We start from the raw sequence: 219,461 nt of genomic DNA on the forward strand, positions 1-219,461 counted from the left end.
GCTTCGAGCTGTCAGCACAGAGCCCGACGTGGGGCTCGAGCCCACAAACCACAAGATCATGACCTGAGCTGAAATTGGACGCTTAACCGGCTGAGCCACCCAGGCGCCCCCCCCCCCCCCCCCGCCCATAGTCAGTGGTATTGAATAGTGTTGCATAGTGACAGATGGCAGCTACACTTGCTGTGAGCCCAGGATAATGTATGGACTTGTCCAATTGTTATGTGGTCCACCTAAAACTAATGCAACACTGTGTGTCAACTAAAATAAAATACACACACAATATTATGACTTCCAATCCATGAACATAGGATGTCTTTTCATTTATTAGATCTTCTTTCATGTCTTTCAACGTTTTACAGCTTTCAGTGTGCAAATCTTGTGTTTCTTCTGTTAAATTTATTGCTAAGCATTTTCTTCTTTTCGATGCCTTTGTAAATGGAGATAGTTCTTTTTTAGATTTTTTTTTAACATTTGTTTATTTTTGAAAGACAGAGCGTGAGCAGGAGAGGGGCAGAGAGAGAGGGAGACACAGACTCGGAAGCAGGCTCCAGGCTCTGAGCTGTCAGCACAGAGCCCCACGTGGGGCCTGAACTCAGGAACTGTAACATCATGACGCAAGCCAAAGTAGGACGCTCAACCAACCGAGTCACCCAGATGCCCCAGTGGAGCTGTTTCTTAATTTTATTTTTGGTTTGTTCATTGTTAATATATAGAAATACAATAAATTTTTGTATATTGATGTCATATCCTAAAACCTTGCTGAACTGGTTGTTCTAATAAGGGTGTGTGTGTGTGTGTGTGTGTGTGTGTGTGTGTGTGTGTTCTCCTTAGGGTTTTCTACATGCAAGATTATGTCATTTGCAAATAGAGATAATTTTTACTCCTTCCTGTCCAATCAGGATTTTTTTTTTTTTTTATTTATCTTGACTAACTGCGCTGGCTCAAACCTCTAGTATAGTGTTGAGTAGAAGTGGTGGGAATGGGCTTCCTGTCTTCTTTTTAATTGTGCATTTAATCGTAGACCAAGTACCTTGAGTATGTTTGAGTTATAAAGGTATGTTAAGGAAAAGATGAAATACTTACAGATTAAATGACACGATGAGGGAAACAAAAGGAAAAACGAACTATTGGGACCTCATCAAGATAAAAAGCTTCTGCACAGCAAAGGAAATTATCAACAAAACTAAAAGGCAACCAATGGAATGGGAGAAGATATTTGCAAATGACACATCAGATAAAGGGTCAGGATCCAAAATCTATAAAGAACTTATTAAGCTCAACACCCAAAAAACAATCCAGTGAAGAAATGGGCCAAAGACATGAACAGACACTTTTCCAAAGAAGACATCCAGATGGCCAACAGACGCATGAAAAGATGCTCAACGTCACTCATCATCAGGGAAATACCAATCCAAATCACAAAGAGATACCACCTCACACCTGTCAGGATGGCTAAAATGAACAACTCAAGAACCAACAGATGGGGGCGCCTGGGTGGCTCAGTCGGTTAAGCATCCGACTTCAGCTAAGGTCACGATCTCACGGTCCATGAGTTTGAGCCCCGCGTCGGGCTCTGGGCTGATAGCTCAGAGCCTGGAGCCTGCTTCTGATTCTGTGTCTCCCTCTCTCTGCCCCTCCCCCATTCATGCTCTGTCTCTCTCTGTCTCAAAAATAAATAAACATTAAAAAAAAAAAAAAGAACCAACAGATGACGGCAAGGATGCGGAGAAGGGGGAACATTTTTGCCTTGTTGGTAGGAATACAAACTGGTGCAATGCTCCGGAGAACAGTATGGAGGTTCTGCCAAGAATTAAAACTAGAGGCACCTTATGACCCAGCATTTGCACAACTAAATATTTATCCAAAGGACACAAAAATGCCAATTCGAAGGGGTACCTGTAGCCCATAATTTATAGCAGCACTATCAACAATAGCCAAATGATGGAAAGAGTCCAAATGTCCATCGACCGATGAATGGACAAAGAGGATGTAATATATATATGTATATTCACACACACACAAAAGAATATTACTCAGCGATCAAAAAGAATGAAGTCTTGACATCTGCAACAATGTGGATGGAACTAGAGGGTATCATGCTAAACGGTATAAATCAGGCAGAGAAAGACAAATATCGTATCATTTCATTCATATGTAGAATTTCAGAAACAAAAACAGATAAACACGGGGAAGAGAAGGAAAAATAAGATAAAGAGAAAGAGGGAGGCAAACCATAAGAGACTCTTAAATACAGAGAACGAACTGAGGGCTGCTGGTGGGGTGTTGGGTGAGGGGATGGGCTAAATGGGGGATGGGCATTAAGGAGGGCACTTGTTGGGATGAGCACTGGGTGTTATATGTAAGTGATGCATCATTAAATTCCATTCCTGAAGCCATTGTTACACTATATGTTAACTAACTAGAATTTAAATAAAAAGTAACAAAAATAAAGGATATGATGAAATTCAGGAATTGCTTCAGAAAGCCTGGGGGGGGATGACGGAGGGTTCCTGCTGTGTGGATGGGCCCAAATGGCCATGATCCGTTGACTAGACAATGATAGGCACGTGAGCTTCCATACTATTCTATCTACTTTGTACTTTTGAAAGTCACATAACTGGAAAATGAAAAAAGTAAAATAAGGACTATGTAGAGCCAAAAAGAAAGAACTAAGAAAATAAGGAGAAAATAAGGGAAATAGAAATTCCACCGAGGAACTGGAGCCCTGGGCAAGAATGCCGGAGCAGCCGCGGCCTCCACCGTCCAGGTAGAAATACCTTCCCCAAGTGGGCCATATCGCATGCCTGGCCTCCCTGCCCCATGGTGCCACCTGGCCTTTAGGCTAAGACTGGTTGTATCCCTCAAGTCTCTTCTAACCTAGAGCTGTTTTAGTTTGTTTTAATGGCATGGATTTATGGAAAAGACCAGGCCAGATATCCTGCAGAATCTTCTGGTTTTGTCTGGCTGCTTTCTCAAAGTGTTGTTTAGCTTGTCCCTCTATCCCCCTCTCTCCTGTATTTCCTATTAACTAGTTACCAGGAGAGTCCCCATTTATTGGACAATTAGGCTATGTCCAATGTTTCCATACTGCAGTCTTACAAAGAACATTCTTGTACGTTTCCCCTTGTGCAGGTGGGTAAGACTTTCTCTAGCACCATCCAAGAAGGGGAAGTAAGTTCTTCATTAGAGACACCAAATTGCTCTCCAGCATGATTATCCGTTCACACTCCCACCAGGGCTACACGTGAGTGCCCGTTTGCCAGACTCTAGCCAAAATTTGGTGATGTCTGACTTAAATTTCTGCCATTCTGATGGGTGTAAAATGTACCTCCTTGTATTCGGTTCCCCTTTTGTGATCACCAGAGACCTTCTCACATGTCTGCTGAACTTCCAGGCTAAGGAAGGGCATTGAGACAGAAGAATCCATAGGATGTAGGGGAGTTGCAAAATAGTGTGCTTTGCTATATCCACAATGAATGGAATTCAAATATTAAGTCTTTTATTGGTTTCATCAGTTCAACTATTTAAAATTTTTTTTTTTTTACTTTTGAGAGACAGCGTGAGCAGGGGAGGAGCAGAGAGAGTGGGAGACATAGAATCTGAAGCAGGTTCCAGGCTCTGAGCTGTCAGGCCAGAGCCCGATGCGGGGCTCAAACTCACAAGCTGTGAGATCATGACCCGAGCCGAAGTCGGATGCTTAACCGACTGAGCCACCCAGGTGCCCCGGTTCAACTATTTTAAAAAGCAGGTAGCTGAGGGGCACCTGGCTGGCTCAGTGAGAGAGCATGCAATCTTGACATTGGAGTTGGAAGTTCGAGCCCCACATTGGGTGTAGAGATTACATTTATTTATTTATTTATTTATTTAAACACATTTAAAAAAAAAATCTAAGTTTGTTGATTTATTTTGGGAGAGACAGAGACAGTTGGGGAGGGGGAGAGAGAGGAGAGAGAAAAATCCCAAGTAGGCCCTGCACTGTCACGTGGAGCCCAATGCGGGGCTCGAACTCACCAACCGTGAGATCATGACCTGAGCCCAAACCAAGAGTTGGATGCTTAACCAACTGAGCCACCCAGGCACCCAAGATAACTTTAAAAATAAAAATAAAACCTTAAAAAAAAAGCAGATAGCTGATTTATCCTTTTTTTCTTTCTTCACTCTGATTTGTTAGCTATTTTTACACCTGGAATTAAAAAAAAACACACACGGTGTTGCTTTTTGGACTACATTTCAAGCCCTAGAACGTCACTGGTCAAGTGTTGAAGCCTTAAAGAACTTCCGTAAGAAGCTAACGTATGTTCCGAGCAGACAGATACATTTGGCAGACAATACGCTCAGCTTGCTGGCTTTGCAATAACATCATGGAATCTTTGTTCAGAGTTTGATGGTGCTATTAATATACCGTGACTCACTAAGAGCTCTGCCTCCTGGAATGTTCCTCCCGGGGAGGTGAAGCCATGTTCCTTCCTATAGAAGAATAATCTGTAATCACACTTTCAGAGGTTTGAGTAGATCTGGAAGGCTTGGAAAAGGGAACAAAAAGCCTCCCGAGTTGTACAGAATTAGTTACACAAATTGCCGTCGACACAGAAAGGGGGAAATAGCCGTTAAATCTACCGGTTATTCATTCACTCCACAAGTATGTATCAGGTGCGCCAGGCTGGCGGCGGGCACACGGGGCCCGTGCCTTCCTTCGTGGGCAGATGGGGCCGTGGAAAGGCGAGACCATCAACGAAGCCTTGAGGGACACTGGGGACAAACGCCGGAGAGAAAGGGAGAGCGTGGCAGGGGCTTTTGTGAAGGAGGCCACCTGCCTGGTGCAGAGGGGCACGAAGACCGTCCCGGGTGAAGGGGCGCGTGGAGGCCTCTAGAGGGGGCAGCCGGCAGTTTTGAGTTGCCCACCGCTGTCCTGGGGACAGTCCTACCACGGGAGGCCAGAGGCCTGTGTCCCAGCCTCCCTTGCCCCTGGGACAAGCCACGTAACGAGCCTCAGCCAGTCACACGCTTTGAATGGGCTCTTTGACCGGAGCGGCCGGGGTGGGAAGAAGCCGGGGTCTGTCGACAGTGTGTGTTAAAAAAATTTGCCATTTTGACCATTAAAAAAAAATGTTTTTGATGTTTATTTATTGGAGACAGAGAGAGACAGAGCATGAGCGGGGGAGGAGCAGAGAGAGAAGCAGGCTCCAGGCTCTGAGCCGTCAGCACAGAACCTGACGCGGGGCTTGAACCGTCGAACCATGAGATCATGACCTGCGCTGAAGTCAAGAGCTGGACGTTTAACCAAGTAAGCCACCCAGGCGACCCCAAAATGACAGCTTTATTGAGATCCAATTCACATACTGTACAATTCATCCATGTGAAGCGTGTACTTCAGGGTCACCTGGGTGGCTTGGTCAGTTGAACGTCCAACTTCAGCTCAGGTCATGATCTCACGGTTTTTGAATTCGAGCCCCGCGTCAGACTCTCTGCTGTCACTTCAGAGCACGCTTCGGATCCTCTGTCCCCAGCTCCTCCCAGTTTGTGCTCTCTCTCTCTCTCTCTCAAAAATAAACATTAAAAAAAAAAAAAGCGTATGCTTCAGTGATTTTTGAGTATAATCAGTTATTCAACCGTCACTGTAATCAATTAAAAAAATTTTTAACGTGTATTTATTATTGAGAGACAGACACAGAGCATGAGCAGGGGAGGGGCAGAGAGAGGGGGAGACTCAGAATCTGAAGCAGGCTCCAGGCTCCGAGCTGTCAGCACAGAGCCCGACGCAGGGCTCGAACCCACGAACCGCGAGATCATGACCTGAACCGAAGTCGGTCGCCCAACCAACTGAGCCACCCAGGTGCCCCACTGAAATCAATTTTAGAACACTTGGAGCGCCTCAGAAAGAAACTCTATAGTCCTCAGCAGTCATCCTCAGCCACCCTCCCCTGCAGCCCCAGCCCATGCACCCATGCACCTTCTTTCTACCCCCATGCATTTGCCTGTTCTGGAAATTTCGGGTCAGTGGGATCCTGCAATAAACATGTGGCCTTTTGTGACTGGCTTCTTTCACTTAGCATGTTGTCAGCTTCCATCCATGTTGTGGTATGGATCAGCACTTCATACATACCTTTTTATGACAATAATACAATATCTGGAATGATTTTCCATTGTATGGATCACACTTGGTTTATCTGTTCCTGTGTCGATGGACATTTAGTTTGTTTCCACCTTTTAGCTGTTCTAAGGCTACGAAAACGTGCGTGGACATTTTCGTGAACATTTTCATTTCTCCTGGGCGGACACCCAGTGGGAATTGTTGGATCCAACGGCAAGTCTCTGTTTAACTTCTCGAGGAAACTGCCAGACTGTTTTCCAGAGCAGCGCCGTTTCACATTCCCAGCGGCGGTGCAGGAAGGCCCTGATTTCTCCACATCGTCACCAACACTTGTTACCCTCTCTTTCTCTGCTTGTGCACGTGTCTAAGAAACCCCCAAATCCGGGGCGCCTGGGTGGCTCAGTCAGCGAGGCACCCAACTCAATTTCAGCTCAGGTCACGATCTCACGATCGGTGGGACTGAGCCCCTCATTGGGCTCTGCGCTGACAGCATGGAGCCTGCTTGGGATTCTCTCTCCCTCTCTCTGCCCCTCCCCTGCTCATGCTTGCTCTCTCTCTCAAAATAAATAAACATGAAAAAAAAAAAAAAAAGGAAATCCCAGAATAAAAAGAAAAAATAGAAGAAATTGGAAACTGAGTGTGTGTGTGTAAACTGAAGTGCTCTGCCTGGTTTATTAGCAAACACTTGACTGCCACACGCTGTCATGCGTATTTGGGGCAGATAGTGAACAAAACAGAGAAAGGTCGCTAATTCAAACTCAGGACAGCTTGAGCTGGCTCTCACTGAACCGCCATCTTTGGAGGACTTGCCTCCCTGTCCTCGGTCCTCAGAGATGACCGAGGGGCAGTCGGTGTGCTCTCACTCTCGTGCTGTCCCCCCAGGTGGCCCCGCGTGCCTGCCCCCTGGCACCTCTTCCCCTGCGGGTGGGACGGGGTGGGCTTGCATGGAGTAAGGGGCCACTGGGATGAAGACCAGGCAACCACAAGGGACAAGATGGCGTAACTGCCTTACCACTTCCTGGTATTCAGGCCATTCCTCGAGGGGTGGGCCCAGGCCCTGCATTTTGAAGAGGCCGCCCAAGGGCTACTGCCTTCCCACCAGGTCAGTTGTCAGCCAGAGTCTCCGTCTGATCCCGGCCTGAGGCCATGGCTGATGGCTGGCGTCCAAGGCCCACAGTCACTCACTTTTTCACCCTCCAGCTTCCTCGTCTCTAGGACTGTGTGTGAGTCCCTTCCCCAGACCGAGTGTCCAGCTTTATGTCAGCGGTCACCCCCTTCTAGGAGCTTCTGCAGGACCTCTCCCACCACAGAGCCCCTCCTTGCTGTGCTGGTACCTCAGCTGGAGACGCCGTGGCCTTCACGGTGGCCGCCATAGGTCAGCTGGCCTTCTGCAAGGACGCCGTTTTCGTGTGTGGCCCACCGAGCCATGCTGGGCTAGTTCTTAGTGGGGACTCAATACAAACTTGATGAATGTGTGCCTGCTAGGAATTCCTAACAACTGAGAAGACCGAGAGAGGATGAGGGCGAAGCAGTGGAAGAAAACTTCCCAGAGGGCATGAGGCTTCGGTCAGGCTGGGGCTCGATTACAGCCCCCAGCAGCGTGGGGTAGAAGGGAGCCTGAGCGAGGCAACCTCGTAGGACTGGCAGGAAAGGCCCTGAGAGTCCTTTCCAGTACAAGCCGTGTCACTGAGCACTTGTTCACCAGCCACCTGTTGAGCCCACTACCTAGAAAGTGCCACGGGTTGCTTTCAGGCAGTTTTTCCTTTTTTTAAATGTGTATTTACTTTTGAGAGACAGAACATGAGCTGGAGAGGGGCAGAGAGAGAGGGCGACAGATTCCAAAGCAGGCTTTAGGCTCTGAGCTGTCAGCACAGAGCCTCACGCAGGGCTCGAACCCACCAACCGTGATAACATGACCTGAGCCGAAGTCAGAAGCTTAACCTACTGAGCCACCCAGGCGCCCCCAGGCATTATTATTTCTAATTTACAAAGGAGTTCAGAGGTGTGGGAGGCCCAGTGACTTGCTTAAGGTCACTTTTGAACACCATGAGACTGCCTTCCATACTTGTTTTCATTTGCTATTTAAATAAAACACACCGTTAAAATTCACCCATTTTCAACTCAATGGATTAAAAAAAGATTTTTTTTTAAGTTTATTTTTGAGAGAGAGACAGAGCACAAGCAGGGGAGGGACAGAGAGGGAGACACAGAATCGGAAGCAGGCTCCAGGCTCTGAGCTGTCAGCACAGAGCCCAACGCGGGGCTCAAACCCACGGACCGTGAGATCATGACCTGAGGGGAAGTTGGATGCTTAACTGAGCCACCCAGGCGCCCCTCAGATCGATGGATTTTAATATAGTCATGCAGTCATCACCTCATCAGGTTTCTGGACTTCCAGTGCTCCCCCAAAGTCCCCTCTTGTCCCCCTGTAGTCAACCCCCACCAGGACTTCTGGCCCTAGGCACCCTGCTGACCCACCTCCTGCCTTTTCCAGAACTTTGTGTAAAAGAATCAGACCATGTGGTTTTGTCCGGCTTCTTTCACGTAGGACACTTCTAGCAAGGTGTCCCATCTTACTATTGTTTTCCAACACCGAACGTTCCCTCTCTCCGCTCTGCAGTGTTTGGTGGGCAAGTCTTGCAAAACCTTTGTAAAATTTGTTTAGCTTGTTACTGAGTCTTTCAAGAGTTAACAACGGCTTGACGCTAAGTTCAACGGACTTTTGTGTGTTGATCTATCTTAGGGTTTTGCTTAAATTCACATATGGTTCCGGTTCCGCTCTTGTAGCGTCCTTGCTGGTTGTGCATCAGACAACCACGTAACCTGGGAAAAGCCTTCACCTTTCCTCAGATGGGACCAGTTCCGCAAGGTGTGAAGCAACCCTGGATTTTGAGGCCACCTCTGCATCTCCTCCACCACGTGGAGCACCCATCTTCTGGGGGGGGGGGTGCCACGTGGCGTCACTGGGTGATGGTTCTAGACACAGCACACACCTGCCTTGAGCGCTTTCTCAGTGACCCAGGGAGGAGGCGTTCAGTTGGATCACTTACACGCAGGTTCCCCGTTTGTGGGTTCTCTCAAACACCTCTTCCTGCAGGCTTCAGCTTTCTTACCAGACTAGGGAGAAACTTGCCCTTTAAGGCCTCCTACCGGCCACTTCCGCTCCCCCCTAACTGGGAACATCTTCCCCTAAATGCAGAACAGCCAAACAACTTTGGGGATCAACCCGGACTCAGATACTGACCCCTCCATGTAAGCAACTCCCGTTTGCAGGAGGAGAGGAAGCTCTACCTCAGGGGATTTTAAGGGTTGAACGTGACTTCCGTTCACCTGGCACTTGGCAGCCGTCCTTCCACCGCCCCAAGTTCTCTCCCAGCCCATCCCCATAGATTCTACGTCACGGTCACGGCCTGCAGGTGATCTTCGCCCCCAAATCCCGTGGGGACCCACTACCACCCATGTGCCAAAACCAAAACCACTCAGTTTTAGGACCGGAAGGCTGATTTAGTCCCTGCTGCTCCCAGCGGGGAACCCCACCGACCCCGCCGGTTCTCCCCACCCTGCCTGCTGCTGCTCACAGGGGTCAGAGAACACCCTCCACGCATCTCGCCGGAGGCTCAGTGAAGAGCCAGAGAATAAGCGGATTTCAGATGGGATGGGATTAGAGTTGCTAAAGAACGCGGGAGACACAAGGCTGAGGTATTAAGGAGCTATATTTAGGGCATAAGGCAGGTCTTACAAACACTACAGAAAAGCTGTTTGGACGTAAAAATCCAAGGAGAAAGGAGTCATTAGGAAATGTAACACAGGACACAGAACGCATGTTGTGTGATGGTCCCTTCTCTTCCGTGTGGTTCCAGAATATGCCCCTGACCCCAGAGCCGCCACCTGAGCGCGCACCGGGAAGGTCACAGACGACTTCAGGCCAGCAACGTCAACCACCGCCCTCCGTCTCCCAGCAGGCAGCATGTGTGCACCCCAATTTTTTACAACCCGGGGCTGCCCTGAATTTTGGAACCCCACTTCCCCACACAAAACATTTTCGCAGAGCTTTTTTTAAATTTGTTTGTATTTGTTACAACCTTTTAAAGCAGAATGTGTCTCGAGCACTACATTTCCACTCACGAAACTTGTGGAGTTATTTCCCCAACAGCTTTACAACGCACCTAAGCAGCCTTTGAATTTCGCTACTCTAAACAACGCTCTTCTCTTTGGAAAACGAGCCCTATAGTTACTCCCATCAGGTTGGTTCGGTTTAACACACTAGTTTCTAGAGGCCTGGTACATGCAGCAAATAACTACAGGGGACAGAAGATTTGAAAAGTAAATCCTAGAAGGTGAAAGTTGTTTCAACCGAGATTTTTCTTTTAAACACCAAGGTATAGCTCAGAACACTTCAGTGACAGACGAGTTTGGTCTTACTAGGGAACCCACTTGTCGTGAACACTTCAGACCACGCGGTTCACGGGAGGTTACGTACACCTTGCGACAAACGTTACCTTGTCCTGGAAGAGCAGCCAGCGTGGCACTAAAAAAAAAAAAAAAAAAAACAAAACAAAACCCAAAAAAACAAACAAAACAACTAGCCGGGCTTTAGTTTCTACGCATCACAGTATCACACTCAAACAGAAAGAAATCTTATCTTCCCCATAAGTAGCTCTCGTCATGCCTTACAGATTTTTAAAACGTTAACAAAAATAAAGAAAAACATCCTTGAAAATAGATCGTCGGAGGGAACGGGATAAAGCATCGAGTACATATATAAGGAATCCTCGGGGCGGCGCTCAGTCAACTTCTTCCATGCGCGACGTGTCGTCGTCGCCTTCCAGGGGTGGCATCTCCTCGGTCACCGCAGCACTGCTGTCGTCGGCGGTGGGGTCATCTTCGTCGATACCTTTTCGGAAAGGAAACCCTCAGGTTACACGGTCCCGAACCAGCGCCTGGCGTCAGCCCGGTGCCACTCTCAGGGGGGCTCTTGCGAGATGACCTCTTCGTCAGGGGACCCTAAGGGGTTTCTCACACAGGGTGCCTGGCAAAGCTTACCCAGACCAAGTTTGATCATCCTGTAGATCCGGTTAGCGTGTGTCTGTGGGTCTTCCAGACTGAAGCCAGAGGACAGGAGGGCGGTTTCGTAGAGCAGGATGACCAGGTCTTTCACGGACTTGTCGTTCTTGTCCGCCTCCGCCTTCTGCCGCAAGGTCTCGATGATGGAGTGGTCGGGGTTGATCTCCAGGTGCTTCTTCGCTGCCATGTAGCCCATAGTGGAGTTGTCCCTTAGGGCCTGGGCCTTCATGATCCTCTCCATGTTCGCCGTCCAGCCGTACGTGCTCGTGACAATGCAGCACGGCGAGGTCACCAGTCGGTTTGACACAACCACCTGCAATGAAAACGCGAAGTGAGGACTGGGTCTAGAAAAGTCCCTCTACCACATCTTTATCGTAAAACGGACGGAGGGACTCCCGCTACTGTATTCACAAAATGCGAAATACCACATGCAGACCCAAGTACCCACAACCCTCTTCCTGCACATCCTGACACCTTTTAGCTCCTTCAAGACGGTAGAGGGCCTTCCTGCTCATTTAATGGGCCTAATTTTCCGCTTGTGTCATACTGTAAAAGCCGAGAACTTGGGAGAAAGGGGCTGTATGTTCGGACAACCTGAAAAACACCCACGGGCCCTTCAAGATCACGCCCACAATTAGGAAACCCAAGTGGAAGGAAACCACGTTCACCCACCTTTTCCACTTTTTTCTCCAAGATGTCCTTCATGATCTTGCACAGGTTTTCAAACTTTGTCTTCTTCTCCTCCTGTTTCTTTTTCTCTTCTTCATCTTCTGGAAGTTCCAAGCCCTCTTTGGTGACGGACACTAAAGTCTTCCCCTCAAATTCCTTCAGCTGTTGGACACAGTACTCATCGATCGGCTCGATCATATAGATCACCTCTAGACCGTGCTTCCGAAGACGCTCCACAAAGGCCGAGTTCGCCACCTGGTCCTTGGTCTCCCCTGGGGCATTAGCAGAAAGTTACACCTTCGCTTAACAGGAAGCGGTGTCGCTTCCTCCGGACTTTTCCCAGTCTCGTCAGCTCGAACCACAGATGCGCCCACAGACGTGGCGCACGTGGTCTGGCCGCGTTTAGTACCCAGGAGTTGACACGGGACCCCGCGTGCCTAGGGAACACACCCACGGTCGCCAGGCAGTGCCCGGAACGAGGCCACGACAGCACGCCGCTCGCTCACCTGTGATGTAGTAGATGTGCTTCTGGTTCTCCTTCATCCTGGTGCAATAGTCCTTGAGAGACACCATCTCGTCACCAGAGGCAGACGTGTAGTAGCGCAACAGCTCCGACAGCTTCTTCCGGTTCTGGGAGTCCTCGTGGATTCCGAGCTGAAAGACAACGTTCGCATCAAGTCTCCTCTGCGTCAAAAAAGTCACCGAGAACCGGAGAAGCCGGTTTGATTACCCCTGGGAAGGATCAGGCTCTTTCCACGAACCTTAATGTTCTTAGAGAACTGCTCGTAAAACTTCTTGTAGTTCTCTTTGTCTTCGGCCAGTTCGGTGAAGAGTTCTAAGCACTTTTTGACCAAATTCTTGCGGATAACTTTTAAGATCTTGCTCTGCTGCAACATCTCTCGGGAAATGTTCAGGGGAAGATCCTCGGAGTCCACCACGCCTCTAATGAAATCTGGGAAAAAATAAAGTCGTCCCCGGGACAAAATCAACCAACTCCTACACCCCAAAAACCGAAGGGGATTTCCTGCCCCACAGGCCCGAACCAACGCCCCGGAGCGGAGAGGTCCCCACGCTCGGACTTCACACCCGATCGTCCTCGGTACTCACTCAGGTATTCCGGGATCAGCTCCTCGCAGTTATCCATGATGAAAACTCTGCGCACATACAGCTTGATGTTGTTCTTTTTCTTCCTGTTTTCAAACAGGTCAAAGGGAGCACGTCTTGGGACAAAAAGCAGGGCTCTGAATTCCAACTGTCCTTCGACCGAAAAATGCTGTAATAAACACACGCCAAACCATCAAGCAATGACGCAAGCGACTTTGACTTCAACTAGAACTCTCGCGGTGACAACCGAAAGCACTTCTAGGGAGAGGTCAAGGGCTGGGATGGCCAAGTGCTCAGCTACGACCCCCGATTTGACAAGCTCCGACAAGCCACCTGCAGAAGCAGACCAGCTCTGAAGCACTTCGACACTCACCTTCACTGCCAAGTGATCCTCCCAGTCGTTGGTCAAGCTCTTGTAAAATTCTCCGTACTCTTCGTTAGTAATGTCGTCAGGGTTTCTGGTCCAAATAGGTTTGGTCTTGTTCAGCTCTTCTTGATCGATGTACTTCTCCTTGATCTTCTTCTTCTTCTTCTTGTCTCCGTCCTTCTTTTCTTCCTCCTCCTCGTCGGAACCCACATCTTCTATTTCAGGCTTGTCATCGGACTCCTTCTCTTCCTTTTCTTTTTCTTCCTCTTTCTCTTCCTTTTCTTCAGCCTCATCATCGCTGACCTCTTTATCCCGCTCCTTCTCCACCTTCAAATGAACATGGGAGATCACATCACCTTTTGCATTCTGGAACTAAATGGAGCGTATGCGCTTATAACCAAAGCCCAAATTCATCAGCCCCACTCAAAGGTTTGGTTAAATAAACAGAAAACCACTCAGTAACGTTTAACGCGTCGACCTAAACAATCCTGGGTACCTTAATAGCACCACAGAACTTCAGGCTAGCCGGGTCAACACAAGTTTGGATTTTTCCCTCAGTAGTAGATTCAAGAACCACCTTAGTTTGTTAACTTTACATAAAAAACAAGGACACTCACAAAGAGAGTGATAGGATAGCCGATAAACTGGGAGTGTTTCTTCACGATCTCCTTTATTCTTCTTTCCTCCAGGTATTCCGTCTGGTCTTCTTTCAGATGCAAGATAACCTTTGTTCCTCGACCCATAGGTTCACCTGTAAAGGAAGGAAAAAAGTGGACGCCACCTCAATCTGAATGGGCAAACCAAAGTGTTGGGGGGAAAAAAAAAAATCACAATTCAGCTCCCAATGCCATCCACACCCAACAGCTTCTGAGCACGTTTAGGAAAGGGGGTTAACACTGCTGTGGATGAAAGGCGTCCCATGGGAGTTTAACTGCCTTGCCCCAGCAACATCAGTAACCACATCCCTACCATCGCACCATCATGTGCTTACCAGGCATGCTCCCAAAGAAGCCAACGAATTTTTACCAATTCCACAGCATCTTCAAGGGCCCCCTTCCTACAGCACCCGACCCTCCCCCACGTGACCGAATAAATCATTCCACCAGGTGCCTACCTGTATCAGTCCTGACTGTGAACGACCCTCCTGCAGAAGACTCCCAGGCGTATTGCTCATCGTCGTTATGCTTGGTGATCACCGTCACTTTCTCGGCAACCAAATAGGCAGAATAGAACCCGACACCAAACTGGCCGATCATAGAAATATCCGCGCCAGCCTGCAAAGCTTCCATAAACGCTTTGGTCCCAGACTTGGCGATAGTACCGAGATTATTGATCAAATCGGCCTTGGTCATGCCAATCCCGGTATCCACAATAGTGAGGGTTCGATCTTGCTTGTTTGGAATGAGATTAATGTGCAGCTCTTTCCCGGAATCTAACTTGCTGGGATCAGTCAAGCTCTCGTATCTGATTTTGTCCAGGGCCTATCGGAGAAACACATGCCGGTGAGCACAGAGCTCCCGGAGGGTGGGACGCACACAGGGGGACCGCGACCCCGTTCCCCAAGCCGACACTCACATCGGATGAGTTGGAAATCAGCTCGCGCAGGAAAATCTCTTTATTCGAGTAGAAAGTGTTGATGATCAGGGACATCAACTGGGCGATCTCCGCCTGGAAGGCGAACGTCTCCACCTCCTCCTCCTCCATCGGCTGGTCTTGGGTCTGGGTTTCCTCGGGCATCTGCAGAGGCCGCGGGCCGGTTACGCGGCGCCACAGGCCTCCGGGAGGCCCGGCCCGCCGACAAAGGATGACCTCATTTCCAGCTGCGACGCCGAGGCCCGCGCGCACGCCGCCAACGGGCGCTGCAGGCCCGCGGGGACCCCCGCCCGGAGCCGGAGCGCCGGGGCCGCGGCCGGGCGGGGGTCCCCGCGGCGCGCCCTCCCCACCGCCCCTCCGGGTCTCCGGGCCCTCGTACGCGGGCGGGGGTCGAGGCCGCAGCAGGCCAGAGGCCTCCGCCGCCCAGAGCAGTGCCGCGCCGCCCCGCGGGGCCCGGGGACCCCCCGGGAGCCGCCTCCGCTCCCGCCGCCCCCCCCCACAGGCACCCCCCAGTCGCCCCCTCACCTCGGCTAAAGGACCACACGGGCTCCGCGACGACGCAGCACCAGGACGCAGAAGCAACTGGCGCGCCGCCCCCGCGCTCCCTTTATATAGACGCGGGCCCGCCCGGCGCGCGGCGCCTTTTCCAGAAGCCTCCCGAACCTTCCGGAAGAACCCTCCCCAACCGCCGCCGCGGCCGCGCGCCTGCGCCTGCGCCCTGGCCACGGCCCCGCCCCTCCCCCGGGCGCGCGCGGGCCCGCCCCGAGCGCTCCACCCCCAACGGCCGCCGCGCGCGTCCCCGCGCCCGTCTCCGTGCGCCTGCGCAGCCCGGAATTCTCGCGAAGGTCTGGCGCCTTCCGGGGCTACCGCCCCCAGCCCTGCCTCCCGCCGGCGCCCCTGCCCCCTCTACCCCGAGCGTGCGCCGCGAGCTCGGCGCGCGGGCGCAGTGGCGCCACCCAGGCCCGGGACCGGGTATCCGCAGCCGTTGCCTCTCTGAAGTCTGTAGAAGTAATTTGCCCTTCTTAGACGGTGTCCCCAGGCGGTGTAGGCTTCGGGACCCTCGGCGCCAGCCACCAGGGGCCCCGGGCCAGTTCTAGGGCTCTGAGGCCGGGGTCAGGGTCTCGGGGAGAGAGGAGTCCGGCCCGCAGGTATACGCCTGGGGCAGTGATCAGAGGCTCGGGGCTGGGGCTACGGCTGAGGGTTCGGGAGTCCCATGCCACATCTCTAAGGCCGGGGCAGCGACTATGGGTTCACGGTCCTGGAAGTGGGGCAACAGGTGCCCGCCAGAGCCTCGTGGTGCGGAGGCCCCCCCTGCCCACAGCCTGGTTAAGGGGTGCCAAGGCGCTGGGCCCTGACAGGTGTGAGGGGTGACCGGGGCATGTGCGTGGGGTGGCCAGGCCGACCCCTCGTTTCTGCCCTGCAGCAGGGGAGCCTCCAGCGACGCGGGGGTCTGTGTGGACCAGGGGAGCCCCTGGAGCCTGGTCGGACTCCAGGGACCCGGTTCTGACCGTGGGATGAGGAGCGAGGAACACCAGCAGGTGACAGGGTCATCCCCTGCCTCTCCCCCATTGCCCTGGAACCTCCAAACGCAGGCCGTGGCTGGGGTCGGGGGCTGGTCCTTTTCTTACGCGGTGCACAGGGGGAAATGCTGACATGGACCCTTAGGCCTGGATTCTCCAAACCCATGCTCCATCCCTTGGGGCTTTCTACCTTTTTTTTTTTTCTTTTTTCTTTTCCTTTAGTTTGAGTAGAATTTAGCGATTCTTCACTTACAATATCCAGGGCTCATCACAAGTGCCCTCCTTAATCCCCATCACCTCTACTTGCTTTTGGTTTGCCCTGAAACGGTGTCCTTCACACTAGTCTGGAGTTTCCGGATCGGTGAACGAATGCGTGCTCGCCCAGTACACCCACCAGAATTTTGTAAAGCCCTTTATTGCCTGTTTTACGTAACTTGAGGTATCCATATGAAGTACCTAGTTCGCGGTTTGGGGGACTAACTTGCTCCCAAAGCCAATTTCTAAATGGGGATTCCTAAGGGATTTTGAACAATGACAGGTGAGAGTCATAAGAATCTTGGAGTGGAGGGGCCCTTGGACGCCACCCAAGCCCATACCAGGTGGCTTCTGATTTGAAGGACCCCGCCTGGAGCACTGTGTGTCCCAGAAAAAGAGCTCAGCCCTCGGCTCCTTTGTCGCTAGCTCCTCCCAGCACCCCGGCCTCACCCTCCCCCGGGAACAATCTGGAAGCTCCTTACGTTGTAAACAAACCTGACTGAACTCTCCTTCCACTTCCTCATTTCCCGGAAAACCCACTCTTCCCTGAACGGGGTTTTCAAAGTGGGGCTTGAGACCCACCGCGGGTGTGTGAAATCGAGGCAGGGGCGTCTTGACTAGCATTAAAAAATAGAAGAAATAGAATGGAAACTTCCAGCCACGTGGTCAGGGGAGGCGGGGGTTGTTCTGCATTTGCTGGGGCACCTTGTAAAACGTATTTGTGACCCCATCTGTGTCTGGGAGCTCTTGCCCGGGTTTTCCCTGCAGCCTGGGCCGGGAGGGGGCAGGGGAGAGGAGACAAGGAGGAGGGGCAGTTAGCAGGCTGGCTCTCGCTGTGCCAAAGCCCTCTCCACCTGGACCGCACAGGGGCACTCCTGCTCCCCACCCGGAGACCTAGCCCACTTCTTCCTTTCCACCCCACTTCTGTCACAGCCCCGGGGAAGTGTCAGGTTTCTTGTAGGTGAGCCATTCGAGGCCCCAGCTATGACATTCTCGGTTTCTGGAGACTTCACCTGCCTCTGCTCCACCGACCTCAGCCCAAGGTCACTCCTGGGATCGTTGTTGCCCAGCTGATTCCAACTTGAATAACCCTCCCTCCTGCCACATCCTCCTGCCTTTTCAAGCTCTCTCCTGACTGCCTTAGTTACTAAGTAAAAAAACTTTCTCCTCCTGCCTCCTCTTGGCCTCTGGGCCACAGGTTACACCAACCCCCATTGCCCTGGGGATCTCTGCCTCAGTTCCACCACCAGCATGCTGGCTGCCCCGCCCCCCTCTCCGGCCTTTCTCTGGAGCTGTTGGAACAGGACCTCTGTGCAGATGATGACAGAGAAGCCTGGGCCGGGACCATTCTAGTGCCACAGCTGGACACTGAGCTCACTCACTGCCCCACCTGGCTGGTCTTCTGGGACTCACTACTCAGCTAGCCGGCTATCCCACCACCTTCTAGAACGCCCAAGCATCCCCATGGGGATCTGGTGTGAGCCCTGCCGTTTCTGCCTCCTGAATGCCTCTCGAATCCGTCTGCTGCTTTCCATCTCCGTTGTCCACTTCCCTCCCCAAGTCCCTCACCCCTGTCACCACAACCAGCGTCTCGTGGAAAAGACCTCCATAGCCACCTAACTGCACCTGTCTCCACCCTGTAGCCTATGGTCCCCCATGCTCCTTGTCACTCCTTTCTAAACTTCACTGTGAACTACCCCCACAGGGCTGCACACAAGTCATTACACTGAAGGAAACGTACCAGTCACTGATGGAACTTTAGAAAATGCAAGCCTGGACACCATTCCCTCTTTTTTTCTTCTGAGTAATGTCCCTGTGGACCATCACCTCCATCTCCCCAGGGGCCCTTCCCATCCCGACTTACCTATCAGGCCCAATCCTCTGACCCCTGCTCTCTCTCGTGCCCCCCTCACCTCCTTTTCCACCCAGTCTCCTCCTGCTCCCTCCTCTGGGTTCTGATCACATATCCACATCCTAAATGTTTGTGGAACTGGTCCCAAAGTGATCTGCTGTCCAGGGAACCTGACCATTTTCTTTCTTCACTTGAACCCTCCGGTGTCCCTCTGTTAAGCTGGAACGCAAGACTCTGTTGGAATGCTGGACTCTGGATCCAGGGGCTCTAGATTCAAGTGTCAGATCTTGAATCTACCTGCCCATGTGACCGCGGCAAGTCACTGACTGTAACATGCCTGCCTCTGTAACATGGGCATGAGAAGACTATGCTTGTAGGGTTGTGAGCCTTATGTGAGCAAAGTCTGTTTTGGGAAATGACCCAGCACAGGGCCTGGCACATGGTAACTGCACGAAATAAGTAACTTTTCAGTTTCCCTTTGATTTCTTCTTTGACCCACAGATTATCTATAAATGTGTTAGTTGCTAAATATTTGGAGGTTTTCCAAAAATCTTGTTGTTGCTGATTTCTAGTATTTCATTTCATCGTGGTCGAAGAACATAGTCTCCATGATACAAATCCTTTCAAATTTATTGGGACTTGTTTTATACCCAGATTATGGCATATACTGGTAAACATTCTGTATAGAAAGTCATTACACTGAAGGAAACGTACCAGTCACTGATGGAACTTGAGAAAATGCAAGCCAACCTTTAGTGACAGAAAGCAGACCTGTGGCTGCCCTGGGGGTGGAGGGAGGGGGCGGCAAAGGCAGGGGTAGGGGGACAGGTGCACCGAGGAAGGCTGAGGCACCTGTTCACCGTCTAATTTGCAGCACGGTTGCACAGGTGTACAAGTATGTCGAAACATATCAGATCGTGCTTAACGTGCAGTTTCTTGCATGTCGATTATACTTCACAACGCTGTTTTTTAAGAATTGATCTTGTTTGGGGGCACCTGGGTGGCGCAGTCGGTTAAGCGTCCGATTTCAGCCAGGTCACGATCTCGCGGTCCGTGAGTTCGAGCCCCGCGTCAGGCTCTGGGCTGATGGCTCAGAGCCTGGAGCCTGTTCCCGATTCTGTGTCTCCCTCTCTCTCTGCCCCTCCCCCGTTCATGCTCTGTCTCTCTCTGTCCCAAAAATAAATAAACGTTGAAAAAAAAAATTAAAAAAAAAAAAAGAATTGATCTTGTTTAGCAAACACCAAGGAGATAGGTTCAGAATCGAGTTATCTAGGGAAATTCAGTGGTTCATACTTTGGAAACAGACACAGTTGACTTGGAGGAGCATGAGTGCAGGTCTGCCTCTGGACCATGAGCCCTGTCCCTGGCACTTACTGGCTGTGTGACTTTCAGCAAGCTGCCCAACCTGTCTGTGCTTCGGTCTTCTCGTCTCTACATTAGTGATGATCGCAGTGAAGACACAGAAGGATGCTGGGAAAGCCCGTAGGGCCGGGCGTGCAGTGAATGCTTGAAGCATGATGCGCCGTTCTCTTAGTGGGGAGTGAGGAGACAGCCACCAGTTCACGGTGATGCTGTCCTGCGCTTGGGCCCCATCTGCTGGATTTGGGCTCACTGCTTGGGAGGGAAGGGGAGGGCTGAGAGCACGGTCCCATAGGAAGTGAAAGGATGGGACGTGGAGGGACCAGGCCGTATGTTTTCGAGTTGGTCCTAAAGTGGATTTCCACACAGCACGCCAGTTTCCCCCTGACCAACCACAAAACTGGGGGCACTTTGGTACCCAAACCATTCTTCTCCCAGCAAGTTTTAACCTGCCCTTGGAGGCCCAGCCTGGGCAGCCATTCCTGGAAGTCCCAGATGGGGTTGATAACTTCCCTGTCAGTTTGCACACACTGTCACCAGAGGGAGGTGCGGCAAGCCTTCCCTTGCCCTCCTCTCCCACTGGTGTCAGCAGAATGTGGCCATTTGACAGGGGAAACAGTGTCCTGTTGTTCAATGAGAACCACCCGTTTTTTCTTAATTTATTTTGAGAAAGAGAGAAAAAGAAAGTGGGGGAGGGGGAGAGAGAGGGAGAGGGAGAATCCCAGGCAGGCTGCATGCTCATCAGCACAGAGCCAGACGTGGGGCTCGATCCCACGAACTGTGAGATCATGGCCTGAGTTGGACACTCAACCGACTGAGCCCCCCAGGTGCCCCGAGCACCATTTGATGCCTGTTTACTGAAAGCCCGTGTCCAGGCCCTGGGATGCAGTGGGCGTGACGTCGGATCACTACATGCGTGGCGGAGACAGCCATGAGGCCATCGGCAGGTGAATACACAGATTTATAAACCGAGGAGCGCGGGGAGGGTGTGGGGGCACTGCCCGAGGCTTCTCTGAGAACTGACAGTGGTGTTAGCTGCTGGAGGGGGAAGGGGAGAGGGCATCTGGGAAGGAGAACAACGTCTGCAGAAGTGAAATCTAGAAGGAAGACGGGAGTCTTAGGGAGGAGTGAGAAGGCAGACAAGGAAACGGAGGCTGGAAAAGCCTTTCTGTGGGGTGGGTGGGACGGGGGACACAGCCTGCGGGGGGGCAGGGTGGCTGTCGCAGCCGAAGCAAGAGGTGGGTGCCAGATCCCGCAGGGCACTGTGCCGGGGGCTCGAAACGTGGCCCGACTGTCCCAGGGGCCTGCATTCAGATGTCCCACTCTGCCATGTGCATGGATGTCAGGCCCAGGGAGAGCTGAGTAGGGCCGGAAGCCCCCGAGCTGGTGGGTGGGCACGGGCAGGCTTGTGAGAGAACAGTCCAGGGGAGGTGAAGGAGCCTACAGGACCCCACATGAGGGATCCCGCGTGGGGGACACTGGAGTGGCCACAGCAGCAGGTGGCCTGTTTGGTGTCACCATGTTGGGCTGAACCGTCTGTGGGGCATCCGAGGGGATGGGCATCCAGCGAACGGGACTGGGGGGGTGAACAGGAGTGTGGCAGGACGGGTGGATGGGAAGGGGGGCCGCTGGATCTGCTTGGAAGCCTTCCCCAGGAGGTGGTCTCAGTGTAGTGAAGAGCTGGGAACTTGGAGCGACAGGGGGAGGCTGCGTCTGTTGGGGGTGCGCTGTGACCCCCTACCAGCCCCCCCAGGCCTCCCAGTCCCCCTCCTATGAGCCCCCCCAGCCCCCCCAGGCAAAGAGTTTCAGGCCGAGCCTTCAGGGGCTTACATTCTAGTGGGGGAGGGACAGACTGTAAACATGCAAATGACAAGTGGGACAGTCTGGGCCAGTGCTTCAGGCCCCAAAGAATGGGCGTGGTCTCGAACTTCCTGGAAGCACCGTCACTTTCCCTTGACCCACCTTCAAACCCTGTGAGTCAGCTTTGACTCATCCCTTGGCCCCCACTTTCTGACAGCTGCCAAGTGGGCTGGGTTTTTCCTTTAAAATGCCCTTTCCGTCCATGTTCAGGGTCCCACCCCGCCCCAGTCCCTCAGCCCCCAAGCCCTGGCCCCCTTAGCTGGCTCTTGCTGGATTCACCTGTTCCACATTCCTGTTCTCGTCCGCCCACCTCCCAGGGCAGAAATGTCCAGGGGTCCCGGGGCACCAAGCCAGCCCCTGCATAGGCGTTCAAGACCTGTGCCCCGGGCTGTCCAGCCCATGCCGCCTCCAGGCCCCTTGCCGCTCTGCCCGAGACCCGCATCCTCCCCATCTCCGCACCTGACCTTGGCGCTCTGGGGCCTGGAATGCTGGCTGCAGGACCCCCTCTCCCCCCATAGACCATCTCCAGGGGGAGGCAGCACTGTCCGCCTGACCAGGTGGCCCGGAATTGAGGACGATTATAGCCGAGAAGCAGGTGCAGAGGAAGGCGGGGAGGGGCAAGAATATGCTGCTGCATTGTTTTCTGGTTCTGTTCCAGCCGCCCTCCTCCGTTCTCTCAGCCTCCACAGGCAGCCGGAATGACCCCCTTAGGCGAAATGATCGCCCTCAGGTGAAACACCTTCACCGAAGAGAGTATGGCAGCAATGCAAGGACTTGGTGGTCTGGCCCCGATCCTCTTTCCCAGACGCTCCTCTGCCCACTCTCAGTCGTCCCCCAAACATGCCTGGAACCTCAGAGCAGCTCTCCTTGTCAGACCCTTTTCTTCTCCAGGTAGACACGGGACACGCACGTGTCTGCCAAGCTCAGCTGGGAAATCCCCTCCTTCAGACCAGATTCACTCTAGAAACCTCCTCCCCTTCCCATGGGGCTGAATTAAAATGAGACTTTGTCGTCCTCACCTCGTTGCCCGCCCCCCCCCGCCCCCCATCCCTCTGCGGACAGGGCTGCAGAGAGGGCAGGCAGCTTTCCGGGTATGGAAAAGAAAGGCTAGGGGTCCGTGTTTGAAGGCACTAGGTTAGAGCCCTTGGGCCCAAAGGCAGTGACTACACTTTGGCGCCATCTACCGGCCAGTTGATGGGTTGTTTGGGGTCTAATTGGAAATGACTTCCGTTTTCAGGGATTTCTTGTTTCTTTATTTCTCGCGAACAAGATTAATTAGGAAAGAGAGAATTATGTGAGATCCAGTCGGGATCACCGTCATTAATGTCTCACCCTGAAAAGTTCACGGCAAAGCTTCCAGCCTTTCAGTGAGCAGGGAAGAAACTGTCTATAAGAAAACAGGAGGCAGTTTTCTGAAATAAAAAAAAAATTGCACGTATTTCACTACTAAAACCTCACACATGAAGAAAGGCTGGCCCTTTAAAGGACTTTAAAGGCAAAGTCTGAGTGCCAACATGGAGAGTTATTGTGTCCAGCCTTCCCTGCTCCTCTCCTCGACCTCCCTTGGGTGGATCTCTCTTGGGCTATCAGGGAGCTAGCCCCTGTTCCCTTCTATCACAAGGGCAGAGGTGAGACCCACCGGATGCAGCTTCTAGCTCAGCCCGTGGAAGGACAGGTCCAGCTGGCCCTGACAGGTCCCAGAGGGGCTGTTGATTCTGATCCCCCCGGGGTGGGGTGGGGTGGGGTCAGAAACCGAAATTGGGGCTGGGGGAATGAGCAGGTATGACATCCCTGGCTGACAGTTCCTTTCTGTCTGCAGTGAGGCAGGGGTCATCTGCCTGTAAGGATCCTGCCCATGTGGCCAGCCGACCAGGTGGTGAGCACCTTGGTCTGCCCACGTTGCCACAAACGGGGTTGTCATTTTCAGCGCTGACTCCCTTATAGGGTCCTGAACTGGGCTTATCAGGCTTTCCAAGAGCTGGTCCTGCTGCTTCGCCCCTCACCCCCAACTGCTGCAATCAAGGGGCTCCCTGCCCCCCAGCATCCTTGGCCCTTTGATCTTCCCATTCACCTGCGTGGAGAAGCCCACTCCTTTATGAACCCCACGGGAGAGGTGTCTGCTCCTTTGTCCTTCTGTTCCTCCTGATTTGGGGGCGTCCCTCCTCTTTGTTTTTTAACTTTAATTTTTATATGTTTTTCTAGAGGTTTATTTACTTTTGAGAGTGTGAGCAGGAGAGGAACAGAGAGAGAGTGGGGCAGCAGATCTCCGAAGCAGGCCCCGCACTGAGAGCAGCGAGCCCAGTGCAGGGCTCGAACTCAAGAACTGCGAGATTGTGACCTCAGCTGAAGTTGGTGGCTCAATCGACTGAGCCACCCAGGCGCTCCTAATTTTTTATTTTTCTTAGAGTGAGGGGGGGAGGGGCAGAAGGAGAGAGAGAGACTGAATCCATGCTCAGCGCAGAGCCCAACTTGGGGGTCGATGCCACGACCCTGGGATCATGACCTGAGCCGAAATCAAGAGTTGGATGCTCAACCGAGCCACCCAGGCACCCCAAGTGTCCTCCTCTTGAAGCCTCAGTTTCCTCATCTGGAAAAATGGGGGTAGGGATGGGACAGTTGGACCAGGTTCCACCTGTCTTAATGTGGTTTTAAATTCTTTCATTGGAGGACAGATGGACTGGGGTCCAAGTGCATTATTCACTAGAAGTGCACAATGAATGAGTTACTGGAAACTTTACACATTGCAGCCCCTCGTACCTTCTCCAAAGTTAGGGCAGACAAGCCATATACATGTTTTACTTCACTGACTGTCTCAGTGAATGTGTGGTGGCAAATCATAAAGCCAAGTTCAGGGTTCAAGCTGCTACTGGCTACATAATGAGAACGATCTAAATTTATAGGCTACTTCACAATTCCTCTGAGCAGCACTACAACTGCAGATGATATGCTGCCTACAAACTCAGAGCCCTTTCAGCAACTCTGCCTGTCATTTAGAAAGACAGGATGGGGGCACCTGGCTGGCTCAGTCGGTGGAGCACAGGGACTCTTGGTCTCAGGGTTGTGAGTTCAAGCCCCACATCGGGCTCTGTGCTGACAGCTCAGAGCCTGGAGCCTGCTTTGGTTTCTGTGTCTCCCTCTCTCTCTGCCCCTCCCCCGCTCATGCTCTGTCCGTCTCTCCCCAAAATAAATAAACGTTGGGGCGCCTGGGTGGCTCCGTCGGTTGAGCGTCTAACTTCGGCTCAGGTCATGATCTCACAGTCTGTGGGTTCGAACCCCGCATCGGACTCTGTGCCGACAGCTCAGAGCCTGGAACCTGCTTCAGATTCTGTGTCTCCCCCTCTCTCTGTCCCTCCCGCACTCACGCTCTCTCTCAAAAATAAACATTACAAATTAAAAAATAAAAATCCCCCCTTTCAAAGAGAATCGTTGGTGAATGTGAACGTCCCAATTTTTGTCCTTGTTGAGTAAGGATGGCAGCAGTGAGGGGAGCCAGGCTCATGGCGAGTTCTCTCCGGATTTAGATCATATGTGTCAATGATAAAGAGGGACCGCATTAGCAGCCGTGTTGGCCACCCTGCCTAAGATATAGACATTATCGATAATGTTGAACTGTTTCACCACATACATATGGGTGTCCTTAAGTGATGGATGTTTGAATTTAAATAAAGACCTGATTAGCACATGTATTCTGTGACTTCTTTTTCTCGGCACGATGTTGACTTCTGCACCACTCCTTTCTCCTGCTGCAAAGTATTCTACCACAGGGCTCCACGACAGTTTGTACGTCTGTTCTGTTGGTAGACATCTGGGTTGTTTCCAGACTTCTGCTATCGTAAACAGTGCTGCTATGGATATTCTAGTAATGTTTTCTGGTTTCGCTGGGTATTAAACGCATCGATTTTAGCAGATACAGCCAAATTGTTTTCAAAATGATGTTATCAGTTGACACTCCCAGCAGAAAATGAGTCTCTCTCAACCCACTGTCACGATCACCTAGTGTGCCATTTGAACATTTTTTTGCCAGTCTGGTGGCTGTCAAATGGTACCTTGTTGTCTTTATGGGCACAGATCTGAATCCCTGCTCTGTTGTCAGGCTCCGGGGTCTTGGGAAGATTAATTTCTATGGGCCTCAGTTTCCTGACCCATGAAGTTCCCCTCTAGATAAATGGACTACTTTCAAAGACGAATAGACCCTGACATTGGGGGGGGGGGTCTCCCGGAAACCGCTGGGTCCTCACCCACAAACCATGAGAACTTTCCGGTCGGTATTTTAGTGTCTCCTTCTCTCGTTCTAGTTCTGAGCCCTGGGTGTGGCCCTGGCTGGCAGCTGTGAACGCCCTGATGACCAAGGGAAGGTCAGTCTCTGCCTGTCCCTCTGCTTCCAAGACCGCCCAACACTGGGGTCACTGCCCCCTCCTGCTGCTTTCTCGTCCCACTCCTTTTTTCTGCATGACACACACATGTATCATCTTTAATTTTTAAGTTTATTTATTTGAGAGAGCGAGTGGGGGAGGAGCAGAGAGAGAGAGAGAGAGAGAATCCCAAGCAGGCTCTGCACTATCAGTGCAGAGCCAGATGCGGGGCTCGACCCCACAAAACCGGGAGATCGTGACCTGAGCTGAAGTCAGATGCTCAACTGACTGAGCCACCCAGGCGCCCCGACACGTGTAGAATCTTTCCCGCCATCTATGAGGGGCTCCCGAAGGAGCAGAAGACACCCATTGTGTCTAACCAGAGGCAAAAGGGACATCCCTGGGCACCAAATGTGACAGTCCCTCTGTGGCTCAGCTCCTTCTGTGGCTCATTTTGACTTTTAGATCAAGTCCAAAGTCTTCGGCACCACCTTCCTGGGGCCCTACCTCCATTTCCCTGCTCATCTGCTGCCACTACCAACTCCCAAGACCCCCGCATGCCGCCTCCCAGCTGTGTTCTTTCTGTGAGCAGGTGCTCAAGGTGTGGCTCTGGGAGCCATGGGAATGGTATTGCTTTTCTGCTCTTTCTTCCCATAGCACCTTTTCCCTGCATGTGTGGTAGCCCTGTACCATCATCATGTCATGTGCTCTCCAGGCAGGGACCTGGTACCCTCTTGGGCATTGCTGGGGCCTGGAGTGGGACCCGAGGAGCCACTACTGCAATGTAAGAAGACTGGGCAGACAAGGGGAAGAACAAGAAGGTCACTGTTCTGCCATTCTGTGGCCCTCACCAGGTGGGCTGGATGGCTGGTTAACTTAGGTAGAAATGTTTGTTTATTTTAGAGTGACAGTGTGCAAATGTGACCAGGGGAGGAGCAGAGAGAATCTTTTTTTTTTTTTTAATGTTTATTTATTTATTGGGGGGGGGGGAGGAGCAATCAGGGAAGGGGCAGAGAGGAAGGGAGAGAGAGAGAGAATCCCAAGCAGGCTCTGAGCTGTCAGCCCAGAGCCCGATGCGGGGTTCAAAATCACCAACTGTGAGATCATGACCTGGGCTGAAATCAAGAGTTGGACGCTTAGGGTGCCTGGGTGGCTCAGTCGGTTAAGCGTCTGACTTCAGCTCAGGTCATGATCTTATGGTTCGGTTTGTGAATTGGAGCCCCGCATAGGGCTCTCTGCTGTCAGTGTAGAGCCCACCTCCAGTCCTCTGTCCCTGTCTCTCTCTCTGCCCCTCTCCGGCTCTCTCAAAAATAAATAAACATTAAAAAAAAAAAAAGAGTTGGATGCTTAACCAATTGAGCCACTTAGGTGCCGAGAGAGAGAGAGAGAGAGAGAGAGAGAGAAAGAGAATATCTTAAGCAGGCTCTAGGCTTAGCACGCAGCTGACATAGGGTTCCATCCAGGACTCTGGAATCATGACCTGTGCGGAAATCAAAAGTTGGAGGCTCAACTGACTGAGCCACCCAGGCGCCCTTAGGTAGAAAAGTTTAGAGTAGTTAATTTTAAGCCTTTGTCCGTGCACCATTAACAATATAAAACAATGTAAACAATTTCAAGCCTTGGTCCACGGACCATTAACAATATAAAACAATGTCAACGACAGGAATGGCCGATCTCAGAACTCTGTCCCTCTGCCTTAGCTCCAGCTGAAGCCTGAGGACGCGGCGGGTGGCGCCCAGGGACCTGGAGGAACCGACAGCAGGGGGATGAGTGGTGGATCCTGAAACACACGCCCAACGCCCGAGGAAGAGTCAGGACTTTCTCTGGGAGCCAGTGAACAAGAGCCCTGATGGCAACACAAACCCCACAGAGCCATGGAACAACCTGCTGGTAAAGGCAAGGCCAACCCTGGCGATGGTGGTGCCGGGATTTCTCTAGAGTTCAAGGCAAAACAACTGGAGGCCTGCCTTGGGATCGTGGCCACTGAGTCATCCGGACCCAAGCTGGCGATAGAGCCAACGACACTGGCTGGGAGGAAGGGGGGGAGAGAGGCTTTGTGGCAGGAGACTATCCCCCACCATTAGGCAGAGATAGATCTAACACCTGTACTGAGCACCTGCTGCGTGCCAGGCCCTGTAGGGGGCACTGGATGAACGTGGACCTGGCCCAGCAGGGCACACTCTGGCTTCCATAGACTCTCCCCGCAACCATCAAGTGGACTGAAATACATGCTGTGTTCTCTTCCTACTTGGAAAGCCAACTTGGGAATCCAAGCGTGGGTCTGAAAGGCAGACTGTCGCGATCAAGGAGCTGGGTGACTTCACGGATGCTGTTTGGCACATACCCGCCTCCCGAGGGACTGAGGAAGGTGGCACTTCTGCTGTGGGGCGGGCGCTGGCTCTCGGTCCGGGCTAGAAGGTCAGCAGCCAAAACCAGGACGTGTTTATTTTCCCAGGCTCCATCACAGCTGTTCTGATGATGTAGGCAAGCTGCACCGAAGGGCGTAAGGTTCCGGCTGGGTTCTCAAGTTGGTGGCTTCGGGCAATCCCCCTTGAAGGTCCCTCAGGAAGGCACCTCACCGGGGCCATACAGGCGGCCTCTTTGTAGCCGAATGCAACAGATTCTCCGCCAGCCTGGAATGGGTGTCGGTGCTTCTGTGAACTCTGGATGGGGTAGGGGCGCACACTGGATTTTAGGGGCCAAGCGGTCCGAAACCCAAGGCTCTTTGCTCTTGGAATCACACGAGGGCGCAGCGGACGATGCCCAGGGTGTCCGCACACAGGGTGGGCGTGATCCCCGCGCAGGTGACATAACTGTGCCACTGCAGACTTCAGGGAGCCGAGTGCCTGCGCGGGTCAGTCCCCGGAGATCACGAGCTCTACTCGGTATCGAGGGGCCCTGGAATCAACCAACCCGGCTCACATTCCGGCTCTGCCACACACTTGCCTTGTGGGAGTCTCTCATCAGTCGAATGGGGGTAATTGTACCTACTTCCTGCGAGTGTTCTGGGGATGAAGTTCGATGAAGTACGGACAGTACCTGGTACGCAGTCAGTCCTCAGGGGCAACGTGAATGCGCCGCCTGGTTTGGTCTCAGAAGCGGCACCGTTACAAAGAGCCTCTCGGGAGGGGCTGCCCTTCTCTTCAGGAAGAAAACCGTTCTCGTGAACAAGCCACTATAAGCAGGGCGGGCCCTCCCGCCCCGAGCAGGCCGAGGTTCTGCCGAGCGGCCCGGAGGCCCCGGTCACCGGCCGGCGGGGTGGACGGCCACCGCGTGCCCAGTGCCTGTTCCTCCCTGCTCTTTGTTCTTTGGTCTCACGGGGCACCCCTCACCCATCCTAGCCTGTGACTCCGGTGGGGCGACCCATCTTAGCACCTCACCCTCCCACAGGGTGGGCACCCGTCCCCTGGCTGTGGCGACCGGTTCAGGAAAGGATCAGACTGCAATCGGACCCATCAGAGCCCTTCGCTGGGCCTCTTCTGGCTGGAATGGGTGGGAAAGAGCACATGTGCTCCTTTTCATCTTCAGGGTTATACCGAAGCCCCCAGGGAGAGGTGGAGAGAAGAGATGGCTGGTGAGAAGCTTTCGAAGATGCAGGCAGGGAAGCCCCCCTGCCCCCACATCTCCCGTGGCTCGGTCGGGGGAGGCAGTAACCCGTTTCGTTTATGATGAGTGTGTGTGTGTGTGTTCCTGTTTCTGGCAACCAAAGGAGCTCTGAATGGTGCACCAGGGCTCCCAGGCGTTTGCTGTCTGGTGGGTGGGTGTGGGGAGGACCTCAGAATGATTTTCTTTTCTTAAGAGAGGCTCAGAGTGCCTTACAACCTGAATAGACGAACCTTATTTGCTAGTGAGGCAGGATTCCTGGGTTGAATAAGAAAGGAATCTGGTTAATGACTCTTAAATGCTATTGACATTCAGTGGCAGACACTCTCGGTTGTTCAGTCATTTCCAACAGCCTCTCCCTGAACCGCTGGGAAGCTGAACACACACTGTACTACTTGCTTTTCCAGCCTCCAAGCCGGCAGGGTGCCACGTGACCTGGTCCCGGGAAACAAGGCAGAAGTGCAAGTCTGTCTCTGGTGGGGGTGTGTCTTAAATGCTTTTCTATTATGATTTGCCTCAAATAATTTTTAGAACTTAGCGGATGTACAAAAATAATGAAAAAATAGCAGACTTTTTTAATTATAAAATTTCTAGTTTCTTTTTATTCTGGATAAAAACAAACATAAGTATTTCAAACTTTCCAAAATAATTTACAGGGTAGATGAAAGAACGGACAATAGGCATTGCGAATGCCTGGTATTCTTTCTACGAGGCAAGAGATTTCATTCAACCTTCATTTGACAGACACTGATCTAGGTCTGGGGACTCCAAGATCCAGAAGACCCACTTCCTGTCCTGGGACCTCACCGCTGGGGAGACAGACACAAGAATAGGGAACTGTAAACTCTGATGTAAGTGCTATGATAAAAATAGGCTCAGGGTGTTATGGGAGCACAGTGAGGGCCAGAGAAGACTTTCCAGTGACAATGACACCTGAGCGGAGTTGTCAGGGCCATCTGGTCAGGGCAGAGGCAGGGCATGCAGACGGGGGCCCTACGCGTGCAGAGGTATAAAGGTGAGGAGTGTGGGGCGGGAGCAGCACGCTGTGCGGGAAGGCGGCCTGTGCAGGAGGCAGGGTCCGTCTGGAAGGCCTGGGCCTTCCCTTGGGGAGTGTGGCCTCTGTCCTACAGGAGACAGTGGGGGGGCAGGGAAGGGGGTATGGGTATCAGTGTTGTAGTAGATCTTGCAGGATGGTGGACCTGGGATTTGAAGACTGCAAACCTGGGCGCAGGGAGACAATTAGAAAGCTGGTGCAAGGGTCCAGGTGGAGAAGGGGAGACGCCCGTGAACCAGGCGCCTGGCATGAGTCATTTACACCCCACCGCACGGGCGTGAGATTCACCTTCTCCAGGTCCTTGTTTAGAAACAGACCTCCGGAACGATGGTTCTTGACCTCTGAAAGCACCGGTCCATGCAGCCATTCAATTGCTTCTGGAAGTTTTTTTGCTATTCTCATAGACTGGATATCAAAATTCATTTTGATCAAAGTATTTCATTAGCTTTTGACTTTCAGTGGGCAGAAAAGAGCCACCATTTAATCAAGAACCTTTTGTTCTGTCCACTAATATCAAGTGAGGAGCTTCTTTAAAAAGAAATCCTGATTATACAATCATGAATAATCATGATGGAGATAAAAAGAGAGAAGCAATAGAGGAGTCCAGTGTGCCGGCATGAGCTCCCTGTTGAGCTAATTTTTTTGAGAGGATGAACAAAATATAGAGGAAAGGAAGCATAATCAGAGATGAATCCTGGAAAATGACACGATCCTGAAAAACACTGTCAGGAAGACATGCTCTGGTTTGCTGGAAATCCCAAGGGAAACAAAAAAAAGGCATTTACAGTTACTCTTAGAGCAAGAAGAACAAAGGGGCAGATCCACGGCTTAGGGGGTGATGCGAGAAGGCAGATACCCTCCCCTTCATTTCAGCAACGTTCAGGCTCCCGACAAGCTCGGTCCTTCAAGAGGGCCTGGGGATGGGGACCCTGGAAGCGACCGATGCGGGTGGGGGGCAGGGTAACAACCAGCACCCCCATGCCACACTGTCGTTTTTCCACGTGGAAGGACTTCTGGCATTTCCACAACTATATGGAATTCTTAACCTTTCGGAAGCATTGATTTCCTGTGGCTGCTGAAACGAATTATCACAAACTGGGGGGCTTAAAACAAGACATGCATTCTCTCACAGTGCTGGAGGCCAGACTCAGGCTAAGGGAGGATCCTTTCTGGCCTCTTCCAGCTGCTCCTGCTCCAGGTTTTCCTCAGCTTTGTGGCTACACTGCTATGGTCTCTTGCTGTGGCCTCCCTCCATCTGTGTGTAGCCTCCGCCTGTGTGTCTCTCTCCTCTGCCTGTCTCTTTAAGGACACTTGTCATTGGATTTAGGGTCCACCTGGCTAATCCAGGATGATCTCATCTCAAGATCCTTAATTACATCTGCAAAGACCCTTTTCCCAAATAAGGTGACACAGATGTCACGGGGCCACCATTCGACCCACTGCAGGATCATAAACCACCTTCAGGATCTGATGAGAGCTCATGAACTCTGAATCATGTCAAGTTCCTGGAAGCCGAGGCTGAGACAAGGGCTCTTGTACAAGTAATGTATGGAGGGAGCGCCCCAGGAAGGGGCGTGAGGAAAGCAGGCTTGGCAGGGGACAAAAGCTCAGCAAGAAGTGGCCTCAGCTGGAGAATAGCTTCCTCCTGACCTCCGAGATGCCCTGGAGCGTGAACTGCACTAGAGCTGTTGCCATCTGGAGGCAGGACGTGGCCTCTGTACCTCCAAGTCCGTCAATTTCCCCTGGTGGGGGGCAGGTGTCGTCTCTCAGGCCAGGAACTCCCTTTAGGGCAAGGAGGATTCAGCGAAGGAGTGGGGAGACAGGAACGCTCATGGCAGCCCTTGGGGGTGGGTCACAGGGATCTATCTGGTCAAGGACCTACAACATCTACTGCAGGCTTTCTAGAAAAATACCACATACGGGGCGCCTGGGTGGCTCAGTCGGTTAAGTGTCCGACTGCGGCTCGGGTCATGATCTCGCGGTTCGTGGGTTCGAGCCCCACATTGGGCTCTGTGCTGACGGCTCGGAGCCTGGAGCCTGCTTCCGATTCTGTGTCTCCCTCTCTCTGGCCCTCTCCTGCTCACACTCTGTCTCAATCTCTCTAAAATAAATAAACATTAAAAAAAAAATTTTTTTTAAAGAGAAATATCACACACACACCATTCAATCTCAGGGACTTCACAGACCCTTTAAAGGCATGGAATCCAGGTTGCGGGCTTGTGTCCACTTCTAGTCTCTTAGCCCACCTTGCTCCCTCTCCTCCTTTCCCAGAGGAAATGACTGGTGGTGTCTGGGAGGCGGATGGAATCACTCGTCTTCTGCTTGCCCACCTGCAGAGCCAGCATCCTGCCCTCAGGAGGGGCCTGCTTCAGGGCGGGTGAGATGAACTCACAGTCCCTTTGGCCACAGATGCACAGCCCTCCTTTCTAATCAGCTTTTCAGTATGAAAGCTGATAGCTTTATCTCCACCTGTCCAGCTCCTACGTCTCTCAAGTAGTTCTGAACTCAGGCAGGGACACGAGAGACTGTTTACAAACCTCCTAAGACCCCGAGTCATCTCGTCAGACAGTGTCCCCCTTGAAGTATGACCTGTGGGCTGTCAATTCACGGACTGCCACCCGACCCCTCGCCCCAGGACATGGCGCTTCCTCGCTGGTGAAGCTGGCCAGCAGGGCGGTCGGCTGACCTCAGTGTGCACCGTGATGGACAGAACTTCCGTTCTGGTGCCGACGCGCGTCCTCGCACACCGGCACTTGGAGCGGCACCGACAGAGGCGGCTGTAGATGAACCTGGGAGGCTGGGCCCAGGGGGGCTGAGACAGGTGGGCACAGACTGAAGGGTTCTCATCTGAAACAGGGAGAACACGGTGACACGTTAAAAAGAGGCAAATCTGACTCAAAATAATGCAATGGTAACAAAAATGATCAGTGGGTTGGCCACCACCGCTGTGTCGCGGGCTTGGATCCTGGAGGCCTGATAGGGGCCACGGACGGGCACGAGGGCTGTCTGGGGAAGGACGCGGAAGTACTTGCGGGAAAGAGGACACGACAGAGTGGAAAGCAGGGAAGGTGGTCCAGAGGGAAGTCCTGGGAGCCAGATGTGGGAGTGAGTTCGTGATTGGGAGCAGAACAGGGGGCTGGTGCGTTCTGGAGAGCAGCTGGTGTCACGGCCCTGGGTCAGGGCGGGGGGTACTAAGAAGGGAAGGACTGCCACAGAGGGTCCCTCACTGGCCCGGGCCCCTTGGAAGGTTCTAGCAATATGCTCCTGGTTTTGTAAATTTTGAAGCATTAAGCTATTTCACTGCAAATGGCCAACACCCCCGTCTCTTTCTGCTCCATTTCCACTCCTATCAGATGGCTACACTTAGTTTAGGTATGGTGGGCAGTTGCTGACAAGACTCGGTGGCTTCTCTGGGTGGTCAAGGGTGGGGGCAGAGGTTTCAAGGAGAAGTGAACCTGTCCTAGTGCGCCTGGTGACAGACATGTGTGAGATGTGGGGGGGAGCAGGTTTGAAATGCATGAAGCCAGGAGGTAGCTGGTGGAAAATTCTCCCAGTTGCCATGGTGTGAGAATGTAAGTGGAGGATTCGGTTTCTACCAATGCCTAATCAGAACGGAAGATCTCTTCTTTCGGGGGGCCTGGGGGGCTCAGTCAGTTCAGCGTCCAACTCTTGATTTCAGCTCAAGTCATGATCCCAGGGGTGTGGGATTGAGCCCCGCGTTGGGCTCTAAGCTGAGCGTGGAGTCTGCTTGGGATTCCCTCTCTCCCTCTCTCTCTCTGCCCCCCCCCCCCGCTCCCACTCACCCTCTCTCTCCCACTCTCTCTTCCCCTCCCCTGCTCCCACTCGCCCTCTCTCTCTAAAATAATTTTTAAAAAATCCCTTTTGTTAGGAATATACTCAGTAACACTGTGAATGTAACTATAAACACATCACACAATTTTTTCTGCTTGGAATTACATAAAATAGATTTGATCACAATTCCTGTGTCCTCTGCACAAACCGGCAGCAATACTGCAGGTAGCCAAGTACATCCGTTGCCAAGTCTTGTGTTCTATACATCCCAGTCTATTGGAATGCAAGCCTGGGTGCCCGATGCACCTTAGTCTGATGGATTCTGGCCTGCTAAACTGTCCCAGAGGCAGCAAAACAACCACAGAAACAAGTGCTCTGTGACAAACCTCCCACACATTTTCATTAGTATGTCAAAGTATGAATTATAAGAACAGTTTGATAACAATAATGTGGTGCAATATAACACCGTGGTTGAAACACATCTGAATCGTTATTTGTATGTCTTAGTTTCAGATCAATTTTGTATATTCTTTCCAAATTATTTTTTAATTATTTATTTATTTTTGAGACAGGGAGAGACAGAGCATGAGCAGGGGAGGGGCAGAGAAAGGGAGACACAGAATCTGAACCACGCTCCAGGCTCCGAGCCATCAGCACAGAGCCCGACGCGGGGCTCGAACTCACAGACTGTGAGGTCATGACCTGAGCTGAAGTTGGACGCTCAACCGACTGAGCCACCCAGGCGCCCCTCCAAATCATTTTTTTAAGCTTATTTATTCATTTTGAGAGAGAGAGAATTCCAAGCAGGCCCCGCACTGTCAGCACAGAGTCTGATATGGGGCTTGAATTCATCACCTGAGCTGAAATCAAGAGGCAGACACTTGACTGAGCAATCCAGACGCCTCTATTCTTTTCAAATTATTTATCATACCAAAATTCAAATATGATAAGAAGGTAAGCTACGGGAAGCAAAATGCATGAAGTGAAAAAAAGATGAACAGAAAGTTAAGAACATTACAATATAATTATAATTATAAAGTACAATGATCACTGTATCACAGTGGACACAAAAAATTCTTACGGTCAAAATCGCGAAGATAAGGAAAAAGTTATCACAGCCAAGGAAAGTACATGATGAAACTTAAAATCATAGAGATAAAGATGATGAGAATTAGGACACTGCCATACAGGAAACAAAAAGGCAGAAGAAGACATAAAGAACAAGTTGGTACATTCAACAAAATGTACATGAAAGCCAGCAGCAGCCTTCTGGTGAATGTGGTAACTTCACCATAATCTTTCATTATGGCCTTTTGCAATAAGGATCATATTTTTAAAGTTAGCAATTATACTTTTTTGTTTCCAAAAGCTCTTCTTTACACCTAGGTTTTTTGTTTTTTAGAAAGAGAGAGAGAGCGAGAGAGGGCATGGGGTAGGGGCAGAGAGATTGAGAGAGAGAGAGAGAGAGAGAGAGAGAGAGAGAGAGAATATGAATCCCAAGCAGGCTATCAGCACAGAGCTGGACGTGGGGCTCGATCTCACAGACTATGAGATGGTGACTTGAGCCAAAATGAAGAGTCAGACGCTTAACCGACCGAGCCCTTACAGCTAGGATATTCACTTGAGCAGCTATGGGAGTGCTGGTGCTGCCATTTATGGAGATGCAAAGGACTGGGGAGGAAGGACTTGGAGAGAGCACCAAGAGCCCTGTACTAGGGGCGCCTGGGTGGCGCAGTCGGTTAAGCGTCCGACTTCAGCCAGGTCACGATCTCGCGGTCTGTGAGTTCGAGCCCTGCGTCAGGCTCTGGGCTGATGGCTCAGAGCCTGGAGCCTGTTCCCGATTCTGTGTCTCCCTCTCTCTCTGCCCCTCCCCCGTTTATGCTCTGTCTCTCTCTGTCCCAAAAATAAGTAAACGTTGAAAAAAAAAGGAGTCCTGTACTGTTTTCCGTCTGAAGGAACTGGCAGCACGACCGGATCATAGGTGACGTAAACACTTCTAGGCTGTCAAACAGCTCATTAGCTTCCTATGCCTTTCCTTATCTTTTTATACATGTACTACCTCAAAGCTGTTTGTGGCAACATGGAGATGGCCTGCTCAGATCCCCTCCTAGAAAGGACCAGCTGCCCAGATGCACGGAGTAGGGTTAAGCTGACAAGCTCCATCTCAGCTTTTAAACAGAGGTCATACGATTTCTGGGGCATCTCCCAGCCAATGATTGGCCAGATGTGGTAGCTAAGGGCACTCTCTTTATGGGCAGTCCCTAGTCAATGACTCAGCCAGACAGCAGTACAAGGGTCTAGCCATTTCCACCGGACACAGGACCCCTCCATCAAGGAATCTGCTCTAGAGCTCCCTACTGGGCTGGCTGGGACTCTACCAGGTCTGCACTGCCATCTGATGGCACTCACCTTCCCAGGTGTTATTCTTCAATAAACCTTTTGTAGTCCTAACTCCATCTCAGCATCTGCTTCCTGGAGAACCCAACCCGTGACACTATTAGAGACCAAAATACAACCTCCTTTTTCAGCTCTGTGCCATGTATCAGTAAGATCATAGGAAAGATTAATTTGGAATATGTATTAGTCAGCTATTGATACGATAATGCTGAGTAACAAACTACAGAAGCTCAGAAGTATACAATAAGCATTTATTTCTTGCCCATGCATATGAGAGTTAGCTGGGGTGGCTTGGCCTCAGGCTGCAGGTCTATGGAACAGCTCCGTTCCATGAGTCACATTCTAGGACCTGGGCTGAAGTCAGAGGGAAGCTCTGCCTCTGCCAATCATGGCAGATTATTGGGAGTGTAAGAGAGCAAGCCCAAATGCCCATTCACAAGCACATTTCAAGCCCCTGCTCCTATCATGTTTACTCACATTGACTAAAGCAAGTCACATGGCCAAGTGTGAAATGAAGGGGTAGAGAAAGACCCGACGACCTGGAGGCCATGGCAAAGGGACTGGGGACTATTATGGGGACTGATAATTCACCTACACCCAGTAATGGTTCATCAAGTTGGTATAAGACTCAACATAACCAGGGGCACCTGGTTGGCTCAGTCGATAGAGCATGTAACTCTTCATCTCAGGGTCATGAGTTCAAGTCCCACATTGGGTGTGGAGCCTACTTAAAATTACAAATTAAAAAAAAAAGATTCAACATAACCATACTTAGCTCCTACTTCCCAGTTATGCATCCATTCTGGAATACTATTAATGCTTACTTGCAGGGTTTTTTCTGGGTTTAAGGTACATAGAGCTATAGAGATAACTGGATAATTATAAGATTCCTGGAGGACTCCTAAAGATTATTCAGATTAAAATATTTTCTGGATGTACAAAGGCAAAATCTAATGCTCCTCTATTACCAATGTCATATAAAGATTGAACATGCTTCCTAGTTCAATGGAATCTGTTTTAACATTTTTGGTAGAATATATACTGTGAATCTGCATTGCTATTAAATAGCTGTTTCAGGATATATACATTTAAACTACTTTATTGAGGGATGTTTGACACACAGAACGCTGTACTTATTTAACTTAATGGATATAACTTGGTAAGCTTCAGGATATTGATGGACATTTTTCTAACGATAGCCTTGATCTATGTCCGTGTGGACAATGTAGACATCTGATCAATCATGTTCTAGTGTTCTTGAATCTAATCTACTACATGGATCATAAATACCTGTCTTGAATCTGTTTTCCAAACTTATAGAATTATTAGAATATAGCAGAATGTTCAGAATTTGTTATTACCTTCATAGTTCTTATTATGATCTAAAATTATTTTTTAATTTATTTATTTTATCTTTATTAAAGATTTTTTTTAACATTTATTTATTTTTGAGACAGAGAGACACACAGCATGAATGCGGGGAGCGTCAGAGAGAGAGGGAGACACAGAATCTGAAACAGGCTCCAGGCTCTGAGCTGTCAGCACAGAGCCCGACGCGGGGCTCGAACTCACAGACGGCGATATCACGACCTAAGCCGAGGTCGGATGCTTAACTGACTGAGCCACCCAGGCGCCCCTAAAATTATTTTTTTTTAATGCTTATTTTGAGAGAGTGTAAGCAGGGGGAGGGACAGAGAGAGAGGGAGAGAGAAAATCCCAAGCAGGCTCCACGCTGATGACGTGGGGCTCGATCTCATGATATTATGATCTGAGCTGAAACCAAGAGTCCGATGCTTAACCGACTGAGCCACCCAGGTGCCCCCAGGTACTTTTAACTTACCAATAGATGCTACTGACTTCCTGTTATGGTGGATGCAGATTTAGCTCTTTTACCACTTACAACCCCAACCATTACATGCCTCCCTTTTTGGATAACTTCCAGTTATTCTGTCAGTAATTGCCTTGCGTTTATGTTTGCATTGTTTTGTTTTATATGAACATTTTTCCTAAAGTCTCCAACAGATCCTTCAAATACCTATCAATGTAACATTTTCAGAACACTTAAATGCAACGGATCACCTATTAATTTCCTAGACCCTTCCTTTTCACAGCCTTCCATCCTTCTGCTCCAACCTAGGCCTGTTGCACATCCTGGCGATGCCTTCTGCTGCTCTTCTCAGTTAGAATCCTTACTTCCTAGATCCCATGTCTTCTTCTCTCTTGCTTTAGCTCGTGGTTTTGCAGAAGTACATTCTCTGGGGCACATGGCAAATATGGGCAAGGATGCCGGCGGTTGTGTCAGCTGATGCAGCTGTTCTGGAGAGCCATCTGGCAGTTTCAATCAAATGAAGACTCTGTGAACCTTCTGACCTAGCAATCTTGCTCCTGAGCACGTATAAAGGCAAATGCTCACAGGGGTCCATACGAGGACATGTACGAGGATGGTTGCTGAAGTACTGTTTATGTATTTGTGTGCATAAAGATTTCTGCAGATAACTGTATACCTTGTCACTCCTTAATAGCAGTCTTTTTGGTTGATGCTGTTGGATTTTCTAAGTACTTGATCATATCATCAACAAATAGCAAAAGTTTTACTTTTTTCCCAATTTTTATACATCTGATTTCTTCCTCTTGTCTGATTGCTTTGGTTAATACTTTCAGTACAATATTAAATGGTGGTAGAGACGGAAATTCTGGTCTTGTCCTGACTTTAGTAGGACAATGGGCATTTCATTTAAATTTTATTACACAAATGGATTTCTTTTTTACTTTTTATTTTTATTTATTTATTTTAAATGTTTATTTATTTTTGAGACAGAGAGAGACAGAGCATGAATGGGGGAGGGTCAGAGAGAGAGGGAGACACAGAATCTGAAACAGGCTCCAGGCTCTGAGCGGTCAGCACAGACCCTGACGTGGGGCTCGAACCCACAAACCGAGAGATCATGACCTGAGCCAAAGTCGGATGCTTAACCAGCTGAGCCACCCAGGCGCCCCTACTTTTTTTTTTAAATGTAAATCCTATACCCAATGTGGGGCTTGAACTCATGACCTCAAGATCAACAGTCATATGCTCTACCAACTGATCCAGCCAGGTGCCTTTCATTATTATTGTATTTTTAACTTTCTTTTTAAATTGTGGAATGATTCATACATACATATAAACATACAAAAGTGTACATAAAATACATACGTATGACTAAAAAGAAGAATAAAGCCAATACCAGTGTCCCATCACTCAGGCTAAGAAACAGCATTCCTAGAGGTGTCTGGGTGGCCCAGCCAGTTGAGCTTCCCACTCTTGATTTCAGCTCAGGTCATGATCTCACGGTTCGTGAGTTCAGACCTCACATCTGGCTCTGCACTGACAGTGCAGAGCCTGCTTGGGATTCTCTCTCCGCCCCCTGCGTGTGCCCTTTCTCTCTCAAAATAAATTAAAAAACCCCCAAACATTACTAGGTCTTGGGAGCTCCCTAAAGTTTAGGTCTTAGCTCTCCCTAAGGTAGTTACCATCTTGTCTTTTGTGTTACCATTTTGTATTAGATGGGGGTAGGGTGGAGATAAAGTGCTGTAGCAAAGATATTCAAAGATACTGCATTAGAAAATGAAGGGTTTCTTTTTCACTTAGACTGATGTGAACAGGCCAGGTTGGTGGGGCAGCTCCTGCTCTGAGCGGTCATACTGTCTGTGTGGCTGACGCTGTGTCATTGGCACTTCTGAGTGGCAGCCAGCAGTAAAGGGAAAGAAAAATTATGGGAGTGGCACCCGAGTTTTAGACCCACCCCCAGAAGGAGCACATCACTTCTACTTAGGCTCATAAACAAGACTTTTGTCATACAGCCATCCACATGCTGCTCGATTACAACTCTGTAACCAGGGGAGATGGGGAGAATGGGTTTTGGTAGACAAAACCCATCACTCATTCCTTTGATTTCCTTTGTAGTTTTACCACCTTTGTGTGTACCTTAACAGGATCTTCCAGTAAACAAAACAAAAAACTAAATGGCAAGCACATATCTACTTGTGTTAAGGGAAAGGCAACATTACCACTATCCAAATGAAGGCTTCCAGGAAAATATAACTAGAGGGCTACATCATAGTCTGGCTTCTGCTTCCCTAACTGCTTACAGGACCCCTTCTGGGTAGGATCAGTGGGCAATGGTGCAGAAGAGTTCACACAGCAGGCCCAAGACCTCACTCCTTAGAAAGGTCTATTTTTGCTTGCAAGGTTGGCCCATGGCTGGTATCTGGGAACTTGGATCTTAGAAGTGTTCCCATCATTCTCTAAATGGGAAGAGTAGCCCTTTGTGCAAAAACCGTGCAAATATAGTCTTTATGTTGAACACCTGCTTTCCTTCTGGGACTGTGGAAGTTTGGTATATGCCTGTATGACTGGCCTCCAATAAAAACCCTTGGTGCTAAGTCTCTAATGGATTATCACAAATTTGTTGCGGGAGGAATTAAGCATGTCCTGGGTGACTCCACTTGGAAGACTCCGGGCTCATACCTGATTTCCTCTAGACTTTGCCCATGGCCTTTTCCTTCACTGATTTTGTGTCCATTCACTGTAATAAAGCAAAACCTTGAGTACGACTATGTGCTGAGTTCTGTGAGTCCTCCTAGCAAATCACTGAACTTGGGGGTGGTCTTGGGGAACGTCTGCAGCAAGGTTATGAAACCTGGGAAACACAGAGGTCACCACAGCTGGAGCGTTTGACTGGACTGTGTCTCTTAGGGATAGTAGGTAGCAAGAGCAGTGGGATCTGCTGTACTTTCCGCTCCTTAGTTCATTCTGCTACTCCTGCTCAGGAGTAGGTCAGAGTAGAATTATTTCTATGGTGTGAAATGAAGGCTCTTAGTTAATGCTGGTGGCAGGGAATGGAAGGGAGGGCAGGAAATTCATTAGTAGACGGTCCAGGCAAACCGAGTACAGATGAGGATCTGGGCCAGGACAACCAGGGCACTGTCCCTAGACAAAATGGTACGACAATGGCAGTGGGCATTGGCACCTGCTCCAATCTGAACTGGCTGCCCATTACAGCTGATGCACAACTATTATCACCATCTTCCTAGGGGTCCCCTATGTCTTTCCCTCTTGTTTCTGTACTGCTTGCCTTTCTTGTTTTGGTGGAGCATATCCTCTCATGCCTTCCTGGGAAAGGGTACATGGAGGGTAAACTGTTTGAGACCTTACAAGTCCAAGGTCATGAACAATCCACTTGATTGATGGCTTTAGTTATAGGCTGGAAGAGACTTTCCCTCAGAATTTTGGAATTATCTTTCCACTGTTCTCTTTCATTCAACAAATTTTTATTGAGAACCTAACGCATGCCTGGCAGTGCTCTAAGCACTTGGGATACATCTGTGAACAACAGAGACTAAGATACAGAGACTAAGATACAGAGACACAGAGTCAAAGGGCTCATATTCTAGGTAGAGTTCTGGCTTTTGGTGTAGTTGCTGAGAAGTCTGAAGCCATTCTGATTTCTGATCCTTTGTGAGGTTTTCTCTCTCTGCCAGCTTGTGGGATCTTCTCTTTATTCCAAGTGTTCAAAGAGTTCACAACGTTGTGCCTCGTATGCATTTATTTTCATCCACTTTGCTGGGTACTCGGTGGGTTCATTTGCTCTGTAAATCCGTGTCCTTCCGTTCCGGACATTTTTCTTGAACATTCTGTAGATGATTTCCTCCTCCGGTGTTTGGATGCTGGACCTCTCAGGGTGGCACTCTTTCTATCTCCTTCTCCTAGGATTTATCTGGTTGCTCTTCCTGGGAGACTTTCTCAATTTTCCTTTTCAACCCTTCTAGTGTTTTTATTTCTGCTACCTACATTTTTAATATCTAAGAGGTTTTATTTTCTTAAAAAAATTTTTTTTTAGTGTTTACTTTTGAAGGAGAGAGACACAGAGCATGTGGTGGGGCAGGGGCAGACACAGAATGTGAAATGGCTTCAGGCTCTGAGCTGTCAGCAGAGCCCAACATGGGGCTCAAACTCACGGACCCCAAGATCATGACCTGAGCGGAAGTCGGGCACTTAGAAGACTGAGCCACCCAGGTGCCCCGAAGTTTTTTTTTATTTTCTAAAGTTTCTTATAAAAATGTCCTGTTTGTTGCATAGATGTAATATGTACTTACCTGAGAATGTCAGCATGTTTTAAAATTTTCGTCTTCTTGCCTGTTTTTTCCAACACTGCTCCCCCCCCCCCCTCAACCTCCTGCTCCCCGTTCATTTGTTTTGATCTCTAAAACTCATGTTTAGAAGCTTTTCTCTGATGTCTGGATAATCATTGGTTGCCTGCTTATGATTAAGAGCCAGGGACTAAAAAACATTTTTGGAAGATCTGAGCATATGGTTTTTAGGACTTTGAGACTTTGGGGTCGCTGTAGGGTATTTTGTATGGGCCATTTGTTGGGCAAACTCTTATGCCGGTATCTTGGGAATTGTCAGACTCTACAGAAAAGAATCTTTTAAAATTTCTGCATGGAGAGTAAGATTTAGTTTTCAGTGCCGGCTTAGTGAGGAAAACAGGATGAGGACCCCAGCATTCAGTAATCACATGCTCTCTCTTAATCCCCATTTTCAAGATACTACTTGTGACCTTAATTTAGCCTAGTATCCCCTGTACAGAAACTCTTTTGTTTTGCCTTTTCCAGAAAATAAAGGGTTAGATATCTGCTAGGATGAGAAATCTAGATTTCTGAGGATAAACTCCAAGGAGTGGAATTGCTGGATTCAAGAGTACATACATTTTCTTTTCTTTAAAAAAATTTTTTTAGCGTTGATTTATTTTTGGACAGAGACAGACAGAGCATGAGTGGGAAAGGGGCAGAGAGAGGGAGACACAGTATCCGAAACAGGCTCCAGGCTCTGAGCTGCCAGCACAGAGCCCGACGCGGGGCTCGAACTCACAAACCGCGAGATCATGACCTGAGCCGAAGTCGGACGCTTAACCGACCGAGCCACCCAGACGCCCGTACATTTTATTTTCTTAATGTCCATTTATTTTTGAGAGACAGCAAGAGAGCGTGAGCAGAGTAGGGGCAAAGAGAGAGGGGAACAGAGGATCCAAAGTGGGCTGACAGAGAGCTGGATGCAGGGCTTGAACTCACGAACCACGAGATCATGACCCAAGCTGAAATCACACGCTTAATGGACTGAGCCAGCCAGAAGCCCCAAGAGTGCATACATTTTAGATTTGTTTTAATCGCTGGCAAATTATTCTTTATTGAGCTTGTATCATACATACCACCACCAGCAATATATGAGAGTATGTTTCCTCATACCTGGTAGTCATTAAACCTCTTGACTTTGAAAAAAGGTGGGAGATATTTTATCTGTTATCTTAATTTACATTTTTCTGAAGTGTGAGATTGAGCATCTTTTCATGGTTGAGAGACAGGTTTCCATTTTTTTCCCTCTTAAGTGTTTGCTCACATAACCTTTGCCCATTGCATTAACTGATTTGTAGGAGCTCTTCACTTTTTCCCAGTTTCTTGTTTGTTGAATTTGCTAATAGTGGTTTATTGGAAAGGAAAACTGTTTTTTTTTTTTTTGTTTTTTTTTTAAACAAAGCCCTTTTATTTTCCATGCAAAGGTGAGTCAGAGAATTTACATAAAGGTGCGAGATGGGCAGCCGAGCAGGGAGCAGAGAGCTTCCAGTGTGTGGCTTGGGTGATGCTGCTATGGGAGCAGGGCCAGGGCCCCCTCCGTCCACCGGCTGCCTACAGCCTCCTGCTTTCCCTGACAGGGGAGAGCCAGGGAGGCAGCCCCAGCCTCCACTGTGCCTGCCCTTCCCGAACTGCCCCGCTAGCAAGGCTTTGGGCCTCGCCTGAGCTTCATCATGGCTGAGTTTGGGGATATTAGAAACACGGGGAAAAGTAGAAGAAAATGGCCTGTGCTGAAACACACATTCCTTTGTTTACTTTGTTTGTTATTGTTTTAGAGGGAAAGGTCCCTGGAAGGTCCTTGAGGGGGACCAAAATGCCATTGTGGTAGTAGGGACTGTAGCATCTGCAAGTATTGAGGAAGGAAAATATTCTTCAGCGTGGTCAAACTTATTCTATGGCTTCCGCACCCTGCGTCTTATTGAGATAGACTTTCTACATTCCAAGATTATTAAAAATGTCTCCTGGGGCTCCTGGGTGGCTCAGTCAGTTAAGTGTCTGACTTCGGCTCAGGTCATGACCTCACAGTATGTGAGTCCAAGACCCCGCGTCGGGCTCCGTGCTGACAGCTCAGAGCCTGGAGCCCGCTTTGGATTCTTGTGTCTCCCTCCCTCTCTGCCCCCCACCTGCTTGCTCATTCACTCACTCTTTCTCTCAAAAATAAATAAAACATTAAAAAAAAACTTAAAGAAGTCTCCCCTTATTGGTCCTATTTTCTTTTTTGGTATTTTAATTTTTCATTCATTTGGATTTTTTCCCTCAGATGGCTACCCAGTTGTCCTAATCCTATTTATTAAACATTCATCTTTTACTTACACATTTTAAATAACATCAAAATAATTACAGGGGCCCTTGGGTAGCTCAGTCGGTTGAGCGTCTGACTCTTGACTTTGGCTCAGGTCATGACCTCAATGAATTCGAGCCCTGCTTTGGGCTCTGTGCTAACAGTGTGCAGCCTGCTAGGGGGTCTCATTCTCTTAAAATAAATACTTTAGGAAAAGAAACAACTATGTACAAAATTCTTGTATATTTAGGTTTATTTCTGAAATTCTTGTTCTGTTGACCTATTCACGTGCCTGCACTACACTACTTATTGTATTTTCTTACCTTTTAATACTTAATAGAGTGGATTCCCCATTTATTCTTTTTTTTTAAATTTTTTTAATGCTTATTTATTTTTGAGACAGAGAGAGATAGAGCATGAACAGCAGAGGGTCAGAGAGAGAGGGAGACACAGAATCAGAAGCAGGCTCCAGGCTCCGAGCTGTCAGCACAGAGCCCGACATGGGGCTCGAACTCACAGACCGTGAGATCATGACCTGAGCCAAAGTCGGACGCTTAACCGACTGAGCCACCCAGGCGCCCCCCCATTTATTCTTTTTAGAATTTTCAGAGCTCTTTTTTATTTTTTCCACTTGAACTCTGATACCATCTTGCCTATTTTCCAAACATGGTTTGGAATTTAATGGAGTCACATTAAATTTATAGGTTAATTTAGGAAGAATACATTCATGATGTTGAGTCTTTCTATTTGAGAACACGGTGTGCTGTTCCACTTGTTTAGTTGTTCTTCTGAGTCCTTGTGTAGTATTTTACAGTTTTTACTATCATGATCTTACGGTTCTTACTGAATATATTCCTTGATGTTTTATCTTATTCATGGCTATTGTAAATGGAGCCTTCCATATACCAACTAGTTGTAGCTTGTTCATATAAAATATATGCAAATTCTCTTATTGTTTGAAGTTTCTCCATTCATTCTATTCCATTTTCTATGCAAACATTATCATTTGCAAATAATAATTTTACCTTTTTTCCCCAATTGGCATATTTTGCATATCTAAAATTCACTTTTTTAATGTTTATTTTTGAGAGAGAGAGAGAGAGACAGATGGAGAGAATGAGTGGGGGAGGGGCAGAGAGAGATGGGGACAGAGGATCCCAAGGAGGCTCCGTACTATCAGTGCAGAGCCCGATGTGGGGCTTGAACTCACCAAACTGTGGGATCATGACCTAAGCCAAAACCAAGAGTTGGATGCTTAACTGACTGAGCCACCCAGGTACTCCTATCTTTTTCCTCCTCCTCCTTTTTTTTTTTTAAACATTTTAATTTATTTCTGAGACCGAGAGAGAGAGAGTGTGAATGGGGGAGGGGCAGAGAGAAGGAGACACAGAATCCGAAGCAGGCTCCAGGCTCTAAGCAAGCTGTCAGCATAGAGCCTGATGTGGGGCTTGAACTCACAAGCTGTGAGATCATGACCTGAGCCAAAGTCGGATGCTTAACTGACCGAGCCACCCAGGTGCCTCTCTTTTTATTAGGATATCAGTCATAATGGATTCAGGGCCTACCTTAAAAACATCATCTTAATTTAAATACATCTGCAATGATGGTATTTCTAAATAAGATCATATTTAACAGAACCAGGGGTTAGAACATTAACATATCCTTGTGTGTGTGTTGGGGGCGGGGGGTGGTCACAAGCCAATCACAGCATTGAACTGTTTTCCTCTTTATTCACTGTGAAGACTGAAGTTTATAGTAGGAGTCCATGGATTGTTTTGATGAAGTATCTTATCAAACCCTAAAAGTTCATATATAAAATATGGCAGGTATATGCATTTGGGTTGAGGAATGGGGTTCAAAGCTTTCATGGGTTTTTGTAGTGGGTCTGTTATCCCCTAAAAACTTAAAGAATTGTTTATGAAGACCAAAAAAAATAGTATTACATTAAGTCCATTTGGAAAAATTTATAGGTCTATTAGCTTTGTTAGAATGTGGATAATCATGGAGGTCATCCAAATTTAGCAACTTTTGATTACCATATATATGGTATATATATGGTGTATATGGTGTATTGCTGTTTAAAAAGAGATTTTATATACACTTCGTCTTTTGAGCCTTTACATGTCATGTATAGAACACCATAATTTCCAGCACAATACATTCTGGGAAGTTACTCTCCAAAATTAAAAAGTGAGTCATATAGTCAGTTCTCAAACTCTGGGCTTAACAAAACCCTATAGGTACAGGAGTCCCCCTTTATTCACGGGAGATACATTCTAAGACCCTCAGTGCATGCCTGAAACCAGAGAGTACTGAACCCTACATATACTGTTTTTTTCCTATACATACATACCTATGATAAGGCTTAATTATTACAAATCAGGCACAGTGAGAGATTAACAATGACAAAACAGAGCACTATAATGAAATACTACTGTAATAAAACATGTGAAACTGGTCTCTCTCCACAGACCTTAGGTATTGCACTCATCCTTCCTCTTTTGGGTGAGATGTGAGGAGATAAAATCCCCATGTGATGAGATGAAGTGAGGTTAGTAACGCAGGCATTGTGATGTAGCACGAGGCCACTACTGACCTTCCGACAACAGTCAGGAGGAGGCTCATGTGCCGTGGAACCCCAGTTAACCATGGGTAACTGAAACTCTGGAGGCAGAACCATGGGTACCACTGTGTATGTAAGTGTTAACTTCTCACAAATGAACTCCCACGTACTCTTTCCATGTCAGTATGTATGGCCTTATGCATTTTTTTTTAACAACTGCAATGTACAGGATTTCCATAATTTATCTAATTTATTGATGAGTATTTAGGCAATTTCCAATTTTTCACTATTAAACGGAACAATGCTTCGTGCAAATCCTTGTGTACATAAACTTTGTACATTTGTGCGGATAAATTCCTAAGAATTGGAGTCGTTAAGTCAATGGAACTACAATACATATTTTGACAGTCATTCATAAACTGCCCTCCAAATATCAATTTACATTCCTGTCAATCCTTCTTAATACTTTTATAAACACCAACAACTGTGGCAATATTATCAATTTTATACTGATAATTGATATTTTCCAATGTGATAGTAAAAAGTTTTAATTTGTGTATCTTTCGTAAGAAAAGTTAAGCATCCTGGAGTGGGGAAGTTCTTTCTAGGCAGGACAGGAAACTCAGATGGCAGAAATAAAAAGCCTGAAAAATGCAACTTTTGTGAGCTGCTTGCTAGGCCCTTTGTCTATTTTTTTCCACTGGGTTAGGTTTCCTTTCTAACTGATTTAAAGAAGTATTTTCAAGTTTAGGGATTTTGTGCACTTGCCATATGTGTTACAAACCTTTTTTCCAAGTTTGTTGTCTTTTTGAATGGTATTTTGTACCATGCAAATTACAGAATAAAAATATCCTTCGGCTTATTTGTTTGGGGCTATGTCTAGAAAAGCCTTCCCTATTTCAAGATCACAAATATACTTACTCAAGTAGCTTCTTTTTAGATTCTTATGGTTAATTTTTTTATATTTAAATCTTTGATCCATCTGGAGTTTATTTTGGAACAAGGAGAGAAGTAGGAACCTCTATTTATTTTATTATAAGCGGCTGGTTGGCTGTTCCAATACCTTTTATTAAATTAACCCTGCCATCTTTACCATAAGCCCATTCTTATCGGGGTCTAATTCTGTTCTCCATTACACTGCATTGATGTGTTCGCTAAGGAGGCTTTATAACACATTTTAATATTTGGGAGGCAAGTCCTCCCCCAATATTACTTTTTTTCCCCTGAATTTCCAATGATTCTCAATATCTTATTCTGCCAAATGAAATTTAGAATAGTTTTGACTGGTTCTAAAGGAAATTCTGTTTAGATTTGGACTGCATTCAATTTGTACATTAATTCAGAAAGAGCTGGCATTTTTACAGTGTTGTGTCTTCTCACCCAAAAACAAGGTGTTTCATTTAATTATTTTCGTTTCTTTACAGGTTTTATAGGATTTTTTCAAGTAGTTTCTGAAAACTTTCTAAGTATATTCAGAGACACTGTGCAACCCAACCCCAGGGGGCAATGTCCACACTGCTGTCAATGAGACTAAAGACCCCCAGTCGTCTGTATGATGGGTACGAGCAACTGTAAGGTTAGTCCTGTATTTTATAGTGTCATTGTGAGTGATAGGAGTTTTGTCATATTTAACAATGATGAGTTTAAATAGAACTTTTGTTATATCTAAATTTGTTACTATTTTCACATGACAAAGTTTGCATATTAATTTTATAACCTGCTACCCTGTTACACTTATTGTTTAATAAGAGATTTTCAGTTGCTCCTCTTAGGTTTTCCAATATATAGTCCTAGATAAATTATGGTAATTTCATTTTGAACTTTTTCCTAGTGCACTGGCTAGCACATTCAGCACAATAATAATGGAATCATGAGGAGAACTCATGTCATGTCTTTTGACTTTAAGTCCAATGCTCTTTTTTGGGTTCATATTCTATCCAATAAACAGTCCTGAGCACCAATTACCTTTCATGATCTTTTCTTACCCCAACAAGCAGATCTAGAGCTGCAATATTCAGTTGATAATTCTTATGCAAAATTCTCCAGCAAATTCAATATTCTATCCTACTAAATTGAAACGTGACTCTTAAAGATTATTCTCCAAGAATATGTTTTGGTTTGGGGGGGATGGGGGGCTTTGCAGAGAAGAAAACAGACTGAGCTAGGGCTAAGGCGGTGACTGAAAAATGTGCATGCTAAATAGGTATTTACTTGAAAGCGAAATACATAAAGTAAGCAAGGGGCTGAACTACCCCCTGCCCCACCGCCAACAGAAACTAGAAGCAGAACTATCTGAAAGTACAAGTGACGTGACCCTAAAGCAAAGTTTCACCTCAGGGGTAAGGTATGAGAAAAAGCACGAACGGGCATGTTTTCAAGTATGTGAACTGCAATCATGTGTAGCTAACAATCTAGTGAGATGAGACAGCCATGTAACAAATGTCATAATAAAGTTAAGTATTAACGTGAGTGCTAAAAGTTAGAGAATGCTTCTCAAAGGTGAGTCATTCACTTGGCAACTATGTAGAATACCTCTTGAATGCCAGTACCCAACCTAGAAACAAAATGCTGAATGAAAAGAAGGGATCCCTGTTCTCAGAGAGCTTAAAGTCCACCGGCAGAGGTGGATGTTACTTAAATACACAAGTCTTGCAAAGGAGATAACAAAGCTGAGAAGATACAAGGTGACATAACCCAGAGATGGGGTGTCAGCCAAAGCCCTTCTGAGAAAGCAGCCTTCCAGCTGGAATCTAAGGGATAACCAGGCAGAGTACAGGGCACAGCAGGCAGAGGCAATCCGCTGGGTAAGGTTTAAAGGACGAGGCAGCAGTCTGGCCCTTCTGATGAACACAGGTAAAAGGGACTCTAGACTGCAAAGGCACAGAAGCGCAGGCGTGACAGGTATGAGGAACTACAAGTACCACACCTCGGTAAGGGAACATGCAGAAACAGAAACACCAGGAAGAGAAAGAAAAAACCCCACAAAGATATCAGCAAGGAGGAAGAGGAGAAAACTAGAACTTCAACTCAGTACATGTTGAGCATTTACGATGTGCCTCATGATACAATAGGGGATTCTTCCAGTTCTAAAGAGTAAAGACTGGGTCCTCCTGTTAGTAAACTCTGTCTAACTGGGTTCATAACAGAAACATTCTTTTTTGAAGATAATATTTCAGAGAACACTCCCTACCCCATCCTAGACTAGATCTTTTCAGTATCGTAAACTGTATTTCTACTTTCCCAAACAGTAACTACTAAAATGGAATCTGAATTGTTAACAAACGCATCTTCCTTTCTGTCACAGGCCCCCAACTGCTACGTCACTGAAATCTGTGACTAGAATCACTCAGCTTTACTGGGTCCGTCTCAACAGTCCCAAAATGTCGACAAGAGGTCTCCAGGGGGGTGACTGAGAAGTACATCTTAATCATGTATAAGCGGCATGTTAATTTTTTCTCTTCACATAGAGTATACCCACTTCTTTTTTTGCCCCAAACCTCCTTTTCTCTCTTTCCTGCTTAAGGTTCTCAGAAAAAGTCAGAAACTATAAATGAGGTTATTAAACTTGAATGTCCTTGCTCTAATCTGTAAAGAGATAAAATCCACAATGTTTACTGGGCTGCTTGGAAAGTCTGTAACTGAACCTCTAACTGGAAAAGCTTCACAATGAAAAACAAAGCTCCACAAGTTCTAGCTACAAAAAGCGATGTCCTAATTTGGGTGCAGTGCTAAGAATACTCTAAGTAATAATCCCACTGGTTCTATGCCTGGGAGTAACAGAATGTCACAGCCTCCTGACAAACGATGCTTTCGTTTTCTTCCTAGATTTCTTCTTTTATCACTACGCTATAGAATTTCTTTTATTCCTATGGGATGGAACCCATTTTGAGTCTTATCCCCAGGGTCTAAGACAATTACAACAGCACACGTGGAGCCTTGTTTATGAGGGGATGGGAGACAGCCGTGGATCTTTTAAGGCTGGGGCTGGAGACGGGCGATAGAGGTGTTTCCAATCGGAGAAACACCCCTGCCAAACTCTCAGGCAGAACAGACCCCCAGGTCCTCTTCGCTGCTACTGTTTTTGCTCAGCTTAACAGTTTACGCTGCACGGAAGGAGGCAGTGGAGCAGTGCAGTGGGAGAGCTTGTCCGGGAGACAGGGTAAGACACTGCTGGAGGGTGGCATCCGGAGGAGATAAGAGGGACTGAGTACAAGAACATGTGGAGAAATTCGTTTTGGAAAGAGATACTTCTTCCTTTGATCCTTGAAGAGCAGAGCAAGAATAGATTCAGATAGAGATAAAAATGCAGGTTGAACTTGGAAACTGAGGGAGGTTCATGCCTTATGGCAGAGCTTCTCAAACTTTCTGGGTATTCAGAACCCTAATAGCTCTGTTTCTTAGATGTTCAAACAATCTAGAAGTATTTGTTTCTAGTGATGTAGCAGTTTGAAAAATAAAGTGGGCACTGTATAGTCTGTTCTGGTTTTAGTTTAACAGCACATACAATTCACCCGTTTATGAAGTGTATAAATCAGTGGTTTTTAGTATATTCAGGATTGTGCCGCTATCACCTCAGACAGTATTGACACACTGGGGAGCCTGGGTGGCTCAGTCGGTTAAGCATCTGACTTCGGCTCACATCATGATCTCGTGGTTTGTGGGTTCAAGCCCTGCACTAGCTGTGTGGACAGCTCGTAGCCTGGAGTCTGCTTCGGATTCTGTGTCTCCCTCTCTCTCTGCCCCTTCCCTGCTCTCTCTCAAAAAACAAACATTAAAAAAAAAGTAGAACATTTTCATCACCCCAAAAAGAAACCCCATACCCATTACCAGTCACTCTTTCTCCCTCACCCTCCCCTCCTCTAGGCAACCACTAACCCATTTTCTGTCTCTATAGACATTTCATATAAATGGAATCATGGCTATGTCTGCCTTCTTTCGCTCGGCACGCTTTTTCAAGGTTTGTCCATGTCACAGCATGCATCAGTATTTTATTCCTTCTTATGGCTGAATGCTTCGTTGCGTAGATATACATTTTGTTTATACGGTCATCAGTTAGTGGACATTTGCTTTTTGGCTATTATGGCTAATGCTTCAACAAATACTCGTGTACAAGTTTTTGTGTGGACATGTTTTCACTTCTCTTGAGTATATACCTAAGAGTGGGATTGCTGGGTCATATGGCAAACTTTTGAGGAATGCCAGACTATTTTCTAAGGTGCCTGCATGGTTTTTACATTCCTACCAGCAGTATATGAGGCTTTGAATTTCTCCACATATTTACCGTTTTTATTATGTGTCTTTTTAACTATCACAGTGGATGCAAAGTGGGATCAGACTGTGGTTTCTATTTGCATTTCTGTTGAGTGATGTTGAGTATCTTTTCATGTTTATGAATGGCTTACTGGCCATTTGTATATCTTTGGAGAAATATTCAGGTCCTTTGTCCATTTTAAAATTAGATTATCTGCTCTCTGAATTGTAGGAAATCTATGTATACAAATACCTTATCAGATACATGATTTGCAAATATTTTCTCCCAGTCTGTGGGTTTTTTCTTTAAAAAAGATTTTTTTTAAATATTTATTTTTGAGAGAGAGAGGCAGAGCAGAAGTGGAGAAGGGGGCAGAGAGAAAGGGAGACAGAGAATCCGAAGCAGACTCCAGACTCTGAGCTGTCAGCACAGAGCTGGATGTGGGGCTCAAACTCATGAACTGTGAGATCATGACCTGAACCGAAGTCAGACACAACTGACTGAGCCACTCAGGTGCCCCTAGTTTTTCTAGTTTTGAGTTAAAAGAAAAAAAATACATGTTTGCTCCACTTGAATTGCTATTCTTCCCCTTTTAGTACAGTTTAGAAACTAGTATGTTGTTATTTTATTCCAAGATGTTTCTCTTATGAGACCTGAATTCAAATTTTATTTCTGCTAGCTAACCTAGCTCTACGGTAGTAACTTGGACGAGTCATTTCATTACTCTCTCAGTTTTCATACTTGTAAGAAGAGGATAAATAGTACCTACTTTATAAGGTTATGCATGAAAATGACAGCATGTATAAGTACTTAGCATAATGCCCAGACTCCCACAAAATGGGATTTGAAGACTTTAAAAGATCTTTGAAAAGCACTTTTATTTCAAGATATGTGTGAAATATTAAGTACTGTATTACTTCATGATGATTACTGAATAAAGAATAAGATGCTTTGTGCAAGATCAATTTATATCAAATCATGTCATAATTTAGTAATCCTGACTGTGTCAGTTTTACCATTCTGCAAATCTGAGGCTTTAGAAAGTAAGCTGGTATGTGAAGGATACTATGTTAAGTGATGTTTTCCAAATTTGTTTTCAAGTCCCATAATGGTCTTACAAGAAAATACTGAGTCATAATGTAGTAAGACAGTAAGTTCAACCAGTAAGATACATTGGAGATTGGTTACTTTACATGAGTCAGTAAAGGGTTAAATGTGGTTCCTAAAGACACCTGTGCATGCTTATTTCTTTTTAAAGAGTCACTGTGGCAACCACTCATTCTCCTCAAAGTTTAATTTTTTAAAATGTTTATTTATTTTTGAGACACAGAGCGTAAGTGGGGGAGGGGCAGAGAGAGGGGGAGACACAGAATCTGAAACAGGCTCCAGGCTCCGAGCTGTCCGCACAGAGCCCAACGCAGGGCTCGAACCCATGAACAGCGAGATCGTGACCTGAAGTCGGACACTTAACTGAGCCACCCAGGCGCCCCTTCTCATTCTCCTCAAAGTTTAAAAAACAAACATGCTTTTCAGAATTTTCATGGATTAAATCTCTGAATCTGAAAAACAATGACATATTGGACCTGAAGTGAATATTCTGTCTGTATTAAGTTGCATGCACCTGCGCACACACACAAAAGCCATGCTTTAAGACATCCACAAATATCTTCCTCCACCGTACCTCCAGGTCTGTCCCAATGTTCACACTCACTGTCTTGGTGATGGGACCCAGGCTTTAAATACCACCTTTCAGCTAATGACTGCCAAATGCATGCCAGCAGCTCAGACTTGTCTCCACACTTGATTATTCAATTGCCTCCTAGACACTTCCCTCAAATGCTTAGCAGACATACCCGACACGTCCAAAATTGAACTCCTGAGCTTCTGCTACAAACCTGCTCCTCTACAGTCTTCTCATTTCAGTTCATGGCATTTCCACTCTCCGGTTGCTTATGTTTACCTTGGAGTCATTCTGGACTCCTTCCATTTCTTCCACAGATCCCATCTGCTCTGTTGGGAAATCCTACTGGCTTTACCTTCAGAATCTACCTAGGATCCTCTAATCTATCTGAATCTCAACTGCTATCATCCCTAGTCCAAGCTTCCACTGTCCTTGGCCTGGATTACTACAATTAGACTCCAAAGTGACCTCCCCCTTCCAGTCTTGCTTCCCTTGGTCTAAGCAAATGGATTTTTTTTTTTTTTTAAGAGACAGTGAGAGCGAGCATGCACACGCTCAGAGAAGGGGCAGAGAGAGAGGGAGAATCCCAAGCAGACTCCGTGCTGTCAGCACAAAGCCTGACGTGGGCTTGAACTCACAAACCGTGAGATCATGACCTGAGCTGAAGTTGGACGACCAACCGACTGAGCCACCCAGGTGCCCCTGTGGCTTTTAGGCTTGGAAAGGCTTGACGATGAGACTTAACTAGTTCTTGAAGAACAGAGTATGAAGAAGAAAGGAAGGGCTTTCTAAGCAAGAGAAAGAGCTATGGGTGAAGGCAGAAGTTTGACTGCAGTGGGGGAATTAATGTAATACTAAAAATAGGCTGTGAGTTGCGTGGTATATGGCTTAATATGGTTGGTGCAAGTCGCTGACACGAGAACATAACATCTAAAGCATTGTTTCAGGAAAATTTGGTAGCTGTTTATAAATGGAGAAAAGTTGAGAAAAAATGTAAAACTGGGAAATCATTCATGAAGCCGTTATATAATAATTCCAGTTTGAGGAAATGCAAAGGGAACCGACAAAGTTTCGGGAGGGAGGAATCTGAGGCACCAACCCATTCAGAAATGCCTGGCTTGAAAGTGAAAATGAGAAATGAACTTTATTTAGGTCAGGCCCACTTATATAAATCTGGGTGTTATTTATTGAATCCTTCAGCGTGTGTCGGGGAAACTACAAGAGGAAAAAAAATGCTAAGAATAGAGATTATCCAAAGGCTCTGAATGGGACAAAGGGGGACAGCCTATTATTACTGTGACAATAAAATGTCACATAAAACCTTATCGAATAAAACCTTATAGCATAAAACCTTAATCGAATACCTGAGGCATACAGGTATTATGATTAACTGAGGTTAACTGTGGTTAATTGAAGGCTAATGAGATTTTTCTGGTCTTAATTTTTGCTTGCCGAGTTTCTTTTTTCCCCTCTAAAAAGTATCATGTCTTATTCCCCCTCAAAAACTAGGGAACACAGCTGAATTATTTTTAGAGGATTCAGGATGTCCCCATCCCTCAAGGTGATCATCATAAATACATATTTTTAATACAAAATCACAGTTACAGGAAATTGGGATAAATCCACGGTGACCACAGTGCTTATCCTGGCATTTTAAAAGACTCCTGACATTTATTTGCCTTTCAGAGAAAGGCAGATAATATCAAAACAATTACAACCCAAACTTTCAGCTATTTTAGGGGTCTCTTATTAAACAAGCAGGATTTTGCTCCAGTGTTTTTTTTTGCCAACACGTACGAAGGACACAGGATGTTAGTGTCAAATGCATTATTACATCATGGCAGTTTCCACTGCCATCGCCTTGCGTTGTAACAGATGCTTGCGATTTAGGCTCTTTTACTGCAGAACGTCCCTTCATGCACTAATTTTGCGACCCTCCAGCTCGGATTTGAATTTAAAGAAACACTTCATTCTTGGTGTACCAAATGTTGGCTTCCGATCCCCCCGGAATTCTCCCGGGAAGTTTCTGTCGCTTTCGAAACTTTCATATTCCAGCGCAACATGCCAAGAAACGCAGGTATACGGCAGCGACCGTGGAAGGCTCCCCACGTGTGCCTGCCCTCCCACATCCGGGCCTCGCACGGTGTGTGCACACAACCACGCCGAGGTCACAATCTCGCAGATCCCACTTGAGCCTTTTTTGTTTTCCTTTTTAATCAATGGTCTCTAACTTTCTTAAAAGCCATCGAGCAAGTCAAGTGACTCCGGCTTCGATTCGGTCCCTGGCTCGGGAAGCCCCTGCCCGGCCCGGCCCTCCCCTCCCCCTGTTCTCTAAACACCCGCTGAAGACAAACTCCAGAAACAGAAGTGTCTACACAACCTCTTCTCCTTAAAATTAGCCAGTGCTCTCCACAGGCAGGTACCCAGATACCGGCCTTGCAAATACACCCGCGGCGCGTACGCCCGCCCAGGGCGCTCTCCGCCTGCCCGCCTAAAGGAAGGTGGGGAAGCGGGAAACCGAGCCACCGCGGTACCTTCTCGGAAACGACTCCGGGAGGTGCACAGGGGCTTCCCGGGGGCCGTGCGGGGGGCCGAGGGCAGGCCCTGGGGGAAGGGCCCCCCCAGCCTCGGGGCGTCCCCGCACCCCGCCCCCCACCCCCGGCCAGAGAGTCGGGGCTCCCGCGCCTTGCTCCCGGCACCCCACGTGCGGAGCCCGCCTGGGGCGGCGGCCGCGGCGGCCCCCTCCCTCCGCTCCCCCGGGCCCCGGGTCCCCTCAGGGCATGGCCGGAGGCGGCTGAGGAGGTCGCCCCAGTTCACCTCGGCGCTCCGGCCGCAGCCCCGCCGCGGCATCGGCTTACCGGCTCAGCCCCGGGGGGAGGCGGAGGGGGCGGCGGAGGCGGCGACCTCCAGTCCTAGCCTCCCTCACCTGCGCGACAGCGGAACTGGCCGGGGGCCTCGCCCGGGGGAGGGGCCTCCGGACGCCCTGGCGCGCCAAGCGCGCCAGGTGAGCACGCCTGCGCAGTCCGGCCGTAAACAAGCCCGCCCCTGCCCCTCGGCCGGCCTCCGCGGGGCCGGCTCGCGGGTGGGAGGGGCCAGGAGGAAGAGGCGGGGGAGGGGGGGGTAAAGAGCGAGAGCCCAGCACGGCGCCTGCGCGGTGGGCGTGATCCGGGCACTTAGGGCAGGATGAACGCTGCTTTCCAAGATGGCGACGGAGGGAGGAGGGAAGGAGATGAACGAGATTAAGACCCAATTCACCACTCGGGAAGGTCTGTACAAGCTGCTGCCGCACTCGGAGTACAGCCGGCCCAACCGGGTGCCCTTCAACTCGCAGGGATCCAACCCCGTCCGCGTCTCCTTCGTAAACCTCAACGACCAGTCTGGCAACGGCGACCGCCTCTGCTTCAATGTGGGCCGGGAGCTCTACTTCTATATCTACAAGGGGGTCCGCAAGGTACCGACCCGGGCGTCACCGGGGCCCGCCAGGGGCGTGGGCGGAGGCCAGGAGCAGGGCGGTGACAGCGGGGCCCAGGGTGACCGATAGGGGTGGCGGTCGCTCTTACTTTTGAGTGGGCCGGTAACTCCACTGGGGTGCTCCTGAGGAAGGGGGATTCACGAATAAGGAAGGTGGTGTTTCAGAGGGGTGGGGGCGGCGGAAAGGGGCCGTGGGGCACGGGGTTCCGTCTGGGAGGCCCCAGAAGGGGACAGTTGCTTTCTCTCTGGCAGGGTCCGTCAGGCTCTGACACTGCCAGGGAGCGGGCCTGCGAGTCCCCGGAAGAGGTGGGGTGGCCGTCTTGTCTGCTTAGGCTGCCTCGCCTCCCGGGAGTTGTGTGTCTCGCTCTGGGCTAGAGAATGGGGGCGCGGGGCGGCTGGGGAAGGTCAGGAAAGCGGAATCCGGGCGGCAGCGGAGGGCTTGAGACTAGGTCGGAAAGGACCTGCTCGGCACTAAGGGCTACTCCACCTGCTACCGACCGCACTGACACTTCCTAGGAGCCTCTGCTGGTGTTAAGACTCTTTCCGAAAACATCAGAAGGAGGACGGCTGTCACTTTCTCCGCCGGGGCGCCTTCTCCCGAGAGATTGTTAAAGAGGGTCATCTTGGCCCTTATGGTATGGGAAGGACTGAGTACTACAGTTGGGAGGTCGAAATGATGTTTTCATGAACCAGGCTGGTTCATGGGTGTTCTGTGTGAGCGTGCCCAGATTGTTCTTGTCCAGCAAGTCAGACTATGCCCCAAAGAGGGAGGGATATGCCTTAAAAGCTACTTTACAAGAATCAGTTTTTTTCTTGACGGGCGACTTCACATTAATTTTGTGAAGCATGTAATCATCCTTTAAAAAGATCTCTTCAAAAGGAGCAACTTTATTAGAGCCTTTCCTTTATTGGCTGTGTTCTCACTGAGAACTGCTTACCTTTGAGATTTATGGTCTTTGACTTGACTTTTGGGAGAATAAGGACACTGATGCGTCCCACAGCACGTAGGCATGGATAAAGGTGATAACAGATTAATTTTTAAGTGGTTAGTGTGAAAGCAAATCGTACACACTGAAGAGTGGACGTTCTCTAAGATGTAATGTATCCAGAAGCAGTAAGTTTGCTTGGTTTCTCAAGACCTAGGGAAAGGAGGGTGGTGTCCTGTTGTAGCAAGTTTTCTCATTTGGCCAGGGTGCATCTTTTCGGTTAACGTTTGTGATGGGTTCTACTGTGTTTGAGGTTTGGTATTACCGCAGGTAAATCGCTTGACTTCATTTTTTCTCTTTTGGAATTGAGAAAGCGTCAAGTAGTTAGTAGTCTAGGAGCTAAACTTTTAGGCTTGCTCTCAACTTTTTTGCTGACTTGTTGGGTGACCTTGGATGAGTTCTTTAACTTCTATCCGCACCTCTTTAAAAAGAGAACATGGCAGTACTCACATTGTAATTTATACTATAACTGTAGTGAACTTTAAAGCCTGAAACCCTCAGCAGGTGTAAAATATAGTTAAAAAAAGCATTAAGAGTAATGTCAGGGGCACCTGGGTGGCTCAGTTGGTTGAGTGTCTGACTTGAGCTCAGGTCATGATCTCATGGTTCATGAGTTTGAGCTGCACATCGGGCCAGAGCCTGCTTGGAATTCTCTCTCTTCCTCTCTGGCCTGCCCCTGTGTGCTCGCGCGCTCTCTGTCTCTCTCTCTCTCTGAGTAAATAAATAATAAATGTTTTTGGTTTGGTTTTTTTTTTAAAGTAACTGTCAAATGGGAAGCTGCTATCTTGACATTGATACTAGGACTGAAAGGATCAACTTTTTCTGTGGAAATAAGTTTAGAATTTTAAGTTACTAAAATTCATGTAAAATTTTAAAAATGCTTAACCGCTGAATTTACCAGCAATTACTAGTGTCAATGTTACCTTTTTTTTTTCTTTTTCTTTGAAGTGTATTATTTCTGAAGCATTCTGGTGGCAAACCTTATCTGGATCTGGTGGCTGTGGTTTGCATCATCAGAACAGCTCTCTTGCTTGAAAGCATCATAGTTGTGTTCTCTTAGCTGGATGCTATTCGATGAAGGTTAAAACTAGGAGAGCTTTCCAAGGTGTAATTTTTAAAAAAATGTTTTTTATGTTTATTTATTTTTGGGGGAGAGAGAGACAGAGCATGAGCAGGGGAGGAGCAGAGAGAGAGGGAGACACAGAATCTGAAACAGGCTCCAGGCTCTGAGCTGTCAGCACAGAGCCTGACATGGGGCTTGAACTCACCATGAGATCATGACCTGAGCTGAAGTCGGACACTTCACCAACTGAACCCCCCGGGTGCCCCAAGGTTTAATTTTTTTTTTTTAGTGTTTGTTTATTTTTGATAGAGCACGCAAATGGAGGAGGGACAGAGAGAGAGAGGCAGACACAGAATCTGAAGCAGGCTGTAGGCTCCAAGCTGTCAGCACAGAGCCGACACGGGGCTCGAACTCACAAACCACCAGATCATGACCTGAGCTGAAGTTAGACCCTTAACCGACTAAGCCACCCGGGCGCCCCTAGGAGAGCTTTTCAAAACGACACCCCAAAATTATTTTAAATAAGACAAATCTTAAACGTGTAGATTTGCCTCTAGCTGCATAATTTATGTGAGCTCTATGACTTTTTGTGAAATTTAATTTTCATGCAGTAACATAGCATTATATGGTGGACATTTCCATTCTCTTCTAGTCATCATGATTTTCTAAAACTGTTTTCCATGAATGCGTTTGCATTTACTTACTGTTATTTCTGAGTGTGTGATTGTTTTTGAGATTGTCTTTTCTGATTTTTTAAATTAAAAAAATTTTTTTATATTGAGAGAGCATGCGGTGCATGTGCAAGGGGGGGCGGGAAGAGAGAGAGAGGGAAGGGGGGGAGAGAGAGAGAATATCTTAAGCAGACTCCATGCTTGGTCCCTTGAGGGACTTGTTCCCACAACTCTGGGATCACGACCTGAACAGAAATCAAGAGTCGGATGCTCAACCGACTGAGCCACCCAGGCATCCCTGTCTTTTCTGATTTTAAAATAGAGCAGATAATTTCCTACTCAGATAGGAGTTATAACTCTGTTGTTACAGTTGGTCATTTTGACTGTTTTTATTCATTTTTTTTAAATTGGGGCGTACAAAGTTTTACAACAATTAGTCGGATCATTCGGAAGGTCTAATTTGGAAACATACATTCGGCTTAAATCTGCATGTGAAATAAGTGGAAAATAGGTCTTTGAATACTTAAATCACAAGCTGTGTGCTGCCATTCCTAAAAGGAAGTATGGGGTTGTGGGGGGAATGGAGTGGATGACGAGGTCATCTCAAATCTGAACTGAGGAGTGTATTCTTGGCCCTTTAAATAGATTTACAGGTCAGTTTGTAGAGCTAAACGGGACCTTCAGCTTTTGCAGTCTCACCCTCTCTGAGGAAGCCAAGGCTAGAGAGGGAGTGCAAACCTGTGTTACAGTTTTGTTTTTTTTTCTTTCTCATGGTCAGGAAGATGAAGCATAGCTGAATCTAAAGAACTGTCGTAGTGAGAAGGGACCGATCAAGCTTTTTGATCACGCGGATGCCATGGCCTCCGAGCACTGCAAGATCTACCCCAGCATTTTGCCATGTATTATCTCTTCGAATCTTGATAGCAATCCCGTGAGGTACAAGAAAGCGTCTTCTTTTTGCAGTTGAAGTTTGCAGTGGAGTTCTTGTGTACGGAGATGTAGTTTTGTGAAGTTATTTTGCTTAACTGAAGATAATATGAGCACTGATTTAATCCTGACGCTAATCATCTCAACAAAGATTTGAGGGACTACTATGATGATAATTATTCTAGATGGGGGATCTGCAGTAGAGCAAGACCCTGCCCCTCTCCAAAGAATTGTCAACTACTGGCCTTTACACCTTTTTATTGAGTGCTGGCCTTCCCTTTTTTTCTTTTCTTTTTTTTAAGAGGTGGTTTTATAAAGATGCCGAAGGTAGCTGGGCTTATTGGACCAACCCTTTCATTTTATGAGATCCAATTTTACATAAATATGAATGGCAACCATTCAGATCTCAGGTTAGACATCACTTCCACAGCATATCCTGCTTTGAATTCCCAGGCTGGATCAGTTTTCCTTATTACATGTTCTCATAACATCCTGAACTTTGCCTTTCTAGCACTTTTCTCAATTTGTAATTCTCTGGGTTATAATCTGTCTCTCTATAAACAAAGCTCTCTCAGAAGAGAGATCTTGTCTTTTCTGCTTTCACTGTTTTCCTAGTGCCCAGCACGGTGTCCACCATAAAGTAGGCTCTAACTATTTATTTGTTGAGTGAATGACTGAATAAAATATCTATGTCCATCTGTGCCATACTTTAAAAAAGATTTTTACAAGCTAAAAAGCCTATTTAATTTTGGGCTCCCAAATGGGTATTTTTAGTGGCTGACATCTTTTTTTTTCTTTTTTTTTTTTAAGCTTATGTATTTATTTTGAGAGAGAGAGAATGAGCAAGGAAGGTACAGAGAGAGACAGAGAGGGTGGGGGGGGGGCGCTGGAGGAGGGGGAATCCCCAGTAGGCTCCACACTCAACGCAGAGCCCAACGTGGGGCTCAATCTCACGACCATGAGATTATGACCTGAACCGATATCAAGAATAGACGCTTAACTGACTAAGCCACCCAGGCGCCTCGTGGCTCACAGTTTAAAAAAGACATTCAAAATTATTGTTAGTAGGTAACAAATTTAGCTTTCTTACAACTGGGAAATTGTGTAGCAAGAGACCATGAAGTAATGGAAAGTAACCAAATGACACAGATTACTTTTGATCTACTTCTGTCAAACCACATTACCTAACAAATCTACGTACTAACAGACAACTTGTAAAAACTATACTCAGAACTACTTAACATTCAAATCAAAGAGACTTACTTTTCCCCTCCTATCTTAAGATTCCAGGCCACAAATGTGCTGCCCAGAAGTGTTACTGAAGCAATCCCTACAATGGGGGGGGGGGGGGGGGGGGAGGGGGGGGAGGGGAAGGGGAAGGGGGGAAGAGTAGAATTGGATGGCTTTCAAGGTCTTTTCAACTCTGAAGGTTGTAGGAGTCTGTGTTCAATAGTTTTTTAATTAAAATAAATGCATCTTTTTATTGGGAAGATGTCTTCATGTCTTGGAATCATTGTCTACTTCTTTAATGAGAATTGAGGAGTGTGGGGTGTGTTGTGAAAGCAAGTTGAACACGTTGTGATTCTAGGTGTTTATGCTAGAAAAGTACTCACTGTGTTGATGTGAAGCTTTGGCCAGAAGAGTCATTTAATAACAGCTAGAATATTTTCAGAGCGAGAGTTGTCCAGGAGTGCAATGGGTTGGCTTGGGAGAGAATGAGCATTCTGTGTGGGAGATAGTCTGTCTCTTTCTCAAAGACTGTAGGAGCACCTGTTGGTGACTGAGGGATTCATGCTCTGTGTGGGAGGGTGAGCTAGAAGCCTTTTAAAGTTTTTTTCCACAGACTAGTTTTAGATACTGGACTGCTCCAGAGAAGGTCATGTTCACACCCTTCCCTCCATTTGTAATTTTCACATCCCTCTGCTCTCTCCATTTCTAGTTTAGAAAGAGGCTTAGGAGACCAAAGCTTTTTATATCAAATTTACTTTGAGAAGTGTTGCCCTTAATTTAGTGGGGCACATGTGAAATTGGAAACCGTAGTTTTTTTTCCCATCAAGGGCTACTTAATGTCTTCTGAAATATTGATACTTATTTGACTATCAAATCTTATATACTGAAGGGAAGCATCTTAATTTGTCTCTTAGAACAGGCTAGAGAAACTTTCATATGATTCTTTGGTTCTGTTGACCTTGAAGAAGAGGATGATGATGAGATTTTTGAAAGACAGAATGGGTGGATATGACCGATGGTAAGCAGCTCTCAGAATGTGTCCTAGAGACCCATGAGATAGTCATGAGTGTCATTGTTTTAGTAAATAGTTGTGGGGCACGCTTAGCAGATAGGAGGTGCTCCTCTAGATGCTGGGTTTAGACGAAGTCTCTGCCCTTAAGAAACTTGTCACCTATGTTTATTATCATTGAATTAATCTAGTGACTTCATTTATTTAAGTATTTATTGTGCTTTGGTAGAAAACTTGAGCAAGAATCAAAACAGTGGATTTTGTCACTGACTAGTTTGGCTATATGCCTAAGAACCTTGTTTTAAAAATAAATGTGAAGATTTTTGTAATCTGATATCTTAGAGAACAATTTTATTTATATTTCAGTGAGATTAGTTTGTGAAGAAATATGAAATGTGGCCCTATTTGGTTATGTAGGAATAAACTTCAAAAGCAGAAATAACTTCAGTTGGTAGACATTCTCTGTTTTAATTTTCAGGAGATTTTATTTTTATTTGTTTATTTAAATGTTTACTTTCAAGAGAGAGAAAGAGAGCTAGCAGGGGAGGGGCAGAGAGAGAGGGAGACACAGAATCTGAAGCAGGCTCCAGGCTCCAAGCTGTCAGCACAGAGCCTGGAGGGGCTTAACCCCACCAGCTAGCTATGAGATCATGACCTGAGCCGAAGTCTGACGCTTAAGCGACTAAGCCACCCATGTGCCCCCCCCCTTTTAAATTTATTTTTTTAATTATTTTTTTTAATGTTTTTTACTTTTGAAGGAGAGAGAGACAGAGCATGAGTGGGGGAGGAACAGAGAGAGAGGGAGAGAGAGAGGGAGACACAGAATCCAAAGCAGGCTTCAGGCTCTGAGCTGTCAGCACAGAGTCCAATACAGAGCTTGAACCCACGAACCCTGTAAGATCATGACCTGAGCTGAAGTTGAACACTTAACCAACTGAGCCCCCCAGGCACCCCAATTTTCAGGACATTTTGTTTATTTATCATTAATTACTATCTTTTTAATGTTTATTTTTATTTTTGAGAGAGAGCACGCGTGAGCGAGCCAGAGTGGGGGAGGGGCAGAGAGAGGGAGACAGAATCCCAAGCAAGGCTCCAGGCTCTGAGCTGTCAGCACAGAGCCCAACATGGGGCTCAAACTCACAAATTGGGAGATCATGACCTAAGCCAAAGTCGATTGCTTAACTGACTGAGCCATCCAGGCACCCCAGGACATTTTAAATTGTCAGTGACGAGTTACCTTATTCTCTGAAAATTTGGCATCTTTGTGTTGTTGTTGTTTTTTTTTAAGATTTATTTATTTATTATTTTTTAAAGTTTATTTCTTTTGAGAGAGAGAGAGCCGGGGAGGAGCAGAGAGAGAGGGAGAGAGAGAGAATCCCAAGCAGGCTCTGTACTGTCAATGCAGAGCCTGAGATCATGACTTGAGCCAAAATCAGGGGTTGGATTGAGCCACATAGGTGCCCCGGCGTCTGTTTTTTTATAATACAGTGCAAGGTGTGTCTGGCTTTGGAAAAAATCCTCATTAATCAAGAGTTTATTGCAGACCTGTTATGTACAAGGTACTGGTGTCTGTTGCGGGTGTTGTGAAGGTGAAGGAAGACACTTCTGTCTGTGAGTGAGGAGCTTGTCTCTTTGTGCTGATAATTGGATTACAAAGTAGAAGGCTGTGCTGTGCACATGGTGTGAGCAATGCAAAGACCAAGTGGAGTTCGGGAGTAAAGGTGAGGTAGAGAAGTGTTTCTCTGCCTAGATGGAGAAGAATATTGGGTTGGATTTCAAACAGATGATTTGCCCTGAAGTGCACATAGATCGCATTTTTGTAAATTTTAAAACTTGCATCTTCGTAGTTGTAACTTCAGAAATGCTTCAACTTCATTTCTGATTGAGGTTGAGCTGGCGATCGCTCTTACCTTTTAGCATGTTTCTCAACTTCACAGCTCCTCTGCCAATTGGTAATTTGTAAATTGAGCCCTGTTTTGCATTCTCTTTTGTAATATGGATTTTTAAAAAGTAGGGTATATTGTACTAAAAACATGCCAAGTCAATCTCTGCTATGTTTTTATTGTGTAGCAGTAGGAAAATGTAGATCTTACAAGAAAGAGGCAAGATTTTGTAAGAAAGAAGCAGCCTAAGAAAGAAGCAAGATTAGGAAGGAACTTACAAGGTTTTTGTGTTTTACAAGTAAGAATAGGAATGTTTTCGCGTCTTCTCAAGCAGCCACATTGCAGATGAGCTCTGTGGCCTGGCTCAGTCTTTCCTTTGGTTGGTGCAGTCCGGCCTCACTGCTGCACTGCCCGTGTTTCCCTGCTACAGCAGAACTGGTACAGGTGCTCCTTCTCTTTACTTACTTTGATCTTCATTTCAGAGGCGCTGTCTTAATGTCTCATTTAACAAATATTTGAGTGGTTTTGTGTGAAAAGCAGTACACTAGACTATGGGAAATCAAAGAAGTAGGAGACATGATCCCTGACCTTGAGAGGATTATCGTCCGACCAAGGAGATAAGATACACACTCATTCATTCTATCAAGATTTGAGTGGTTGCTCTGTGTTGTTGAGACTGAACCTCTGCCATCAAGGAGCTCACAGTCCAGTGGAATAGAAAATGACTTACTCATCCAGCTAACATGTATCGGACCTGTAGACCCAAAGACAAGTAAGACGTAGTCCTTGGCCTCAAGTGCCTACCATCCAGTGGTGAGATGGGCGAGTAAGTAGTGGTGAGACGTGCACACTATTCACTTATTAGTGCTGCCTAATCGGAGTAGAATTTAGGGGATGTATCAACCTAGATGGGCAAAAACTGTAACCGATTTCGAATGTGTCCTTCCAGTTGTGGATTTAGTCAGCAAATCACAGAGGCAATGTAACAGACTTGTGACTTTATCACCAGTGAAAATCACAGGTGTTTGCGTATCACATTATGGTTGTTGCAGGTGGATAGATGTCACAGTCATCACTACCTCAAAGTTACAGTGGTTAGTGGATCTGCACTAGAGCTTGTTACAATGTGACCTGAAGAAACTTTTATATAACTAACTGTTTAAAAAAAATTTTTTTAACGTTTATTTATTTTTGAGACAGACAGAGCATGAATGGGGGAGGGTCAGAGAGAGGGAGACACAGAATCTGAAACAGGCTCCAGGCTCTGAGGCTCTGAGCAGTCAGCACAGAGCCCGACGCAGGGCTCGAACCCACGGACAGTGAGATCATGACCTGAGCCGAAGTCGGCCGTTTAACCGACTGAGCCACCCAGGCGCCCCTATAACTAACTGTTTTAATAATTGATCTCTTTTGTAATCTTTCGTATTTAAAAACATCATTGTGAGAGGAGTCCATAGCACAGAAAGCTTAAGCACCCTGGTTCTGATAAGTCTCAATTTACCTTTTCTTCTGTGTCATGTGTGATGGAATGTAAGCGTGACCGGTCTCTCCTGTCCTGTTAAGTAACACTTCTAGCTGTGTGAAGAGGCGTCTGTGGTACTTGGGGTGGCTTTTCACTCAGCAGTTGATTATCTAGGATTCTAAGTTGGCCATGTCTTGTGTTGTTTTTCTTTCTCTTCTGGATCATTCCTTTACTCTTGGTGCCCTAACTAGAGGGAGGAATACAAGAAGTACTTACAAGATTGAGTCTTGTAAGAGTGTTTCATTGGTTCAGATCATAGATGATTATGATACAGTGTTACAATGTGATATTTGTCTTAGTTGCAGTAGAAAGGGAGAGGCTTTAACAAGGTGATGTTTGAACTGAGTTCTGGGGGCACCTGGGTGGCTCAGTCTATGAAGTGTCCAACTTCAGCTTAGGTCATGATCTCTCAGCTTGTTCGTTCAAGCCCCACATCAGGTTCTGTGCTGATAGCTCATAGCCTGGAGCCTGCTTCGGTTTCTGTGTGTCCCTGTCTTTCTGCCCCATCTCCCCCCGCTGCCATAAATAAACATAAAAAAAAAAAGCTTTATGAACTGAATTCTGATAGGTGGGTGGGGTGAAGGGAGAATGGATTCTAAACCAAGGCGACTAGAGACTCAAGGCCTGAGGATGTGGCATGACTCCTTGAAGAGTCACTGTGAGGGTTGAGGCTTTAGCAAGACCTGATTAGAGGACAAGATTATCTTCTTTCTTTTTTTTTTTAAATTTTTTTAACGTTTTTATTTATTTTTGAGACAGAGACAGAGCATGAGCAGGGGAGGGGCAGAGAGAGAGGGAGACACAGAATCTGAAGCAGGCTCCAGGCTCCGAGCTGTCAGCACAGAGCCCGACGTGGGGATCGAACTCACGGACTGTGACATCATGACCTGAGCCGAAGTCGGACGCTCAACTGACTGAGCCACCCAGGCACCCCAATTATTTTCTTTCTTGACGATCATCCAAATGTTGGCTATATCCTAGCTTCTGGAACTCTTAGTATGATTTTTAAAATGATTTTTTTTAACGTGTATTCTTTCTTTTGGTACTACTTCTGAGGTAACGTACTACATTAGCATCTGGTCCTCCTGTGGGACTCCTAGCACACTGTCCTTTCGGAACTCGGGTCATCGGATTGTATCAACCCCATCCCTCGTTGGACCCTCATCACTTCCCATCATATCTCAGAGATTTTGGCTCCTGCTACACTGCCACTCTCTCCAGCAGACTCCTACCTTAAATGCTGTGGCTAGTCACTATAACCCCCTCGCACTCACTGTCCGTTCTAACCCGGACTCAATCAACGCCGACAGCAAAAGGGAAGAAAAGGCCTTTTCTGGCCCCCGCCCACTTGGTACCTGTCCTTTGCCTCCGGGAGCTACTGCCCCAATTTCTCAACTACTTCTTAAAGCCAAGCTCCTCTAGTTGGCAGCTTGGACAGCCTCAGAATGTGGTGCACAGACCAGCACCATCCGCGTCATCACCTGGGAGCCTCTGGGAAGTACAGAATTAGGCCTCATGCCAGAGTTACTGAACCAAACTCTGCATTCCTAGAGGGTCTCCGGGTAGTTCGTGTGCTCACTGAAGTTGGAGAGACATTGGCGTTTACTGGCTTCCTTTAGTTCTCAGATTATCGTACCTTCCTGCCATCTATTTCAAGTGTATAATTCAGTGATTTTTAGTGAATCTACCAAGCTGCACAACGGTTACCACAGTCCAGTTTTAGAACATGAGGGATTGTTTTTAAATTTAATTTTGTGTAAGTTTCAGTTAATGCTAGATGAATAGATTCTAAAGATCTGCTCTACAGCAGGGCCTATGGTTAACAACATGGTATTGTGCCCTGCAGAATTTAAGAGGGTAGATCTAATGTTAAGTGTTCTTACCACAAAAACAAAAACGAAGGGACATGAGGAAACTTTGGGAGGTGTTGGGCGTGTCTGTTACCTTGGTTATGGTGATGGTATCATGGGTGTGTGCATCTGTCTAAACTCAAACTGTATATATTTGATATGTGCAATTCCTTGTATGTTAATTATACTTCAATAAATCTATTAGAAAAAATTTAATTTTATGTTTTAATTACGGAAGACTTTTATGTGCTTCCAACATCAAAACTGTACAACAGTTTCTGTTCAGAGATGCTTAGCTTCCATTTCTGTTCTCCCTGCAAAGCTCTCTCCCTCTGCCTATAATCATTGTATTTGTTTTTGACTCATCCTTCTGTTGCTGTAAGAATAAGATGACATTTGAGGAGAGAAGAAATTGAGGGAGCACACTATGGTATTTTGTGTCTCAGTTTTTTCCACTTAATTATATATATATTGGAGAGCTTACCATATTTGTAAATAGAGGGCTTCTTCACTCTTTTTTTATAATTGCTTTTTATTCTGTGCTATGGATACATATCACTATCTTTTTTAAATTATTGTTATTACAAATAACATGCAGTAAATAACTTTGCATGTATATTATTTTGCACGTAGGCAGGTATATTAACAGGATGTATTTCCAGAGGAGGTACTGCTGGGGCAGAGGGTTGATACCTACATATTAAAGTTTTTTTTTAATGTTTATTATTTATTTTTGAGAGAGACAGAGGGCAAGAGGGGAGGGTTAGAGAGGGAGACACAGAATCCGAAGCAGGTTCCAGGCTCCGGACTGTTAGCACAGAGCCTAGTGCGGGGCTCAAACTCAGGAACCTTGAGATCATGACCTGAGCCAAAGTCGGATGCTTTGTGCACCGACTGAGCCACCCAGGTGCCCCCTTATGCAATTTTGACATGTATCATCAAATCACCGTCCCCAGGGAGGGGTTGTATCATTTTGTACTCCCACATGAGAATACCTGTTTTACCACAGCCTCACCAACAGGGCATGTTGTCGAACTTGCATTTGATCTGATAGGGGAGAAATTTGTATTGTTTTTGTTTTTCCCATGTGATGAGAGTGCTTGAGCATCTTTCTATATATTAAGAATTGAATGTATTTCTTTTTCTACAGACTGTCTCATATCCCTTGCTCATGTTTCTGTTTGGTTGTTGGGTATCTTAAGTTTTTAAAAAAGGAGTTCTTTATGTATATTAGGGAGATTAGCCCTTTGTGATACGAATTACAGATGTTTTTTCTTTCATTTGTCATCGGTCTTGTAACTTTGCTTAGGGGTGAGTGTGTGTGTATTTGTTTTTACCTTGAATAATTTTCATCCTTTTTGTGGCTAAATTTGTAAATTTTTCAAGTAAATTTTTATAGATAAACTAGTTGTCCTCCAAAGTTTGAAGATGAGGGAAGAGATTTACATTTTAATATTTGAGAATTCGGTTTAACAAAGACTTTTGTAGGAGCAAGAGATAAACATGGAAATGTGCTGTAACAGGAGCTGGTGGATGGTGATTTGCTGGTAGTTTTTGTGACTTAATATACTTCAAATATGTTAGGTATGATTTGGTTTACGAGTAACAGGAAACCCAGCTCCAACAAGGTGTTTCGACTTTAAAGGGGATGCATTGGCTTATGTTGAAAATTCTAGGGGTGAGGTGGGCTTCAGGTACCAGCTCAGTTTGGCTGAGACTCTCTTGGTTCTGCTTTCCACTTTGTGTCCGCCTGGCCTAAGTGCCAAAACGGTGGTAGAGGTCCAGGCTTCACATTTATTTCTGTAACACATGGTCCAGAACGAGAGCCAGTATCCAGGATGAGAGTGAACAGGTCTTCTAGTCATTTTCTCAGGAGAGTGAGAAAGATTGTTTCGTTGAGGCCGCTGGCAAACCTCCTCTTTGACCTTTTGCCCCAGACTGGATTACCAGCCCATTCCCATGGCCAGGGAGGTATGTACCGAGTGACTTCCGGCAAGGAGATTGGATTCTCTCATACCCTGATTTTCCTGGAGCCCACTCTGGAGCTGTGAGTAGATAGCAGACAGGAGAATAGATCTACACATAGGTACTGGGTAGGCAACCAAGAGGTGCAAACTACACTGAGCGTCTCACACCGGCTCAGCTGTCAGGGACCCAGATGTAACAGATTTTTCCTTGAGCTCCTGGTGAGATGCAGGAACGCAATGGGGAAGGCAACGCACTGCAGTTGGAGGATGGCCGGGCTGCGTTGTACTCCTGCGCAGTTGAGAAACCTCCTTCCTAGGGGCAGCCAGGGGGCTCAGTCGTTAAGCATCCGCCTTGATTTCTGCTCAAGTCATGATCTCACGGTTCGTGGGTTCGAGCCCTGCATCAGGCTCTGTACTGAGAGCATGAAGCCTGCTTGGGATTCTCTCCCTCTCTCTACCCCCCCCTCCCCCAAAATAAATAAACATTTAAAAAAAAAAAAAAGAAACCTCTCTTTCCTTTGCTCTTGCTGTTTGACTGCTATGAATGCCCTTCCACTTTTTCATACAATTTGGAATTTTTTGTTTGAATCTCTGTCTCCCCCACTGGATTGTGCAATCTTGAGGGCAGAAGCCATTTTATTCACCCATATCCATCACAGAGCCTGTACATAATAGACACATTGTGTCGATTTTAAATGAACGAATTCGTTGAGATTGTAGTCCTCTGAGGATTTATTTGAGTAAATGAGATGATCTTTTAAAATCCCTGTCACAAGCCAAATATGGTCGCTGTTAGTTACCAAAGCTCGCAGAGGCCGGATTGCCGACTCCTTTTGCTTTTGTTGAGAGGCTCCTTAGAAATTAGTCCCAACCTCGAATCTTGTGCTGTTCCTCTGGGCTTTTCCAAGAGGAGGCTGTGGCTAGAGCTTTGATCATCTGGAGCTAGCTTTGTTTGGAAGCCGCATCTTCCTTGTGCTCGTGTCCCAAGCAGAATTGCTCATGCTGTCCCTTGCAGTCCCTTTTCCTTCTTCCCACGTAATCATGGGAAACTGTACAACTCCTGACACCGTGCTTTTCTTTCCTCCGGATCTTGGAGCAGGTGTGCGTGTGCTAGCAGGACCGAGGTCGGGATTAGCTCAGCTTGCTCCGAAAGTGGGGCGCAGGTAGAGCCGGAAAGGCAGACTCCTGACTGCTGCACGGTCCATTTGCCACTCCTGGTGTCCCTCCGAAGGCTCTGCCCTTTAGACTCTTCTGCTTTTCTCCTTCTTCCTCGTGGCCGTCTCTGCTCGTTGAAGTCTTTAGTCCCTGCCTCCCAGCCTTCCTTCCCACTCCGGTCCTGGCGTCCTCTGGGGAGGTTTTGTGTCCGCTGCACAGCGCCTGGGGCACCTTGGCTTCCTCATCCACCCCCAGCCACCTCCTCTAGTCCACCTGGGGCACGGACTTCCATAGTGGTGCCCCAGGTCTTAGTGGGGGCTGAATGGGCTTCAGCCCTAAGTTACTAGTTCAGTTAGAAACATTGTCCTGCTCCAGTGTGACCTTGGCTCCCGCTTTATTATTTTTTTTATTTTTATTTTTTTTACTATTTCTTTTAAAGAAAGTTCTTAAAAAGTTTATTTATTTAGAGAGTGCATGAGTATGAGTGGGGGAGGGGCAGAGAGAGAGAGAGAGAGAGAGAGAGAGAATATCCCAAACAGGCTTCGTGCTGTCGGCACAGAGCCCGATGGGGGGGGGGGAGGGGGAAACTCAATCCCACAAACAGTGAGATCATGACCTGAGCCAAAATCAAGTCAGACACCCAACCAACTGAGCCACCCAGGTGCCCTGTCTTTCTCCCTTTTTGACCCACGCCTCTCTGGCCATTCTCTACTTCATCCCCTTTGCCAGTTTTTTCTTCCCCACCTACCTCACCTTGAACTGGGCCCTGTTCGCTTTTCCTTGCTCTCTCCTGTTCTAAGTCTCTCTGTTTTCTAAAATTGTTTATGCCTTTTCTCCCCCTTCCCCAAAGGAAAACGTGCTTACTGCAGTAAATTAGTCCAGTGAGTGTTCCCTTGAAAGCATGGATCCAGCTGTTGGGACAGGTATGTGCTCTGGCAAAGCTCCTTCTCTGTCACCATCAGCTCCAGATCCCAGACCTTCCTTCTTGATGGTGACTTTTGCCAGTTCCTTCTCCTGTTCCTGTTGCCTTTCGTTGTCTGGACCGTCTGTTGGCGATTGTGGATGTGGCCATGACTGGGTTGGAAGTGTGCTCCCCTCCTCTGCAGAGCTGTGACCTGCTCTGGGGCCCAGGCACTAGCTGGGCTTTGCCCTCTTGTTCGTATTTTAATTCTTCCCAGAACAGAGTTACAAGAGTCTGTCAACTAGGATTTTGTTTCAAATACTCAGCTACTGTTTGTGAATCTGTTGTAATCTGTATTTCCTGTCTGCTTTCTTTAGGTTTGCTCTTTTTCTAGCTTTCTGATTTGACAACATAGGTTTTTAGCCCTTTTTCAAAAAGTTTATTTTATTTTGACAGAGAGCGAGCGCACGCGCACAAGCGGGGAAGGGGCGGGGGGGGGGGGGGCGGGGAGAGTATCCCAAGCAGGCTCCCCACCACCAGTACAGAGCCCGACACGGGGCTCGAACCCACAACCCGAGAGATCACGACCTGAGCCGAAGTTGGAGGCTTAATCCACCGAGCCAGTCAGGTGCCCCTAGCCTTTATTTTTAATGATGTGCTCGAAACTGTAGGATTCCTTCTCAGTATTGCTTTAGCAGTCTTCTGTATGTTAGATATATGGTGATGTCATTGTTATTAAGATCTAGATATTTTGTTATTTCAGTTTTTAGTACCTCTTTAACCCTTGAATTTCTAAGCAGGCACTTTTTAGTTTCTATTTAATTTTGTTATTGATCAATTTATTTGCATTGTATGGTCCTATAAAATATGTTTATTGATATTCGCTATTTGAAATGTGATGAGACTTTTCTTTGGTCCAGCTAAAATGTTTCCATGCGTTTTAAAAGAATGTATATTCTTTGTTAGGCCAAGATGACATGTCTGTGTGTGCATGTGTGTGTATGTGTGTGTGTTTAAGTTTTTAATGCCGTTCGCAGTGTTTGTATTTTTACAACTTTTTTGACTACCAGTTTCTGATGTGATAAGTATCTCTGATTCTGGACTTGTCAATTTCTCTATCACTTTTTGCTTTTTTGAATTTTCTTTTTGTTTATTTTTGAGAGACAGAGAGAGACAGAGTGTGAGCAGGGAGGGGGAGAGGGAGACACAGAATCCGAAGCAGGCTCCAGAGCCCGACGTGGGGCTCGAACCCACAGACCGTGAGATCATGACCTGAGCCGAAGTCAGACGCTCAACTGACTGAGCCGTCTATGCGCCCCACTTTTTGCTTTTTTAAATTCAGAATTGTTAATCTTTGTAGATTGTTCTTTGTGTTGGCATATTGTACTCTTGGTCATGTCTAATTTTGCCCAAAATTCTGTTTTGAAGATTGGAAAATCAGTTTATTTTTGTTAGTATTTGCATGGAATGTCTTTCTATTCCTTATTTTTAACTTACATAGTTTTTGTTTTCAATGTGTCCTTTTAAATATTTTCTATTTCATTATTGTCTTTGGCACTTTCTTCTCTGCCTCCCTCTCTCCCCTACCCGCTTTCCCTCTGTCAGGAATCTCGGTTGATTTTTTTTTAAGTTTATTTATTTTTGAGAGAGAGAGAGAGAAAAAAAGTATGAGCAGGGGAGGGGCAGAGAGAGAGAGAGAGAGAGAGAGAGAGAGAGAGAGAGAGAATCCTAAGCAGGCTCCACACTGTCAGCACGGAGCCTGATGCAGGGCTCGAACCCATGACCTGTGAGATCATGACCTGAACCCATGAGCTGAAATCGGATGCTTAACCAACTGAGCTACCCAGGCGCCCCAGTGGATTTTTTTCTTTAAGTTTTTTTTTTTTTTCGTAATCCTCACACCCAATGTGGGGCTCAAACTCACAACCCCAGAGATCAAGAGTCACATGCTCTTCTGACTGAGCCAGCTGGATGCCCCCGGAGTCCTGATTGATTTTTACTTCTGAAATACACCTTCACTGCCCTCATGGTGCCTCCCCTGAGCACCAGCCGCTCTGACTCGTCTTCTGCTGTGCCCGTGCTCCGCTCTAACTTATTCTCTACACAGGAGCCAGTGTGATCTTTAAAAAGCGAATCTGGGGGCGCCTGGGTGGCTCAGGTGTTTAAGTGTCTGACTCTTGATTTCAGCTCAGGTCATGATCTCATGGTTTATGAGTTCAAGCCCCACGTCGTGCTTTGTGCTGATGGCACAGAGCCTGCTTGGGAGTCTCAATCTCTCTCTGCCTCTCCCCTGCGCGCGCGCGCACGTGCGCAGACACACACACACACACACACACACACACTCCCTCGCTCTCTCTCAAAATAAATAAACATTAAAAAATAAAGCATATTAAAACATTAAATTAAAAGTGAATCTGTTCATCACTCCAGCCTAATAAGATCTTTCAGTGGTTTGAGTTGCTTTCAACATTGAGAACAAAGTGGTTAACATGGCCTGCTGGGCCCTGATCGAGCTGGCCCTTGCTTTCCTTCCATCCTCTTTTCCTTTCACTGTGTCTTTCTGACGTACTGCTTTCCTTTTCGTGTCTTTAACCAGGCTTCCTTACCCTCTTGCCACAGATTCTTCTGTGCTGGCTCCCTTGTGTGGGGGCCCTTCCACTCCCCATCCCCTTTCCCCTTCACTGCGTAATTCCTGCTCCTGCACATCGTAGCTCCTGTGTGGTTTGTGCCAGGCCTCTTACCCTGACCTCTAGGCTAGGGCAGGTCTCCTCCTATCGTCCACCGGCTCGTCTCTCTAGCACGTGTCTTGGCAATAATGGAGTAACTTGAATTTGACGTTTAGTGTCCTTCCTCTCTCCCCACCCCCTAAGCCAGATTGCCAGCTGAGGAGGGCTGATTTTCTCCAGTTCACTGCTGGCTTGTGCTTTTGATACGTTATAGGCGCTCTGTGAGTATCCAAATGAATGGAGAAATGTGTAAGTGACCGTCGTTTGTTTCTGGACGGTGGGAACGTTAGTATTGTCGAGCATATTGTCTTGTACGTGGTTGGTATTGGGTTAAATGTTTTTAAACAAAGTAATCTCTGATCTGTCTCGTTTGTGTTTTGTGAGCTACTGCATTTAAAGAACAGCCAGCTGTTGTGTGTACCCCATTTCTCCCTTGTTCCTCTTTCCCCCCCTTCTCCCAAACATGTTTTCCCCATACACCTTCCCTTAGCACTGGCAACCAATGGAGGCATGAAAGAAAACAGAGAAATCTGTTCAGTTTTAAACGTTTTCTTGGAAGAAAAGTTTGCTGATCAAACTATTAAGTTTGCCCTGTAAGAATTTGTCCTTCGTTGGTGGCACTAAAAAGGAAACTTATTCCCCCTGCAGTTCAAAGTAGGGTATGTTTATGGTAGAAAATTCAAAGAAGAAAAAAAATCCCATGTCCAGCAGCGGTTAGTATTTTGTTGTTTTTTCTGCCAGTCCATTTTTGGTGCTCAGTTACGTATTTTAAGCATAATTTAGGTCCCTGCAGGGGTGGGTGCTCATTAAGTATTTAGAGAATGAACCCAGGTATGGATTCTTTTTCAACTTTAAAATCTCCTGCAGCTCCCTAGTTTGGTTTGCAGATAAGCATTGCGTCTTGTTGATGGTGTTGATAACCTAGAGTAGCTGAGCTTTGTTCTTTTTAGATGAACCTATTAGGTCGTTGTAGAAAGTTGCTTGGGCTAAATTGGAGTCACCGGTGACTGCTTTCTTTTTCTCAGTGTCCAGACCTTCAGTGGTGAAGGCTTTTGGCCCTGACTTAAGATACGTCCAGAATCTGATCACTTCCCACCTCCACCCTTGCCTCCCCAGTGTAAGGAAGCATCACTCCTCACTTGGGTTATTACTGGGGTGGTTTCTCAGTGGGCTCCCTGCTTCCTCACGGTCTCTTCTGATGGCAGCCAGAATGGTGTTTAACACAATATATAGGTCAGATCAGTTTTTCCAATGCTGAACAGTTTCTGATGCTTTTTCATCATTAGGATCTGGTGCCTTCCCTCTCCCAAGCCCCTAGTGTGGTTTGCTACCTTACCCGCCCTTACTCCCTCCATTCTGTTCCTTGAGGAGGAGCCCAGCGACCCTCAGTCGCACGCTTACTTTCCCGGGCCAGCCACAGGGCTGCCTCCCCCGCTTCTTCACATCTCTACCCAAACATGAGCCTGTCAAAGAAGCTTTCTGTTACCCTGCCCGGAAGTGTGCTGCAGTCACCCTCGCACCCTTGGTCTCCGACTCCCCTTCCCCGTCCCTACCGTTCTCTGATGCTCACGGGTGACTTGTCCGCTGACTGTCCCCTTCTAAAGCCCACGAGAGGAGGGTTTACTGTCTTTGCTGCTGAGGCTCCAGCACCTGACACGGTGCTCGGCGCAGACAGAACTCGGTAAACTTTGAATGGATGGTGAAAGAGATTTGTTATCTCAAGTGACGTAGTTTGAAAATCTTCATTTAGGATATAGGTAATATGACTTCTCATAAGCGTATTTTCTTTTCTTTTCTTTTCGTGTTTTTTTTTTTTTTTTTTCTTTTTTGAAGTAGGCTCCATGCCCAGGGTAGGGCTTGAACTCACGACCCTGAGATCAAGAGGCACATGTTTTGGGGCTCCTGGTGGCTCAGTCGGTTGAGTGTCCGACTTCAGCTTAGGTCATGATCTTGTGGTTTGTGAGTTTGAGCCTTGTATCTGGCTCTCTGCTGTCAGCTGTCAGCGCAGAGCCTTTTTCTCTCTGTGCGTGCATGCTCTCTCTCTCTCTCTCTCTCAAAAATAAACGTTAAAAAAAAAAAAAGAGTCACATGTTCTACCCTCTGAGCCAGCAGGGGTCCCCAGGCACATTTTACTTTTAAAATAGGTAACCTAGGGGCGCCAGGGTGGCTCAGTCAGTTAAGCGTCCGCCTCTTGATCCTGCGTCAGGTCTCGATCCTCAGCGTCATGAGTTCAAATCATGCACTGGGCATGAAGCCTACTTGAAAATAGTGGGCGCCTAGGTGGCTCAGTCGGTTACGGCTAAGCATCTGACTTGGGCTCAGGTCATGATCTCATGGTTCGTGAGTTCGAGTCCCTTGTTGGGCGCACTCGTGCGCCACTTCGGGCAAGCTCATGCCCCAGCTCGGGTGAGTCCTGCTTCTCTCTCTCTCTCTCTCTCTCTCTCTCTCCCCCCATCTCTTTCTCTGCCCCTCATGGGATATTCTCACTCTCCCCCTGTCCCCCACCCCTCACTCATTTGCACCCTCTCTATAAAATAATAAAATAAAATAAAATGTAATATTCACATGATTCAAAATTCAAATGGCCTGCAGTGAAAAGTCTCTCATAACCTGTCCCTAGCCGTCCTGTTACCCTGCTCAGAAGTAACCATTGTGAAGTTCCTGTGTATATTTCCAGAGATGACCCCTGGTCCTACACAAAGAATCTCAGGCATACTCTATTCCTCCCTTCTTTTAAAAATGTAAACTTTAGTATCGGCGCAGTTTTGCACCTTGTTTTTTTGTTGGTTTGTTTTATAAAATGCATTTTGAGGATTATTCTTTGTCAGTGTGTAAAGAGCTTCTTTATTTTGCCAATAGCTGCACAATATCCCATTGTACGAATGTACAAAATGTACAATACTTCCCCTTTGGTTGGACATTGAAGTTGTTTCCAGATTTAGATATTACAGACTATGCTGCAATAAATAACCTGTGCATATATCATTTTACCGTGTTGCTAGTACCTGCAAGGAGTAAATTCCTGAGTGGAATTGCTGGGTCAAAGGACATGTGGGTTTGTAATTTTGATAGATACAGTTACCTTGCCTCCCACAAGTTGTTCCAATTAATACTTCAGGCACAACATACTATTATCTGATCTTTGCCAATTTGGCAGATGAAAAATAGTGTAACACTGTAGTTCGGCGTTTCTTGAACTGTGAATTAAGCGTCACTTCATGTATGTGAGAGGCATTTGTATTTTTTTCCTGCATAGCTAACTCGTATCTTTTATTTTTCTTTTAATTGAAATAGAGGTTACATATAATGCTACAATAGTTTCAAGTATATGCCTTTTCTGTGAGTTGTCTATGACCTATATCCATTTTTCAACTAGGATTTTGGTCCTTTTATGTAAATTAGCCCTTAATCTGTAGTTGGAGTGGCAGCATTTGGTTCCATTTGTCAGTTGTGTTCTCATTTTGCTCATGGTGGTTTTTCTTGGGTAGAATTATTTTTGTTTTCATAGACAAATGTATTAGTCTGTTATCTTATGGCTGTGTGTTTTGGGTCCCAGTTAACCTTCCTAATTTTATTTTTAAAGATCCTCATGGTTTCTTCTTGTACTTCTGAGGTTTCATTGTTTGTATTTGATATATCTTTGATATTGCCGAAATTTATTCTGGTATAAGATATGGAATAGGGTTTCAAACTCTTTTCTTTCCCCCGGAACAATTGTAGGATTTCCTGATCTCTCCTGTCTTTTATGGAAAATAATCTGTCAGCAGTTTTCTCTGAACTTCGAGTGATGTAGACCAGTGGGCCACGATGTCCTGTGTGTTTTTTTCAATTTAAGTTACGTTTCTCTTTATCTTATCACTATTGACCTAAAAGTGTTGACTGAGATACAGTCTATTCGTGAGCACTGTTTTAAAACAAATTTTGTAGACTTTTCCTCTGGCAAATAAAAATCAGATAGTAATGACAGGTGCAGTGACAGCTAACATTACGCACTATACTTAGGGAACACGTTCGGTAACTGAGGACATACAAGGTTTTCCTCTCCTATTTGAGTGAATTATGTGTGCGGTCTCTTAGCTCCCCTGATTAATGCCTGGTAACACCAAATTACTAAATAGTAGGCCCTAATGGGGCTTCATTCTCCTAGCGGGTGGGTAGACCCTTTCGTGGACCACCATCTTGTAGAATGTACGTTCTAAAGGTCCTGGCTGTTGGGATAAAGGTGCTTCAGGATCACCTGTATCACAGTCAGCAGTGGACCTTCACCGCTTTTGCTCTTTCCGCTTCCGTGCCTCTTAGCCTGGCCTTACCTACTGTCCCATCCCTGCTCGCAGTTGCCATTTTCACCATGTGGCTAACTTTCCCAGGATTCATAATGGCTCATTTTTCTCAAACCACCAAATACGAGCTGAGCCTCGTAAGAAAGCCTTTGAATGGCTTCTTCAAAATCTGTCAGTTCTTGCGATGAGATTCTCCCAGAGATACTAATTGGCCAAGCTGACCTTGATGTCCCTGCTTTGTCTGTCTGTCTGTCTGTCTTGGTTTTCTTCATAGTGCCGCCTTATGCCTTTCTGCTCAACCATCCCATTGCCTAGGTATTTGACTTCTTACCTTCACAGGAACTGTCAGGCCCCTCTTCCTTCTCTCTACCCTTGGAGCGGTGGTTCTCATCTGGGACGTGTTCAGCCAGCCACGTCAGCACCTCTTCAGAGCTTGCGGGAAGGCAGATTGCAGGGCCCTGGCTCCCCCAGCTGACCCAGAAACGCTGGGGGTGAGGCCCGGCAATCTGTTTAACTAGCCAGTGACCGGTGTGCTGAGGTGTGAGAGCCACTGCTTTATGGCATGTGATTTGAGGCTCTCCTTACAGTAAACCCTCCGTGAAAGCTTCTTGGCTGCTTAACATATAGATTGCGTTAATAGCTGTTGATTAACTTGTGTATCATTACAGCTACCGTGTATTGAACACGTACTCTGCTGGCATTCAGCTGGGCGCTTTCACATCCTCAGATGCTTCGTAAAATAGGTAGTGGTGTTTCCTACTTTAGAGGCGAAGGGAGACGCTGAGGAATGAGGTCACGTGCCAAGGCCACACAGCTGGTAAGCGGCACGGGCGATCTGTCAGACTCCGAAGCCAGTGTCCTTCCTAGCACGAACACTGTCTTTCCTACAAATCCTTGTCCCCAAAGAGTGCGTGTGACTACGTGGCTGTCATCTGGGCACGTAACAAATGATTGTAATGCCCATATTTCTGGATTTCCCTCATTATGTTTGTTCATCCTTCCTTCCTTCCTTCCTTCCTTTCTTCCTTCTTCTTTCTTTCTTCCTTCCTTCCTTCCTTCCTTCCTTCCTTCCTTCCTTCCTTCCTTCCTTTTTTCTTCCTTCCTTCCTTCCTTCCTTCCTTCCTTCCTTCCTTCCTTCCTTCCTTTTTCTTTTTCTTCCTTCCTTCCTTCCTTCCCTCCCTCCCTCCCTCCCTCCCTCCCTCCCTCCCTCCCTCCCTCCTTCCTTTCTTTCTTTCCAGAATTTGTTTTTAAGCAATCTCTGCTCCTAGCGTGGGGCTTGAACTCACAACTGCAAAATTAAGAGTCCCACACTCCACCAACTGAGCCAGTCGGGCACGCTCATTGTATTACTCTACTGAACAACAGCCTATTTGTTGTTGTTCAAAACCAGCTTTTTTGTTTTAAAGGGAAGCATTTTATTTCCTTTTTCTAACATTCATTCGCTTACTGTCTGTCAGAGAAGCAGGTGAGAGAGCCTTTGACGTCATAGTCCAGGCTCTACACATTCACGTACCTGACCATCACATTGTAACGTGCCACTTGTAGTTTTGTGTCAGAAATTAACCTGTACTTTCATTGAGGTACCACACAGTTCTGGCCTCTGAACTTAACTTTTACAACTTTCAAAAATTATGTTGCACTGAATTTTGGTAAAATCTTAATGGACTGAAAAATGTAATTTTGCTGGCTCTGCTTTGGTCCAGCCATGTATGAAAGTGAACAGGTTATCAGAGTGAGCACTTCTTGACCCAGGGCACAGTTGTCATTTCTGGTGAAGGGACAGGGCTTGTCATTTAGGTCCTCTGTGCTCTTTTTTACCTCTCTGACCTCCTCCACTTCTTACCCCCAACACTGACACACATTTTTGGACAGGCAACTAAATAGGAAAATACCTTTATCTTTAAAGATATGAGGAATCAGGGACGCCTGGGTGGCTCAGTTGGCTGAGCAGCCGATACTTGATCACGGCTCAGGTCACGATCTCCCTTTTCTCCCTTTGGGTGAGTTTGAGCCCTACTTCACTCTGCACTGACAGTGTGGAGCCTGCTTGGGATTCTCTCTCTCCCTCCTACCCTGCTTGTGCTCCTCTGACTCTTTCTCAAAAATAAATAAATAAACATGGGGCGTCTGGGTGTCTCAGTTGGTTGAGCGTCTGACTTCAGAGCAGGTCATGATCTCGTGGTTCACGGGTTCCAGCCCCACGTCAGGCTCTGTGCTGACATCTCAGAGCCTGGAGCCTGTTTTCAGATTCTGTGTCTCCCTCTCTCTCTGCCCCTCCCTGCTTATGCTTTCTCTCTCTCTCTCAAAAATGAACATTAAAAAAATAAGCATTAAAGAAATAAAATGCCTATGAGGAATCAAATGCTTGTTTCCTTGCTAACTCACTATTATTGATTGCATTTAGCAGATGTAAATTGATGTTACTTACTTAGCTCGTACTTACATGAGCACTTTGTGTTGCCACTCTAACCACTCACACATTTTAACTCCTTAGCCCTCTATACGTGGTGGAACTCTTGTTACCCTTATTTTCCCATTTTGTGGAAACAGTAGTGTGGAGAGGCAAATAACTAGTCTGAGCTCATAGGGCTGGGAACAGCAGGAGCTGAGTCTGACCCAGCCGTCTTAGCTCCACAGTCTGTGCTCTTAACTGCTCTTCAGAATGTAATGTAGGTTTCCAACCAGATTTTTCTCTAAAACGTTTTACTCTGCACTTTGAAACGGTGGACTGTTCCATGTTTTTGTTTTTCCAGGTTAGGACTATGTGGAGGATGGGATTGACATGTGAGCTCTCACAGAGAAATAACTCAGGTCCTTTAAAAATGTTAATTAATTGAGGTGTTTGCCGGGGACTCAGGCAGCACGTGTCCTAAAATGATGGCAGGTGGCCTTCTGGCCTGGGACTCTGCGGGGCCTGAACAGCGGCCTCATAGTGCCTTTCCCAGCCTCGTCTTGTCCGGGGACAGGCCCTGGCTGGCTCTCTGTGCTTTGCCATGCTCCTCCTCCTTTGGGGCCCTGGGTCGGCCATGGTTTCTAGCTGCCTGACCTTCATGCATGTGGCTTGAGGTCCAAGGACTTGTGAGAACAGTACAAGCACTTGGACTTGCTGTAGACAATAAGACACTTGGAAATGGGTGTTACGTTGTTCTGTGTCTCTTTAAATTTAAAGACATACGTGGTCAAAGTACTCTACATGGAAGAGAGATCAGAGATCTTTCCATACCACCCGAGAGACTGTCTTTTGGTCTGTAGCCGCAGGTGCTGCTTATAGGACCTGCTGGTGTTTTGGAGCCTCAGCCTTCGTTGTGACCACACGCACCGTCAGGCTGAGCTGCGGGCCGGCGTTTTCTTTGGCTGTCAGCATCTGCAGCCTCGCTTAGGGCTCCCGCCTGTCCCGCCATCCTTTCTGCGTTGGCACGCGTCCCTGCTGGCCAGAGCTTTCTCATCGGGCATTTGACTCTGCTGCAGAGGGAAGACTTTCCGGAAGGCAGTCAGGAAGTTTGGAAGGAGCTGTGGTGGTGGGCTTTGGCCTTGGTTGCTCAGGACACGGCCGGCTTGAAACCATGAATTATCAAGCAAGCTATTCCCTTCTTAGCCAAGAGAAGGCTGGCAGTGGTCCGGACTTACCTGTGAGTTTTGCGCCAGCTAAATGAGCATCATTGGGTTTATGCTAAGCTTCGTGAGCTTTGCAGAGTCTTCTGTATTTCTCTACTCTGTGTTATAAATAATAGAATTTCAAGTTCTGACAGCTAGTTACTGTTTGCTGTAGAAGCAGGAATGCCACAGGTGAAAGGAGAGGAGACAGAAGTGAGGGCATTGGGTTAGGTTACCCTGTGCTTTCCCCGAGTTTACTGGGTATAGCCCACTTACAGCCAATAGGACCAGAGCTCCAAGTGTAGCTGCTGGGTGAATTGATTCATGATTTTAGGCAGTTTACATCTTTGGTTTTAAGTTGCAGCATGCTTTTTTTAACTTACTACAATTTTTTTTTAATGTTTAGTCATTTTTGAGAGAGAGAGGAGCAGAGAGAGAGGGACACAGAATCTGAACCAGGTTCCAGGCTCTGAGCTGTCAGCACTCCCGAACTGTGAGATCATAACCTGAGCCGAAGTCGGACCCTTAACCAGCTGAGTCACCCAGGCGCCCCTTAAGTTGCAACATCTTGAGAGCAAATGTGGCTTTTTTAAAAGCTCCACTTTTATCTCTGTCCTCTGATTCCATGAATATGAGACTGAACGTTAACCAACATTCATATGAGACCACTGTATATGGAGATCTATTACAAAATTACTCACACTGGGAAATGGATTGCTTCAATCCATAAGCAATCCATTTCTTTGTGAATAGCTTTATATTTAATTTTTAAAGCTAATATTGCACATTAAAATTTGTTTTAATGTTTATTTTTGAGAGAGATCGCAAGCTGGGGAGGGGCAGAGAGAGAGGGTGACACAGAATCTGAAGAGGCTCCAGGCTCTGAGCTGTCAGCACAGAGCTTGATGCAGGACTCGAACTCAAGGATCTCAAGATCATGACGAGCCGAAGTCGGACCTTCAGCCAACTGAGCCACCCAGGCGTCCCTAATAGTTGCACATTTTTAATTATGTATTTGATTACATGAGATAATGAATGACAAATGGAGTGAAGCAAAAGTGCAGTTGTTGCCAAATGTTAACTTTCGGGTTATGGTTGATTTCTGCCCTCACTGTGGCACTTCTTAATCAGTTCCAAGCTGGTTGGCCTGCTAACCCACATTTAAAATACACTGCTGTCCCCTTTGAGACTATGCATACGATAGTGTCCCTATTGAGCCTACCAGTTTTATTTCAGGCCTCAGAGATTTTAGCTTTTAAGTGCTAAAATATCACTGAATGCAGAAAAGCAAATTCCACTGAGTTACTCTTTCAGCTATTTCTTCTGGATTGAGGATAATTTAGGATTGGGTTTTCCTAGAATCTTTAGAAGAGCTTGGGATTGATGATGAGTTCTCAGTTCAATTCTTGTGAGAAAGATGGGGACTCAATTATGAATCTACAGTAGGGAAAAAGTTAGGAGATAGACTTGGAACAGATTGGATTTCCCAAAGAAGCCTCTGGGAAAAGTTACTTTATTTGCCACTGTAGCAAATTAGGAGCGCACAGTGAGCCCTTCTAACACTGCAGTACTATTCGAAGAGTGAAACAGTAGAACCAGCCATGGCCTGCTTATTTGTCCTCTGAATGATTGGCTCCTTTAAAGAATTTTCCTGTCTTTTCTCATTTCATTGAGTGACATCATTGGTGCCACAGAAACATTAATAACATATTCCAGCGGTCCCAACTGGCGTGAAACTTATGATTTGCCTAGTTCAAAATATATCATCACCTGTTGGTGATATATCATCCCATTCATGCATTTACTTGGTGTCACAGTAAGATTTCTTTTATGGTGAATTCTTTTATGGTGAATTCACAAAGGCACATGTTTTTCTGTGACCCTGCACTAGGCCATGACATGCTTTTAAGCCACTTAAAATAATTTTGAAAGTTTTAGTGGTTTTTTTGGCCTGTGGGTTTTTTTCCTTTTTCTATTTAAGAAATTGCACAAGTAATATATAATTATTGATGAAAAGTTAGAAATCAAGATAGGCAAAAAATTATCACCTAAATACTACCCCTAACCTTTTAATAACCACGTTTCATAGTTTGATGAGTATCTATTTGAATTGCTTTCTTTGCAACTATACACATATAAATGTATATTCTAAAAGGAATCCTTTTTTAATTATGAAAAATTTCAAACTTACACAAGAGTCGGGAGGATGGTATAATGAACTTCCGTCCACCTGTCTCCCAGCTTTGCCATTTGTCAGCATATGACTAGTCTCACTTAATCGATTCTGTTGCCCTTACTGCATTACTTTTTAAAAAATACTCATTTGTTTTTGAGAAAGAGCGAGCAGGGGAGGGGCAGAGAGTGGGGAACGGAGGATCAGAAGCGGGCTCTGTGCTGACGGTGGTAAACTCGATGCTGGGCTCGAACTCACAGCCCTTGAGATCATGACCGTAGCCAGTCAGATGCTCCGCTGACTGAGCCACCCAGGCTCCTGCTTTACTGCATTATTTTAAAGCAAATTCCAAGCATCGTGTCTTCTGTATTTTTTCTATGATACGTGGACTGTTCTAAGAAATGAAACTACATTTTCACACGTTAAAAATTTACATTTCAATATAGTCTGTTCTTTGACAGATTCATAAATATTCTTCACGGTTTCTTGATTCATAAGGATCTTTTTATTAATTTATTTTTAATTTTTTAATTTGAAATGATTCTATATTGACAGGAAGTTGCAAGAACTATGCATGGAGGTCTCATGTACCCTTCATCCAGTTTTCCTCAGGGGTAATATTCTGCATAACTATAGTACATATCAGTATCAGGAAATCGCCGTTGGTATAGTCCTCAGAGCTCTTTTGGATTTCACCAGTTTCAGATGCACTAGCGTGAGTGTGTGTGTGTGTGTCTGTGTGTGTGTGGTTGGTTGCTTCTGTGCCGTCATATCCCATGTGTAGATTCATGTGACCACTACCACAAAAAGATGTTTTTAGTTGGCTTACTCACCTATATTTCCAAACAAGGACCACACATTACATTTAGTATACATACCTCTTAAGTCTCTCTTTTGTAAAAATTACGTTGCTATAATTTCACACTTACAGAAAAGTGACAAGAACAGCGCAAAGAACTCCTATATGCCTGTCACCCAGACTGACTAATTGTTTAAAATTTGCCCATTTGTTTTATCATTTGTATGCTCCCCTCCCTGTCTCCCCCTGCCCCTCTGTGTATGTAAAACATATATCATTTGAGACTGGCTTGTAGACATCATGTCCATTTCTATCCCCAGAACAAGAATTGTCACTCACATAACCATAGTACATTTATCAAAATCAGGAATATAACATTGATGCATTCCTCTTATCTAATCAACAGTTCACATTAAAATTTCACCAGTTACGGGGCACCTGGGTGGCTCAGTTGGTTACGCATGTGACTCTTGGTTTCCCCTCAGGTCATGATCTCATGGTTCGTGAGTTTGAGCCCCGTATCAGGCTCTGCACTGGCAGCATGGAGCCTGCTTGGGATTCCCCCTTCCCCTCCCCTCCCCTCCCTCCCTCCCTCTCTCTCTCTCCCCCCCACCCCACTTTCTCTCTCTCCCTGCCTCTCTCTGTCCCTCCCCTGCTTGCATCAATATGTACACTCTCTCTTTCAAAATAAATAAACATTAAATTTTTTTCACCAGTTACCCTAGTGCTGTTTTAAAAAAAAAAAAAAATGTTTTTTTAAAAATGTTTGTTTACTTCTGAGAGAGAGAGACACACACAGAGCACAAGCAGGGGAGGGGTAGAGAGAGAGAGGGAGACACAGAATCCAAAGCAGGCTCCAGGCTCTGAGCTGTCAGCACAGAGCCTGATGTGGGGCTCGAACCCACAAACCGTGAGATCATGACCTGAGCTGGTCTGGTGCTTAACCGACTGAGCCACCCAGGCGCCCCACCCTAGTGCTGTCTTTTAAAAGTCATTTTTTCCTGGTTGGGGTCCCGTCCAAGTTCACACACAGCAGTTAGTTGCAAGCTCTTTAGTCTTGTTTAGTCTGGACCTGTTCCTTAGCCTTTTCTTTGTTGCCATGATCTTGACATTTTTAAGAGTTCAGTTATTTTGTAGAATCCCTCTCAGTTTGGATTTGTCTGATTTTTTTTTTTTCATGATTAGATTCATGGGCTGCATTTTGGGGAGAAATACCACAGAACTGATGTTGTTGTGCTCATCCCAGGGCAGCATGTCAAGAGGCACATGATGCTGATTTGCCCCAGTATTAGTGGGCAAATTAATGTTAACCTGATTAAAGCTGTATTTACTAAATTAATCTGTTGTAAAGTTCCATTTTTCTCTTTGTAATTGAGAGGTAATTTGTGAGGGGACACTTTGAGACTATGTAAGTATCCTGTTTCTCATTAAACCTTTTTCCACTAGTTGTAGCATTCATTGATTTTGGCTGAACCACTTGTTATTGTGTTACTATAATAGTTGTAAATGGTGATTTTCAGACTCCATTATTCTTTCCTCCTACGTTTGTTAGGTGTTAGTCTAATCTAAGGAAGAGCTTTCTTTTCTCCATTTATTGATATCAGTATAAACTCAGATTCTTACTTTATTCCATGAAAATTCTGCAGTATTATTTTGATGTATTTTTTAAAAAGTAATCTCCAACCAATGTGGGGTTCAAACTTGCAACCCCAGGATCAAGGGTCACGTGCTCTACCGACTCAGCCAGCCGGGTACCCCTCATTTTGATGTTTGAACTGTCCCATCTTTGTGTAATGGTAGCCCCTCTGCCTTGCCCCCTAAGTCTTTTGGGCCCAGCTTTTGTAGTCTTTGATAGCTTTCTTGCCCAGAGGTACAAAAAGATGTTCCACGTTCATTTTTTGCCCCATACCTGGTATCAGGTTCTAGGAGCCTTGGTGACTTTAAGTGGCAAATACTGTTCGAGGCAGAGTCTAGGCACCAGAAGTTGCTATTTGGTCATTGCATCTATACCCTTTTATTGCACACAGCTAGAAAATGCCTTTTTTTTTTTTTTTTTAAAGAAAACACACACACACGGTTTTCTATTGGTCTTTCCTAGTCAATTTTTTGAAAAGGTTTATTCATTTTTGAGAGAGAGAGAGGGCGAGGGTGAGGGGAGGGGAAGGGGCAGAGAGAGAAGGAGACACAGAATCCGAAGCAGGCTCCAGGCTCCGAGCTGTCAGCGCAGAGCCTGACGTGGGGCTCGAACCCACAAACCATGAGATCATGACCTGAGCCGAAGTTGGATGCTTAACCGACTGAGCCACTCGGGTGCCCTTCCTAGTCAAATTTAAGATGAATGATTTTACATTTATACCTCTTATGTGCAAAGTCTCAGCTCCTAATGACAGTCACATAATCAGCTTGCTTCTACAAGGTATATTCAAAATAACGATATACTGTTATTACTAACAGTGTGATTACAGTATGAATACGATTTTAAGATGTCTTTGCAATTTTTTTTGTCTTTAGAATCCTATTTTTTATTGTTTCATTTTTCCACTTAATAAAGCATATAACATCCTTCTTTGCTAGTAAGTAAATATCTTCACTTTAAATGGCTACATGACATATTTACCAATTTCCTTTTTGGAACACACAAGATGTTAATAATGTTTCAGTGTAAACAGAGTTGAACTGGCTGTCTTTGTACATGTGTTTGCTCATTAAAATTTCTTTTTAATTCAGGAATAGCATACAGAAAGAAGTGTGTTAAGTGTAAAGCTGTGTTAATTTGTCACAAAGCAGAATCAATCCCAGATTTAAGGAACAGCATTCCTGGCCAACCAGCCCTATGGCCCCTTCCCCACGCTCTTCAAGGGTACCCACTGTTCTCACTTCTAGCATCGCAGATTAGTTTTCCTTGTTTTTGAACTTTATATAAATGGAATTATTATATGCTTCATTTATATTTGGCTTCATTTAATATATTTTTTGAGGTTTATCCACATTTGTTCTCAGTGTAGTAGCATTCCATGGTTAGCCCGCTCTTTATCTAGCCTCCTATAGATGGACATTTATGTTGGGCCAGTTGGGGGCTACTACAAATTATGTACTTGGGAGATAGGCTAAGGATGCATTCCTAGGAGCTCAATTTGTGGTTAGAGGAAGGGAGGCATTTGCTACGTGTTGCCAAGTTGCCCTGCATAAAGGCTCTGCCAGCTTATGCTCCTGCAGTGGTGAGGGGAGGCCAGCCTCTCCACGTTCCTGTAGGTGCCAGTTTTGCTGGTCCACGTCTTGAAACAGGCTGCTGTTGCGCTGCTTGGCCAATGGTACATTCCAGGTGCCTGGAGAGGCTTTTTCTAATCTGGCAGGGAAAAACCATCAGAAACGTCTGAGTGGCTGTTACTGAGGTGGCCTATGAGAAAGTTACGCCCTCAAAGCTTTGCATTAGCTGGGGATAAGACATCCCTGACAAGTGACTGAGCACAAGTGCCGAGCGCGTAGTTCCGGTGATGCTGTAAAACGGTAGATGAAGGAGAGGTTGGAACTTTTCCTGGTGCTGGTGTTGAGAGCAGGTCAGCTCTCCCCTGCTCCACTGATCTAAGGCTACTCCCTTCAGCTGAGCTCTGGCTGATTAGAGACGAAGTCTTTGAATCACAGAGGCCAAATAGAATGTTTTGGCCACGGCTTTTAGCGGCTCATCTCCATGGTGTAAGAGAAGTTTAGTGTTTGTTCATTCTCTTTAGCTTTCTTGCTTTCTGTTTGGAAACACGGCATCGCACTGGCTCCAGAGTGCTGTCATTTGATACATAATTACTAGAGCACATCGGTGCCAATTAAAAGAAAAATCCGTCTGTTACAGATTCAGTAGTTCATTGTTCCAACTGAGATTGGGTGATTGGAAAAATAGCAGTTTGGGGCTAAAAGCACAGTTCTACGCTCTGGGAAACGTCGGGCAGACCACCACCCTTCCTTGGGCCTCAGTGTCTCAGTAGGATGAGGAAATGGGAGCTGGAAGGTTGCAGGGCCTCTAGACAGTTGGGGGATTTCGGGTATTTCTGACTTAGAATGGGAGTTCCTCTGCAGATTGCTGCTTAGGTTACAAAGGAACCTGAATCAGAAAATTTAAAAATCCTCTTGGTGCCGTGCCAAGCACCACAAGCTCGTGGATGGCCTCGGTGTTAGGAAGATAGCGCGGCAGTCTTTGAGCAGCACATAGGAAGTACTCACTGCCTCCGAGTGGCCTGCAGTTTACCAGTGTCGCAATGCTTTTAGGTCCAAGGATTCCCCGCCAAGCCCCTTTAAGGGGAAACTTAAAAAAAAAAAAAAAAGTATTTTCTGAGAATTTGAAGTGAGTATCTTTTGCAGAAATAAAACACCTTGCCTTTTCTTCCATTTGAGGTGTTGGTATTCCCTCAGGAATAGGAGTGCATATTTTGTGCATATTTAACAGAAGGGTTTAATAAAAAATAGGTCATTTGTGTATGTCAGCATTTTAATGTAATGAGATCTGGTGTTAGAATGTGGGCAAACTGAATTCAGCTGGTGTCGATTCGTGGTTTTTCTTTAACGAAGAAATCCGTGTTCCATTAGCCTAAGCGGCGGCAGCCATTTGTAGAATCTCAACACCACGGAAGAGCCTTGACCTGAGCGTGGCGTTCGGCTCGAGAACTTGGGAGAGTTGGCGAAGAAGTGGTAGTTCGGCGGCTTGTTCAGTTCATCTTTGAGAAATCATCCGAGGGTAGGGGAGTCGGTTTTTGGGTGACAGGCTGCCTTGGGGAAAATGACACAGGATGACAACAGACGCTTGTTGTTTCAGCAGGTCCTTGACGGCAGTGCCGGGCCAGGGGAGAAGATGCGCCAAGTAATCCCGTCCTGCTTCCTCCCCGCGGCACCCCTGCCCCGCCCTGCGCCCTGCCGACCTGCTCCGCTGACCTCCCTCCGGAGAGGGAGCCTTCCCTGCCCCTGTGGGAAGCGTTTCTCTGGAGACCGGGAAGCCGCGCCACAGATTGTCGCTGTGAAAATTCAGTGAACGTATCTTGTGCGTTTTGTGAGTGGGCGACTCTTCCCGTTCTGGAATGACGTAAGGGTGGTGCCCCTCACCTTTTACGCCTCATTTGCCTGTATTCTGAGGACGTCCGGCTCACTGGCCTTCCCGGCTCTCTCCCTCCACGTTCTCCGGCCCGGCCGTGGCCGTGCCCACAGGGCAGGTCTGAGGTGGGGGCTCTGGGCACCCCTTCCAGGGTCGGAGCCCAGCGGAAGCCTGCTAGCAGGTGTCACCCGGCAGTTTGTTTGTTTTTAGTAACGGGAAGGGGTCGGACGTCACGTGGGCATGTGCTGTTAGAGGAGGGAGGAGGCACGGAAGCTACGAAAGGGAAGGTGCTGTCTTGTTGGGGAAAATTCCGTAGAAAGGAGACCATGCCCTAAACTTGGCTTCTCCTGTTGTCTTTGTCCAGGAAATTTAGGGCAGAAAGAACCCTGTTTTCCTTCTGTATACTTCTTTGAAGGTATTAGCGAACGATGAGGGTTTTCAAAGCCTGTCTGTGGTCGGCAGCAAATCCTCACATATGCACAGGGAGAAACGTGAGTTGAAAAGAGAACTAACTTTTCTCAAGTGCCTTTGAAGTGCCAGGCGCGACTCTAGCCTGTTCCCTCCTGTGAACGCAACAGCCCTGTGGGGTGGATGCACTGAGAAGGGAGCCCTGGAGTCTGGGCCACACCGATCAAGGCTGGGGTGTCTGGTTCCCACCCGGGCGAGTGATGGGGTTGCAGATCTAGGTGCGGCCTCAGACGGTGCCTCGTCAGCTGCCCGTCGGCGCCCTGTGGCGCAGGAGCACAGGGGCTGGACTCCGCCTCGTCTTGACTGCAGATTCTGTTTGCCTCCTTATAAAATGCAGGGGCAGGAGTCCCCGGCACACAGATGCGTAAGGAGGGCCAAAAGAACCGATGCGCAGAGGTGCTTTGTAAGCTGGACAGTGACGTACTGATATTTGCTCACGGAGATTGTTTTCTTTCACAGACGGGCACCCAAGAAGATGTTAGTTGTTGGTTGGGAGTTTGGTCAGCAGCAGACCACACATTTGCTTTTTTTTTTTTTTTTTTTTTTTTTACACCTCCCATAAGTGTTTGTTTATTTTTGAGAGAGACCGGGCATGCTGGGGAGGGGCAGAGAGAGGAGGGGACAGAGAATCCAAAGAAGGCTCCGTGCTGACAGCAGAGAGCCCAGTGTGGGGCTTGAACCTGTAAACCGCGAGACCGTGACCTGAGCCAAAGTCGGATGCTTAACCGACTGAGCCACCCAGGCACCCCCACATATTTGCTTTTATGTACTTCTGGCTGTGGAAGTTTTTCCTTCCGCTTTTAGAATTGTTTCATTTCTGCAGTAGATATTAATGATACCGTTTACACGCCACGCCCTCTATTAGGTGTTGGAGATAGAGCGGTGAAGGAGGCAGATAAGTTTCTGTCCTTTTTGAAACACTGAAACTGTACAGATGATTGACATTTTCCTCCTGTTGGGAGAAGAGATCCCAAACCTGGTTGGCTTCTTACTGCCCCGATACATATTTTAAGTCCGTGTTAGATAACTCTTTAAGTACCACTCAGTTATGCGGATATTTTGGGAGTAGCTGTTGAGCTGAAGAAACCATGAGAAAGGTGGATTGGGTGGGGGTTTCGCACGATCAGCCTTTGTTTCTGCTTCCGGGCAGGGGGGCAGTGAGGACGTTTGAAAATCACTGTGGTGTTTCTGTCAGAGCCCGGGGTATTTTCCACTGTGGGGAAGAGCGCTTTGGTTAAAGAGTACTTTGAGCTTTATTCACAAAGTGAATCTACCTCAGTTCTGAGTGGCTGGAGTTGCATTTATCCGCATCTGGGACTCGGAGGGCTCCTCCACTTCCCCACGTGTCGTCCAGGATGCCCAGCTAGGTGTGGTCCAGCCGCAGACCCTGGAGACCCCAAGCCTCCACCCCCCCCCCCCCCAGGAAAACTGGAACAGTCTGTAATCTGGCTTGTTTTGGATCCCAGGTCTCGAGATAGGACTCCAAATGTTCCTTCTTTCCAAGTAGGTGATCCTTTGTGGCCCTGGGAACCTGTCCCTTGTTCATCTCTGGTTCCTGTTTTGGTCGCCTGAGATGCGGTCAAGAGGAACGATCATAGAAAGCGTGGTGTCAGTTCTCTTCTGACTTTTAAATGGCGTAACGGAGACCTTTGTGTCACCGGGGCTGCTCCGGCTATTTCCGACCAATTCATTGGGGCCTTCAGTGACTCAGCAGCCTCCTGACTTTTTTTGCTTTTAAAAGGAGCTGGACTTGCACGGTGTATGGAATGCAGTTAACATCACAGCCGACGCCTGTGGCCCGTAGTGATGGCGGTCGGGGAAGGTCGGGCGAAAGCGTGCTCCCCAGAGGTGAGATGAGGAGGTCAGGACACTGGGGCCGCCGTGAGCAGGATTGTATGGACGCTGTGCATGGGGAAGGTATTCTGAGCGAGGGAAGGGGTGTGAGGAAAGGCCAGAAGGTGTAAAGAGGACAGGCAGCGTGTGAACAAGTACCTCTGGAGGGCGTGGGGGTGATGAGGCCACGGCAGCGAGGCCCGTGGGTGCCAGGCCAAGGGGTTTAGCCAGCGCCGGGGCAGAGCCACGGAGGTTTGAAATGGGAGGGTGACCGAAGGCTTCCCGAAGATGAATCTGGCGTAGTGTGTGGGATGAGTTGGATGTGCAGAAATGGGTGGAGGGTCTCTCTTCTGGCAAGTTCTGTGGGACTGATTCTCTCTGAGGTGGTTCTCAGATGGGGAGGCAGAATATCAAATGTAGGAAAATCAAAGCCCGCCTTGATTAGCAACACTGCCGCCTCCCGTGTATAATAATATTTTGACGTGCACTTTTCAAAACCGGTCTTTCGGAGATATTTTCCATACCGCATAAAATGCTTCTGGGCGCTCAGGAGGGTCAAGTAGCAGGTTGCCATGAAGGGGGTTCTGCGCAGGCCCACGTGCCTTCTCGGAGTTCCTCTAAGGGCTGGGCCAGGGTGCGGGACCCTGACCGTGGCGAGTAGGCCCGCTGAGCCTGTGGGGGCTTTCCTTTTGCGGGGCGTTCCCCAGCAGGCCGGGCAGGGGTCTGGGGTGCAGATGTGAGCCGGAATAAAAGGGCTGCTTCTGCAGACCTTTGTGATACTGGAAAGGGAAGCGTGACATTTTAGTGTGTACTTCTTGATCAAGGATTTTGATGACCAGCTCGTGTCTGTAGTAGGAATTCTTAAGCCATCATTTAAAACTTCCCTGTCGAGAATGAGACACTGACAAATTATTTGTAATCAATGACTCCTTACGCAGAAACGAATGAGCATGGGTAGGATTTAATCTTACCCCTGAAAAAAGGGAGATCGTTGCACTCTTATGCAGGTAGCAGACACTGAGCATTTGTGACAGACGGGATGCTCTGTTGGGGCTGAGTAACCAAATGTGCTCTAATTCTTAAAATCGGTAAGATTTTTTAACTATGTTGCACTGTAAGTTCATGTTTAAGAATTCAGGTAACTGGCAGTAATTAGGATGCAGATACATTAAAAACATCTCAAGTGTCGATAACTTATCTGTGCAGAAGTCGCCAGAAAGCTGCAACACAAAAACCGATTTTAGGGAATAATACAGTGGTAACTACTTAATGCAGAAGTTCTCCTTAAGGGAGTTTTTATTATAATTTTTATTGTAATTGTAATTTTATTGTAATCAATGATAATGGACATGAAACAGTACTGTAATAGTGTAAGTGATTAAATACTAAATTCTGTGGAACAAATTAAGTACTTGAGAGTTCGGAGGAAGGAGCCAACCCAAAGAATGGTAGTTGGGAAGAAGCCTGTTGGAGGTGGGGGCTTGGACCACTGGGTGAAATTCCCCAGCTGCAACCAGCGGGGCGGCCTCCCGAAGCCAAGAGAGAGGGTCGCCAAGAGAGAGGGGCCGTGAGCCTGCAGCACCCTCAGGACCTGCCCCACCAGGCCCTGGCAGTTCCTGCCCACTCCCCCGGAGGGGTGGCTGAGACTACAGATGTGATGTGAGGCTGCCGGGGCCCAGGAAGTGTTCCGCAGGCGGAAGTCGTGTCCAGCCTTCCACACTCTGGTGTGATGGAAGGTGAGAAGCTCCTGAAGGGTCTGACCAGAGAGGTGGGACCTGACAGGGGCAGATTCATAGAGGCGGCTAGGGGCTGGGTTGTGTGCGCATGCTCTGTGCCTCAGATCCGTTGTCAGGGGGCTTTCTTCTCGGAGACGAAGGGAGCACCTTGCCCCAGGCCTCCTGGCTGCCCAGAGGGGAGGCAAGGTTTCAACATAGGCCTGCCAGGCTCCAGAGTCCGGGTTCTTTCTTCTTCTGCCAGACTGCGTCTGCCAGGGAAGCCACCTGTCAGGGACTGATGACCCTGTGCAGAAGAGGTGTGGCCCACTCAGGTAGTTACTGCCACTACTAAAAAGGTGTGTGAGCTCACCGCCCTCCCCCCCCCCGCCCCCGCCCCGCCATCCCCAAAGAAGAGGGGAAGAGGAGGAAGAAGAAATAGGCCACCTGTAAGCACATCAGTGGGAAAAGGGAACTTGAGGATTGGCTGAAGAAGGACAAGATGAGTCACAGATGGTGGCACGGTTTGAACGAAGGCAGGTTCCGGTAACCTGACTTTCCTCGCTCTGGGGTTGGGCTCCAGAGGGCTCAGGCCCCAGTGGCGGATCCTTATGGGTGGGTACAGGCCCAGCGGTCACTTGAGGCTCCGAGGTAATCCCTGCTTGCGGTAGGCGCCATGTTGCCTGGCGGGTTGTGCTGTTCTGGTTCTAGTACGATGGGTGCCGTGGGGGGGTGGGGACGGGAGTGACCTCAGGTAAGAGGTGTTCTGACTGTTTCTTGGGCCTACGTCTACTTTTGTGCCTTCTAGAACAGTGCTTTCACCAGTGTTGAAGGACCAATTTTAAAAATTTCCAATCCATTGGAACTGATACTTTTCTAAAAATAAAAACAAAATTACTGGAAAACAAAATTGAAAAAGATGTGCAGAGTATAAATTCTAATTTTTTTATTAGAGTCGACAGATACAAAATTACCGATTGCCATAAAAAGTTTCTAAATGTTCTTTTTTTTGAAAAAAAATTGTTTTTAATGTTTATTTATTTTTGAAAGACAGAAAGAGACAGAACATGAGCAGGGGAGGGGCAGAGAGAGAGCGAGACACAGAATCCGAAGCAGGCTCCAGGCTCTGAGCTGTCAGCACGGAGCCCAACGCGGGGTTCGAACTCACGAACTGTGAGATCATGACCTGAGCCGAAGTCGGATGCTCAACCGAGTGAGCCACCCAGGTGCCCCTAAATGTTTATTCTTAATTTCTGTGCTCAATCTTGACTGCAGACCAGTAAACTGTTCACAAACTGGTACACTTTGAAAGCAGTGATCTAGGAAGAAAATTGTTAAGCAAATTAGTAAATAAGACGTTTGGGGAGTATTTACACCATTTAAGAGTAGAAGTCTTTCAGTTGGCATTTAAAATACTTGAGGCGTTTGTGCACATATGATCTAATTCCAGATGACATCTTTTCAGTAGAGTTCCTTGGTGGGAGGCAAGGATGTAAAATAAGTTTCCCAAGAACTGAGGCTGATGTGGTTACTGTGAGGGATCTGTAAGGTTAATTCTGTACTAGTGATGGTACTTGGAACATCCAGTCCAGAGCTTCCACTTCCTCTGTTGTCCCTGAGAGCCAGTGTGTGTTCTTTTGCTCATGTATGAGCATTAAACAGTAGTATGTTTTCTCTGTCAGTTTTTGGCTTGCCTTTGAACTGATTTTTATAGTTTTGGGCATAATTTTAGATATATTCTTGAAGGGGGAAGTTCCCAAAGCAAGCTCTAAAAAAAAAAAAAAAAAAATTCTCAAAGAGTTATACCTGCTGATATAGAGATCATGTAACAACTTAATTGTTCCTATTTCAGATTTGTTTTTTGTCACTAGCTGCCAGTGTTTTTTTCACTTTCTGTTTTGGGCACTTCTGACGTTTGCTGATACCCCTTTGCTCTGGAATGATTTGCTGTGGTCCCTTAGCCTAGCTGCTTTTTCCCTGCCTTTAGGGTCCAGCCCGGGGGCGGCTTCCCACAGGCACCCTGTCCCTGTCTGGGGGGGTGGTGGCTTTCTCGGCTTCTGCAGCCCTCAGCCCTCTGCTGAGCGCGGCCGCCAGCCCACCTCCATGCTGACTCCCAGCCCCGCCGGCCCCTTTTCCTCCTTGCTGCAAAGTCAGATCTTCCTTGTGTTTTGTGTCTTTATGTTACACTTTTCAGGGCTCTTTCATGTATATATTCTCTTATTTCATCCTCCAGACAATCCCATGAGGTTGGTAGAACAGAGATTCTCATCTCCGTTTTAACTGAGGTGAGGCTGGGAGAGTGTCCGCATGGCATGTATCTTCGTTCCCTTGCCCTGTGCTCTTAGAGTTCCTGTTCCACTCGGTCCAGACTTCCCGATGTTGGGGTTTCGAGTTTGCTCAAAGATGCCTATAATTTTGAGGTCCTCCTTTCTACTCAGTATTTATGTGTGTTATTTGAAAAAATGAAACATTAGACTACTCAGCACAGTGGCACAGGCCCCTTTGGAAGAAAGAAATCTTTAGAACCTAGCACAGGGGTTGGTCAGCAGACAGCCGGGGCCATGGCCCCAGAGCAGTGCCCAGGGCCGGAGTGGTCGTGTCAGAGGACACGCTCAGCAACCTAGTTGTCTGCGCCTGTGACTTTCAACTAAGACTGGAGGGTGGTGTCCTTTATTTCCACAATATCAGCCCAGCGTATTAGATGGCATGGAGCATTTCTCGTGAAGGAAAAAAGTCGTACTTTTAGGGATTGAGGGGGAGGTGCAATGAAAAATCACTTTTGGTCCAAGTCAGAAGTCATTTGCTTCTGACTTTGGGGTGTGTTGGGTGTGTGTTCCTTCCATGTCCTTTATGGTCAAACAGACCAGGGTTCTACATCTAGCCACTTACTTAGGTAGGTATGGTGACCATGGCTGAGTTACGAACCTCCCTAAGCTTGTTTTCTCATCTGTAAAATGGGGCAGTATTCTCTGCTCTAAATGATCATCGTAAGGGTAAAAGGCGATGTGTGTTGTGCACCTCGAGTGTGGGCTCAATAAATGAAAGGAACCCAAAAGCTAATACAGAAGAGGGACTGACCCAGTAAGAAGGCTCTTGCTTAGAATTGGCTGCAGCAGTGATTCTCAAATCTGAGTGGGCATCGGAATCACCTGGAAGGCTTGCTGGGCCCACCCCTCTAGTTTCTGATTCATTTGGTCTGGGGTGGGGCTTGAGAATTTGCATTTCTGAGTTTCCAGGTGATGCTGCTGCTGCCACCGCTGGCCTGGGGACCACACTTTGAGAACCCCTGGGCTACAGGTAACTCACCAATGAGCGTTTAGATGCTATAGATCTATTTGCAAGCTGAGTTTTTATGTGGTTAGAGGTACTCTGTTAGAAAATGCTTGGAATGAATGCATTTTACAAATCTGAATTTAGCATCTCAAGGATTTTCCCTCCTGAAGTCCAGGAGTCTTTGTTAAAGAGATTTGAAGAAGAATGAGTCGTGAAAGTAATAGTTGTAAAGAGTCTAACGTTATCAAATTGGCTAATGTGTGTGAAAGTGCTTTTACAAAATGCTGAAAACTGAAAAAAAATTTTTTTAAATACCTTTGTTTTTAAGATTGAACATCATAATAGAGTATAAGATAGTGTAACTGTTAGATTTCTCATCTCAATGTGCTGTTTACCGTATGTATTTTTCTCTTTCTCCTCCAGGCTGCTGACTTGAGTAAACCAATAGATAAAAGGATATACAAAGGAACACAGCCTACTTGTCATGACTTCAACCACCTAACAGCCACAGCAGAAAGTGTCTCTCTCCTAGTGGGCTTTTCCGCAGGCCAAGTCCAGCTTATAGATCCAATCAAAAAAGAAACTAGCAAACTATTTAATGAGGAAGTAAGTAGCACCCTGTCTTAGCCGTTAAGAATCCCTTTAAGAATTTACACATTCTTACCAAGGGCAGTGGGCCTTCGTTTCCACATTGGGCCAAGCCCATTTCTCACTCTTTCAGCCGTCCTACCTAGTGTTACCCTTTCAAATGTGGTGAATTAACTCGTTGAATTCTACCTGTTCTTCCTTGGGATAACGGTTTTATGCGTTTTTTTTATGGAGCGTGCTCAGGTGTCTAGAGCAGGTGCTTTGAAACTCTTTCATAATGGGGGCAGGGACGAAGCTGATACTTGGTGTTTTATCATTTAAATAAGAAAATACAGAACTCCAGACCTTGTTCACATCACCAGAAAATTTCATGCAGATCAAAGAACCTGATAATAATTCCTTAGGCTGCTTAAATTGTAGCCCAGCCTTTTGTGTCTGTGTTTGATACGTGTTTGGCTAAGGAGTAGTTTTTTTTCTCTTGAAAATATTTGCTGTAAAATCACCTTTGACATAGTTTGAAGTCCTGGCACTTAAAATTGGATCACATGACACAGCTTTTGCCAGTGTTACAGCATGTGCTGGGTTTCTAGTATCTCCAGTTTTGCTCTGGAAGGAGCCGTGTGTTCAGGAACATGTCAGAACTGTTAAACATGGCAGATAGAAGTTGCCAGATAGATTCTGTTTGTTAAAGCTACCGGAGTGGCTTTTTGGCCCCAAGAGTTGCCATTGCAGATTCGACGTTCTTCAGTGTGACTCTCCCGGCAAATGGAAAAGATACAGTGGGCTCGCTGACGTAGAAGCCCCGGGTCCGCAGCGTTAACTTGTCCCCTCAACCCTGATGTGCGAGGGTCAGGTCACCTGGGATCCCTCAGGAAGGACAGGTGGTTTTGCACTGTTGCCTGGTTTTGCTGTCATTAACTTGGAACAGAAGTGCGTTATGGATTCTGGTTTATAAGAAATAATTCTTTGTGGGCAGGAATATTCAATTTGACGCAAAGTTGCAGTTAAAATTCGGATTCTTTTGTAGTTGTCACGGCATGCCGCTGTCCACCCCCGCCGGTCCCCATCCACCGTCTCTGTCTGGCATCGCCAGCGGATTCGGCGAGATCTTGTGAACCACGCCATCTCTGCTTCTGGTTTCATCTGAGTTGACTGGAGACGGGACTTGCCATAGGGACTGACAGAACTATGGAAGAGCAGCATTTACTCCGATTCTCTGTTTTTAGAAGTCTTAAGTAGAAAATGGTTTTATTGACCGACGTATTTTATTAATAGTACCTGGGGAAGTGATCTCTTCCTAGCCGAATGGTTTTGTTGTTGTTGTTTTATTTTTTGTTCTTTTTTTTTTTTTTTTGGTGGCCGTTGGCGGGGAGCAGCCGGCCTTCTCTGCACCTGCCACCTGAAACTGAATTTGGTTTGTGTCTGGGTGGGGGACACAAGGGGGAGAGATTACAGCCACCTAAAGGGCTGTTGGTAAACGAGGTCGGGGGATGCTCTGGCTGAGGATGGCACAGGATGCCACTGAGAGAACAAGAAGGGCTTGTGTGTCGTCATGGGGGAGGTGGGAGGCTCAGGGCCCTGAGGGCATCGGCCGCATCCGTCCCCTGCTCTGGACAGCGGAGGGATCGCAGGCTAGGAAGCAGCTCCTCACGCAGCGATCGAAGCCTCAGTTTTCCCCTACTGGTCTTCTGTTTCATGTGAAAAATGGCTGTTGAGAATGCTTGGGCTGTGTGTGCTTAAATGCCAACTTGGCGTTTATAGCTTGAGGCTGAGATTTGATTGGCTTTCACAGTAAGGAAGTTCTTTGGCTGTGCGGATACCATTCTCATCAGGTTTCGGTCAGGATGTGTAAGAGCAGGGTCGTCAGAGGCGTGTCCTCTCAGAGGCCATGGTGTAAGATTTAGAGGTTTGGGGGCGGCTCACGTTTGTCCTCCGCGCCGTCAGTCGGGTAGCTGCTGCCCTTTACAGACAAGGACAATCCAAGAGAAGGTAAGTGAGTTGTCCCAGGCAGGCAGCGAGTTGACGCTAGAGTTGGAACTGGAAATCACTTCCACGAGGGCTCCCTGGTCACACACTGTAAGCCCCACCGCGTGTGGTCGCCAGACAGGCAAACCCTTGTGCTCCTAGGAGCCGCCAGTTTAGTGAGGTGGATGGACAGGGTACTGGGACGTGTGCCAAGGGATATGTGTTAACCGTATTCTTTAGCATGTATCAAGTATCCCGAGATAAGGCAAAAGTTAAGTTCGATGGAGGAAGTCTAGAAGACTTCCAGAAGGTGACACTTCTTCTGGGTCTTGAAAGAAGCATAGGAATTGGGAAAGTGTGAGAGAGGCCTTCACAGCTGGAGAAAACAGCTTGTTGTGCCGAGGAGTGCTGGGTGACCAGGCGTGACCAACTCAGCACGAGGGCCTCAGAGAGTCAGAGCCAACAGAGAAATCGGAACCAGATGGTCAAAGTCCTGACACGCCGAGAAATGTGGATCTGACGCTGGAGGCTGTAGGGGTAGCTTCGGGCTTTTAAGCAGGGGAGTGCCCGTGTCAGATGTGTCCTTTAGAACGCCTGCCAGCACTCGGGTTGGGTTGGGGAGAATGAGGGTAGCGCGGCCAGCGGGAGGCCGGGACCCGTTCCGGTGCGAGCTGGGGTTTTTGAACGAGAGCGGTGGCCATGTCCCGTCCCATTGGCAGACCTGGGTTACTTACCACGTGCCCACTCCGGGCCTGCCCTACGGCCACCCCTCACGCACACTTAGGTCAAGTGCTGACGTGTGATGATGTGTGGGGAGGCAGAGGCCTGAGAGAGGCCGGAGGAGGGAGAGGAGCCGGAGACCGCTGTAAATGGGGCAGGGGAGAGCATCTCGGGTGGGAGGTGCTGTGCTCTAGGTACAGAACTGGAGACAGAGCGTCCCCGCGGGAGGCAGGGCAGGTGGGGGCCTTGGTGGAGGAAAGAGACTGGGCACAGGAGAGCCGCTCCCAGGGTGCCCGGGGAGGGCGAGACCCCGGGGCTGTGCCACGTAGGCCGGGGCCCAGGTGTGCTCCCGGCTGGGGCGCATGAGCCCACGGAGTGAAGCAGGGGCACAGGTCCGGCAGGGGGTGGGGGGCGGGTTGGAAGATTACCGAGGCTGCTGCTTGGAGCCCGACTTCCGAGGCGGGAGCACGGGGCGGGGTCTGGCTGTCATCCGTATGCCGGGTAAGCTTGGGAAGGAGCAGGTTTGGGGGAGCGGAGGCCCAGTCTGTACTTAATAAGCTTCAAAGGCCTGTAGGTGTTAGATACGTGGGCCTGGGGCCCAAAACTAAAGGCAGAAATTCGGGAGTTGGGCTTGTAAATAGCCCTCACGTCCCCGAGATTAGATGAAAGTTCTGTGGTGAAGGCGTAGTGAGAGTGAGGAGTGCCAGGGACTGTGTCCTCCCAGACCCTGGCCCCCGTCACGCTGCCTCCAGAGGAGTGCTTTCAGCGGTTGGTGTGTTTCCCTACAACTTGGGGTTGGCCCGGCGGCCGGGAACACGGAGCCTGGAGCCTCACTGTTGACCTCACCTCTCCTCACCGGGGGACGGGAAGGACAGACCCCCCCTGGAGGTGTGGTGAGGGCAAGATGATTCGTAAAGGGCTCAGAGAGGGAGCCCTTGGTGGGCGCTCGGTAGACTTCGCAGGTGGAGGAGAGTGCCGGGAGCACCTTCCGCTCGGGGTTGGAAGGAGGGGCCTCTTGGGAGGGGAGATACCAGCAGTTTCAAAGGGGGAAAGAGTCCCTTTCCAGGACCACCCAGGCAGAGGACGAGCGTGTGCGCGGCGGAGCAGCTTATCACGCTGGTCCCGCGTGCGGCTCACCAGAGTGTTTCGCGCGGCTGCCCGTTGCACGTACGCGTACTCACGCGCACACCGCGGTACTGACGATTCCACCTTCGCCTCCTTCCCCCAGGTTCCCGGCACACGAAAATATCACACGTTTGGACGGGTAGATGGGTGGATGGAGTGGCGTTAGAGTCTAGGAATCCACCCGACATTAAAAGTAGATGAAAGTTTCTATCTAGGAATCAAGTATATCTTAAAAGGTGATTCCCTCCCCCCCATTCACTCAAAAAATGAAAAATACTGTAAACGCTTGCTTATCGAGGTGCAGAGAAGACGGGAAGCGGCACCTGTAATTCCCAGCACACATTGTCAACCTCATCGTCTCTGTAGTTTTTCTTGTTTTTGTGAGGTGAGACTGTGAGATTCACACCTTCCGTCATCAGAGATGTCTGTGACCGCCTCCTCCCAGTCTGGCCAGTTGATCAGAGAGGTGAGCCCTCCTCCCTTCGCCCCGCCAGTGTCCCTGTCCCGCCACGGGGCCCGGCCTCCGTACCTGTTCAGCCCAGAAGAGAGGGAGCACCGGTCCTTTCCAGCCACCCTGGGGGAGCGGTGTCTGCAGGTCTGCTTCTCCAGTCTCTCCGCGGCTCCTGGGTTTCTCTTTGTGGCGCTGTGTGTGCGCTATGCCTGTGGGCCTCTGCTGGGCGTACGGGGCGCATCCGCTGAGCTCCCAGACCGCGGAGTGTGCCTTCCCTACACGGGCTCCTGGGGAGCAGAGCCCCCCACCCTCCCACCCCGGGAGCATTCAGCCTCTTGTGAAGCACCTGGAAGGGCTGGGGGTTCGCTTTTTACTGCTAGTGGTTATGGTATCACTTTGTGTGTGATGATGAACTCAGACTTGTTTGTCTTTCTAGAAATTCTCATCATTTCAGGGGTGTATCCAGAGAGTAGTAACTTCAGAGGATCTTCAAGTATGTTTTGATTATCGGGTAAGATGTGTGAGACGTAAAACCCTACCCGTGCTTGTCATCGTGGCTTCTGTCGTTGCTGACATGTAGTGAGACCCTTTTGTCTTCGCTTTGCTCCCTCTCATGCAAGGCGAGGGCCGTCACACTGGGTGGGTCCGTGCTCCTGTGGCCTTTAGGCGCGGTCCAACTGAAGGGCCCACTGGAGGCGAGGCCACGTCTTCTCTCTCGTTGGGACACCCAGCATCCCCGGGAGGGCAGAGCCAGGCCGAGCCTCGCAGCCATCTGTCCACTTTGGGGACAAAAGAGTGGTTGTGGGTATGTTGGTCGCTTTGTTTTTGTTGTTGCTTTTTTTAATCAGAGGAAGGAAATGAGCGCGTAACGATCGATCAGCTCCTTAAAGCTTTCACATAGATAAAATGACATCTGATCACCTTTTAGGTGGCTTTGAAATACCCTTTCCTCATGCTTCCTGAGGGAAGCCGCTCTCCTTAAATGCATTTACATCAGCAAAGCCCTTAGTCGCCAATTTTCCTTGTGGCTACATTATGGCTTTTCCAGCAGCTGCTGTGGTTTTTGAATTGTTTGCTTTAGTATTTTTGTTATAAACGAATATCTGCATTCTAAAATTCACACCCATTGCCCCCCAAATAATTTTCTCCTGCTTGTCATGTTGATAGTAGTAGAAAAAAATGAAAAGATAACTAAGTGCTTTTAGCAATGATACCTTATGTGGTTGCGGATTTATTTTTATTCGTGCTTCCTTTTAACTAGTTTATCATAGTTAGAAAATCTAGTCTGTTAATGCCATTAGCGATGCTAGTTTTGGTGTTTGAGTTTTACTGGATTCATATCAGAAAAGGGACGGTTTCCTCGGAATTCAGGTGGGGATTGTGCAGGGCTGCTGGCGAACACGGGGGAGAGGTGAGGGTGTGGGAGCCCACTTCTGTGGCACACACAGACCGCCTGTGGATCTGCAGATTTTGTGTTTGGTTTTTTATTGAAGCAGAAATCGGCCTGGAGTGTTCTAGAATTTGACTCTTTAATGGAAACCCAGCGGCCGGTCCAGGTGACCTACCAGAGACTGAGTCTCCCTGCCGCCTCCCTGCCCTCGGCCCCCTCCCTGAACACCTGCCCCGCCCCATCCTCCCTCTGCTGGTGTGCTGGAATGGGGCTCACACTCTCCTCCACTCCTTTTCCTCCGCCACTTGTCAGTGTCCCCTGGGCTTCTCGTCTGCAGTCTGGGAGCGGGGGGCTTTCCTCTGGATCCCGCCTACTCCTCTCCCTGGTCCCTCAGACTCAGAACTCCCCGTGTTCTCTAAGGAAGCCTCCCTGCTCCTGCTCTGCCTGCCTGGGCCCTGCTGGAGTCACGGCCTCCTTCCGAGCCTCCCTTCCTGGTGTGTAGATAGAGCCAACCTCAGAGACTTTGTCACATGATGGAGGAACATTGTGGTTCTGCTGAGCTCCTGGCCTGGGGCAGCCACTCAGCACCAGCCCCTTCTTCCTCTCTGATTTCCTTCATTTCTCTGATTTTCCTTCTGCTTTTGTCCTGCAGAAGTGGGTTTTTTGCAGAGCGTCACCCTCTCCTCGTCCTCCGTGCTTGGGGATCCTTCCTTGGGGATCCCGGGATGCCACAGATGCGGCTCGGCCTGTTCTCAGCTGCTTTCCTGGTCTTCCTTGCCCACTGGATGGGGACACTTTGATTTCTCCCAGCATGACCCCAATCCCATCCTTCTTTTTGTGGCCCAGTCGCTCAGGCTCCAAGCCCAGCAGCAGTCCTACCCGCTTCTCCCCGTACCTTCTGCTGCCTCCAGCCTAGTCCGTTGTTAAACAGCCCATCTTGCCGTGCTGCCACCATCCAGTTCAAGACCTTTTTGTCCACACACGGTTGTCACAGCCTCCTAACTGGTTCCTCTCTCCCGCCCCCCGCCCCCCCTCCATCTTCCATGCTGTACCTTCTGCCAGGGACAGTGGGACAGTTTCTCTTTATCCCATCGCTTTCCTCTTCAGAAGCCTTCACTTCCTCGCTGTCTTGCAGCCTCACTGTCAGTAGAAACACAGTGTGAGCCACAGATTCAATCTTCTATTTTCTAGTAGCACGTTAAATGAGTTAAAATAGGTGAAATTCAGATTTTATTTTCTCTGTGGAGTCCAAATATTATTTCAACATTAGGCAATATGAAATTACGAATGAGATAGTTTCCGTAGATTTTCAAGTTGTCAGAACCCAGTGTCTATTTTGCACACACAGCACATCTCACTTCAGACACACTTCAAGCTCTCAGGGCTTTGAGGTCATGGCCCAAAGCCCCTTAGCCTGAGACGTCACCATCCTGAGCCCTGGTTCCAGTTGCAGACCTCATTCCCTGCAGCTCAGGGCTCCAGCCAAAACAGGTGCCACTCATGTCCCCAGACTGACCCGGACTGCTCCGTCCCGAGCCGCTCTCCATGTGGTCCTTCCTGCCCCAACTGTGCTCAGGAACTCTTCAGAAGGGCCCGGCTTCTACAGAGGGGTTTCCTCCCTGTGCGTGTCCAGATCAGGGCCCCATCGATACTGGAGAATCCAACAGGGTAGTCCCGTTCCTTAGCATGGAGCGCTAAAATTCTTTCCCTTTTTCACTAGACATTTTCAGGAGCGAAAATACACCTTTACGGTGTAGCGACCGGGCTTTGTTCTTTGTATTTATCGAATAAAACGTTCCAGGTATTTGTTTCTTAATTTGAAAAAAAGGAGTAAAATGCTTTCTCTTCTCTTCCTTTTTTGTTAAACCCAAACCAAATAATAACCAGAGCTGTTTAAATTCAGGGACTCCGCTAGCTAGGCCTAGCGTGTGCCTCCCTCCCCGGCTGTGCGTCCCAGGTGGGTTCGTGTCCTGTTTCTGGGCACCGGCAGGCGTTGGCCCTAGCCTTAGTCGATGCCTGTGGGTGGCACGGGAGACGGCACCCCACCCTGCCCGGTCTGTCCAACCTGCCCTGGTTCCCTTCTTTCCCTCGGATGCCGGGGGCTGGGTTCGCTGCCTGTCCCTGCTCCCAGTCTCCCACTGCACCTGGCAGCCTGCAGCCAGCCCCCACCGCCGGACAGAGTCCCGCCAGGCCCTCCTGCTCCTGCCGGAAATGGAAGTCGCTGTGACCTCCTCCCCATTGGCACCGTGTCTCCTCTCCTTGCTCTGTTTTTCTCCACAGCACTCGGCACCATCAGATCTTGTGGGTCTCACGGTCTTCCCCTCCCGCTCGGACGTAAATGCCACACAGGAAGGAACGTCCGTCCGTTTTAATCGGCGCTGTGTCCGTGCCCGGCATGAATGCATTCAGTGAAGAAGAAGAGGGTGGTGAATGAATGAGTGAGTGAACGAGCGAGCGAATGAACGGGTGCGTGGGCGAGTGAATGGGACGGCAGGGAGGTTACCTGACCTCTGTGCGCCTCTGTCTCCTGGTGGGCAGTCCGGGGAGAACATCGCCTTTCTGTGGGGAAACGGTGCTCTTACATTGCTGATGAAAATACAGGGTTCTGTCCTCCGTGGAAGGCGATTTGGCAGTATCTGTGAAAATCACAGATGTATATACCTTTTGACCCAGCTGTTTTACTGGGGTTCACCCTGCATGTATGCGCATACCCGTGAAAACTGCCATGTATGCGGGGTCATCCACTGCGACACGCATGTCTGTCAGTGCAGCCATATCATTGAATACTCTGCAGCTGTAGGAGGGAACGAGGACGCTGCCCTTTTTCCTTTTTAAATTTTTTTAATGTTTATTTTTGAGAGAGACAGAGCATGTGTGGGGGAGGGGCAGAGAGAGAGGGAGACACGGAATCGGAAGCGGGCTCCAGGCTCCCAGCTGTCAGCACGGAGCCCGACGTGGGGCTCGAACCCACAAACCGCGAGATCGTGACCTGAGCTGAAGTTGGATGCTTAACCGACCGAGCCACCCAGGCTCCCCGGAAGCTGTCTTTGTACCAGCACAGACAGATGGACAGACACGGTACTGAGCACATCCACATCGGCCTTGTCCGTGGACGCAGACGCTCTGGAGAAAGAAGCAGGAAGCTTAGTAACAGTGACTTGGGGACAGGTGCTCTGGAATGGAGGAGGGGGACGTGAGTAAGCTTTCTCCGGCAGACTTTCGTGCGCACTGCGAATGTGTCACCTATTCAAACAAAGCAAAAGCTGAGCTTGCAGGGTAATTTTGAGGTGAAAGAGTGTGTGTGCAGAGCCCCTTCCTTACCGGTGCCCGGCACGCAGAGGAGATCCTCCAGTGGGAAGTCGGCACCGCTGTCCGGCGTGCCCCAGACCTGGAGGAGACCCGGGGACCGCCCCTCGAGGCCCGTGCTTTCCCCACGCTTGAGCACGTGACCTGCTAGGGAGCGCCCCTTCCGCCTTCGAGCTGGCGCCGGGGGCCTTGGCTTGTCGCGGTTCGCGGTCGCCTGCGCTGCTGGGCCGGACTCGCAGGTGCTGGGGCAGACCCGTGTGTGCTCAGACGCCCGGCGGGCGCAGAGTGGAGGCTCCGCGGTTTGTCCGTCAGGTGCGCCCACAGATCTGCTGGCACTCATCTCCGTGCCCCTTTTCAGTCGGGAATGAAAGCTCTAAGTGGGTTCTGTCCTCCCAGGAACCTTTGCTGTAACCGTAGTGCTGGAACTATCTCCCTTCACGCCTCACGTTTGTTGGACAGTATTACGAGTTGGAATTCTCACGAATTATTTTTGTTGTGTCTCTTTAAGTGGCACACGAAACGTTCTCCTAAGCACAGTGCTGGAAGTTTTTAAGTCTGTCCTTAAAAATTTCCACACAGGAGAGAGCGGCAGAGGTGTTGTGCGGGCAGGACCGCGATCTGGCTGTGGTGACGCGTGAGGTGCAGGAACCGAGAGCCGTGGGGTCGGGGGAAGGACGGCGGCCCGGCCGCCCGCCCGCCAGCCCGAGTCGGCGTTGCAGCCCCCGACCGCCTGACCGGGCCGCCACCGCAGGGGCCGAGGGCCGCGGCGGCCTGAGGCCTGCTGGGGCAGCCTGGGCCCGGTGGGTACAGCAGGGGCCGATGGGTGGGGAAGGCCCCGAAGTCACCTCTGGAACCTCTTGTGGAGAAGCAGTGAAGGCCTAAGGGAGACCCTGCCAGAGTGGTCGCTGGGCTTTTAGGTTGCCCGCGTCGGAGTAGGTCAGGTGCCTTTTGGGGGCGGGTAGGAAGGGAAAGAGGGACGAGAACATCGGCTGTGTCCCCAAGGCCAGCTTGTGCGTCTGTGTTAATGAAGGGGGCCGTCCGGGCCGTCCTGCAGCTCCCACACCGGGGCAGTAAGCAGCGTCACCTGCCGCTCGGTGACCCCTGCCCGATCCCCCGGGCCCCGCGTGCTGTGCAGGGCCGGGCCTCCCTCCTCTCCCCTTGCGTGGGCTAGTCATCTGTAGGAGCTTGCAGGGTTCATTCATCTCTTCTGTGAAGACAACAGGTTATTTCACGTTCTGTGATTTTCTGTAAGAGGCTGCGCACGCAGGATGTGCGCGCCAGGCAGATGGCGGGGGAGGGAGGGCGGTTTGCGTCGGCCCTGAGGCTCGGGCTGGGAGTCCCGGCCGCTGGGTGAAGCGGTACGTTCCACTCACCAGGGTCTGCTGGGCTCCCGGGGAGACGGGTGCCGGGAATGTTTGGCAGCAGGAGTGTCGACAAACGTGGGAGTCTTAGGCACTTGTGGATGGTTTCTGGTGATGTGATCGGGGACCGGGCACCCCGGAGAGGGGCACCGTGAGCCCCGCGGCCAGGTCCGCCAGCCGGGCAGCGCGCGCTTCTTGTGCCTTGGGGTGGTTTTTACTTTGGCCTTTTGTTCTCTGGTTTTAAAGGCCGGACTCTCGATGTGTGCTTTTTAAAGGAACGGCTGGTCAGTGGAGCAGAAATTAGCACGGAGCAGAGCGGCAGTGGGCAGGCACATACTCCTGAATCAATCGTCTGTTTGTTTTTTTAAACACCACCCTGTTCCAGAGAAGATTTGGAGGAAGTACTTATAAAGATGCACACAGGACAGCGACTGGGAGTGAGGAAGTTTCAGTGAAGCCAGGGCTGAGGTGGAGCCCAGGAAGTGTGCGTTGAAGTCCCGTGTGCTGTTGCCAGCGGCTGCACAGGGACTGCCCACCCTGGAGCGGCCACAGCAGGGGGGCAGGTGTAGTCAGCACATGACTTACATCGCCGCCATAAGACGCAGAGGGGCCAGGAGGCGTAGCGCTCCCCGCTGTGAGGACCTCGAGATTTTCCCGGGGGTCTTCGTAGAGAGGATGCTGTGTGTAGGTGCCAGGTAATCACAGATTCAGACGCTCCTAGCCTAAGAAACGAAAGTTGCCCCGGGGGCTGGCCCTGTGACCAGTGTGTCCCAGCGCCTGGTACAGTGTGTGGCTCAGAGTAGGCTCTCGACAGTGTGTGTGGAATGACTGACTCCCTCAGCGAAAGCCAGTGGCCTAACGCCCAAGCGCGATTCTAGAGAGTAATTCTACAAGGGGCCCAGATGCTCTTCGCTGGCTTGGCCGACCGCGGGATAGAGAGTGCAGTGCCTGGACGGACTTCCCTTCTCACCGAGAAGCAGACACGTTTCTTGCTGGAAAAGTTGACCGTTAAAGCTGCTCCATTGTGATAACTTGTTCTCCTTTGTCTTCACAGAGACTAATAGACAAGTCACGCGTAACCTGTGTCAAATGGGTTCCCGGTTCGGAAAGCCTTTTCCTAGTAGCCCACGCCAGTGGGAACATGTACTTGTATAATGTGGAGCACACTTGTGGTACCACAGCCCCCCACTACCAGCTTCTGAAGCAGGGCGAGAGCTTTGCCGTGCACACTTGCAAGAGCAAATCCACGAGGAACCCTCTCCTTAAGTGGACGGTGGGCGAGGGGGCCCTCAACGAGTTTGCTTTCTCCCCAGACGGCAAGTTCTTGGCGTGTGTGAGCCAGGACGGGTTCCTGCGGGTGTTCAACTTCGACTCGGTGGAGTTGCACGGCACGATGAAGAGCTACTTCGGGGGCCTGCTGTGTGTGTGCTGGAGCCCGGACGGCAAGTACATCGTGACGGGGGGCGAGGACGACCTGGTGACGGTCTGGTCTTTCGTAGACTGCCGAGTGATAGCTAGAGGCCACGGGCACAAATCCTGGGTCAGTGTTGTGGCGTTTGACCCCTATACCACTAGCGTGGAAGAGAGCGACCCCATGGAGTTTAGTGGCAGCGACGAGGACTTCCAGGACCTCCTCCATTTCGGCAGAGATCGAGCCAATAGCACGCAGTCCAGGCTGTCGAAACGGAACTCGGCCGAGAGCCGCCCCGTCAGCGTCACGTACCGGTTCGGCTCCGTGGGCCAGGACACACAGCTCTGCCTCTGGGACCTCACGGAAGACATCCTTTTCCCCCACCAGCCGCTCTCGAGAGCAAGGACACACACAAATGTCATGAACGCCACGAGCCCTCCCGCTGGCAGCACTGGGAACAGTGTCACGACGCCCGGCAACTCCGCGCCCCCGCCCCTGCCCCGCTCCAACAGCCTCCCGCATTCCACCGTCTCCAGCGCCGGCAGCAAGAGCAGCGTGGCCGACGGGGCCATCGCTTCCGGGGTCAGCAAATTCGCGACACTCTCCCTGCACGACCGGAAGGACAGGCACCACGAGAAAGACCACAAGCGAAACCATAGCATGGGACACATTTCCAGCAAGAGCAGCGACAAACTGAACCTGGTTACTAAAACCAAAACGGACCCCGCTAAAACCCTGGGGACGCCCCTGTGTCCTCGGATGGAAGACGTTCCCTTGTTAGAGCCGCTCATCTGTAAAAAGATAGCACACGAAAGACTGACTGTGTTAATTTTTCTTGAAGACTGTCTAGTCACTGCTTGTCAGGAGGGATTTATTTGCACATGGGGAAGGCCTGGTAAAGTGGTAAGTTTTAATCCTTAATGCTGCACCAGATCTAGAACTCGAATAGGTAGTGATTTTTTTCTTGCGGGAGGGTGGGGTGTACAATGAATGTGAATGGCACTTCGTACTCTTAATGTAAATCTAAATGCATCAGAGCCATAATTTTGGATACTGCATGCCATGTAATTCTGAATCATTTGATAATTCAACTTAGAACGTTTAAAAAAATATAATCAAACTAATTGCCAGCCAAGTCAGTCACCCTCCTGGGAATATATAGAGTCCCAAGGTTAGCGTTCCTGTATTAGACGACTTCGATTTTAGGAAAATCATGACCGTGTGGGGAACAATGACTTTCAATGCTAAAATTAAAATTTCTGCTTTAACTGGAATATTTTTGCTTAACTACTCAATTAGAATGTTGTACACCTGATCGGAGTGTGTGTTCAGTATGGGCGGCCATTAATTGTCATTTATAGGCCAGTTTTTATCTTAATCATAAAATGTTTAGGAATCTATGAAATTTAACTTTAGGAACAAAGCATTCAGCAGGGTTGATTGATATTATTTTTACATTGTTCTGGCAATCCACAGAAAGAGAAGAGCCTTAATTTTTAAAACCCATTTTAGTCATTTTATGACAATTAAAATTGTTTATTAATAAACATCTTTTTTCAAAGAAGCAGTTTGTAGCACTTTGATTGAGAATCTGTGCACTAAACAAAACCCCACACTCCTCCGAGCCTGGCTGTCCCGGGGACCGTGGGCCGAGGGCGCCAGCAGCGGTGGTCACAAGTGCCTGTTGCCACAGAAGCCGAGACCCTTCACGTTGGATGCGTTTTGCTTATGTTTTTTTTTTTTTCCAACAAGGGAAAGGCGGTTTTGGTTTCTTTTGTGGTTTTTTTGTTTTGTTTTTTTGTTTTCTCGCGTGTGTGTGGGTTTTGTTGTTGTTGTTGTTTGACGATGTTTTTTGGTCAAAAAGGCACGACCGTGGCCCGGGACAGACTCCGCAGCCCCGTTTTGTGAAGATTCCAGGCGCTTCCAGAGGGGGCGCTGGTCTGGGTTTTGTTTTCCCGCCCAGAGTCGGGGGGGGGGGGGGGGGCGCAGGTGCAGGTTGCCCCCTTCTCTTCTTACTGGACGGCAGTCGTGGCTCCGCTTGGGCTCTGTCCTCAGTGGCTTCCTGCCGGAGGGCCTCACCCCTGGCCCTGGTGGCCTCGTGGCTGCTCGGGAGCCGTGGGAGCGGCCGTGGGCGCTTCCCTCCGGGGAACCCCGAGCTGCTTCTGCCCGGGCGCTGCAGTCTCGGGTTCTCACGCCCGTGGTCCCGATCACCTGTGCGAGGAGTTGCAAGTTCCAGTTTCACCTGGAGGACCCGGTTCTTTGAGCTGCGTGTCTTAGGTTCAAGACGGCGGTTATCTTGTTTGTTAACTTACTTTGGTCGTTTCGGTTTGTTTTCTGTGTTGCACACCTTTGTGATGAAGCCTAGAGATGCTGCTCGTTGACACCGGTTTGAGTAGGGGCTGCGATTCAGCGAAGCAGACACCGGGGGGCTTTCCTGTCTCTGCAGCGCCCAGCTCTGGTGCCGGAGCGGCGGCTCTGTGTGCTCCTCCCGCAGCCCGTCCCCACCTTCCCCGGGCCCCCGCTTCCCGGGCCTGCTTGCCTCCCCCCGCGCCTCCCGCTGGGGCCATCCGCTCTACCCACCCTGCCCCTTGAATGCGAGGGGTTTCTGTTACCGATGGCAGTGCTCTGCCCCGCGAGAAGCCTGCTGGCCTGCGGGGGGCATCTCGCCCCTGCCGTTTGTGCGTCGTGTCCCCGGGTATATGTTCGTGTCCCGTTGGCTTGTAAGGTACGGTCCTCTGTTCCTAAATGTTAACTGACCTAAGGTTAGCAGAGTCAGCCGGCCTTGGGGACGGTTTCAACTTTGGAAGCGAAATCAGGCTGTCGGATGGAGAGATTCGTAGCCAGCACTCCAGGTGTGGTTTTACATCGTTTTAGAGATTTCATTTCAAATGCTTCTGAGGCATTGAGTATGCAGTTTCAAAATTCAGGACTTGTATTTGGCCCAGGTAACGAGTGGCTGGACCCAGGTAAGTAGCCTTCGTGGGGAAGCTTATGCTGACCTGGTTCTGAGGGCATCGCTCCAAAGCCGTGATGGGTGCGCTGTCTGGGGACCGGGCGCTCTCTGATCCCTTTCACCCCCTGGCACCCTTAGCTGCACGGGCTGCGGTAAGGGAGGGACGGCTCGGGGGGCACTGCTGGGCGACCCAGGCGGAGTCTGTCGGTGGGAGTCGGGGGCAGGAGAGGCAGGAGGAGGAGAGTACGGTTTCCTTAAAATCAGGCCTCGCCATGTGCTGACAGGAGCCCGTGGTGTTTCTCTCCCCAACCCCCTCCCCCCACCCAGTGTTAAAGACCATGGTCCTGCCAGTTTGGGATTTGGGGCTTGGTCACAATCTTGTTCTTCCAGTTTCTGGGGTCCCCTCTCCGGGGACTTGCTGGGTGTCAGGAGCTGGGGGGCGCTGCATGGCCCGCTCTTGTGACACCCACCCCCTTTGCTGCAATCCGGAGGAGCAGGAGTAGAGCTGCTGGCCGCTGGCGGAGGGGGCGCTTGGAGGGGCGGGCCCCCCTTAGGCTGGCTTCCCATGATGACTCCTGCGGCTGTGGGGTGCGGGGAGGGGGGCCCCCGGGTCCTGATCTCAGGTGTGTAGGGCCCAGGGCCGAGCTGCTTCCACGGTGGCCCTGGGGTGATTCTGTAGTTTCCGCACCAGACTTGGAGCTTCCTCACTGAAACTGTTTCAGATGTTTGTGCCTAAATATTACCCTGAGCAAGAGTATCTTTTCTAACCCAACTTCTGGAATAGAACAGCTTTTGGCAAGAGGAGGCCGTTACTGCTTGGCCAGCACGGCTTTCCTACCGCGCGTGGTCCTTTCTGCCTGCCCTGCCCCGGCTCGCCTCTCTCCAGCCTGCCGTGCTGTGGCTTCCGAGCCCCCCCGGCCACCCCAGCCCTTCTCTGAGATCCTCCCTTACTCAGGGGCAGGGGGGCTAAAATCCCTTCGAGGGCTGGAGAGAGAAGCCTTTGGAAAACGCTGCCTTCTTCTAAAAGCAGATGTGTAAGAGGCAGTGGGCAGACTCCGGAAAAACAATCAGTAACTTTGGGTTCTACATTCACTTAAATAGTGGTAAAGAATCCTGATTTTGTCTCGTGTGCTGATTGAAGCTTCTAGCGTTTTTGAAATGTTCTGCGCGCCATTGCCTGGAACTGAGCGTCCGCGCCTCTGACGGGAAAGGGGAGTCAGCTCTTCAGGGGCCACAGGAGCGAAGCGCCTCGAGGCTCCACCTGTCTGCGGGCCTGCACACACGTCCCGGGGGACCCGAGTCCCAGCTGGCGGGTAGCCGGGTAGCCGCACCCCCGGTTCCTCCACTGAATCGTTAAGACCCTCGTCAGATACGGAGTTTGTGCAGAAATCGGTGGAGCTGCTCGGTCAGACGTCTGCACCGCGTACGGGGCTCCCCTCTCGCCTTGGGAGGGAGACGTTCGGTTCTTTGTTGGGGAAGCTCAGAGGGTGAGGGGGGAAAGCCTGAGGGTCAGGGAGGGCCGGGGAGGGAACCCGAGAAGGACCTAGCAGCAGAGTTCCCCGGGCTCTTCCGGGAGAGGGGCGCGGAACGCAGCGTCCCGCTCTGCGCCCGAGGGCTCGGCCGAGGCCAGCCTGTCCGAGGCCCCGGCACTGCCCCGCCCCTCCTGGCCTCTGAGCCACTGTCCCGTCGTGTGGGCTGCGTCCGCTGTCGGGGTGTCCTCCCTCAGCAGGGAGCCTCCACGTGCGTGTGGTGGGCTTGATAAGTAACCTGGCAGCGTCAGCCGTCCTGGGGGCACGTCAGGGACCGATTGGCGAGGCCCCCCCGTCAGCACGCCTGTCGCACTGGGCTGCTTGGGACGGTCATGTGTTCGGGTCGTCAGGGGGCTCAGCGCCGTGAGCCCGGTGATGGCCCGCGAGCGCCGATGGCAGGCTGGAGAACGGGGTCCAGGGCTTGCGTTGAAAAGCACTTGGGTTCAGAGCCCAGGTTCTGAGCCGTAAGAAAATGCACCCTCCCCCGACCCTGTGGAGGGGACAGTCCCCCTGGTACCTCGGTCACACTCCAGCTGCTGCCTCTCAAAGGGTAAAGGAAGAATTTCCTGCGTTTTTTATTTCTGTATACCTAAGTTTATTAAGGACTGCTGTGTTAGGTGGCATCGTATAAAATTGTGTGATTATTTACGTTTAATGAAAATCAAGTGAAATTTGTGTCCTTTGTTACGTTTTCATCTAACTTCTTGACAAATAAATTTGATGAAGAGGCTTCCTAACATGACATGCTGGTAAGTTAAGTTCTTAACTGTTACAGTAATTAATGAGGCTTTCATGGCAGTATTGGTGATTTCTCATGTTAAGAAAACGGTGTTTGTGTGGCACTGTCTTGGGTCTTAGCTGTTCCCTCGTCCCCGTCGCGGCCGGGGCCTCCCCGCCCACGCGTGTCCCCAGGCGCTCGGGGGCCCTCTGTCCGTAAACGCGTGCCAACACCGGACGCGTGGACAGTTTCCAGTGGTCACTTCCACAGCAAGGCTGTACGGCAGTCCCAGCTGGCCGGAGAAGGAAGCTTCTCGGTGCTTGTTCATGTCGAGCGCGCCAACAGCCACGGGAGTTCCCACGCTTCCGCCCAGTTCCGCGTCCTCGTGACTGGAGACTCACTGCTCCGAGCGGCAGAGGTGCCGACGGTCCCGTCTGGGCCAGGGCTGCCGACGGACTCCTCGGCCGCGCCGGGTGAAGGTTCTCGGCGACGGCGCGGACGCGCGAGGGGGCGGGCTGGGCCGCCAGCGGCTCGGCGTCGGGCGTCCCGTTGGGTTCCCTGGCCAGTAGCTGGGGGCACCGAGGCGGGCCGGCTCCTGGAGGAGCTCCTGTCCCGGGCTGTCCTCGTCTTCCTCCTCGTCTCCCATGGCCCGCCTGAGGCCTCGTGGCCGCCGTGGAGCCGTCCTTCCGGAGACGCCCGGCCCACGTGGGGTGGGAAGAGTCAGCGGTTCGCCTCGTCCTGCAGGGAGGTGTCCTCCCCCCGCCCCCGGCCCCCCAGCTGCACCCCGGCCTCTCTGGCCCTGAGCCCCTCGAGGCCGGACTCGAGCCTGGATCTGCAAGGGCCCCGGAGGCTGTGGGAGGTCACCTGCTCGGGCCCCGGGGCTGCTCCTTGACAGGAGACGTTCGGGCCTGGAGCTCCCTCCGGGCTGCCTCTCCGCGTGCTCCGGGGGCCCGACCCCGACCCCTCTGACGGTGCCGTCCTCCCGAGCGCGCGGCGCGAAGTGTCACACACCTCGCCTCTCACGCCAAGCTGCCAGCGCAGACGAGCCTGTCGCTCGTCCGCCCTCACAGCGGCCGACCTGATCTCCCGACAGCAACAGCATGTTTTTCCCTTAGCGGGGAGTAGCTTTTCGGCCCTAAACGCTGCGAGGTTGACAGCAAGTTGAGAAAGACACACGCGACATTTTAATCTTTTAAAAATAGTCTGTGCCTTGAAAAAATACTCCATCCTCCCGTGTGTCTGCCTGTGGGAAGAAACCGTTGATCGTGGACCCGTGGTCTCCTGCAAGGGACAGAGCCTCTGGAGGCGCCCGGTCCCCTCCCCTCCTTGAGTGCTGGTGGCCTCCAGATCAGCATCTCGCTCTGGGTGGGGGCCAGGGTGGCTGAGACCCTCTTGAAGCGACTCCAGCCAGAGGCGCTTTTAGGGTACACAAGAGCGTCCCCTCCTCCTGCCATAGGAAGGGGGTGCTTTTTCCCCAGGCAGAGTTCTGAGCTGCCCCGACATGCTTGTGCCCCAAGAAAGCCTTTTGCCCGGATGTCTGAAAAGAGCATCATTTTCTCCGGGTGAGTTTCTCTTGAGGCATCAGGCCGAGTGGTCTCCCTGGGGGAAATTGTCACCCCCGATGTGACCTGTCGTTGGGCAGGTCAAGGCTACCACAGGGACAGGGTCTGTTTACTGCCCAGCAGGAGCCAAGGCCCCAGGCCCAAAGTGAGCAGTGGGTCGGGGGCCACGAGGGGCCCTGGGGGGGGGGCGTTGTGGGGGGGGGGTTACCCTCGCAGGAAACCAGGGCTGTGCTGTGCCCACCCCTGACCCTGGCCGTGCGGTCCGGGGCTTCGGCTCCGCCAGGCTTCCACGGGCTCTTCATGCAGCGCTTGGGTCATGCGAGCCGTGAGGGTCTCGTGGAGGGTCAGGCAAGAGGGGTGTGTGGCTCGGGCGTTCTGGAAGAAGTTAGCCTGCTGAGATTTCTCACTGTGCCCGTGCCATCTGTAGAAGGACATCAATTTACAGATGGCATCTGCCTGTTAGTCTCTGTGTGACCAAGAGCTGGAGTATCTCCTCGCTTAATTTTCAAGTGAGATCTCTAGCAGCAATAAAACGGCAAGTCTGGTGACGGCGGGACGGCCTAGTAAATATTAGACTCCGGATTGTCACTATTCCGGTAACCGCTTCCTTCCTGGGGCCTGATAGGGTGTTAGGCAGATTCGCGGGGTCTGGGCCGGGGCAGACTTGCTGTTCGTGAAACTGGTCCCCACACCGCTGAGGACACCGACACGGCAAGGTCGTCGGGCAGGCCAGATGGGCACGGCTGTCTCTAAACCGGGCCTGGTCTTTGCTGTCCCCTCCCCGTGAAAATAACCAGTGAGGACGCAGTAAAGTGCAAGCCGGCCTCGGGAGCAGGCAGACCGGGCGGCAGGGCCACTGTGCGTCTGCCACGGATGGCGGGTCCGGGGACCCCCCCCCCCCCCCGGGATGCGCCCCAAACTGTTCTTACGTGACGATGGCAGCTGGCCTCCCTCCTGAGAGTGGTCTGGTCTCTGTTGGGGGCCTGTGTGTGTTCTCCATCTTTCTCTTTGTCCCCCAGTAACCTTTAAAGCACGGCGTACAGAGAGAAGGTGAGCTTGACGTTGAATTTTTGTTTGAGCGGCAGTCTTTCCCCGGTGCCTCTGCTGTCCATCACGGCAAAGCGAGTTCCATCTGTAGGAGGCGAACGGGTGTGGGTCTGCGTCCCACTGACCTCCCGCTGCCGGTGTCAGACGCGCCCTCGCGCCCTCCGAGGAACGTCACGGACCCTCACCCGCACGCCAGAAGCACCTGCACCCCGGGGTTCGGGGCTCCCTGGGCGGGGCCTGGGTGGCCCGCTGGTGGTCCTGCTTCCGCCATTCTGTCCCTTCTCCCTTTGCTCTGGTTGAGGGCTCCAGGGAGCCCTCAGGTCTCTCACCCACAGCCAGGCCTGGCATCCCGGGCTGCTCGCCAGCTCGGTACCCGAGGGGCAGCACCCTGGGGGTGGGTCCCTGGTGCGCACAGCTGCACCGTGTCCGTTATTAAAGATTCGTTCACCAGGGTTGACATCGGAAGGGCTAATAACCCTGTTATCCGGACCCTGCCGCTCCCTGGACATGTGGCAGTAGAGGGTTGTGAGGAGGGGTGGCGTTGGGGTGGTCGCTCACTTAGCTAACCTTCACGGTCTGTTTCGAGCCTGGGCCTCTCGGACAGCGGGGCCGCGGTGGGTCATTCCTGTGGGGTTGAGGCTTCAGCCAACGGAAGCCGGAGAATGAGTGTGTGTGTGTGTGTGGGTGTGGGTGTGGGTGTGTGTCGCCTAGGAGGAGAGGAGAGTGGGCCTCCCTGCCGGGCCCCAAGGACGAGGCGGCATCTCGGGGGAGAGGAGATGGTCAGCCAGTGGAGGCACCGTGTCCCTGCTGACGTCAGGCCCAGGAAGCCGGGGCTCCCGGCCACCTCCGTGCCTTAGCACCCGCCCTCCGCGGGAACTGCGCACCCACAACTGGAGAGAGGCTAAGGCGTGGGGCAGGCAGTGGAGGGGGTGGTGTTGGGGCGGCCAGGCCCGCGCTTGGCACCACAGCCTGTCGTCGAGGGCCACCTGTGGCCACAGAGCACCGGGAACGGGGCCGGGCCGAACGGAGATGTGCTACAGCACCCGCCTCAAAGGCTTTGTGGGAGAAAATAAGGTCAAGTCCGTCATTCGTAATTTTTAAATTGATTCTGTGTTGAAATAACAGGGGATATATTAGGTTAAATACATTGTTTCACCTTTTTCTCACTTGTTAAATGTGCCACTAGAATTTTAAATTTCACACGTGGCTTGCCTTGACCTTGTGTTGGACCAGGCCGGTCTAGAGATAACACCCTTCCCTAATGGGGGGGGGGGGTGCCTTTCTCAGAGTGTCCTTGGTATTTAAATAAGTGCAGCCACCGCTGAGCAGGGTGCGCGGCTCTGTCCCCAGACCGGATCGTGGTTCTCCCGTTGGCGGGAGGAGGGGAGTAGTTTTCTCTGGTTTGGAGAGAAAAGCGAGGTCTTTATTTTGTAGACTTGACAAGCTGTCCAGGACACCCCGTAGCTCCTGGAAACCACTCTGTTAGTCGGAATCACCTGAAACCTTGATGAGGGAGGCGGCGATCCTTGCGTTAAAGGTTTCCTCACGTCACCACCGAGAGGGCGTCGGGCCTTGCCTTGCCGGCCTCCCCGCCGCTCCGTGGAGGCTGGGAGGCGGCCCCGGTCAGCGGCGGCCCGAGGTCGGGTGTGCTGGGCCGTCTGTCCCGCGGCCCCTTGATGGGTGTGAGCAGGAAACACGGGGGGGGGGGGGGGGGGGGGGGCGCGTCAGACCAGGCTTGTGCTCCCAGACGCCCCGCGCGGGGCTCGGTTGTCACACCCCGTTGGCCCTTGGCTTCCTGATCGTGTCCAGAGTCACGGCGGGGGGGGGGGGGGGGGGCGGGCAGTCTGAAGAAACGAGGCGTGAGTGGGGGGGCCAGCAACTTGCCCGGCTTCCCTCCGGCCAGGTGTGGGCACGACCCCGGGGTGTCTGCACAAGTGCAGTGGGTGGAAACACAGCCGCGGTTGCGTGGAGTTCAAGGCTCGTCGTGGGTCCACGAGTCACGGACGGAAGCATTTTGGGGGACAGCGTAAGCGTGTGTTCACAGAGCCGAAAAGCCGTAGCTTCAGCATTGCCCTCTTGTGACCTGAAACTTCTCCGCGACGGTCGCCCACCAGCCCGTGACGGAACTCCGTGATGAGCACACACGCGCACCCACGCCCACGGTTAGCTCCTGGCCGCGGCCCCGCTCACACGTGGAGTGCCAGAGGCCTCCCGCCTGCCGGGAGGGGCCGCCCCGTGGCACACACACCACCTCCTGCACCCTGTTCCCCGAGCCGACACAGCGCGGGTGTGGGCCGCGTTCTGGCCCTCCCCACCTGTGGCCCAGATCCTTCTCTGTCCACCGGCCGAGTCCACGCTGGTGCTAAAGCCGGGGATGGGGGGGCGGCACCACCGTCGCACCCCAACCAGAGCGCGCCGACCGGCTCACGGGGCCGGGTGTGCAGGTGGGGTGGCCGTGGCCGTGGGCGCCAACGGGGACCTCTCCTGGGGACCTCGCCGTGGCCGTGAGCCGCGGCCTCTGGGGAGGGTGGTGTACGGCCGCCCCTCGCCTTCAGGCCCACGACGTCCCGGGAACCCCGGGCCAGCCCTGCCCACCGGAGGACAGCCAGGCAGGGGCCGGGTTCGGTGGCTCCTGATTAGTTTAGGAATGTCACACAATGACATGAATGACAATGACGTAGAGGACAGAGGACACTGGCTGACAGGCCGACAGGGTAACTCTGGTCACGCGAGCCGGCTGGCGAAGGAGGAGTGTGGCTTTCTTGGCTGCCCCGTGTTTTGCTGGATTAATGTAAACTGCTTTGTTTGCAGGGCTTATTGTCATCCCAAAACCAGGCCAGCTCTCCAGGTGGAACTGTAGTATAGTGACCCACGCGGTCCTGAGGGAGCGACGGACAGAGGCGGGAGCCCCGGGCGCGGACACTCGCGGAGGCAGCTGTCACCCGGAGTCGTGGGAAGACCCTCGGGGCCCGCTCGAAACCGCCTTCTCTGCCACTCACCCAAAGAAGCCGTTGCCATTTTTAAATCGTTCTTGTGGGGCTGCAGTAAAAAATAAGAAATGGGATTTTCTTGCTTTTTACTCGAAAGTTCAATGTAATTAAAATCTCACATATATATGTGTGTGTGTGTATATATCCATACATATATATATATATGTATATAGTATATACATACATACATAGTGTAAAATGTTTCTTGGACAAGAAATCCCCTTAAACTCAACTCTTACAAATAGCACTTCACTCTGGTTTTGCACTGATGTCTTTATACTTAGGTGGTCAGAAGGCAACCCGGAGGGCACTCGTGAAAGTTGTCACCTTCTGACGGGAATCTGCCATTCAGGACGGTGGATGCTGGCTGCCATCTGAGATCTTCACGAGTCGTTTGCACTTAAAATAGTTCACTGCTGTTAGGAAATGACTTTAAATATGGGTCTCACGGACTCACGGCCCTCCAGGGTGTATAGATGCTTTTTAATCTTAACATTTATTTTAATACTGTTGTTTCCAGTGTAGTCTGGCTCTGTATTATATGTACAAATAATGGAATTCTGCTTCTGGGGGACGTGGTTACTTCAGTAATTTTCATCAAGAGTGATATTTCTAATTCATGAAAAAAATATTAATATTAAAACTATCTTGAATACACCATTTGTTTATCTTTTGTCAAGTCGGCTCCGCTTTTTTTTTTTTTTTTAATTTTTTTTTCAACGTTTATTTATTTTTGGGACAGAGAGAGAGCATGAACGGGGGAGGGGCAGAGAGAGAGGGAGACACAGAATCGGAAACAGGCTCCAGGCTCTGAGCCATCAGCCCAGAGCCTGACGCGGGGCTCGAACTCACGGACCGCGAGATCGTGACCTGGCTGAAGTCGGACGCTCAACCGACTGCGCCGCCCAGGCGCCCCAAGTCGGCTCCGCTTTTAATGTAACCTTTTGTTCAATTAAAGTTTGGTATAAAATTACCCGTCCTTTTTCCACCACGTTCCCGGAAGCCCTCTCTGCTGGCAGTGCCCCGGCCAGGACGGGCCGCTCGAGCGAGCGCAGCTCAGCTGGAGAGTTCCGCGGCCCCGTCTTCAGGCTCACCGTCACGGCCGTCGTGGGTGCCTGCACGTGTGCGGACGGGTTCCGGCGAATCGTTCTTTCCTTCCGGCTCTAAGGCCCGGCTGTTGTCATTGGAAGCCCGTGAGCGCTCGTCTGTCCGTCGGCCTCTGGGGAGCGTGGAGAGCTCCGTTCGCCGTGGGGACTGAGGGCCCCGGGACCGTGCAGGATTTGTGTTTGGTGGAAACCGGCTCAGGAACGGCTCTGCGCGGAGGTCGCGCCACAAACACTCGTCGACTCCACAGGCGAGAGAGCCTCGGTGAAGTGCAGCGGCCAGGCAGAACACTCTCAGCTTTAAGAAGCCGTACGCAGCTGCACCCCCGAAGGCATTTTTATTTGGTGTGGCCGTAAACCAGGAGCGTGTGACTCGCATCTCTCCGGGCGAGCACATTAGTCTGGGGCACTGCCCACACGACTTAGGGAGAAAAACGAGCGTACGCCCTTCGAGATGTGCACTGTTTTCATCGTTTCTGTGAGTGCAGCGACAGGACCGATGCTTCACCCCAGGCCGTGGCTGCTGCTCAGAGGAGAGGCCCGGTACAGCTGCTCACGGAGCCTCTGGGTCCCAGGGACGTGCACTTTGGGGAAGGCGAATACCAGGGGGCACGGACACCCTGTTGTGTTAAGTGAAACAATCGATTTATGTATCCTGTACATCCGGTACGACCTACGCATTAAAACAGCACGTCCCTGGGGCGCCTGGGTGGCTCGGTCGGTTAAGCGTCCGACTTCAGCTCAGGTCATGATCTCACGGTCCGTGAGTTCGAGCCCCGCGTCGGGCTCTGTGCTGACCACTCAGAGCCTGGAGCCTGTTTCAGACTCTGTGTCTCCCTCTCTCTCTGCCCCTCCTTGTTCATGCTCTGTCTCTTTCTGTCTCAAAAATAAATAAACGTTAAAAAAAAAAAAATTAAAAAAAAAACACACAAAAAAACCACAGCACGTCCCAGAGAGTTGGCGTCTGCCCTCTTGGTCAAAGCGCTGGTTTCCAGGCGCTGTCGGTGACGCACAGAACCCCAGCCCCGCAGGTCCAGAGACGCACAAGGAGGCCCACGGACTGCCGCAGGGTCACCAAGGGCCGTCTTGGAAAATGAAGTCCAGAGTTCCTCTTGTGACCCGCCCCCGGGGTCGTCTCCTCTTCCTGTGAAGGGACAGGTGGAGGCCTGGCTGGGCCCAGGACAACTGTTAAAATTCGGGCACGGTCAGAGGGCCTGGCCGTGCTCCCCAGCTTTCACCGGCCCCACGGGTCACGGCCCTCCAAGTGGGCAGGCCTCGCTCGGTCCACCGTCTGTGGTCACCCTTCGGTCGGGCTCTGGAGTCAACGGCCAGCCGTGTCCCAACGTCGGCTCCCGGCCCCGTGGTCCAAGCTGGCTTCCAAAACCGGACTGCCTCGTGACTGTCACACAGTGGCACCGCCACCACGGACGTGCAGCCTGCAGCGGGCCCTGGGCACGTGGCACCCGGGCCAGACTCCGGCCCATCACGCTCTCACACGCCAGGGAAGGAGGCGGGCTGGGCGTAGGCCTGGCCGGCCTGATCCACTTTGTATTTGCTTTCCCTTCTTGCCTCGAGCTTTCCGACGCTTCTGGAGCTGGTGAGCGCACTCTCCGAGTGTGGGGACCGGTCTCCGGGAAGCTGAGGGGAGGAAGGCGTTCCAGGGAGACTCTAGCTCAGCCCTCGGCCCTGCAGCGAGCTTGCGGGCCGGCCACGTGGCCCGGCCGGAGGAAACGGCGCACGCCCAGGGGTGTCCCCAGCAGCGGGGGGCAGCAGAGCCCAGGTCGCTTCGGTGGCATCGCCTCTGCTTTTCCTCCTCCACAAGCAGGACTGTGCCGCTCAGGGCTGTCAGAATCGGAACCCTTGGACCGGCACGGCTGGCCGCGCCCCAGGGGTCCCCTCCCGTGCTGGGAGCGGGTGAGCCAGGTGGACGGGGTGCTGGAGCGGGACTTCCACCCCACTTCCCTCCTGGGGCCCCGCGGCGACGACAGCTGTGCCCGGGAGCCCTTTAATAGCGTTGCCTGCAAAGGCTCAGGCGGCCTCCCTCAGCGCCTGCCCAGTCGCGAGTGAGCGGAGGCGGACGCGGCCTCCCATGCCCACCGCTGGGCCGAGAGCGGGCCGCTGCGTGCGGGCACCCAGGGGGTGCGGCAGCACCTTCCCGGCAGCACCTTCCCGCGCTCCGAATCTGTGGGACGGGGAGTCGCTCTGGCGCAGGGCTGGGCCAGCCGTGGCCACCCTGGGGCCTGGTGTGGCTGCTTCACGGCACTTTTATTCCAGAGACCAACGTTGAGCCAAAAGAGCTTCATTTGGTGGACAGGTCACACCCCACGGGGGCCTGGCCTGAGAGGCCCTCCGTGGGGAGGGGCAAGTTTGCTTTCTCAGAAAGTCATGCGGGAGAACGTTAAAGATTTTCCCCTCAAATTTTACACCCTGAAAGGGGGTAAGAGTTTTCCTTAACTCTGCCGTGGAGCCAGTCCTCGAGGACAGGAGCCCGTCCCTGCTGAGCCGCTGGCCCTTGGGGGCCTGGTTCCCCGGCGCCTCCCCGCCTGGGCTCACCCACAGCGGGGCCCTCTGCGATCCCGGCACCCGCTCCCGTCTCCCCGGCCTCCCTGCCTCAGCTCCTCGGGCCTCGGAACTCCCGGATCCTCCCACAGAGGCAGAACGGTGCCCTGCCCGCCCGCACAGCAGGGCATCGGACAGCCCGCCAGGGTGTTAAATGGGGTCAAAGGAAGCTCTTTTCAACCCCTCGCCATGTGCACCCAGCTCTCAACATCCCCCAAGTCTTGTTTCTAGTCTTGACTCTGCCCTTCCTGGGCGCCTCTGCCCCCCTTCGGCCCGCCCCCCCCCGCCTCACACACCCGCCCCTCCCGCGGCTGCCGCGTCCACCTGCCGACTGTCCTGTGAGGCCGGGCCCTGCTCCACCACCTGTGACTCGGGTCCAGAGGTGGCGGCCACCGGAGAGGACGTGACCAATCTTGGTTTGACCGCGTGGTGACTAGACTCCCAGCCCCCCAAGTGACAGGGCTGGTCACCGTGCCCAGCAGGGGGCGGCAGGGCCTCCGCACCGAGTCGAGTCGTCAAGGCCAGCTGGCCCTGCGCCGGCCTGGGCTGAGCCGGTGACACAGCTCCAGGGTCCCCACTCCCCACTCTACCTCCCTGACGATGACCAGCCTGTCACAGACTTGTCTCAAAAGAGGGAACAAGAAGACTGAAACTAACCTGGGAAATTTGCTCTTTTTCTTTTTTCTTTTTTTTAACATCGTAAGTCTGTGGGGACGAAGAAAGAAGGCATCGTTCCCACACGGGGAGCAGCGCGCTCTACTCACGGGAGGACGCTGTGAAGCCTGCGCCGACGAGCCTCCTGCTGGGCGGCCTCCCTGCCTCGGCACCCAGGCCAGGCCTGCGTTTACTCCTTACGGGCTTTTCAAGCGCAACAAAATTAAGCCGTACCGGTCTTCCCAACAAAATAAATTCCCCAAATATGCTCACAAAACCTAAAGCAGAGAGACAGCTGGTCAGGACACGTGTTAAAGTCAGGAAGTGTTCAAATGTCGTAACGACACTTATTCTTTAATAAAGCTCCGACAGCACAGTCTGTAACGCCGTCACGCGCCCGGCGCCGTCGGCGATGTCCTGGAGGCGCCGCGCACACAGCCACGGCGACACCGAGCCTAAATACATAATATAAATTCGGATTTCTCTTCGGATTCAGATAAAAAATTACAAAATATTCTTTACCCCCAGTTCTTACGTTACGAGAATGAAACCAAAGCCCCGAATGAGGTGGTCTGACGAACGCATTCGGCAGGAACACAGCACAGCCGCTCTCGGGGTGCAGATCCCGGGCTCCGGCTGGCCAGCGGGGCATCGCTCTCGGGGCGCCAGGCTCCGCGAGGGGGACGGGGCTCTCCCCGGAGCCCTCCACCCAAGGCTCAGGGGCGATCGCGGCGGCCCGGCCGCACCTGGTTCCGTGCCCCCGGCAGGCGACCGGCGCGCGCTGCTCAGTAGCGGCCGCCTCTCCTCCCTATCGAGGGCAGACGACACTGTTTCAGGTTAGGCTTCACGTCCTTCTGCGGGTCTGCCTGTCAGAGGAAAGGGCAGACGCTGAGCGGAGGCCGGGACGGGCCCGGGGCGGCGAGCAGCGGGACGCTAGCGAGACAGGCTACCTTCTGGTTTGTGCCGACAAACTTCAGGGGCCTCGGCACCGGGACTTTGCTGTTCGCTCCGGGTCCGAACACGGAGGGCAGCGCGGGGCTGGGGTACGAGGCCAGTTCGGTCACTCCCGAAAGCTTCAGTTTGGGCAGTTGCATCAGGCAGGCGGGTCCCTGTCTCGTGGGAGGGTCCTCCTCTGGCTTTAGGGACGGTTTCTTGAAACAAAACACAGGCCCGTTGAACGTGCAATGGTGTCCCCCTTTTGGAAATCGGGAAATACAACAGGGGCTCTTTTGCACGACTTTCGCCTAATCTAACTTGACCCAGAGGTTTGACCACGTGGTGACTAGACTCCCAGCCCCCCAAGTGACAGGGCTGGTCACCGTGCCCAGCAGGGGGCGGCAGGGCCTCCACGCCGAGTCGTCAAGGCCGGCTGGCCCTGCGCCGGCCTGGGCTGAGCCGGTGACGCATCTCCAGGGTCCCCACTCCAACTCCCTGACGATGACCAAATCTGCCCGCGGCCTTGCTTTCGTGTGGCTCACGTGCTAAGAATTTTTTTACATTTTTCAAAAGCTGAAAACAACTTCACGGCATGTCACAACTATAGGAAATTCCCGTCTCAGTGGAGATTGTCCTATTGGAACACAGCCCCACCGTTCATTTACGGATCATCCACGGCACCAGAGAAAAGAGGGCGGTTGTGACAGGGCCTTATGGCCCACAAAGCTGGGAAGGCTTATTACCGCACGGCCCCTGTAGACACGCGCAGCCCTCGGGAGTGCCAACAGGAGTGACGCGGTCGGACAGGTGTCTGGCCAGGAGGGAAGGGCAGAGCAGGGACAGCAGCTGGGAGGTGAAATGAGGGAGGCTCAGGTGGGGGGTGGGGAGCTGCCGAGAGGGGGATGCCTCCCCCACGTAAAGGGAAGGCGTGGGGAGAAAAACAGGTCTGGGGGGAAAGACCGGGAGACCGGGTCTGAACAACTCGGCCTGTGCACCACGGGGGAGCATCAGGCAGCAGCCTAGAATTCCAGAAAGCCTCCTGGCGGCAGCCACACCCGTGGCCTCAGCTCCTGGCACGTACCGACGCTCAGTAAATGCTGGGGTGAGTGACGGAGGGCACAGTCCTCACGAAGCGCGGGGCCAGCCCAGAACGTGGGACCAGGGAGCTGAGAGCTGGGGCCACGTGGGGCACCTGAGGACGACAAGACTGCAAGAGGAAGGTGCCGTTTCTAAAGCGACCGATCCGGGCCCAGACCGGCGCTCACCCGGACCCGCTGCACCCGTGTGGACGTCTGAGGCCGTGTGGTGGCTGGGGCCGGTCACTCGCCAGCTGGGTCGCCTGGGTCAGTGTGGCCTGTGCCCTGTGTTGGTCAGGGGGCACAGGCAGATGACAGCGGCAGAGTGCATGGGCAGAGAACCTGGCACCCACGCGTGGGATAGTCCCACCTCGCCAGGCCCGTGCACACGGGGTGCCGCACCCGCCGTCCCCCCTCGGCCAGCGGGACGGGAAGGGCAGGCACGACCGGAGCCCGGCTCCCTGCACCTGCCGAGGGCGGTGTCTTCCGCGGGGACGCAGGCCACCTGAGGGCATCGGGTCCCAGCTACCGAGACCATTTCCAGCTCCCCGACTTCACTTAGTACCTGTTTGCTGCCCTCCTTTGAAGTCTGCCAGCCGTTAAGGAGTAGTTCTGGAGCCACGGGGCACTCTGAGAAGACGGACTTCCTGTGGCTGGCCAGAGCCTGCTTCTCCACTGCCCTGTGGGGAAGGAAGAGAGGGCAGCGGCCCCTGAGAACGTGCGCAGCACGACCATTCTGCCTCGTCACCGCCTCTTCCACGTCAACCGTTCCGGGAGCCTTTTCCGTCCTCTGCGTCGGCCTGCCGGTCTCTGGGCTGGGAGAGGAGAGGGCCCCGTGCACCGTGGGCCCTGTCCCCCGGGAGGTCTGGGTCAGACGTCACCTGCACTCGCACCGCTCACACCGGCTGGAGCACAGGGAGGAGCAGAAGTAGACGCCCTCAGGCAGGTACTCCAGTGCCAGCACCCCCAAGCCTTACGGCGAGATCCCCCGGTCGACACCGACGTGCACCGGGCCCCTCCCGGAGCCTGGGCACCAGCCACAGCGCAGCCACAGAACCGCCCCCCTTAGACCCTGCTGTGGAGTCGCTGAGGCCGTTCCAGAAAAGATCGAGGTGTATGTTCCCGGGGCCCCTGAGTTCAGGACAGAGCTGTTCCCCGACACAGCTGCCCCACCACGTGCCCCCCAGGTCTCCACAGCCAGCTCCTCCTACCACAAGGAGGCCCAAGAAAGCCCACCTCTGGTCCTGGAAGTAGGGGTGCTGCAGGGCCTGATGGGCAGTGATTCTCTCGTCGGGGTCGTAGGCCACCATTGCGTGCAGGAGGGAGAGGCATTTCGGGGACAAATTGGCTGTCAGTAGAGGTATTCCTGATCCCTTTTTAAAAGGAAAATCAAAACTCATAGCTCTCGACCTGTATTGAAAGCCCAATGACAATAAACGATCATGCCATTATGTAGAGCACCTGGCCAGCCGTCGTCATGATCCTACAGGGACCCGCACGGAGAAGGGGGCGGGACGGAACCATTGTCCAAACCCAGAGAAAGTGCAACAGCCCAGGGGCCCCTCACACGAGCTGTGGAGGCGACAATGATGTGTCACCGGAGGCTTATGGACTCTGGCTGAGGTTTGCGCAGGGGGAAGCTGCGTGTGCCCCAGCAGGGTGCAAGGGAACTCTGTACCTTCCGCTAAGCTCTGCGGCGAACCTAAAACCGCTCTAGAAAAGTAAAGTCTGCCTTTTTAAAAACAGGGCAGGGGTTGTGAAATCTGTTATGCTATCAGTGTGAGAAAACGACTTTCCCCCCAAAGGACTCAGAGCACGTGCCCACCTGAGAAAAATGACGTAAAGTTTATAAGCAGAAAAAGGAAGAATTCAAACTAGTTGTCACCTCCTCGCCTTCCAAGGGCCCAGGAGCTGCCCACCCCCTCAGCCCACGGGGCTCCCCCTCGGAGGCCCCCGGCTCCCCGGATTCAGCAACCAGTGCCGGTGTGGGCGTCAGTGTGGCTGGCAGCTCTGGGTGACAGTCACAGAGCGCTCACTGCACACCGCCTGCACGTGGCATCCCTCTCCACCCAGAGGTCCCTGGGTCCTGGGTCAATATTCAGAGGACGGGACCCGATGGCCAGGCCCTCAGCAAGGCCAGGAGCATCTCCCACGGCACCTAGGGAGGGGCACCCTGGCGGGACCCCCGGGGTGGGGGGAGACAGCTCCGAGCGGCTCGGTGCTCACACCAGCCCGACCTGGGGCCCCTTCAGCGGCGGACCCCTTCAGCCTGGGGGCCCCAGGCGGACGGAGGAGCCACGAGGGCAGCAGAGGTGGGGCCCGGTCCGCCCCCCCACCCCACTGGCTCCCCCCAGCAGCCTCCGCAGGGGGCAGGTCCACTTGGGGCCCCGGGGCGCACACGCACTTACTGTTTGAACTTGGAGAGAGTCTTCTCCGCAGGTGTGCCGATGACGTCGTGGATTTTTGAGATCTGGTCCAGCTCGTTGGCTCCGGGGAAGAGGGGCTGAAGGCTGGGGGAGGGGGAGGCAGGGCGGAGCTGCGGTCAGGACTGGCCAGGGCCACCTCATCCCAGCGACCCCCTTTGTGGGGTGGCCAGCTCCCACAGAAACCCGAGGACACGAAAGCCGCATGGCACCCCGTGCGTGGGACTGCTCCGGCCTGTTTCTCCTTTACAGCGAGCGGGTGACGCTCTTAAGACGCGGCCACGTTCCTCTCCGTACCCCTGGGATCCCTGCAGCGAAACAGGAATGTTCACACCGGGACACCTAACTTCAAGTCTCGCGTCCCAGGGGCTTTTTCGACAAAAATTCATGGTGCGTCAGGTCCGGTTTTGTTGACAGATGAAGTCCAAGAAACGTTTTGGTTTTCAGCGATTTTATGGATTTGGGAATCGTGGATGAAAGAATTTAGGCTTCTATAAGTGAGTTCAGTTCGCAGGACAGGCCACGGCGGAGGGTTTACTAGTGCGGCTTGAGCACCGGGGCCACTTCTGCGCGGGCAGGTGGCTCTGAGATGGGGTGGGGGGCAGAACGACGGTCTCCCCACGGGCTGCCCCTCGCTCAGCGGATGAGCAGCCGTCACGTTCTCGACACTGAAGTCCCTCAACATCCTTTCGGATTAATTCAAGGGATCTCAGCACAGCGGAAAGGACCGTCAGTACTTTTAGCATCAGTGAAATCGCCACTCGGCTTTCCAAAAGCACCAAGCCGATTATCAACAGGTACGTCCTGAAGGACATGTGTGTCTGTATTCACGAAGTGGTTAGCTGGGCAGGCGGCAACCGAGGACTCGGGTCCCCGCCTATGATGCACGTCACCCGACCTTAAACGCACCTGCTCGTCCTTCGCGATCCGCTCGGAGCACTCGGGCACCACCCTGCCCCTCCCTGGGCCTCCTCAACCCCACACCCTCCTCACCTCTGGGGGAGACCAGCCCCTTCCCTTCTCCCGGGCCGCTGCTCCATCCAGTGGCGAAGCCCCGAGGCTGGGGGAGAGGAGGCCGGGGAGGCCGGGGAGGATGGTGAGGACGGGGCTTTCTGGAATCCAGCCGTGCCGCAAAGTGGCCCACCCTCACGCTTGCGGCCAGAGCATCCTACTCGGCGGACTGTCTCTCTCAGGGAAGGCCCCGGGAGCAGGGCCGCTGCCCACACGGCAGGCCCCGCCAGCTGGCAGGAAGCGCCCTCCACTCTGCTTCTGAACGTCAGTCATTCCACAATGAGGCCGAGTCAGGAGGCCCACCGACCTCAGGGAAGAGCTGACTGACGGTAGTTTGTACTTTGTGAGAAGCGGACGAGGCGAGTATTTGCCGCAAAGTGAAAGGAAAGCCTGCGACGTTTTCCGTCAAGTTAACACCAGTCACGTGAGCAGGATGCCTGCAAAATCTGTTTGGTAAAGGAAGGCACCGGCGTGACGCCATTGGGCTGGCCGGGCCTCGCCAGGCAACCTGCTCCGGAAGGTTCAGTCGGGGGGGGGGGGGAGGGGGGGGCACCGGGCAGGAGTCCTCAGACGCGAGGCGGGCCTCGGGCCTACCTGGCGATCTCGTAGAGCACACAGCCTGCACTCCACAGATCCATCTTGTAGGTGTAGAAGCCGTCGGTGAGGAGGCACTCGGGGGCGCGGTACCAGCGCGTGGAGATGTACTCGGTATACGGCTGCTTGGAGCAGACGCTCCGGCAGGACCCAAAGTCCCCTAATTTCAGGACGTCCTGCTGCCAAGGGGAGAAAGGCGGGGACAAGTGACGTCTCAAGCCGCTGCTGTACCACAGACCATTTCAAGTGTTTATGCGCTAACAGAAAAATTACCAGCATTGCAGCTAGCTTGTGAAAAGAAATTACTTTATAAGCACCTGAGAGTGCCTGTGACAGATAAGAGAGTGGGGTCTCTGCTCAGTGGGACACGTTTACAGACATCCTACCTGTGTCTGACGACTATTTCCGGACGTCTACGGGTTTGGGGAAACGTTAAGTCACCTCGTGAGTCTACAAATGAATTAATTTTTTTTTTCAACGTTTATTTATTTTTGGGACAGAGAGAGACAGAGCATGAACAGGCGAGAGGCAAAGAGAGAGGGAGACACAGAATCGGAAACAGGCTCCAGGCTCTGAGCCATCAGCCCAGAGCCTGACGCGGGGCTCGAACTCACGGACCGCGAGATCGTGACCTGGCTGAAGTCGGACGCTTAACCGACTGCGCCACCCAGGCGCCCCTACAAATGAATTAAACACCATATCGTGTCACCCGATCAGGACTCTAGCTGCGAAGTTAGCTCTGCTGGCAGCTTTGTTTTCCCTGTTGGGGGAGGGAGAGGGGAGGAGGGTTGGGGCCAGTTCTCTGGAGCGAAGAGCTCTTGGGAGCAGGTCAGACAGAATGGGTAGACCCTTTTCGGGATACCTCTTCCATTCTGTTTACCCCTCACACATTCAGCTGATAAACTAGAGGCTGGTAATGCACTTGGAGCCTCTGGTACCTACAAACCTCCGGCAAACATTAAATGCGGGCACGTTTCCTACCCAGGTTACCACGAAACCTCATTCCGGCGGCCTTTCAACTGATCCCATTCCCCAGTGGATCATGTTGGACTTCCAACAAAAATCGTAAGGCATGTTAAGAGGCAAGAGAAAACAGTCTGAAGAGAGAAAGCAAGCATCAGAACCAGTTTCAGAGAGAGCACAGATGTAAGGATTTTAGAATTACCAGTCAGGGAATTTAAAATCACTATGAGTAATCTGTTAAGGGCTCTAGTGGAAAAAGCAGACAACATTCAAGCTCAGATGGGAAATGCAAGCAGAGAGATGGAAACTCTAAGAAAGAATCAAAAGGAAGTACTAGAAATAAAAAACACCGTTAACAAATAAAAAGTGACTTATAAGCTCAATAGACTAGACAGCCAAGGAAAGAAGCAGGGAGCCAGAAGATATGCCAACAGAAACTTTCCAAACTGAAATGCAAAGAGAGAAAACAATGGCAAAACCAGAAAAGAACAGACAAGAACCACGGGACCGTTTCAAAAGTGCCTGGAACCGTGGCACTGGTACCACAGCATGGACGGACTCCAAAATGGCGATGCTGAGGGGAAAATCCAGGTCAGAAAAGAGCACATACTATACAATTCCACTTAGAGAACATTCTAGAAAGTGCAAACTAATTTATTATGACAAAAAGTCTTTGCCTGGGGACAAAGGACAGGAGGGATGACCAAGGGGCATGAGGAAACTTTTAGGGGCAAGAGATCTGTTTGCTAGCTTGACTGTAATGATGGCTTCATGGGTGCACACGTCTGCCCAGACTTACCAGGCCGTACACTTTAAATACGTGTGGTCGAAGTGGCTATGGACTGAGACAGACCTGAGCATGAATCCTGCCTCTTCTTTTACACGCACGGTGTTTGGAGTGGTAATCTCAATGCAGTTTATTTTTTTCTTTTTAATTTACATCCAAATTAGTTAGCATACAGTGCAACAAGGATTTCAGGAGTAGATTCCTTACTGCCCCTTACCCATTCAGCCCATCCCCCCTCCCACAACCCCTCTAGCAACCCTCTGTTCTCTATATTTAGGAGTCTCTTATGCTTTGTCCCCCTCCCTGTTTTTATATTATTTTTGCTTCCCTTCCCTTATGTTCATCTGTTCTGTGTCTTAAAGTCCTCATATGAGTGAGGTCATATGATACTTGTCTTTCTCTGACTGGCTAATTTCTCTTAGCATAATACCCTCCAGTTCCATCCACGTAGTTGCAAATGGCCAGATTTCATTCTTTTTGATTGCCAAGTAATACTCCATCGTGTATGTGTGTGTGTGTGTGTGTGTGTATATATATGTATGTATATGTATATGTATGTATATGTATGTGTATATACATGTATGTATATACATACATGTATATACACACATATACATGTATGTATATGTATATACATACATGTATATAGATACATATACATGTATGCATATGTATATACATACATGTATATATATACATGTATGTATATATATACCACATCTTCTTTATCTATTGATGGACATTTGGGCTCTTTCCATACTTTGCCTATTGTCGATAGGGCTGCTATAAACATGGGGGTGCGTGTGTCCCTTTGAAACAGCACACCTGTATCCCGTGGATAAATACCTAGTAGTGCAATTGCTGGGTCATAGGGTAGTTCTATTTTTAATTTTTTGAGGAACCTCCACACTGTTTTCCAGAGTGGCTACACCAGCTGGCATTCCCACCAGTGGTGCAAAAGAGATCCTCTTTCTCTGCATCCTCGCCAACATCTGTTGTTGCCTGAGCTGTTCATGTTAGCCATCCTGACAGGTGTGAGGTGGTATCTCCTTGTGATTTGGATTGGTATTTCCCTGATGATGAGTGATGTTGAGCAGTGTTTCTCGTGCCGGTTGGCCATCTGGATGTCTTCTTTGGAGAAGTGTCTATTCATGTCTTCTGCCCATTTCTTCACTGGATTATTTGTTTTTTGGGTGTTGAGTTTGATAAGTTTTTTATAGATTTTGGATACTAACCCTTTATCTGATGTGTCATTTGCAAAAATCTTCTCCCATTCCGTCAGTTGCCTTTTAGTTTTGCTGATTGTTTCCTTCGCAGTGCAGAAACTTTTTATTTTGATGAGGTCCCAATAGTTCATTTTTGCTTTTGTCTCCCTTTCCCCTGGAGACGTGTTGAGTAAGAAGTTGCTGCGGCAGAGGTCAAAGAGGTTTTTGCCTGCTTTCTCCTCGAGGATTTTGATGGCTTCCTGTCTTACATTTAGGTCATTCATCCATTTTGAGTTTATTTTTGCGTCTGGTGTAAGAAAGTGGTCCAGGTTCATTCTTCTGCATGTCGCTGTCCAGTTTTCCCAACACCATTTGCTAAGGAGACTGTCTTTATTCCACTGGATATTCTTTCCTGCTTTGTCAAAGATTAGTTGGCCATACATTTGTGGGTCCATTTCTGGGTTCTCTACTCTGTTCCATTGATCTGAGTGTCTGTTTTTGTGCCAGTACCATACTGTCTTGATGATTACAGCTTTATAATACAGCTTGAAGTCCGGGATTGTGATGCCTCCTGCTTTGGTTTTCTTTTTCAAGATTGCTTTGGCTATTCGGGGTCTTTTCTGGTTCCATACACATTTTAGGATTGTTTGTTCTAGTTCTGTGAAGAATGCTGGTGTTATTTTGATAGGTATTGCACTGAATATGTAGACTGCACAGACTGCTTTGGGTAGTATTGACATTTTAACAATATTTGTTTTTCGTATCCAGGAGCATGGAATATTTTTCGATTTTGTTGTGTCTTCTTCAATTTCTTTTATAAGCTTTCTATAGTCTTCAGCGTATAGATTTTTCACCGCTTTGGTTAGGTTTATTCCTAGGTATTTTATGTTTTTTGGTGCAATTGTAAATGAGATTGATTCCTTGATTTCTCTGTTGCTTCATTGTTGGTGTATAGGAACGCAACCAATTTCTGTGCATTGATTTTATATCCTGCAACTTTGCTGAATTCATCAATCAATTCTAGTTTTTTGGTGGAATCTTTTGGGTTTTCCATATAGAGTATCAGGTCATCTGCAAAGAGTGAAAGTTTGACCTCTTCCTGGCCTATCTGGATGCCTTTTCTTTGTGTTGTCTGACTGCTGAGGCTAAGATTTCCAATACTATGTTGAATAACAGCAGCGCAAGTGGACATCCCGGTCTTACTCCTGACCTTAGGGGGGGAAGTTCTCAGTTTCTCCCCATTGAGGATGATATTAGCATTGTGTCTCTCATATATGGCTTTTACGATGTCGAGGTATGATCTTTCTATCCTTACTTTCTTGAGGGTTTTCATCAAGAAAGGATGCTGTATTTTGTCAAATGCTTTCTCTGCATCTATTGAGAGGATCATGTGGTTCTTGTCCTTTCTTTTATCGATGTGATGAATTACATTGATTGTTTTGTGGATACTGAACCAGCCTTGCATCCAAGGTATAAGTCCCACTTGGTCGCAGTGAATAACTTTTTTAATGTATTGTTGGATCCGGTTGGCTAATACCTTGTTGAGGATTTTTGCATCCATGTACATCATGGAAATTGGTCTATAGTTCTCCTTTTTAGTGGGATCTTTGTCTGGTTTTGGAATCAAGGTAATGCTGGATTCATAGAAAGAGTTTGGAAGTTTTCCTTCCATTTCTATTTTTTGGAACACTTTCAAGAGAATAGGTGTTAACTCTTCCTTAAATGTTTGGTAGAATTCCCCTGGAAAGCCATCTGGCCCTGGACTCTTGTTTTTTGGGAGATTTTTGATTACTAATTCGATTTCCTTACTGGTTATGGGTCTGTTCAAATTTTCTATTTCTTCCTGTTTCAGTTTTGGCAGTGTATGTTTCTAGGAATTTGTCCATTTCTTCCAGATTGCCCATTTTATTAGCATATGATTGCTCATAATATTCTTTTATTATTGTTTTTATTTCTGCTGTGCTGGTTGTGATCTCTCCTCTTTCATTCTTGATTTTATTTATTTGGGTCCTATCCTTTTTCTTTTTGATCAAACTGGCTAGGGATTTATCAATTTTGTTAATTCTTTCAAAGAACCAGCTTCTGGTTTCATTGATCTGTTCTACTGGTTTTTTTTGTTTGTTTGTTTCGATAGCATTGATTTCTGCTCCAATCTTTATTATTTCCTGTCTTCTGCTGGTTTTGGCTTTTATTTGCTGTTTTGTTTTGTTTTTTCCCATCTCCTTTTTTTTTTTAAAATTTTTTTTTTAACATTTATTTTTGAGACAGAGAGAGACAGAGCATGAACGGGGGAGGGGCAGAGAGAGAGGGAGACACAGAATTGGAAGCAGGCTCCAGGCTCTGAGCCATCAGCCCAGAGTCCCACACGGGGCTTGAACCCATGGACCGTGAGATCGTGACCTGAGCTGAAGTCGGACGCTTAACTGACTGAGCCACCCAGGTGCCCCAGTTTTTTTTTTTTTTCCATCTCCTTAAGGTGTAAGGTTAGGTTGTGTATCTGAGATCTTTCTTCCTTCTTTAGGAAGGCCTGGATTGCTATATACTTTCCTCTTATGACCACCTTTGCTGCATCCCAGAGGTTTTGGGCTGTGGTGTTATCATTTTCATTGACTTCCATATACTTTTTAACTTCCTCTTTAACTTCTTGGTTAGCCCATTCATTCTTTAGTAGGATGTTCTTTAGTCTCCAAGTATTTGTTACCTTTCCAAATTTTTTCTTGTGGTTGATTTTGAGTTTCATAATGTCATGGTCTGAAAATATGCACAGTATGATCTCGATCTTTTTGTACTTGTTGAGGGCTGATCTGTGTCCCAGTATGTGGTCTATTCTGGAGAACGTTCCATGTGCACTGGAGAAGAATGTATAGTCCGCTGCTTTAGGATGAAATGTTCTGAATATATCTGTTAAGTCCATCTGGTCCAGTGTGTCATTCAAAGCCATTGTTTCCTTGTTGATTTTTTGATTAGATGATCTGTCCATTGCTGTGAGTGGGGTGTTGAAGTCTCCCAGTATTATGGTATTACTATCGATGAGTTTATGTTTGTGATTAATTGATTTATATATTTGGGTGCTCTCACATTTGGTGCATAAATGTTTACAACTGTTAGGTCTTCTTAGTGGATAGACCCCTCGATTATGATATAATGCCCTTCTGCATCTCTTGATACAGTCTTTATTTTAAAGTCTAGATTGTCTGATATAAGTATGGCTACTCTGGCTTTCTTTTGTCAACCATTAGCATGATAAATGGTTCTCCATCCCCTTATTTTCAATCTGAAGGTGTCTTTAGGTCTAAAGTGGGTCTCTTGTAAACAGCATATAGATGGATCTTGTTTTCTTATCTATTGTTACCCTATGTCTTTTGATTGGGGCATTGAGTCCACTAACGTTTGGGGTGAGTACTGAAAGATATGAATTTATTGCCATTATGTTGCTTGTATAGTTGGGAGTTTCTGGTGGTGTTCTCTGGTCCTTTCTAGTCTTTGTTGCTTTTGGTATGTATGTATCTATGTGTCTTTTTTCCCCTCAGAGAGCCCCCTTTAAAATTTTTGCAGGGCTGGTTTAGTGGTCATGAACTCCTTTAATTTTTGTCTGGGAAACTTTTAATCTTTTTTATAATTTTTTTAATGTTTATTTATTTCTGAGACAGAGAGAGACAGAGCATGAGCAGGGGAAGGGCAGAGAGAGAGGGAGACACAGAATCTGAAACAGGCTCCAGGCTCTAAGCTGTCTGCACAGAGCCCGACGCGGGGCTCGAACTCACAGACCGCAAGATCATGACCTGAGCTGAAGTCGGACGCGTAACCGACTGAGCCACCCAGGTGCCCCTCTCCTATTTTGAATGACAGCCTTGCTGGATAAAGAATTCTTGGCTGCATATTTTTCCAATTCAGTACACTGAATATATCCGGCCACTCCTTTCTGGCCTGCCAAGTTTCTGTGGATAGGTCTGCTGTGAACCTGATCTGTCTTTCCGTGTAGGTTCAGGACGTTTTCCCCTTGCTGCTTTCACGATTCTTTCCTTGCCTGAGTATTTTGTGAATTTGACTATGACATGCCTGGTTGGTGGTCCTATTTTTTTAAGTAATCTCTACGCCCAACGTGGGGCTCGAATTCACAACTCTGAGATCAAGAGTCCCATGTTCTACCGACTGAGCCAGCCGGCGGCCCCTGGAGGTTTATTTTTGCATATAGTAAGAGTGCCTAAGATTTCTTCCTTCCAGATGTATGGTTACATTAATGGCACTTATTAAACAAACCATTTTTTCCAAACTGGGAGCAAAACAAAACATAACATGGTGCCCAGGTATCTGGGGCTGAAAGCCTATCTAGTAAAAAGGTTTCACATTCTACGTTTATTCTGAGATCAGTTTTTCATATAGAAGTTCTTACCTTTATTAATATATTTTCTGGTTTTACATCTCTGTGAAATATTCCATTTCTGCATGCAATATAAAAGGAAGGATAGAATTAGTTGCACCTCATTCAAATTCTTTTACATGGTGCTTTTAAATGAATGTTGATACATTTCCTTAATCTGAAAGCTGCCAAGTCCCCAAGAGCGTACCTGTGCATGTGATCAAGGGATTTACATAACTGGTACATATAGCACGTAATTCTCTTCTCCGGTAATGGGTGTCTTCTCCCTGCGCGGCCAAGGAAGTAGCCAAAGACGGTTACCAACGGTACATACCTCACTTCTTGAAGACAAAAATAGAATCCCACCATTTTATTCAATGATATATGAAAATCCAACAAATAACCTGAAGTAATTTCCAGAAGTACGGAGCGTACATAGGAAACGCACCGCTCAAAATTCTACTCGCGGGCATGATTTCATGGGAAACCCCGCATGCGCGCATTCTGGTTACCGCAAGAACAGAACCAAGCAATAAGCAGCACAGTAGTTTGGTCTGATACCCCCGGGGCCGAGCCTCCCGGGTGGGCCTTCCAGGACACGCTCTCCCCCATGCCGACTGTGAGGTGTCAGGGGTCGCCTGAAACTCCAGTGTTTTCCTCGGCTTCCAGTCTGAACGGAGATTTCCATTTTATAAGGGGAGAGACCTCAGTTCAACAGAAGCGCATTTTTAATCCAAGACCCACGACTGCTTTGAATTTCATAGCGCACTCTTCCCTGACAAAGAGCAGCCATTATCTGGCGTCTCCTGGCACAGCTCCGCTGCCCCAGCCCGCTCGGCTGTCCACGCACCTGCTCACCAGGCCTGCGGTGTGGCCCCAGTCCGCTCAGGCCGTCCACGCACCTGCTCACCAGGCCTGCGGTGTGGCCCCAGCCCGCTCAGGCCGTCCACGCACCTGCTCACCAGGCCTGTGGTGTGGCCCCAGCCTGCTCAGGCCGTCCACGCACCTGCTCACCAGGCCTGCCGGCAGGTTTTATGTTCTACAACTCTTAATACCACACGCACGCCAGCATCAGTTATCCTTGGTCCAGAGGATGTCACATTTTACTTGATTTCAATTTCACAAGTGTATGTTTTAAGTTTTTTTTTTTTAATATTTATTTATTTTGGGGGAGAGAGAGAGAGAGAGAGAGAGAGAGAATATCCCAAGCAGGCACAGAGCCTGATGCAGGGCTCGAACTCAACCCTGAGATCATGACCTGAGCCAAAATAAGGAGTCAGACTCTTAAGACCAAGCCATCCAGGCACCCCTCATTAAGTTTTAAATCTGAAACATGACTGTTCCGGCCTAACAATCCAGAAAACCACTTTCCCTCCGTGAGCACACATCCCATTTGACATTTTTGGTCTTAAGTTTGCCATTTCTAATGTCAAATAAATTTATTCTTTTTCTCTCATAACTAGACAAAAATGTTTAGGCTAATAGAAAGTAATTTAAATTACAAAATGTCTAAGTACAATTAATTCTTTCATATAATATTGTAACCTGTTTATTCTGTTTCACATAATTTATCACCCACTTTCTAGAGTTTAAAAGAATTAAACTAAGACTTAGTCGTCTTCCCCTAGCTTGAGTAATTCTGTAACTTTATATTAAATTCTTAGCTGTATGAAGATGAAAAGAAAGCAACATTTCCGTTCTTCATCACATGGGCTACTGGATGAAGCTTCCTGAAATTTAGTTCTCATCCTGGGGGGGGGGGGGGGGGGCTCTCACAGCCCACTGAATTAGCTCGGCACTCAGGACCCCCTACCCTCCCAACCAGGGGCCCCCAGGCTTCAGGAGGATCTGAATACCCCGGGGGCCTGTGAAGACACAGAATGCCCCCCACCCCACCCCTAGGTTCAGGAGGTGGGTGGTGGGGCCCCCAAAAACTGCCTTCTGAACATGCTCCCAGGTGCAGCTGCCAGGTCTGGGCCCTCACGTCGGGAACCACACTCTACCACACCCCTCTTGCTTACCGAACGCCCCAGCCAGCCAAATTCACCTGCAGATGCTTGTGTCCCTGCCTCACTCTCCTGCTACACACCTGCGCTCATGCGGTTCTGTTCCCGGGAGCTCCCTTCCAGCCTCGCCCACACGCCCAGATCTTCCAGCATAAACTTGTCAGGACAGTTATCCGAACTCGCCCTCAGCGAAGTGGAATCTTTTAGGGAAAGTCTAACCCACCGCATCTTCATAATCACCTAGGGATGCTTTAAAATGGCGACTCACAGCTCCAAACCCAGACCTAATGAATCTCAAAACCAGAGACATGGGCCAGGAATCTGCATTTCTCGGCTGCCCTCAGCCCCCAGCAGAAGAGCCCTCTTTAGGGGCTCACCCTCCCTTTCCTCATTGTCCCCCGGCCACCACCGTTCATAGCCCTGCCCCCCAACCCGCTATGAGAATCCCCGCCTACCTAAGGGGCCTCCTGAGGGAGGGAGGCGCAGTGTGAACCGTGGGAGTGGGATGGTGCTCGGAACCATCGGAGTCCACACCCTTGACCAGGAGCAGGCTGACTATCCATTCTCTACAACGGTTTTTCAAAAACAAGATCCTAAACCTTCCAGGCCCGAGACTGTATTGGGTTCCTAACAGATTCTTGTTTTCAAACATCTTGAAACAAACGGAGATGGTACAATTAATAAACCACTCGGAAGTTCCCGTGGGAGCCTTACTGACCACCAACAAACACACCGCGCCGTCCCGACCGAGTTCATTTTTGCCAGCTGTTTTTTTTTTTTATCCAAATATCCTCATTAAGAAGATTCTAAAGGGGGCGCTGGGATGGCTCAGTCGGTTAAGCAGCTGATTTTGGCTCAGGTCATGATCTCACAGTTCGTGAGTTCGAGCCCCACTAATAGCACAGAGCCCATTTCAGATTCTCTCTCTTTCAAAATAAACTCTAAAAAAAGACTCTAAAGAGTGTCATATACTATATCAATACTGTAGAAAATGTTTCTGTGAGCACAATAATAAACTCTGGCATTCGCTGCCGGTACGAGTGGAAGGAACACGGCCACCAGGGTAGTCCACGTCGTAACAGAATATGGCGCACACACCCCGTCCCACAGGAGACCCCATCCGCCGGCCTGTGCCTGGCTATCCCGGCCAGGCTTGGAGGCACGTGGCGGGGTCCAGCAGGGCACGGGCAAATGCAGCGGGTTAGCAGGTGGGATGTCGGACTCGGCGGAGCCCGAACCATCCCTGGCAAAACGCAAGGATGAGCCCCCTAGTTCTGCCCGGCTCATCTTAAGCAAGTGCTGGAACTTCTGTGGAATCCCGCCTCCTCGCCTCTACAAGGGAGGCGAGCGCCTGGGGTGGGAGGGTCAGATGCACGCACACTACGCGGTGCTAACGTGATCGTGACGACGCGGATGACGGCGATCCGTGTTTACTGAAGACTGTGCAGTGGCCCCTGCCCTAAACGCGGCACGTTGTCTTATCTGCGCCTCACAACAATCCCAAGAGACCCTAGGTTTATTCCCATTTCACAGACCAGGACCGAGGCTCAGGGGCCTGACCTGGACCCACCATCGTTAAATACACAGGACAGGGGACACCTGTGCTGTGTCCGCACAGCCACAGCTGGAGCCACGCTTCCCAGAAGCAACAGCATCACAACTAACAGGACGGTGACATGGGCTTGGAAGAAAATTCAGGAGACAAAAATGCGGTATCACTCACACCCTGTCTGAATGGCATAGAGACCGAGAGCTTAAGGAAAACAAAGGCGTCGATCACGGTGTCAGAATGTTTCAAGGAAGTGTTAGGAATGCCAAAACAGATCTACTTCACTTCAACTTTCCTTTTTATATACGCGGGAAAGTCTAAATAGATCCCAAGAGCTCTTTTAGTAAGCACAGAACTAAAACTGCTCTGAGTAGATAAGAAAGCTACGTGTCACAGTTGGTAGGCAACGTTTCCTCTAAAAATTCTGCGTCTTACAATCAGTGGGTCAGATCGATGAAGTATAAAAATACAACTGAATTGATCTGACACTGTAACGTCAGGCAAAGTAGTTCTTAATAAGAATCGTAATAAGGCACACCGCCCAAGCTGTTCGTGGAACTGTGATGCTATGTTTGCAGTCAAATCGAACCTGTCTTGCTCTTTCCCACTTGGTTCATTCCCCAACGTCACGGATTTATTTCAAGGTCCCTGCCCCACCCACAGCCTCTAAAAGGTATAACCCTGGGGCGCGTGGGTGGCTCAGTCGGTTGAGCATCCGACTTCGGCCCAGGTCATGATCTCACAGCTCGTGAGCTTGAGCCCCGTGTCGGGCTCTGTGCTGACAGCTCGGATGGAGCTTGCTTCGGATTCTGTGCCTCCCTCTCTCTTTTCCCTTCCCCTGCTCGTGCTCTGTCTGTCTCTCTCTCTCTCTCTCAAAAATAAATAAATGTTAAGAAAAAAATTAAAAAATAAAAGGCATGACCCTAAGGGGACAAGGCCAGCTCACCGGACCTGGAACAGCTGGCACTCCGGGAGGTGGCCAATGATTCGGCTTTCTGGGCCTGGCCCGTCTGCCGCCGGTGGAGCGTCTCAGGGTCTGAGTGGCCAAGTCTGCCAAGAGGAGAGGGACACGCAGGAGGAGGAGGGGCAGAGGACCACGTGGCTCCGAGACGGTCAGCGGCGGCCTTGGCAGCCGGACCTTTCCTGGCCCCACCTCCCAAGAGGCCTGACTGAGCTTCCTGCAGGAAATCCGAGGTTTCACAATAAACCGTCTCTTCTGTGTGTGGACGAGCCGCACACGAGCCGCACGGCACGTGCTCCTGGCAATAACAACAACCTACGACACTCAGTGCCTGTGAACGTCACCCAGGTGGACAACACACCGAGCCACACCGGGAGCAGGGCCGGGCACCGAGAGGACACCCGTGACGGAGCCGGCAAGGGCCCCACCGCCAGAGAGCAAATGCCCCGGCGGACAGTCGGACAAGCACCAGGGCAGCGGACGCGTGTCAGGCGTCACGTGGGAGATCAAGGACACAGGAGGGAGCTGCGACAGAGGGGGCAAGGCGAGGTGAAGGAGCAGCCACCCACGGCTCCAGGCGGGCACCGGAGGGCGGTAGCCACTCACAAAAGCACGGTCATTTAACTTCAAACAGTTTAAAAAAGAAGAAGGAGAAGAACAAGAACAAGAACAGAATCAGATACAATGCATTAAGATACTAGATGCCCCTAGGGGCGCCTGGCTGGCTCGGGCAGAAAAGCATGCCACTCTTGATCTTGGGGCTGTGAGTTCGAGCCCCACGTGGGTGCAGAGATGAGCTAAATAAAAACTTAAAAAAATAACAAAATAATAGATGCCTCCATAACCAGGTTATAGTCTTATCCAGTCTTTCCTTATAAACTCCAAGACAGCCCGCCCCTGCTGCAGGTGGCAGATGTCCGGCGCCATAAGCACAGTGCGCCCGAATAAACCAGCCAGGACGGCAGGATGGCCGGCGGTGTGGCTGGTGCCCCGGGGCGCCAGCTACGCCCTCCCCACGTGGAAAGCTCCGTGACAGTTCTTCCCCAGGGAGCAGCGGGCACAATACCTTTGCCATCTCTTTGCCCGTCTCCCCACCACAACGCAGACCCATCCCAACCGCCACCTCGCGGGCCAGGCACGCTCGTGGCTGGGACTTCCAGATGTGACTGGCTTCCGCGTCCGTCGGACCAGACCGCTCGAGAAAGAGGACTCAGGCCCAAGTTCCAGGGACAGACGAGAGGAGGGAGAGCATCCGCTCTGAGTGCGGATCTTGGCGGAGGGCGCCTCCTGCCCGGGCGAAGGTGGCCTGGTTCTAGAGCCCGGAGCCCGGAGCTCCTTCATTTGGGGCATCCTGTCTGTGGCAGAGGCAGCAGCACCCGGGGCAGCCCAATCCTGCAGAGTCGTTTTTTGGGAGTTCCTCCCTGGAGGCCACGCCCCGAGCGTTTCTTCAGTCCTCCCGGCAACTCTGCGGAGCCATCCGTGTCACTTGGGTCCCCTGGGGTTACACTGGCGAGAACAGAGGCTGCTGTCTGCAATGGGAAGGGACGACCGGTACATCCTCTGGTGGCCCGTTCATTCTTTAAACAGCATCCAGAAAAGTGCTTCTAAAAGCACAGTCTGAACTGATACCAGTCCGGGGGCTGTTTGTCTCTGGTTTAGGAGGAGACAGCAAAAACTAAGAGTGACCGGAAACTTGTACAGCAATTCAACGCCGCTGTGACATCCAAGCACATGACTGTTTTTCCGGTAATTAATTTTTATGTATTTTACAAAAGTCCAGTCCACAACACATTGGGAAAAAGCAAACGAACAAACAACCAGTCTTCGACTATAGTTTTAGAAACACTGGTCTAAACCCCAATCAAAAGATGCTTCTTCCCTGCTTTAAAACCCGTCAATGTGGGACGCCGAGGTGGCTCGGTCGATTGAGTGTCCGGCTCTTGATTTTGGCTCAAGTCATGATCTCGCAGTTCGTGGGATTGAGCCCCATGTCGGCTCTGCGCTGATAGCATGGAGACTGCTTGGGATTCTCTCTCCCCCTCTGTCTGCCCCTCTCGTGCTTGCTTGCTCTCTCTCAAAATTAAATAAACACTTAAAACCCACTAAAGCTTCCCACTGAACTTAGAATGACGTGAATTCTTACCCTGGCCTTCCCTGCCTCCTGGCCCCTACCTACCTCATTTCTAACTTCCTTCCTAGTGAGTGCTCCAGCCACACTGGCCTCCTAACCTCACAGTGGCCTCAGGACCTTTGCACTACGTGTCTCTGTCTGGAACACTCTGTCCCCATCAATCTCACATGGGACCTGTTTTACTCACTCGTAACACTTATCCTGTCTTGATCTCCTTCTTGATCATTTCTTTACTTGTTCAGTGTCTCCGTCTTCCTGAGCGTGAGCCCACGTGGATGGGACCGTGTCTGTCACGTTCCCCACTGGGTCCACCTCCAGAGCAGTGCATAGCATATAGCAGTGAATGAGACACCCTCGCCTGCATTTGCCTACTTCCCCCAATCTTCCGGGTAAAGCCCAGTCATCTCCGCCTCGTCTGACACCTACTGGGTAAAGAGAAAATTTCCCCAGCAATTTGCCTCTAATGATTTTGACTTTCATATAGTTTCTCTTCTCTCTTCAACAGACTCTACACTGTTTATCAAAAAAGCATCTTCTGTTCTTCTCCTCTACCTCTGCCCGACCTTGCACGCTGCCGTGCATATAAGCAGACAATCCAGCCAAGACTGGGCGATTCTTCTCTTGTGCCATTAACTGGTTCTTCCGCATCTGACGGTGCTACTCAACATTCTCATCATCCAGGAGAGCAGTCATTTCAGTAAAATGAATTGTCACTCTAGTAGAAAAAGCTTTCGTGACCGATTCAGGTTTCAATAAACCACTGTGACCATCAGTAACAACAAATTGTTAGCAGGCGCCCATTCATTTGAGGCACTGAGCTGGGGCCAGCAGTAGAGACCCAGAGGAGCAGTGGGGTGTGGTGGTTATCACTTAATCCTTGAAACCTCGGTCTCCTTGTCCGTAAAGTGTAGATGGTAACAGTGCCAACCAAAGAGGGTTGTCAAGAGGCTGGATGTGTGGTGGCTGAGAACACGCACTCTGGAACAGGCTGAGTCCAAACTCCGTGTCTACCACATGTCCATAACCTCGGACAAGGTACTTATCTCCCCGTGCCTCCATTTCTCCATCTTTAAAATGGGGATAATCAGGGGCACCTGGGAGGCCCAGTCGGTTAAGCATCCGACTTCCGCTCAGGTCATGATCTTGCAGTCCATGAGTTCAAGCCCTGTGTTGGGCTCTGTGCTGACAGTTCAGAGCCTGGAGTCTGCTTTGGGTTCTGTGTCTCCCTCTCTCTCTGCCCCTCCCCTGCTCGCACTGTCTCTCTCTCTCACTCTCTCAAAAATAAACATTAAAAAAATTTTTTTTAATAAGAAAAAAAAGCAAAATGTTGGCTCACATAATGAAATAATGAAGTTTGGTGGTTGTTTGTCTTGACTGTACTGGGGACCCTGTCCTGACACTCTGGCAGACAGATGTACGGGGAGAAGCAGAGTAAACAATCCACATCCCGCAGGACGTAGGAGAAAATGTAATCCTGAGCAACACCTCATGGATCCAGACTATTTGGAATCGATGCTTAACAAGCGACGTTTCCAGATCAGTAAGGTTTACTCTTTGAAAGTAAAACTCTCCTCTATTGTAATCCTTTAACTGGGAAGCTTTTTTAAATCTTTTCTTCACTTTCCTGCTGTTTGCATCACGTTTACCGGCGCGGTAGGCTTACCGCAGTCCAGCCCGCGGCTGCGCGTTCTCTAACCCGTCTTGGGGCGTCTGGGGTCTTCCGGCTGCCCAGACTGCGCTCATCCGCGGGGGCGCTGCTGTTGCTGTCCTCCCGTTTTAGATTTTCAGTTTCATCCCCCATTGTAGGACTGTCACCTGTCGCTTCCCGTTACTGCTGGTGGGCCGAATTCTAGAAGCTCCTTCTAGCCAATGGCGCTATTCCGAATGGGTTCTACACTGAGAAACCTGGCAACCTTGTTAGCATTGTACTCAAAACGCAACGAAACAGGTCCTCGAGGGGATGGGCTTACCTATGAATAAAATACACAAGGTTTGTAACATAGGAAATACCATACATGCCCAGACAAAAGGCGATCTCCCACTTTCTCGAAAAGATCCAAAAGCTCTTCATCAACTTCTGTGGGTGTAGAAAAGCTTGCCTATTTCTACTATTTATTTTATTAGCGAGCTACTAAAGCACACATTTCAAATCGCTAGAGGACCCACTAATTTGATGACGACGCTTTTCCCCACATTCTGGCTTCATCACCATTTTATTCCGACTCTTCATGTGCTTCTTCCACACCAGGGTCACCCTCATCACAAAAATAGCTTCTTGATCTCAAAAATGCCACATGACACTTTCCATACCACCTTTGGCCTGGCTTGTTTAAGATAATACAGCAGTTTTTAAATGGTTCTTTCAAGCCACGAACAGTCACTCACATAACACAAGGCAAATCTGCTTTCATTCGTCCGATTGGCACTGCGTGATCGGTCGGTAAGATACCACGCTTTCTGTGCTTTCTCAGGGACAGCAACGAGGCTCATTTGTCCTGACATCTAACGCAACTGTGCAGTCAGACCCCCAGGGATATTTGCTGGACGTGGGCCAACCATCTGCCTCCGTGTTCCTTCAGGTGCCCCCTATCAGCCTCCCAAACCAGCCCTGACTGAGGCCGGCTTGGGCACTGTGCTTTCCCGAACGGAGCTCTGCCGTTCAGGGGAAAGTGAATAAATGAGCATCCTGTAACGCGGGAGAAAGACTTTATAAGGATCTGAATAGAAGGTGGTCGTCTCTCGGCTGAGGGAGGATCTTGGGGGACAAGCCTTGCTTTACTTTGAGCAGAGCCACCAGAGTGACCTTTGGAGCGGCACAGCGCCCCCTGCAGGGACCTGAGGTGAGGAAGGCCTGAGCACCCGTGTCACCTGCCAGCCTGGACCTAGATGGCTTTACTTGTCACTGACCGCCCTGTGTTGAGGAGACGAGACTGCCAGAAGAATACCTCCCAAGAGGTGACTGAGGATTTTGAGAACTGAAACAAAGTACACGTGAACGACAGGCTTTAGAAGAAGATCTTAGGTTAGCTTGCAAATTATTCTACGTACCTCGTATTAGCTCATAAATATTCATGTCCATAAGTTCACATATTAGTGCAAGAGAACCAGATTTTCTGTCACTGAAGAAGAAATGAGGTTTTTAAAAATGTTTTTCTTGTCTTAATCAGAAACTATCATCAAATATTTAATTCATTTGTGCACATTTCTGGTAAACATAAAGCTCTCCCACCTCAAAGCCTGGGCCATAGTGACTGAAACAGAAGTTGCGATTTTCAGTCAATTATTTCAGTCAATTAATTTAAAATTAATTTAAAATAACAGTAAAAATAAAATAAAATATAATAAAATAACAGTAAAATCCCACTTTAAGCAAAAATTCTAAATGCTTCCCCCCTTTTTAATGAGATGTGTCTTAAAAATATAGAACTAACTACTGGCAGAAAGGAGAAAGGAGGTCGAGTCGGCTAAGCAAAACAGAGGAGAAAGAATTTAATTCATGCTCCATGACTGCAAATTTATTTAGTTCTAACTTACCTAGATTCTTCCATGTACCTGGGATAAATTATGATGGGGAGACAAAAATCCACAAACCAGTCAGGGGAAAAGGGAGGAAGACGGGTCACCCCAAGCCCAGGTGGGGTCCAGGCCTTGCACGGGGTGGGGACCGAGGCCTCTGGCCGGGCTGCCAGCTTCTCTGGAGCTGACACTGCCCTGTTTGAAGGCCCCTGAGCCCTCGGCAGAGGAGCATGTGTCCCTCCAGACCCTACTAGTCAGGTCGCCTCCAGAGGGGCTGCCTGGAGGGGGGCGCGCACGCAGGCCCGGAGAGTGCCCAGGACGCGGCGTGCAGTGGGCGGTGTTGTGACCAGTGTGCACTGCGGGCTCCAGGCCAGGAGGCCACACGGCTATGACAAGACATTCTACTGTGAGTTTCAAACTGCTCTCTTCCCCGATGAAAACCCACTGCACTTCGTCAGAGACCGTAGTGTTCCGGCTGGTTTTAAAGCGGCCCGGAGCACCGTGGAGAGCTTCACGGAGCGTGCACCTTCTCAGGGGGCACAGAAAGGCAAGTTCCAGAACCCTGGGTCCGAGTTCCCGGCTCAGAGTCCAGAAGGGCAGTGCGGAACGGCCAGCACCCGCAGGTGAGGTGTGCCCTGCCTTCCTGATGGGTAGGTGAGCCTCACGTAAGGAGACTAATCTATAATTAGAACACAAGTGACAAGTCCCCCAAATTACAGCAACCATAGTAAGGTGGGGGGGGGGGGTCACACTACCTGACACGGTGCAGACATGACAGCCGGCAGGGACAATCCCTGACACATGACAATCCCTGATGTAGGACCACAGTGCTTTCCCATTTGCCCATAACTCACACTCGAGGCCTCAGATGCACAGGCCACTGCCTACAAGGAAGCCTCACTGAGCTACGGGAGAGGAACCGTTTGAATTCTGTCCACTTTTATGATAGGGAATCACCTAAACGAAGGTATTTCCACATTAGGAATCAGACACACATTTGTCCACATAAATACATGACTTAAGATAAAATGAGAATCATTACTCCCTGAGCTACAAAGCAAATATTTCAAATGTCTACCACAGTTTTCTTCCTTAAAAAGAGATTTTTTGATCATTGTCATCAAATGCAGATCATTGTAAAGCCCCAGGAATACTTACAAAACCACTTCGTGCAACGTGAGGATGTTCGGGTGTGGGTTCAGGCGCCTCAGTGCTTGTATCTCCCGTAGACTGTTCACTTGCTCGATACTATTGCGTGGGTAAAAATAAATAACTAATTCATAATTCAAGTCAGCCTCAGATTAGAGTTATTCAATCATTATTTATTACCCATGATCACAACTGAGAACCTCACACACATTTCAAGCAAGTTCATCGACTCATTATTTCTCCCGCCAGCAGGTGACGTTCAACATGTCTCGTTCTGCATCATCTGATAAAAATCAAGGTTCTTACGGCTTTGGACATTTATTCAAATTTTCCCATCGAAGCTCCTGAAAGAATACCTTAGTGGTTTCTTTTATAATTAGTAAACATGGAAACAAACATTAGAATTTCCTATTAACCAGTTTATGGGAACTAACCAATTGAGCAACAGAAATACCCCCTGAAAATACCCATCTCAAATTTCCAAGAACACGCTAATCTTCCTTATCTTTCATGAAAGCTGTACATTTTCTCACTTTCGTTCAGCTGGCGGCTGGCGTTCCCTCGGCAGGTGTGACTTACCTACCGCCAGCTCTTCTTTACGAAGACGGGTCTGCCAGACGCCGTTTACATCCCAAACCTCGCCAATGTGAGTGGGACGGAAGCAGATGGGGATGGGCTGGCTGTCACCACACTCCAGAGACCGCTTCCAAGAGATAACCCCCCCTGGACGGGCCCACGGTCACGGTCGTGGTCGTGGTCACGTCCAATCAAATGACTAGATCCACCAAGAGACTTCCATGGCCTCAGCTCTGAAAGGAACTAACTGTGGGAATAGTCTTCCTTTGAACTGCCAGAACTCTGTTCTGCCAACTTTTAATATACAGTGTAAAGCTCAGCATTTTGTCTGGTTCTTCAAAGGGCAGTTATACCCAATAGTGTATTATTACTGTCTTAAATCAGTGTGAATATGTTAAGTCTCGTGCCAGCCAACAAATGGGAGCCTGGTATATGAGAAAAGCCTGAATAGTCTGAGTGTAAGGATATTTCTGATTACAAGTTTTAGACTCTTTTTCATTTACTTTCCCCTGGTGCTTCCCTCACACCCAGGACGACATATGCCAAATGTTAGCAACTTGTGCATCAGTCAACAACCAACCAGAAAAGACAGAGCCCACTGTGCTGGAACAAGGTCCTACGGAGGGGGCCCCTGTTGAACCAGGTACTAACCTTTTAGCTCTGGGGAGAGGAGAGGTCTGGGGAGTGCCGGCCAAGGGCCAGGTGTAGGGTGGAGGTGGGAAGGGTCAGCACTCAAGAGGCTCAGGATAGCCGGTTACTACCCAGAATAGGAGTCTTTCGCTGTTCTCGTGACCACCGTGTTCGGCCTGGCGTGTGCAGAGACCAGATCATGACGCTCTCCACTCACTCTGTCAGCTTAGTGCCTACCCCACCACCTGCTCCTCGCCAGCATCACGGCCTCCCCTAGATGCCTTTAGAACAATGCTTCCCAAATATGTCCCATAGAACATTCTTCCTCTAGAAAATGCTTTTTCAAGAAACTTCACGCTCAGAAAGTTTGAGATAGGCCCACTCCAGCTCCTTTTGGAAAGCCATAAACTACTGCTGATTTTACTGTTGAAAAGTTTTCAAAAATCCTACAAATTGGGGCGCCTGGGAGGCTCAGTCGGTTTGTGTTCGACTTCGGCTCAGGTCACGATCTCGCGGTTTGTAAGGTCGAGCCCCGCGTCGGGCTCTGCGCTGACAGCTCGGAGCCTGGCACCTGCTTCGGTTTCTGTGTCTCCCTCTCTCTCTGCCCCTCCCCCACTCATGCTTGTTCACTCTCTCTCTCTCTCTCAAAAATAAATATACATTAAAAAATCCCATAGAAGTTTACCTTTATTGAAACCAACATTTCCCAAACTTTTTTGCCCTAGGATCACTTACAAACTATCTAGTCACCAACACTTAGAACGAGGGTTCCAGAGAACACACCGCTCCAGACCATCCTTTGAGTGGCATGACAGGAATACCTTTTTTCCTTCGGACAGGGGAGGTGAACAAAGATACCAATCAGGCAATAGGAAGAAAGAAAGATCAAGTGAAACACTCTTGTGGGGGCACATGGGCAACCGATGGAAAAGCCTCTTTTAATCCGTCTCCCTGGGGTCTGCACTGGAGGAGACCACTGAGCCCCTCTTCAAGGTCCCGCACCTTGTGGGGGGGTCTCCTGACTCAGGGCTAGGTTGCTGGAGACCCCACCTCCACCCGGTGCCTGTGCCTGTCATGCCTCTACCCCTGGCATGCCGTAGGTCAGTGGTTCTCATGGGGGAGGGACCTTGCCCCCCAGGGGATGTTTGACAATGTCTGGGACGCCGTTAGCTGTCACAGGTTCTGTAACATACTGTTCCATTTGGCATTCAGTGGCAGCAGCCGGGGTTGATGCTCAGTATCCCACAGGGCCCAGGACAGGCCCCACAATAAGTAATAACCTGGGCCCGAATGTCAGCAGTACCAAGGCTGGGAAACCCTGCCTTGGTGGAAAAAAGAGCAAGAGACCAGTGGAGCCGGCAACAGCTCTGATTTCCGAACACCCTATAGGAAAAAAATAAGTTTTCCAAACTGGAGGGTCAAACAGCCTGGTCATTGAGACGAACAAGTATCCACTCTGCTCAGCTTTAATATGAAAACCTGTTATCATACCCTGAAACACATTATTGCTTATTGCAGACATAATTCTTTCGTGTCTCCACAGATATTTCTCTCAGAAATAATGAACTAATACATTTAAAAAGACATTTTCATCTAAGTATCACTAGCTTTGTTCAAATAACATTTTATTAAATTTTATTGGGGGGAGGGGGGAAAAGTGGGGGGGGGAAGAGAGAGAGAGAGAGAGAGAGAGAGAGAGAGAGAGAGAGAAAGACAATATCTCAAGCAGGCTCCACACTCAGAGCAGAGCCCAACACAGGGCTTGATCCCACAATCCTGGGACCATGGCCTGAGCTGAAATCAAGAGTCAGACACTCAACTGACTGAGCCACCCAGGTGCCCCAACAATATTTCGTTTTAATAAAATACAAATAAACCCTGTTCTTTTAAAAATCATGAAAAATATCTAACAACTGGAATTAACCACTTTTCTGCTCCTTGAAGTTGCTTCGAATTTTGTGGTCAGGTGACATTCAGGGTTTTGTTCGTTTTCACTGTCCTGCTGGAGACCGAAGCGATCGTGGAACTGGACACAGAGGAGCGCAGGCAGCCTCTGCTCCAAAAGGAAGAGACAAGATCCCCCGTACGTGCGTTTTTCCACAACTGGAAAAATTATATTACCGGGTCCAAGTCTTTAAAGAATAAAAAATATTAATTTTGCAATGTCAACACTTCATTTTATTGGAAGGGTTTTACAGAAAAGTTTATCTAACCAATCCAGTCTGCAGGAAGAAAGTCCCTAAGCTGAAGGGGAAGAAGTGGGTATATTAATATTAGACAAACTAGACTTCAAAACAAAGATTATTACTTCTTTAATTTTTTTTAGCGTTTGTTTTTGAGACAGAGAGAGACAGAGCATGAATGGGGGAGGGGCAGAGAGAGAGGGAGACACGGAATCGGAAGCAGGCTCCAGGCTCTGAGCCGTCAGCACAGAGCCGGATGTGGGGCTCGAACTCACGAACCACGAGATCATGACTTGGGCTGAAGTCGGACGCTTCACCGAATGAGTCACCCAGGTGCCCCTAAATAAAGATTATTACTATCTATAATGCTTTCATAGTGATGGGACAACACATCAAAAAGGCATGACAGTTACAAATGTGTGTGTGCTAAGTAAGAAAGCTTCAATACACAAGTGAAAACTGACAGAAGAAAGAACAAAGGGTTGGAAGTTCCCATACTCTCTATACAACTGAGACACAACTGAATGACACAACAGTCATTCAGAAAACCAGTAAAGAGATCCAAGATCCTAACAGCACTGTTAACCACCTTGACCTAACGAGCTTTTACATAACACCTATTACTTAACACCTGGAGCTAGAATATGCTCTCCACTCAGATGAATATCTGGACCCAAAGATAAATCTCGATAAATTTCCAAATACGAAGACTTCCAGAACATGTTGTTCTCTGACTACAATGGGCGTAAATTAGAAATCAATGATAGTAAGTTAGCTAGAAAAATCCCAAACACCTGCAAATTAAGCAACACACTTGTAAATAAACCACGGGTAAAGAAGAAATCACAAAGGAAGTTAGAAAACATTTAAGCCAAGCAACAAGAAAGCACAACATATCAAAATGTATAGGATGCAGGAAAACAGGGCTTAGAAGTGTATTTATGGCTTTAAATGCTTATGTTGGAAAGGAAGAAATAGTTACAAACCAATTATCTAAGTTTTCACCTTTAGACAGCAGAATAAGAACACTAAATTAAACCAAAGTAGAAGAAAAGCAATAATGGAAGAACAGAAATCAATGGCACAGAAAACAAACAAACAACAGAGGAAATTAACAACGATTCTTTGAAAAGATTCATAAAACTGATAAACCCCTGGCAAGACCAATGGAGGAAAACATGACATAAAACACCAACACTGCCAACCGATATCAGGAGTGAAAGAGACGATATGACTACAGTTAGATGTTAAAAAGCTGAAAGGGGGTAAGAGGAACAACTGTATGCCAAGAAGTATGACAACTTAAATAGACAAAGTCCTTGAGAAACACAATTACCAAATGTGACACAAACCTGAAAACCAAAATAGCCGCATGTTTCCCAAAGAAATGGAATTTGTTAGCAAGGGCCTCCTCACGGCTGACGGAAGTGCTCTTAGATGGGATCGTGGCGGCAGCTGGACACCTGCATAAATTTCCTAAACTGCTCCTACCATGGGTGGATTTGATGAAATGTAAATTACATCTCAATGGAGCTTTAAAAGAACCTACGAGGACCCTGTATCATTTGGCATCGTTCTGATTCTTCAACATCCCACGGTGTGTACCATGACGCCCCACCCGGCCCCACTCCTTCCTTCCGTTTCCAGCTCGTCGCCACTACAAGTGACGCTGTGACCAACGTTATGGGGCCGGGGTGGGGGGAGGGAGGGCCTCCCCACGAAGAAACCTTCTAGGCCCAGAGATTTCACAGGTGAATGATTTCAAATGTTTAGGAAAGAAATACTCTGACACGTTTCGCGAAAGAAAGTACACGAATGGCCGATAAGCACACGAGTCGGCATTCTTCGCCACCGGCTGTCAGGGAAGAGCAAACCAACCACAGGAAGAGGCCACGGCGCTCACCAGGACGGCTACAACTTAACACGGACGCCGCCGCACGCTGGTGGGGGTACAGAGCACCTGGAACTCTCCTTCCCTGCTGGTGGGGATGCAAACAGGTGTAATCACTTCGAGAAAAGGCTTGGCAGTTTCTTTTAACCATACACCCACCCTCTGATCCAGAGATGCTGTTCTAGGCGATTGCCTAAGGGAGAATGAAGACACACATCCCAGGCAGGCTTGTGCATGAGTTCTCACGGCAGCTTTACCAGCAGCAGCCCCAAACCAAAACGACAGCAAAGCCCGTCACCGGGAGAATGGACACGCAAAGGGTGCTGAGGTCACAGTGCGTGCGGCTCAGCCGTAAAAAGGTATCGACAGTGGGTGCAACAGTGCAGATGAACCTCCGAGAGTCCACGCTGACCCGACAGAGCTGGTCTCGGGACCACATTCAAGATCCCATTTAATACACATTTCTACAAGAGGACAAAGGAAAAAAGCCGCAATAGTGGCAGCCTGGGATGGGGGTAGAGAACTGTCAAAGGAGCTTCCTAGGTGACAGAAGTGTTCTATCTCTTAATTACACGAGAACATCTGTTTTCCAGAGTATTAGACAGTAAAGAAATGTGCGTTGTAATGGATGCAAACTTTGCCTTTCAAGAAAAAGCCCCATACGCTAACAAGCAAGTGGGGAAGGACCGGGTAAACGTGCACACGAATCAAAATCACAGGCCTGTTGATTCCGGCTGCTGGGTACCTGGGGCTCATCACACTGTTCCGTTTACTTTGTTAAGATTTTCTATGATTATATTATTAACTAAAAGCTCTTAAAGTGACTCATGGATCGCTTGCCTTTGCCTTTATTTATAACCTCACAAAGCAGACTTTATTTTGGTAAAAGTAATTTGAAGACCAGGCAGTGATGGGACTTGAGAAAAACCACGTACTAAGTCAAGACCGGACGGCCGCACGGCATTCCGCCGCGGTCAAGAGCCCTGGAGAGAACGCAGGCCTTGGCCCTGCACAGACCCGGATCCCACGCTGGGCCCTACTGCTGGCCAGCTGGGTAACACCGGGCAGGTGAGAGAACTCGGCTCTGCAGCCGCGCTTCCCTCGTCTGAAAGAAGGCAACGACAGCATCTTTCTCGCAGGGCTGCCGCGAGGATTAAATGCCGCACGTCCACAGCTCACCCAGGGCTGGGCATGGCGCCAGACACGTGGTGACCAGCCACTGTCCTCTTCATCACGATTGCCGTTAGCACCCCACTTCGGTTTTCAGAAGGTTCCAAGCCCCGCTCACCCGCGCTGTCGTATGGCAGGTTGGTCGACGGCTGGATCGCAGCACCAGCACTGTGCGGGGCGCCCACCTGCCTCAGGTCAACCCTCGCGAGGCTCCCGTGAGGTCGAGCCCGGGGAGGCATCTACCTGGTAGCTACCAAGCAACTGAGGCACTGAGGGAGAGAGGAACCGTCCCAGGTCACAGAACTAACAGTGGAAGAGCCGTTCTACCTTCAGAGCCTGGGCCCTGACCCTGTGCTGACCACGAGTAGCACGTATGTGTCAGTCTTACTCCTTCAGGATACAAAGCGAGAGCCTACACAGTTCGAGATGGAATTTCTTTTTAAAAGAGACTCATTCCATTTCTTTACAGTGTTTCTATGCGCAGAATACAGAGTGCAATCGTAGCAAAAAGAAAAAGAAAGTGGAGGTGGGGGTGGGGGTGGGGGGTGGGGGAGGGTTCTAATGAACTGTTGTGCTTGTGAGTGCAGGTGGGGACCACTGGGAAGACAGACCAAAACAGGGATCGGGAGGCCCGGGCCGCGCCGCAGGCCTCCGGCCAGTAACTCGCTATCCCCGAACCGAGGCTTTGAGTGACTCTGAGGGAAAGCCGTCCTCATGAGCCGAAAGGACCCTTCCTGCCACAGCACTAAAGAACCGGCTTGTGTGACCTTACCTGCACTTCACACTAGCCACTGTTAATGCAAACGCTGTCCGTTTCTATTTCAGTGAGAGGGAAAGGAAACTAAAGGAAGTAAAACTTGGAAGAGGTGGGAGCCAGCAGCTCCAGATACCAGCCTCACTCTGCCCGTGTGACTCAGCGTGATTTTCCTGTTACCGCTTCTCGTTTCTCATGCCACCCACACGCCTGTGCAAGGTGACTTTGAGGATTTACTTAGACAGTGACACATGAGCAGAAATGGATTTTAAAGAACCTAAAATTATCCTTCAACTGAATAAGATTAAACTGTTTAATAATGGTGGTAGATATTCCAGAACTCCAAAAGCTAGAAATATGATTTTCATGGTTAAAAAACAGAAGAACAACATTAAACTTGTGGACCAAGTATCAGCAACCCTGGAACATCCAACAAATTATTAGCAATCTCCTTCCTAGAAACGACCCCAAAAGCAGTTGTCTTTCTTCTAGAAACTCTGGAGTCATTTCTTCCTATAACTCAGAAATAAGAATGGAGGGAGCTTAGGAACAATAGGAGTCATTCCAGGTCACTTATGGTTATTTTTGTTTGATTTTCTGCTTCATTTTTTAAATGTTTTATTTTACTTTTGAGAGGGAAACAGAGTGTGAGCGAGGGAGGGGCAGAGAGAGAGGGGGAGACAGAATCCGAAGCAGGTTCCAGGCTCTGAGCTGTCAGCATAGATCCTGATGTGGGGCTCGAACCCACGAACTGTGAGATCACGACCTGAGCCAAAGTTGGAAGCTCAACCCACCGAGCCACCCAGGTGCCCCATAATCATTTTATTAAGTTTATTTATTTGTTTTGAGAGAGAGAGAAAGAGAGAGTGCACGTGCAAGTGGGGGAAGGGCAGAGAGGGAGAGAATCCCAAGCAGGCTTCGTGTTCAGCGAGGAGCCCAATGTAGGACTCAATCCCATGAAGCGTGAGATCATGACCTGAGCCAATATCAAGTCGGATGCTTAACTGACAGAGCCACCTGGGCCTCCTCAAATCATTTTAGACTAACAAAACTAAAAAATTTTAGTTATCAAAACTAAAAAATTAACATTGGTACAATTCTATTAATTAGACACTTTATTTGGATTTCCCCAGTTTCCCCAGGAATGTCTTTTTCTCTCCCAGGGTGAAGGATACCTCATTGCAATTAAGATGTCATGTTCCCTTACTCACCCTCCAGTCTGTGACGGTTCGTGTCTTTGTTTTTCATTACCTTCACAGTTTTAAGGAGTAGCAAGCAGGTATTCTGCAGAATGCCCCTTAATTTGGGCTGGGCTGATATATTCTCATAAGTAAGCAGAGATTATGGATCTTCAGGAAAGAACACGATGGAGGTGATATGTGTGCTTTTTCAATCCCATTGTATCAGGAAGTACATGACATCTATATGGCTTATTACTGATGGTGTTAATCATTTAGTTAAGGTGGTATCTTCCGGGTTTTTCATTGTAAAGTTACTAACTTTCCCTTCCTATTTTCTATACTTTAGGAACAAGTGCAGCCCACACTCAAAGGCAAGGAAAGTAAGCCCCACCTCCTGAAGGAAGGGATATCAAATAATGTATGGACATATGCTAGAACCACCACATTAATTAATAGTTAGGGGGAACCACTGGAGGCTCTGCAGAAACCCTGTTCTCTTCCAAGCTTCACCTACTAATTTCAGGGTTCCTCAGTTTATCTTGCCTGTAGAAATTACCACTGTTATTCTAATGAGGATTTTCTATTTCCCTCATTCCTTCTATATTTATTAACTGGAATCCTTCCATAAAGAATTGTCCCCTCATCCCAATTTATTTATTCACTCATTTATTTATCAGTATGGACTCATGCTTACCCGACAAGATAGATGAGAGGGTGGAGAGAGAAAAAGAGAGATGTGTGTACATATGGATCATACACGCACATACTAGGTCTGTCTGCTGAGTCTAGAGGGACTGACTTCCCAGTAGGAATGAGCACCCCTGGTGCCAAGATCTCGTTTTCTAAATACCTTTCTCCAATGAAAGGAACCAGGGCTCCTTGGAGAAATGGATGATTCTAGGGGAGGAAAAATACAAGATGAGCCTTCAGGATCTGAAGAAATGAAAGTGTTAAAAAAGGAAAAAAGATAAAAAGGATGGGGCATGTCAAAAGAACATAGGCGCCAACCTGAAGGAGCTCCCCAGAGCCACAGGTGGAAGAATCTAAGCAGGAACAATTATTAGATAAATAATGACAGTATTGGATTATAATCTCCTATAGGTTTGAACCTATGTATCAAGAGCAAATCAGAACTCACGTGAATAAACCCAGAGTCCACTTCCTCTTAGGTTTGGATTACACAGGCTGGCAGATACCTATCAAAACTAGCCTGAGACTCTATCACGGATTCCGTACATCAAACAGCGACAAAATACCACTAGCCGGAGTAAATGTACTTCTTTTTAAGTAAAGCCAATATGTGAAATTGTTATTTATACAACAGAAACTAAAGCCTGTTCCCCAGGTCATGACCTCATGGTTCGTGAGATCGAGTCCCGTCAGGGTCTGTGCTGACAGTGTGGAGCCTGCTTGGGATTCGCTGACTCCCTCTCTCTCTGCCCCTTCCCCGCTCATGCTTCCCCACCCTCCCTTTCAAAATAAATAAATATTTAAAAAAAATAATACACTAAAGCCTGTTCGTAATCCCCTATACATACACAAACTTTACAGAAAGTAACTCCGGGGTGCCTGGTTGGCTCGGTCAGTGGAGCATAGGACTCTTGATCTTGGGTTTGTGAGTTCAAGCCCCACATTAAGTGTAAAGATTACTAAACAAACAAATAAGTAAAACAAAACAAAATTTAAAAAGTAACACTGACTCAGTGGTATTGTATTAAAAACCTTTACTTTTATGAGTTTTTAAAAGAACAATATATGTTCCAATCAACCACTTTTATTTTCTTAATTTTTTTAAATGTTTTATTTACTTTTGAGAGAGCGCAAGTGGGGGAGGGGCAGAGAGCGAGGGAGACAGAGGATCCAAAGCGGGCTCCGTGCTGACAGCAGCGAGCCCGACGTGGAGCTTGAACTCACCAACCATGAGATCGTGACCCGAGCCGAAGTCGGGCACTCAACCGCCTGAGCCACCCAGGTGCCCCATCAACCACTTTTAAAGTTAAGACAAAGAACATTAATTGTTTCTGAAATCCAACAAATGACCGCACATACAGTAAGGAAGGCTCCCATCTATCGAACATTTGCCGTGTGCCCCTGCTTTGCTCCCAACTTTCCCTTCATTCCCTCATTTAGTCGTCAAGCACCTCACGACAAGGAAGCCAAGGTTCAGTGGACGAGGCACTCGGTGTGCCAGGGACCTGGTAGGTGGTGGATCCGAACTGTGCTTCACCGCCAGGAAACCACGTCCCTGTTCTTTGATGCAACCTTTCTACGATGCGTTACAGAGATCTCTCGACTCTCCTGAAGGCACACCCGTGACGGGGTGTGATTCCTCTTGACGGCCAGCTCGGCAGAGTAAGCAGGCCAGCACGTCACCCCGACGCAGCAACGGTCGCAGGAATGCCTCAGGTCAGCAGGCTGTCTGTCTGGTCCACGTTTCATATCTACCTCCTCACAAGACAGGGGCGAGCGAGCCCTGTTGCAAGTACACATCCACCCCGAGCCTGACAGCGGAACCCGATGGGGACTCCAGGCCTCTCCTAAGGTGCACGTGTCACATCCCGCGGCTCAAAGTCCTTTCTCTGCTACTCTGTGTTTGTGGCATCTCTGAAAGCTGGCTGTTTAAGGAAGTCTGCTCTTTACATATGGGATAATCAGCACGCTGCACGTCAAATTCCCATCACGAGTCGTTCACAGGTAAAGACGGAGTAGGGAAAAGATCAAGAGACCCAGAGGATGCGGAACACACAGAGGAAGGGCTGGAGACCCAGTGACTTCAGAGTCTCAACAGCGGCGGGTAAATGACCGCACGCTTCGGGCAGGGGAGAAGGAGGAGTTTGGTTTCATAAGATCTGGATTCAAATATGCCTCTGCCCACCTAGTGACCTAGAGTGACAGCTGTCAAGCTACTTCCGATCTCTAAGCACCTCTCCTCGTGTGCTCGCAAACCAGGGACGGTCCCACACGCCCCGTGCGGATGTCGTGAAGATCACAATACTGTTCTCAGACCTTCTGACATGGCGAACTGCCCTGTACTCCTTTCTGATCTGAGAAGTAATTTTTTATGCCAAGAGTTCGAAATCAAGGTCGATACCCTGAAACACTTCAGAAGGCTCTGTGTCAATGTGGGGCAAGGACTCTTTTTTTACATCTTGCTTTTATTTATTTAAAAAAATTTTTAATGTTTTTATATTTGTTTTTAGGGCAGAGAGAGAGCATGAGCAGGGGAGGGGCAGACACAGAATCTTAAACAGGCTCCAGGCTCGGAGCCGTCAGCACAGAGCCCGACATGGGGCTCGAACTCACGGACTGCGAGATCATGACCTGAGCCGAAGTCGGACGTGCAACTGACTGAGCCACCCAGGCGCCCCTTTTCAACTTGCTTTTAATATTTAGAGACTTCGATTCCTTTGATATAGTAAAGAAAAAAAAAGGCTGAGCTTCGAACCTCTTCACTGAAGGTTCCACAGCTGCAGTGAGGCCGGCATCGGCTTCACTGTCCCAACAGAGCTTCCTAATCACACCTGGCGTCTGACCCGTTAGAAGCTGCAAACTTGAGGGATTCGAGAGACCGCTCTGAGGGCAAAGCCACAGCAGCCCCCCAAGTGATGAACCCAGAACAAGCCAGCTCCCCTCTCCACGAGCAGCAATGGATCAGTATCAGGGAACAGAGTTCCCCAACCCGATCTGGAAATTGTTTCTCAATAGGTTAACGAACTCAGGACTAATCAAACCACAAGTGCCTCTACGATGTCGAGACAGGTTTCATTTATAAAAGTCCAACATACGACTTTCAGGAACACAGAGGCTGTTGAAAGTGAGGCACGCTTTTACAATTTAAATGTTCTGTGACCCCTGGTCACTGGTGTTACAGCAAGGCCGGACACGAATAAAACCTAGTGTCACAAACCTCACGTTAGCCCGTAATCCTCTGCCCAAAGAAAGCTGATAGTCTCTTACCTGTCACTGCGTGAGTACCAGCCCCCCACTGCGGAACCCAGAGCTGTATTTAGTCTTAAACAGGTCTCTGACCGCCTACCTTTCAAAGCGCTGTTTCATTTGCTTACACGCGTAGTAGCTTCCGTCTCTCAGGCTTTGCAGCTTCGTAACTTCGGAAAACGTTCCCTCTCCTATTTTGCCAATTGCTTTATAGTCTACAAATAAAAAGAATCACACAAAGAAAACGTATTTATGCATGTATTGTGTACTCAACTTCCAGACGGCGTTTTTTTTTTTTAACCCACACGATAACCCGACACCGACAGGCTGAGCACGGTTCTTTCATGGTGTCCAGCGCTCAGTGCTCCCCTCGGTTCCAGGGAAGCCGGCAGGGGCGGGGACTGGAGACGACGACCAAGAGGTGCAAACGTCCAGTTAGGAGATAAACAGGTGCCAGGGACGGAACATGTGACACGATCACTGACTACGGCCAACACTGCCGTCCGCCACACAGGAGAGTCGTTAAGAGATTAGGTCCGGAGAGTCCTGGTCACAAGGAGAAAGCTGTTTCCCTTTCTCTTTTTATCGTATCTATACGAGAAGATGGATGTTAGCTGAACTCATCACGGTAATCATTTCACAACATCCGTAAATCAAACCACTGTGCTGTGCGCCTTAAGCTGTGTGCCAATTCTTTCTCAATAAAACGGGGGACAAGAATAAACAGGATTTTCTCATGCTGAGAAACAAAAAAGAAGCTAGGCTACGTGTGGGCCCCGCGTACCACTGCCCCTGTACTCTGGAGCCCGTGGCGAGACGCAGCCGGAGCAGCGGAGGCGGGCTCTCCAGCAGGTGCACCTGGGCACGGGTGCGGGTGGGCTCTGGGCAGCCTCTGAGCATCCTCCTGAAAATCAGCCTCCCAGCCCACAGGAGGCCCAGCTGATCTGCGGCGCGGCCCGATTTCCTGAAATCTGACAGCAGCTTCCCCGGGCCCGGCCGCCCCCTGCCACCCGCCATCACCTCGGCACAGCCTCTGATTCACTCTGTAAAATCCCACAGCATCTGAAAGACCCAGAACAGTTTCTGTTTTCCTGGCTGAACTCTGACAGACGCAGAAATAAGGATCTTGAGATGAGGTGCTGCTGGGAACAAAAATCTAAAAACGAAATGCAGTCCGGCGGCAGGCAGCAGGCTGGGGCGCTGGAGAGCCTGGCGCCAGAGCAGGGTCCCCCGGGCCCGCAGGCCTCTGGAAGGTGGAAGGGGCAGGGCTGTGGGCTGTGTTGGATACCACTGACCGCCTGAGCACATTCCTCCCAGACAACAATGAGCTCAGGAGAGAAACGCTACCTTTCAAGAAGCAATGGAAGGAATGAGAAAAACCCAGAAAGGAGAAGTCTAACTGGGATGAAAAGCTTCTGCAGCCCAAATAATAGGAGAATAACATTGTACAGCCATGTTGAGACTGCCCGGCCACACGAATGGTTCTTCCTTGCGCTGACATCTCAGCCGGGCCCTGGTTTCAGAGAGCCTCTGAAGCCTCCCTTCAGAGAGGGAGGTCCCGGAGACGGAGGCAGAGATGCAGAAAGTGGGGCCAAGAAGAAATAGGGCAAGCTTTGGAACTACGTCTCGCAAAGAACCTTCAGTGTGGAGCTGACCGGAAGCAAACAGACCAGAAACCTATTCAACAGACCTGGGCCAAAAGAAGCCTGTCTGTCCCCTCTGGGTCCCAAACCTACCCAAGCACAGAGCAGGCTTTTAAAACAGCACAACTACAAAGAAGGCCATCCTCAATGCCTCTCTTCGTAATGCCTGTGTGAATTCTGGTTTGTTCAAAACCAACAACAAAAGACACTCTTTTTTTTTAGAAGTGGTGTTTTTCAGAAATTATGCATTTACAAAGGAAAAAAGCCCTTACTTGTTAACAAGAAATACTGTAGTGTTGCCAGGTGAAATGGGAAGAGGCCTGGGATTACTTTAAAATGCTCCTGGAAAAAAAAGTGGGGGGTGCTGGGGTGGCTCAGGGCTCAGTCGGTTAAGCGTCCCACTTGTGATCTCGGGGTCATGAGTTCAAGCCCCACATTGGGCTCACGATGGGCACGGAATCTACTTTAAAAAAAAAAAAAAAAGAAACATGGGGGGCGCCTGGGTGGCTCAGCCAGTTAAGCATTCAACTTTGGCTCAGGTCACGATCTCACGGTTCACGCGTTTGAGCCCCCCATTGGTCTCTGTGCTGTTGGCTTCGGATCCTCTGTCTCCCTCTCTCTGCCCTTCCCCTGCTCATGCGCGCACTCTCTCCCCTCTGAAAAATAAACGTTAAAAAATTTTTTAAAAGGAAAATGCTCCTACACATTCCCATTTGCCACTGCTGCAAATGTACACTGGGACGGTCATTCGGAGTGCAATTTGACAACATGTATTAAATCCGTATGACATTCATACCCTTTGACACAGCAATTGCTACTGTAGAACCTACCCTGGAAGAAATACTTGTCCAAGTATGTATGTATCCGAGGATGTTAGTTCAACATTATTTCACAGGGAAAAACTGATGCCCCCCAATGTAGAACTAGACAACTTACGTGTGGTTTATCCATACAACGGAATAGATTTAAAAGAATGACACAGATGATTTCCTTAAAGACAATACACTTAATGGCTCTCTCTCTCAGGGGAAAGGTTACAAGTGTCTCACTAAGTTAGATATTTTCCATAATGAGAGCACCATTTTATTAAAAAGCAATAATAAAAACTAAAAGCTCCAGAAAAAAAAAAGTGGTGGGGGTAACAACAGCAAAATGTTATCACTGTTGAAACTAGGGTGACAGATACACATGAGGGTTCACTATATTATTTCCTCTACTTCTGGCATGCTTGAAATTTTCCATAATAAAAAGTGAGAATAAAAAAACAAAGGGGCGCCCGGGTGGTTCAGTTGGTTGAGTGTCCGACTCCTGATTTCGGCTCAGGTCACGATCCCAGGGTCGGGAGATCGAGCCCCAAGTGGGGCTCTGCACCGAGCATGAAGCCTGCTTGAGATTCTCTCTTTCTCCCCTGTGCCCCTCTCCCCCTCTCATGGGCTCTCTCGAAATAAACAAGTGAGATAAAATTAAAAAATAAAAAAGTGAAAACAGGAGTGCCTGGCTGGCTCAGTCAGTGGAGCAAGCGACTCTTGATCTCTGGGCTGTGGGTTCGAGCACTGCATTGAATGTAGAGATTATTTAAAAAAAATAAAATCTAAAAAAAAAAAAGTATAAAAGAGGACATGGTGGTCGCTGCAGTGGTGGCACAAAGAGAGTCGGGAGGGGGAAGGAAGGAAAAAGAAGACCTCCCCCATGTGACCTGGCAGGTTCATGCCCCTGACTAGCCAGGACAGAAATGATCCCCGGAAACCTCAGCAGATAAAGATGATGGAAAAGCCCCCAGGAAAGACTCCCAACGGGGAACACCCACACAGGACTTCGCATGAACAGGAAACACAACTTTCTTATGTAAAGCCCCTGAGATTTGGGGGTTTTTATTTATCCATGACAGCACCTAGTAAGTATTGCCCTAACATACTTGATATATAAATATCACGATTTATAAAACAAAGAGAACAACAGACTCTTGAGAATTTGTATTTGCGAGATTTCACCTTAAAAAATCATCTCTTTGGAGCATCTGGCCGGCCTAGTCAGTGGAGCCTGCAACTCTTGATCTCGGGGTAGTGAGTTCAAGCCCCACGTTGGGTGTAGAGACTACTTTTTATTTATTTATTTTTAATTTATTTTTTTTTTTATTTATTTTTGGGACAGAGAGAGACAGAGCATGAACAGGGGAGGGGCAGAGAGAAAGGGAGGCACAGAATCGGAAACAGGCTCCAGGCTCCGAGCCATCAGCCCAGAGCCCGACGCGGGGCTCGAACTCACGGACCGCGAGATCGTGACCTGGCTGAAGTCGGACGCTTAACCGACTGCGCCACCCAGGCGCCCCTCAAGACTACTTTTTAAAAAAATCACCTTTTAAATAAATATTCAATGACTTTAGTTACAAAAATTCAACCTACACCGAATTTTCAGAACAAGTTCGTATCTGTCTTTTACCTACTCACAAGTTACGAAGTTAGCCTGTGACTGTCACAAGTGCTGGCAAAAGACACAGCTTTTGGGGTCAGAGACAAAGGACCTTATGACTCATGGTGCAACGAGGCAGGGGAGCATCAGCATATTTACATTGGTTTCCCTGCCCCGAAGTCTTCTCATGGTGGTGACCTGATGGGCCCAGAGGACAGACACCTGCACAGCAATGGGCTGCTTTACAGGAGAGGACCCCAGGGCCAATGGCCAAGCACTTTTTTTCTTTTTTAATGTATTTATTTTGAGAGAGGGAGGGAGGGAGAGAGAGAAAGAGAGAGAGAGAGAGAACAAGCAGGGAAGGGACAGAGAGAAGGAGAGAAAGAGGGAGGGAGAGAATCCCAAGCAGCCCCCATGCTGGCAGCACAGAGCCCGATGCAGGGCTCGAACTCACAAACTGTGAGACCATGACCTGAGTGAAATCAAGAGTCGGACACTCAACCGACTGAGCCCCCCAGGCGCCCCTGGCCCAGCACTTTTTGAACAAGCAGACACAGGATGGATAAGTCTTGCAAGAACTTTTGGGAAGCTCAGGGAGCTGGCAAACTGTTTTGCCTCACAGTTCATTAGAGTGTTGTTATAAACAACGGGTTTTACTGATACACAGTATCTGGTGTGGTATTATTCCTACGTATAATTATTCATATATGTGTAATATTGATTTTAATGCTACTTTTCAATCTTACTCCAAATATTAATTTCAGTGTACATTTTCAAATATCTTAGCTTCAGGTCATGCAAAATGAGAAAATCCTATTTGTAATTACATAGTTGCAGAAATTGGAAAAAATGCCTTTCCCCAAGAACAGCATCTAACCATGTTATTCCCATTCAAACTACCATATACTGCACGGTAGTTAACAGCCACGGGAAGAAGTAAGTACCTAGAACTACTGTGTGTATGTTAGACGGTCAACAACTCCTGAAGGGAATGACCGAAGAAACAACTGTGAAAGCTTCTCACAAAAATTTATTTTCCAAAGATGATTTCTAGGAAAGGAGATACAAAGCACTACGAGTACGAAGTGAGTTGAATGGTGGACCCCGAAAGACATGCCCTCATCCTAACCCCTGCCATCCCCGACTGTTATCTCAGTAACAGGAAAGTCTCTGCAGGTGTAATTAAGTTAAGGGTCTTGACATGGGAACATCCTGGATATCCACATGGACCCTGAATCCAATGGCAAGTGTACTTATAAGAAACACACAGAGAGAGCAGAATGGTGGTTGCCAGGCGCTGGAGGGAGGGAGAAACGGGGAATTGTGACTCAATGGGTACAGAGTCAGAGTCATGCAAGATAAAAAAGTTCTGGAGATTGTTGTATAACAATGGGTGCACAGTTTGCAGTACCATAAACATAAAAGTGTGTTAAGATGGTAGAGCTCATGTCGTTGTTTTCACCACAATAAAAAAAGAGAGAGAGAGAGAGAGAGAGACACATAGACACAAAAGGGGAGGCCATGTGAAGACGGAGCCAGAGCTCTGGAAGCTGCTGGAAGCTGCCAGAAGGGGCCAGGAAGGACCCGCCCCTGCAGCCTCCCGAGGAAGCACAGTCCTGCCGACACCTTGATTTCAGACTTCTGGCTCCAGAACTGGGAGAGAAGACATTCCTGCTGGATTGAAGCCACCCAACTGGCAGTAATTTGTTGCGGCAGCCCCAGAGTACACAGGTGAGGTGAAACTGATATTTTTTCAATCTAAGGAAAACGTTTTTTTCCATTAAAGGAAAGACATTTTCTGAGCATAACGATGTAAGCGGTCACTTGGAAGAGACGCATATATTTGATTACATAAAAACGTTAAACCTGAAGAAATGCTCTTTTTAATGGTTAAATGAATTACGAAAAAGCCACACGCAGGAATGTTATACAGCAGACAACAGGAGTGAGGTAGCTCTGTAGCTTGTGATGGGGAAGAACCTTTGGAGATGGAGTATCAACGAGAAGACAGATTATGGAACAACACGTCAACTGTGTTAACGTCTGCAAAAAAAACAAAATGAAAGAAAGGGAAGTATTCGCACGGTGCCAGCAGAATGGCTCCCCAACAGTGTCCGTGGCCCTGGAACCTGTGAATGTCAGTCTGCGTGGCAGGAGGGAGTTCGGGTTGCGGGAGGAGGGCGCCGGGCGGGGGAGGGGGCTCACCCGCTGAGCGTCTGGCTCTCGGTTTCGGCCCAGGTCATGATCTCACGGTTCTCGGGATCGATCCCACATTGGGCTCTGTGCTGACAGAGTGGCGCCTACTTGGGATTCTCTCTCTCCCTCTCTCTGCCCCTCTCACCTGTGTGCGCGCGCACGCTCTCTCAAAATAAATAAACTTTAACAAAAATTTTAAAGATTGCAGAAGGAATTGTCAAGGTTGCCAGTGAGCTGACCTTAAGGCAAGGTTCCTAAACTTCTCAGGTGGGCCCAATGTAGTCACAAGCGCAGTGAGCTGAAGGAGGCACAGGAGGCAGAGTCAGAGACTAGAAGGTGTGACAGTGCTGACTTTGAAGAAGTGGAAGAGGTGACGAGTTGAGGAGCACAGGTGGTCTCTAGAAGCTAGAAAAGGCCAGGAAACGGGTGCTCCTTCAGAGCCTCCAGAAGCTTGATCTTAGTTCAGTGAGACTCACTTCAGACTTCTGGCCTCCAGACCCTCATAAATTTGTGTTGTTTTAAGCCACTGAGTTTGTGATAGTTTGTTACAGCAGCAATGAAAAACTAAAACACGCAGACATATTGATGCTCATCTATACATAGAAGGAACTAGAAGGAACATAAGAAAGTGCCAAGTGGCGACCTCACAGGGGAGGAAGTCTAGATGGCTGGAGAATAGGAGGAGAAAGGAGACTCACCTTTCACCATAGAACCACCTACGCTTTTTACATTATACTTTTTATTTGTATTCTGCTTGTAAAAATAATTCAAGGGATAATGCTGTATTTTCCTCGTGGTTCCTTTAAGGACGATAGATTATGAAATTAAAAACCAAGCATTTATTTAATACACTCTTAAAGCAAATGGCAATCCACGAAATAAAAATTTACAAGAAAATTCAAAATAACAGAACATAAGATGCCATTCCACACCCATTAGAATGGCTAGAATCAAAAAGTAAGATAATGACGAGCGTTGGTATGGATGTGGAGAAGGGAGAGCTCTGGTACATTGCTGGTGGAAACGTCAAAGGGTGCAGTCGCCATGGAGGACAATTCAGCACTGTGGAAAACAGGCTGGCAATTCTTCAAGGTGTTACACAGTTACCCCACGACCCAGCAATTCTACTTCTAGGTACACACTCAAGAGAAATGGACAATTAGGTCCAAATAATAACCTGTACACAAATGTCCACGGAAGCCTTGTTCGTGATAGCCAAAGATGCAAGCGACTCGTATGTCCGTCGGCTAAAGAACGGATACACAAAATATGGTCTATGCACACAGTGGAATATTATTCAGCCACAGAAAGGCACGACATCCTGCCACAAGCTACATCATGGATGAACCTAGAAAACGATATAAGAGAAGCCAGACACAAAAGGCCATTTACATGAAGTGGCCAGAATACACAAATCCACAGACACAGGGTACAGATTTGGGTGGGGGATGAAAATGTTTTAGCAGATTATTATGATGGGTGTTGCACAACTCAGTAAAAAACAAAAAACCTAAAATCACCGAACTGTACACTTTATTATTTTTTTTTAACATTTATTTATTTTCGAGAGAGTGAGAGCACATAAGCACATGCGTGCACACAGGAAGGACAGAGAGAGGCGGACAGAGGATCTGAAGCAGGCTCTGTGCTGACAGCAGAGAGCCCAATGCAGGGCTTGAACTCGTGATCTGTGAAATCGTGACTTGAGTTAGAGTTGGACACTTAACCAAATGCGCCACCCAGGCATCCCCGAATTGTACATTTTAAATGTGTGAACTTTATAGTATGTATTTTATATCTCAATAAAAATGTTAAAACAAATCCGTGGCATTAGAAGTCAGAACAGCGGTTACCCTTGGGAGGCAGTGTGACTGGAATGGACCCAAGGGAGCTCTCAGGATCCTGGTAATGCTGTTTCTGATCTTGGCACAGGTTACATGGGCATGTTCACTTCATATATGTAAGTGGATCCACACAGTTCAAACCTGTGTAGTTCAAGGGTCAACTTGGTCCTGGCATTATATTACACCAAGGCAGAAACAAACAAACAACAGCAAAAATAAAGAAAGCTTCGGGCAATGGACTATTATTATTTTAGTATTAAGACTATTCCATTAGTAGATAAGGAAATCTGCACATGAAAAGCCAACGTGCAGCAAAAGACCATGACAGAAGCCAAGTCTCACAACTGGCCTGCGTTACAAGAAAGAAAAGGGTGGGCCACCAGACCACAAAGAGCCTCCCTGCATAACAGCAGGGAGAAATACCTGAGGATATTGTCTTTAGACTAGCATTTTCCAAACGGAGTTCCACAAAACACTAGTACCTCTCAAATCCTAATGGGTATTCCACAAAAGAAGGTTTCATGAGCAATGAAAGTTAGGAAATGCGGGGTTAAATAAGGAGAACCATGTTTGACTGCAGGATTCCTTGAATACGTGGGGAGTCTCCAGGGTAAGGAAGGGCAGTGGGGAGGGGAGGTGGGGTGCATAACCAGGTTTATGTCCAAAGCATGCCAGTTAACACCCCCAAGGCTGCTCAAGATCCCCAAACTGAAGATCTGTAAACTAAGTTATTAGAATTCCTTTTGTCCAAGCCTTCCTTGAACAAAAACACTAACTGATCTAGCTCCCAGCAAGGCAGGATTTCAAAACCATTCTGCCAGTTTTTACAGTTCTTCCCACTGCCCTTCTAAGAGAAGTTGGCTAAAGAAAGGGGACAGGGGCACCTGGCTGGCTCAGTCAGTAGAGCATGTGACTCTTGACCTTAGGGTTGTGAGTTCGAGCCCCACATTGGGTGTGGAGCCTACTTTAAAAAAAAAAAAAAAGACAGGGGACTGTCCTCAGTGGAGTCTTCAGGACAGAGGTGTCAGATTCCTCTCAACAAAAAACAGAAGCTGTAACTTGCTGGACAGCCACAGCTTAATTAAACCCCAGAGCCCCTCTGAAACAGGGACCTGCCCACGAAGTCCTGGAACCAGACAAAAAAGTATCTCCTGAGAAGCTGTTCAAAGCAAAGTGACCCAAATACAGACCCTGTAAGCTTACCTCTACTGTGTCCAAGTTTGGAACTTTATATAAACAATTTGACAAATCTCTTGAGGAGCCTCCAAACTTTGTGGTAAAATTCAACCAGTCTGATCCTTTCATTGAGTAATACGTCCTTCTGCCTGCAGGAAGAGCCCATCCTGACCTACCTAACCCCACTTTTACCAGTCAAGGAACAGGTGCTGCTTAAGAACACAAATCTTTCTCTTAGACAGACTAGGCCATAACGCCCATAAATTTCCCTAAAAGTAAACACAGTCTATTATTGGGCAGAAAAGAATTCACATGGCAGGCCTACAATTACTCTCCTCAGAAAGGTTTGCTTGCCCTGCAGAGCAAAGGAAACAATCAACAACGAAAAGGCAATGTACAGAACGGGTTGAAGATACTTGCAAATGACATATCCAATAATGGGTTAACATCCAAAATATATAAAGGACTTATAAAATTCAATACCCAAAACACAAATAATTCAATTTAAAAATGGGCAGAAGACGGGTGCCTGGGTGGCTCAGTTGGCTAAGCATCTGACTCTTGATTTTGGCTCAGGTCATGATCTCACCATTTGTGAGTTGGAGCCCCGCATCCAGCTCTGTGCTGACAGTGTGGGGCCTGCCTGGGAATCTCTGTCTACCTCTCTTTGCCCCTCCCTACCTTTCTCTTTCTTAAAAATAAATAAATATTTTAAAAAGTAAAAACAAAAATGGGCAGAAGACATCAACACTTTGCCAAAGAAGACATACAGATGGCCAACAGACACATGAAAAGATGCTCATCATCGTTCATCACCAGGGAAATACAAATCAAAGCCACAATGAGACATCACTTTACACCTGGCAGAATGGTTAAACTCAACAACACAAGAAACAACAGGTGTTGGAGATGTGGAGAAAAAGGAACCCTCCTGCACTGTTGGTGGGAAGGCAAACTGGTATAGCCACTCTAGAAAACAGTGTGGAGGTTCCTCAAAAAGTTAAAAATAGAGCTACCCTACGATCCAGCAATCACACTATTGAGTGTTCACCCAAAGAATACAAAAACACAAATTTAAAAGGAAGGGAGCCTGGGTGGCTCAGATGGCTAAGCATCCGAGTCTTGATTTCAGCTCAGGTCATGATCTCATGGCTTTGCACTGTGTACCCTGCTTAGGATACTCTATCTCCCTCTCTGCCTCTCTTCTGATCTCTCTCTCTCTCTCTCTCTCTCAAAAATAAACATTTAAAATAAATAAATAAATAAATAAATAAATAAATAAATAAATAAATAAATAAAAGGATACATGCACCCCAATGCTTATAGCAGCATGACTTACCATAGCCGAGATATGGAAGCGGCCCAAGTGTCCACGGATTGATGAATTTAGGATAAAGAAGAGGTGATATATACATGTAACAGAATATTATTCAGCCGTAAGACAGAATGAAGTGTTGTCATTTGCAACAATGTGGATGGAGCTAGAGAATATAACGCTAAGTGAAATAAGTCAGAGATAGATAAATACCACATGATTTCACTCATATGTGGAATTTAAGAAACAAATGAACAAAAGGAAAAGAGAGAAAGACAAACCAAGAAACAGACCCTTCTCTATAGAGAACAAATTGATGGTTATCAGAGGGGAGGTGGGTGCCGGGGAATGGGTAAAACGGAATGGGGATTAAGGAGTGCACCTGTGATGAGCACAGGTGATGTATGGAAGTGTTGAATCACCATATTGTACACCTGAAACTAATATTACACTTAACTAACCGGACTTAAAAACTTAAAGAAAAAAAAGAGAAAGGTCTGCTTGTAAGGCTGGCCCTTGGCTGCCATCTGGGAACCTGGATTTCGGGAGGGTTCCCGCATTCTCTAAACGATGAGTGGCTCACTGTGCCTCAACTGTTCACGAGCTTCGTTTATGCTGAATCTGCTTTCCTTCCGGGAGTCTGGAATTTTGTTATGTGCTGGGAAGAGGATGCCTACATTATCAGCTCCCAGTAAAAACCCTAGGTCTCTAATGAGCTTCCTTGATAGAAAAGGTTTCACATCTGTTGTCACGACGTGCTGCTGGAGGATTAAGCGAGTTCTGTGTGACTCCACCAGGAGAGGACTCTTGGAAGCTTGTGCCTTGTTTCCTCTAGACTTTGCCACATGCCCCTCTTTCCTTTGTCAATCTTGCTCTATAGCCTCCCGTGGCAGTAAATCACAGCCATGAGTAAAACTAGATCCTGAGTCCCGTGAGTCCTCCTAGCAAATCACAGAACCTAAGGGTGGTCTTGGGAACCCCCTGCCCCAAAGCCATTTATGCCACACTTCGGCCTAAATGAGTTAAACATCCCTGGTAGTATGACTAAATCATTGTGGATGTCAACCAAGACTTATTAGCACCAGCCATGCACTGCAGACACAAAGATCGATAAGACACAATCCCTCACCTTGTGGACTTACAGTATGCCCCATGTCCCTAATTTTGAGGCCTTTTCTTTTATAAAAGAGAGGGAGAGAGGAAGAGCCACCCCACATTTAGATAATATTAAAGGTCAGATTAGTAAGTACATGTGCATAATATTGAGTATATAGTACTTTAGATTCTGATCTCCCAGGACCCACCTGGAGGGCCTCAAAGCAAATGTCTTTCCCTCCTTCTGTATGCACCCTGTCCTCTCTTCCAGAACTCATGTTCCACTTTGCACCTTCTCCCAGGAAGGTCATAGACTCCTTAAAGGCAAGGTCCACAATCTATTCTCTTTGTGCCCTACACATACTCAACAAATGAACAGAGACAATGCCTGTTCATATGCCTCTTAATCTATTATTTCTCGAGTCCCCTGGACACGCTCTGCAGGGGGAGCTTCACTGACCAGCAAATCACAAAATTACTACTATTGGCTAACTGGCAACCAATCCTTTTCTATCCACTTCCATCTTTAAATGCCAGGTATCTGCAATCACGCCGAGAGAGACCCGATGTCCCTTAGGTTACCTCCTTTCCCAAGTCAGACCATCCGTATACACGCACCAGTGAGAGTAAAAAGATAAGGATAAGGTGACCGGAAGGCTCCTTCAACTACCTTCTAAAAGTTTCACAGTCCTGAAATAAGCTGTCTTTTACAATATGTTTCTCCCAATTACATGCCAAGGAATGATGCGTAAGGTAAATTCAGCCTTACCCACAACCAGGTCCCAGAAAACGTAAAAAACAAACACAACCAAGCTAGGTGATCATAGCTAATGTTGGTCGTAGCGCTGACCATATGGCAAGCACCGCTTTTAAAAAATAAACTTTTAACTTCAGAGTAATTTTAGATTTATGGAAAAATTGTAAAGATGATAAAGAGAATTCCCATATTCTTCATGTCCGGTTTCCCTATAATTAACATCTTACATTTGGCACAATTAATAAACCCATATTGATACATTATGATTAACTAAAGGTCATGCTTTATTCAGATTTCCTTAGCTTTTACCCCATATCCTCTCTCTGTCCAGGATCCCAGCACTTTACATCAGTTGTATCTCCTTAGACCCCTGGTGGCTGTGACAGTTCCTCAGGCTTTTCTTGTCTTGTGACATCGACAGTTTTGAAGAGTACTGGTCAGGTATTTTGTAACATGACCTTCTACTGGAATTTGCTGTTTTCTTCTGATTACACTTGGGTTATGGGTTTGGGGAAGAAGATCGAAGTGCTGTGGTGCCATTTGAGCACATCAATCTAGGGCCCATGCTATCAACGCGGCTTGTCACTGGTGATGTTGACCCGGATCACCAGGCCGGGGTAGTGTCTGTCAGTTACTCCACGGCAAAGTGACTTTCTCCCCACCCCCTCTGTACTGTACTCTTTGGGAAAAGTCACCATGAGATCCTACACTTTGAGTGAGAAATAATGCTCCCCTCCTTGAGGGTGGAGCGCCCACATAAGTCATTTGGAATTCTTCCACATGGGAGCTTGTCTGTTGTCATTTACTTAGGTAATACTTGATATCAGTATGGACCCAAAAACACTTATTTTATACTTTGGGAGAATCCAAAACTATTTATTGTGTTGCTCAAGATGCTCCAGCTTTGACCACCGGGTGCCCATTCAGCTGGTTCCTGGGTCCCTTTGACACGCCCCCATCAACAAAGGATCTGTTTGTTTTTGAGTATTTTCTTACTTTCTGGTACTACGGAATCTTGCGTGCTCCCTGTCTCAGTCCTAGGACTAGCCATTTCTCCAAGAAGCCTCGATGCCTTTTATAGAATGGTATTTATTCATATTTATTAAACACCAAATCTGAGCACAAGGTGCCAGACACCATTTTACACTAAATCATCTCAACAATCCCACGCAATAGGGTACCCCATTAGCCCTATCTTACAAATGAGGTCAAGCAGCCTGCCCAAAGTCACATCAGTAAGCGGTAGGGCAGGGCTTTCAACCCAGGGAGTCTGACTCCAGAAGCCCTTTCCTGACCACACTGCCCCTGCTGTCTCCCATGAGCAGAACATTATCACAAGGTGCCGACGAAGTCACTCCGATGCACTTATAAGAGCAATGACCTTGGCAAGAGATCATTTTCAGAATAACTGGCTTGGCTAACAAGGTCCATGAGAAAGGCAGAGTCTGGGAGCCCCGGTGCCAATGATATAGGGACACAATCTTGGTGTGAGGGGCAGCGAAAGCACGAACTCCAGCTGTGAGTGCCATAACCCTCACGACCACCGAGTACTGTCTGGTAACTTTCAAATTTCCGATACAGTCAGTCCATCAGGCAATCTGGTCACTCAGTATTCCCTGGTGTCACCTACACTGAGCGGTAGCTTCGTGCCTTTTACGACGTTAGATGCTTGTTTTACAAAGTGGGAATAACTAGGGTTTTTTTCCTTTTTTTTTTTTTTTCTGTTTTAAGTTTGAGAGAGAAAGCATTGCGTGCACAAGCAGGGGAGGGGCAGAGAGAGAAGGAATCCCAGGCAGGCTGCGTGTTCCACGCTGAGCCCAACTCGGGGCTTGAGCTCATGACCTTGAGCTCATTACCTGAGCTGAAATCAAGAGCTGGCCACTCAACCGACTGAGCCACCCAGGTGCCCCAACAACTAGCTCTTAAAACCTGTTCAAGCACATCCACCAGAATGGCTAAAATTAAAAAGGCTGGAAGTGCCAAGTGCCACATGAAGATGGGGACTCAACAGATCTCTCATATGCGGATAATGGGGATGAAAAATGGTATAGCCATCTCTCTCCCTCTGTCTCTCTTCCCCGCTCGTGCTCGCTCGCTCTCTCTCTCTCTCAGAAAGAAAGAAAGAAAAAGCAAGCAAGCAAGCATTTGTGGGGCACCTGGGCGGGTCAGTTGGTTGAGTGTCGGACTCTTGGTTTCAGCTCAGGTCATAGATCGCGGTTTCATGGGTTTGAGCCCCACGTTGGGCTCTGCGCACCGACCACGCAGAGACTGCTCAGGATTCTCCCTCTCTCTGCCCCTCGTCCGCTCATGCTCAGTCTCTCTCAAAAATAAATAAACTTAAAAAAAAAATGCATCTGTGTATTTACCAGCCCTCCAGAAGGGGAGGGACTTTCACACAGAAGTTCAATGAACTGACAAAGAAGGAAGATATAGAGGTGAACCTAGCCACGTGTTTTAACACGTTTACGTCAAAAACTTAAAATGTAAAGGCAAACCGTGATCTGAGAAAATGCGTGCAACAAATATGAGAATAGCTAATATATTTAATTGTAAAGACAAGTTACAAAAAAATACTAGTATCTTTCAAAGAAAATGGGCAAAAGAGCATAAGATGATTCACTTAAAAGATAAAAGTGGCTCGGGGTGCCTGGGTGGCTCAGTGGGTTAAGAGTGCAACTTCAGCTCAGGTCATGATCTCACGGTTCCTGAGTTTGAGCCCAGAGTTGGGCCCTGTGCTGACAGCTCAGAGACTGGAGCCTGCTTCAGATTCTGTGTCTCCCTCTCTCTCTCTGCCCCTCCCCTTCTCTCTCTCTCAAAAACAAACATACATTTAAAAAACATTTTTTAATTAAAAAAAAAAAAAGGATAAAAGTAGCCAGTAGGGAAAACTATTGACACTTAGAGGAAAACAAAAAGAGCTGCCTTTTTTGTTTTTTTTTTTGAAAGAGAGCGAGCAAGCAAGCAAGCAGGGGAGGGGCAGAGGGAGAGAGAAAGAGAATCTCAAGCAGGCTCCATGCGCAGTGCAGAGCCCGACGCAGGGCTCGACCTCACACCCTGGGATCACGACCCGAGCCGAAATCAAGAGTCGGACGTCCAACCGACTGAACTCCCCAGGAGCCCACCCCCGCTTTTTAAATAAGAGACTGTTCCATCTGTCAAACTGGCAGAGGTCCGCAACATGTGTATTCCGCATTGGGGACAAGGCTGTGGTGGGGCAGTGGCCATGTGACGGCACAACTAACGGGGAAGGGAATGCGAACAGCAAGACCACCGAGAACATCTGCTACCTTGCCCAGAGACGACGGGCTTCCTGGGGAAAGGGTGTGTGGCAGACTCTCACTTTCTGAGGAATCATTCCGTATGTGTGAATATCCCGCAGTAAACACAAATTACTTGTTTAAGTAGGAAAAAGATACTGGAAAGAAAAGAGCCCATATCCTTTGGCTCAGCAATTCCACTTCCAGACTCTACCCCAAGGTACCAACAGAGGCACAAAATTTATAGACAGAGATGTTCGTCATGGTGCCACACCAGTAAGAATGCTAAAAACTTAAAAATCTAGTATCAACGAATGATCTAATAATACTTTCAGCCGCAAGCTGAAATGATGCTTTTGGGTTGCCCGGGTGGCTCAGTTAGCTAAGCATTTGACTCTGGCTCAGGTCACGATCTCACAGTTCGTGGGTTCGAGCCCCATGTCGGGCTCTGTGCTGACCCCTCAGAGCCTGGAGCTTGCTTCCGATTCTGTGTCTCCCTCTCTCTCTCTCTGCCCCTCCCCCGCTCATGCTCGCTCTCTCTCTCTCTCAAAAATAAACATTTAAAAAAATGATGCTTTCAAATAACATTTAATGATATAGGGAAATGTTCAGGCATAATTTAATGTTAAGTGAAAAAAGGATGGTAACCATCATGCAAATACACATACATGCAAGAAAAAGAATGGATATAAATATGTCAAATATTTTAAAGCACCTGTGTCTGGGTGTGATCAGTGATGACTTTAAGTCTCCTCATTATTCTTTTCTATATTTTTCAATGTTCACAGTGAATATATATTTCTTTAAGTGTGTACGGGCATGGGCATTCTCAAGAACTTTCAGAAATCAGGGAACTCGGCTAACCGCCAAAAGAAACACGAGCTCAAAATGAACTGTCTTGAGACTACAATAGCAGTCTAAAGGGAGACAGACGGGAAGCTTCCGGGAGGGAGGAAAACCAGTTACTTTAAAGTCAGGCTGTGGCCTGAGGTATTCGATTTGAGAAGGGAAGGGAAGTTTTACACGATAAACTCCAGTTTGTATTTCAGCACAGACAGGTTAAATAGACTTACTTAAAACAAAACAGAACAGAACAAAACCAGTCAATGTTTGCTTGAAAGTGGCTTCAGTACAAACTCGGAACGTGTGCCAACATCCCAAGCCGGCTGCAGCCCATCACGATGAGCAGGTGATAAGCAGAATCCAGGCTCCGGAGATGGCCATGGGGGATAAAAGGTCACTTATTTCCCCCACGACCCCTTCAATAGAAAGGCTGGGTGTAAATCAAGAATGAAACGCAGAGGAGAGAAAAAAGAGAAACACCTTTATGGAAAAAAAAAAGAGAAAACCTAGGAAACGTATCTTCCTATTCTCTCCAGCAGGATCTGGCATATTTTCACAGGCCTTTAATTTAGATGAGGGACATTAAGAATACACAAAGCCCAACACCGGGCTGTGCTAGGAAAAAAAAAAAATCCTGCCCCACATTAAGGGGAATAGACAAAATAAACAGTCACCAAAAAACCCCCAAAACCACCCAGCCTCAAGGACAAAGAGGAATTACCTGATATAGCTGCCTGAAAGGGCAGAAAGAGGAAGGTAGATGAGTCTGTTGGCATTAATTAACATTCTATTCATTTTTATTAAACCAAGTCTTGTTTGTTTAAGTGGAGTTTAAGCCTATTTAACGCATGAAAGTGGAGGTCAAATTCACTTTTTGTGAAAAGAGACACTCATCATGCTCAAATCCAAACATTTGTATTTTAAGCACTGCTTCTAAAGATCTTAATCAAGGCAGGTGATAGGCATCAGCTATGGGGCCTCGCCAGTGGAGGGATGAAAAGCATTGGGGAAGGTTAATTACGGAGCACAACTCTCAACTAGAGTTGGAAGGAAGGGGATTCAGCTTCCAATTTCCACTCTCTTTGAGAGATTAAGTAACTCAAACCAAATTACTAAAACAAGGTCAGGAATCAAGGAAGAGGGCTGTACCCAATTAATTACTTGGTGTAGTAAAGAAAACTGTGACCTGAATTACCAAACATCACGAAAACACAAAAGGACATAAAATTATTCATAAACCCATAAAAATTTTTCACTCAAATTGCAGCCTTTAACCCAGTAAGTCGACTGCTAGGAATGTATGCCACTGGTAAACATGAAGAATTACAAAAAAAACAAAATAAAACAAACAATGTTCAAACATCGCCATTGAAGAATCATCCTAGAAAGCTACACTGAAACATATTTACTACAATCCCATATAGTGTGAGGCATCTGTTTAAGAGACACACACATATTCACACATACATATACAGATACATACATCTATGTATGTACACCTATGTATCTGTATATGTACACACACACACACACACACACACACAATATGCAAAGATTTATGGAAGTGCATCTGGGGAAATGTTAACCAGGACTGACTCTGTCAAGCAGAGGAGGGTCCCAAGACTAACTTCAAACCTTTCACTGTTTCGGTGTATCACAAAGCCAGTATTACTTTTACTTAATTTTGTTTTAATTTAAAGAGAAAAAATAAAAAGTTGCTAGTTGATGCATCTATTTTAACGTTTATTTATTTTTGAGACAGAGAGAGACAGAGCATGAATGGGGGAGGGTCACAGAGAGAGGGAGACACAGAATCTGAAACAGGCTCCAGGCTCCGAGCTGTCAGCACAGAGCCCGACGCGGGGCTCGAACCCACGGACCGTGAGATCATGACCTGAGCCGAAAGTCGGACGCCTAACCGACCGAGCCACCCAGGCGCCCCTAGTTGATGCATCTATTTATAAAAACAGAAGGTGAGAGGCGCACTAGGAAGGGAGAGTGACACAAGAGTATTTGAGGTTTCCTGCGACTTTGGTTCTATAAAAATATATTTATGAGGGACACGAAGCTGAAGCGTCTGCAATAACAACAGATAATTTAAAAAATTCTTTGTGATATAATAGGACAATGGTGACTGCCTTCAGAACACATAGGGTTTTTTCTCCTTTTATAGGTATGTTTTGAATAATCCATTGAAACGTTCAGACAGTAAAAAAAAAATGGGCACTTGCACCAGGTTAGATAACAGTAAATTCCTTCCAAGCAAGGATCTGTCATTCTTTCCCCTTCTACACCCCTGCTTTCATCCACCGGGAGAGCAAATAAGAACTCACTTATAATTATCACTTACCAGACACTACGCTGTGAGCTTTACACAGCCGATCTCATTTAATCTTTGAAATGACCCTATAAAATAGGTATTCTTATGCTAAACAGGCACAAACAGGTTTATACTAACCAGGCTAGACGGAGTGTGGAGGAGCGCCTGGTTGGCTCAGTGGGTGGAGTGCACGACTCTTGATCTCTGGGTCGTGAACTCAAGCCCCACGAGGGGTGTAGAGATTACTTAAAATGAAAGTCTTCTACATCAATCAATCTATCCATCTAAGTGTGGAGGATTTTATTTTCCAAAGGTGGGAGCTTCTAGATAGCGCATGCCACAAGCTCGTCTTAGTACGTACCTACGCCACTCCTCCATCAAGAGGTGCGATCTGCGTTCTCTACGCTCAACTCTGGGGGATGCGGAGGGGACGCTATGACATTCCCGAGGCTAGGTCAGAAAAGGTCATGCTGCTCCCACCTTGCACCCTTGGGACGCTGATCCTCAGAACCCAAGTGCCACCCCGCGAGGAAGGTCAAGGCACGTGGAGGCAGTAGCGTTCCAGCTGACAGGCCACGGGAAGGTCCCAGGGGACAGCCAGCGTCAGCCGCCAGACACGAGAGTGGCAAACTTTGGAGAGGACTCCAGCCCCAGCCACAATCCAGCTGCGACTGCAGGAGAGGATCCAAGTGAGGCCTGCCTAGCTGAGCCCAGGCCACCCACAGGACCACGAGAGATGAGTTTGTTGGTATCGCCAGCCACCAAGTTGGGGTGATTTGTCAGGAAGCAATCAATAACCAGAATAATGAAGAAAGAAAGGTCAGTAACCTGCGGGAGACCGCCATGTCTGCCTGGCTCTAAAGCCCATGCTCATAACAACTTTCCTGTGTTACTCCCTGCTCCCTACAACTGCACATGATGCAAAACAATAAGAAGGCCACCTTCCCAGAATGCTCAATAATACATCCCTAAACACGTGGGCCTTGCCTAGAAAACAAGGTAGAAAATACACGTAGAAAACCATAAAATGAAGACCAACATGATGACCTAGCGTTCCTGGCCCCACTCTGACCCCAGGCTAGGAGTCCAATTTCACCATTACTCACTTTTCCTATTCATTCTACTTCCATGACTCTGTCTCTGTGACTTCCTGTTCTGGAATCTTTTTTCTCCATCGTTACATATTTGTCAAGCATTGAATTGATCAGGATGTACACCCACGTGACAATAGGTTTCACCAGTACTCAGACTGGATTTTAAAGTAGAAGAATAAAGATGTAACACTAAACCAATTAATTGAACACTACCAACATGGCCATTTAAAAGAACATATCAAATAATACCCACTAAAAAAAAAAAGACAAAAAGCAAAAAACAAACACCCAAAGGTTTAAAGGACATTTAAAAAATGCAAGTATTTACATACATAAAATGTTTATATGAGGGGCACCTGCGTGGCTCAGTCAGTTAAGCATCCAACTCCTGATTTCAGCCCAGGTCATGATCTCACAGTTTGTGAGTTCAAGTCCTGTGTCGGGCTCTGCACTGATGGTGCGAAGCTTGCTTGGGATTCTCTCCTTCCTTCTCTTTCTCTGCCGGTGCTCGCTCTCTCTCTCTCTCAAAAATAAATAAACTTTAAAAAATAAATAAATAAAATGTTTTATGTATAATATGTGTTATTTATTGTTAGAGTATACAATATATAATGCCAGCATTAACGTTAAAAAGGGGGGACAGGGGCACCTGGCTGGCTCAGTCAGTAGGGCCTGTGACTCAGGGTTGTAAGTTTTCAGGGTTGTAAGTTCAAGCCCCACGTTGGGTATAGAGATTACTTAAAAATAAAATCTTGGAGCACCTGGGTGTCTCAGTTGGTTAAGTGTCTGACCCCGGCTCAGGTCATGATCTCACAGTTTGCTTCGTGAGCTTGAGCCCTGCATCAGGCTCTCTGCTGTCAGCACAGAGCCCGCTTTGGATCATCTGTCCCCCTTTCCCACTTGTGTGCGTGCTCTCTCTCTCTCTCAAAATAAATAACTTTGAAAAAAATAAATTCTTGTTAAAAATAAGTAAAAGGGGGGGATGGACACATTTACATATGCTGATACAGATTACATTACATATACAGATACACATTTATATAAACAGACATAGAGAGAATTAAGTGAAACTGTAAGAGTGGTAACCTCTAGCACAGGGACAGGAAAGGTCTAAGAGGCAAAAGTGAATAAATGGAATGATCAAATGATCAAACCTAACTTCAACAAAACTGGAGACACACTGACAGAGACACAACCTCACCTCTGACGTATTTTTGACCAAAATATTTAAGCTAAAGCTAATCATGAGGAAACAATCAGATAAATCCAAATTGAAGGACATTCTGCAAAATCCATGGCCTGAATTCTTAAAAAAATGTCATGAAACACACAGAAGGCAGAACAGTGTGCCAGTTTAAAGGAGGCCAAAGAGATATGACAACAAAATGCGATTTGTGCTTTTTGATTAGATGCCAGAAAAAATAAAAACACCTATAATGGATGTTATTGGGATAACTGGGAAAATTTGAAACATAGGCTGCATATTGGATAAGAGTACTATATATATCAAGATGTTGTTTGTACTGTGATTATGTAAAATGTCACTGTTCTTAGTAGATACCCACTGAATTATTAGTGGTGAAAAGTACTGATGTGCACTAACTCAAAACGCTCAGCGAAATAAACACTGTACATAATTTAGAGTGTGCAAGTAAGCAGGCACACAAAAGGCAAAATGGTGCATTTAGGTGAAAGATTTATAAACAGTCAATGAATTCTTCTTGCAACTTTCATACAGATTCAAAATTCTGACAGTAAATAGCTGGGAAGGAAAAAAGGAAAAAAATATGTGTATATGAGTCCACACTATAAGTAAAAATGTAAATAAAGCCTTTTGTAGGCCTTGTGTTCTAACTACAGCTTTGGGTGCATTAATGAAAAAGAAAAACCTGTAAACAATAGCCCCAAAGAAAATAAGAATGTCTTGTAAAGTATGAATGGGGTAAATTATTTTAAATATCTTTGTTTCACAATTTATGCCATAATCAATTACCAATGGACACTTAGGGTACAATGCAAATTTCACATTGCAAGTATACGTAATTAAATCTTTTCACGGCAAAGGAGGTCCAAATTTTTCCATACCTCTAGCAGAAATACAGATCTGTACAGTAATGTGTAAAACAAAAACAAAAACAAAAACAAAACCCATCCAAGTTGGTTGCAGTTCAGTTACTCATAATCCACGAATCCAAGCATAGGTAAAATTTTTACCGTCACATTTTCTAGGACGACCACTTCATTTCCCAACTTCCCAGTAACACTTTCACCAAAAGGTTGTTTCAAAATCCCTACAAAAATAGTTCCAGTAAAAACACTACTGTTTGACCCCGAAAAATAAAATAGCCCATCTTTCCTCTCATTTTCCCCTAAACCGATGTCATTAAAGGGCAGAAAGCCGCACAGTAACCGCTCACTATCTTACTGCCGAATGTTCAAGAATCCCAGTTTCAGTCCAGCGTGCAACAACAACAAAACCTTCAAAACTTGTTACATAACCTCCACACCAAAATATGCCTGGGAGGTCTGGGGCTGGGGGGGGGGGGGGGGTCGCTCTGAGACCCCACCGCCCCCAAGCCCGCCTCGAACCCCCGGGGGCGCCGGCTTCTGACAGCCCAGGGAGGTTCGGGGTCCCCACACGCTGCGCCTTCCCGGCCTGCCGAGTGGACCCACCACCCTGGTGACCAGACCCTGCCCCTTCGTGCCCTCCCAACCCCCCGACCCCCGCCGTTCGCCCTCGCGTCCCCGCCCCTCCCCGGCCCCGCTCACTCTTCATCCTGGATGCGGAAGTCGACGACAAGCCCTTGCCGACACTGGGCGGAGAAGAAAGGGGCAGAAAGGGAGGCCCCCTGGCTTCCACTCCTCTGAGGCAGGGTCCCGAACCGGGACCTCCACGCTGGCTCCTCGACAGAGACCGTTAGGATCCGGCCGCCATGTTGTATCGCTGTCACCCTAGCAACCATCAGGCCCCGGATGCCCCGAGGCCGCCTCCCGCGCGTGCGCAAAACACCACGTCCGCATCTGTTGGTCCAAAGTGTACGCGTGCGCAGTGCGGCCCGCCGCCTTAGTCTGGTTGCTAAGCAACCTCCCTCGCCGCTTTTGGTAAGCAATTCTCCGCCTCTGAGTGTAGGCGACCTTCCGGGATCGCTATTCCCAGCCTGCCTGAGAATTTAGCCATGTGATACCTATTGCTGGAACTGGGCTGGGGACGAGCTAAATAACTGTCAGTTGATACCTGTTCCTTGCCGTCTCATCCTGCGCTTGATCATCTCCTATCTAGTCTGGAACACAGAGGTTCATTTGTAAGTTTTTCTTTTTAATTCAGCAAGCGTTTATTGAGCCCAGGGTACTGTTGCAGGCTTTGGGACTATAAAGGAGGGCAGTGTGGACAGGGTCCCTGACTTCCTGACACTTACATTGCAGTGTAAAGTTGAAGGAATGAATATGTGAATAAACTCTGTGCAAATAGGGTGACTTGATAACCAAAAGGTGACTAGCCCTCCGGAAACTCACAGTGCGCTAAAAATAACAACTGTATGTACCGGTGTAGCGCTTTATGAAGCTCATTGTCATGTATTTGCTTTTTTCATCCCCACAACTACTCCCTTAGGTCAGGTATTCCTATTTTTTCCAATTACTTTTTGAAATTAAAGAAGTAAAACGTGTCCTTTGGGGGGGGGGAATCAAACTACAGAAATATATCAGGTAAAATTTGAAATAATCCCTTCGAAGCATTTACATCCTTCTCACTCCCCATCCTCCCCAGAATTAACCACTGGCAACAGTTGAGTGGCATCTTTTGGGAATTTCTGTGCATGAATTTGGACAGACTTTCCCCACAATTGAAAATCATGGGTATCCTTCTATAATTTGCTTTTATTTCCCCCACTTAATAAACCGTAGTCATCTTTTAATATTAGGACATGGAGAGCTTCCCTGTGCTTTTTTAACTGATGCATAATATTCCACAGTATGGATATACTCTCATTTTTTAACCATTTCCCTATTTATGTTTCTTATTTTTACTATTACGAACAATACTTCAGAAAATACCCTTGTGTGTATCTTTGAGCACACATATGCCTGTTGGAGTTGATAGGTCATAAGGCATCGATAATTTAATTGTGGACTGATGTGAAATAATTCTCCAAAAATACTGTGCCAACGCAAAAAGATCTATACCTGAATTCCCTCCCCCCCCACACACACTTGCGTGGACACAGGATGTCTACAAAGATTAAGAAGCCATTCATCTCTTCCCCTTTGCTACCATCGCTGGAACCGCAGCAGGCGAGCTTTGGCCTGCCAACTGCAACCAAAATGAAGTTCAATCCGTTTGTGACTTCTGACCGGAGCAAGAACCATACCTGGCATTTCAGTGCGCCTTCCCACATTCGCAGGAAATTTATGTCTTCCCCTCTTTCCAAAGAGCTGAGACAGAAGTACTACGTTGGATCCATGCCCATCCGGAAGGATGATGAAGTACAGGTTGGGTGAGGACACGACAAAGGTCGGCAAATTGGCAAAGTCGTCCAGGCTTACAGGAAGAAATTCACGTCATCTACACTGAACGAGTACAGCGAGAGAAGGCAAATGGCACGACTGTCCACATGGGCATCCACCCAGCGAGGTGGTCATCACTAGACTGAAACTGGACAAAGACCCAAAAATACCCTTGAATGCAAAGCCACGTCTCACCAAGTTGGAAAGGAAAGGGGAAATATAAGGAAGAAACAATCGAAAAGACACAGGAACAAAGTAATCTTATATATGACATTTAATAAAAACTGTTATGGGGGCGCCTGGGTGGCTCAGTCGGTTAAGCCTCCGACTTTGGCTGAGGTCATGATCTCACAGTTTGTGCGTCCAAGCCCTGCATCGGGCTCTGTGCTGACAGCTCAGAGCCTGGAGCCTGCTTCGGATTCTGTGTCCCCCTCTTTCTCTGCCCCTCCCCAACTTGTGCTCGCTCTCTGTCTCTCAAGAATAAATAAACGTTAAAAAAAAACACAAACTGTTACAATGGAAAAACAAACAAAAAAAAGAAGCCACTCAGGAAAAGATCAAAACATAACAACGTGCAATTTTTAACTTCTTTATGGTTCCCAATCCTTTTCTGCTGTCCTCCCCTGAGGACATAATCTCTTCTCCATTGGCTGGCAGCTTTCTCCTCTCTAAGCCACTGCACATGAGCCCCGAATGCTTCCACTGTTGGCCTAGGGCACTTTCACCTGCCCCCTGCCCTCTGGATCCCACCTCAGCAGGGGGCAAACCACCTGCCCGGGTGCACTCTACCCTCAATATTCTCTTCCTCCCTGCCCCGCAAGACACCTCAGTTTCCTGCACACCCCTCCTCCTTTTTCTACCCACTTTACCTTTTGCCGGTTCCAGCTTCCTTCCAGCCCTAGTCTGACCAAGTCTCTACAGGTGCCTGTCTGTCATTTATAAGATAAATCCACATTTCTCACCCCATACACAATCTCCCCCCACCTGAAATCTTCAGGCCCACACCTTTGCCCATCCTATCTTCCTTTCACGTCTTTGGGCCTGAATTCATTTTGGTTTAGAAAGTTATTTCTTCTTCCTCAAATAACGTCTTAATTAACTTGACATATATTTAATTAACAAAATTATAATTTACATTAATATATTATTATTAGTCCCATCTTTCAAACACTGCTGCAGTGATCAACCCTGTAAATACATAATTTCCTATATGTCCACGTGTACCCAGAGGAGAAATTCCTAAAGTGGAGCTTTGGAGTCAAGGGCATCTACTCTGAAATCTTTAACATCTTTTTAAAAAGCTGAGTCAAGTTCACAAGACATAGAATTAACCGCTTTAAAGTGCGACATTTAGTACATTCACGGTGTTGTGCAACCACCACCTCTATCTAGTTCGGAAATAGCCTCATCACCCCAGAAGGAAGCCCTGCTCCCATTAAGCAGCCACATGATGCTAAGTGAAAGAAGCCACACACTAAAAGCCACGTGTGTATTGTATGATTCCATTTATCGGAAATGTCCAGAATAGGCAAATCCCGTAGAGACAGAAAGTAGATTAGTGGTTGCCCAAGGGCTGGGGGAGGGAGAGGAGAAGGACTGCTCATGGAGACAGGGTTTCTGTCTGTGGTGATGACAATGTTCTGGAATCCGATTGTCAATGTTCTGGAATCCGATTGTGGTGATGGTTGCACACCTTTGTAATAATTACTGAATTGTACATATTAAATGGTTAAGAATGATAGGTGGGGGCACCTGGGTGCTTCAGTCAGTTGAGCATCGGACTCTTGATCTCAGGTCAGCTCGTGATCTCACGGTTTGTGGGGCTGAGCCTCACCTTGGGCTCTGTGCTGATGTCGAGGGGATTCTCGATTCTGCTTGGGATTCTCTGTGTCTGCCCCTCCCCTGCTCATGCTCTCTCTGTCTCTCTCAAATAAATACACTTTAAAAAAAGAATGATATGTGAATTTTATCTCAAAATAAATTGAAAAAACCACAAAGGGTGCTTATTGCTGGTGCTGCTGTTAATGGTGCTATCTTTGTTAGCTCTGAAAACCCACATCTAATTCCTGTAGACCACTGGGATTTGATCTCTCCCTGTCTCCTTGTGGCCTTTCCCTTTATCTTGGGACTTTTGTCACATTTATCTTTCTGTCTCTTTCATACGCTTTTTTTTCTTTTTAATGTTTTTTTCAGAGAGAGAACGTGCAAGCAGGGGAGGGGCAAAGAGAGGGAGGCACAGAATCCGAAGCGGGCTCCAGGCTTTGAGCTGTCAGCACAGAACCCGACGAAGGGCTTGAACCCACAGCTTGAACCCACAGCCTGGGAGATCATGACCTGAGCCAAAGGCAGACACTTAACCAGCTGAGCCACCCAGGCGCCCCTCTTTTCGTATGCTTCTTCTGCCCCTTAGGTTCTAAGCTCCTTGGGCCGCCCACCTTTTATCTTCCCTGCAGGCAAAGGATGTTACTGGATATTCACTGAGTTCCTGTTAAATAGATGAACAGGTGAATGCATTTTGGCAGGTGAGCCCCAGCCCTATTGTTTCTGATTGTCATGGCTGCGGGATCTTCTGCTCATTTTCATCATGGACAAGTGGCTCCGGGTAGTGACACTGCAAAGACCAGTGTGCTTACCCAGGCACGCAGGGGCGGCTGGACTTCAACCCTCACCAGCTGGTCCAGCCCACCACCCTGGCATGCAGCCTGCACCTGGTGTGTGAACGCCCGGGAGAGGAGGGAAAGGGCCTCCAAAATGAAAGATCAAAGGATACAAATGGGGTACCTTAGCAGGAAGTTTACAGAAGGGGGACTTGTGAAAGGTTTTGCCTAGAGCAGTGGTTCTTAAGCTTTAGCGGCACCCAAAATCACCTGCCTTCAGGTGATTGTGATTTGTTGAACCCAGGTTGCCACGCCCCACTCCCAAAATTTCTCGCCTGTAATTCTGGGGTGGGGCTCAATAATTTGCATCTCTAACAGGATCCCAGGTGATGCTGCTGTTGCACCAGTGACCATAGTTTGAGAACCACTGGCCTAGATAATTCCTCGCTCTTTCTTTAATTCTAAACAGACTAGGAAACGCTACTTCGAAAAAAGCAATTGCTGTGGACCCATGTCTCCCTATTGAAACATTCTCAAACACCATGCCTGGGCGTCAGTCTTCTTGGTTTATGTCTGTGTGGCCTGGTCACCTGCTTCCCTGGACCACTCATGACCTAAATGACAAGGAGAAAAATTGACTGCTAAGAAACAATGGGTCACGAGCCCTTCACCTGTCCAGCACACAGAGACAGCAGCCAGGCTCTACGACATACTCAAAGGATGCTTGCAAAATGGAACCACCCTGTACCTTAGAGCTCCACCTTGGAAACTGCTCGAACACTACCTAATGACAGCCACTGGAGCTTTTTGGTTCATTCTAAAACTGTTCCTTGCACAGTTCAGCCCGTATCCTAGCATTAGCTTTTCCCTATTTTCCAATGTCAAGAGATTCAGCCATGAGGTTGTGTTTAAAAGTTATGTGTCCTGGGGCGCCTGGGGGGCTCAGTCGGTTAAGCGTCCGACTATGGCTCAGGTCATGATCTCCCGGTTTGTGGGTTTGAGCCTCACATCAGGCTCTGTGCTGACAGCTCAGAGCCTGGAGACTGCTTCGGATTCTGTGTCTCCCTCTCTCTGCTACCCCCCCCCCCCATCCGGTGTCTCTCTCTCTCTCTCTCTCTTTCTTTCTCTCTCAAAAATAAACATTAAAAATTAAAAAAATTTTTAATAAAAGATATGTGTTCTTCTGCTGAGCATCTTAATAAGTGTTCCAACCAGGAAATAGGCAGAAGTTAGAAAAATTAGAGATGACGGAAATTTCAAATGTGTTAACACCGGTAAGGTGGGCAGATGCAAATCCACCTGAAGATATTAGAAATTAGATTCATTTTAGAAAATAATAAATATATCTCAGAGGAAACGAAGCTAACAGGGATATGAAATAAAGAGCACAAGAATATTGGCCACTCAAATTAACATGAAGAATGGTAACTAACCAAGCACCATAAATAAGGTCACGGTGTAATGTGTGATGTGAACACAAAAATAGATAAACTTCCGACTCAGAGAGTCTATGCACATCTCTGAGAAGAAGGCATTTGGAACAACAGATATCTTATAAAGCTTAAGAAGAGGTTTCCTAAGAGGAGAGTGGAAAGAATTAAAATTCAGCCCTTAACGTCATAGAGAGGAAAATCACACCAGGGAGCCCCAGTCCAATCACTGGACCACCATTTTCTCATTTCTGTAGCATGGGGTTAAACTCCAAAGGGCAGTTGTGCAGATGAAGTCAGATGTCTGTGACACTATACAATACTGCTTGATTTTTGCCCACATGCTCAGTAAATGTTGACTAATCAAAAGGCATCATCCACTGTCACCTACTGTTACTCCTTCTTTTCTCACAAGGGCAAGCCTGATTTTCAATGATTGTTGAACATCCAGGACAAACTTTAACCGTTGATGGGGAGGAATTAAGCAGGTAGCCTGATAAGGTTGTAGAAACCCAGGTGGCCTGTTGGTGGAGACCCAGAGAGGCCTTTGCCAAAGTCACCCACTCGCCAGTGGCCATCCTGGGCTCAGACCCAAATCTGTAACTTCCAACTCCCTGTGCTTCTACAGCTCCCTTGCATCTAAAAGAGACCTTTTTTAAAGCTTTGCAATTAATGTACATGCTTTAAGAAAGGACATTTTTAAAAAGTCTCTGGAACCAACTAATTTGTTGTAGCAAATTAGAAGCAACATCTGAAAAATCCTTATGTTTATTTTTCCTTTGTGTTGTCTAACAGTTTTGACATAGTACATATTGTACAATGAAGCATTTTATTCCTGCCTCCCCACCCCGCCCCTGCTTGCTTTCTTTCTTTTTTTCCAGAATTGATTGGCAAGAATTCAGCTTCAACATTCAAAGTGTTTTGCTCTGTCCTTGTCTGTGTGCTCCAGGGCTCCAAGTCAAAATAAAAAATATAAAAAGAAGGTTGGAAGACAGTTCAAGGAAATTGTTCAGGAAATAGACAATAGACCTAGGCCTGGACCAAAGAAAAGAGAAGAAAGTTAGAGATTCAACCCCGAAGTTTTGACCTCTGAAGAATGATGTTCCAGAAAAAGGTAAGAGGAGATTATCAAATCTCCCTTGGAAACATTCTTCCTCTGAAATGTTGCCAACAATGGAAGGGCATGGGGCACCTGGGTGGCTCAGTCGGTTGGGCAGCCGACTTCAGCTCAGGTCATGACCTCACAGTCTGTGAGTTCAAGCCCTGTGTCTGGCTCTGTGCTGACAGCTCGGAGTCTGGAGCCTGCATCGGATTCTGTGTCTCCCTCCCTCTCTGCCCCTCCCCCACTCGTGCTCTGTCTCTCTCTCTCTCTCTCAAATAATAAACATTAAAAAAAAGAATGGAAGGGCATGTTTCTGAATCAAAAGGTCTAACAGAATTAACATACAATGAATTTAACATTAATTCAACAAATTGACCACCTGCCTTGCACCAGGCACTCTTCCGGGAACTTGAGATCCACGAATGTGGTGATGGAGGCCACAATCAGAGTGTGGCTTCCACGAGCAAAAGAACACCGAAGATTGCTAACAAACCACCAGAAGCTGGGAGAGAGAGCAGAGAGAGGCACGGAACAGATTCTTCCTCAGAGCCCTTGGAAGGAACCAACACTGAGGACACCTTGGTCTTGGACTTCTGGCTTCCAGAACTTGAGAGAATAAGTTTCTCTTAAGTCACCCAGTTTGTGTTTTATTGATGCAACCCTGGGAAACGAATACAGTATGTCTTTATTTTCATACCGAAGTTTCCAATTTATAAACAGAATGACGAATTTTACCAGTGGGGTTTAAAGCAAATGGACTATTTAAAATCCAAGCTGCATGCACAAAAGCACCCCTCAGACACTGAAAAACCTGAACAATAACCCAGCATCACCTGGTGCTGGTCATGTATGAGTCTGCATTTTCCTAACTCAAAGAATGAAAACTAGGACCTGTTTGTCTTGCAGGAACTGTAAGATGGAGTCCGAATTGGCAGAAGAAATCCAGGAGTCCGCACACACCCGGGGTAGGAGGCGCGCTGGCGGCCTGGTGTTCAGCGGACGCCTAGGTCTCGGGTGCCCCCTACCGTCTGCGTTCAGTCACTGCGTCTCCCCCACCGTGGGCACGCCGGCTCCCTCTGCCCGGGGGGGAGGGGGGGGGGTTGGAGCCCGCCCACTCAGGAAACGAGCCCTCAATTCTGCCTGGCTTGTGTCAGGGCTAGACCTCTAAGGGATGATCTGTCAACTTCGACAAACCTGGATCGACCATCTACTATGTGCCAGTCACTTCTAGGTGCTGCAGGTGCAAAATACAAGTTGCTGCCCTCCTGCAGTCACGAAATTAAGAAAGCTCCGGACGAAATATGAAGCAGAAAAAAGCAGGGAATTCTGAATGCGGGTTGCGATTTTAAACAGGGGGGTCAGGGAAGCCTCGCTGAATATGTGACATTTACGCATAGACATGAGGACACGAGGGAGAGAGCCTCGGCAGTGCCTGGGGGAAGAGGGTCCAGGAAGAGGGAACAGAAGTGTAGAAGCCCCAGGGCAGGAGCGTGGCCTGGTGAGCAAGATCCAGGAAGGAGGGTGATGGGGCTGTGCCAGGGGGCACCGGGAAGGGGAGCAGGTTAGGCCGGGGTCTTTCGGATGGGTGTTATTCTGCATGTGGGGTTGCCACGTAGGCACAGGATGGGCAGTTAAAGGTGAACTTAAGGTGTTTATGGAGATAAACAACTACATATTGTCTGGGACATACACTAAATTATTTAGGGCTGCTAAATCTGGCAGCCCGAGCAGGGCTGGGCCAGGAGGGGAGGGTTTGAACAGAGAAAGTACTTGCTCTGATATGTTTTAAAATGTGATTTTGCAATTAGCTCATTCATTCATCTGACTCCTATTTATTATTATTATTTAAGTATAATCTACCCCCCATGCAGGGCTCAAGCTCATGACCCCAAGATCAAGAGTCACATGCCTTCCTGACTGAGCCAGCCAGGCGCCCCTGACTCCTATTAACTACACTCCTATTATTCCAGAGAGTGTGCTAGGCATGGGACATTCAGCGACAAGCAAAATGGACAGGGTTGCAGACACTTCACTTTGCCCAGAGGGCTCTACCTGTTTGGGCCTATGCTTGCCCATCCTTGACCTTCAGAATGCAGTCAAGTTTCCCAGTCTTCAAAAACCTGCCCCAAACTTCCACCCCTGGCACTGTTTACCTACACTCAGCGCGATGCCTAAGTGTCTCCACCCATACTAACTTAGCACCTGTCTTTGCTAAACTGTGGGCTTGGTGAGGACAGGATCAGGTCTGCTTGGCTCACAGCTGATTCCCTGTGGTTAGGGCACTGCCAGGCAGGTGTTGACTAAACCTGACTCAACACCTCCTTTTAATAACATCTGTTCTGTTAAGATCAGCTAGACTGGGCTTCTGCTGTTTGCAACAAGGGACGTTGATGATAATCCGCTTTTTTTTTTTTTTTTTTTTGAGTAATCAGACCAGAGGGACAATGTGAAAAGCTGGGGCTCCCTTCTCCTACTCCCAGAGCACAGGAGGTCAGGGACTCAGAGACCAAAAAGCCCCCCGGGGGACAGTATCTTTTCAGACACTAACCCTTTGGAGTGGGTACTACCCATTGCCCACCCAGCAACTGCTTCATGATTTAATCATGTGCTAGTTAACAAGAGAGGGCAAAATGAAGACATTTGCCAGACATCAAAAAAAGGGCGGGGGAGGGGGGTGTGGGGGGAAACAATGGCTTATCCACCTAAGGAAACATTTAAAAAATGACATTTGCAATTGCTTAGGGGTATGATAATGATAGAATATTAAGTACAAAAAAGTAAGATAAAAGATCATATTCTTTTTTAACAAGGTCGAACTGAATGCCAAATATATATTTTTAAATAAGCCTGTGCAGTGAAAAAGGATTGTCAGGAACGATACCAACCAACGTTGCCGTTGTTTTGGGGCGGTGGGGGATTCGGTGGTTCTTTTGTTCTCTATCTGGTTTTCTGCATTCTCTAAGCTTTATTTAGTCACACTAAAGCTCTCGATACACGAAGTTTCCACGCCGGAAGGATTCTCGAGATACATAAAAAAAGCATTGAGTTGCAGTGTTTGAAAATCCTACTCCTGAGCCAAGCATCCCATGTATAATTTGCATTCCCCCGTGAAAACCTTCGATTCGTGGTAAGGAGCCACTTTATTCTCTTTAAAGAGGCTCTGTGTTTTCTTCTGGCCAATAGGGATGACAGCGGGAATGACGACAGTTGCAGAGAGAGTTGAAGAGTCGAAGTCCGCAGGCGGCCCCGCGCAGGCGTAGAAACCTCATAGACTTGACGGAGGCGCCCAAACGTCAAGTGGCCGGTTAGCTCAGTTGGTTAGAGCGTGGTGCTAATAACGCCAAGGTCGCGGGTTCGATCCCCGTACGGGCCACAAAAAGAAGCTTTTTCTCCGCCCCCCCTTTTTTTTTTTTAACTTCATTTTATTTATTGTTATTATTATTATTTTTTGTTTGTTTAAACATGGCTTTCCAGGGCTGTGAGCGGCGAGCCGCAGAATCGTTCTGGATTCGGCCCCGAAGTTGGCGCAGGCAGCCACTGGGGAGAAAGGGGCAGGATCCCGCGCAAGTTCGTCCCTCCAAGTCCCCGCCCGCTGTGCGCACCAGCAGCTGTCCTTGGTTTGTTTGTTTGTTTGTTTGTTTGTTTGTTTAGGATGCTCACAGATGCCGCTGCCAGTTGCTTCCTAATGCAGAGCTTCTGAGGACTGTCGGTGGAGTCCCCGATTTTCATGGAGTTCTTAGAATTGAAAATCCGGGTCTGGACTTAATTCATTCCACAAATGCTTTAGGGAGCGCCTTCCTACTGCAGGCCCTTCGCGATTCTAGAAGCAGAACAGTAGAAGACACAAACCCCAACCCCCATGGAGCCAATGACCAGCCAACACCTGTCATGTCTTTAGTGAGACACAGTTGTGGAAGCATCTGGCAACCTTCTCTTGCTACTTTCTTCCTTTTCAGAGAGATCTTAGGCTCCATATTTTTTCCTCTTGGTTCTGCCGTTTGCAGCCAGAAGGCAACTGGGTGAATTTCTCACTCGTGGTTCAAGTCTCAGCAAGTATTCAGGCATGTGTGGTTCAACACAAAAGCCAGTTGTTTTAGGGCTAATGCCATCTTATATCAGGGTCTAGTAGGAGCTCTAGCCATGTTTGAAAAGTATCCAATGAGAACATCTGCTAAACATTCACTCTTTTTCTCACATATGTGTTAAGCTCTGGTATAACTCAGTAACAGCTCAAGTCCATAGACCAGAGTCATAAAGCCCTTGGCAAGTGCTCAGTGTGTAGTGAAACCACTCATTAAATGCCAGCGATGGGACCCTTGTTCTTCCAAAGAGGAAGGAGAACCCGGGGCTCTTGACACTGAGTATAGACCGTTTGGACGTCACACCTTGGATATCTGTGTTGGGTACCTTGTTAGATGCAGGGACCTGGCAGAAGAGGAGCCAGCTGAGATTGCTGTCCTCAGAGCAGCACACTGTCCCAAACAAGGCTGGAAGGGGTCCAGAATACACCTGTGTGGCATAAAAATTATTTTGAGCAGGAGGCATTTGAACTGAAAAGTCTTATCTGCCTAAAAGTAGAGCCTTCCCAAAAAATTCAGAAGGATTCATTTGTCATAAATTCCCTTCCCTGGGACTGATCAGGAAAGGTGGACTCTTGTCACAGGAGAGCAGTTGGAATCACACCCATACAGGCATTGTCACAAAGCTGTCATATCTCCCATCTACTCTGGTAAGGGTCCATTTATCTTTCTTAAAAGGCATTTATTTTTCCACGAGTGCCCTTCCCCGCTTCTCTTCTCCTATTAAGATGGTATATAGGTCCCACGTCTAACTTTCTCTATGAGTCACATTTTTATGTGAATTCCGTAGGTACATTAATAAAAATGCATGATTAAATTTTGTCTTTTCTTTTGTTAATCCATCTTTTGTCACCTTAATTCACAGGCCCCTAACGACTGAACCTAAGAACATAGAAGAAAAATCTCCTCTCCCCCAACAGGCTCAAAAACATCATGAAATGGAGTACTCTGTTCTAAATGAAGAGGGCAGTTCTTGGCTTAGGGGTCAGAGAGGACCTTTCTGACATCTGAGGATGTGAGAATGAGAAGGTCTTATTTCAAAGTTAAAGAAAGAAGGATTAAGGAATTGAAACAAATTCCACAAATTTGATCTCCCCTCTGGCCCCTCCTTAGTGAGGCTATTAATGAATTGTTAGAACACTGTTGGGAGCTTAGTGAATCCAGCGTGAGTATTGACTATGATGATGATGACCGCGTGGAGAGAAAAATGATCAGAAAGTCTACCAGAACCTTCGCGGACATCAGCCTGGCTCCCCAGGCTCCCCCCTTTTATGGGCATCAAGGCACTCATCATATTATACCGTAAACGCCAGTTTCCTCCTCCTCCTGCTGCTGCCTGGACTGTATACAGAGGGCAGGACAGTCCAAAGGCAAGCACGGTGACTTACCCAGCAGATGCTTAATAACTGTTGACCAATGGCCCTACTGTCCTCTCTGGGGAGGGGAGCTGAGAAACACACATACACGAGCAGCTACAAGACTGGATGGGAAGGATGCACAGAGCCAGTAGAGTGAAGAGGAGGGGGAATGGAAAGGTTGGGCTGAAGAAGAGGGAGTGGTAGAGCTATGATGGATGGGACTGAAGTGTGGGGGTGGGGAGGTCCTTCCTTCCTTCCTTCCTTCCTTCCTTCCTTCCTTCCTTCCTTCCTTCCTTCGGTCACATGCATCCATGCATCATTCATTCCCTGATCTGAGCTGGCGCTTGTGCTGAGCACTGTGTAATACATCATCTTGGCCCTTAAGGTGCATCCAGTATGGGTGGATGTATCGACCTGGGAACAATTTAGGGCGCACATTTGTTAAAAATGCGCACCTCAGGGGCGCCTGGCTGGCTCCGGTGGTGGTGGAGCTGAGACTCTTGATCTTAGGGCGGTGAGGTCAAGCCCCAGGTTGGGTGTGGAGCCTATTTAAAAAAATAAAATACGGGCGCCTGGGTGGCTCAGTCGTTATCCGCCCAGGTCACGATCTCAGGATTCAGGAGATTGAGACCTGCCTCTGGTTCTTCACGCTGACAGCCCAGAGCCTGCTTGGGATCCTCTCTCCCCCTCTGCCCCTCCCCCGCCCGCGCCCTCTTTCTGTCTCAAAATAAATAAACATTTAAAAATAAATAAAATAAAACTCATTATTTTAAAAAAGGGGAGCACACTTTGGATCCCCTGCTGGATCTATATTAAGCAGAACGTGGGACTAATGCACTCTAGTGCACATGACGTCGAGAACTTTTGGATAGTGTGAACTTTTGGACAGGCTAAGGGGCTCTGGAACTCCGGAGACCTCCGCCTGGGAGGCCCTGGATAGCTCCTGGAGGAGCGACACCTGAAAATTAAATACATCAGTGACAAGGGAGAGGAAAATAAGGCCCATTCTGCCCTTGGCGAAGCGGCGACGGGGCGGAGCCGACACAGGCCCCGCCCACCGCCCGGCTCGACCAGTTGCAGTCGCCTTCCAAGGTGTCTTGGCCTGCGGGGCACTCGTAGTCCCCCGCTCTTCCCAGGTGACGCACATTTGAGCCGCCGTCGCTCGGCGACGCGGGTTCGAGTCCCGGTCTCGGCGGCCATGGCGGACGCGGAGCCGGAGGCCGAGGACGGCAGCGAGGATGGGGGCGGCGGCGGGGGCGGCCAGGCTCCCCCCGGCCCCGGCGGCAGCGCCTCGCGCGTGGCCCCGCTGGACCCCGAGCAGCTGCGGCGGGTCCTGGAGCAGGTGACGAAGGCGCAGCCGCCGCCGCCCTTCGTCCCGCAGGACGCGGCGCGACGGCTGCGGGACGCGGCGCAGCAGGCCGCCTTGCAGCGGGGCCCCGGCGCCCAGCCCCCGCGCCCGCCGCGCCTGCTGCCGCCCCAGGTGAGGCGCCGGGAGGGACGTGGGGAAACCGAGGCCCGGAGCGGGGCCGGGCAGCGGCGCGGCAGGAGAGGCGGCGTCCGCCCGCCCGAGAGCTCCGGGCGGCCCACACTGAGCGGTCACCGCGCCAGCGTCTGCAGCTCCTGCGACGCGCCTGCTGGGCCGCGGTCCCGCTTTCGAGCGCTGCCCGCGGCCTCCGTGCCGCCCGGCCCCTCGCGCAGGCCTGCGTCCGTTCACTCGGCGTCCGTCGAGCGCTCGCTGGGTTCCAGGCGCTGGCCTCGGCGCAAGCGCGGCCTCGCACACCCTCCGTGGAGGGCGAGAGGCAGACTCGGGGAGGGACGCGGCGGGGGCGGGGGACGCTGCGTTAGAGCGAGGAGCCCTCAGGCCTGACGCCGGAGCCGAGGCGTGGATGGATGAAAAGGAACCAGTGGGGAGGGCGGCGACTGCCAACCCGGGGGCTTGGGGCAGAACTGAGCACACAGTAGAGCGGTCTGAGGCGGGACTTGGCACCCTGGGGGGGTCGTGCCCGGATTTGTAGCCAGTGCCCGGCACGGCGCCTGCCGCGCGCTGAACGAGGGAGATACGTGAGAGCACTCCGCATGCGACACCCTGTCATTTGTCCGCGTTACTACCTCCTGGGGCCCGCAGCTCTTGGTTACTCGGGGAGTGGAGACCAGAGCCTGCTCTTCCAAGCCCAGGGGGTCAGGGGGAGCTCCTGCAGCCAGAGGTCCTTCCTGTCGTCTGTAAAGCCACATCCCCTTTCAGAACTGGGCTTGTACGCGACACTAGCGCTTCACGGCCCAAAGTTGCCAGAGAGATGCCGCTTCCACTAGGAGACAGAGAGAGAGGTTAGAATCAACAGTCTTCGTTGGTTTTTGTTTGTTTTGTTTTGTTTTTTTAACCGAGTGATTTTGGCCGCCGGGAGTTGTACCGGGGTTGGGGGTCAGGACTGGACAGGTGTCTGGCCAAAGTTTGGGAAGACAGCTATGAATCTGCCCAAACTCCTTCCTAGAGGTGTGACCTTGAGTAACCCAACCTCTTTGGGCTTTGGTTCCCTTATTGACATCGGATGAGCTTTCTAGCTCGGACTCCCACATAGGCGGAGTCAGAAGGGCGACGGTGGCTGCTGTCTGGGTGGCTCAGTCTGTTAAGTGTCCGACTTCCGCTCAGGTCATGATCTCCCGGTCGTTGAGTTCGACAGCCCGGAGCCTGGCGCCTGCTTCAGATTCTGTGTCTCCCTCTCTCTCTGCCTGGTCCTCCCCCCAAATAAAGAAACATTAAAAAAAGAGAGAGACGGGTGATGGTGGCTGCTGTGTACAGAGCGTCTACTCCATGCCTGGCATCACAGGGGGCTTACTTCCGGGCAAGTGCACAGAAGTGTTCGTATCAGCACTTTACAGATAAGGAACAAGCTCCGAGAGGCGGGGTGTCTTTGCCCAGGGTTCTCCCATTTCCAGCACCTGTTGAAGGTGACCCCAGCTCTTTGGGTTTGGTGTGGCAGCTTGAAGAGTCCAAAAGTGACATTTCCCGTCAAATGCAAGCGACCTTAATCAGCATTAAGCAGCACGACCCTATTCTGTGGCTGATCTAATTGGGATGACATAAATTCTGCCTGCACTCACAATAATGTAAGTTGGCTGTCGAGTCAGCCCCAGCTGTGCCACGGGGGCCACTGAGGCAAACCACGTGTGTTCCTTGCACCCAAGGAGGTTATGATCTAACCAATGAGGTAAAACGTGACTCAGGTAACTTCTCATCGAGGTCGGAAAACTAGAGATAAAGGACTGATGCACTTAGAGAAAGGGGAACTGATTTTGGGCTGAGGGGATCAGAAATGACTTAGTTGAAGAGATGGAATTGTGGGTCCCGGTTGAAAATATGGAAGGGGACAGGCAGTGTTGGGGGGAGGGTGGAGTGTGCATTTAGAGGACCCCGGTCTCGTGGTTCTCTGCGGGGGGGATGGTGCGGATCAGAAGGCACAGACCCAGTGGACGCACTCCCGTGGGTCGGATTTGGGCTCGCATCCCTCCCATGCTCCCCGTTCCTGCACCACAGAAACATTCCCAATTTCTTCCAATACGCTGTGCCATTTTTCATGCGTCTGTGCATTCACTCATTTTTTTCCTTGCACGTCAGACTACCTGTCCACCTGGCCAAAATTCCATTCGGCCTTCTCGGGTCTCTTCTGGGAAGCCAGACCCTCCCCCACCCACCCACGAGGCTGTTCCTGCCTCCTGCCTCTCTTATCGCACCTGCTGCCCCATGGTGTCATTGTTTCCTGTCTGCATTCCTTAGGGAACCTAGTCTGCCTTCCAGATGGGCAGTGGAGCTTTTCAAAGTACAGATTGCGGGGTGGGAGGTCCTCACGGCAGGTCTGCAGGTGACTGAGGCATGGCGGGGGAAACTGCCCTCTTCCTCAGTGAGGCTAGGACTTGGCTAATGTTTTTTGTTTTTTTTCTTTAACTGAAGTATAGTTGACATACAGTATTATATTAGCTTCAGGTGTACAAGGTAGTGATTCCAGAAGCCTGGGCATTATTCAGTGTTTACCACAGTAAGTGCAGTCACCATCTGGCACCATACAATGTGATTACAACGTTATCGACTACACTTCCTATGCTGTGCTCTTCACCTCCATGACTTACTTATTTTATAACTGGAAGTTTATACCTCTTAATCCCCTTCACCTATGTCACCCACCCCCTCACCCACATTGGCCTGCTTCTGTGTAGGTAATGGCACACGGAGATACCTTGTACAAGTTTGCTGAGTGAAATAAACATATCCCAAAGTATCAAGCATGATACCCACCTGGTAAACTCGTGGGGAGCCGATTTAAAAATTAGACCAGTTTTGCCACTGAAGTATTCCTAAAACAGTAGGATTTGGGGTGTGTGTGTGTGTGTGTGTGTGTGTGTGTGTTTAACGGCATTATCTGGTCATATCCTAAGAGCTTAGACATTCTAAATGGTAGTAAGTGAAACAACTGTGATTATTAAAAGATAGTTGTCATTTGATTCACAGGTGGCCCAGGACTGGCCCTCAGGGGCCTCAGGGCACCAGCTGCGTACCCTTCCTCACCCAGGATAGTGGATTGTGTCTGCTGTTTGTGGTACATGTGGAACACACACACACAGACAGATGTACTCCCGCGTGGTTTCGGTGGGAGTTTTCATTCTGCTCCGTGTGACGCTTGTATTGACCCCTCACTTGGTGTGGGGTCGAGTCCAAAGAGGGCCTGTTGGTGGCCCCAAATCAGTGGTTCTCGGCTGGGGACTCTTGGCAGTGTCTGGAGACATTTTTGTCCCAAGAGAGGGCGTGCTATCGGCATCTAGTAGGTGGAGGCAGGGACACTGCTCAACATCCTGCAGTCACAGGATGGCCACCACAATAAAGAATTAATGGTCTGAAATGTCACTTGTGCCCAGGCTGGGAAAACCTGCTCTGGATGATGAGGTTCATCTTTCTTTCCTCTCTGGAGAAGGATACTGATTCTTTCTTTCTTTCTTTCTTTCTTTCTTTCTTTCTTTCTTTCTTTCTTTCTTTCTTTCTTTCTTTCTTAATTTTTTAAAATTTTAATTTATTTTTTAGAGAGAGCACAAGTGGGGGAGGGGCAGAGAGAGAGGGAGACACAGAATCCGAAGCAGGTTCCAGGCTCTGAGCTGTCAGCACAGAGCCTGACGTGGGGTTTGAACCCACAATCCAAGAGATCATGACCTAAGCCAAAGTTGGATGCTCAACTGACTGAGCCACCCAGGCTCCCTGATGCTGATCGTTTTTGCAGCGTGAGGCCATGAGCCTTGTGTCTTGCTGCCTCTCCCCTGAGCCCATGACAGGTGTATACCTAACATTGTGTCTGGCACATAGTAACTGCTCAGTCATTATCTGTGGAATATTGTCGAGGGCAGCCCTCCCCTTCGGTGGGTGGTTTGCTCTTGCAGACCGTGCTGCCTTGACCCTCCCAAGACCTACATCTTTGTACCTATGCCAGTGTTTCTTATGGAACCCAAGAAGCAGAATTGCCACATCAGGAAGTACATGCACCGAACGCTTTCTTACATGTTAAAAAGTTGTTGAAGATAGCACCCCGCTCCCAGGTATGTGCCCTGGAGAAACTCACACATGTGAACACAGACACCCGCGAAGGTTCCACGCAGACGACAAGAGCGCGAGGTTAGGGACACTTGCCCGTCAACGGGAGAGTGTTCTCAGACTGCAGAGGAAATGAGAGCTACACACCACGGTGTGGATGAATTTCACAAGCCGGACAGGAAGTAACACACCTGAAAACGCTGCACCAGCTTGCAGCAGGTCATGTACGCTTACATGAAGTTTAAAAACACGCCAAAACCGAAGTGCATCTTTTGGGGGGTAGCGAGAACAGCACAGAGCTTCACCTCAGACGGAAGTGCTGCGTGTTTTAAGGCAGGTGGTGGGAACCTGTGTTGCATTGCTCCTTATGGCTTTTTTCTAGGATTTCATGAAAAATTGAAAAAGAAAAAAAAAAGAGCGTATGTATTGAACTGAATCCAGGTTAGAGTACTAAGAATTCCAAGTAAATACAAATCTACTGTAAGGAGGGATATTTCTTATTAGTTCATGAAATCAATTTAGTAGATTGTGACTACATTTATTTATTTACTTACTTACTTATTTATTAAATGTTTATTTTTGAGAGAGAGAGAGCCCATGAGCAAGGAGAGGAGGGTCAGAGAGAGAGGGAAACACAGAATCTGAACAGACTCCAGGCTCTGAGCTGTCAGCACAGACCCCCATGCAGGGCTCAAACCCATGAACCAGGAGGTCATGATCTGAGCCAAAGTCAGACACTTAACTGAGCCACCCAGGCGCCCCTTGACTAGTATTTTTTTAAAAAACAACGTAGGATAGATCCTATCAGAAGGCATTTGTATAGAAATGTTAAGTGGTTTCATGAACTTTTAATTTGTTTATGCAAATATTTCCACATGCACATATGGATGTGGGTCAAGTGTGTCACTAGAAACAGTACACGTACGTTAAATAGACTCACATACACGATGGATTTTATAATTTAGAAACACGTGTGATAATACAGTTAAGATGAGAGCAGGATTGTAGAACCGTTGATAAGCCTAACGCTTTTCTCTTTCTGTCTTTAAGCAACTGGAAGCCATTTGTGTCAAGGTAGTATCTGGAGAAATGACAGACCAGGAAAGGCCGACGCCCCCACTGGCCACCCTCCAGCCCAGGACAGCCGGGCTGAGCCAGCCGCCCAGGGGGGCGCCCGGCGTGCTGGGGCTCCGGGCACAGCCGCGCTTCCCGAGTGACTCCCCTCCGATTCGGGTGTTTGTACAGAGGCCACTGCCCGCCCTGCAGCTGGTGGCTCCGCAAGGACCGGGCGCCACGCCGGCCCCTCTGTCAGCGTCTGACCCACCGGCGGTGACATCTGTTTCATCCGGTTCAGCGAATTTCTTTATTTCCAGCTTGCACACAAAACACACAGAGAAGCTAAAAAAATCTTTAAAAGTGAAGACGCGTTCTGGACGGATATCTCGACCGCCCAAGTATAAAGTCAAAGATTATAAGTTCATCAAGACGGAGGACCTGGCTGACGGTCGCTTGTCAGATTCTGACGATTACTCAGAGCTGAGTGTGGAAGACGACGACGACCAGAGGGGAAAGCGGGCGCTGTTTGACCTGTCGAGCTGTTCCCTGAGGCCCAAGACTTTCAAGTGTCAGACGTGTGAGAAGTCCTACATAGGAAAAGGGGGCCTGGCCCGGCATCTTAAACTCAATCCAGGCCACGGCCACCCAGAACCGGAGGTGTCTCTGTCTGAGAAGGCCAACGGGAGCACGACCCGAGGCTGCGCCGAGGGCAGGACGGCTAGCCTACCGTCCCCGGGGCTGCCCACGTCAGCTCTTCTGGGTGAGGAAGGGGCCCAGTCACCACCGTGTGGCCTGCAGGTAATGTTTCTACTGGTGACCGTGTCCTTCTTCCTGCCCATCCCGAAGTGAGGCTTTATGGTATCTGATGGGGGTTCAGGTGAAGGCTCAAGTAGGTCCAAGGTCACGGCAGGGGCTCTGAGACACCCCCGGCCCCCCCCCCCCCCCGCCCCCGGTCTCTACGGCCGCCCGACCAGCAAGGTGCTGTGCACCCTCTGTGTGGGGTACTCGCCAGCCTCACTGGGCGTGTTCGATGGGAACATAGCCGCGGATTCTCTAGCTCTGGTCAGCAACGCGAGCCACAGAGCACTCCTGTCTTGCTGCTGAAGTCACAGCGGGCCCTGAGAAAGGTCTCAGTTGGGAGCGGTGGTCCCCGGGGCGCTTCCTGGAGCGTCAGCAGCGACATGCCGTCTTCGCGTCTTGCCCCTTTGGAAACTCACAAGCAGACAAGGCGGGTCGAAGCCACTCTGACTTTGCACCACCACGCCACAGTTGAGGGACAGCAATTTCAGGTTCCTAAACGTGTCCTGTGCCCTCGTGTGCCGCATACGAGCGGTCAGGTATTTACGAAATGCGGACGGATCACTTGAACGAACGGCAGACCTCTGTGGTTACCCTCACCTGCTTCACTTGAACCTTCCTGCTTCCTTCTCCTTTGACTTGTGTTGGCTTTATTTGTGTCTGTGCTCCTGGCTAGGCAATTGTATTTGCAGTTCCTGGAATGTTAGACAAACCAGCACTGGAACTGACTCGGCTGTCGCTGGGAGTTTGTGATTTTAGTGACTCGGAAGATGTTTAACGAGAGCCTGTCTGCTCTGGCCACCTCATTCCCTGCAGCGGGACGGGGGTTCCTGAAGGAGGGGTGAGGCTGGTGGCCGCTTTCGCTTACAGATGGGTTCCTTGAGGCCTGAACAGGTCTTGTCTGGGCCCGGCTTATCTGTACTGAGGTCTAGTGGCAAGAACCACGGAACAGCCCCATGTGAGGATTCAGAAGTACTCTCTCCCCTGTAGCGTTAGCCTGAGTACTAGTAACACGGACACTAACAATATACTGTTGATTGCACGCCTCGTTGGGGCGGGAGTGTTGTACGTCTTCTCCATCCTGTGAGAGCCCCGAAAGTCAGGTGCAAGACAAGTGCATGGGGCTCAGAGGATGGTGGGCATCCCGTCGGGGCACACCTAGGACTCTGCCAGGTGGGAACGAGACTGAGGTTGAGGTCTTCTGACTTCAAAGCCCACACTGTAGGCTGCCTTGTTGGGGAAGGTTCTGCACTCCTCATGGCTGGTAAAACCCCAGCTTTTGAGAAACCTCTCTACCTTTCTTTTTTCTTTTTAATATTTATTTTTGAGAGAAAGAGAGAGAAAGTGTGAGCAGGGAGGGGGAGAGAGAGAGAGAGGGAGAATCACAAGCAGGCTCCTCACTGTCAGTGCAGATACTGACTCGGGGCTCAAACTCACGACCTGAGATCATGACTTGAGCCAAAATTGAGCGTCAGACGCTCAACCAACTGAGCCAACCAGGTGCCCCTTTCTCTACTTTCTTAAGTTGAAATGGGACCACGGTGATTTATAGTTCATCATCCAAACCAGGACATTCTGAGAGTGAAAGGGGCACTATTCACAATTCCAAGGGACAACAGGTGTGTGCGGGAGTGCCTCCGGTTGACCAGGCTAACCGGCACGTCCTGCTTCCTTTAGTGATGAAATGCGACCCCACGGCAGAAGCAGCATGTAGATACCAGAGTCCCCGAGCGCATGCCCCGAGTGCCTGGCCTCGGGCATGGTGGCTGTCCAGACTGCGTGGGAGGGGTGCCTCCAGCTGCTGCGGTGGGGAGGGACACGCAGGCCTGTGTCTCTCCTGTCCTTTCCCGTGAGCAGACTCACGGCACCTAGGGCCACAGACAGACCTGGCGTTGCTCCTGCAGCTCCACTAGTGAAGATGTAGACGGAAAATTCCGTAAGAGTTCAGGGGACTTACTTTGTGCCGGCTGCCACGTGAAGTGTGTTCCTTGAATCCATTTAAGCTTCCAGCAGTCCTGGGAGATGCAGGTGCATTGTTCCTGTTTTCAGAGGGGGAGTTGGCACCGAGTGAGGAAGTAGCTGGCGTCAGATCCAAGAGTCTGTCCAAAAGCCGTGCAAATCCACGAGACAAGAGAGTAGACTAGCAGCTCCCAGGGCCTGGGGGCAGGGAAGAATGAATGATGCTGACAGGTACAGGGGTTCTTTTGCAGGGGGGAGTATGAACATGTTTTGGGATTAGATGGTGGTGATGGTTACACACCCTTGTCAGTGCATGAAAATCTGAACTATAGATGTTCAAAGTATGAATTTCATGGTATTTGAAATATATCTGATAAAAAATAATAAAATTTTTAAAAGTCACGCGTAAGGTATGAATGACCGAACTTCAGGTTCAGTTTTAAGATGACGGTGGTGTCAGAGAAGTCTCCTGTTTCATTTTGGGCAACATCCAGGGTTATGGCTGGCCAACCCAGACTTACCAGCTGGCTAATACCAGATGTCGCAACAAGGAACTCTGTTGGGAAAGTTTAAGGTGCGTCGATTGTAGTTAATGTGTCTTGATAATGCAGAGAAGAAATAATTTCTCAAGTTCTTTGCTTTTGACGTGACACTGTTTGGCTCTAGGGTTGTCACTATGGCGTGTAAAGTATGATTCTTTCATTTTTGTTTTGGGTGCGTAACGCTCTCTAGAATAGCCAGTCTGTAGAAGTTGAAGACGCCTTGGTGTCTGAACCAGAAGATGGAAATTATTCGGCCTTCGTGGGATCAGAGAGACACCCAGGCCCTAGACGAATCGAGTTCGCAGCAGCCCCTGCAGAGGGAAGCGAGGCCGTCCTTGGGCGAGGCGGAGCCGCTCACCCGCGTGGGCGCGCCGGTGCCTGCGTGGCAGATGCACAGAGCGCCTCGGTGGCCAGAGCCCGGCTCAAGGAGGTGCGTGGCTCTTAGACCCTGTTCTTGAAACCCGTGTCTTTGGCATGGCGTGTGGCAATCCGCTGGTAGGTTTCTGAGTCAAAAGTAAAACACCCAGAGCAACGAAATAGTTCGCCTGAAACGTATTTGGACGAAGTGTGTAATAACTTCAGGAACAGTGTTACCTGAAATAATTCTAGGTTTACCGGTTTGGAATAACGAGGGCTTTCGGGCTGCCTGCCGTTACACGTTTGGGAATGATTGTAAGCTATGTTTTCATATAAGCAGTTTAGGAAACAGACAGTTTCTGTTTTTCTGTACAAAGTTTTAAGGTACAAAATCATGTTTCAGGTTTTGAACCCTGGAATCTCCATTCCAGCCCCTTGAAAGTAAGCTTGGTGAATTTAAGGGGACTGATTTAGAAAAGTGGGACCCTAAATTCATCCTGATTGTCTTTGGCTCGGCGGTATTTATTTGCCTGGTAACGGCCAGCTGCGTGTCTTAAAGAAGTGAACAGGAACAAAGAGTGCGAAGTAGTGAGTGAGCGAGACAGCTGCTCTCAGAGTGGCCACCAGGGAACCAGGGCCTCCAGAGTCACACACAAGGGGACGAGAGGTTCTCGGTGAGGAAGCTTTCCTAGAAAGCGTCATGAGCTTACATATTCTAGCTGGAAGTTTAAACCCGGTGACTTCGCTTTCCTCTCATTGGGCTTGTCGATTAATCCTGGATGACAGATTTTAGGAGCAGGAGGGAAGGTGGTCCTCGACTCGATTCAGTCATTAACACTTGAAATACCGCCACCTATTGAGCACTGTGCGTGGCAGCTCGGCCATGCTCTCCGCCCTGCCCCCGTGCTAAGTTCCAGGTTTACTTCATTTCATTGGTTCCATAATCATTATCTCCACTTAATAGAGGATGAACCCGAATGGTTCGTGAGCTCCCTGTGCCTCTTAAGACTTCCTGTCTCTGAGACTGGTCCCTTCCCCACCCACGTATTGCCGCCCTGGGTGACCTCCTCCGTCTGGTTTCTCAGGCCATCCTCCCTCGTGGACACCCACGTACTTCCTGTACCTGCTAATTCACTTGGCTCCTGAGCCTCAGCGCTCCCACGGGGCGGCCCGGCCTGTACCTCCCCTGCCCTCCCCTTCCAAGGGGAGCCCCCAAGCCCGCTTCCTGTCTAACTTGCCCGGGGGTCTGCCCTGTGCCCAACTGGGAACCCACAGTCATTCATGCTCCTCCCCTAGTCCTGAGGACTGTGCCCTCCCCGCATCCCTCTCCCCACACCCCCCACCCCTGCATTCACCTCGGGGCCTCCTCTTCTTTGGCCTGTCCTTTGGCGGTGGTCTCCCAACCGCAGGCTGCCCCACACTTGTTTGCATTTTCATCTCGGGCACTAGTTAGTGCCCCCGGAGAGCAGGGAACACCGTTCCTTCTCCAGGACCTGGTACCCCCTCTAAGCTCAGCCGTCCCAGGGGAGTCAAACTTTGATTCCAGAATTGGTCACAGACTTTGTTAACGGATCAACGAGTGAGATCGTTAACAGAATGTTAGAGTCGCTTAATCACTGCGATTTGGGGGAACTTTAGGTCTTTTGTATTCTTCAGCGCCAACTTTTTGGCTGCTGGGGATTATTTTGGGGCTTTTGAAGCTGTTAAATGCTTTCTTCTGGCAGTTTCTCCAGCAGTGTGACCGAGAGGCTCTCGTGGACCTGGTGCTGCCTCAGCTGGCTCAGGTGGTGACTGTGTACGAGTTTCTTCTGATGAAGGTGAGTCTCCTGAGCATGTCTAGAGGACACACGGCCGATTTGAAGTTATTTCGAAAGACATCCTTCGCATTTGTTTTAGAACGAGCCGGGCCGTTTGGAATCGTGTCCCTCCTCCAGGACAGAGCTGAGGGGAGCCTGCTGGCCCCACCGGTGCCTATTCAGCCAGGTCTCCCAGAGGCTGCTCAAGGACCCCCTTGCCTGTTTTAAGCTCATGTGGGAGGCAAGAAAGTGGTGGCAGCAAAGCAGGGCCGGCCCCCAGCCCCCGTCACCTTCCTCTCGGGCACCTCCTCCCTGGTGAGCCTGCTCTGACTCGGAGAGGCGCCAGCACAGCTCCCGGGAGGAGTGAAGGCCTGGGCCCCTCCTGCCTGCCGGCCCGTCCCCAGAACCTTTCCGTCTCCCCTTCCTGCTCCCCCCGCGACCCCTTCTTCGGGGCTCCGGCCCACAGTCCCCCTGCGGCTGTCACCCTGGAGGTGGTCTGCTCTGGGGCCCCGTCCGGGGCCGGGCACATGTGGGCTGTCACTGGGGAGTGGAGGAGATGACGGGCCGCGGACGGCCTGACAAGCTCATATCCTTCCCGCCTCCAAGCCCCTGTATTTGTCATTTCGTTGCCTCTGGTTTAAACATTTCTTGTCACCTTTATCTTCACAAAGGTTGAGACAGGTCATCTAGCAAAACCTTTGTTCCCAGCTGTGTATAAGGAATTTGAAGAGTTGCATAAAAGCGTTAAGAAAATGTGCCAAGATTACCTCAGTGGTTCTGGTCTGTGTTCCCAGGAGCCTCTGGAAATAAGCAACGACAAGGTAACAGTCTCACCTGGGAAAAAAGTTTTGCTTTTAGATTTGCTAAAAGAAGGATATCCGTGTAAAGAGGAGAATGTTGTTATTTTTACTTATTTATTTTTTTAAAGTAACCTCTATGCCCAATGTGGGGCTAGAACTCATGACCCCGAGATCGGGAGTCGCTCGCTCCACTGACTGAGCCAGACAGGCACCCCTGAGGAGCCTGTTTTCAGTAGTGACATCTTCATAGTCAACTGCTTTTCAGCTCTTTTTCCCACCAAATGACTGTTTTATTTTAGTTTATTTATTTTGAGAGAGAGAGCGCGTGCGCGTGTGGGAGGGGCAGAGAGAGAGAAAGAGAATCCCAAGCCAAATGCGGGGCTCGAACTCATGAACCATGACATCATGACCTGAGCTGAAATCAAGAGTTGGAAGCTTAACCAACTGAGGCTGCTGGGCGCCCGACATTTTTTTTAATGTTTATTTTTTGAGAGAGACAGAGTGTGAGTAGGGGAGGCACAGAGAGAGAGGGAGACACAGAATCTGAAGCAGGCTCCAGGCTCTAGGCTCTGAGCTGTCAGTACAAGCCCGACACAGAGCTCGAACTCATAAACAGTGAGATCATGACTTGAGCTGAAGTCGGCCACTTAACCGACTGAACCACTCAGGCACCTCCCTCCCCCAACATTTTTTTAATATAAAAGCAAACGGTGCTTGTTTCAGAAAACTCAGGAATGCGGACGGGCTGACGGAACCTTGAAAGGTCCAGAACACTCTCACTCAGTGGTGACTGCAGTGCTTACTGCGGTCTGGGGGACGGTGACCATAGATCCCGTCCGTGGCTGTTTAGACACAGTTCTCATTCCCCTGTCATTGTCTCCATCAAGTTGCCTCTGGCTGTACTGGGTCCTGGGTAGAAATCTGGTTTGAACTGATGTGGTTTTACTTGTTTTGGATAAAACCCTTTGCTGGGCTTAGCGTGCCCCACGTGGCCACGTCATTCAGGGGTCCGTGCCGGCCAGGCCCCCAGGTCTCAGGCCCACCTTGAAACGGAGCACTGAGTGATGCCATGCTTTTAAGTAATGTTTGTTTATTTAAAAGCATACTTGTACAATGGTAGCTGGGGCACACTCGTGTCTCAGAGACTGTCTCTAAACTACTGAAAATACTTGTAGGTTTAGAGAAGGAAAATGTGGGGCAGCGGGGGCGGGAACCTGCCGGTGGGCAGTGAAGGTTAAATGGATCGTTGTGTTGGGGTCAATCATGGGAGGGGTCTTTCTGGGTCAGGGCAGTCCTTACTGCTGGAGGGGGTAGTTTCGGTTCCCATCAAGGTACGCTTTGCCCTCAGGGTCTGCTGCCTGAGCCAGGGGACCCTGGAAAGGAGAGCCCCACTAGTGCGTCTGAGGGCAGGAAGGGGTGGCCACAGCCCTCTTTCACAACCATAAGGAACACTTGGGCTGTGTTGCTTCAGTTGCTCTTAAGATTCCATTGACCTGGTCATGGGTCTGCCCCCCTGTTCTTACGGTTAGCGTCACGCAGACTAGGTTACTTCCGTAGCAAGAAGTCTTGATCCACACTCTGACAGAACGAGGGTTGTTTTGTTTTTGTTCTTTTTTTTGGGGGGGGGGGGGTTGGTCATTAGTTTTATACAAATGCAACAATTATTTATTAAAGCTTATGTATTTTGAGAGACAGAGAGTATGTGCTGGCAGAGGAGGGGCAGAGAGAGGGAGAGAGAGAATTGCAGGTGGGTTCCGTGCTGTCAGTGCAGAGCCTGACGTGAGGCTCGAACCCACCAACTGTGAGCTCGGGACCTGGGCCGAAATCAAGAGTCGGATGCATAACCGGCTGAGCCATCCAGGCGCCCCAAGAGTCACGTGTTTTTTAAACTGTGAGCTCGGCAGGTGTGGGTGTCCTCCCGTCACAGGGCGGACTGGACACACACGGCTGCTGTGCACGCCTGTCAGGACCCACACTCGCAGGCAGTTCAGGCCGAGCCACAGCCTCCTAGGGGCACAGACCGTGGCTTAGCTTGCAAGGGGACACAGACAGGCTGGGAGGCACTGAACTCGAGGGGCTGCCTGTCCTCTGCTCAGACCTTGATCTGCTGCCCCTCCTTCCCTGCCTCCTCCCCTCCTGCTCCGTGGTCCCTTCCTGTGTTCACGTGTAAACAGTGACAGCTGTCGCTTCACAGAATGCCCCCAGGGCAGCTGCAGCCCCCTCACAGGACCAGGAAGATTCCGGGAGCACAGAAGCCGGGGCCCAACATGACCCTCAGCCTCCCAGACCCTCACCCTGTCCACTGCCTGCAAGAGGAGATATTGTTCTGGAATGGGTGGGATTGTTTTCTGCCGGTTCCAGTGGAAATCAAAAACAGGAGAACAGGAGGTGAGCGGTCACTCCGGTGTCCGATGCCGTCTGACTGCCGACGACACTGAGGACAGCGTAGTGAATTAAAAGAGAAAAACCCCTTTGGTGTCTGCTCTGCACCGTGCTAACACAGAACCTTCTGGTTCCGGTAGGACCCGTTTTCTCCCCAGCTGTTCCACGGAACTTCTCACGTGTCTTTGTTTCTCCCGTCGTTGGGGCCACCCCTCTCGGACGCGCCTCGGCCCTGCCATTACTGTCGACGTGCTGCTGAGCGCAGCTCCTCTCTGTCGCCCTCCCTCCTCAGGTGGCCGAGTCTTTAGGAATCACAGAATTCCTGAGGAGGCGGGAAGCGCGCACAGAGTGCGTCCCAGCGCAGCGCACCAGCGGGGACACGGGCCGGGACCCCCGGGCCGAGCTGGAGGAGGCCGGCCACCAGAAGCGGGGAAACGAGGTGGGTGCCGTCGAAGGGGGTGCGGTGCCGAGTTTCGGCGCTTTGACTGCAGCCCACGGCGCTGTCCTCCGGGGAGGAGCGGTGCGAGCCTGCCCGCTCCCTCCTAGGCTTAGCTCCCTGGGTGTCCTCTTTGCAGACCGCGGACGGGGCGCCGGCCTGGGTGAAGAAGACCAGAAGAGACCCTCCGCCCCAGGACACCACTGACGGTGGAGCCCCAGCCGCCAACCAGGGTAAAGCGCTCCCCGTGGTGTGCGCCCCGCGCCTCCCAGGCCTGCTTCTCACTCCCGGGTGCCCCTGTGGCCGGATTGAAGACAGAACCTGGTTTCTCTCAAGTCTTATCCCCACCTCCCGGGGTCCTGTGGTTCTCTCTCGTTCCCTGTAACTCTCGAGGTCTGTGAGGCTCTCTCGAATCCCTTCTGGAAACGAAGAGCCCATGTCTGGGGCCTGGCTGTAAGTGCCGGCTGAGGTTTAACCCTGGAAACAAGCCCTCGTCTGGTTTTTATTCTGTTCGAACCAGAACCTCTCAACCAGACCCTGAGCCTACAGCGCACTGAGAATGGTTCTGCTGCTTCCTAAAACTGCCCGATGCCCTGCTTGACCCTCAAGTCTCCAATGGAAAGAGGCATTCTGCTCTTTAGAACTTACGACTGAATTCTGCTGCAGGGGAGGGCAGCTTTATTCAGGGAGAGCAGTGGAAACCCGGGCCCCTGTTGCCCACACGGCTCCCCTCACCTGACTAATCAGTATCGCCTCTGAACTTCACCCACACTTGGAAGCTGCCAGCCCCGAGTAGCAAGGAGAGTTTACGTGTCCACGCGTTCTGCCAGGAAGTTAATCTGGACCTGCTGGTCTTGGATAGCGAGCGCAGTGAGCAGGCCGTGTCACGGCACGTGGACGCTTACCTGTTTTTCTTGAACTGTTTAGGTCCTGCCCCTCCAGCGAGCGGGAACGCCCCTCGCCGTCCGGAAGGAAGCCACACGGCGCCGGTGTCTGGTCGAGCAGGCCGGCAGCTGCAGGCGTTTGCTGACCCCGAGGCCAAGAGCGGGTGTGGGGCTCCCGCTCTCTCGTGCGAGAACGTCAGTGGGCTGAGTCTGTGTCCTCAGTCAGGAGAGCCCGGGACGCACACACAGGGGTGCGTGCCAGCCCTCCCTGGAGAGAATGCTCAGGAACGCTCCGCAGACTGGAACGGAACTGGAAACAGCCTGGGCAGCGGGGATCTCTGCAGGACGCTGATGTTCCCTGGAGGGGTGGCATCCCTGCCGCCTTCTGGGCCTGGAGACCTTGAGAGGCATGGCTCCCTCTGGAAAGGCCCACGGTCTGGCCCCAGCGACGTCCTGTTTCCAGAGGCTGCCGGCCCTCTGCTGGAGAGGGTTTTGTCTGTGGACGTGGGGCCAGCTGACTGCGTCCCCAGGACCGTGCCCGAGCCGGGGCCTCAGCCGGCCCAGGCCGGGTCGCTGCCCACCGATGGCGGCCGGGGAAGCCATGCAGGGGGTGTGGACCACTTCCCCGCGGGGCCCGAGGCGCACGCTGACCAGAGAGAACTGGAGAGCATTGTTGCTGCTGGAGAAGCCGTGGCTTTTGAAATCACCAATGGGTGCCATGAATTTTTGTCTCAGGGACAGGAACAGGTATTTATTCAGACTTCCGACGGCTTGATCTTGTCCCATCCGGGTTCCGTGGTGTCCGGGGAGGAAGATGTTGTCATAGTGGCCGGTATGGAGGGGCCTGCCCTGCAGACGGCCCCCCCGGAAGGGGTCCCTCTAGAAACCACGGAGGCAGAGCCCTCACAGTGAAGCAGAGCCGGACCTCAGTCCTGGACGTGTGTGTGTTTTATCCAAAGAAGGTCTATGTGAAGTAATGTGTATTTTTCTACTGTGAATACAGACACAAATGAACATCTTATTTATAAAGAATAATGTCTTTTTACTTGACCGTCTGTCTACCTTCTTCTGTATCTTGCTTTGCCTTCGTGCTGATGGCAGAGCGGTCCCCTGACGCAGCCAGCCTTAGAGACGACCCACAGTTAGCACCACGACACTGTTACTTGCCACCTTGCTCCCCCAGAACCATGTCCCCTTCTCTCCTGGGTGATGTGCTGCTTTCCCGCCACATCTGGATTTATTAAGGAACTAATAATAGTTATTAGGGGGCCATCCTGCCCCCACCCCCGGGAAGTAGGAAAGAAAATCGTTTCTGCTTGTACTTAATGCATGAGGGGCCCACCACAGGGGGCAGCTGAGGTCAGAGCCCCAGTCCTCTGGGGTCTCGCTCACAAAGTCACCTGTTAAGGTCTCTTCTCTTTTGAATGTTTTCCTTGGCTTTGTTCTGCGGAGCGAAAAAGGAAGGTGATTTGTCCACCTTCAGACGGCACAGGTGTCCTCTCCCCCAGGGAGACTGTCAGGAGGGACCCCGAGCAGGCAGTGCCGGGGATCTGGGCTATCCCCCACCCCCGGGCCCTGCTGTGCAGGCGCGGGCCTCGTCCCCGGCCATCTTCCTGTCTTCTCGCTTGATCTCAGAGCCAGCTCGACAGAGCAGAAGGGCGGTGTCCCAGGACACAGCAGCCAGCAACGAGCCAAGCCATGACCCGCGGCCTCGAGCGTTTCTCAGGAGCCCAGAGCGAGTCCCGTCCTGGGGCCCTGGAGTGGGGACCGAGCCTCCTGCCTGGGGATCGTTCAGAACCCTCGTCAGGCACCTAATGCAACAGACTGAGTCCAACCTGGCCCCGTGGTCCGTGGTCTGGACCCAGACCCTTTAAATACAAATTTAGTTTCAATTTATAGGATATTACGGAACATCCCAGCACATCTTAATTTCACCATTGTGGATGTGCTACTATAAGTGGATAGTAAATTTAACTAATGGAGTTAAATATCCTCATTCTGCTGAACAGAGCTGGGGGCCCTGGCAGTATGCTCATTAATTTTTTTTTAAGTTTATTTATTTTGAGAGAGAAAACCGGGCAGTGGGGGAGGAGGGAGGCAGAGGGAGAGGGAGACCGAGGATCTGAAGCAGGCTCTGTGCTGTCAGCAGCAAGCCCGATGCGGGGCTCGAACCCACGGACCTCGAGGTCATGACCTGAGCCCCCCAGGTCCCCCAGGATGCTCATTAATTTGACATTAATTTGACCTGCTGGTCGTGCTCCATTGAGGGGCCGACAGGCCTTTGCTCTGGGATACCTGTGCTGTACCCGCCAGGGCAGCGCTCACGAGGTCCCCGAGCGGGCAGATGTGTAAAACAGCTTCTACATCACAGCGCCACCTCAGCAGACATAACTTTATTACATAGAAAACAAATGGACATTTTCTTTTCTCGTAAAGAATTTTCTTCTGCATACACAGTACTTGTAACTCGAGATGCTCAGATTAGGGGCAGGAGTGAAGAGGTGTCAGATCATAGACTCGGGGACAGATACCACCCAAGCGACTCCCCCGGGGGGCTGGTGTGGACCCTCAGTGAGGACGTGTTTTCAGCACTTACCTCCTACAAGTTCCTGTTCAACTGTTGTCACTACTAAATGCAATGAAGCAAAGTCCTTTTTCTCTGTTCCCTGGACGGCACGAGGGCCCTGCAGCCACCTCCCCCCCCTGCCCCCCACCCCAGTCAGGCTCTTCTGCCTCGGCCTCCCCAGGGGTCATGGGAGTGGGGGGAGTGGGGAGCGTTGAATCAGAAGAGGGGCCGAGGACAAGCCGGACCTCGATGTCCTCTGAGGTCTACATTTTAAAGAAGAATGTCTATTTTCATCTGGGGAATAGTAAGCACGTAGCTTGAAATGCCAGAAGCTACCGGAAGGCCCGGGCCAAGCACTGCTGGCCCGGCCTCAGCCCTCTGCCCCTTCAGCCAAGACCAGCACCTTCTCCTTTCTGGTGATTCCCCTCCGTGTGTCTAAATTACGTCTCTCTCTCCGCTTTCTTGATTTATTCGCAGTAGATGGTATCCATGGGCTATTTCCTTGTGAGACACGGGACAGGGCTCGCACGCCTCCCCCCACCCCCCACTAGTGTCCGTATGTCACAAGTGTTCAGTCAGAATTTAATGCTCACGTTGAAGGATAGATGCCGCTCACTGCTGAGTCTGGTGACGCGCTAGGATGACATGGACTTTGCCGGCAGCTTTCATTTTCCCTAGAACTGCCTTGGGTTTTTTCATTTGCTTGGTGGCTTTTTTTTTTTTTTTGCTATTTCTTATTTTTTACTTATTTATTTTTATAAGTTTATTTATTTTGAGAGAGAGAGAGGGAGACACAGAATCTGAAGGAGGCTCCAGGCTCCGAGGTGTCAGCACAGAGCCCGACGAGGGGGAGCCCGATGCAGGGCTCGAACCCACGGAACACGAGATCATGACCTGAAGCCAAGTCAGAGGCTTAGCCGACCGAGCCCCCCGGGGCACCCCAGGAACGTTGCCTTTCAGCGCTCTTGATGTGTCAGTTTGCACAGCCAGGTAGCCCCACTTTCTCCCAAACTAAGTCCCTGTCCCCAGTATTTTCTCTGTCCCTGGGAAGCACTTGTTTCTGGGGCGTGGGGGCATCAGTCAGATGAGGATACACCCCAGATCATGTGTCACATCCACGCCGTAGCGTGAAGCGTCTTCCATTTGTTTCTGGGAAGCAGATGGTAGGATGGAGCCCCCCGTATTTGGTTGCACATGTTGTAATGTCAGACTCTAGAACTTGTGCCCGAGGAACCGAGTGGCCTATCACATCCTCAGTATGCAAATACAGGCAATGTGTTTTATTTTTCAGGCAACTTTTTTTGTAGGTAGTTTTGCTGATGCCGTCTTTATTCAGCTAATTCTATGGTATTCTAAAAATGGCTTTTTAAATGTTTATTTTTGAGAGAGAGAGAGAGAGAGAGAGAGACAGAGTGTGAGTAGGGGAGGGTCAGGG

The 219,461-nt window shown here is 49.1% G+C and overlaps 4 protein-coding genes, 3 long non-coding RNA genes, 1 other non-coding gene and 1 pseudogene across 40 annotated transcripts; 6 read left to right on the forward strand and 3 right to left on the reverse strand.

Annotated features, from left to right (window-relative positions):
- Positions 1-9,786: 9,786 nt before the first annotated feature.
- Positions 9,787-15,602, reverse strand: HSP90AA1 (heat shock protein 90 alpha family class A member 1). Its single transcript, XM_027066644.2, has 11 exons — positions 15,414-15,602; positions 14,871-15,032; positions 14,410-14,776; positions 13,913-14,046; positions 13,302-13,622; positions 12,932-13,097; positions 12,586-12,776; positions 12,331-12,478; positions 11,828-12,096; positions 11,135-11,468; positions 9,787-10,985 (listed from the first exon to the last, which is right to left on the reverse strand). The coding sequence occupies exons 2-11, from the start codon at positions 15,030-15,032 to the stop codon at positions 10,876-10,878; spliced, it is 2,202 nt and encodes a 733-aa protein (XP_026922445.1). The 5' UTR covers positions 15,414-15,602; the 3' UTR covers positions 9,787-10,875.
- A 14,658-nt stretch (positions 15,603-30,260) lies between these two features.
- Positions 30,261-57,817, reverse strand: LOC113601464 (uncharacterized). The gene is made up of 2 exons (XR_003422763.2): positions 57,735-57,817; positions 30,261-33,590 (listed from the first exon to the last, which is right to left on the reverse strand). It is a non-coding gene; the product is annotated as an uncharacterized LOC113601464 (long non-coding RNA).
- Positions 47,852-52,807, forward strand: LOC106975962 (uncharacterized). Of its 2 annotated transcripts, none has more exons than XR_003422767.2 (3): positions 47,852-48,123; positions 49,369-49,520; positions 51,249-52,807. It is a non-coding gene; the product is annotated as an uncharacterized LOC106975962 (long non-coding RNA). The 2 variants fall into 2 exon arrangements; XR_003422766.2 differs by having other exon boundaries at positions 47,861-48,077; positions 51,249-52,806.
- A 199-nt stretch (positions 57,818-58,016) lies between the features above and the next one.
- On the forward strand, positions 58,017-122,519 carry WDR20 (WD repeat domain 20). 21 transcript variants are annotated; one of them, XM_027066647.2, is made up of 5 exons: positions 58,142-58,327; positions 98,404-98,455; positions 99,867-100,049; positions 111,404-112,663; positions 122,381-122,519. In XM_027066647.2, the coding sequence occupies exons 1-5, from the start codon at positions 58,281-58,283 to the stop codon at positions 122,432-122,434; spliced, it is 1,596 nt and encodes a 531-aa protein (XP_026922448.1). In that variant the 5' UTR covers positions 58,142-58,280; the 3' UTR covers positions 122,435-122,519. The 21 variants fall into 21 exon arrangements, 17 of the variants coding, with proteins under 17 accessions (XP_053080924.1, XP_053080925.1, XP_026922456.1 ...); XR_008299719.1 differs by lacking the exons at positions 98,404-98,455; positions 122,381-122,519 and adding an exon at positions 107,963-108,148 and having other exon boundaries at positions 58,021-58,327; positions 111,404-111,519; XR_008299721.1 differs by lacking the exons at positions 98,404-98,455; positions 122,381-122,519 and adding an exon at positions 103,945-104,077 and having other exon boundaries at positions 58,021-58,327; positions 111,404-111,420.
- MOK (MOK protein kinase) lies at positions 116,361-186,830 on the reverse strand. Of its 10 annotated transcripts, XR_003422770.2 has the most exons (14): positions 186,582-186,823; positions 163,964-164,078; positions 151,552-151,641; positions 149,926-149,996; positions 140,439-140,517; positions 140,264-140,312; positions 132,916-133,094; positions 131,296-131,397; positions 130,124-130,297; positions 129,453-129,567; positions 127,826-128,026; positions 127,411-127,741; positions 126,986-127,153; positions 116,361-119,654 (listed from the first exon to the last, which is right to left on the reverse strand). XR_003422770.2 is itself a non-coding variant. In XM_027066660.2 (12 exons), the coding sequence occupies exons 1-12, from the start codon at positions 186,586-186,588 to the stop codon at positions 127,661-127,663; spliced, it is 1,263 nt and encodes a 420-aa protein (XP_026922461.1). In that variant the 5' UTR covers positions 186,589-186,823; the 3' UTR covers positions 127,187-127,660. The 10 variants fall into 10 exon arrangements, 9 of the variants coding, with proteins under 9 accessions (XP_026922464.1, XP_026922461.1, XP_053080930.1 ...); XM_027066660.2 differs by lacking the exons at positions 116,361-119,654; positions 126,986-127,153 and having other exon boundaries at positions 127,187-127,741; XM_027066663.2 differs by lacking the exons at positions 116,361-119,654; positions 126,986-127,153; positions 127,411-127,741; positions 127,826-128,026 and adding an exon at positions 122,390-122,608 and having other exon boundaries at positions 186,582-186,830.
- A 27-nt stretch (positions 186,831-186,857) lies between these two features.
- LOC128316129 (uncharacterized) lies at positions 186,858-194,138 on the forward strand. 2 transcript variants are annotated; one of them, XR_008299724.1, is made up of 3 exons: positions 186,858-187,114; positions 193,224-193,456; positions 193,838-194,138. It is a non-coding gene; the product is annotated as an uncharacterized LOC128316129 (long non-coding RNA). The 2 variants fall into 2 exon arrangements; XR_008299725.1 differs by having other exon boundaries at positions 186,861-187,114; positions 193,292-193,456.
- LOC106975953 (60S ribosomal protein L26-like) lies at positions 187,753-188,763 on the forward strand (annotated as a pseudogene).
- Positions 194,139-196,743: 2,605 nt separating the features above from the next.
- On the forward strand, positions 196,744-196,817 carry TRNAI-AAU (transfer RNA isoleucine (anticodon AAU)). The gene has a single exon. It is a non-coding gene; the product is annotated as a tRNA-Ile (tRNA).
- Positions 196,818-200,019: 3,202 nt separating this feature from the next.
- On the forward strand, positions 200,020-216,511 carry ZNF839 (zinc finger protein 839). 2 transcript variants are annotated; one of them, XM_027066675.2, is made up of 8 exons: positions 200,020-200,361; positions 205,501-206,304; positions 208,996-209,235; positions 210,887-210,979; positions 211,630-211,779; positions 214,433-214,579; positions 214,716-214,809; positions 215,504-216,511. In XM_027066675.2, the coding sequence occupies exons 1-8, from the start codon at positions 200,080-200,082 to the stop codon at positions 216,370-216,372; spliced, it is 2,679 nt and encodes an 892-aa protein (XP_026922476.2). In that variant the 5' UTR covers positions 200,020-200,079; the 3' UTR covers positions 216,373-216,511. The 2 variants fall into 2 exon arrangements, with proteins under 2 accessions (XP_026922476.2, XP_026922477.2); XM_027066676.2 differs by lacking the exon at positions 200,020-200,361 and adding an exon at positions 201,713-201,986.
- Positions 216,512-219,461: the final 2,950 nt, after the last annotated feature.

This window comes from Acinonyx jubatus, chromosome B3, assembly GCF_027475565.1.
Source record: "Acinonyx jubatus isolate Ajub_Pintada_27869175 chromosome B3, VMU_Ajub_asm_v1.0, whole genome shotgun sequence".
Taxonomy (NCBI): domain Eukaryota; kingdom Metazoa; phylum Chordata; class Mammalia; order Carnivora; family Felidae; genus Acinonyx; species Acinonyx jubatus.

Bases quoted from the DNA above. Each gene is read 5' to 3' on its own strand.
- MOK (XM_027066660.2), bottom strand. The intron at 133,095-140,263 runs GTAAGAACTTCT...TCCCCTTGGCAG, and splicing joins CAGAAAATATATTAATAAAG to CAGGACGTCCTGAAATTAGG. The intron at 128,027-129,452 runs GTACTAAGTGAA...TTTTGTTTCAAG, and splicing joins CAAAGGAGGGCAGCAAACAG to AAACCGTCCCTAAAGCCAGA.
- HSP90AA1 (XM_027066644.2), bottom strand. From the start codon at position 15,032: ATGCCCGAGGAAACCCAGACCCAAGACCAGCCGATGGAGGAGGAGGAG. The intron at 14,777-14,870 runs GTGAGTGTCGGC...TTTCTCCGATAG, and splicing joins TGATTTCCAACTCATCCGAT to GCCCTGGACAAAATCAGATA. The intron at 14,047-14,409 runs GTAGGCACCTGG...CTTCCTTTACAG, and splicing joins CACAGTCAGGACTGATACAG to GTGAACCTATGGGTCGAGGA.
- ZNF839 (XM_027066675.2), top strand. From the start codon at position 200,080: ATGGCGGACGCGGAGCCGGAGGCCGAGGACGGCAGCGAGGATGGGGGC. The intron at 200,362-205,500 runs GTGAGGCGCCGG...TCTGTCTTTAAG, and splicing joins CGCGCCTGCTGCCGCCCCAG to CAACTGGAAGCCATTTGTGT. The intron at 206,305-208,995 runs GTAATGTTTCTA...AACGCTCTCTAG, and splicing joins CACCACCGTGTGGCCTGCAG to AATAGCCAGTCTGTAGAAGT.
- WDR20 (XM_027066646.2), top strand. From the start codon at position 58,079: ATGGCGACGGAGGGAGGAGGGAAGGAGATGAACGAGATTAAGACCCAA. The intron at 58,328-99,866 runs GTACCGACCCGG...TTTCTCCTCCAG, and splicing joins TCTACAAGGGGGTCCGCAAG to GCTGCTGACTTGAGTAAACC. The intron at 112,664-122,380 runs GTAAGTTTTAAT...CTTTGTTTGCAG, and splicing joins GGGGAAGGCCTGGTAAAGTG to GGCTTATTGTCATCCCAAAA.